Source organism: Ictidomys tridecemlineatus, chromosome 6, assembly GCF_052094955.1.
Source record: "Ictidomys tridecemlineatus isolate mIctTri1 chromosome 6, mIctTri1.hap1, whole genome shotgun sequence".
In the NCBI taxonomy this organism is placed as follows: Eukaryota; Metazoa; Chordata; class Mammalia; order Rodentia; family Sciuridae; genus Ictidomys; species Ictidomys tridecemlineatus.
The window spans coordinates 121,869,667-122,100,406 of record NC_135482.1 but is presented as its reverse complement, the minus strand read 5'-3'; the positions used below and the strand labels follow the sequence as shown (position 1 = coordinate 122,100,406).

At 35.9% G+C, this 230,740-nt stretch overlaps 3 protein-coding genes and 2 long non-coding RNA genes across 10 annotated transcripts; 2 read left to right on the top strand and 3 right to left on the bottom strand.

Annotated features, from left to right (window-relative positions):
• Window positions 1-21,122: 21,122 nt before the first annotated feature.
• On the bottom strand, window positions 21,123-128,898 carry Micu2 (mitochondrial calcium uptake 2). 4 transcript variants are annotated; one of them, XM_005338607.4, is made up of 12 exons: window positions 128,648-128,898; window positions 91,550-91,691; window positions 67,635-67,666; window positions 67,317-67,392; window positions 61,675-61,722; window positions 60,527-60,609; window positions 47,679-47,744; window positions 30,361-30,458; window positions 26,951-27,122; window positions 23,402-23,510; window positions 22,662-22,819; window positions 21,123-21,788 (listed from the first exon to the last, which is right to left on the bottom strand). In XM_005338607.4, exons 1-12 carry the CDS (start codon window positions 128,855-128,857, stop codon window positions 21,684-21,686), a joined length of 1,299 nt encoding a protein of 432 aa, XP_005338664.1. In that variant the 5' UTR covers window positions 128,858-128,898; the 3' UTR covers window positions 21,123-21,683. The 4 variants fall into 4 exon arrangements, with proteins under 4 accessions (XP_005338664.1, XP_013219867.1, XP_040137259.1 ...); XM_013364413.4 differs by having other exon boundaries at window positions 60,527-60,570; XM_040281325.2 differs by lacking the exon at window positions 47,679-47,744.
• A 52-nt stretch (window positions 128,899-128,950) lies between these two features.
• LOC120888406 (uncharacterized) lies at window positions 128,951-142,381 on the top strand. 3 transcript variants are annotated; one of them, XR_005732023.2, is made up of 3 exons: window positions 128,951-129,105; window positions 136,799-138,286; window positions 140,214-142,381. It is a non-coding gene; the product is annotated as an uncharacterized LOC120888406 (long non-coding RNA). The 3 variants fall into 3 exon arrangements; XR_013423280.1 differs by having other exon boundaries at window positions 136,799-136,868; window positions 137,303-141,402; XR_013423279.1 differs by having other exon boundaries at window positions 136,799-141,402.
• Window positions 142,382-164,321: 21,940 nt separating this feature from the next.
• Window positions 164,322-185,463, bottom strand: LOC144365018 (uncharacterized). The gene is made up of 2 exons (XR_013423278.1): window positions 185,071-185,463; window positions 164,322-164,486 (listed from the first exon to the last, which is right to left on the bottom strand). It is a non-coding gene; the product is annotated as an uncharacterized LOC144365018 (long non-coding RNA).
• A 68-nt stretch (window positions 185,464-185,531) lies between these two features.
• Window positions 185,532-220,277, top strand: Fgf9 (fibroblast growth factor 9). Its single transcript, XM_005338606.5, has 3 exons — window positions 185,532-186,619; window positions 195,558-195,661; window positions 219,021-220,277. Exons 1-3 carry the CDS (start codon window positions 186,343-186,345, stop codon window positions 219,264-219,266), a joined length of 627 nt encoding a protein of 208 aa, XP_005338663.1. The 5' UTR covers window positions 185,532-186,342; the 3' UTR covers window positions 219,267-220,277.
• Window positions 187,722-189,749, bottom strand: LOC120888405 (uncharacterized). Its single transcript, XM_040281324.2, has 2 exons — window positions 189,325-189,749; window positions 187,722-189,037 (listed from the first exon to the last, which is right to left on the bottom strand). The coding sequence occupies exons 1-2, from the start codon at window positions 189,372-189,374 to the stop codon at window positions 188,476-188,478; spliced, it is 612 nt and encodes a 203-aa protein (XP_040137258.1). The 5' UTR covers window positions 189,375-189,749; the 3' UTR covers window positions 187,722-188,475.
• Window positions 220,278-230,740: the final 10,463 nt, after the last annotated feature.

The window sequence follows — 230,740 nt, the reverse complement described above, 5'->3', positions numbered from 1 at the left end:
GCTCTGGATTTAATCCCCAGTTACAGCTAAAATAAAATAAATAAAAAATACCTTTACTTTGAAATAATTCCATCCATTATTCAAGCGGAACTTATCTTTTGGAAGATGAAACCTGTAGGAGCATGTGATTTAGGATAGAACCATTACAGAATCCATCAGATTGATTTGAAACTCATACTCAAGGTTGAGTTGTGAAAAAAGGTGCAGGTAAATGGCTCTTTCCCTGCTTCCCCCAAAAGACTACTGAAATTTCAAGAATTTATTTACAACTGGAGATTGCTGAGCGATGACTATAATCATACTAGAAGCATCATTGTGAAGACATCATAATGCAAGGTCAAAGCATGAGAAGTTCAATTCCAGTCAACCAACCACCTTAATACCAGTTCCTGCTACTACTATGTTTGAGTTAGTCTCCAGATTTTAACTAGCAACTGCTTACTAAAGTTTCCAGGAAGAAGACTTGCCCACATTTGTAGTGTGATGAAAAAAGCAAGTAATGATTGTTTTACCTCTGCACAATACTGCTTGAAATAACAAAGCATGGTGTCTCCAGTTTTATACCTTAAAAATCCTGTTAGTGACAAAGTTGACACTAGGTTCAGGACATTAAAGTGAATTATATACACTCGTTTTCCAGAGATATTGCTTAGAATAACTAAGCTTTAAGATGCTATTTAGATTGACATGGAAGAATATAAAGCCCTTTCTCCTCCTACCACATCTACACAATAGAATCATATTAAAGCTTAACACGAATACCATGTCATCCAGAAGCTCCTTGTCTGCTGGAAATAATTTCTATTTGGTTTTTTTTAAAATTTTTTAATACTTATTTTTTAGTTTTTGGCGGACACAACATCTTTGTTTGTATGTGGTGCTGAGGATGGAACCTGGGCCGCACGCATGCCAGGCGGGCGCGCTACCCACTTGAGCCACATCCCCAGCCCCAATAATTTCTATTTGTTATGCCATTTTGTTTATAATGCTAACTAAGAAACTATATAAGCTCCTTTCCTAGAGCTGCTGTACCAAAGTACCACAAACTGGGATCTTAAAGCACCAGAGATTTATTGTCTTACAGTTCTTGGAGCTAGAAATCCTAAATAAAGGTATTGGCAAAGCTGTTCTTCCTCTGAAACCTGTAGGGAGGATTTGTCCTTGCTTCTTCCTAGCTTTTGGTGGTGGCTATCAGTCCTGGGCATTCCTTGGCTTGCAGTTGCATCATTCCATTATCACCTGGCATCCTCTTCCCTGTGTCTATCTCTGCATCTCTATTAGTACTGGATTAAAGGTCTACCCTATTCCAGTATAACCTCACTTAACTAGCTACATTGATAATGTTTCTATTTCCAAATAAGGTCATATTCTGAATTATGAGGAGTTTGAACTTCCAGAGACATTTTGGAGACATAGAACACAAATTTAGTTTAATTTTAATTGAAATGAGTCACCTTGCCTCCTACTTTGTAAGGTTCTTGAAGGCAGAGTATTTTTTACATATCTATTTCCCCTGCAGTGTCGTGCAAGTAGGAAATATTTAGTAAGTAATTGAATAGACATTTGAAGGTTTTTGTTATCTAGATGTTATTCCTGACTTTTGGAATCACCAGCCAAATCACACTACTTTCTGATTCCAAAATTACCACTGTGTGTCTAAAAAGGTTTTGATTTTTAAATGGAATCTATAAAATATTTCTGATCTATTTCCTTGTCCTAAAGTCATTCCAGTGAAGATATATTTGGGGGGAGGTGGTAACATTTTCATTCTTTCGGGAATGTTTCTATCTTTAGTGTCTACAGACATGAGTTATTCAATGTTCTTTTTCTTAATATATATATTTTTAGTTTTCGATGGACCTTTATTTTATTTATTTATATGCGGTGCTGAGAATAGAACCCAGGGCCTCACACGTGCTAGGCAAGCACTCTACCACAGATCCACAACCCCAGCCCCTTCATTTGCTATAAGCTAACATCTAAACCCCTTTCTTTTCCATGTTGGGCCAGTGATTTAACTCCATCTCTGCTACTGATTGTAACAGAAGGGAATCATTAGGCAGAGCCATTATGTAAGCAGAATTACATTGTCTGACAGTCACTCTGGCCATGGTAAGAAGAATGGATTGAAGGAAATAAAGTCTAGAGGAAGGGAGGCCAGTTGAGAGACTGCTGTAGTCATATAAGTACAGGTTGATCATGACCTGGAAAAGGATGGTGGAGGTGAAGGTGACTGAAAAGAAAAGGCTGCTTCAGATCAGCTTTGGTGCACCACTATGCCCCAAAACAGCAATGGCAGATAAAATGGAACACCTAAAAGACAAATGGAGATTCTGTCCTGCATTCCCAACTCTGTCCTCTCCATCCCCCAACAAAGGAAATAAAATATTGTGCTGATCCATCTCTAGGATTGTGGCTTTCAGTGAAGACTGGAGGACTACAGACCCCTAACCCAAGAGGGCCAAGCTGTCAGCTGTTCTGGTGACTAAGCTCTGATTTTGCCATTATAACCACCAGCCAGGAATCTCTAAATACCATTTTAAGTTCTAGTTCTGGACTAAGGAATAATAAGGGCAAGTAGAGGCAATTATGAAGCCTTATGGAGGCCTTTTTGAAACCAAGTAGATACAGATATGGAAAAAATAGAGAAGAAAAAACAAATTTACAAATTTTAAAAATTAAACCACAGTTCCAAAACACATGAAGAAACCCAATACTAAGGTCACAAATAGGGGCCGGGGTTGTGGTTCAGGGATAGAGGGCTCACCAGCAAGGCACTGGATTCGATCCTCAGCACCACATAAAAATACATAAAATAAAGGCATTGTGTCCAACTACAATTAAAAATTTATTTTTTTAAAAAAGGATGCAAATAGGGGCTGGGGATGTGGCTCAAGCAGTAGCATGCTCGCCTGGCATGCATGCGGCCCGGGTTCGATCCTCAGCACCACATACCAACAAAGATGTTGTGTCCACCGAGAACTAAAAAATAAATATTAAAAAAAATTCTCTCTCTCTCTCTCTCTCTCTCTCTCTCTCTCTCTCTCTCTCTCTCCTCTCTCACTCTCTCTTTTAAAAAAAAAGGATGCAAATAAAAACAATCAGAACTTGAATCCACATGACATAGAATTAATTACAAGAAGTAGCCTAACAAAGACTTTTACAAACAGTATTTGGTATGTGTACTCAAAGAGGTTAAGTGAAGAAATAACTTCTATCTAAAAACATGAAAATTTGAAAATAATAGACAAAAAAATGAAAAAAAGAACAGGTGTGGGCTGGGGTAGAGCACTTGCCTAGCAAGTGTGAGGCACTGAGTTCAATATTCAGCACCACATAAAAATAAATATATTGTGTCCACCTACAACTAAAAAAAATTTTTTTTTAAATTAAGAACAGGTGGATTTGAAAAATGACCGTTTAGAAAACTCAAAAATAGGGTATAGCTCAGTGGTAGGACCTAACATGTATGAGACTCTGGGACCTAAGGTTAATCCTCAGCACTGCCTGATCCCCATTCTCTGACCTTCCTCTTTTTTTTTTTTTAATAAGGATTTTTTAATTTGTTCTTTTTAGATATAATGACAGTAGAATGTATTTTCACATATTATACATACATGGAGTATAACTTATTCTAATTATGATCCCAGTCTTGTGGGCTGATCTTTCTCTTAAGTAAATCAAAAGACCCTCACTTAAGACGTGCCCCTGATGGGCTGGGCACAGTGGTGCATACCTATAATTTTAGTGCCTCCAGAGGTTTAGGTGGAAGGATTTCAAATTGGAGGGCAGCCTCAGCAACTTAGTGAGCCCCTAAGCAATTTCATGAGATTGTATAGCAAGATAAAAAGTAAAAAGGGCTGAAGCACTCTAGGGCTCAATCCCCAGTATAAAAACGATTTTTAAAATTCTAAAAGAGGTGCTGGGAGGAAAGAAACCCAGAGGAAAGGAACATTCTTATCCCAAAAGACACAGAAATGCTGAGAAGAATTGAAATATTCAGGCCTTGTAAGTGTCCTCCAGTTTATTCCATTAGATCATATTCTTTGCCTTCCAATCACACCTTTGCATGACTGTCCATGAAAACATATTGCTTTCCCTATTTCTTTGGGTCTTTGTTTCTGAAGGCTTTCACATAAAACATAATAGTAAGTAAATTTGTAGGCTTTTTTTCTTGTTAATTTGTCTTACTATAGGTACCTTAATGAGGAAATTTGCAATGGGTGAGAAATCTTTTCTCCCCTACACTACCTACAATAAAAACATTCTTTGAGAACTTCAAAAGGACCGTGTCTTGCTTTAGGACCAAATGAGTAATAACTCATTTTTGGAAACGCTGTCAACTTGAAAGGCAAGCTGAGGTACACTGAGAATGAGAACAGAGTTTTTTTTTGAGCCAATATGAAGATGATTACCCCAGGGAGGGTGGGGGGCAGGGGACAAATATCCACTTAGAATCGGTGCTCTCCCAGATGGCACCTTGGGGGCGTGGGAGGTAGTTGTTGTTTGTTTTTAATTCTTTAAATTTTTATTTTTTTGTGGTTGTAGATGGACAGAATGCCTTTATTTTGTTTGTTTATTTTTATGTGGTGCTGAGGATTGAACCCAGTGCCTCACACATGCTAGGCAAGTGCTCTGCAACAAAGCTACAGTCCCAGCCCTGGGGGCTAGGTTTTTAAAGATTAAGAAAAAGGGAGATTATAGTAAAACTGGTTGTTAAAATTGCATTCATCAACAACAACAACAACAAAAAAGCACAGGTCATTGATTGGTGATTGGTCATTTATATTATATATCCCAGGTAAGAACTGTGATAGGGCCTGGGGGCAGAGCTCAGTGGTATAGCACTTACCTAGTGTGCAAGACCCTGGGTTCTATCCCTAGCACCTTTCGGGTGGGGACCAATAAGGAAAAGGCTGTCACTGAGGATATTTGTTACCTTTATGCTTTAGGGAATCTGTAGAAACCTACATTGCTAGGTCAGAATGACCTAGGTGATTGCAGTCTCATGCCTCTAGATTCCCCCAGACTAACTTTGTGTGTTTATGTGTGACATTTTAAATTCTTTCTCAGTAGAAGTCCATATTCCTGGGAGGAGAGAGAGTAAGCAGGAGCAGGAGTAATTTGGGGGCAGAATGAAGGGGAAAGAAGAGAGTTGGGAGCACTTTCAAAAAGCAGAGGCTTGGGGTTGGGGCTGTAGCTCAGTGGTAGAGTCCTGCCTAGCACATGTGGGGCTCTGAGTTTGAGCCTCAGCACCACATAAAAACAAATAAATGTATAGTGTCTATCTACAGTTTTAAAAATATATTTTAAAAAAGCAGAGGTTTTAGATCTTGCTTCCTCCTTTGTTTCACACATTGCCAGCAGCTCTTGCCTGAATTAGCTCAAGAGTCTACTGCCTGATGCCCCCACCCATCGCACATGGACATTACCCCACTATCCATCTCCCCTCCATCCACAGTCTGCTCCACAAATTCATCCATCCCTTCGTTTTCTCAACACCAAACATGTCCTGATCACTGCACTGGGGAACAGAGACACAATCTTTTCTCTTAGGCAGCTTGTATTTTTGTTTGTTCTTGTTTTCTTTCCTGTTTTATGCCATAGTCGGGGTGAGCCTTTAGAAAATACAATCTGCTTTATACACTTGGATGATTTTAATGATGTTTAACATGACTGCAAAAGGCTCTGCAGCTCTGCTGTCCCCTACCTCCAGCCTCTGCTGCACAAACCTCCTTCCAGAATTGCTCTAGGCTTGACCCCATGGCTTCCTTTCTTCTCCTTGAACCTCTCTGCATACACTTGCTCATGGATATTCTTCCATCGGTGTATTCTGCCTATAAAGTTTCCTCCCCTCCTAATCCCTTCTCAGACCTGGCTCTGTCAAGAAGTCCAGCCTGGCACAGCTGATTCTAAGGGGGTAGGTCCAAATCCTGGTGGTAGACCAATCTCTCCTCTCCAGATCATGACTCTGCCAAATGTAAAACTAACATTCCCCACTACCTATTGTTTAAATAGCAGAAAACTGTATGCATTAGTAGAGATGGTTCCAGCTTATGATTTTTTTTCTTTTTATTTTTGAAATAATTTTAAATTTACCGAAGTTAGAAAAATAGTAGAGAGAATGCCTATAGTCTTCACCAAGCTTTCCCAAAAGCCATTTTATATAAGTATGATGATGTGCTTATCTAATCTAAGAAATATTACAATATTAGCTAAACTACAGACTTTATTAGGATTTCACCAGTTTTCTCACCAATGTCTTTTTCTGTCCCAGGACCTCCCATTGTGTTTAGCCATCCCATCTTTTAGCCTCCTCCACTCTCTGGCTGTTGTTTCTGTCTTTCCTTGTTTTGTATGGAAAAACACTTTGGAAAAGTACTGATTAGAGGTACAGAAAGACAATACTGCATGTTTTCATTTATATGTGAAATCTAAAATGATCAAACTTAGGGAAGCAGAGAGTAGAATGGTGGCTTCCTGGGATAGGAGGGGGAATGGCTGTCAGGGCCAGAGGGATAGGGAAGTATTGGTCAAAGGGTACAAAGTTTCAGTTAAACAAGAGGAATACATTTTATCCATCTATTGTATAGCATGAGGATTATAGCAATAATAGTGTATTGTATGTTTCAAACTGCTAAGACAATAAATTTCAAATGCTCTTACCCCCAAAACAATAAGTATTTGAGGTGATAGATATGTTCATTAGTTCATTCTTTTATTTGTATGTCATATGTAACTATATTTTGTCAATTGGCAATAAAAAAAGATTTTAAAAACCCCTCAAAAGCCAAAGTTCCTTTAGTAAAAATACTTTCTTCCATTGTTACAAAGAAAGAACTATAAAGAGTATGAAACAACTCCTGGGGCAGGGGAGGGGGGTAATTTAAAGGCCCTGCGCAGTGGCACTAGCCTGTAATCCCAGCAGCTCAGGAGGCGGAGATAGGAGTTCAAAGTCAGCTTCAGCAAAAGCAAGTTGCTAAGCAACTCAGTGAGGCCCTGTCTTCTAAATAAAATACAAAATAGGGCTGGGGATGTGGCTCAGTAGTGATTGTGTGCCCCTGAGTTCAATCTCCTGTAACACCCACCCCCCCTAAAAAAAAAGTAATTAAAAAAGTACTCATTGTGGGGGCTGGGGGTTGTGGCTCAGTGGTGGAGCTCAGTGTGAGGCACTGAGTTTAATCTTCAGCACTACAAAAAAATAAATAAATAAAATAAAGGCATTGTGTCCATCTACAATTTAATTATACATGGACACAATATCTTTATTTTGTTTATTTTTATGTGGTGCTGAGAATCGAACCCAGTGCCTCACGTGTGCAAGGCAAGCACTCTGCCACTGAGCCACAACCTCAGCCCCCTCCATCTACAATTTAAAAAATTTAAAACAAAATGTATTTTGTAGACTGTCCCTCAGTTTGGATTTGTCTGATATTTCCTCATAACTACATTGGTTTATAAATTTGGAAGAAGAAAAATCACAGAGGTGATGTGCCTCTCTTATGATATTGTGACAGGTTGTACATCATGTGGACATGACTTTTTAATTGGTAATGTTAACCTTGATCACTGGGTTGAAGGTCCAGTGTCTGCCATGAAGTTACCATTTTTTCCTTACTCTACATTTTTCATTAGAAAAAAAAAAGTGATTAAGTCAAGCTCTACTCAAAAGCAGAGGAATTAAATTTCACCTCCTGGAGGGAGAAGACTCTTCAACCATTACATTAATTAATAAGCATTTAGGGAAGAGGCACTTTGAGACTATCAAAAATCATGTTTCTCTGCAAAACTTCACCCACTGCTTTTAGTATCTATCAGTGGACCCTGGTTGCACCACTGTCTTTTCCCCCTCCCTCCCTCCCTCCCTCCCTCCCTCCCTCCCTTCCTTCCTTCCTTCCTTCCTTCCTTCCTTCCTTCCTTCCTTCCTTTTTCGCTACAAGGTTATCTAATGATCTGTTTCCTAACAGAGGAAAGGCATCTAAAAAGAGTTCAGAGATTTAATTGACATGGAGGGAGCCATAAATACCCAACTCTGATTACTACTTGAATTTCTGGTTTGGTTAGATTTATTGTTTTTGCACTTCTGGAAGTCCTCAAGAAAGCTTCCTGGCCACTTATTTATTGATCAGTCCAGGCACATGTTATTGACTGCATTTAGGCTATGGGGAGAGTCTGGCTCAGCAGCTGTCAGTGGAAACACTGATTGGTGTCACAAATCATGTGGAAAGCAAGGAGTTCAATGACCAGAGAATAGCAGGTTTTTCAGGAACAAAGCTGCACTGTCTCTATTGCTGTGACATCTTTGTAAGATCACTTTGGATTGAGAACTGATCAGTTCCCAGTAAACAAAGGCAGAGTGCACATGCATCCCAGACACTGAGAAGGGCAGATGACATGCTGTTGAGTGTGCTGTTGGGTGTTGGGATTGCCTTTGGAACACAATGTGTGGTACTTACATATCCTGTCTATGGTAAATCCCTGTATGATAACTTAAGTACTTCTCCTATGTATGATTATTCAATTAAAGATGGTAACTTTCCTTAGACTGTAAGCTTTTTGAAGGAAGGACTAGTTCTGTTTTCTTCACCATTGTGAGCCCCGCAGATTTCCAGGAACATAAAAGGCATTAATAGTAACTGAATAAATGAATGACAAGAAACTTGGAATTACAGATGTTCATGTTTTTTCTACAGTGTACTCAACCTTCCCATAACTTTAGTCATGGAAGCAGTCTTGTATATAGTGCTTCTATTCCTAGTATTATTAGAATAGTGTAATATTATATTTATATTATTAGGTAAAAAGGTGTTTATCACTGAACCACACCCCTATCCCTAGAACAGAATTAAGGATAAATTTACTTTGAGGTTTGAGGATCTCAGGAGAAATACTTTAATTCTTTCCAAGGGCAGCACCCCAAGTTACCTAAGTAATTCCCATTAGGACTCACTTCTTAAAACTCCTACCACCTCTTGACATTGCCATATTGGGGACCAAGATTCCAACTAATGAACCTTTGGGAGACAGACCACATCAAAACCATCAAAGATCTAAACAACTTCAAGGACATAGTGGGAAAAAATACAGACTGTGGACTCAAGGAGATTTGGATTCATATCCCAGCTTCATCACTTACTAGCTAGTAATATTGTAGAATTTATCTAACCTCCTTGAGATTCAGTCTCTCTATATGATGGGAATAATTGTGTTCTTTTCATAGCATATACTGTGAGGATTAAATTTTATGTGTAATGTATGCATATATAAGGGCAAAATAACATGGAAAAATAGGGCTGGGGTTGTGGCTCAGCGGTAGAGCACTTGGTAAGCATGTGCGAGAGTCCTGGGTTCGATTCTCAGCACCACATAAAATAAATAAATAAAATAAAGATGTTGCATTCAATTACAACTAAAAAATAAATATAAAAATATGTATATACACATTTACATGTATATGTGTACTTTATATACATATATGTATACATATATATATTTTCGTGTGGTGCTGGGTATTAGAACCCAGGGTCTTGTGCATGCAAGTCAAGCACTCTACCAACTGAGCTATATCCCCAGCCCCATATATGTATATTCTAATTTGTATGTATGTGTCTGTCTATCTATATATCCCACATATTTGTATTTCTATTTCCTGGCATATGGTCATTGTATCAGAGTTCACGTTAAGTATTTTAACAGCAATAACAATAAAAGTAATTATTTAAATATATATTAGGAAACTTAAAAATCAAAGAGGGCACTGTAATGATATGGAGAATGTCACTGCTGGAAGCACTACCGCTGCCAGGGCCTAGGCATAAAGGAAGGAAGTTGAGGGTATTAAAGTCCAGAAGCTTGAAGGAATAGCCCAGCCTGCTCAGGGAGTAGAGGCTGGTACTGTCTCCCTAGGGACAGGGTGACAGGGAGGAAACATAATGAAGCTGGTTCTGGCAGTGCCAAAAAAAAAAAAAAAAAAAAGCCAGAGACTGGTACCAAGGGTTGCAGAGATGAAAGCTGGGAATAAACACAAATCACAGTGACATTACACAGCAAGAGTGAGCCTGTTTCCGTTCTCTGGGCTTATAACTTCCCTACTGCCCTCTGTGATCAGAGCCTAGCATGCTGCCAGGAGGCAAGGGGAACAGAGTATTGCAGGGTCCTTGTCCCTGCATCACAAAACGCGCTGTGTATGGAGGGGAAGGGTTGGAGCAGAAAGACAATAGCTTAGTGACCAGCAATATTATGTAACTTATTTTATTCATTCACCATTTAAACAGCTGCCTAGATAATTATACAATAGTACAATTATAGCACAATTTATCCATTGTCATGGTGCCAGACATTCATATTGTTTCCAGATTTTATTATTTGAAATGATGTTGCAATGAATATTCTTTTAATTCTCTTTGGTTGGTTCATCAGAATTTGTAGCTGGGGAGAGCTCATACAACATTTTTCAAAACATAAAGAAATTAACATATTTTTAGGAGATAATATTAATAGTCTTTATTTTCTGGGAGTTACTTTTAGGGGTTACAAATATTTTTTTCTCCCAGTACTATTTTTCCTAAATATTATGTAAATTCAGATGTTATAAACAGAATACTTGCTCTCATTTCATTCTCTTGGAAAAAAGAGCTCTCCTGGAATGAATACTAGCACCTAGCAGAGTTCATCAGACCAATCAGGTTTCAGTAAAAAGTTGCTACTGACAATGTTAAAGACACAGCCTCACTAATAACAAGGTGTTATCTAGAGATTCCAAAGGTTAAGTTCCTTCCTTACCAAATACAACCAAACAGCACTTGCTAATGATAAATGTGGTAAAGATTTGTGCTTATTTTTCTAACTGGTAAGTATTGAACTAAGGTATTTCAGTCCAAAGTCTCTCACATATTTCCTTTTGTGTTATCTTTGAAACATTCTGTAATTTTCTGTATGTCTTTCTTATCCTGTGCTTGGGTTTTCTGTTAAACATTCTCAGGGTCCAAGCATGATAAAAAGGTTTTGGAAATGCAAGAGTGCCATCTTGTGGACATTTTGCATTTAATTATTTTATTTTAAGTCAACTGTAACATGGCTCCAAGTGATTTGCAAGATCCCTTTGTGGTTTTTCCTTGCATTTCAGCCTTTTGTCTCATCAATTCTAAGACACCCCGGTGGTGTTATTGTCAATTTGTACCCCAGATTTTGAGGATATGCAATTTCTATTAAATAAAACTTATTACCTCACCTGTATTATGCTGCCTTTTTTTTTTTATACATCTGAGTGCTTATTTGCATAAAATTGACTTTGTAGTTTGCCTTGTACTTCCCCAGGGGAATATCAGGAAAATGTATTCACAAATCCACTTAACTGTTAGAATTTAGAGTTAAATATTCGCTGTTTAAGAGGCAGAGTGGGAAAATATGGGATTAATCAAATCACAGGTGATGCCAGTTCTTCAGGGGCCAGGAAGCCTCCTTTTGAGCAAGGAAACTTCTCACCTTAACTGGCTGGAATTCAACCCAGCTGCTCAACACGTGCATTTGTTGATGGTGGATCTTTATTTCTTTGGCATGAAATGCTCAAGGCAAAACTCCTGCAGGGCGCTACTTTTCCTCCTTTCCTCTTATCTTTCTGCTTATCCATTACAGATCAGCAAGAATGTGGGGCACTCTGCAGGCTCAGAAAAGGAAAACCCAGATTCAAAGGGCTGGCAGCTGAGGGTCTTGTTGGCCCCTCTCTGCTCATCTAAATCCTATTCTCATTGCTTAGACATAATATCTAACATTGTCTAACAGTGGTGTGAATTAAAACAAGATACCAGTTCATGCTTATCAGATTGGCAACAACTGGGGCTGGGGATGTGGCTCAAGTGGTAGGTAGCATGCTCGCCTAGCATGCGTGAGGCACTGGGTTCGATTCTAGCACCACATAAAAATAAAATAAAGATATTTAAAAAAAAAGGATTGGCAATAAAACAAAACAAACCGGGAATACCAAATATTAGTGTAGACTTGGACAAAGAGTATCCCTGTGTACTGCTGGTTAGAAAACAATCTGACAATCTTTAATGAAATTAAGTGTGTATTCACCCTGTGATTCAGATGCATAACTGTCTAAATGCATAATATCATGTCTGCATAATAAATGTTCAAAATATGTTCTAGGAGGAGGAAAAAAACCCAAAATATGCAAATTGAATTAAAATATTTTGAATAGCTTTCAAGTGTACTGATAAAGGAAGGGTTAAGTATATAGTTTTGGGAGCAACTTGTGTCTTTTTTTTTTTTTTTTTTGACCAGGCAGCCAATTATATTTGCTGTAAATTTTGCTTCACATGTTTTAAACTTACTATTATATTTTGAATATCTATTCATGTTGCCCCAATTCAATTTTTTCTCTATCCATGTGTGTGTGTGTGTGTGTGTGTGTGTGTGTGTGTGTGTGTGTGTTGCTAGGGAGAGAACTCAGGGCCTCTCACATGCTCAGCACTTATTCTATCACTAAGCTACATCCCTAGCTTTAAGGCAGCTACTTTCTTGAAAGTTTTCCTGAAACTTATTTGTGACTTTCACCCTGAGCCTTTACTGATGAGTGTAACTTTATCTCCTTGTCTCTAGAGAATGCAAACTAGTTTTAACCTATAGCGTTTCACATTGGAGAGTAAGAACCTAGTGTGTCTGCTTAGCACCTTTGCCTTCTTCAAGGAGTAGTCACCACTTCTGTTGGAAAGTGCTCCTCCCCTGCCAGACTCCTACCACATGGGATCAGGAAGCTGTCTTGTTCTTATAAACCCCAGTCCAGATGGTCTAGCCGATTGGTGAATTAAAAAAAAAAAATTCCTGCTCTCATGAGACTTATAAACCAATTATTGACAAATTAAAAAGTAAAAATATGAACTGGTAGGTGATGATAAAGTTCTATGAAGAAGACCAAAATAGGAGAGTAACAGGATTGATTGGTGTGTGATGTTCCCTTTGATAAGGATAACTTTGACCTAATGATACTGAAGATAAGTCCTACCAAAGATTCAGAGTCAGAACATAGGCCAAGTGAATAGCAAGGGCAAAGGCAGGAGAGAGTCTGAGGGTTCCAGGAAAACTAAGATGGCCACGGTGGCCACACACGTCCATATAGTTGGCTCCCTACACCCATGGCTTCCACATTCATGGATTTACCCAACTATGGATCAAAAATATTTTTAAAAACTTCATCTGCTTTGAGCACGTACAGACTTTCTCTCTTGTCATCATTTCCTAAACAATACAGTGTAACAACTGTCTACATAGCACTTATACTGTATTAGATATTATGCATCATCTAGATATGATTTCAGGTATACAGTAGCATAAGTATAGGTTCTAGGCAAACAATATACCAATTTATAGAAGGAATTTAAGCATCTGCAAGTTTTGGTATTCATGGGAGTCCTGGAATAAATCATCTGTGTACACCAAGAAATGGATCTCTCTCTCTCTCTCTCTCTCTCTCTCTCTCTCTCTGTGTATATATATATATATATATATGTATATATAAATTTTTAGTTGTTGATGGATCTTTATTTTATTCATTTATTTATATGTGGTGCTTAGGACTGAACCCAGTGCCTCATATATGCTAGGCAAGCACTCTACCACTGAATCACAACCCCAGCCCCAAGAAATTGCTATATATTTTTTAAAAATTTAATTTGTTTTAATTAGTTATACATGACAGTAGAATGCATTTATGCACTTTGATATATCATACATAGATAGGATAAAATTTCATTTTATGAGTGTACATGTTACAGAATCATATTGGTCATGTAGTCACATATATACATATAGCAATAATGTCTGTTTCATTCTACTATCTTTCCTATCCCCATATCCCCTCCTCTCCCCTCCCATCACTTCCCTCTACCTAATCTAAGAAGGTAATGCTATTCTTCCCACCATATTGTGTATTAGCATCCACATATTAGAGAAAACATTCAGCCTTTGGTTTTGTGAAATTGGCTTATTTCCCTTAGCATGATATTCTCCAACTCCAACCATTTACTGGCAAATGCCATAATTTTACTCTAAGCTGAGTAATAGTCCACTGAGTATATATATGACATTTTCTTTATCCATTAATCTATTGAGGGACACCTAGGTTGGTTCCATGGTCTAGCTATTGTGAATTGAGCTGCTATAAACGTTGATGTGGCTGTGTCACTATAATATGCTGATTTTAAGTCCTTTGGGTATAAACCAAGGAGTGGGATAGCTGGGGAAAATGGTGGTACCATTCCCAGTTTTCTGAGGAATCTCCATACTGTTTTCCATAGTGGTTACACCAATCTGCAGTCCCACCACCAATGTATGAGTGTACCTTTTCACCACATCCTTGTCAGTATTTATTGTTGCCTGTATTCTTGATGATTGCCATTCTGAAAGGAGTGAGATGAAATCTTTGTGTAGTTTTGATTGGCATCTCTCTAATTGCTAGAGATGTTGAATGAACACTTTCTCATATATTTGTTGATCAAATAAATGTTTTTTTTCTTCTGTGAAGTGTCTGTTCAGTTCCTTAGCCTATTTATTGACTGGGTTATTTATTTATTTGTTAAGTTTTTTGAGTTCTTTATATATCATACAGATTAATGCTTTATCGGAGGGGCATATGGTAAAGACTTCTTTGAATCTGTAGGCTCTCTCCTCACTTCATTGTTTCCTTTGCTGAAAAAAAGCTTTTTAATTTTAATCCATCTTATTTATTGATTCTTGATTTTATTTTTCTTGCATTTTAGGAGTCTTGTTAAGGAAGTCAGATTCTAGGCTGACGTGGTGAAAATTTGGGCCTATTTTTTCTCCTATTAGGTGCAGGGTCTCTGTTCTAGTGCCTAAGTCTTTGATCCACTTTGAGTTGATTTTTGTGCAGGGTGAAAGATAGAGGTATAAGTTCATTTTGCTACATATGGATTTCCAGTTTCGTCAGCACCATTTGTTGAATAGGCTATCTTTTCTCCAGTGAATGTTTTTGGTACCCTTGTCTAGTATGAAATAACTGTATTTATGTGGGTTTGTCTGTGTTTTCTATTCTGTACTATTGGTCCTCCAATCTATTTTGGCACCAATACCATGCTGTTTTTGTTACTGTAGCTCTGTAGTATAGTTAAGATCTGGTATTGTGATGCCTCCTACTTCACTTTTCTTGCTAAGAATTGCTTTAACTATTCTGGGTCTCTTATTTTTCCAAATAAATTTCATGATTGCTTTTTCTAGTTCTATAAAGAATGTCATTGGGATTTTAATAGGAATTGCATTAAATCTGTATAATGCTTTTGGTAGTATGATCATTTTGACAATATTAATTCTGCCATTATTCAGGAGCATGGGAAATCTTTTCATCTTCTGAGGTTTTTTTTTTTTTCCAATTTCTTTCTTTAGTGTTCTGAGTTTTCATTGTAGAGGTCTTTCACGTCTTTTTTTTTTTAGATTGATTTCCAGGCATTTTATTTATTTATTTTTTTTGAGGCTATTGTGAGCAGTTTTCCTAATTTCTCTTTCAGTAGATTCATCACTGATATATAGGAGTGTGTTTAATTTTTGGGTGTTGATTTTATATCCTGCTACTTTGCTGAACTCATTTATTAGTTCTAGAAGTTTTCTAGTGGAAATTTTTGGATCTTCTAGATATACAGTCATGTTATCAGCAAGTAGTGATAGTTTGAGTTATTCTTTACCTATTAATTTCTTTCTTTTGTCTAAGTGCTCTGGCTAGAGTTTCAAGGATGATGTTGAATAGAAGTAGTGAAAGAGGACATCCTTGACTTGTTCCAGTTTTTTAATGGGAATGCTTTAAAATTTTCTCCATTTAGAATGATGCTGGCCTTGGGTTTAGCAAATATAGCTTTTACATTGTTTAGGTATGTTCCTACTATCCCTAGTTTTTCTAGTGTTTTGAACATAAAATGTGCTATATTTTGTTAAATGCTTTTTCTGCATCTATTGAGATGATCATATAATTCTTGTTTTTAAGTCTATTAATTATGATGAATTACTTTTATTGATTTCCATATGTTGAACCAACCCTGCATCCCTGGGATGGATCCCACTTGATCATGGTACACTATCTTTTTGCTTATCTATGTGACTTGCCAGAATTTTATTGAGAATTCTTGCATCTATGTTCATCAGGGATATTGGTCTGAAGTTTTCATTCCTTGATGTGTCTTTTGTCTAGTTTGGGTATCAGGGTGATATTAGCCTCATAGAATGAGTTTGAAAGTGTTCCCTCCTTTTCTATTTCATGGAATACTTTGTTCTTCTTTGAAGGTCTTGTAGAACTTGGCTGAGAATCCATCTGGTCCTTGGATTTTCTTGGTTGGTAGGCTTTTGATGGCGTTTTTTATTTCATTACTTGAAATTGATCTTTTTAAAGCATGTATGACCGCCTCATTCAGTTTGGGTAGGTCATATGTCTCTAGAAGTCTGTGGATGTCTTTGATATTTTCTATTTTAGTAGAGTATACATTTTCAAAATGTTTTCTAATTATCAAGAATGGCTATATTTGTGACATAAATTTTATTTGATATAAATCTTGTTTTACATGTTTTAAACTTATTATATTTTGAATATTTACCCATGCTTCTCCAGTTCAATACCTAGTATTTCATAGCATGCACTCATCACATTTTCTGTTTCCTTAGTGAGGAACATTTGAGTTACTCAAATTCCCTCTACTGCAATCAATACTGAGATGAACTTCTTTGAACCTCATGGGATTTGAACTTATTTTTCTAGGGGCATCTGTCCAAGAGTGAGACTTCTGAATCACAGGGTGAACACATACTTAATTTCATTAAAGATTATCAGATTGTTTTCTAACCAGCGGTACACAAGGGGTACTCTTTCTCCAAGTCTACACTAATATTTGATATTACCTGAATTTTATTTTTTGCCAATATGATAAGCATGAACTGGTATCTTGTTTTAATTCACACTTCTCTGATTACTAATAAGCTCAACTATTTTTATTAGTCATTCAGATTGATCTCCTGTCTACTATCTCACCTCTCCATGGTGAATGATCCAAATTTATAGTATTACCTGGTTCTTTTTCTCTTTTCCTTTTATCTTCTCTCCTTTCCTTTCTTCCTCTCCCCTGCCCTTTGCTCCCCTCCTGTGTCCTTCTCCTCTCTCCCTTCTTTTTTTGAGATGGGGGTGACAGGTGTCTCATAGTGTTGCCCAGGTTGGCCTCAAACCCCTGTGACCAAGTGATCCTCTTACCTCAGCCTCCCAAAGAAGCTGGGATTATAGGCATGAGCCACTGTGCCTGACCTATTATTTTTCTATAGAGGTCCTTATTTATTGTTATAGATTTTAGATGGCACTGACCCTAGAATTTTAGAAATGTATAGGGATTTATTTTGGGGGTTCTTCTAGAATAGAAGCAATAGAACTTATTGATTGAAAGTTATTTCAATACAAATTCCTTTAAAAATTATATGTTCATGTTTTATCTTAAAAAAATAAATGCAGAAGAAGTTTATTTTACCTATGGAGTCTTACTTCAGAATAGTAAAAAGGACTTCTGTAATTTGGATCTTGAGTGTCCCCTAATGATCCATGTGTTATAAAGGCTAGTGCTCACCTTGGTGTTATTAGGTGGTGGTGGAACCTTTAAGAGGTAGTGCTTAGTGGGAGGCCTTTTAGGTCATTGGGGTGTGCCTTCAGGGGGCATTGTGGTACCACCATTTTGGTAAATTAAGACAAAATAAATATCCAAAAATAAATGTATTGTCAATGAAGTGTTTTAAGATTAAAAAAAAAAAAGGGCATTGTGGGACCCTGGTCTTTTCCTTTTCCTCCCTCTTTCTGGTGAAGAGGTGAGCAGTTTTTCTCCCTGATGCCCTCCCCATCGTTACCATCCCCCAAAAGCCTAAAAACAATGAGTCTGCCTGATCTTAGACTGGAACCTAAAAACTGTGAGCCAAAATAACCCTTTTCTTTTTATGAACTAATTATCTCAGTTATTTGTTATAGTAACAGAAAGTTGACTAATACAAGAATACAAAGCTTTTGTTAAAAACAGTTGTGGGGAAGATATTGGGTGTCTTTACGCTGAGAAATAATTCAGATATTGACCTTTTGTTGGCTTTTGATGTTTCTAAAAACTTTGTATTTTAATCATCTACTGGTTAATTTTTATCTATGTTGAGATGTATTTCATATATAGTATAGTTCACTCATTTCAAGTGTATAATTGAGTGGGTTTGGTTTACTACATTGTTAATTTTTAAAAATTGTAGTATAATTGACATAATATTTGCCATTTTCACATTTTTAAATGTATTACACAGTGAAATTGTATTCATCATGTTGGGCATCTATCACCAACTCCTGTTTCTGAATATTTCCATCAATCCAAACCAAAATTATTTAACCATTAAGCAATAATTCTCCACCCTGCCAACTTGGCAGAATCTATTTTGTCTCAGGAATTTATGTATCCTAGGTATCTACATAAGTGGAATCATACATTATTAGTCCTTTTGTGTCTGACTTATTTCACTTCTCAAGGTTCATCTAATAATGTGTAACAGAACCTCATTCATTTTTATGAACTATCAATATACCATTGTATGTGTATAGCACATTTTGTTTTTCCACTTTTTTAATTGCATGATACAATGAACACTGGCATCAAGTACTTGAGTCCCTAGGAGTGGAATTGTTGGGTCATAAGAATATGAGCTTACAGTGAAAATCAGTCAATCAATTAATGGGGCAAGAGAAACATCCCTTACAGATGTTAAAGGCTAAGCCCTTGAAATATGTTAATCTGCATAATTGGGAAAACTCTTCCTTTACAGCATATGTTTTAGGCTGACAAATGGCCAAGAGCTTTTATCCTATTATTACCAAAAACTTTTGCAGATTAAGAAACATCAAGGGGCTGGGGTTGTGGCTCAGAGGTAGAGCACTCACCTAGCATGCGTGAGGCCCCAGGTTCAATCCTCAGCACCACATGAAAAATAAAATATAGGGGCTGGGATGGTGGCTCAGTGATAGAGTGCTCACCTAGCATGCATGAGGCACTGGGTTTGATCCTCGGCACCAGGTTAAAAACAACAAACTAATGTATCCACCTAAAACTAAAGATACATAAATAAGTAAATATTAAAAAAATATATATATTGGGTCCACCTATAAAAAAAAAAAACCAAAAAAACAAAAAAACATCAAGCTGGGCTTGATGGTGCATGCCTGTAATCCCAGCAAATTTGGAGGCTGAGACAGGAGGATCGCGAGTTCAAAGCCAGCCTCAGCAAGGGCAAGGCTCTAAGCAACTCAGTGAGACTTGTCTCTTAATACAAAATTGAGCTGGAGATGTGGCTCAGTGGTTGAATGCCCCTGAGTTCAATCTCTGGTACCCCCAACCCCCCCCCCCCCCAAAAAAAAGAAACATCAATTTGTGGCTCAGTGATAGAGCTTTTGCCTAATTTATGTGAGGCACTGTGTTCAATCTTCAGCACCACATAAAGGTATTGTGTCCACCTACAACTAAAATTAAAAAAAATATTTTATATATATATAAAGGAAACATTGGGTTGGGGTTGTGGCTCAGTGGTACAGCACTTGCCTAGCACGTGTGAGGCACTGAGTTTGATGCTCAGCACTGCATGTAAAATAAAAGGTCCATAAACAACTAAAAAAAAAATTAAAAAAAGAAACATCAATTTGCTCTAATTGCAAATCAATGGAGGACTAATTGTAAAGTTGGAGACTTATACTTTCTGATATCACTACTTCCCTGAAAACTGCAATAATCAAAACAGTGTGATAGTGTCATACAGACAGATACTCTTATAATCTATTACTGGCATTAATTTTTATTTTGGTACAGGGATTCAACTCAGGGGCACTCGACCACTGAGCCACATCCTCAGTCCCTTTTTGTATTTTATTTAGAGACAGGGTCTCACTGAATTCCTTAGTGTCTTTCCCTTGCTGAGGCTGGCTTTGAACTTGTGATCCTCCTGTCTTGGCCTACCAAGCTGCTGGGATTATAGGCATGCTCCACTGAGCCTGGCTGACGTTGAATTATTCTGATGCTCAAACAGTACCAGATTTGGCTGGGAAGGTCCTTCAAGTTGGCTTTGTTCATTTGACTCCCTGTTTTTTCATGAGCCCTCCTTTTTTTTTTTTTGGTACTGGGGATTTAACCCAGGGGTGCCTTAACCACTGAGCCACATCTCAGCCTTTATTTTTTAAAATATTTTTAGTTGAAGTTGGAACATAACCTCTTTATTTATTTTACTGTGGTGCTGAGGATCAAATCCAGTGCCTCACACATGCTAGGCAAGTGCTCTACCATTGAGCCCCAACCCCAATCCTTTATTTTTTATTGAGACATGTGCTAAGTTGCTTAGTTGTTTAATTCACAAAAGATGTTACAGACCCGGCCATGGCCCTGGAATGAGCAGTTCTCTAGAGGTAAAACTGGTTTTAAATACATTTATTTTATTTACTTATTTTTACGTGGTGTTGAGGATCAAATCCAGCACCTCGCTAGCTAAGTGCTCTACTGATGAGCCACAACCCTAGCCGCAAGAAGCATATTTATTTTTTTTAGTAAATTTTATTGATCATTTATTTTTAAAAGAAGTAACCATTTTACACAATTTTATATTTGCTTTAATGCCCGTTAATTTTTAGTATCACTTTAAACATTTCCCACAACCCAGTATATTTCATGATACCCTGATCTTGTGATCAAAATTCTCCCCAACCACACTTTTTAATTTTTTCCTCCCAGTGCTAGAGATCAAACTCAGAGCCTCCAGCATGCTAGGAAAGTGCTCTACTGCTGAGCTACACCCCCAACCCTACACTAGTTTTTAAGAACATAAACTAGCGAAAGTGGCAAGGAATTAAAGTATTTACATTTTTGGGCTGGGGATGTGGCTCAAGCGGTAGCGCGCTCGCCTGGCATGCATGCGGCCCGGGTTCGATCCTCAGCACCACATACCAACAAAGATGTTGTGTCCACCGAGAACTAAAAAATAAATATTAAAAATTCTCTCTCTCTCTCTCTCATAAAAAAGTATTTACATTTTTAAAATGTGGTATTAAAAATATATGTAAAATAAAAAGCATCTGCATATTTTGTATGTGTGAATATTTTATTCTGCTTCCAGATATAAAATACAAACATTTTTTACATGTTATTTTAAAGACACCAAATGTACAGCTAACTGAAATAAAACAGACATGAGATATGATACAAATGAGAAAAGTCTCAAGTTTTAACTTCATTTACCCTATTAGGAACATCACAACTTCTGAAATCAACACTGGCCTTGTGAATCAAGTACTTTTTTCCCATAAGCACTTATCCACTCTTCCAGAAAGCGGATCATGCTTTTGTATCTAAAGAATCAGTGAAGAAGTAAGCTTTTCCATCTTCCCAAAGCACTAAATGTTACTTGAAATTAGGTCTTTGGACAGAATCCAATATCTGATTTTGTAAAACAATATTTTCCTTTCTAAAGAGTTCTTTTCTGAAAATGTATCAAGAAATTATTGAATTAGAAAGCAAATATATGGCATCTCTATATTACAAAGGAAATCAGTGAAGACTTAAAAGGAAGAGCAGCAAGTATTTTAAAAAAAATATCAAAATTTGACATTTGGAGCAATATTATTGCCTTATTATTATTTTAATTTAAAAAAGGCCATTTCCAGCTTTTTTCCAGGCTTCTTTTACTCCTTTAATGCTTTCTTTTTTCACACATTTCCAGTATTCTTGTATACTCTGTTGTTGTGGCACCTGTTGACCAACAGTAAAATATACAGTCATTTTCTTCAAGGATAAACATTATTTCATGTGAGCTTTATGGTTTTGCTTATTTCCTTCCCACACTCTTCCCTAGAAAAACTGAAGGTTTTAATGAAAATCAAATTTACTAATTTTCCACAAACTATGTTTGTTGCAGAAAACTGAGCTTGCTTTTCTAAGTTGTAAATGAATAGCCTTATCTGCAAGAACTTGGACACTGTATATTCTATTATCCTCTTTCTTCCAGCCTAACTACCTCCCTATGTACCATGTAGATTCTCTTTGGAACCTAGTTTTGGAAACCTTTGCAGATATCTTTCATGAGTGCTTCCAGCAGATATTAATCTAAATAAATTCCAAGTTTATTTTATAGACCAATAGGTGAAGATGAGTGAATAATTATAATAGCTAATATTTATTTCATGTGTCTCAGTTGTGGTGCTAAGTATTTTACACTCAATTCTAATAATTCTTTCTGTTAGATTTTATCAGTATTCTCATTAGACAGATGAGAAATATGAGTGGAGGCTCAGAAAATTAAGTTCTGCAAAATTCAGCATTTAATAAACAATAAAGCTAGATTTGAATCTAAAGAGGTTATATGACTATAGAGCCCAAAGTCAAATCCTAGGCTATGATTTCTGAATAGTGGTATCTATTAGGTTCAAATTTTTTTAAAAGCATAGAAAAATGTTGAAATTCATTTTATGAAAAAAGATATTTCAATGTTTCAACTATAGCTTATAATTGCTTTATAAATGGTTAAAATTCCATTTAAGACTCTGTAATTTGCCCATTCATAATAACATTATCAATATTAGTAACATGTAACAGGTAGTTTTTTAAAAACTCAAAATATGTTACCCATAAACCTCGATGCATCCTGTTTTTTAACACCCCAAGAAACTCTTCATGGCTAAGGCATTCATCATCATCCAAATCAAAGATCTTGAAGACCGTGTCCAAAATATTGTTTGAGAGCTCTTGTCCTGTTGCTACTTTTACAGCTCTCTTAAACTCCGCTTTAAACAAACAAAAAACAACCCATCAAATAGGTGAAACAGTGTAAGTGGAATTAATCTAAATTTTCTTTATATGAGAAGTAAAACAAAATCTAAGGTTTTATTATTTGGGAACTAAAATACAAAAATACTCATAATGAATTTATTCAAATAATGAATTTGGTTTAGAAATGACATAAGAATAACTGTAAGTCTAAGTAAGATATTTTAATTGAATTGAAACGTTAGTCACATATTTAAATATTTCCTTTCCTTTTTAGGAGAATGAGAAACAAAAGCCAAACAGTAACTGTTGAATAAATCTTTTGATATTGTAAATCTAGAATAACTATATAGAAATAAAAGGAAAATTATTTTGCTGAAAACTGGTTCCTTGGTGTTGGTATCATCTAGTTGAAAAACAGAAATAGTTTATGGATGATAAAAATTAAATGATTCAGGGGCTGGGGATGTGGCTCAAGTGGTAGCGCGCTCGCCTGGCATGCGTGCGGCCCGGGTTTGATCCTCGGCACCATATACAAACAAAGATGTTGTGTCCGCCTAAAAAATAAATATTAAAAAAAAATGATTCATATATCTTACCTAGTCTGACAGGTCGATTAGCTAAGCTAAACATTTGCATGGCAATAGCAAAGTCTTCCAAGTGGGTTGTAAAATGGCAAAATGACTTGAACTCCTCCAAACTAATGCTCTAATAAAAATAAAGAGGTTTTATTACAATTTTATAAAAACATTAAGCAATCTTATGAATATAATTGTGAGTCATCTTTTCTATCATAAAGCTTATAAAGTTAGATCTAAGCAAGCCTATTAAAAAGTTCAAGATGCAGAATAATACTAGAATTAAAGGTTTTAGAATTTAAGAACAGTGTGAGAATAACTAGTAGGGCCACTCTGTGACTGTATAGACTGGAGACTGTGTGAATGGGGTCTCCTCGAGTTATATAGTGTGAACCTTGGGGTGGCCCTGAGTTATGGACTGAATTCATATTATGAAGCCTTAATCACCAATGTAACTTTATTTTGGCGACAGGGCCTGTAAGGGGATGAATATATAATAGGAATTGAGCCCTAATCCAATAAGACTGGTGTCCAATAAGAAGAAGAGATATCAGAGCTCATTCACTCTTGTGAATACTAGGTTTCCTTATGTGTGCACAAAGAAATGGCCATATGAGGACAAAAAGAGATGACGCTGTGAGCAAGCTATTACCAGATAATAGCCCTGCTGGAGTTTTGACTTCCTCCTGAATAGTGAGGAAATACATTTGTATTGTTTAAGCTGCTCAGTTGGTGGTATTTTCTTATGGTAGCTCAAGGAAACTAACACAGTCTGTTAAGTGGCCACTTCTGCTTAGTTTTACTAGTGGACATAGTACTGAATAAGAGAATTTAGGTTTGGAGATAGACTTAGGTTGAAATTCCAGTTTTACCACTTACTCTGGTGATCTTAGCGAAAGTTTTAGGTAAGTAATCTTTTAGGAGTTAAGTAATTTGACCAGGTCTATTAAGTGGAACAATTAGATGTGGACCTCCGTCCATCTGACTTCAAAATCTATGTATTTCAAATAAAAACAAAGGTCTGAGGATATGGCTCAGTGGTAGAATGCTTGCCTAACACGTGTATAGCCCTGGATTCCATCTCCAACACTATGAAACAGACAAATAAAAACCCCAAAGAAATCCCTCAAAACAAAACAAAAAAATATTAAAAGATAATTTTTCCATTAAAAGTAAAAAGTATAGGCCTGGGGCTGTAGCTCAGCGGCAGAGCAGTTGCTTTGCATGTGTGAGGCATTAAGTTTGATCCTCAGCCCACATAAAAATAAAGACATTCTGTCCATCTACAACTATAAAAAAATCATCTGTCCATCTACAACTATAAAAAAATCAAAGTAAAAAGTATAAAAATTCATAACTTAAAAGTAACATTTTCACTATTTTTAGAAAAGTGAAGGGAACTTGTAGGGAACTTCAGGATGATGTTCTTTGCATATGTGTGGTCTTACTCAAGTTTCTAAAGAAGTAATATGAACGTGTAGCATCCTTAAAGAAAAGGGGGATGGTAAAACACTATGTCCCTTAATGTCTAAATACATAGTATCTTGAAGGAAACTGTCTTTTTCTTATGCATACTGAGAACTGGGGCAAGTTAGTGTTATCTGTAGAAAGCTACTTGCCTGCATGTACATCAGGGTAGTTACTCCTTGGGATACTGGTCAAACTAAGTAAGCTAATGCTGATTATGTCACTGCTTCTATACACTAACATATAAACTCCCTGAGTGAGAACTAGTATAGAACTGAGGGCATTGTGGATATATATTATTCATCCAGCTGGCTGCCACTGGACAAAAAAGGATAAGGGAGAGGAGAAACTATTTGGCAAAACAATGAGGGACAGAGGTGCTATGTGTTCAGCCAATTGCTACTGAACTCTTCTTAAAGCAGTCACTAAACTCTCATAAGCTTTTCACAGTAAACATATGTCTTGCTGTGTTCTGGGCACTTTCTTTGGCCTTTCTGCAACCTACCCTAATGTTCTGGCTCAATTTGGCTGTGAACATCATAAAAATTCAAGCAGTACAAAGTATAAATAATGAAAAAATTTCGTTACTCTTCTAATCTTCAATTCCTTTCCCCAGAGATAAAGCACGGACACCTGTTCATCCTACCAGAAATATTCTACTTGTATACTATTTCACGTGTACATACACATACACAAAATCTTGTTTTACAGTGGGAACATCCTCTTCACACATCTCTAGACTTTGCTTTATTTTATTAATAGTCTATTAATCAGGGGCTAGGGTGGCTCAGCGGTAGAGCCCTTGCCTAGCACATGTGGGATGCTGGTTTCAATCCTCAGCACCACATAAAAATAAAATAAAGGTATTATGTCCAACTACAACTAAAACAAAATATTTTTTTAAATAACCAGTTAATTTGTAACTGCAGTAAATCTAGGATGTTCTAAGTAATAAAATCATTATATTTATAGACCTATTAAAGGAAGAGTGGCCATTATAAAATATATATATATATATATATATATATACACACACACACACACACACATACATATATATATATATCCCATATATAATATAGATAAGTTTTCTTTGATAGCCATCAACATTAGAAAGCTTTCTTCATTTTTTTCTTCTTTTTTTTTTTAGTTGTAGATGAACACAATACCTTTATTTTTATTTTATTTTATTTTTGTGGTGCTGGAGATTGAACTCAGGACCTTGTACCTGTGAGGCAATCACTTACCAAGCTATGTCCCCAGCCCTTTATTTATTTATTTTTTTAATGTGGTGCTGATGATTAAACCCAGTGCCTCATGTGTGCGAGACAAGCACTCTACCACTGAACTATAACCCCAGCCACTGTTAGATGTATTTCTAATTGTTATATATTTATATTTCAGTTATAATGGGATCTTTCATTATGTTTAATATTTTCTTTCACATTAGAAATAGTGTTTTTAAAAAAGTTATATAAAATTATATGTCTGCCACAAAATAAATTTTTGGAACAATACATAAAAGTATTAAGAGAGAAAGTAAAAATCACTTGGAATCTCACTACTGCACGGTAATCATTACTAATAGTTTGGTGGTCATCATTCTATACTTCACACACACATACACACACCCCATTACATTTTCTAACTTGAAATTTGTATCTAAGACAGGTACTTCTAATATATTAGCACTGCAATAGGCATTTACTTGAATTTTTGTTTCTAATGATTTTTTTGACTGGATTCTCTGGGCACAAAATCACATCAAGTGGAAAGACAACTGTTACCTTCCAATTTTTATACTCTTTAAAAAAATAACCTTACTTATTTGCAATGGCTAAGGTCCTCCAACATATATTTAATAACAGTGGTAAGAGGAGATTCTTGTTCCTAACTTTAGTGGTAATGTAAACTCATGATTACTATACTAATTCTGTCTTAGTAGTTCATTCATAGGAAAACAGTATGTGCAAAATATTCTTCAAGTTAATTTTACAGTTCCATAAAAGAACAATCTTGGTTAATTTAGAAGTTACTTTAATAAAAAAGAAAATGCTAACTTATTTCATCTTTATCACATGCAAATGAAAAGGGCATACGAACCTCTCCTGCTGACAACCTCTCTCTAACGTTTTTCCAATAAATGTCTTTATTTTCAGTGTTAGTGAAAAAAAGTAGCCACTCTGCAAAGTCTTCTTTTCTCATGAAACTCAAACCTTTAGAAAACTGAAGGAATTCCATTTCTTGAATCTCTGTTTGTAAATTTTCTGTAAATCTAAATATTAAAATACAAAAAATTGATAAAAGCAATTAATAGCATTCGACCATAATATTGTAAATAGGACTTCAAAGTGCCTTCATTATTCCCTCCTGATTGACAGGTGTCTTGATATAGTGAGCAGTTATAGTGTTAGTGTTATAAAAAGGGTTGTGGGGAAGAAGATGCAGAGAAGTTGGTAAGGTTCAATGCCTGCTTCATTCAATCTCTGATTTCCCATACTCAATTTATTTGTGTAAATTATATCTGGCAATATACATTTTGTGTGTATGTGTGTGTGTGTTTTAATTAGATGTTGATGGATGTATTCATTCATTTATTTATATGTGGTGCTGAGAATTGAACCCAGTGCCTAGCACATGCTAGGGAAGTGCTCTACCACTTGAGCCACAACCCCAGCCCTGGCAATCTACATTTTGATAAATATTTTAAAATTATGTGAATTGTTTTGATATATCCAAAGAAAACAAAATTCCATGGAAAACAATTTTTCCAATATAGAAACATTATCAATGATCAGACAAGTTTAAGGGGCACTGCTTTTAGAATGTTAATAATAATTAATAGTTTCTAAAATTTTTCAGATATCAAAATTTATACGTAACCAATGGCTTTGAATTGAAAGATCTTCCTAAAGGTATTGATAATCTTTTGGACAATAACATATGTCTATATGATCAACATTCCTTTCTCATAAAAACAACATGGCACATTGATGAAACTTTCATCAATAGCTCCTGGGAAAGGTACAAGTTGAAAGGATATCTGAATAGGACCCAGAAATGCTGCACTTATTTTATTACTAAATCATGTGAAAAGTATTATTATTTCTATGAGTTTTAATATGTTACAGATCTCTTTACTTACTTTTCTACATGTTAAAATTTCTTTACTGTCATGTCACAATTTAAATAAAAATAAATGGGGTGAAAAAAGAGGTACATTCTAATGCAGTGGGAGAAAATTTGTCACTGTAAACAATTATTTGCTTTAAAATTCCCTCCAAACCTTAAAAACTTGTTTTATCTTGGACTTCTTCCTATGTGGTAGGCAAAAGTCTGTTATCTACATTTTCTGGATGTAGTGGATATACAAATTTTTAAATGCCATGTTTATTTATGGGTCAAAGCAGAATATTATCTAAAACTGGAAGCATTTCAAGTTTGCACTGATAGATCAGACATGAAGCAAAGAGACCTGTAAGAGGCTGCTGCATTACTAGAGGAAAGGTGATAGTGATTGAATTGTAGTAGTAATGGGTATAGAGAGAAGTAGAAGAACCCAAGAGATTATTGATGAGAAAAGAATTAACAGTATTTGGTGACTGGATAGAGAGAGAAAGTGCAAGTCAGAGTGATAGAGACACATAGATCAAAGACAACATCTTATTTCTAAAAGGAGCTGATGAATGGTTGATACATATTCACTGGTTCCAGTAATAAAAGGGAAGAATACCTATCTCACCTTATAAGGACAGGCAAGATAATATATATAAAATGCTTAGAAAAATGCCACACATGTCATAAGTTTTCAACAGTAGCTGCTAACAGTGCTGTAACCATCTTTTCATTCTCCTCATTAATTAAGCCCAGGCAGACTTCACTTTTTGATAGTTTGAGCCACTTTCTTGCTCATATTCTCAGTATGAGCTTTCTTGCTTATGTCCCCTTGGGCTTCTTCAACTGACTTGAAGAACATCATACAATAGCTGCACATATTAGTATCTGTTTAAATTCACGGTCTTCCTCTTTAATGGGGTCCTTCCCTGCTCATTTGCTCCCAAACTTCAACACAGGGAGCACTAAATGATTTTCTGCATTACCAAAATACCTCTTAATCTATGAAACCATTGATTACAATGAATTTAAATGTTTCTGTATGTCCCTATAAGGGACTGTTCCCAATGTCTGAAACATGGCCTGACAAATAGTACATAGTATGCATTCAAGAAGTCTTTATTAAACTCCACTGAGTTGAACAAGATGCAAGGCTTGTGTTTCCCTACCATTCTGTACTGCTTTCTGATATCTGTTTTAGGACTTTGGTTAATGGAGTGGCACAAGGAGGCACGTATCTTGTTTTGTATAGAGTTACTCTCATTGGGAAGAAGTTAAGCAGGATCCTATATTTAAACATTCATGTGTGTGTATATGTATGTGTGTGTGTGTGTGTGTGTGTGTGTATATAATATAAAATTATTCTTATTCTATAGATAATGAGAAGTTAAATAAGTTGTTTAAGAATAATGTTCATGTAAAGTTTTACTGAAATTTGGACATGTCTGTTTGTTAATGTATTATTTTTGGCTGCTTTCACACTACAAGAGTAGAGTTATGCAATTGTGACAGAGGCCATATTTACCATTTGGCCCTTTGCAGAAAAAGCTGGCCAGCCCTTGTGCTAGAGAGTGTGTGGAGCACAGCTAAGTTGTTTCAGCAGAGGTAACCTTAGAAGAGATCACTATCAGCTAACCTATCAGCAGACTGCAAATGAGTAAGTCCAGTCAAGACCAACCTAACCTGGTCCCCACTGGAATTACATCCAACTGACCTGAGGACTCATGGGAATAATAAATGGTCTGTGTTTTAAGATGGGTTGCTTTGTTTTGCATTAAGAATAAACTGACACCAGGGGCATGTCTCTTAGTTGCAAACACAAAATTACTAAAAAGAATTATTATATTCCATAAACAGATTACTTTTTAAAATAGATTAGAATATTTTCAGCATAAGTAACTTTATGCTTCATAGGTTCATTTCTCAGAGACAAAATGCCATATAGACCCACATAGAGTAGTTTTTGGTCTGCAGTGTTGAGAAATGAATATATTCAGTTTCTTCATTTCTTTTTTAATATTTATTTTTTAGTTTTAGATGAACAGAATATCTTTATTTTACATTTATGTGGTACTGAGGATCGAACCCGTGTATGTTAGGCGAGCACTCTATCACTAAGCCACAACCCTAGCCCTAGTTTCTTCATTTCTTATGCATAACATTTTTTTTCCCTAGTACTGGGGATTGAATTCAGGGGGACTTGAAAACTGAGCCACATCCCCAGCCCTGTTTTGTATTTTATTTAGAGACAGAGTCTCACTGAGTTCTTAGTGTCTTGCTTTTGCTGAGGCTGGCTTTGAACTCATGATGGTCCTGCCTCAGCCTCCCAAGCCCCTGGGATTATAGGCATGTGCCACGGCACTTCATAACATTCTCCTAAATAAATACATTTATATTACCTTCGAAATTCTTTATAGTGAAGTTTTCTTTCTCCTCTTTTTCCAAAGAAGTACATCTGAAGGGTTGTGTTAATTTCAGGTTCTTTCATTACTTGTTCCTATAAAAAATTAAATAATTTCAAATAAATGACTCACAAGGACAAAAAATGAAACCTGTAGACTAGAACTCTTGGTATAATGTCCAGAAATGATTCTTGCAGGAAAAAATAAAAGGTGAAAAAGAGCGATGTAGTCATTCCTTCTGTATGTTACTTTGCCTGACATTATTACATTATCATCTTTGTTCAAGCAGGAGAAAAATAGTAAAGACTAGAAATACAAGATGGACTTCATCAGGAAGCAAAATCTTAGATCAGGCCAAAATGGGGGATTAGAACAGAAAAGTAAATATCATTTCAAAAAGTGATGTCTAGATATTTTCTAATATCACTGAAAATTAAAGCAGGAGTCTTTGAGCTTTAGCTGAACCTTAGAAATACTTGCAAACACTTGTTTTTCCTAATTACCAAATCAATAGGTGAAAATTTGAGCTGGGATTGTGGCTCAGAGGAAGAGCACTTGCCCAGCATGCATGAAGCACTGGGTTCTATCCTTAGCACCATATAAAAATAAAATAAAGATATTGTGTCCACCTAAAACTAAAAAATAAATATTAAAAAATAGGTGAAAATTCCATTAAAGGTAATAAATGAAGTAGATTGTTATTTATTAAGAAACTGAAGAAGAAAGAAACAAAGGAAAATAAAACCACTAAATTTTAATAAATTTATCAGCAGCAAACAAACACCAAAAGGGGGTACAATTTTAAGTGCTCTTTGGAAAAAAGAGCAGTCAGAGAAAGAAACACTAATTTCAGGTACAGAATCTCCATCATGTCTCCTAATTCTACCTCTATAACCTACTTCTCAGTAATAGAAGAGAACATGAGATTATTGCATTAAAACCTTCAATTCAGCGAAAAGTAGGTTAATGGGGTGAGAAGACAGTCCTCAGACAAGTTAGGGAAAACCTCCAGTAGACACTCCTACCCAGCTTGGGAGTGACTTGAGCAGCATTAGGAAGGGCTTCAAGGGCTTACAAGCTCCTAAATCACTCTGTTTAAGGAAGGGAATAAAGTCCTCAGGTCGGAATATGCCTTGGAGGGGTAGAGCAGGTGTTGGATATTTAATGGGATCGGAGAGAACAGAATCTACCCTTTTTTTTTTAATGCCATTATACAAGTACTCTTTTTTTTTTTGCATTACAATTCTTAATACACATATATACAATTTTTTCTCTCTCTGTTTGTATATAAGGTATGTTGACACCGACTTCAAATCTTCTTACATATATTTTATATAATGATGAATCTACCCTTTCATTCAAGCTCTGCATTTGGCTGAGGAAACTCCTCTATCCCTACAGTCTACACATAACAGCGGATCAAAATGCAGTACCTGCAGGCTGGGGGAAAAAGATAAATTAGTTCCAGGTAATACGGGCAATGTATCAAAGAGAATCTCATCCATGTTCTACCAGAGTATAAGCCTAAGGAAAAACATATGGCATGGCAACTTAGCAAAGGCACTAGAGCAGGAAACAGAAAAAGAACAAATTAGGCAAAAAGTGAAAAAAACTCGCTGTAGATAAGCACACAACCCAAGGAATAAATACATACTTCCCATGCATTTGTTCTCATACTTTTATTAAAGAGTCTTAGCTCTTTATTGAAATTCTAAGTAATGATACACAAAGATCCCTGGTATCATTTATTCAGTTTCTTCTAAGGGTGACATTTATTTACTTATTTATTTTTGAGAGAGAGAGAGAGAGAGAGAGAGAGAGAGAGAGAGAGAGAGAGAGAGAGAGAGAGAGAGAGAGAGAGAGAATAATATTTATATTTTAGTTTTTTTCGGCGGACATAACCTCTTTGTTTTGTATGTGGTGCTGAGGATCGAACCCGGGCCGCACGCATGCCAGGCCAGCGCGCTACCGCTTGAGCCACATCCCCAGCCCCTAAGAGTGACATCTTATAAAACTATAGTACAATATCACACCTTCATACAGTCAACAGAGAGACTTTCCTTCCTCACTTAATCTTTTATAGCTTACAGCAACTTCCCTCTAGCTCCACCCTCTAACCTTTAAAAACTTTTTTTTTTTTTTTCTGTTGCTGATGATAGAACTTAGGACCTAGCACAGGTTGGGCAAATGCTCTACCACCGACCTGTAACTCCAGCCTCTCTGGCAGCTATTATTTCCCCATATTTATAATACGATCATTTCAAAAACATTAACATGTTGGGATAGAACAACTACTTGCCTTGCCTAGCATGCATGAGGCCCTGGCTTTGACTCCCAGCAACAAGAACAAGAAGCTATAATACAGTACATAACGTGAAATGTTGGCCTTTTTTTTTTTTTTTTTTTTGGTGCTGGGGATTGAATGTATGGCCCTGTGCATGCAAGACGACCACTCTACCAACTGAGCTAAATCCTCAACCCTGTTTTTTTTTTTTTTCCCTCAGCACAATTCTCTGGAGATTATCTAGGTTTTTGCTGGTTTCTTTTAATTGCAGAATAATATTTCATGGTATGAATTACCATACTTTTTAACCATTCACCTGTTGAAGAACATTTGAATTGTTCCTAATTTTAGACTATTACAAATAAAGCTGCTAAAACATTTGTGTACAGGTTTTGGGTGAACACAGGATTTCATTGTTGTGGAACAAATACTCAGGATTTTTCAGACTGGCAGTATCACTTTACTTTCCCACTAGCAAAAGATAAGTAACCTGCATCTTTGTATTTTTTTTCTCTGCATCTTTACAATCTTTGGTGCTGTCAGCATTTTAACATTTTAGTTATATGGATTAGGTATGTTGTGATAATCTCACTACAGTTTTAACTTGTACTTCCCTAATGATGGTGCTGAGCATCTTCTCATGTTTTGTTTCTGTTCCTGTGTATTCCTTGGAGAAATATCTATGCAAGTCCTTTGGCTGCTTTTTAATTGGGTTGCTTTTCTGGTATTGAGTTGTAAGAGTTCTTTAAGTATTCTGATACTAGACCCTTATTAGATATATGATTTGCAAGGTTTTATAGGTTGTCTGTTTACACTTCATAGTGTCCTTTGGTGAACAAAACTTTTGATTTTGATGAAGTCCAATATCTTATTTTTTCTTCTGTTTCTTTTTCATTCTTTTTTTTTTATATTTATTTTTTAGTTTTCAGCGGACACAACATCTTTGTTTGTATGTGGTGCTGAGGATCGAAGTCAGGCCGTGCGCATGTCAGGCGAGCTCGCCACCGCTTGAACCACATCCCCAGCTCTCTTTTTTTCATTCCTAAGCCATTTGTTTGTCTCTCAAAAGATAACTGCAGTTTAATATTAACATATTCTTTTTTTCTACTATACTTAATATCTTAATCTTAATTATTTATCTTAATTAGGTATATATGATAACAGAATGTATTTAATTCATTGTATACAACTGCAGCAAAACTTCTACATTTCTATGGTTGTACACGATAAGGCAACACATCATATGTGCATGTACCTAGGGTAATGATGTCCATCTCTTTCCATCATCTTTCCTGCTCCCATACTCCCTCCCCACCTCTCCCTCCCCTTTGCCCCATCAAAGTTCCTCCATTTTTCCCATGTCCCCCCGCCCCCATTATGGATCAGCATCCACTTCAGAGAGAACATTTCGTCTTTGTTGCTTAGGGATTGGCTTACTTCACTTAGCATAATATTCTCCAACTCTATCCATTTACCTGCAAATGCCATTATTCTCTTTTAGTGCTGAGTAATATTCTATTGTGTTTATATACCAGTTTCTTTATCCATTCATCTATTGAAGGGCACCTAGGTTGCTTCCATAGTTCAACTATTATGAATTGAGCTGCTATAAACTTTGAGGTGGCTGCATTACTATAGTATGCTGATTTTAAGTCCTTTTGACCAAGGAGTGGGATAGCTGGGTCAAATGATAGCTCCATTCCAAGCTTTCTAAGGAATCTCCACATTGCTTTCCAGATTGATTGTACCAATTTGAAGTACCACCAGCACTGAATGAGTGTGCCTTTTCCCCCACATCCTCGCCAACATTTATTGTTGTTTGTATTCTTGATAACTGCCATTCTGACTGCCATTTCTGACTGAAAGATCTTAAGAGTAGTTTTGATTTGCATTTCTCTAATTACTAGAGATGTTAAACATTTTTTCATATTTGTTGATGGAATGTATATCTTCTTCTGAGAAGTGCTATTTCTTGTTTTTAATGTTATATCTAAAAAGCCATTGTCAAATTCAATATCATTCCCTCATACATATATATATATTTTTTTTGGGGGGGGGTGTGGGGATGTGGGGGTGAGGGTGGGGCTGGTAACTGAGAATTGAACTCAGGGGCACTTAACCACTGAGCCATATCCCCAGCCCTATTTTGTATTTTATTTACAGACAAGCTCTCACTGCGTTGCTTAGAGCCTCACTGCCTCAGATCCTCCTGCCTCAGCCTCCCAAGCTGCTGGGATCACAGGTGTGCACCACTGTGCCCGGCTCCTGCCTATATTTTTAACGGAATTCCTTAGCTGTAGTCCTTATTTTAAGGTATTTAATCCATCTGAGTTTTCTTTTTTCTTTTTTGGTGTGAGGAAGGAGTTCAACTTCAATTTTTTTTCCATATAGATATCCAGGTGTACTAGCTATTGCTGAAGATACTTTATTACTGTTTTAGAATTGTAAATAACATTGTATTTTAAATTTTGGTGTCTAGATATTCATTGCTAGTATACATAAATGTGCTTGATTCTTTATACAGATGGTTTATATCCTGTGAACTTCCTAAAATCAATGATTAGTTACTGTTCTATTTGGGGGGGGCATAGGGATAAATTCCTCAGGAGTTTCTAGAGAGACAACGTCATCTACAAATACAGGTCTTTTATTTCTTTGTGTTCCCTTATTGTAGTGATTAGAACTTTCAGCACTATTGTTGTGTAAGAGTCATGAAAATAAATACCCTTCCCTTAGGGGACAGGAAATAAGTTTTTCATCATGTTAGTTTTTTTTTTTAATTGGTGCTCTTGATCAAGTTGCCTATATAGAATTTCCATATATATATGTGTGTGTGTGTATGTGTGTATACACACATATTTTTAAAAAATTTTTAAATTTATTTATTTATTTTTATGTGTTGCTGAGAATTGAACCCAGTGCCTCACACATGCTAGGCAAGTGCTCTACCATTGAGCCACAATTCCAGTCCCTCCCATTTATATTTTAATGAGCCCTTTTAATATAAAAAAACCTAAACATGAATGACTGTTAAATTTTGTCAAATGCTTTTTCTACATATACTGTTAAAATTGGGTGATTTTTGTTCTATAGCCTTTAAATATGTTAGGCTACATTGATTGCTTTTGGAATACTGAATCTTTCTGGAATAAGTCATACTTGATCATGATATATAATCATTTTTTTACTATCTTGATGAATTCAATTTGCTAATTCTTGTTAAGGATTTTGGTTTCCCCATTCACTAGGTATATTGGTTTGTCATCTTTCTTAGTTTAACTTTGTGGTACAGGGGATTGAACCCAGGGCCTCATGCATGCCAGGCAAGTACTGTATCACTGAGTTACATCCCCAGTTCACTCTGCTCCCCACCTTTAAACTGACTCATTCTGGTGTGGGTATTAGGATAATCCTAGATTTACAGGAAGAATTTGGAAGTGTTCTTCCTTCTTCCTTCTATTCCTCTTAATTCAATAATTCTTCTGGAGGCCTGGAGATTTCCTTTTAGGGAGTTTTAAAATTAAAAATTAAATTTCCTTAAAAGTTATTCATATTTGTATTTTATTAGGTGAGTTTTGGTGGTTTGTGCTTTTTGAGAAATTGGCCCATTATCAAAGGTGTCAAATTTATGTGTAAAGAGCTGGGGTTGTGGCTCAGCGGTAGAGCGCTCGCCTTGCACGTGCAAGGCGCTGGGTTCAATCCTCAGCACCATATAAAAATGAATAAAATAAAGCTACTAAAAAATTTATATGTTGGGCTGGGGATGTGGCTCAAGCGGTAGCGCGCTTGCCTGGCATGCGTGCGGCCTGGGTTCAATCCTCAGCACCACATACCAACAAAGATGTTGTGTCCGCCGAGAACTAAAAAATAAATATTAAAAATTAAAAAAAAAATTTATATGTAAAACTATTATCCTTTTGATGTCTGTAAGGTTGGCAGTGATAGCTCTAGTTTCATTCCTGTTATTACTGTTTGTCACTCTTGTTAGAGGTTTGCCAATTTTATTAATCTTTTTTTTTTTTTTTTTTTCCAATATAGGGACTGAACCCAGGGCTTCATGAATGCTAAGGCAAGTGCTTTACCACTGAGTTATATGTCCAGCTTCATTTTACTAATCTTTTTTTATTTTATTTTTTAGTTGTAGTTGGACACAATACCTTTATTTTATTTATTTTTTGTCATGCTGAGGATCGAACCCAGGGCCTCACATGTGCTAGACAAGTGCTCTATCGCTGAGCCACAACCCCAGCCCTTATTTTACTAATCTTCTCAATGATCCTGACATGTGTTTCAATGATCTTTTTTACTGCTTCGATTTTAAAAATTTCACTGATTTCTGATGTTATCATTATTATTTACTTAATTTTCAATATTAAATGTACATGTTTCATACCACAAATTTTCCTCTCAGGAATGCTTTGGTTGTATTCTACAAATTTTGATATGCTGTGTTTCAATTTTCAGTCAGCTAAAGTATTTTTTAGTTTTTCTTAAGATTTCCTCTTGGGGCTGGGGTTGTGGCTCAGCGGTAGAGCACTTGCCTAGCATGTGCGAGGCCCTGGGTTGGGTCCTCAGCACAAAATAAATAAATAAAATAAAGATATTATATCCAACCACAACTAAAAAGTAAATAAATATTTTTAAAAAAGATTTCCTCTTTACTAATAAATGAATTCAGCAAAGTAGCAGGATATAAAATCAACACCCATAAATCAAAGGCATTTCTGTATATCAGTGACAAATCTGCTGAAAGTGAAACTAGGAAAATCACCCCATTACAATAGCCTCAAAAAAAAAATGCTTGGGAATAAATTTAATGAAAGAGGTAAAAAAAACCCTCTATAATGAAAACCAATCAAAATCCCAATGGTATTCCTTATAGAAATAGAAAAAACAATCATGAAATTCATCTGGAAAAATAAGAGACTCAGAATAACTAAAGCAATCCTTAGCAAGAAGAGTGAAGCTGGTGGCATTAGTATTCCAGACCTAAAATTATACTACAGGGCAACAGTAACAAAAACAGCATAGTATTGGCACCAAAACAGACCTACAGACCAATGGCACAGAATAAAGGACACACAGTCTAACCATATAACTCCAGTTATCTTATATTAGACAAAGGCACCAAAAATGTACTGGAGAAAAGATAGCCTCTTGAACAATTGGTGCTGGGAAAACTGGAAATCCACATGTAACAAAAAGAAATTAAATTCTATCTCTCACCATGCACAAAACTCAACTCAAAGTGGATCAAGGACCTAGGAAATAAACCAGAGACTTGCGCCTAATGGAAGAAAAAATACGCCCAAATCTCCATCAGGCTGGATTAGGCCCCAACTTTCTTAAAAAACTCCTGTATCGCAAGAATTAAAACCAAGAATCAATAAATGGGATGAATTCAACCTAAAAAGCTTTTTCTCAGCAAAAGAATCAATGAGGTGAATAGAGAGCCTACAGAATGGGAGCAAATCTTTACCATAAGCATATCAGAGCATTAATCTCTAAGATATATAAAGCACTCAAAAACCTAACACCAAAACCACAAATAACTCAATCAATAAATGGGCCGAGGAACTGAACAGAACTTTTCAGAAGAGTATATACAATTAATCAACAAACATATGAAAAATGTTCAACATCTCTAGCAATCAGAGAAATTCAAATCAAAACTACTCACTAAATCAAAACTCTCTCTCACTCCAGTTAGAATGGCAGCTATCAAGAATACAAACAACATAAGTATTGCAAGGATGTGGGGAAAAACTCACACTCATACATTGCTGGTGGGACTGCAAATTGATGCAGCCAATATGGAAAGCAGTATGGAGATTCCTTGGAAAACTTGGAACCGAACCACCATTTGACCTGGTTATCCTACTCTTTGGTTTATACCCAAAGGACTTAAAAAACAGCATACTACAGGGACACAGCCATACAAACATTTATAGCAGCACAATTCACAATAGCTAAATTATGGAACCAACCCAGATGCCTTTCAGTAGATGAATGGAGAGAGAAACTTTGCCATGTATACACAATGGAACATTACTCAGTATTAAGAGAGAATAAAATCATAGCATTTGCAGTAAATGGTGGAGAATATAATGCTAAGTGAAGCAAGACAATCCCCAAACACCAAAGGCCAAATGTTTTCTTTGATATGAGGATGCTGATTCATAATGGCAATGGCAGGGGAGCATGGGAGGAATAGAGGAACTTTATATAGGGAAAAGGGGAGGGAGGGGAAAGGAAGGGGTTAGGGGATAGGAATGATGGTAGAATTGAATAGACATCATTATCCTAAGTACATGTATAAGACATGAATGGTGTGAAAATACTTTTTGTATATTCAGTGTCTCGAAAAACTGTGCTCTATAGGTGTAATATGAAATGAATTGTATTCTGCCATCATGTATAACAAATTAGAATAAAAAAATTTCTTCTTTGACCCATGGATTATTTATTTAGACGTGTGTTTAGTTTCTAAGTCTAAGCATTACTCTAGTCTGTTATTGATTTTTTAGTTTGATTTCATTGTGGTGAGAGAACACATTTTGTAAGGTTTTAATTCTAGTAAATTTGTTGAGGTTTGTTTTGTGGCCCAAGACATTCTTACTGTCTCTGTTCATATGTACCATAAACACTTGCAAAGAATGATTATGGTTACTAAAAGAATGGTTATTCTGGGAGGAGTATTCTACAAATGTCAATTAGATCTGGTTGATGGTATTGTTCAGTTCTTTGTCTTGGGTGATTTTCTGTTGTTTTACTTACTGACTATTGAAAAAGAGTTGTTATAATCTCTGGGGTTGTGGCTCAGTGGTAGAGTGCTTGCCTTGCATGTGTGAGGTGCTTTCGATTCTCAGAACTGCAAGGAAAGGGAAAGGGAAAGGGAAAGGGAAAGGGAAAGGAGGGAGGGAGGGAGGGAGGGAGGGAGGGAGGGAGGAAGGAAGGAAGGAAGGAAGGGAGGGAGGAAGGAAGGAAGGTCCATGTACAATTAAAAAGATACTAAAAAAAAACTCCAATTGTAATTGTAAATTTGTTTATGTCTACTTTTAGTTCTATCAGTTTTGGCATTTCATATTTTTTAAGGCTCTGTTATTTGGTTATACACACATTTAGGAGTAGCTATCTTGTCTTGATGTATCGATGCTTTATTGTTACGTTACTTTCTGTCTCTGGCAGTTTGTTTTGCTCTGAAGTCTACTCTGTTATTAGCCATTCTTATTTTTCTTTGATAGATGTTTATATATTTTTTCATCTTTTACTTTCAAAGTACAGGTGCCTATATCTTTATATTTGAAGTAATTTATTGTAGCATATAGTTGGGTCATGTCTTTCAGTCCACTCTGCTAATTTCTATCTTTTAATTGGTACATTTAGAATACTTACATTCAATGTTTTTACTGACATATTAGGGTTTAAGTCTGCCATTTTATTTTTTATGTTTAGTTTGCTTTCTTTTTCCTGCCTTCCTTTGGGTTACTTAAATATTTTTTAGAATTTGAATTTTATTTATAGTGTTTTTGAGAACAAGTTTTTGGATAGACTTTTTTGTGGTTACTCTAGCTATTGTATTATTGTATCCTTTACCTTCTTTTTTATTCTCCCACAGGATATCTGTGGTCTAATATGCTCTATCAACCACTTATTTTCCTGTGTTTATTGATCAGTGACATATAATTGCAAATCAAAATGTAGTCTACTGGTATGACAAATGTTAGCAGTTTGAGCAAAGTAAGAAAAGATATACTTTAAGTTCCTTTACCTTCCTTGCCTTAAATATTTCCCCTACAGACATTTACATCAAATTAGTCAATGTTATAATTTTTGCTTCAATCTCAAGAGAAGTCTTTTGTATTTACTCCTATTTTTGCTTAGTGTATTCTTCCTTTCTGATGCTCCAAGGTTTCTTCTTTTATTGTCATCTTTCCATTTAGAGAATTTTATTTAGCCATTCATTTATTGTAGATCTATTGCTGACAAATTCTCTCAGTTTTTATTCATCTAAGAATGCTTTAATTTCAGCTTTATTCATTTTTGCAGTACTGGGTATAGAACCCAGGACCTCACATATCCTAGGCAAATGCTCTACTACTAAGCTACATTCCCAGGCTGCTGCTTTATTCTGGAAGGATATATTTTGGGTGTGTGTGGGGTGGTGGTGGGGGGATTGAACCTAGGTGCACTTAACCTCTAAGTCACATACCCAGCTCTTTAAAAAAAAATTATTAGTTATTGATGGACCTTTATCTATATGTGGCACTGAGAATCAAACCCAGTGCTTTTCACATGCTAGGCAAGCACTCTCTATCACTGAGCCACAACCCCAGCCCTCCCCAGCCCTTTTTATTTATTTCTTTTATTTTGGATAGGGTCTTGCTAAGTTGCTTAGGGCCTCCCTCACTAAGTTACTGAGGCTGCCTTGATGTGCCATCCTCTTGCCTTAGCCTCTTGAGTTGCTGGGATTACAGGCATATGCCACCATATCTGGGCTTGAAGAGTATTTTTTTTTTTTTAAGAGAGAGAGAGAGAATTTTTTTTAATATTTATTTTTTTAGTTATCGGTGGACACAACATCTTTGTATGTGGTGCTGAGGATCGAACCCGGGCCACACACATGCCAGGCGAGCGCTACCGCTTGAGCCACATCCCCAGCCCCTTGAAGAGTATTTTCACTAGAATTTGGATTCTGTTTTGACAATTTTTTCCTCTTTAGCACTTGGAAAATATTGTGATACTTCTTTGTGGTTCTCCATGGTTTCTGATGAGAAAAATAAACATGAATAATCAAAGAAAAACCAAGTTGAATTAACAGTGATTTTTTAAAATGTGTTTTCCTACCAGATTGGCAATGATAAGAAAGATTATTCTAAAATGAGCCTTTTTATTCTCCCACAGGATATCTGTGGTCTAATATGCTCTATCAACCACTTATTTTCCTGTGTTTATTGATCAGTAACATAACTGCAAATCAAAATGTGATCTGTTGGAGAATGCATTTAGCCTAAAGCAAAGTTAACATCAAAATAGCCTTTGAAGCTCTGTAGGAACAAAATATGATTTCTGTCAAGTATTTTGAAATAATATACAGCTCTCAAACTGGAAACCTCCATATTCAGAACTTTTCCTCCTAAGAAAAAAAGGAGGAAGCAGAGTAAATGTGTTTCAGACAACATGACAGGGAAGCATTTGAATACATAATGCAGAAGTAGTCTTTTTTTAGATGTTAGTTCTGTAGAGAGTTATCATTTGGGTTAGATTTAGGACTAATGAATATCTTTTTGTTTGATGTTTTGACATATGAATTAGCCAAGGATGCCTGCCATAATGTAATGAACTCATTTTCTACTAATGGATATTTAGACTATTTCCATTTTTTAAAAAATATAAACACTGCTGTGAGAAATTCTGTTCTTTATCTTTATGTACTTGAATTTTAAGTCCACAGAAATGAAACTTCTGGGTCAAATGGCATTTGCACTTAAATTTTATTAGATATCTTTGCAATTTACTTTCCTGTCAAGAGTGCCCACTGGGGCTGGAGTTGTGGCTCAGTGGAAGAGCGCTTGCCTCATATGGGTGAGGCACTGGATTTGATTCTCAGCACCATATATAAATAAATAAAGGTCCAACAACTAAAAAAAAATTTTTTTTTTAAAAGAGAGAGTGAGAGAGGAGAGAGAGAGAGAGAGAGAGAGAGAGAATTTTTAATATTTATTTCTTAGTTCTCGGCAGACACAACATTTTTGTTGGTATGTGGTGCTGAGGATTGAACCCGGGCTGCATGCATGCCAGACGAGCGCGCTACCACCTGAGCCACATTCCCAGCCCAACTAAAAAAAAATTTAAAAAAAAGTGTTCACTGACACTTACCTTAGAGAATATAGATTAGTAATCTTTCTTATCATTGCCAATCTGGTAGGAAAACACATTTAAAAAAATCACTATTAATTCAACTTGGTTTTTCTTTGATTATTCATGTTTATTTTTCCACTGAGATATTAGTCATTAAAAAAATAATAATAGTCACATCTACCAGAATTTTCCTCTCTGTTTTTAGAACATTACCTGCCTCAAAAACAAAAAACCTCCTACCTCAACAATCTAAAACATTAGTTTCTTATAGTACTTTTATAGTATCATTCTTGACATTTAAATTTCTGATTCATCTGGAATTTATTCTGAAATAAAAAGTGACATAAGCTCAGTATTGTTTGGTCAGTTAGTCCATTAGTCACCCACGACGATGTAGTGAAGTCCCAGTATGTACCAGGCATTTTAATAGTCCTTGAGGATTCATGGTTTTCTATTACTGTGAGACAGGTGGGCAAGTTATTAAAAACAGTAAACATACAGGAGCTGGAGGTATAGCTCAGTGGAAGAGCACAAGTTTACCATGTGTGAGGCCCTGGGTTCAATCTCCAGCGCCTGGAGCAGGCACACACCCCTTCTCCCTCCTACCCCCACACAAAGTAATCGATGTTGAGAGCCACAGCCAAAGGGGCCCCAGCAAACTTCCAGCTGCCAGCTGATGATTGGCTCACAGCGGCCCCAGCAACATCTAGCTGATTGGCTCCTCTGCGGAGCTGCTCATTGGGGGACTTCTTTGGCTCCGCCCACGCAATCCAGCCAATCGGCCTCAAGAGCAGGAGGATTGTGGGAGGTGGAGAGGCTGGTGTGGGGGTGAGAGGCTTGTGGGAAGCCAGTGGTGGCAGTTGGGCTCTGAGGGTTTTATCCTGAGGAGCTGTTTTGTTTGGCGTTTGTAGTTCTAAAAATAAAGTTAGTTTCTTTTGACAAGTGGCTCCTGAATTGTGCCCAGCCAGAATGCGGCAAATCACAGCATGAAAGTACTAGGAAGATGTATAGGGAGTTATGGGAGTATGAGATAGGACTTCCTTAGGAGCTCAGGCAACGTATTCCTAAGAAAATGCCATTTAAACTATGATTTGAAACCTTAGCAAAGTTTAGTAAGAAAGAAGTGGGAATAAACATTCCAAACAGGGAGCATGTGTAAAGGCCTGAATGTGCAGAAAGCATGGTGCTCTACGGCGGAGATGTAGGAAGCAAAAGTAAGTATAAAGCAAACTCTTTTATCTACTTGGGTGTTAAACACAATTCTAAGAGATTGTAATGTATTAACTCATTTAATCTCCCAAATTTCCCAATGGAGTAGACTGGTAGACAGGTATGCCCAGGGTCACATAGCTACTAAATGTTGAAAGCAGCATTAGAACCTAGGTAGTTAGACCACATACTCTGTTGCAGAGGAAAGTGGTACAGCAACAGACTGGAGGAAGGTCAGAGACAGATGACATAGGCTTATAAGGATTTTTCACAGGGCTGGGGATGTGGCTCAAGCAGTAATGTGCTTGCCTGGCATGCGCGGGGTACTGGGTTTGATCCTCAGCACCACATAAAAATAAAATAAAGATGTTGTGTCCACCAAAAACTGAAAAATAAATATTAAAAAATTCTCTCTCTTCTCGCTCTCTCTTAAAAAAAAGGATTTTTTACACTGTTGAAAAATTTTTATTATGTTACTGCTGATAGCTAAAATGTATATATTTATGAGTACCATGTGATGTTTTGATCCATGTATGAAATATGTAGTGTTTGATTGAAGAATTAAGTAGTAGTTACATTATATTTGTGCTTAAGTCATTCCTGGCTACAGCCTGAAAATGCAAAGACAGTGAATACAGGGAGATCAGTTAGGAGGCCACTGTAATATTTAAAGTGAGAAAATGATAGTGGCTTTCTCAAATAACAGTAGTGGAAGCAGAAGAAAAAAACATGGATTTGGAAATATTTAAGAGGCAGAAGAGATTGGACATAGTGACTTAGCTGTATAGGAGGAACAAGGAGATGTCAAGAATAACTTCTAGGTTTTTGGATTATCAACAAGTAATTTCACAGTATTTTCCCACCAATTTAAAGTGCTACCTATATTACATATACTAATAATTGTACGTATTTGCATTTAATTTTTAACTTTTATTTCTCACGATACCACTTTATTTGGATAAGTACCTCTAATGAGAAGTACTTGTATTTTTCAGAAAGTTTGTGACTGTTCTCTCATGTTTATTTTTTTATGACTTTAGAATCATTTTGCTAAGTTTGAGCATATCACCTTGTCCACATCCACTTTCTCCTTCTCCAGTGCTTGTCAAAAATAATGATCAGGATGCCTGCCATTAACACTATTATTTAACATATTTTCCTGTTAATTTTGTATAATATATAGGATTAATATTAGAGATAAAATGATTTTATACAACCAAGGAAATCAATAGAAAAAAATCAAAATCATGAGAAAATTCAGTAAAGCTGAGGGCCATTGCCAAGTAAGGTCCACAAGAACACAAACATTAAAAATCAAATAGACTTCCTATTTAGTAGTAATAATTTTTCCCTTGAGGGAAAAAAGAATCTACACAACAGTAACAATACAAAGTTCCCTAGGTTTACCCTTACAAAATAAATTTTGATGAAGGAAAAAATTAAATGTAAAGAAAGGAAACCAGAACTAAGAAAGAATATAGGTTAGTATTTATAGTGAATTTTGACAGGGATACACTTTTAAGAAATGAAAATAATTGGATTAAAAAAAACCACAGAGGGCTGGGGATATAGCTCAGTTGGCAGAGTGCTTGCCTAGAATGAACAAGGCCCTGGATTCAATTCCCAGCACTGCCAAAAACAAAAACAAAAAAACAGGACTACAGTTAAAAAAAAAATAAATAAATAAATAAACAATACCCATAGCCAAAACATGATACTCAAAACTAATCTGAAAAATATCTGAATACTTTTGACAGATCTTAGTTTAATATCTTTAAAAATACTTGTAAAATTATATGTGAAACAAAAACCTAAGGTAAATTTCCCCCAAAAAGACAGAAAAAGAAAACTTGCAAAATAAGAAGTACAAAAGATCTATAGTTATTTGAAAAAAAAAAAAATTATGTGAGATACCTTCTCCTACCAAACTGGCACAGATTAAAAACAAAACAAAACAAAGAGATCGATCCTAGAGAGATTGTCAAGAGATGGCAGGCTCACTGAATGCTGCTGGCACTGTCAATCGTTAAAAATCCTTTCCAGAAAGGAATCTGGCAATAGGTATCAAAAACCTTAAAAAATATTCATGCCTTTTATCCAAGAATTTCACTTTTAGAACTCTATCCTAAATTTATGGGTTTAATAGATATTTATTAGTATTTATTTATTTAGGTACCAGGAATTGAACCCAGGGGCACTTAACCACTGAGCTACATTCTTGGCTCTTTTTATACTTTGAGATAGGGTCTTGCTAAGTTACTTAGGGCCCCCCTAAATTGCAGAGGATGGCTTTGAACTTGTGATCCTCCTGCCTCCTGAGTAGCTGGGATTATAGATGTGTGCTATTGTGCTCAGCTTTATTTTTTTGAGATGGGGTCTTGCATGTTGATTGTCTTGAACTCATGGGCTCAAACAATCCTCTTGCCTCAGCTTCCTGAGTAGCACCATAACTTCTAATAGCAATACTTTAAATAATTTTTTTTTTTAATTTGGTGCTGTGGACTGAATCCAGGGCCTTGTATATGCTAAGCACATATTCTACCACTGTGCTATACCTTCATTCCAGAAACAATATTCTGTAACATAGAGTATGGGAATGTAGCTTAGTAGTAGAGGACTTGCCTAGCATGTATAAGACCCTAGGTTCAATCCCCAGCACAGCAAAAAAAACAAAACCATTAATTAAGCATATGATATATGATTTGTGTTTTACCAGGCTTCATGGACACAACCTGTGTTAATAAAGAATTAATCTTACATAAGAACAGGTCTAGACTTTGTCCAGGGCCACTGGTGGTTCCTAAGGCAAGGGTGTCTGGGGCCTTGAACCACATCAGATAGTCTAACAAGGAGATTTAGGGTAGGGATTTTGGGTAAAGGGGTTCAGCCTTATTTCTGGAAGGGCTGGATACTAAGGTTCAAGTATGTTGGCAGCCAACTAGGTTTACAAGGTTGACTCCAGTAACATCTCTGGATATCAAGGCTTGAGTGGGCTTCCTTAGTTGTCACGAGTCCATACATATCATTAAACAAACTATTATATTAAATGACAATGTGCTATGATTGGGGACATTCAGGGTATTATGAAAACATATAGGTTATATACATCTAGGAAAAGGATATAGCATTTAAATCTTAGATGTGAGACAAAGAAGTCCAGTATAGAATTATTCAAAGGGAATAAAACATACTCTGGAAATTTAAGAAAATTTCATGAAAAGCATAACATGGAATTATGATTAATTGAAATATTATTAATTAAAAATTTGCTTACATGCATTTCATTGGGAATGAAAATTGGTTCATATTCTATAGAAGGTATTAGTTAATCCTGAGCAAGTGTGTCAATAACCTTAGAAATACTTATACCTTTTGATTCAGCAACCATGTTTCTGTAGTTATCCCTTAGGTACACACACAAACACATATGTAATAGTGTAATTATGGGATTATTTATTTAGTATTATTTTAATATGCAAAGATGAATACATGTTAAATGTTTTCCAAAAGAGGAATGAAACTGCTATACCTATACAACAAAGTAAATATAGCCATTAAAAATAATGAGATATCTAGATATATTAAGTAGAAAAAGAAAAGTGTGGAGCAATGTATAGCATGCTACTGCTTTTATAAACATGAAAAACAGATATAGATCTATTTATTAAACTAATTTTACATATGTGGTTTATATGCATAAAACTTCTCTTGAGGAATACACAGGAAATTTATAGTACTCTTCTCCTTAGGAAGAACTGGGCAGAAAGGGGCAGAGGGAATACCCCTCTATTTATATATTCTTGTGTATCTTTTGGAGTTAGGACCATGTTAATATAGCATAACTATTTAAAATATTATTATTTACAACTTATCAACTATTTGTGAATACTTATTTGAACAACACAATAGAGCAACTACTATAAATATTGTCTGTAAATATTTAGATTATGAATGTACATACCTGACAGTCTATTTCTTTAGTTTTCATTGTCTTTAAGTCATCTTGTTTACTTATGATCTTCTGTAGCTAAAAAGATTGCAAACATGATTTTACATATGTATTTACTGGATTTTTCAAAACAATCTAAAAAAATGGATAAGTTGTTATTATAAAATATATACTAGCTATTTGTTAAATATTAATTAAAATACTTTTTACACTATAAGACATTTTTGACCATGTAGGAATCAAAGGAGAAAATGGAAAACAAAAGCATGAGCATTTATTAGTAATAATTTTCTTCTAAGAAAGCTAGCTTACTTAATAGATACATGTTCTAAAGTCAGCAGTTATTAAAAAATGTCAAGATTATCTAGTACTACTTTCAAGAGAATTTCTATTCATAACAATATTTTATATCACTAATACTTTATAGTCACATTTTCAAGTATATATCTCTTAAAAAGCTATATATGTAGGGGTAGGAGGAATAGTAGAATGAACCAGACATTATTACCTTATGTACATTTACACTTTACGAATGGTGGGATTCTACATCGTGTGTAACCAGAAGAATGAGAAATTATACTTCATTATATGTATATATATATATATATATATCAAAGTGCATTCTACTACTGTCATGTATAACTAATTAAAACAAGTAAAAAAATTAAAAAGCGAAATGTAAACATATATAATATATATATTTTCTCAAACACACACAGTGTGTTTTTCCTTCTCCTTTTATGTACTTACAAAGCATTAAGACATTTTTATTAATTATAAAGTCGTAAAAAAAGCCTTGAAACTGAGTACATTAAAAAACCCACCTACCTTTCAGAATCATTTGTATAAATCTTCATATGGAAAGCAAATTAAAAAAAAAAGATTTAAAAAAATCAGATGCAGACAAAATCCCTAACTATGAATTCAAATCAATTAGGAGACAAATTTTCCCTTAGGTTATTTAAGTTATTAAATTGCTGCAATTAAATTCCAAATTATCTCAAATTTAGCCACCTAATTATACTTGTTTTAGCCAATTGCTTTATATTCAGTTTTCTAAATCTTTTACCCATTTGTAAACGCTCCCTTCCTACTTAAGTAGTTTAGGGAAAGGAATGGAAAAACTATATTTGTTTCACTGTTTATTAAGTTGACAATCAAATGATTTAACACTAAGTTCAATACCCAAATATTTCTCCTTCTACTTACTGCTCCTACTTCTTTTTGAAGTTTTATTATGCAAAACTACTATTTCAAATACAAAGTGAACAGAATTTTATAATAAATCAAATATAATTATAACTCAGCTTCAGTGATTATCAATACATTCTTGGTTTATCTATACTTCTACCCACTTTGTTCCCTTCAGTTATTTTACACTCTTCAGAAAAAAATTAGAGATACTAAAATGTACAAATCTTAAGCCATATAATTTTCATAGTTTTGTGTGTCTCTTTCCAATCAATCCTTTCTCCCTGTATCCCCATGAAGGCAGTTCTGATTTTGCTTCTTCCTAAATTAGCTTCACCTAGTTTAGAAATTCAAGTTAGTGGAATCACATACTACATATTATTTTGTGTCTGCCTTCTTTCATTCAGCATCATGGTCTTCAGATTCATCCTTGTTGTTCATTTATCAGTAGTTTATTTTGATTCACTGTTAAGCTGTATTACATTGTAAGTTCATTTACCTGTTGACAAGTGTTTGTGTTGTCTTCATGTTTTGGCTACTGTGCATCAAAGTGCTATAAATATTCTTCGACAACTAAGCTGAACTTTCTCTTGGATAAATACTAACAGGGTAACAGGTCTGTTTAACTTTATAAGAAACTGCCAAACTTTTTTCCAAAGTGATTTTCAGTTCCTTCACATCCTTGTCATTTGTTATGATCATTTTGGTTAAGACTAATTTATCAGTTTCATTTTATTGCTTTTAGGGATAGGGATGTAGATTAGTGGTAGAAAACTAGCGTAGCATGTTAGAGACCCTAGTTTTCATCCCTAGAACTGCAAAAACCAAATTACCCCCAAAACAAACAAACTCTGCCTCCCCTAGAACATAAAGATATTTCTGTTTTTACCCAAAAGCTTAGTAGTTTTAGTTTTTTGGATTAGATCTAGATTCTGTATCAAATATATTTTTACATAGGCTATTTTTTTCATATGTATTTGTTGAAAAACATTTCTTTCCCAATTTACTGATTTGGTGCCTTTGTTGAAAATTAAGTGACCATGACCTATAGACTTTATTCCACTTATTTACTTATCTGCCCTTAGGACAGTAGTACAGTGTCACTGATTATCACCAAATCTTCATAAGTCTTGAATTCAGCTAGTGGGAGTTATATAGCATGTTCGTATTTTATTTTATTTTAAAATATTTATGTTTTAGTTGTAGTTGGACACAATACCTTTATTTTACTTATTTATTTTTATATGGTGCTGAGTATCGAACCCAGGACCTTGTACATGCTAGGCGAGCATTCTACTGTTGAGCCACAACTCCAGCCCTCTAGCATGTTCTTACTTATCAATATTATTTTTTTTAGGCCCTCTATGTTTATATATATCTTTGAAATCACTTTGTCAACATCTACTTAAAAAAAAAAGCTGGGATTTTGCTTGGAAAGTTTAATGTATAGACTAATTTGGGAGGAAATGACATCTTCACACCAAATCTTCTAATCTATTAACATGCTATGTATCTTTCTTTCTTTAGGCTTCCTTGAGTTTCTATCAGCAACATCTGAAGTTTTCAATGCATTTTTTTTGTTAATTTGTTTCTAATTATTTTTGATATTTGATACTCTACTCAATTAAGAACAGGTCTTATTTTTGTATTCTTTTTTTTTGTGTGTGTGATACTGGGGATTGAATCCAGAGCCTTGTGCATGCACTCTACCAACTGAGTTATATTCCCAGCCCAAAAATCAATCTTAATTTAATTTTCCGACTCTTTGCCACTAGTGTATGGAAATATATTTAATTTCTACATACTAATCTATCCTGAGATCTTTCTAAATTCAGTTATAGTTTGAGAAGTCTTTGACTTTTTTTTGTTGGTTTATTAGAATTTCCTTAAGGTTCTACCTCTCTTTCTAATCTTTAAACCTAACATTTTTTTCTTGAGTTGCTTTTATTTCTAGAACTTCCAGTAATGTGTTGAGAAAAGAGGTAAACAAAGAGCGAGGTGTGGTGGCACACGCGTGTAATCCCAGTGGCTCATGAGACTGAGGCAGAAGGATCATGAGTTCAAAGCCAGCCTCAGCAAAAGTGAGGTGCCAAGCAACTCAGTGAGACCCTGTCTCTAAATAAAATACAAAATAGGGCTGGAGATGTAGTTCAATCGTCGAGTGCCCCTGAGTTCAATTATTGGTACTCCCCCCAAATCTTTGCCTTATTCCTAGTCTTAAGGAATAAGTATTTCACCCTGTGGTATATAATCTCATTTAGTCAGTGCTGGGGATTAAAGCTAGGGCTTGTGTATGCTGTACTTACTGAGCTATAATGCTAGCTCCTCATTAAACTTTTTATAAATGCTATCAGATTTAGGAAGTTCTCTTCTGTTTCTCCTTCACTGAGTTCTATCATAAAAGTGTTTATTTTGTCAAATGCTTTGTGCATTAACATGACCTTACTGGTATTTCCTTTATTCTGTTAATATGTTGTACTGCACTGTTTTCTCAACCATTAAACTCATTTAATACTCCTTGTATAAATCTCACTTATTATATTTTTTTATATAGTATTGGATTAGATTTTCTCTGTAAAGTATTTTTATACTTTTGTTCATGAAGAAAATTGGTACACAATTTACTTTTCTTGTTAGGTCTTTGCCAAAATTCAATTATCAGAGATATACTGGTTTTATAACACGAGAAGAAATTTTCCTTTCTTGTGAATTTTCAATTTGGCACTACATCTTTTTTAAATGACTGACAGATGTTACCAATGAAACCATCTGGACATGAACATTTCTTTTTTTTATATATTTTTTTGTAATTGTAAATGGGCAGAATGCTTTTATTTTATTGTTTATTTTTATGTGCTGCTGAGGACTGAACCCAGTGCCTCACGCATGCTAGGCAAGCACTCTGCCTCTGAGCTACAGCCCCAGCCCACTGAACATTTCTTTCATAATAAATTTGATTCCTTTGACAAAGACTATTCAGATTTAGATTTCATCACTAATTAGTTTTGTTTTATGAGGCATTTGTTCATTTCATCTGAGCTATCAAACTTATAGGCATGAAAGAATTAATTGTAATAGTTTATAATACTACATTTTGAACCTATTGCTATCTGTAGAATTTGTGGCATTATCTCCTTTTTAACTTTATTTTGTATTTTATTTAGAGACACGGTCTCACTGAATTGCTTAGCACCTTATTTTTGCTGAGGCTGGTTTTGAACTTGTGATCCTCTGGCCTTAGCCTCCCATTCTCCTGCCTTAGCCTCCCAAGCCACTGAGATTATAGGCATGCGCCACAGTGCCCGGCTCCTTTTTTACTCTCAATGATAATCTGGATCCTTCTCTTCCTACACGTTTTTGATAGTAAAATTTATCATATAAATAACAATTTAAAAATGATATTATTCATAAAATACTAATTACAAATTTTTATAGAAAGTTCAAAATGTTTTGCTTTTATAAGATATTTAATGTAGTTGTTACAATCATTAGTCTTATTGTCAAATAGTTATAAACAAAATAAAACAAAAAGGCAAATAGAATTACTTTGTTGAAATTTCCCCTTGGTATTAGGGATTAAAACTGAGGTCACTTTACTATTGAGCTATATCCCAGCCTTTATTTTTTATTTTGACATAGGGTCTCACTAAATTGTCTCAAACTTGTGTTTCTCCTGCCTCAGCCTCCCCAGTTGCTGGGATTACAAGAGTGCTGAAATAAGAGTTTTTAAGGAAAGTTTATTCAAACACGGTAGAAATTCAGAGCAGCAAAAGGTCTGTTCTATCCAAGTGGATTCTGTCCCAGATAAATCTTGCCATGGCAGATCTTTCTATAACATTTCAGTCTGGACTCAAAGTGAGGGTTCCTTCAAGGTTCTTTGTGTACTATGAAGAGTATAGTGTTGTACACTCAGTTCTGTACTAAATTTCCATTAGAAAAAGCATATAAAGATTTTCCTCTAGAGACCTAGGTCAAAAGGTCTCTCTGATCTCCTATGGGTTTTTAAAAAAATTTTCTTTTAGTCGTAATTAGACACAATACCTTTCTTTTGATTATTTATTTTTATGTGGCACTTAGAATCGAACCTAGTGCCTTGCTACTGTTGAGCCACAACCCCAGCCCCTCCTAAGGTTCTTTTTAAAATGGTAGTACATGATACTGATTCAAGATGATAAGCTACCAAGTGTCTACTATGTGATCAGTGTTCTTCTGGGAAAACAGTGGTAAATGATAGATAATGTATTTGCTCCCACTGAACTTACATTCTAATAGGCTAGAGAAAATAAACAAGTAAACAAAGTCACTTCAGATAACCTCAAGTGCTATGACTAAAATAAAAAAAAAGCAGGGTAACTGGATTGAGAGATTGCTGAGGAGGGGTTACTGTTAGACTGATTTATTCCAGGTATTTTTCCTGAGGGGATGACATTGGGGCTGAGATATGAATGATTAAAAACTATTAAAGGAGTGGGTAAAGGAAGAAAATGTTTCTGGTGGAAATAGGGGTGTTATGTTAGACAAACAAAAAGATGACGAAGTTGTTATATAGAAGTTATAAAAGATTCAGGAGGGTATCTATTTGTAAATACAAATTCTGAATGATTTAGAAAGTACTGCCAAATTGACTACTTAAATTTGTGTTGGTTGTTATTTTCAATTTCAGGCTGAAAATGAAGTATGTAGAGTTTAATCTCTGGAATAAGATACAAAATCAAGAAGAATAAATTCTACTGAGGGTTTTTATATTATTTAGTAATAACTCTAGCAGATATATTTAGCATGATAAAATTATAAAACACCATCATATTAAGAATATAGCCTTTCCTACCCCAAAGGACCACCTACAGAACAATTTATAACTGTAAATAGACTTGTCTCTAATCTATTGTTTAGAGAAGCTGCATTTAAACCCTGGCACTCATCCCACATAAGCGGATGAACCATCATCTATCAAGGTAAAGATTAAATGGTTAACTACTACTGGCTTTGATCACTGTCAGCTATGTTTATTATTACCTGACAGAGAAAAATTCATGCAGATTGCTATTATTTTATGAGTTCTTGGGATAAAGAAGTAAGCAATACACTTGCAATGTATTTTTTAGATGTGGATATTAATAAAATGTATATGTAACCACAAAATACAAAAATAACAAACTGAGGCAGTTTGTATTTTAGGACTATATCATGGGACTTTGCATTAATATATTATTTTCACATTTGCTGTTCAAATCACTTTATTACATTTATTGTGTGTGTGTGTGTGTGTGTTTTAGTACTAAGGATTGGATCCAGGGTGCTTAACCACTGAACAACATCCCCAGACCTTTTTAAAATTTTATTTAGAGACAGGGGTCTGAGTTACTAAGTGACTTGCTAAGTTGCTGAGGCTGGCTTTGAACTCACAATCAATTTGCCTGCCTCAGCCTCCCCAGCCACTGGGATTATAGGCACACACCACTGCGCCCAGCTTCCATTTATGTTTTGAGTATTAAAGTAGTTCTTATGACTTTTTTTGGCATTTATGGTATGGAAAACATAAGTAAAATTTATGGGGGAAGCATTCAGATATATTAAATAACCCCTGTTCTTTATGCTTTTCTGATCTGAAATGAACAGTTTCTTTCAAAACATTTCAAATATAAGATGCTACATACTTAAATTTACTAATATAAAGATTATGGAAGTGAGATCACTATTCAAGTAACTAATATGAATGTAATTTTCTTCTCAATGCTTTAAAAAAAAACCCTGACATACATATCATACTCTATGAGTTATCAAGCTTAGTGTTTCATTTCTATGATCAGCAAAAAGAACCTTTTACAGGCTTATAAGATTGACTTTCATAATTTTAAACTTAAAAAAAAAATCAGTGATGTAGCCTAACATATTATTTTCTTGTTTTCTTAATTATGAGCTGATCCTGAGATTTTTCAAACATTTAGGGAGAAACCAGCTATGTTCAGAAACTGTTCTATAACTGTATTAAACTGTTATGTAAAAAAAGGTTTTGAAAAATCTTAAAGTAGGTATGAGCAGATGCAGAAGCTATACACTAAGGAAAGACGGTGTACTAAAAAGGCACACTAACATTGCTGTGTGAACATGGAAACAACATACCCTCTACTGCCTTTTTTTTTTTTCTTCAGTTTAATGTTTAGTATCTCTTTTATCTATAGGCTTACGACTGGGCCTCCTCTTCCCACCAAAACATTTGTAAAGTGCATCAAAACTGTGGTTTTAGTTAAGTATGGCAGTAATATCTGGGGCTCTGCCAAGTCCACTTTATAAAATTACCTCTAATTTTATTAGTCTGTGGATATAAGATTTCGCTCCCTAGGCCTGTCTTTCTCAGGAATAAAACCAGAAAACTCACCCAAGTCTAGGGAAATTAATGGTACGTGCAAATTCTAACAGGTTAATTAACCTAAAAGTATCTCACCTTTATGCATTATGATCTTTCCATATGAATTACCTCTACCTGAATAATGTAAAAAATCTGTTTCTTGTCCCTGAAGCCCTGAGATAACTAGAAAGTAATGGTACTGGTATTTCAGGTTCAGCTTGTGCAAACACATCTTTTTCCTTAGACTTAACTTAAATAACTCCCTTTAATTATTAGATATTGCAAAAGAGTATTTTTTATCTATAGCTACCAGTTTTGCACTTCCATTCACTCCTCTTTAGCTCTTTGTTTCTTGGTATTCATCCCTACCACTCTTTTTGAAATGATTCTGTAATGCTTCCTACTGACCTACAAAATTTAAGGGGCTCTCTACTCAGTCTCTATCCTATTAAGCCACTTTTAAAAGAGTTTAGTTTAAAAAAAATTTTTTTAAAGTTGTAGTTGGACACAATACCTTCGTTTTATTTGTTTATTTTTATGTGGTGCTGAGGATTGAACCCTAAAAAGAATTTGTTTTTAAACACTCTTTTTTTTTTTGTTACTCTTTTCTTCCCAAGATTTGATTACCCTCACTCTGCTTACTATTTTGTTCCTTGTCGATTTCATTTCTTTGCTTTTCAACCTCAGCTTGAACCTTGTAAATGAAATTGTTCCAGGACTGGTCTTACTCCTTTTCATTGAACATTCTCTCATTTTGAGGTCATATAGTCTGATGATTTAATTACCACCTCTATGAAAATGTTTCCCAGTCCTGGCTGAATTCTTGGTGAATCTCCAGTCAGTCAACTATATTTGTTTCTCTATAGGGATGTCCTACGAGTTTATCAAACTTAACATTTCCAAGTTCAGAGTTAAGATCTTTCTCAACCCAGTCTTTCTCTGAATTCTCCTTCAAATGAGGCAGGCAGACATTGAGGAAAGAGCAGAATTCTAAAACTGGATGCCCTGGTTTCAAATTATGGCTGTAATATTGACTGCATATCAATTTGTTCATCTTTATTTTGTGTATGTCAGATACAACCAATCCTTAATCAAGTACGACTCTTCTCTTTGATCAATGAGTGCTATCATTACTCCTAGTAGGTAGTCTGGGAAAAGGATTGCCTACTAATTTTGCTTTTCCCCTCATTAATCTAAATGGAAGCCAGGTCCTACAGATGCTATTCCATAATAAATCCTGATTGTATTTCATCCTTCCCAAAGTTGTAAACTCTACTATTTCAATAGCATAGGGAGGCTCCTTGCCTTCAATCTCATTTAATTCATTTTCCATACTGCAGCCAGAGATGGATTTTGGAAGACTGTGATTAACTCTTAATTGTTAAAATATTAACAAAAGTGTGATTAACTCTTTATTGTTAAGTCTGTAATAACTTACTGCTGGTTTTTCCTGACAATAGGTTCACATAAGAGATCCTACTTCTTAGGTATAAACAGCTGAAAGAGGTTCACACTTTAGCTATGCTGTACAACAGCAGCAATGCTGCTACAAAAGTTTCAAATTTTGTAACACTAAAGTCCCCAAGAGAATATAAATAAATAATAATGTTCTTTTTAATCACTCTTCATATTTTTCTGCTTTCTTCAGCATGAATGCAATTGAATTCAAAGATAAACTTATGTCTGTCTAGTATTTCCTTTCCTCCTTACTTTTTGAGTATTATTTTTTTTTTACTTGTAGTTCTGAGTAAAAGCCATAATATCTGAAAATTCTTGGTTCTTTCTATTTAGTCTACTCATATATATATATTCAACCCTTGGAGGAATTCTAGGCTGCTTTTGATAGGATAAACTTTATTCACACTGCTTCTTTAGCAATATCTACATTTGCTAGCATTTGCTCACACTGACTTTCTAATGAAACAAATATTTCACAATCACATCTCTTACATATATTTTTGAATACATTCATACATTCTTCAAGTAGTTAAACAGTATGGTTTTCTCTATAGCCTTCTACTAAATTTAACTTTTACCACTTTGAGAAAATGAATTCTGTAGTAAGATTACTACCTTTTTGGGGGGACTGGGGCTGTAGCTCAGTGGTAGAGGACTTGCCTTGCATGTGTGAGGCTCTGGGTTCAATCCTTAGTAAAAATAAAATAAAAATAAATAAATAAAGTTATTGTGTCCATCTACAACTAAAATTTTATATATATATATATATATATATATATATATATATATAACTACCTTCTTATCTGAATAGTACATGAAACTTCATATATCTAGAGGTATATTTCATGTAACTTCAATCCACTGGAATTTCTTAAGCTTTCTTTCTTAAGCTGCAAACTCAGGAGTACAAAAATCTTTTCAGCATTTAGAATGGTTGTCATAAAGGACATGTAATAAAATTTGTGTAAAAAATTTTCTCAGTCTATAATCTTGAAGCAGTGCTGACCAAAAGAAATATAAGTTTTCTAATATAAGTTTTCCTATACTACAGAGGAAGGATTCCAAGTTCAAAGCCAGCCCCAGCAATTTAGCAAGGCCATAAGCAACTTAGTGAGACCCTGTCTCTAAATAAAAAGTTAAAAAATAAAGGGTTGGGGATGTGGCTCAGTGGTTAAGTGTCCCCGTAAGCCCCAGTACCATTCCCTCTGAAAAAAAAAAAAAAAGAAAGTAAAACAAAAGGGTGAAACTAATTAATTCAGATTATTTCATCAAATATTAATATAAAAACAAGAATATTTTACATTTCTTTCCTCCTCCTTCCAAAGCTAATATATATTTTATATTTATAGGATGTCTCAATTCAGATTTCTACTGGAAAAACTTAAATCTTTATTTAGATTTTATAAAATTTACAATTGAAAAAGTAGAATCATATACCCAACTTGTTTCATACTAAGTTTCCCAATAACTAAAGTAAATGTCAGTGTTTCAATTTAAATTTTATTTATTTATTTATTTTTTTTTTTTAAAGAGAGAGTGAGAGAGGAGAGAGAAGAGAGAGAGAGACAGAGAGAATTTTTAATATTTATTTTTTAGTTCTCGGCGGATACAACATCTTTGTTTGTATGTGGTGCTGAGGATCGAACCTGGGCTGCACGCATGCCAGGCGAGCTCACTACCACTTGAGCCACATCCCCAGCCCATCAATTTAAATTTTAAATTAATTAAAAAATTAAAAACTCAACTCTCTCAGCCATACTAGCTTCATTTAAAAGGCTCTGTGCATTTAAAGCTCTTGGCTAATCTCAAGCAGGTTTGCATTCTGGCTTCTGGCAGTTAAGCTTAATATTTGTGTAAGTTTTGTGTTTGCACACCAATTATGCTTACTGAATTTGCCATTATAATATTGCTCTTATAATAGTTGATTTTATTATTACTGTAAAATAATATGTTTTTCTGGAAACACTAGAAAGTTGGAGGCAGAACTTAACTATTTGGAGACATTGAGACATTGGATTTCTTTTGTGACCTACATCAGAGTAGGGCTGGGATGTAGCTCAGTGGCAAAGTGTTTGCCTCACATTCGCAAAGCCCTGGGTTTGGTATCCCCTAACTCCTTGTTCCAAACCCCGCCCCCCCAAAACCCCAAAAACCCAAAACCAAAAAAACAAAGCCCCAAACCACCTGATACTTACACAAACCAGAAGAGCCTGAAATGAAAGTATTAAGCAGAGAGACTATAATTTTTTTTGAAGAGTGATATAAACTCCAAATAAATAAAATTAAGTCTCTTAAGTCTGGCAAGGCTCTACGTTAGAGAAGCACAGCATTATTATCTGGCCCTGCCTGACCACTCTGCAGTGCCAAAGAACATGCTGAGATTTCCGCACCTGGTCCTGTTCTAGGGGGCAACACTGTGCTTCACTGAGTTTATGTTTCTTGGTTAAATATGAAAGTTCTGTGTCTATTTTTCAATCCTTCCCTTGTCCCACCTCTCTGTGTGTGTGCATAAGAGGCATTTTAGTTTCTTCCTATCTGTAGCCCAATCTTAAGTAACACAACTACTTACATTTCTGAGAAATGAGACTGAAGAGAGGTATTACTTTTTTTTTTTTGTGGTGCTGGGGATTGAACCCAGGGCCTTGTACAGGCAAGGCAAGAACTCTACCAACTGAGCTATATCCCCAGCCCTGAAGAGAGGTATTTCTTGAACATTATAGTTGTGTGATAAAGGTACATTGCTAAAAAAGTGCTTCTAGTTGGTTAGGGTAAGATTATACAGGCAGGAAAAAAATATAGGAATCTACATTCAGATTGCTTTACATTACAGTTACACATAAAAATGAAATTCATTGTGATATATTCGTATGTGCACACAGCATAATTCGGTCAGAATGCAGTTCCTACCTTTTCCTATTTCTTTTCTCTCTCCCTCAATTCTCTTTAACTACTTCAGTATTCTCCTATTTTCGTGAGATTTCTTTTGTTAAAATTCCTTATGCATATGAGAGAAAATATTCATATTTTCTTGACTATCTGAATATGGCTTATTTCACACATCATGATGTTCTCCAGTTCTACCCATTCACTGGCAAATAATATAATTTAATTATTCTTTATGGTGGAGGCAATCTCCATTCTGTATGTATACTAGATTTTCTTTATTTATCTATTAAGGGAGACACCTTGGCTGGTTCTGTAAGTTGGCTACTATAAATTGAGCTGTTGTATATATTGGTATGCATGTAACACTTTAGTATGCTGATTTATGTCTTTTGGATAAATACCAACAAGTGGAATGGCTGGGTCATATGGTCAGTCCATTCCTAGTCATTTGAGGAATTTCTATACTGCTTTCCAATGTAGTTGTACAAATTTGCAGTACTGTCAACAATGTATGAGTGTACCTTTTCCCCCCTATCCTCTCCAGCAATGAGTGGGATGACTTCAAATTAAAATGCTTCTGTACAACAAAGGAAACAATTAAAAGAGTGTGAAGAGAGCATCCAAAGAATGAGAGATCTTTGCACCTCCTTCTCATATAGGGCATTAATATCCAGAATACATTACAGAATTCAACACGGAAAAAAACAAAAAACAAAAAACAACCCAAATCAATAAAGGGGCAAATGAACTAAAACAGACCTTTCCCAAAAGAACAAATGCAAATGACCAACAAATACATGAAAAAACATTCAACATTCTTAGCAGTCAGAGAAATGCAAATCAAAACTACACTAAGATTTCATCTCATCCAGTTGGAGTGGCAACCACAATTTTGATTATTTTAGAAATGAAAAATTATTGTACAAGTATCAAGTGTTTTATGAAAATCTAAAATAACTAACAGCTATTTACTTACCTTAAAAAACTCCTTTTTCTCAATCATCTCATTGCCATCTGCATCTAGCATTTTAAAAGCAACATGAAACCCAGTATGAGGTTCTGCAATGAAGTAAAAATGAGTAATTATGTAAATGTTGGTGAAATGCAAGCTATTTACAGATAATGCTCAAATCTGAAACAAGCCACCTGAGACTATATGAGTAAGTGCTTAAACTGAGAAAACAATGTACTCTTTCTCAATTTTCAAAGGTGGATTTTGGTGTGAAGGCTTTTCCCCTGCTTTGTCTAGCACTTTTTTCATGGGCGCTTCTGCTCCACAGCTCTGCCCTTCAATGCAAAATTAACTGAGAACTTTATTTTGTTAGCTTATGTATTTATTAAGGATTTATTTATTTATCTATTTGTTTATTATTATTTACTTATTTATTAAGAATATAAGAACTTTATTTCTTATATTCTTATATTTTCTTGGCTATATTACTAATGATGATTACTTCTCTTTCTCAGAGTAGTTTTAAAAAAAATCTTTTAACTTTGTAATCCTTTCAAACTCAAAGAAATATTGTAAAGATAGTAGAAGAGTCTTCACAAATTTGCCACCCAGTTTTTTCTAAAGCCAACATCTCACATAACCATAGCACATTTATCGGGATAAAGAAATTAATATTGATATGCCATATGAAATAAACTAAAGACTTTATTTGAATTTCATGTTGCCCTGTTCCCCACACTTATGCTACTTTTCTACTCTAGGATCAAATATCATGCTGCATATAGCTGTCATTTGTCCTTACTCTTCTCCATCTGTAGAAGTTTCTCATTCTTTCTTTGTTCTCTATGACCTTCACACTTTTGAAGAGTACTGGTTAGGAATTTTGTATGTAATGTCAGGTGAAGGTTTTTAATGTTCACAAGTGAAGGTTAACTATGACTCATGTGTTCAACAAGGCTTCTAATATTTAGGAAATAAAGTTCTGGGATGCCATGGTGCACGGGAGGTAGAAGGGATAATCTAATATAGTGTTTACATTTTGTAGATATAGAAGCTAAAGTTAATGCACCAGTATTTTTTAATGATTAAGACATAAATGTCAAACTTCAAAAATACTGTTTGGTAAGAAGAGAGAATTCACAAGATTGCTGTAAAAATTATGGGATACTTACTAGTGAGGATTGTAAGCAAGAAAAGATACTCAGTATACGAAATTAGCCCTGAAAGACAGAAAGTAAAAACATACTAAGAAACACATTTTAGATGGTTTAATAGTATCCTCATGGAGGTGTTAATAATGAAACTTCACCCAAGTAAACAACAACAATAACAACAACAAGACTCCCATAATTTTTACTTTAACTCTCCTAGACATAGAGGAAAATTTTTATAATAGAGTTGAAATACAGTCCTCCTGCTTGGAGTGGGGGGGGGAAAGACCTGTTTTATCAAGTTACTAGTACAGAGGATGTGAGAACTGTCAAGCAGTGCTCAATTAAACACTATTTCTGAGTATGTCTATGATGGTGCTTCTGGTTGATATCAGCATATGATTAAATTGGTAGATTCAGTACAGTAGCTTGCCCTCCCACATATGGGTGGGCATTATTTAATCTATTCAACAAAAAAACAGAGGAAGAAGGAATTCACCTTTTTCTCTCCTAAGCTCAGACTGAGGTTTACACTATAGATTCCCCTGATTCTCAGATCTCTTGGCTTGGACTAAGTTACACATCCAGCTGTCCCTGGATGACTCTATTTTTTTCCCCTTTAGAGGTAGGTGTTAATTGGCCTAAATCAATCACTCATTCTTATAATGCAGAAACAGGTAAGTATCTCTGGCCCAAGCTAGTGAGCGGGGTACATTAGCCTGGTGCCAGGGCCTGGTTTCGGCACAGGCCATGATCTAAGATGGTCACTCAGAGGTTATCATAGGATTTCTGTTGAGAATGCTAGATCACTGACTTATGTAAGAAAGTTCCTAAACTTAGGAACGTTGAGGAGATGAAAAGAGTACCTGAAAACTGCCACAAAGCCAGCATTTCAAAAAGGAGAATGTAGTCATTTTTTAATTGGCAGGCCTGAATAAGGTTTTCACATTTGTCCTATAGTTTCCAGCATTATAGGAAATTTTGATGATTACATGTCCTCCATATAATTTTACACATTTCTCTAACTTCTCTATTTCCTACAAAGTGACACTTAGATCCAGAGGTGTGCTGAGATTCAGGTTTTTTTTTTTAAATATATTTTTTAGTTGCCAATGGATCTTTTATTTTATTTATTTATATGCAGTGCTGAGGATCAAATCCAGAACCTCACATATGCCAGGCAAGTGTTCTACCCCTAAGCCACAGCTCCTGAGATTCAGGTTTGATTTTGTTTTTTTTTTTTTTTTGTACTGGTGACTGAACTCAGGAGCACTTTACCACCAAGCTACCTACAATCCTTTTTGATTTTAAGAGATGGTCATTAAGTTGCTCAGGGGCTTGATACATTGCTAAGTCTGGTCTTGAACTAGGAGTTGCTGGGATTATAGCCTGCGCTACCATACCCAGCAAGAATTCTTTTTGGCAAGAATTCTTCAGAGATGATAATTTACATTTCCATTAAGAGACCAAAGCACAGAAAATGCTATATACCACTAATATGTACTATGTTAATCAGTTTTTCATTGCTTTAAGCAAAATATCTTAGAGGAAGCAAAGTTTGTTTTGACTCATAGTTTCAGAGGTCCATGATCATCAGGTCAGCCTACTTCATTGCTCTGGGTCCAAGCTGAAGCAGAACATCATGGCAGAAGGGTATGGGGGAAGAAAGCTGCTCATCTCATGGTATCCAGAAAGCAGAAAAAGGTAGGAGCCAGGGGTACAAGATATAATCTCTAGGAGAATACCCACAGAGACCCACTTCTTCAGCTATGCTCCACCTCCCTATAGTTCCCACTCACTTAGTCTGTTCAAATTGGGATTAGAGTACAGATCTCATAATCATCTAATCATTTTACTTTTGAACACTCCTGCATTAACACAAATCATGTTCTGATAGTAACAGTTAACAGTTAAGAAAAAATGTGAAATCATTTCCAGATTTAGATAATCATAGATATTGTAGAGGAACTAATTTTTAAGGTAATCTTTGAATGATCCAACTGAGGAGAGAAGATGGGTTAAAAAGTTTTTTTTGTTGAGATGAGGTCTCACAAATGTTGCAGTGACTGTATGACCAATGTAATTCTGCAACCTGTACAATCAGAAAAATGAGAAATTATACCCCATTTGATTCAAATGTATGAATTGTGTCAAGATCATTGTACTGGTACTGTCATGTGTAACTAATTAAAAAAAAAAAGCTAGTCTTTTTAACAAATGGAGCTGAGAAAACTGGAGATATATATAATTATTTTTTCTCTCTTACCCTAAACAAAAGTCAAATCAAAATGAATCAAAGACTTAGAAATTAAACCAGAAACCTTGCAATTAGAAGAAAACAGAGTGCTGGCATTGACTTCCTTAACGAGAAACTCAAGAAAATTCAAGAAATAAAACCACAATAAATAAGTGGGATGCCATCAGACTAAAAAGCTTCTGTATAGCAAAGGAAACAAGAGTGTGAAGAGACAGCATACAGCATGGTACAAAATTATATCAAGAATATATATCAATGATTAATATCAAGAATATATAAACTCAAAAACTTTAATACTTAAAAAAACATGTAATGAATAAATAAGCAAAAAGAATGAAACAGACATTTCTCAAAAGACAGAGATGGCCAAAAAATATATGAAAAAATGTTCAACATCTCAAGCAATCAGGGAAATGCAAATCAAAACTACACTCAGTTCATCTCACTCAAGTTAGACTAGTACCACCATTCTGGAAAGCAATATGGAAATTCCTCACAAAACCAGGAATGGGCCAGGCACAGTGGAGCATGCCTATAGTTCCAGTTAATTTGGGAGACTGAGTAGGAGGATGGCAAATTTGAGGCCAATCTCAGCAACTTAGGGAGATTCTGTCTCAAGAAACAAAAACTAGGAATGGAAACACCATATGATCCAGCCATCCCATTCCTTGGTATTTATCAATAAGAACTAAAATCTCTATAGTATGTGTTACAAACCATCTCAATGTTTATAGCAGCACAATTCACATAAGCCAAATTATGGATCAGTCCAAATGCCCATCAATAAATAAAAGGATTAATAAACTGTTGTATATATACACAATGGAGTTTTACTCAGCCATAAGGAAGAATGAAATTATGGCATTTTCAGGAAAATGAATAAAAACAGAGAACATTATATAAAGTTAAATAAGTCAGTCTATGAATTTGTTGAAATGAAACTAACTGCTATGTATACCTATAACGCTCTAATAAAAAATATAGATACACACATACATACAAGTGTTTTGGGGCCGGGGATGTATCTCAGTGCTATAGTGATAAAATACCTGCTTAATTAGCATGTAATTTGATCCCCAGCATCACAAAAAGAAAAAGTTGTCAAAAGGAAGTGTTTTGATAAAATATAAAAATCAGATGATGATAATCCATGTTTTATTATGATGTTATAAACAGCTGATGCATTACTTCCAAAATTTACTAAAACATTACTGCTAAATGGATTTGATTTTGTTGATAATACCAATTAATCCTAACCTGGGAAAAATTTATATAAATTACTGAAAACTTTTAATTGAAAAATATTAAAATAAAATTTAGTCCTTATGCTTTCATTACACAGAACCCCTAACTAAAATTGCATTCTGAAATAGAATAGTTTACAGTTAGCATATAATTAGTTTTAGATGAGTATCCATTATTTTCTAGAGAACATTTAGGTAATATCCTGGGCAACCAGGAATATAAAAGTGACCGCATAAATTTTTTTTCTCTGAGAATTTATGATTTAATTAGCAAAGATTAGTATAACAAAATGCAAAAATGAGAAAGAGCACAAACCCTAGTAGATTTGGATATCAGTTTCAAAGAGTAGGGTAGCTACTGAGTAGGAAGGTGTTTAATGGGTGATGGGAGTATGGATGGTGTTCCATATAAAAGTGACAGGCAGCACATAAAGGCACTACCAGTATTTAGGAAGGTTAAGGCACAGTAGAGGGCTGCATGGGTATTTCTTTTCTGAGTAAAGGGTGCTTCTAAAGTCTCTTAATCACTTACCTCATGTTATGTTTTGGATATGGAACAGCCCTCAAAAGCTCATGTATTAGGCAACAAGCAATGTTTAGAGGTGAAATTCTTAGATTGTGAGGACTGTAACCTCATCATTCAGTGGACTAATCCATTTGATGGATTAATAATCTGAATGGACTACCTAGTGATAATTGTAGGTAGGTAGGGCATGGCTAGAGGAAGTAGGTTACTGGGTGTGTGGCCTTAGGGACTATATCTGTCCTTGATCTCCTCCTCTCTTGCTTTCTGTACTTTTGAGCCACCATGAAAAGTTGAGCAGCTTTTCTCCACCATTCCCTTCTGCCATCAATTTTATGCCTGTAAACAGTCAACCATGGATTGAGACCTCTGAAACTACTAGAATAAATGAATTTAGCAAAGTGGCAGGATATAAAATCAACATGCATTAATCAAAGGCATTCCTGTATATCAGCGACAAAACTTCTAAAATAAAAATGAGAAAAAACACCCCATTCACAATATCCTCAAAACAAACAAACAAACAAACAAACAACAACAACAAAAAAACACTTGGGAATCAACCTAACAAAAGAGGTGAAAGATTTATACAATGAAAACTACAGAACTCTAAAGAGAGAACTAGAAGAAGATCTTAGAAGATGGAAAAATATACCCTGTTCATGGATAGGTAGTACTAACATCATCAAAATGGCGATATTACCCACAGTTCTCTAGGTGATATTACCCAAAGTTCTCTATAGGTTTAATGCAATGCCAATCAAAATCCCAAAGGCATTTCTTGTAGATATAGATAAAGCAATCATGAAATTCATATGGAAAAATAAAAGACCCAGAATAGCAAAAGCAACTCTAAGCAGGAAGTGTGAATCAGGCAGTATATCGATACCAGATTTCAAACTATACTACAGAGCAAGAGTAACAAAAACAGCATGGTACTGGTATTTGCTAACGGGTCAAGCACTTCCAGCTGCTATATCCAATGGGCAGTTCTCTGTCCTAGCTTATTCAACTTCATTAATTTACTTGATATTTACTTATTTGACAGCTCCTTCTTTAATATGTTCTCCTCTTGGCCTCTGTGGTAAAATTCTCCTGGTTCTTCTACTTCTTGGATCTCCTGGCCCTGGTTTCTTTCATGAGCACTTTATCGCTATCTATTCCCTTATATGTTGGTGCACCTCTGAGGCCTTCTCTTCTTCTTTAGACTCATGTCTCATCCTTACTTCTCTTATTCCATCTCATCTCCTCTCTCCAGTTTTTAATTAACAATGATGTTTTAATAATTAACCTTATATTGTTCAAAGAATGAGAATTAACTTTTTCATTTTGTTTTATTTTTTAAATTAATTTTAAATTTTTATTTATTTATACATACATATATATTTTTAGTTGTTGATGGACTTTTATTTTTTATTTATTTATAGGCGTTTCTGAGAATTGAACCTGGCACCTCACACATGCTAGGCAAACGCTCCACCAATGAGCCACAACCCCAGCCCTTATTATATTTTTTAAAATTTATTGTTTTAAAAACACCTGTTAAATAACATGGTACAAATCTCATACCTTAGTTCTCTAATAATACGTCAGTTAAATTATACATGTAACCAAAAAATGAACAGCAAATTAAAATTACCTTTATCACCAAGGTCTCTAAAAAAAGTTGATCCACAATTAGCTGTACGGATTCCTGCCAATACCTCCTCGATATCCTATAAATACATATATTAAAATCTTTCAATTTGATTTATAAAAGTTCACTATCTTTTTAAAAAATATATATTTTTAGTTGTAGGTGGACAGAATACCTTTATTTTATTTTTATGTAGTGCTGAGGATTGAACCCAATGCCTCATGCATGCTAGGCAAGCCCTCTATCGTTGAGCCACAACCCCAGCCCCAGAAGTTCACTATCTTACCAAAAACAAACAACACTTCCCCTCCTTTCCCTTACCTTTTTTGCCAGCTTCTTGACTAAAGTTTTACCTGGAGCAAAGAAGAAACAGTATTTAGTACTCATATTCCTTGATAAAACTCAACTGGCATTAATGATTCACAAGACAAACAACTGAATGCTTCTAAAAAGTTTGCAATTTTTAGTCAATATCCTTAAATCAAAATTATGAGCTAAAGAATTCTAAGTATAAACACAAAGATGCTATATATTTTTTTTTTACAAGTCAATTCCTTAACCATCCTATTTCTTTTTTCTTTTTTTTTTTTAAAGAGAGAGTGAGAGAGGAGAGAGAGAGACAGAATTTTTTTAATACTTATTTTTTAGTTTTCGGTGGACACAACATCTTTGTTGGTATGTGGTGCTGAGGATCGAACCCGGGCCGCACGCATGCCAGGCGAGCGCGCTACCGCTTGAGCCACATCCCCAGTCCAACCATCCTATTTCATACATATAAAATCTTCTTTGACTTATCTTAGTTGTCTGCATCAGGCATTAATCCTTTTTTTCAAGTATTTTTTTTAGTTGTAGATGGACATAATACCTTTATTTTATTTTTATGTGGTGCTGAGGATCAAACCCAGTGCCTTCCACTTGTGAGGTGAACACTCTACCACTGAGCCCAGTCCCTCAGACATTAATTTTTGCCACACATAATTTCTTTCTTCAGATGATTATTAAATCAATCTCTTTTTGCTTTCATTGATTAAAAAAGAAAAACCACACTTATGTTTTAGAAAACTACCTTTTTGGAAACCTGAAAAATCCTTTATGCTAACAACTTACCAGTCAAATTTAAAAGGCTAGCCAACATGACTGTCCATGCTGAGGTGATATTATTTTTCACAATTTCCTATTGGATAACAGAGATTTCTTTCAGGTTTTTAGCCACTTCCCCCCCCCCCCCCCCGCCTACAACTTTTTTTTTTCTTCCCACAGTTCTGGTGATTGAGCCCAGGGCATCAGGCAAGCTAGGTAAGTATGCTATTACTGAGCTACATCCCCACCCCATAAAGCACTATAATTCCAAAATAACTACATTGTTTCTTTTACACATATAGAACAGTATTAAAATTTTTGTCTTTTACAGAAGTCATGGGCTTCACAAACTTCACCTCTTGTTCTCAAAATTATTGTTATTATTGTTATTGGGTACTGGAGATTGAACTCAGGGGCAAGTGCTCTACCACTGAGCACAACCTTAGCCCTTAACTTTTTTTAAAATTTTTATTTTTTTGGTACTGGGTATTGAACTCAGGGGCACTTGACCACTGAGCCACATCTCCAGCCCTGTTTTGTATTTTATTTAGAAACAGGATCTCACTGAGTTGCTTAGCACCTCATTTTTGCTGAGGCTGGCTTTGAACTCAAGATCCTCCTATCTCAGCCTCCTAAGCCACTGGGATTATAGGTGTGCACAACTGTACCCAGAGATTTTGTTCTCAAAATTATTATACAATTACAAGATCTGTAAAAATTCAGGTGACAAGTTAAAAAAATGAGCGCTTTTAGATGTGCCTTTTCTGTAGTTTCGGTTGCTTAACTCAAGACTATAAATTACTAGGGATGAATTCTATTACAATTATTGTTCATTAACTGTTAAGATTTTGTTTTTACATTCATCAAAACACTAGTTGTGAACATAACTATATAGTTTTTAGAAATATCTATGACCATGTTTGTGAGCTAAGGTGTTAACTATTTTAAGACACTTTTTATTAACTGTTAAACTATTATGTGCCAGCTAATGACAACTCTATAATTTCTTTTTTAATTAATTTTAAAAAATTTACATGACTGTGGAATGCCTTACAATTCACATTACACATATAGAGTACAATTTTTCATATCTCTGGTTGTATACAAAGTATATTCACACCAATTCGTGTCTTCATATATGTACTTTGGATAATGATGACCATCACATTCCACCATCATTTCTAACTCCATGCCCCCTCCCTTCCCCTCTGCCTTATCTAGAGTTCCATTGTGTATAATATTATAATATAATATAATATTCCATTGTGTATAAAAGCCACATTTTTTAATCCATTCATCTACTGAAGGGCATCTAGGTTGGTTCCACGACAACTAATGTTAGGCATTATCATATTATTAGATTATCAGATAGAAAAAATACTATTTAATTTACAAATCTAAGTGTTTGTGTGACAGATATCTTCCCTATCTTATATATATATATATATATATGTATTCTATTAACTTAAAAGAAATTGATCATGATCATATGCCTCATAAGGCTTTTCTTAAAGTTATGTCACCCTTCTGTAATTATCATGCACATTTTTACTTTGAGATACAACTAATCTAATCAGTTTTTTAAAGAGAGATTAATCTTTGCACACTACTCAGAAGGCATATGTCAGGAAGCAATAATTGACATTTTGAAGGTAGAAGAGGACTGAGAATTTTAGAGAGCAATATAGATGGTTTGTAGGGGGTTTTAAGAAATAAGATGATTTCGAAGAGGTCTTATGTTTGCTAAACCAATCTAGGTCTTTTAAAAATCTTTGTGCTTAAAAAGAAAAAAAATCCTTCTCCTTGAAACTGAGCAAAGAAAGAAGGGAACGTTTGCTTCTTTGCAACTAGAAGGCCAGCTGTCAAATAATTAAGCCATGGCTCAAGAGGCTGAGGCAAGAAGATGGCGAGTTCAAAGCCAGCTTCAGCCACTTAGTGAGGCTTTAAGCAATTCAGAAAAACTTGAATAATGTAAAATATTTAAAATATGTAAAATATTTTATATTTTAAAATATAAGAAAGGGCTGGGGACATGACATGGCTCAGGGGTTGAGTGCCCCTGGGTTTAATCCCTGTTAACAAACAAACAACAACAAAAAAAGCCAAAAAATTCAATATCATGTAAATGTCATACAACAATAAAACCATAAATTAACAAAATAATATAATGCTGGATTGTAGGGAAGAAATAAATTATAAAACATACTGAGGCTGATTCCATATCTGTCTTACTGTTATACAATACAGTGTTTAGAATTTAATCATTTGCTGAATAAATAACTGAAAAAAATTAAAAAGATTTCATGTCTTCTTATCTGGATTCTAGCCTTCTGGTGGTTATTAACTTCATCTTACATTAGGAAAAAAAATAACAAGAAGAGTTAGGTCATGATATCAACACTGGAGGATTTGTTTTCTTATATAGATTTTTCAAAAAAGCAACTGAGCTCCATGAAAGTAGATTTCAGCTCCTTGTATTTACTTTCAACTCTAAAGAGAACCAATTAAGCATGATATTATAAAGTGGGTCCTGCTGTTTTTTTTTTAACTAAAATTCGAAATAGTAACAATGTCAATTACAAGATGTTTGATACTTACATATGGGAATCTGATTATAAAAAATGGAGAAACTACATAATGCAGCTTAGTTTGTGAAAAGCATTTTCAAGTGGAATTAGAGAAATGATGTTAGTAAGAAGTTTGGCAGCACTCTTACATGAACTTCATTTTTAGATTGAGGGGAGAAAATGGCAGAAAATACCTATTATCTTTCTTTGTCCTAAGTTAATACACTTTCCCCAAAGTAAGAAGAAGGGATGTGGTGTTTCAAATCCAGAATGGTCTGGGAGGGTTTTTTGGTAGATGGTTATCTACTTTTATCCTACCTGTTCAGAAAGGGAATTTAAGCAGCAAAATAAGTGGTCCAAAGACTGATCCACTACACCAGGAGCCATGATCTTTGCCCTCCTGACAGCAATAACAAGGCAAGGTCATAAGTATTTGGGGGCCACTTTTTCTATTTAAGAAGAAAATTCATCTGTAAGCAATCTAATTTTTTGTGTGGCGGGGCAAAAGAAGAATTTCTGCTTCTCTGGCTATTTTCACATCCACACACATTAAAAAAAATTCAATCATTACCTTCATACATTTAATTTGTGTGTGTGTGTGCGCACGCACAGGGCAGAGGAAGAACTCCTACTTCTTTCTTTGGTTATTTTCATATTCACACACATTAAAAAATTATTCTGTCATCATCTTCACATTCTTTTTGTGCACTCATATATGGAAATATCTAGAATGGGAAAAATAGCAAAAAAGGTAGACATAAAACTGAGGCTATAAAATTTTATTGTATTGATATGAAATAATAAAAATACATTGTGGGTTGGTTGATTATTTATTTATGTTTTTGTAGGAGGGGGGCCATAAAGCTTTAAGCATTATGATGAAATTTTGGCTCATCAAGTAGAATGTTTTTAAAGGTGTCCACTTATTCTAGAGATTCCACCATGTATTTTCTCCCTATTTATAAAGGATTTTAGATATAAAAACTATGTATACATAGCTTGTTACAGGCAAGTAGCCCTTTTAATACTGAAAATAATACTGCATTTGTATATATTAGGTATTGCTACAGGTTAAACAAAGCCTTGCCTCTAGTCAAAATAGTCATTTGATAATCATAATTATAAAATTATTACCAAAAGTATTTTTTTAAAAATATTTTTTAGTTGTCAATGGACCTTTATTTTGTTTATTTTTATGTGGTGCTGAAGATCGAACCCAGTGCCTCACACATGCTAGACAAGCACTCTACCACTGAGCCACAACCCCAACTCCTACCAAAAGTATTTAATTCAATTTCATTATGCTAAGGTAAATAGTTTTTTGACCCATAAACATTCAACAATAGAGATATTTTCATCATTTTCTAAATTTTTCATAAATATATGGAATAATTTGACATTAATATCAGAATTAGTGTGTCAAAGTTGATTACTTCAATACTTGTTTTTATTCAGTCATAACTATTGTGGAAACCAAGGCAGAAATGATGCATTAACAAAACATCTCAACTTTCTTGTATCACTAATAAAAGTGGCAAGTAGGAAAAAAAAAGAGGGAAATTTAATGGTGCTACTTTCTTTACACAAAATACATGGCATATTTTTGCTGCAATATTTAAAAAAGTGCAAAAGCTTCTCCAGTTGTATATTTTTTTTCCTAGAGGGAGACAAATGGTGAACTCCTAAAATGCCTAAAACTGGCTTCCTTGCCAAGTAGGGTCTTGAAATAACATTTAAATGGTTTCAAGAGATAAAAAAGAGATCCTGTTTTGCAACTGTAAGTAATGTGAAACAATTAATACAAACAATATTAGACACAACAAATTAATTATAATTTAAAAACTGATCTAAAGCTGGGCATGGTGGCCCACCTGTAATCCCAGTGACTTACAACTCTGAGGCAAGAGGATCATGTTTGAGGGCAGCCTTGACAATTCAGTGAGACAGTCTCAAATAAAATAAATAAGTAAATAAAAAGGGGAGGGGAAGTAGCTCAGTGGTATAGCATCCCTGGTTTCAGTCTTCAGTATCACAAATAAACAAGCAAAACCCCAACCTTACCTAAAGATGAAATACAGAAGCTAAGAAATTACATAGCTTTCTCCTTCTTGGGGGGAATAGATAAAGGAAAATTCTCCAAGTAGGGGTTGCTTAAGTCAAGATTTGAAGAGTTAGTAGGACTGGACAGTAGGTCCTGCCACTCTTTTCTGTGATGACAAAGATGCTGAGGTAAATCCTCTTAATGATTTCTATTTTCCTGGGGAGTAGGGGGTTGGTAATTTGCTAGAAAGTGGGGATAGGCATAGGGATAGAGACTTTCAGCATGATGGATCTGAGATTGCTACTCTAAAGAAATAAATTGATTTTGATTTTTGTATAGTGATGCTGTATCCTGTGACTCTGATAAACTACTTAGTACTTCTAGTAGCTTTATTATCTATAGATCTTTTAAGAATTGCTACCCAGCAATCATGCTGTCTACAAATAAAGGCAGCTTTATTTCTTCTACTTATATCTGCAAATCTTACCTTTTTCTTGCCTTTCTGTCCTGGCTAGGTCTTCCAGTTCAATGTTGAATACTAGAGAGAATAGCTAGCCTTTCTTAGTTGCTGATCTTAAGCACACAGCATTCAATGTTCCATTATTAAGAACAATATTGGCAACTGGATTCATATATATATATATATATATATATACACTGTCTTTTAGGACCCAGTTTTTTTAAAAAAAATTTTTTAGTTGTAGATGGACACATATCTTTATTTATTTTTATGTGGTGCTGAGGACTGAACCCAGTGCCTCATGCATGTGAGGCAAGTGCTTTACCACTGAGCTACAATCCCAGCCCTAGGACCTAGTTTCTTAAGAATCATAATGTCACTTCTACTCATACTCTATAAGTTGAGGTAGTCAAAAAGGTTCCAGAGGAAGAAACACAAGCTCTACTTCTTGATGGAAAATGACAAATTTCTGGAAGAGCATGTGGGGCCAGAAATATTACTCTAGTCATTTTTGAAAATACAATCCTACTATAGCATTTAACTGATTTATCTCCTCATATGGAATATTCTTCCTTTTGTTCTAATGAAATTCTATCTATTCTTCTCAAACTTCTTTGAAGTCCTCTCATTGCTCTCTGATGAAACCTTACTACCCTTAAGATAGTATAATACCTAGTTCTTACACTAGACTGTGAATTCTATTAATATAATAATAGTATTTGTTTTATTCACCATTGTGTACCCAAGGCTTGACAGTGAGACCAATAAAAATTATAATTTTAATAATTTGTACTGATATATTATTAATTATTAATCTACTCAATTGTGCCAGGAATTGTGCTTGGTTGAGTAGTGTGTCAAATAAGACAGGTCCCAATGCTGTTATACATTAATAGAGAAACTGTACATAAAGCAAGTGTGTGTGTGTGTGTGTGTGTGTGTGTGTGTGTGTGTGTGTGTGTGTGTTAAGACAGTGGCAAGAATAGGGCATCTGCAGTTTATTTCAAGTTGCTGACTTGAGATGCCTTAGGTATTTCCTAGAGATGCCGAAAAGAGGCAAATACATGGGTCTGGTGATTAAGTGAGAAGTCTAGTCTGGAAATAAAAAGATACAGATATCAGTGTTTGGGGAACAGGGATATCACTGAGGTGGATAAGATCATTAAGGAAGACAATAAAAAAAGAAAGAAGATTGCTTGAAGACAGAACCTTAAGAATTAACTTTTAAATAAAGACTGGAGTTTTTTTTTTAATTTTATTTTTTGTAGCTGTACACAATAACTGCATTTTATTTATTTATCTATCTACCTACCTATTTATTTATTTATTTATTTTTATGTGGTGCTGAGAGTTGAACCCAGGGACTTCCATGTGCGAGGCTAGAGCTCTACCACTGAGCCATAACCCCAGCCCCAAGACAGGAATAAGTTTTATCCCTAAAACTAAAGAAACTTGAGGGCCCACATCTTATTTATTGCTTATATCCCAGGGTATTAATAAATACCAGACTGATCTGAGTTATCTGTTGTATCAGATATGTTTACATATCTCCAAACTCCAATCAAAATCCAGCCATTGTAAAGCACAGAGTTACAACATGTTACTTTTGTAGCAGCCTCTGTTCTATAAATATATTATAGAATTAACTGGGAACTAAATGAAATGCTTCAACTGTGAAAGAGGAGAGGCTGGTATGCTTTTGGCACTAAATAAATCTTTTAGGTAAATGCCTCTTGATGCCATATTCTACAATAGTATAAATTGGTATAGATTAATGATCTTTAATAAACAAATAGTAAACAGTTCTTTTGGTTTCTTATTAAAACAGAAAAAAAAACCATAAAAAACTAGAAGCCATATGTTTATGACTATTAGAAAGAAGAATCCAAAAAAAAGTTTTATTTTTTTCCTATTGAAATTGGGAAGATGAATCATTTTTTTGTATTAAATGCTTTATCTTGTTTTACTTTTTATTTGTTATATATAAATCTCACAAAGGAGGATTAAACTTGATGGAATCCCAAAGAACCTCAAATTTAGAATTATTCCACAGGGGTTATTGGAAAAGTAATAATGTGTTTTGGGGTTAGACTATGAAAATAATAATTATTTTAAAACTTTTATTCTATTACAGTCTTTCCTGTAACTCATCTGTTCTTTTTAGTGATTTTGTAAATAGATTCATATAATACGCAGTCCTCTGTGCCTAATTTTATATCATTCAGAAAGGAAAGCACAGGGTTAGAACTTCTTACCTTTGCAGAAGTCTCTCAGCAGTGAAAGCAGAAATGAGTAAGTTGATAAGTAGAAGTGTGTCTGAAGAATACAAGAGAAGAGGCAGATTCTTTCTAAATCTCCCCTAGGTGGGTGGTGGTGGTAAAGTCCACCTCCAAGAATGAAAATGAGATTCTATGCGCTTTAAAAACCTGCTGTTTTCTAACTGGGATATGCATACCTTCCAGTTGGGGGTAGGTTAGTGATTAGCCAGGGACAATTAAGTTTTAAGTTATCTGCCACCCTGTGGTTTGACAAATAAGAAAATCTTTCTTGGGCTCCATGCCAGATATGTGTGTGTGTGTGTGTGTGTGTGTGTGTGTGTGTGTGTGTGTATGTGTGTGTATGTATGTATGTGTGTGTGTGTGTGTATGTATGTGTGTGTGTGTGTTTACAAGAAATCCCAGAGTAGAAATCATTTGTGTGGAGTGACTGGAAAATTGGATACTTCTGTATAATGTTCAAATGCTGTGAGAGAGCCAATGATGACCATGATACTGGTCTATCCAGGTACTAATTTTCTGTTCAACCGGAGGAAGGGGAAAATGAGATTTCTTAGTGTTCTTGGAGGCCTACACGGCTAATTTTTTTTTTTTGGGGGGAGGGGTCATCAATTTATCACAAATTTGTGCTTTTAAAACTTCTGAATATGTAAAAACTATCTGGCTCCTACACATTAGTTGCTTTCCTTTTTGAATTGTACTACATAAATGTTTTAGTTTATCTGTCTGCTTAGATCCACGAGTTTTCAGATATTAGAAAAGCATATAAAGAATCATGTTTTTATTTAGGGTCATTCTTCATTTATTTTCTAAAGTATAACAATTTTTATTTTTTTGAGATGGGTTTGCTATGTTGCCCAGGCCAGCCTTGAACTCTGATCCTCCTTCAGCCTCTCAAGTAGCTGGGATTACAGGTATGTTATCACATCTGACTAAAGTATAATAGTTTTAAAATGAACATTTTCCATTGGGATCAAGGTTGTTTCTGTGTGTGTGTGTGTGTGTGTGTGTGTGTGTGTGTGTGTTGGAGAATGAACCTAAGACCTCAAGGCATTCTAAGTGTGTGCTCTACCACTGAGCTTACACCCTTAGCCAAAGATTAGTATTTTTGTAGCTTTACTGCAATATATTTATAATCCATAAAATTGATCCATCTAAACTGTATAGCTCAGCAGTTTTTAGAATATTCAAAGAGTTGTGCAACCATCACCACAATCTAATTTCAAGATATTTTTTATCTTCCCCAAAAGAATGAAAAAGTCTTTAACAGTTACTCCTCCTCTTCCTCTAGTACTCCTAGGAAAACACTAATCTACTTTCTGTTTCTCTGGATTTGCCTATTCCAGGCATAACATATAAATAGAATCATACAATATGTGGTCTTCTGTGCCTAATTTTAACCCTTTTCAGAGTCAAGTGTTAATGCTAACTGGTTAATCTGAATATGATGTCTGACTTGCTTTTTTCACTTGTTTTATTACTTGCTTACTTCCAATAAAATATCCCATGTTGCAAGTATAAATAGGGGTCTGTGTTAGACTGGGTTTCTCTTTCCAGTCACTCACTGACATCTATTCTGTAGCAACTTTTGCTTACACACTTGGCTAGTAATTAAGAGGTTAACAGAGGCATAAAACTATGACCTCACTCTAGGGGACAGAAATTATGGAAGGGATCCTGGATGGGGGAAAAAAGCTTTCAAAGAACTGAAACTAAAATTATAGCCTAATAGGCAGTAGAACACAGTTTTTTAGAGAGTGGGGTAGCACTATCTTTTAAGTTTTCTCTTTAACATTATTACCAATAATGACAGTAAGGTTTAGCGGCATACACAGGAGCCACAAACATCTGCTTGTTCTATTTTAGAAAATAGTTAAGGTGGGCTGGGGTTGTGGCTCAGCGGTAGAGCACTTGTCTAGCCTCCGTGAGGCCCTGGGTTTGATTCTCAGCACCACATAAAAAATAATAAACAAAATAAAGATATTATGTCCATCTACAACTAAAGAAATATTAAAAAAAACCTACTCTTCTTCACCCAGATACTTTTTGTTTTCCAAAGTTACATAAATTCATTAACTTTTTGTTTTCAGCTTTTAATCATTCAAACTTAGGCTGAATTGTACTTAAAAATAGTACTTGGGCTGGGGATGTAATTCAGTGGTATATATAGAGCTTGCCTAGTATGCTTGAGGACCTAGGTCTGAGCCCCAGAATGCAAAAACAAAACAAAACAAAAACTTGTTTTTCTGCCTCAAATACGGAAATAATATTGCTCATTGTGACATCTTTAAAAGACACCAAAAATAATTAAAAAACTAAAATCACTCGTAATTAAATAATTCAATAACTGCCAATATTTTTGCATTTTTTCCTAATAAAAAAATACATAAAACTAGGTAAAATTTCAGAGCTTCTTATGTGCCAGCCCCCCCATGTTTTACCTGTATTATATTACTGAATATTTATAACACTATTAGCACTATTACTAGTCAGTACTATTAGCACTCTCATTTTATTTGGATGGAAACCCAGGCTTGAAATGCTTAGATAACTTTGCCTACAGACCCACTAGTACAAAGAGGTATGGCCAGTAGTCAAACTCAGTTTATGTCCTACTCTGGGACCTGTGCTTTCAATGATACTCTTTAATTATGCCCATTATATTTTTTGCTCATTTACACAGGGTGACTCTAACCATTCTTTGATCCTACTGGGTCCTGTGATTTATATGATTCTACCATCTTTTCATTATTCCTTACTTCCTCATGTCATAATTTCCCACCTGGCCGTGTTTCCATGGTCAAGATTATCTTTCCTTTTTTCACAGGTTCTTGACTAATCCCAGCCCTACTTAAAGTCAAAACTCTGCCTAATCCATGCTGACACCTGTGCAGCTGAAAAATAGCCACAATCATGCTGAAGTTCTGAATATAATTTTATATTCAGAACTAATAACCTCAAGCAGAATTTAATGAATCTATTGGCAAACATTATGTTTCTCAGTCTATCTTACAGCTTTAGAAAGCTATTTCTGTAAATCTGCAGTATTTCCCCTTTCTTACTCTCAGCTGATGACTGCTTCCCATTTCACTGGGGAAAAAAAAGAAAAAGAAACAGGATTGAAAAACTTCTACATACTCAAATCAGACATCCTTTTTTGAAAAAAAATTTTTTTGAAGTTGTAGATGGACAGCATGCCTTTATTTATTTATTTATTTATCTATCTATTTATTTATCTATTTATTTATTTATTTATTTTTATTTATTTTATGTGGTGCTGAGGATCGAAAAGTGTCTCATATGTACATGTTAAGACAAGCGCTGTGCCAATAAGCTACACCCCAGCCCCAGACATCCTTTTTGATGAGCATGGAATGTGGATGGTTAAAGAATGAAGGTCACTGTAATTTAACTATAGCCTATAAAGATAAAGGAATTCAGTAGGAAAAAACTTAAAAGAAGGGAAAATGGTTTTAGATGGATAACCAAAGTCTCAAAGGAGCATGTTTCTATGGTTTTTAGTGCACACAATGGATTCCAATGCCTATCAAGGAACCAGGGAGAATGACCAGCCACTACCCACTTGAAAGTACCTTGGAGAGATGGTTTTTACATAGCCACATCTATTGCTATTAATAAAGTGTATTATTTGCAAAAGGCCAAAAAGATAAATACCAGGTAAAAATGAATTTAAGGTTTAATAATTCTTAGATTGTTTTGTATCTTTCTCTTCATACACTAAGACCATGGATCACTGGGTTGGCCCTGTTTTTCTTTGTTTTGTTGTTCATCATGATCCGTAGGAATGCAACCAAGATTATTATCTTTCTTATCCATGATGAAAAATGAAGATGAAGTACATCATATGCATAAAGGATGTATTATGTAGCCTGCAAAATTACTGAATTTTTGATTTGGCTAAATATCGTCTGATAGTTTAATTGCATTCCAATGAATAATAAAAGCAGAAAATGCTATCATCTTTAATCATGGTTTAGTTTAGTTCTTTGAACATAATTATAAAGGCAATAGTCTTTTTCTGCTAAATCTGATATCTGGTTGCTGTCACAAGTAGTTTCTGTTTCCTGCACTTGTCCAGTGGAGTCATACTTTTTTTGCTTGTCCCATAAATTTGTTGGAAACTGAACTTTTCAGATAATGTGGTAACTCTGGGAATTAATTTTTCCTGCCCCCTGGGGTTTGTTCATGTTATTTGCTTGTTTGTATGTTTATTTTAGTGACAACTATCCTTGATCCTACTCACTGGAAGTGTTAAAATCTCTGAGGATGCTCTTCAAGATGGCATAGTTTTGGGTATATCTACAGTCACCATGGAATGACAGTTTCGGAAGCTTTCTGGGTCTCCTTTTCTGTCCAAGATGTTGAATTCCACTAAGTGTCTGATTATCCCACTGTTTTCATTAATGTCTTGGGACATAAAATGCCCTAAAGATAATCAAATCAAACCTGGGTTCCTCTGAAGGAATAATTCCCATGGTTGGTGTTTCTTATTTGTTATGATCAAAGGCTGGTTCCTTACAGCTGTCTCCTTCCTTCTGTAAAGTAGCCTGTCTACAATTTAGCCTATTATCCTACTCAATCTATCAATGTCCTCCCAATTACCTTCCACCACAATGTATGCCTGTTTTTGAAAGTAGATTTAGGCTTGAATTTCTCCATTTTCTGTTGAAAATGAAGTCAGTTTCTTTGGGAAGAGAGAGGAGATATTTGTTTTACCCATGCAAAGTTATTTGTTTCTCCCATGCAAAATCTCTGAAGCCAGGGGTCTGGGGCTGGAAGTGTGGATAACAGTGCACTTCTTTTTGAGTGATGACCCCATTCTATGAGGTGGCTGGCATTAATCTCAGGTCTTCTTGACTTGCCCTTACTTAGTGTGAAAACACTGCCTTATGAGTTGAGACAAGAGCAGTTAGGTCCCCAGTATTCTCAGTGGCACAGAGCCAAGGCAGGACCTCCATTCCACAAGTGAGGACTGGTGAAAGAAGGGAACTTTCTCTTCTCAGCTGCATTCTGCAGAACTTCGCTGCTGCAACAAGTAGTTTAGGGGAGGATAAAAAAATTCTGAAGCTCTGTTCCTCCCAGGAGAAAAGCCCACTGACTGGGGCTTGGTGGAGAGGAAACCCTGTGTTTTTGGCTGCTACAGTTTGGAATGAGTTTCCACCTCACTGAACTGGGATGGGGTTGAGAAGGGTCAGACTTAGTTCAAATATCCCAGATTCTCCCTTTTATTACCCAATTTTAGATTTTTTTGAAAAGACATTTATAATTTGCTGTATAACCTTAGAATAATTTCCAGAGACTTTAAATAATATTATTAAGTTTTTTTTCACCAGTTTCAGTGGGCAGCGGATCCATAGAGCGTCTCATGCTGCCATGATGGAAAATCATTCTCCTCCATTTATTCCCTTTTACTAAGTAAAATTCCATGGTATGAATATACCAAAGTTTATTTATTCACTCTTTTACTAATGACATTTGAACAATTTCCTTTTTTTTTGCTAATAAAATAATACAACACTGCTGCTATGAGCATTCTTATACATATGTACTTCTACACAAGGGGCAAGTGTTCCTTTTGGGTATAGAGACCTGGGAATGGGAATATAGGTAAAAAATTGTGGTAATGTTTAACTTAACAAAGTAGCTTCAATTTATATTTCCAACTAACAGTGTATAGAAGTCCTTGATGATGTCATCATCAATAATTTACATCATCATCAGTCTTTGTTAGTAGACTTAATTGTTGCCATTCTAACAGGTGTAAAATTCTACCTTTTTGTAGTCACTAACAAAGGTAAACATGTTTATGTTCACTGTTCTTATGTTGCCTCTTCTGTGCATGCCTATTTTATCTCTTCTGTCAAAAAAAAATTTTTTTTTTTTTTAAATTAGGTTGTATAGAGAAGAGATTCTCTTTATCTCCCTACTTGGTTCTTATGTAGACTTTTTTCTGTTGTTATTGTTCTGGGGTTGGACTTAGGGCTTTGTACATGCTAGGCAAGCACTCTGCCACTGAGCTATAGTCCCCAGCCCTTATATGGGCTCTTTGTCTGGATCTGGGAATTGAATTAATAATAGAAGAGCTGATTAAGACAAAGCATCAAGTTTTACTAAATTTACATGTACTGAATGGAGATCCTCACAGAGTGATATCTGAAGAAGTGACCAAAGCAAAATAGTTTTATATACTTTATAGCTTATAGACAAAGAATAATGAATCTGTAGGGACTGGGGATATCCAGTCCCCAGCTGGTAGTGTCTGCTTCACATGCACAAGGCCCTGGGTTCAATCCCTAACACCACCACCACAAAAAAACCCAAAAAACCAGAAATTAAAAAAAAAAAGAAGAAGAATGACTCTATGAAAGAATGACAGGACAAATGGATCTTTGACCAAGGTCATTAAGAGATGTATTTGGTGGGGGAGGAGATATAAAGAACTCAAAAAGCTAAGAACCGAAAAAACAAATAACCCATCAACAAATGGGCCAAGGACCTGAACAGACACTTCTCAGAAGAAGATATACAATCAATCAACAAATAAATGAAAAAATGCTCATCATCTCTAGCAATCAGAGAAAGGCAAATCAAAACTACTTTAAGATATCATCTCACTCCAGTCAGATGGCAACTATTATGAAGACAAAGAACAATAAGTGTTGACGAGGATGTGGGGAAAAAGGCACACTCATACATTGCTGGTGGGACTGCAAATTAGTGCAGCCAATATGGAAAGCAGTATGGAGATTCCTTGGAAATCTGGGAATGGTACCACCATTTGACCCAGCTAACCCTCTCCTGGGACTATACTCAAAGGACTTAAAAACAGCAGTACTACAGGGACACAGCCACATCAATGTTTATAGAGAACAATTCACAACAGCTAAACTGTGGAGCCTATCTAGATGCCCTTCAGTGGATGAATGGATAAAAAAAATGTGGTATATATACACAATGGAATTTTACTCAGCATTGAAAAAGAACAAAATCATGGCATTTGCAGGTAAATGGATGGCGATGGAGAAGATAATGCTAAGTGAAGTCAGCCAATCCCCAAAAAACAAATGCTGAATGTTTTCTCTGATATATTTTCACTAGGGTAGGGTGGGGGAGCATGGGAGGATTAGATGAATTCTAGATAAGGAAGAGGGGTGTGAGGGAAAGGGAAGAGGCAGAGAATTAGTAAGAATGGTGGAATGTGATGGACATCATTATCCAAAGTACATGTATGAAGACATGAATGGGGTGTCAACCTACTTGTAATAAAAAAAATACATGTATAAATACATGAATTGGTGTGAACATAATTTATATACAAAGATATGAAAAATTGTGCTCTATATGTGTAATAAGAATTGTTATGTATTCTGCTGTCATGTACTTAAAAAAATAAAATCAATTAAATAAAAAAAGAATAATGAATCTGTGAAAAAATGACAGGACAAATGGATCTTTGGACCAAGGTCATTAAGAGAGATATTGGGGGAGGGGGAGATTTGATATAGAAGCTAGTGGAAATAAAGGTGTCTGGAAATTCAAGGAGTCTGTTAATAGGGGCTACAATGAATCATCTCAATTACCAGTCTGGTGATCAAGGTTATTTTCTGGGTTTGGTTTGTGAAGAACACCTCTTTTAAGACCCTTTTATGGCTTGCTGCATGTAGGAAAAAACAGGCCAACAGCCCTTCCTGTAGTTAGTTCTTCAAGTGATTTCAGCTTGAAATAATTAATATAACATTCAGCATATCTTAAGACATCATGTCCTTACATCCTTCATTTGCCTGTCTTTTTAAAATTTTAATTCTATATATAAATGTTGTCTTGACAATTATATGTGTTATGATAAATTCTGCCAGTTTTTGGCTTGTCTTTTCAATTTCTATATGGCAACCTGTGATAAACAGAAGTTCTAATTTCAATATAGTTGAATTTTATCAATCTTCTATGTTAGTGTTTTTCTTGCCTTTAAGAAGGCATAATTCTTATTGACCAGTTTTTCCTTTCTCCAGTGATTTAGATTTACATTTGCCATCACTGTCATATAAGTTATATTTATGCTTTTATGTTCTGGCTAATTTGTTCTGTTGGTAAATTTGTCTACCCCTGTGCCAATGTCACATGATATTAATTATCTTTATAATAAGGCTGGGAGGGTAACTTCCCTATTTTGTTTCCTTTCCATTTCAGAGTGTCTTAGCTGGTTCAGGCCCTTGTTTTTCCATATAAATGTTCAAATCAGCTTGTCAAAAAACACAAACACACACATTCACCCACCCTACTTGCATTATCAAAGAAACTGCAATTAGTCTACAGTTAAGAGCTTAAAAACTAGGGTTTCTAGGCTCATTCATGTTTATAGAAATGTGTTTTTTTCTCATTTATATATTTAATTTCCCTCTAAGTTCTGCATTCATTCCATCATGCAAATTTTGATAAGATATTATCTTCATTTTCCACTTAATTAAAATATCTTTAAATTTCCCTTATAATTTCTTTTTTGACTTGTGTTGTTTAATCTCCAAATATTTTAAGATTTTTCAGCTGTTATTGATTTCTAGTTTAATTGTATTATGGTCTAAGGCCATTTGTTGTATAATTTTTTTCTTATTATATTAGAATTATATTATTATTATTATAGTATATAGTTATATAGTTATACACAGTAGTTGGGTTCATTTTGCCAAAATTATATCTGCATGGAATTTGATTACAATTCTTATTCTTCCCCTCTCTTTCCCTCCTCTCCTCCCTTCCCTTACTCTTCTTCTATTCTACAGACCATTCCTTTTCTTGTTTATTTAATAGATTGGTACTTTCTCAATATACATAAAGGTAAAATTCCTTGTGATATATTTCTATATGCATATAACATGATTTTGTTTAAATAATTTCATATTTTCTCCCCTTTCTCATCCCTCTGCCCTCCCTCTTGATCTTCTACTTCACTGATCTTCTCTTTATGATATCCGATACCTGCTAATCTCACTTTATTTCCCTTACTTTGTTCTAGCTTCACATGAGAGAAAATATCCAACCCTCGATTTTCTGAGTCTGGCTTCACTTAGCATGATATGCTTCATTTCCTTCCATTTATCAGCAAACTCCATAATTTTGTTATTCTTCATGGCTTAGTCAAACTCCACTGTGTATAGATACCACATTTTCTTGATCCATTCATTTATTGATGAGCATCTGGGCTGATTCCATAATAGCTATTGTAAATCGTGCTACTAAAAACATTGAAAAGGCTATAGTGGTATACTGTAGTATACTAATTTTAGTTCTTTTGCATAAATACCAAGGAGTGGGATAGCTGGGTCATAAAGTGCTTTCATTCCTAGTTTATTGAGGAATTTCCATATTGCTTTCCAGAGTGGTTTTACTAATTTTCAGTCTCATAAACAATGTATGCATATACTTCCCCCCTCATCCTCGACAGCATTTATTATTTGTGTTCTTGATAACAGACATTCTGACTGAAATAAGATAAAATCTTGGTGTAGTTCTGATCTGTACTTCCCTGATTGCTAGAGATGTTGAACATTTTTTCATATATTTATTGCTTATCTGTATTTCTTTTGAAAAATGTTTAGTTCTTTGCCCATTTATTAATTGGGTTGTTGTTGTGTGTGTGTGTGTGTGTGTGTGTGTGTTAAGCTTTTTGATATTAATCCCTTATCAGAGAAGCAGCTGGCAAAGATTTTCTCCCATTTTGTAGGCTCTCTTTTCACACTCTTAATCTTTTCCTTTGCTGTACAGAAGCTTTTTAATTTGATGGCATCCCACTTATTGATTCTTGATTTATTTCTTGAGCTTTAGGGGTCTTGTTGAGGATGTTGGTCCTTACACATGATTCCTATTCTTGCAAAAGTTCCCATCTATGGTCTATCCTGGTAAACGGTTCCAGGTTAGTTAGAGAATGTATATTCTACTATATTTGGATTAGATCCAGTTGATTGGAGGTAATGTTTTGTTCAGATATATCCTTGGTTTTCTGCTTGATTTGCCTTTACAGAGAGAGAGAGAGAGAGAGAGAGAGAGAGAGAGAGAGCGAGCGCGCACGCCCCCTTGTAGTTTCTAAGGATATGTTTATCTCTCTTTAGAGTTCTATCAGTTTTTACCTAATATATTTCGATGCTCTACTTACTGTTAGGTGTGCACATACTATGGATTGTTATGTATTTTTAGACAACCATCCCTTTTAAAATCATTTTGCAATGCCCCTTTTTATTGCTGATAATTTTCCTAGCTCAGAAAATCTGTTTTGTCTTAAAATAATTATAGCTACTTTGGCTGGCTCCTTCCTTCCATCCTTCCATTCTCCTATCCTGGTACTAGAGATGAAAGCCAGGGACACTATACCACTAAATTACATTCCTACATTTTCTAATTGATAAATTTAGATCATTCATATATAAAATGATTATTAACACAGTCAAGATTAATTACCCATCTGTAATGTTTTCTATTTATTACCCTTTTTTGTTTTTCTTTTTGTCTTCCCCTATTTTCTGCCTTCTCTGTTTTTTTTTTGAGACAGGGTTTTATTAAGTAGCCCAAGTGGGCCTTGAATTTGTAATCCTCCTGCCTTAGCCTTCCGGGCTGCTGGGATTACAGGTATATGCCACTACCCACCCCTGGCTACACCAGCTTTCCTTCCTTCCTGTACTGGGGACTGAACCAAGGGGTACTTTACCACTGAGTCACATTCCCAGCCCTTTTTAGTAAGTTTTTATTTTGAGACAGGGTCTCACTAAGTTGCTTAGAGCCTTGCTAAATTGCCAAGGCTGGTACTGAACTTGCAATCTTCCTGCCTCAGCCTCATGAGCCACTGGGATTATAAGTGTACACCTCTACACCCAGCCCAGTGTTGTTGTTGTTGTTCTTTTTTCTTTTCTTTCTTTTTTAAAAAATATTTTTATTTGTAGGTGGACACAATACATTTATTTTTATGCAGTACTGAGGATCGAACCCAGTGCCTCACACATGTGAGGCAAGTGCTCTTTCTACCACCGAGCCACAACCCCCAGCCCTCCAGTGTTCTTTCGATTATTGTTAGTATTGTATATCTTTCTTTATCCCTTCACTTTTAATCCAACACATCTGTAATATTTTCTATTTATTGCTCTTTTTTGTTTTTCTTTTTGTCTTCCCTCACTTTCTGACTTCTGTTTTTTTTTAATATTGGGTTGAACCCAGAGGTGCTTAACCACTGAGCTACATCCTCAGCCCTTTTAATTTTTATTTTGAAACAAGATCTCACTAAGTTTCTTAGGGCCTTGCTAAGTTGCTGAGGTTGGTCTCAAGCTTGCAAGCCTTCTGCTTCAGCTTACCAAGTTGCTGGGATTATAGGCACGTGCCACCATGCCTAGCTGCCTTCTCTGGTTTTAACTGAGCATTTAACATAATTTGATTTTTTTTCTCCTCTTAGCATGACAATTCTATATCTTTAACAAACTTTTTTAGTGGTTGCAATATACATTTACAACTAAAGAACACTTTGAAATAATACAATAATACTGTGTCACTTCATGAATTGTATAAGTATCTTTTTTTAATATTGATGGACCTTTATTTTATTCATTTATTTGTATGTGGTGCTGAGAATCAACCCCAGTGCATCACACATGCTAGACAAGCACTCTGCCACTGAGTCACAACCCCAGCCCCACGTATGAGTACCTTTTAATAGGGTATACCCTCTTATTATTTTGAATGAACTGCTATGTTAGTTCTCTTCAGGACAGAAAAATAAATAAATAAATGATTTGACTTCATCTAATTCTCTTCTTCATGTGGATCTAAATTCCTAGCCTATGTTATTTTCCTTTTCTCTGGAGAACCTGACAATTTCTTATAAAGCAAATCCTATTGATATTAAATTCCCTCAACTGCTGTTTGTCTGAGAAAGCCTTTATTTTGTCTTCACTTCTGAAGGATAATTTCACAAAACATAGAATCTAGGTTGGTGGATTTTTCTTTCCATGCTTAAAATATCTGATTCACCCTCTTCTTGCTTACGTGATTTATGAAAAGAAGCAGAATATAATTCTTTTATTTATTTATTATTTATATATCACAGCGAAATGCATTACAATTCTTATTTCATATACAGAGCACAATTTTTCATATCTCTTGTTGTACACACAGTATATTCACACCAATTCATGTCTTTATACCTGTACTTTGGATAATAATGATCATTACATTCCACCATGATTAATAATACCATGCCCCTTCCCCTCCCTCCCTTCTGCCCTATCTAGAGTTCTGTATTCCTGCCATGCTCCCGCTCCCTATCCCACTATGAATCAGCCTCCTCATATCAAAGAAAAGATTCAGCATTTGTTTTTTTGGGATTGGCTAACTTCACTTAGCATTATTCTCTCGAACTCCACCCATTTACCTGCAAATGCCATGATTTTATTATCTTTTATTGCTGAGTAATATTCCATTGTGTATATATGCCACATTTTTTTAATCCATTCATCTATTGAAGGGCATCTAGGTTGGTTCCATAGTTTAGCTATAGTGAATTGTGTTGCTATAAACATTGATGTGGCTATGTCCCTGTAAGTATGCTGTTTTTAAGTCCTTTGGGTATAGACAGAGGAGAGGGATAGCTGGGTCAAATGGTGGTTCCATTCCCAATTTTCCAAGAAATCTCCATATTGCTTTCTATATTGGCTGCACCAATTTACAGTCCTGAAGGATATAATTCTTAACCTTATTTCTCTCTAGGTAAAGTATTTTATTCCCTGCTGACTTCTTTCAATACATTTTATTTTCCTTTAATTTTCTGCAGTTTAATATGTCCAGGTATTTTTTGATATTCATTCTGCTTGGAGTTTGGTAAGCTTTTTGACTCTGTGGTTTACTGTTTGTTGATTATTATTATTCCCATATGCCTTCTATTCTTTTTCCTCTTTCTTCTGGTATTCCCATTATGTTGTACCTTTTGTAATCATCCATAGTTCTTGAAATTTCTGTTTTTCCTCTTTGCTTTTCAAGTTGGGAAGCTTCAACTGACATATCTTCAAGCTCACAGATTCATTCCTCATCCTTTGATTATACTGATGAGCCAAAGACATCATTCATTCCTGTTATAGTTTTTGATTCCAACACTTCTTTCTGATTTGTTCTGTTTATTCCTCTCTGCTTACCTTACAGTGTTGGTCATTTTTCCATTACTGTGCTGAAATAACCTGACACAATCAACTTATAAAGGGAAAGGTTTATTTTGGCTCACGGTTTGGAGATTTCAAACCATGATCAATTTGGTCTCATTTCTTTCAGGTTTGTAGTAAGGCAGAACATCAAGGCTGGAAGTACATAATGGTGCTTCCAAAGCTGTTTAATGGTGACAGAAAGTGAAGAGATAAAGAAGAGGGGCCAGGGTCCCAATATCCTCTTTAAGGGCATGTCCCCAATAGCCTAACTTCCTTCCACTAGACCCTACCTCCTAAAGGTTCTACCACCTTCTAACAGTGCCTGAAACACATGTGCCTTTGGGGGAACATTCAAGATCTGTTTTTGAACACTGTGCACTTTTTTCATTAGAGCCCTTAATATATTAATCACGGTTATTTTAGATTCCGGGCCTGATAATTCCAAAATGTCAGTTGCATTTTCATCTGGCACTGATGTTTGCCTTGTCCTTTGTGTACTTTTTTCTTTCAGCAAGGTTTGTGACTTTTTCATTGGGTCAGACATGGTGCATTGGGTAAAAATTACTGAGGTAGAAAGACTTTTGTTTATCTGGCTAGGATTAGATTATTTTTACTATTTGCTGTATTTACATAGAGGGCTCCACTGATGTGGTGGTAAGGTGTATGGATATGTTATATAGCCTAGATGACCAGCTCTCAGTGTTTTAGTAACTAAAACTGTGCCTTGGGTAATGCCTGTAAAAAAATCCTTTTTAGTTGTTGTTGTTTTAAGACAAGAAGGCTAGAAGGGGCTGGAATTGGGAATTTTCATGTGCTCAGTCAGCGGGGCTGTGGTAAGACAGTTTCTATGTAGGCTTTTGTTAAGGAGAATGAGATGCTTTGGGAGGATATTAAAAAATGGCCATTTTCCCCATCCCCTGAAAGAAGGAAGAGAGGTTTTTTTCCCTTGGATTTTTCTTCTGAGAACCTGGTAGGGCTCTCAAAGTAAAACTCAAAAGCATATGGGTATCTTTACAGCTAGGTCTTTAGGAGCTTTTTATCAGTTAAGCTGGTCCACACTCAGGTAGTAGTTAGTCAATTACCCTTTAATATTCTTGCCTGACATTGTTGTAATGGTGGGTTCTGAGTGGTTTCTGCTCTGGGCAAACTCTGATTCTCTATATCTGCTTGTCTGTACTATTTATATCAATGTGCCCTCAATTTTCTGACAAATCTGGGGTGATTTTCTATTTTTAAGCCTTTTAATAATTTTTTTTCTGGGCGGGAAACACAAATGTCTGAGTTTGTCAAGTGTTAGGGAGATTAAACTACTTTTTTTTTTTGGTACTAGGGACTGAATCCAAGGACACCTAACCACTGAGCCACATCCCCAACACGTTTTACATATTTTATTTAGAGACAGGATCTCACTAAGTTGCTTAGGGTCTCACTCAGCTAAGGCTGGTCTTGAACTCATGATCCTCCTGCCTCAGCCTCTAGAGCTGGTGGAATTACAGGTGTGTACCATTGCGCCCAAAGATTAAACTACTTTTTAAAAGAAATCTTTTCGCATCTCATTATTTACTTAGTGAACTTACTGCACTGATGTAGTCAATATTTAGGTCAATATTTTTTTTTTAAGTTTTCGATATATACTGCTAACCTTCCCTCCAAATAAGCCAGAGTAAAATAACCTAAACACATGTTTACCAACTTATTTTCCTACTCACAAACTTTCATTGTTCCCTCACTGATTCAAGATGAAGTCCACAAATGCCTGCCAAATACACATTGCTCTGAGGATCAGAGAGGATCACTGAAATCTCTAGCCCTTATTTGTTTTTCAGTTTCATCTCTCATTACTGCCAAAAGTAATCCTTTAGTTTTGTGATTGGGTAAACTTATTGCCCCTAGCATATATTATGAAGTTTTTTCAAATCATCCCAAAGTATTTATAATGTCTTTCTAAGTCCTCTTTATCTTTTCCAATTTGATCTATACTTCTCTGACTGCTCATCTTGCCCTCACCCATTTCAGTTGTTGCATAGATACCTATTTATAGGGAGTACTACAGAGCACCTTGAAAGTTTTCCATAGACTACTTCTGCAACATATGTGTACAAATCTGTTCTCTACAAAGTGAAAGGAACTAGTTTAGATACAGAATTAAGAATTTGATACCACTTGGAATAACTGAGTTTGTTGTTTATGAAATAAAATTATATAATTATAGGTTTTGAATTTTAATTCCCATTATATTTCTTCAAGATTTTCTACCCATATCATAATGACTTAATGACTCCATTAAATGGTTCTCCTAACATCTCTAATCTATTTTTATTTGTTTTTGCCAATTAAAAAGATAAATACCACCAAAACTAATAACTAATGGATGTTAATTATTAAGAATAAATTTAGAGGCTTTTAAAAACTTATGTATAAAACTTTTTTCTTCCATAGAAAAAACAACATTTCTAAGATAGATAAATATAAACATTTGCACTTGAAAAATCCATAATAAGTAAATGCATGGTACAAAGAATGACAATTAAAATAAAGAAAAGCTGTTACCAACTCTGAAAAGTAGGTTTTCTAGCTCTGCGGTTTATTTTTTAAATGTAAAAACAAAAAGCAAAAACTCACGTTCCATTTGCTCAAACATTACTGAAAAGAGGAAGTCTCGTGGTGTCATATAATATTCTCCTTCATGTTCTAGTGAAGAAAACTGCATGAATCGCTGTTTACGAAGAGACAGTTTTTCTATTGCTCCACAGTCAACATTTTTCTAAAGGAAAAAAAAAAATTTTTTTTTTTAGTAAAAAGAAGTAATTAAGTTACTTCTAGAATAATCTTTACAGAGTAATTTTCATGTGTAGGTTTGACAACCCCCAAACCTTTAAATCATTCATTTAACAAATACTAAGTGCCTACTTTGTACTGTTTTAGGCACTGGAGGTAAAGCAGTGAACAGACTAATTTAAGGGAAGTTACATTACAGAAAGGGAGAATGACAGGGAATAAATGCAAAAAATGTTAAGATGGTGAAAAGTGATATGAAGAAACAAAGAGGAAAAATAGGTGTAAAGGAAATACTTTAGATAGAAGCTCTTTCTGAAGTGATGGACATTTAAAGAGGCTAAATGATGTGGGATTCATGAATCATGAGTTTCATGGGTCTCTCTTGAGGGAGAACATTCTAAGCAAAAGTCCACGAGGTAGGCATATACTTGGTGTGCTCAAGAAACAGCAGGGGGACTAATGTTACTAGAGGAAAAAAGAGAGTGGTAAAAGGTAAGTTCAGAGAAATAGTAAGGCAACAGACCATGTAAAGTTGTGTTTTCATAAGGAAAAACTATATCATTTGTAATAAACAACTCTGCTTTCAGAAATACAAGGGAGAAACCATATACAGAAAATGCTAGAAGAACAAAGATGTATAAATATTGTTAGTGTTAGAGTCTATCTGAGGCAATAGAACATAGATCTTGACCAACTGCTGGAAAGAACAATAATGAAATCTTTCTTGCTAACCTTTCATTGAGCACTTATTAAGTGCTAGGCACTTTTACTAATTTAGCATTTTATACAGATTATTAGTTAATCTTCATAATAACTCTGACAATAGATATATAGTAGATATGGAAACTGATACAGTACATATAGCAGAGCCATGCTAAAATATCAGGTCTGTTTGACTCAAAGGGGTTTCAATCTCTTGAGCCACCACACTATCCTCCCAAATATGACTGGGCACTCTGGCTAGGCAGACTGGAGGAAGATGATACAGCAGTTAACATGGATACCGATGTCAGTGCAGGAATCCTGACACAAGAATGTATTATGAAATGTCTGTGAAATCCAAAAGCAGACTTTCATCATGGGTTGCTTTCCTAAGGCAATGCTTGCTCTTAATTGGACCACACATTCTTCTTGGACCTACTTCTCACACTTAGTACTAATCCTATGATCTACCCTGACACATGCAATGTTTAGTGATTGCTAATTAAATAAAATTGAGAAAAAGATGAATTTCAGTTGCGTAAAGCTCTTCAAATTCAAAGCCATCAACAGCTCCTTTTGGGCTGATCTAAGTCTTTTAATTAATATTAATTCTCTTCTGAATCAGACATTGGGTTGGCAGTCATTTTTTAATACCTTTTTGCATTCTGTGAATACATATTCTCTACCAGGATACAGGACAAATATAGGTTATTTGATAATATTGCAAAGATCTGTACCCAAACTCAAAATCTTTAGCCTTTGTTTCTTTTTCCCCTTAAATTTATTATAAAACGTCCTTGTCTTTCTGTGTCTGACTTACTTAATTTAACATAATGTTCTCTAGTTCTATTCATTTTGCTACTAATGACAAGATTTCAACTTCTTTATAACTGAATACTACTCAATTATATGTATGTATATATATAGATGTATCTATCTACATGTATGTGTATATAGATGTCACATATAAAAACTATTCTGAAAGAAATCCTTTTATTTCCTTCTAGAAGGTTTAGGCCCTAAAAATTCCTCTATCTCCTGTTATTTCCTATATGCCTATATGTAGGTATTTGTAACTCACATAGGATTATATTCTTGAGGAGTCATGAAAAGAATAAACTGTTCAGCAAAGTGTCATTTTATTGATTTAGATGATTGGGTGGTATGTCATCCTTTTCAATTTCTTCTCTAGTGAACAAGAGAAGGTGGAGAAGGTGAAATTAAAACTCCCTTCCACTGGTTAATTTCTAAGACGAATCCTGTCAGAATTGAAGACCATGAATTTGTAGTCTGCATCTACTATACCATTAGTAGATGGTGTGGTATAAAACCTTAACTTCAACCCTTCTACCAGCACTCTCTCAATTCCATTTAATACAACAGCTTTTAATTCCTCCTGCTCCCTGGTATAAACAAACCTTTTCTACTACCTTAAAACCTTCTGACTTCCATTGCCAGTACCAATAATACCTCACCTTTTCCTAATCCTCTCCACTGTTCCTCACACTCTTATTACTGAATACAAAATAATCCCTCAGAGGTTATTACCATAGTTGATTTTAATCATACCACTTCCCTTATGAAATATGTAGTAGATGCCTCAAGTCACCATACTACCTTTCCCTCTTTAACCTCCATCCTCAGTAGTAAAACATGTGTACTTAACTATTTACAAATTCCAGAACACTCTAGGCAGAGACAAAACATATGAATTAAGGAGGCAACTGTATAGTAGTAAATACACAAAGCAATCGGTAGTGTTTATTAAGTATATAGTATACATAATACAAATTGCTAACAGCTGTATACAAATGTTCTCAATCTTCACAATGGCCCCAGGAGCAGACACTGTTTTTATCAACCTCATTTTATAAAGATTATTAAGGTTAACTAGCTTGCCAGATTAACATAGCAAGTACACAACACCAAACCAAATGACAGAACAGGTAGTATAACATTAATCCCAGTCTCATCCACTTCTTACCCTAAGAAAGTGTTTCTAAGAAAGATATAAATTAGAAAAATAGAAAAAGCAGTACGGGTATTGACAGTTGAGGATGTTCTCGTGAAAATAGTAGGATTTAAGCTAGACTCTAGAGAATAAATAACAAAGAGTAGAACCAGAATTAGCTATTATTTAGGTCCTGGACTAAGTGTTGTCCATTTCCTAAACAGTATGCATTATTTCTCCCATTCAAATTTAGGGTAAGTAGGATGTTCTGAATATGTTTCTTTGCCACCACAACAAAATTTGTGTAGAGGAAAAAAGCATTGTTCTGAAATTACCAAAATCTTTCTAATTCCAGACTGATGAACCATCATAGTTTTATTTGGGTCATCTTTATCACACAGAACTTGAATTTTAAAAGTCTATATTAAAGGACAATAAGAATAGTCAATATGTATTTATATATTTATGCTTATCACATACCTATGGTTCATAGAATTTGGCAAATTAATTTGCCAATGATATTTAAAATCCTTTGTAGGGCTTATCTTGCTTTACTTCATTTTAATAACCATTTTGTATCAAATCTTAGATATACTGGGTGAATCTAATGGTCAAGAATGCAATAACCCTGATATATTCCTTAAAGGAAAAAAGATGCTGTATTATATCATCTCTAGGAATGTACTGTAATAAAAACCAAGTCATTTTTGTCTAATTTTTCAAATAGACTGTAAACCCTTAGAGCATACATTACATTTTGGTCTCACCATACTGTGCTTTGCACACAATGGAGAGTAAGTGATACTAACATGGGATTTTAAGAGTTAAAAGGGACGAGATCATCTACTCAGTAGCTCTAGGCAAAGGACTAGAAGTCAGTTGAATTCCACTCTATGCTTGAGTTAACTAGTTTACAACAAGTGGCTATGTCCAAATGCTGCGAATTTATGGCACACAGTAATGAATGCAAAATTAAAAAGCATAGTTTAAAACCAGCCTTTGGTGGAAAATGTAAACTTCGTCTTAGCCTCTTCTTTTCCTTTCCCTGTTTCTTCTTTTCTTTCATCTGTAGGCTTTTCCTGATGACATGTGTGACAAATGCCTAGCTTAGGCAGAGAAGTTCATTGATTCAGTCTCAAACATTTAAGAATCTATCATGTGCTATTGTTTTGGGAGTCATTAGATGGATACCAGGAAGTATCAGCTCTTGTGGAAATTACAAAAAGAGAGTTGGACAACAAATAAACTGTTAAGAACCCTAGCTCTGAGGTCAAATTGCTTGGGATTAAAATTTACTTCTGTCATTTACTAGGTATGCAACCTTGGATCAATGATTCTCTACATTAGTTGACTCATGAAAAATGAGTAAGCTGGAATAAAACTGCTTAGATTTAAATTCTAGCTCTCTCACTTGGGCAAGTCCTATTACCTTCAGTTAAGTGATCTGTAGAATGGAGAAAATAATAGTATCTATCTCAGAATGTTTTTTTTTTTTGAAACAAGCCTTCAATAAAATAATACACACAAACCCTTGCATGATGCCAGCACATTAAGTTGATCATTAACAACATTAACAAAAGTTCTACAAAAGATATATACAAAAAAATGTATATGTGTGTATATATGTATGTATGTATGTGTGTGTGTGTCTGTATGTGTATATAAAAATATAAAAAATTCTATGAGAGGGCTGGAGTTATGGCTTAGCATTAGAGCGCTCACCTAGTATGTGTGAAGTCCTGGGTTCGATCCTCAGCAACACATAAATAAGTAAAATAAAGGTATTGTGTCCAACTACAACTAAAAAAATATTTTAAAAAATTTTATGAGAATAGTATCATTACAGGATTTCAAAGGATAAATAGGAGTCTGCCAAGATAGAGAACAATAGTAGAGCAAACTATACTAAAGTTAGTTCTGAGATGTAAGTAGCCACATTCATGATGTAGACAGTCTTTGGGGTGTATGACAAAAATGGATGGAAGTGAACTGTAGAATACTGCAAAGATCATCAGGGAGTTTGACATTTTCTTTTGTTAATCCATACAACTGCCACAATATATGTAAGAAATACAGAAATAGGATATCTGACACCACAGTTCAGCACTTACTCAATCTATATTAACTTAGTTATTTAGTTTAAAAACCCAACATATTAAAACATTAAATTATAAATGCTTATTCTCTTCTGGTCAGAACATATTTTTTTGGAAAGCACAGCTTTTATATCTAGAGGTTCATTATCTCCTGCAATATTCCAGGATATTGACCTCCATGTCCTGAGAGTCAGACTCACACATTTTGAAAACTGGGAATCCTGTATGGTACATTGAACCAAGCCACAAAATAGTGAAATATTTCCTTGCCTCTACCAGTTAATCACTAATAAAGGATGCAGGCAGAGAAAACTTATATATGGTTTAAAAAAATAACAATTTTGGTTTCTATAAAAGGAGACGCAGAAAGAAAAATGAAACAAATGTCATCAAGTGTCCTATTACTGATTCCTAAGACCAGAACTTCACAAGAAGTTCTCCTCAAGATTTTAAAAGGCTAGCTGAGCAAAACAAACAAACTTACAAATAATTATGATTTCTTCCTTTTGCTTCTTCATTGGTTGAGATACAGAATCTCAAGGTTTAGTTCAATTGATTAAAAAACTGTTTTTGAAGCCATGAATATGAAAAAGCCATGCAAGAAAATGAAGTCCTTCATTTGTCTGTATACACAAGAGTAGGAGAAAGTAAGGTGGCTAGGAAATTCTGGGCCTGCTGCATCACTTTTTCTTTTTTGTAACTGAATGCACTGCACAAAATGGAATACTTTTCTGTGAGCTAGTTACACATGAATTTTTATTTCATACAATGTTTTGTTAACTCATCAGCATTAGACTGGTCCTGACTACACCATTCTACTCTCTAGATACTGAACAACTTTTCTGTGTATTTATTGCAACCGATTACATATGATCATAACCTGATTTGCATATTCATTCATCAAATGTTTTTTTCCAAATGTAAGAGAGTTTTTTTTTCTGCCAGAAAAACATTTAATAATCTCATGCTGAATGTATTAGGCCAAGAGAACTGTAGCAGTGACGCTTGTTTCACCTCTAAGGCCCTTCATTTTCCACAAGAGTAAGCTTTCTAAACTTTATTTGATACTTAGGTCATATTTATAATACTCTTTGGGAATTTGTAATTGGTCTTCATGCAGATTAAAGTTGCCTTGTTCACTACTCTTCCCACATGAAGTATCAGGGAGAAAGAGGCCTTATCTGGTCCTCCAACCCCTCTGTTTTGACAGACTGCTGAGAATACCTTAGGACTTCCTATGATTGGGGATTTCAATTCCCAAAAGACTGATATAATTCATTTCAGGTGCAGAAAACTTTGTCCTTGTGCTATGCTTCAAGTTTAATCAGAAGCAACCTGGAAACAAAAAAGATAGACACCTTGACTTGAGTTAGGATGGATGGGTAATACAGGGATAGAAAGAAGTAAACTCTAATTGTAAATTGATTAAAAGAAACAAACCAAATAGTTACTCCAAGGATTGTTTTGTATCATTTTAAATTCAGGTAGTAGTTAACAACTATTCAGGATTCCTTCAAACTCTCTCTAGTAAGTTTGAAGGGGGGGTATATCTGCCAAGTTTGAGGGGAATGGTGACACAGAGACCTTGCTCATTCTTAGAAGAAAAATAGGGATAAGCCAGAGTGATGTCACAAATTTGTAGTTGAAGAAAATTCTTAACTGCATAAGACTATATAAGAGAAAAATAATACAGGCAGACATGCTATCAATGGTCTGAATCAATCAAATTTGTTACAACTCATTAATGGTTCCTTGGTATATTCATGGTGATGATCTTCAGTCACTGAGAAACCAATTATGTAGAGAATATTCTGTTCAAACTGTAGGAAAATGTAAAATATAGTTTTAAATGTAAGTCTTTCATAAGAAAAAACATTTCTTGCTTAAAATTGACGCGGCACACCTCTGACTTCACTGATGCACTAAGTCAGCACTACTGTATGATTTATTAGACATCCAAAGTACTTTGAAGAATGCATGTTACAGAAGAGTACCAATGTTATGTTTATATAAACTCAAAATGATTAGAGATGTGAGTGAAAACAGAATGTCTTTCAAAAAAATATAAGGAGGCATAGTTTGGAGTTGTTATAAACACTATTACATGTCAAATAAAACTAAAACACAAGATGCAAATGCTTTCATCTTTCCAATAACATCAACACACACTTTTTAAAGAGCTTACCACTAGTTTAATCCTAGTCAGAATGAGACACCATAGGAAAAGCATCTATATTCAATGTGCTGACACAGATTTGGCTATTTCATTTCAGAAAAATGATTGTTGTTATCTTTTATCTTCTAGGGTTAAATCAGTTGCTTACAAAGACTAAAAAGTACCATAAGGCAAACTGCAATTTTAAGCAATATATTAAGGATACAAATTTCAGTATAAATGTTGCTGCTTATGTTTAAAATCCTTGTTAAGTACCAAGGATTGTTTCAGGGCTATGAAGAATGTATCAACACTAGAAGAAGCTGGAATCTCCAGGTATTATAAGATTTGCTGCATAAACCAAGTTTTTAATTTATCCCATTGGCCCTTTGGATTTTTGTTTTTTACTCTTAATTTATATAAGAATATATAAGAACTCACTTGGAAATAAAATCTTGGAAAAACCTTTCTCTATGCTGGGTTTCTCAAAAATAAGTAAATAAATAAACAACATTATGTACCTTCCTGAAGAGCGTTATCTCTTAATTAAATCAAAAGATCATACATATATATTTTTTTGGGGGGGGATGGGTGGGGTGGGTAACAGGGACTGAACCCAGGGGCACTTAATCACTAAAACACATCCCCAGCCCTTTTTATTTTTTGAGACAAGATCTCACCAAGTTGCTTAGGGCCTTGCTAAACTGCTGAGGCTAGATTTTGAACTTGTCATCCTCCTGCCTCAGTCTCCTAGGATGACAGGTAAGTGCCAGCTCTCAACAAATTTATGAGAGCAGTAACTGAAAGTTTTTAAAACATACCCTCTTCCCACAACCTGGCAAAAACAACATCAAAAAAACAATAAAAAAACCAACAAAACCCAAAAGAACTAAAAAGCCATGCTGAAATTTTAAACTTGTTCTAGAGGATTTTTGGGGTACTGAAAATTTGGACCAAACTGAAAGACAACACCCAGACTGAAGACCAGTTTCTTCCTCCAGAGAGAACAATGTGGTATAATGAAAGGGAAGATAAAATTCTGAATTGCCTTAGTGGTTAGGGCTACCATGTACAGTGGTGTGTACTGCATGATTCTAAGGAGCACCACTGACTGAGATTGTAGTGATTATGATCATTTAGCAAATGGCAGTAGGGTGTACTGAGAAATGAGTATTTGTTTCTAATTTGTACAAAGGGACCATATGAGCTAAGGTAGTGCTGTTACTGATACTTCCTAATGTGCAGGGGCTGGGTAAGCCACAGAAAAGTACAAAATGTCTTACTTGAAGTTTTTAATCATTCATTAAACTTGCTGACCAGCATCAGCAAGTTATATCTTGATTGGGCAGAGCAAAATATTGTATTTATGGCTATACAAACCTAAAACTATAAGGATATTTCCCTGAACTTGAAGGTACCCCCAAATGGAGGAACAAAATGAAACTAAAAGCCCATCCCCGTGGGATGGGATAAATCCTAACTTTGTAGAACAGACAGAATTTCCAAACAGCAGATGTAGGCCACAGACTTCTTCCCAACTCTCTCAAATCCTTTAGGCAGCTGAATGACTGAACAGTTGATATAACATTTTCTTCTTTAGCTAATATTTTAATAGATAAAAAAAGAGCACTCAGATTAAAACTGAAAAGAGGAAAGAATATATATTCACATTATTTTTTGGCTACAATGTCGGTTTAAAAGCCTATGCAAAATTTTCTGGGGAAAACAAAGGCAAGAACAAGATGTAACAAATAACAATAAAAACCACATTCTAAAAGAAAATGGGAAAAATTAAAAAAAATCAAAGAGGCAATGGATTTTTTTAACACCAGAGAGCAAAGATGCAAGAGAAATATTTGAATAGGGAGCTGTCCATGATAAATACCACTATAAAACTTAAAATACTCTAAATAAACTGTAAAGATTAGAATCAACACTACAGAAAATATATGTACCACCTGAAAATATATACTTATACAAAAATCACATAGAAGGCATAAGAAAAGCAATTAGGGAGAACATTCACCGTGTAACTGACCCTAAAGACTCAATATAAGAGTAACTGCTGTGCTTTAGAAAGAGAAAGCAAATAAAACATCTATTGATTTGTCACTGCCCTATGTGTACGCATCTTAGGTTTGTGTAATCCTGAACCTCAGGAGAGACCGATCAATTTTAGTCTCTTTAAGTTTTGGACTATGCTGCTCTTATTGCTGAATTCAACCTTTTAAAAAACCTGTTCTCTCAGGAGTTAATACCAATAAATAAACAGTAGAGAATTAGATTTTACTTGAAGATTTATCCTTATATATTATGTGGGGAAATAAAAGTAGTGTGGGTTGAGAGGTAACAGCATTGAAGCTATTCAACTTAAAAGACTGGGAGAGAAATTTTTTGTCCCTCACTCCAACCTGTTTGTGGTAAACAGCACTATTCCAGAAGGAATGAAATAAACACTATTAATCTTAACTTTTATCTGAATAAAATTTCATAAAATATTTCTACAAATCTTTTCTGTTGGCTAGTGTATACAGTTACATATAAATAACCAATGGACTGGCATGAGAAGCAGCTGCTTGAGGAACTAGCTCCTCAGGAAGAGAGGAAGGGTATGGAATGCAGTGGCTGAGATCAAAGAGCAGCTAAGGGACTGTTGATGGCTCTGTTATCTTAAGCCTACCCCAAACTGCATTTAGAGCCTTCCTAGGTGGAAAGTGGTGACTGGGGGATGAAATCCTCCTATTACGATATGCTTCTCAAACCTGCATCTAACATGTGGGAAAGGAGGAACAGAAGAAATGTTGGGATTTGAGGCTACATTGAACATGTGAGAACCATCCACATGGTTCTAGTTATATATAAAATGCTCCATGGATTTCAAGGATTACTTGTAATGCAGTAAAAAATGTGACAAAGGAATTAAGAGCAGTGAGTGATGTGAACTGGATAAAAGAGATCTTTGAAAGCTGATGACTTCTGTTAAAACATTTCACTAGTTTATTGCCTTTAAAGCAACAGGTGCTTCACCATTCTGTCTCTACTTTTTATCCATGAAGTGACAAATTGGAAAAAATTAGTTCTCTGTTCTTTGTTGAACATTCTTTTGTCTCTGCATTTCTCAGAAAGAAAGTGGGAAAAAGAAAGGGCTTTCTTTATAATGTTATGGCTTCAAAATGTTCACTACATATAGACAAAATATAGTAAGACCTTCACATTTGTGGTCTTTATTTTGGAATTTCTAATACTCTGGATAAAATATAACTGCTTTGTTTTTGAGCTTTCTGTGGTGAAAAAGAATATCTTTTCTTCTTAAAGAAAACTTTATAAATGGAAATTTTCACTCATTAGACAGAACTTTCCAACTTTTTTTCTGACCAAGGGAGATTTATTCTATATGAAACAAAAGACTGCTAGACTAAATTAGAAATATTCATTGCATATACTATGCCTTATGATAAATTCTACAAAACGTCACAGTATTAGCTAAGGAGACAAAGATTTCCTGGGAAACCTGGCAGCTCTGGAAACTATTCTCTCTTGACTTATGAGTGCTGTCTGATATAGTGATGGTCCATTCTAGACATCTTTCCAGAGGCTGGAAGGGAGGAAGGGTGGCTTTTCTTAGATGAGTATGGTAAGATGAAACGGTATATGCTTATATACAGTATTTTTCAAAAATCCCATAGAGTTTCTTTCTCTAGAAGGGTGGCCACTGTCAGAAGATGCTGATGAATTAGGAAATAAATATCCACTCTTTTAGTAATGGCTTTTTCTTTCCTAACTAGCTCACTAGGCAGAAGACTCATATTCCCTTCCTGCATTACTACCAAGATATATGTCATAATTACATGTTTTTGTTTATGCTCTAAATGAAAAGTTAGAATTAGGTTTCAAGTGATTACAAACAAACAAACAAACAAACAAAAACCCCAGAGCTTTAATTTAAAGTCTCTCCCTTTCCCCAAAAAGCATCATCAGTATCATTTACTGCAAACTTAACTAAGTAACATTTTTCTTAAGAAATGGTTTCAGTTACTTTAGCTGGTTTCCCTATACAGGAGAAGGTAAATACTACTTTGTGAATTCTTTCTGCAATTATCCAACATTAACTTACTTAATAAACATTATGTGTTCTCCTATGACCAAGAATCCTATAGAGATAAAATGATAAATAAAGAGCATTTGCTTTCTGGAAAGGCATTACAGAAGGTGGTGTTAAGAGTAGAAGTATAAAAGAAGCAAGGAGCATTTAGCAAATGTGTATATCCCAGAAGGATAAATGCTTAACTCTGATAATTATTTTTCTATGCTATTTATCAACCATGACATTCTGATTTCTTAGTTTTCACAATGAGATGTGCTCCAGACCAATACCTTTCAAGATTATATAATTAAATTTGAATAACTGATCTGGAATCAACCAACTTATCTGGATTATAATCTCCCCTCTTTGGGCAACTGAGAAGTAGATACAGAGAAGTAACAAGGAACTTTTGTGATAGAAACTATGATCTAATTTCAGGAATGTATATAACCCAAGCAAAAAGACTTCCAGGAAACAGAACTTTAAGGAAGCCTGGAAAAAGAGCTACTATCAGAGGGCTGACTTCATAAATGGAGGCTGTACTAGGAATAACAACATTTTGTACATTATATCATACAGTATGACACAGTATGAAGCAAAGAAGGGATGGCTTAAAGGATCTCTCTCTTCCTCCCATCTCTTCTTGAGGAACAGCTACAGTCTATAGCTGTCTTTCATAGGTACTATAGAGGGAAAGCAATTTATTCACAGATTATTTTGTCCTGCTTTCCCCCCATGATCTCACATTCTGTGACCCACTCAGACTGTCATATTCCTATCCCCAGAAAATGGTTGGCACCTCAATTACGCCCTCAGCCTAAAGGAAATGCATAGAAAAATGGCTTTTTAAAGCTTGTTGAATAGTAATGGCAGTTTGTCCCTCTTACAACAAATCTCCAAGCCCTTTGCAATAATCCTACACAAAATTTGGTTAAAGACTGATTGCTTTGATAAATCTGCAATGTATGTTGATTATATATAAATGAGAATTTTATCTGAAACAAATAGAACACACTTTTATAAAACTTTCAGATAAATGGAAAGATACTTAAAAGTTTGAATGCAGAGGCAGATCTGCAAATTCTTATTAAAAACAAAAACTATTTCTTTTTAAAAATTTCATTGGTAATATTATTTTTCAACTGGTCTTTATACAAAATAAACATTACCCTAATTTAAAGTGATAGTCTTAGTTCTGATTATTGCTCATTTCCTGAAATGGATCTGAATTGCTGGGGTGTCCTTAGCTTCAGGATTCACTTGGCTAACTTTGATCAACTTCAGTAAACTTTTCCAGAAGACAGATTAACCATTTACTTGCTTCTCATTGCAATTATGACACTTTACAAGGCTACAACAAACATTTAATAGTTAGTTGCTTCTTGTCCCCTTTTCAATTGGACTTATTTTTAAAAGATAATTCTGATAGTTATCTTTTCTAGGAGACCTTCCTGGAATACCCATTTGAGTTAGCTGCTTCCCCTGTGAAGATACAGAATCTCAGTAAATTTTTATTCACTCTAATGACACTCTGCTGGAACTGTCTGGCCCTTACTATACTGAATTACAAGAACAGAAAGTATCTTTTTTTTTTTGTCCTCATGGTCAACACTATCAAACAGTTCTTAAAAAGTGTGCCACAAATGAATGGACCTTTATAAAAGGGAATCAATTCCAAACTCATAGTGTGATATTAAAAAACAATGGCAAGTTTTGTTTTTATGCTTATATATTTTAAATTTTATCAATAACATCAAAAATCTTCAGATACCTAGCTATATCCTCTGTTATGTGCAATTTCACCAAGAAGTACACACATGAACACAAAGACCCTTTATTTCCCTTTATTGCAACCACAAATTACTGCACACTGTTAATTATTTTAGAGTTTAAAAAATGCCTTCATAAGAAGAGAAAAGAGGTAAATCTATCGACAGGTGGCTGTGTTAATTGTTCCAAAGGATACTGCCTTGTTTTTCGCCTGGCATGAACCTTTCAGAAACAGAATCTGCTCTGAAACTAGATTACACCAGCTGTTTCACACTCTCCTATAAATCTGAATGAATTAACTGATGGATTTCAAGTCTTCTACCATGGCTAGTTTAGGTTTTAAGAGATTTTTTCCCAGCTTCATTTTGGAGTTCATTGAAAAACTGAAATACAATATTGCTAAGATAAAATTTTGCCATCAAAATATAGTTGTAGGAAATGAGCAATAGATGTGACAAGTATTTTACCAAAATACACAGTATAGCAGCAAAAAAAAAAAAATGCTAAGATGGGTGCCATTCATATTCTTTTGTAAATTAAATCACTGGTAAATGAAGTAATACAAAGATTACATACTATAAATCCATAATTCAAAGAGTAACGCACAGAGGATTATATAATATTTAGGAAAATTAATTTCTTGTTCAAGCAAGCTCTGTTTTTTATCTGTTTTTATGAACAAACGTAGAGAAATCATTTAAGACCTGGTAACCATTTGCCAAATCCTGTCTGCTTTTACTTTATTCATATATATATACATATATATTTTACTTTATTCATATATAAATATATACATCTAATATATATATTTTAGATATATATATATATATTTTAGATGTTGATAGACCTTTATTTTATTCATTTATTTATATGCAGTGCTGAGAATTGAACCCAGTGCATCACATATGCTAGGCAAGCGCTCTACCAATGAGCCACAATCCCAGCCTGATACTTTATTCTTCTCAAAGTATTTCATGATAGGATGCCCATACTCTCATTTAGTAGTTTCTAAAGAATTTGTAAGAATGAAAATTTTTAAAATTCCATAACAGCATTTGCTGTATAATCCCTGAAAAACCAGACAGATGGGTTTTTTTGTTTGCTTGCTTTAAGGTAGCACCAAGCACAACTATTGACTCAGTGAAACAGAATTTTCTACTTTATAGCTTTTAACTGCTCCCACTACTAATTCCCTGAGTCACTTATTCCCTTCAACTGTTTCTGCCCTTTTGTCTTTTATAATAGTCGGTATAAAATGGGGAAATGTGAGTTCTATATGTTAACAACTCTGTGAATCACATACCAAGTTAAGTATGTTCCCAGGCAGCATAAGGTCTGTACCAAATATAATGTTCTTTAGGTGCATGTTAAATAAAAATCTTTATTTTGACCCCCCCAAGTATTAAAATCTTCTTATACAAGAAAAAAAATCAGTGAAAACCTGTAGTTCGTAAGTTGTTATATACTTATGTTAGAGGTAAGCATAGACAGCTAGTATTTTTCTTTTAAAATTTATTTTGTGAATCTACTCCTGTGGTTTTATATAATCAAGAGAATAATCCAAGAGTTTGCAAAGAGAGTAGAACACATATCTGTAGCTTAGTAGAGTCACTTCTGAAATAATTCAAGCAACTCAATGCTCCAAATCTGAATTGCCAGGGAAGCATCAAAAGGTAACTTGAATATTTGCAAGTTTGGATAGATTTCATCACTTTGTGTAGTTTAAATTAGTTTCTAAATATTTATGAGCTACTGTTTAGATATTTTCTTAATTTATAATTTGTATAAAACTTTATGAAGGCAGTATGCGTATATGTATATACACATGGCCAATATCAACAATGATTCTGTGAATGTATAATATAGGTAGACTTACTCCTTAGGCTGTGAGAACTTGAATAACCCAACCCAGAGGCTAAACTGTAAACAAGATAAAACCTGAAAAAGTTCCCTTGAATAATGAGGCTTGGTTTTAATAGACAAAGATGTCTTTTATTTATTAAGGTGTAAACAGAACAAGCTAGTAAAATAAGGTTCACAGAATGTGCACTGGGCTAGAATAGTGAATGTACAGTCAGAACAGAAGAGCTGCTAAGGGATAAAAGGTAAATATCACAAATTATCTGATCTGAAGGAAATACCATCCAAAACCTAGGAGTTAACACAGTGATGTGATCAAATCAGTGAAGTGGAAAATAATTTCATATATAACATTTAAAACATCTTATAATGGGAAGAAAGATAAATATTAAGAACCAGAAAGGGACAAGGATGTATTCTAACAATTAAGTGCAGAGACTCTCAACCTTACACTACATAATTGTACTTCTAGTGTTCACAACCTTATGAAATCATATGGGAAACATATATGCATTTTTTTGAAGAGAGGACATATAACTTTTATTATATTATCAAACAGATTTACTACCTATTCAATGATTAAGAAAAATGACAAAATGAATCAGGCAATATGAGTGACAGCATAGTAAAATACAATAATGATTAGTAAAATAAAATGCCTCAATTTTAAACACTGGGCATATCTGAATACTGTATATAGCTTTAAATAACAGATAAATATTAGACCCAAACCCTTTTAGATTTGTAATAGTAGAGATCTCTTTTAAAATATTAAAAAGCTTCCAACATGACTAAGTAGGAAATGTGAAATCTATTCATTTTCAGGTCTTCTAAAATCATTTTATATTTTCCACCAGCTAAAGCAAGTTAATTAAAATTGAGAATAAATACAACTACTGTTTAGCCAGAATAAAGCAAAGTACTAAAGGAAATCACTGCTACATAATAATTTCAAGGGCTGGGAGTGTGGCTCAGTGGTAGAGCACATTCTTAGTACCCAAGAGGACCTAGATTGAATCCTCAGCACCAAATAAATAATAAAAATAAGAAATGAAAGAACAAACGAATCAATCAATATAGTAAATAAATAACATAAAAGTAAGGGAACAAAATGCCCCAAACTAACCACGATACTCCAATAACAGAAGGCATCAACATCACAGTGGAAGAAATGTCAGAGAAGGAGTTTTGAATGTACATAGTTAAAATGATTTGTGAAGTAAAGGATGGTATAAGGAGTGAAATCAGAAAGAAAATACAGGAAGTGAAAGATCACTTCAATAAAGAGATAAGGGATTCTGGAGAGAAAAAAGGAGGAATCCTTGAAATGAAGGAATCAAAAAACCAAATTAAAAATTCATTTGAAAACATCATCACGGACTAGATCACTTGGAAGACATAGAGTTTCAGACAATGAAGACAAAATATATAATCTTGAAAACAAAGTCGACTGTGGAGAAAAGATGTTAAGAGACCATCAATAAAACTTCAGAGAATATAGGATAACTTGAAAAGACCAAATTTAAGATTTACTGGGATAGATGAAGGCTCTGAGACACAAACCAAAAGAATGCAATTTTTTCAATGAAATAATAATATCACATAATTTCCCCAAACTAAAAAAATGAAATGGAAAAAAAATCAAGTACAGAAGGCTTATAAGAACACAAATATACAAAATTACAACAGACCCACAACCAAGGCATATTACAATGGAAATACTTAATATACAGAATAAGGATAGAATTTTAAAGGCTGCCAGAGAAAACCAACAGGTAACATATAGAGGGAAACCAATCCAGATCTCAGCTGATCTCTCAAGCCAAACCCTCAAAGCTAGGAAGTCTTGGAATAATATATACAAACTTCTGAAAGAAATTGGATGCCAACCAATAATACTATATCCAGCAAAATTAAGCTTCCATGATATCCTTCCATGATAAATAAAAGTTAAAGAATTTGCAACTAGAAAGCCTGTACTACAAAACCTACTCAATAAGATATTTAATGAAGAAGAAATGAAAACTTAAAGTGAAAATCAGCAAAGGGAGAAACTATACTGAACGAACAAATTAAAAATCAGAAATAAATCAAAAGGACAGGGAACAGAAATCATATCTCAATAATACCACTGAATGTACATGGCCTAACTCATCAATCAAAAGACACAGACTGCCAGACTCAACAATATGCTATCTCACAGGCAAGGACATCCATAGACTGAAGGTAAAAGGATGGGAAAAAATATATCATTCACATGAGTTTTGCAAACAAGTAGGGGTTTCTATGCTCATATCAGATAAAGTGATTTTAAGCCAAAGATAATCAGAAGGGACAAAGGAGGACATTTCACACTGCTTAAGGGAAATATACATCAACAAGACATAACAATCATAAATATTTATGCTCCAAACAAGGAAGCATCTATGTACATCAACAAACACTTCTCAATTTCAAGAAGCAAATGGAGCACAACATAATAATACTAGGTGATTTTAACACAACTCTCTCACCACTGGATAGTTCCTCCACACAAAAACTAAATAAAGAAGCTAAAGAATAATAATAATAATAATAATATTTTAGATTAACAGATATATATAGAATATTTCATCCATCAGTGACTGAATACAGTTTCTTCTCAGCAGCACATGGATCCTTCTCTAAAATACACCTCATCTTAGGCCACAAAGTAACTCAGAAAATACAATAAATAAATAAATAAATAAATAAATAAATATATATATAAAATACCTTGTATCCTGTCAGATCATAAAGGAATGAAATTAGAAATCAACAATAAAATAAAAAATAGAAGCTACTCTTAACACCTAGAAACTGACTAATACACTACTGAATAATGAGTGGATAACAGAAGAAATCAGGGATGAAATTAAAAAAAAAAACAGGTAAATGAGAATAGTGATACATCATATAAAAATCCCTGGGACCCTATAAAGGCAGTGCTAAGAGGCAAGTTCACTGCACTGAGCTCATTCATTAAAAGAAGAGAAAGTCAACAAATAAATGACTTAACATTACATCTCAAAGCCCTAGAAAAAGAAGAACAAATCAACACCAAAGGAGAAGAAGACAAAAAATAATGAAAATCAGAGTGGAAATAAATGAAATTGAACAACAACAACAAAAATCCAAAAAACTGACAATTTTTTTTTTTTTTTGGTGTTGGGGATTGAACCCAGAGTCTTGTGCATGTGAGGCACGCACTCTACCAACTGAGCTATATTCCCAGCCCAAATTGTTATCTCTTTGAAAAAAAAATCAATAAAATTAATAAACCATTAACCAAGCTAACAAAGAAAAAGAGAAAACTCAAATTACTAAAATTCACAATGAAAAAAGGAAATATCACAATGGACAGTATTGAAATACAGATGCTACTTAGAACCTATTTTGAAAATTTATACTCTAATAAAATAGAAAATCTTGAAGACATCAACAAAATTCTAGAGACATATGACCTACTCAAACTGAATCAGGAGGACATACAAAATTTAAACAGATCAATTCCAAGCAATGTAATTGAAGATGCTATCAAAAGCCTACCAAGAAAGAAAAGTTCAAGCCTGACAGATTCTCAGTTGATTCCTACCAGATTTTGAAAAAACAACTAACATCAATCCTCCTCAAATTATTACATAAAATAGAAAAGGAGGGAACCCTTCCAAACTCATTCTATGAAGCTGGCATCACCTTGATATCAAAACCAGACAAAGACATCAAGGAAAGAAAATTTCAGACCAAAATCCCTAATGAACATACACAGAAAAATTCTTAATAAAATATTGGCAAATCGCATATAAAAACACATTAAAAAGATGCACTGGGCTGGAATTGTGGCTCAGTGGTAGAGAGCTTGCTTACCATGTGTGAGGCATTGGGTTGGATCCTCAGCACCACATAAAGATAGATAGATATAAATAAATAAATAAATAGATGTGTTGTGTCCATCTACAACTAAAAAAAAAAAAAAAAAGATAGTGCACCATGATCAAGTGGGGTTCATCTGAGGGATGCAAGGTTGGTTCAATATATGGAAATCAATAAACATAATTCATCACATCAACAGACTTAAAACAAGACCACATGATTATTTCAATACCTGCAGAAAAAGCATTTTACAAAATATAGCACCCCTTCATGTTCAGAGCAGTAGAAAAACTAGGAATAGGAAAATAGCTAAACATTATGAAAGTTATATATGCTAAACCCAAGGCCAACATAATTCCTAAATGGAGAAAAACTGAAAGCATTCCCTCTAAAAACTGGTATAAGACAAGTTGCCCTCCTTCACCACTTCTATTAAACACAGTCCTGGAAACTCTAGCCAGAGCAATTAGAAGAAAGAAATTAAAGGGATATGGATAGGAAAAGAAGAAAGCAAACTATCCCTATTTGCTGACAACATGGTTCTATATTTAGAAGACCCAAAAAACTCCACCAGAAAGCTTCTAGAACTCATAAATGAATTCAGCAAAGTAGCAGGATATAAAAAATCAACACCCATGAATCAACTGCATTCCTATACACCAGTGATGAATTAACTGAAAGAGAAATTAGGAAAACTATCCCATTCACAAAATCCTCTCAAATAGATTTGGGAATCAACCTAACAAAAGAGGTAAGATCTCTACAATGAAAACTACAGAACACTAAAGAAAGAAATAGAAGAAAGACCTTAGAAGATGGAAAGATTCCCATTTTTCTTGGATAGGCAGAATTAATATTGTCAAAATGGCCATACTATCAAAAATGCTATATAGATTTAATGCAATTCCTATTAAGGTTCTGATGATGTTCTTCACAGAATAAAAAATGCAGTCATGAAATTCACTTGTAAAAATCAGAGGCCCTGAAGAGCCACTGCAATCCTCAGCAAGAAAACTGAAGCAGGAGGAATCACAATACCAGATCTTAAATTATACTAAAGAGTTATAGTAACAAAAGTGGCATGGTATTGGCACCAAAACAGATATGAAGACAGAACAAAAGACACAGAGACAAACTCACATAAATACAGTTATCTCATATTAGACAAATGTATCATAAACATACATTGGAGAAAAGACAGACTCTTCAACAAATGTTGATGAGAAAACTGGAAATCATATGTAATAAAACGAATTTAGACCCCTATCTCTCACCCTGAATTCAAAAACTGAACTCAAAGTGGATCAAGGACCTAGGCATTATATCAGAGAGCCTGTACCTACTAGACAAAAAAGTAGGCCAAAATCTCCATCATGTTGGCTTAGGAGCCAAATTCCTCAACGAGACTCCTAAAGTGAAGAAGTAAAATCAAGAATCAATAAATGGGCTTGTATTAAACTTGTATCCTTTGCAGTATGGCAGTTACAGCTCCATCTATGGGCACCCACTGAGGCTAGGTACAAAGGAGTGTTATACCACCAAAGAGCAGTTCTTTATCAAACTAAAAAGGTTTTTCACAGAGGGGAAACAATCAAGAACATGAAGAGAGAGCCTACAGAATATGAGAAAATCTTTGCTACTATACCTCCAATACTGTATTAATCTCCAGGATATATAAAAAACTTAACACTGAAAAACCAAATAACCCAATCAATAAATGGGCAAGGGACCAAACAGACACTTCACAGAAAAAGTATGAATGGTCAAAAAAATATACGAAAAAAAAAAAAAGTTTAACCTCTCTAGCAATTAGAGAAATGCAAGTTAAAACTACACTGAGATTTCATCTCATTCCATTTAGAATGGCAATTATCAAGAATACAAGTAACAATAAATGTTGGTGAGGATGTGGGGGGAAAGGTACATTTATTCATTGCTGGTGGGACTGCAAATTGGTACAACCACTCTGGAAAGCAGTATGGCAATTCCTCATAAAACTTTGAATGGACTACCATTTGTTATCTCACTCTTTGACATATACCCAAAGGACTTAAAATCAGCATACTATAGTGACGTGGCCACATCAATGTTCACAGCAGCTCAATTCACAATAGCTAAGCTATGGAACCAACCTAAGTGCCCTTCTATAGATAAATGGATAAAGAAAATGTGGTATATATACACAATGGAATATTACTCAGCCATAAGAAGAATGAAATTATGGCATTTGCCAGTACATGAATGGAACTGAATACTGTCATACTAAGTGAAATAAGCCAAAACCAAAGGCTGAATGTTCTCTCTGATATTTGGATGCTGACTCACAATAGGCGGGGGAGGGAGGTTCACTGGATTGGATGGGGAAATGGGCAGAAGTGAGGGCAGATGGGATTGGGAAAGACAATAGAATGAATAAATTATAACTTTCCTATATTCACATAGGAATACATGATTAGTGTAACTCCACATCATGTACAACCATCAGAATGGGAAGTTACACTCCAGGTATGTATGATATATCAAAGTACATTATACTGTCATGTACAACTAAAAAGAACAAATTTTAAAAAAAGACCAAATTAAAAAAAAAAGACAGAAAAGTAGTATTAAATAAATAATTCAAGCTTCTATCACTGATAAAATATGATTAGCGAGAAATGAGTTTTTGAAAAAGCCTGTCTCTGGTACATACTAATGATTGTCTTCATTCTATTACAATGGTTTCATTGTTAAATTCCAATGTTTTCTTATTATCACTCTTTCCTGACTTTCTGTTAAAGTATCTTACACTTATGAATAAGCCTTTCACATATATCTCAACTTGCACAGGACACTAGATCACTTATTATGTGATAATTAAATGAGCCTTAAGGAGGAGCTCAGCTGTTTGCTGTTTGCTTTTTCCTTTGCAGTATGGCAGTTACAGCTCCATCTATGGGTACCCAGTGAGGCTAGGTACAAAGGAGTGTTATATAACCACAGAGCAGTTCTTTTGACTTGTTCTTCAGTCCTGGAGCAATTCTAGAAATTCCTAGGACCATGGGTTTGAACAGAGGCAGAGAAGCCTTACTAAGGATCTGCTTCTGATTTAAGCTGGTTCTTGTTGTTCTCTCTCTTTTTGTACTAGGGATTGAATCCAAAGGTGCTCAACCACTGAGCTGAGCCACATCCCCAGCCCTTTTTATCTTAAAGCAGGGTCTCACTAAGTTGCTTATGGCCTTGCTAAGTTGCTGAGGTTGGCTTTGAACTTGCAATCTTCCTGCCTCAGTCTCCTGTGCTGTTGGGATTACAGGCATGTGCCACTGAGCCTGGCTTAAGGTGGTTCTTAACTGGGCAATTATGACCAAATTAAACTGAAAATGATTTTGTCTTTAAAACATCCAACAGTGTGATTCAATCTCTTGGCATTTACACTACACATTCAAAAACACAGGAACCAACCCATGAATAGCTTCCTGTTATGTATTATGTTTTAACTGTATATACTAGGGAATGAGGAAATGATGTGATAATCCCAAACAATAGATATATTAAATCATCCATGTTTTGTTTTAGAATCCAGAAGAATTTAGAATAATATCCAGGACAGCTTGTGAAAAAATCCTGTGCTTTCAAATTTAAGGTTCATTGTTCCTAATTTTAAAAATTGTTTGCGTTTCCAGGATAGACACTAGTCAAATGATGACGACAAAGATGCTTGAAATCTTAAGATATGAGACTTCTAGTAAATAACACATAACATATATAATATATATGGGAAGAGTTTTAAGATTTTATAAGGCCTTATTTCTTAATAATAATTACAACTTTTACTCTGCATACCACACATTCATGGAACTTTCATGAACACCAATGACTAGGCTATATTAAAAATATAATTCATTAAATATTACTTTTATATTGCAATGGTCTTGAAAGCTGAAAACATTTGATAATCTTATTAGGAGAATATATTTGGTATTTATTTACTCAATTTATACTATGAATATAAATTTAAATTTTACATGTGATACTATTAGTAGTTTAGGTAATATTTATGCAGTTGTAATTCATAAAATCCCAAAGTTCAGAGTAACAAAAGCACTTATTTGGATATATTATCTACTTAAACAAATGGTTTATAGAATAAGATTAAATAATAATAAATTTTTACTTGGGTTCAACTAAATAAATATCATTGCAAAAGGAAGATTAAATATTCTCCAGCTTTTACGTGACAGTTTGTTTTTCTTTTCTCCTGTCCCCTCTGAAAAGTACCTCCACAGATTTACAATTGGATATATTAAGTACTCTCCTATTATATTAGTAAGGAAAGTAAGACAGTCTCTCATTCATGCAGGACAAATAGTTATGCCAAAAGCAAAAATTACATCTAATTACAAGGTATAACTTTTTCATAATCTAGCCATTTATACACTTTGATTTTTAACTTCCATTTGGGTTTATTAACATCAAAGCTTTGTCATCACTTATCTGTTTCCACAGAAATTTTTACCTGAGGCAATAAAGCTAAAAAAAAAAAAAAACTCCTCTGCATTCTTGCTTTAGTGTTGTAAGAAAACTTTGGTTTTTACTGGGCTTACAATGTTTCATGGTTATTAAACTTCTGTATGTTGCTATAAAGTTTATTGCCCTTGGCATACCACTTTTAAATACAGTATCATTAAACCCAGTGCACTGCACACAAATACCCTAGCAGTATGCCCCAATAAGTACCTAAGTTTTACCTACTGTTTATGTTTTAACATCTTTTTTCCCAAAAATAATCACCACAAATATAGGCAGCTTGAAATAAAAGAAAGCAATGCCATATAACGTTTAGGGCTCTAACAGAAGATTAAAAGTTCCACCTTACTAATTAGAATTTTTAAATATTCACTGAAATGTAATAGAAAAAGAGAATTTCCTAAGTGAATACATTTTTGTTTTGACTGTTTAAACATGATGGTCAGCCTTCCTTGCTTTTATTTAAAATTTGTGACAATTTATTTTAGTCATAAAATGCAAAATATGAATTCAAAATAGGAATTTAAATAACATCAAAGAAAAAAAATCATCTTTGGTATTCTCTTAATATTTCAGAATTTTAATAATTTTAAAATTTAATGCCTCAACATATTACTTGCATTAAATTCATAATACCAAGATTTCTGAAAAATAATGGGTTATATTAATACTTTACAGTAATATTTAAAAAACAAAACAGGGCTAGGGGTTGTGACTCAGTGTAGAGTGCTTGCTTTACACATATAAGGCACTGGGTTTGAACCTCAGCACTACATAAAAATAAACAAATAAAATAAAGGTAGTGTGTAGATGGCTACAACTAAAACTCTTATTTAAAAACAAACAAAAACAATAGGAGCTGGGGATATGGCTCAAGTGCTTGTTGGCATGTGTGAGGCTCCTGGTTTAATCCACAGCACTGTAAAACAAAACAACAACATCCCAACAAATATAAAAACCCCAGCTCACCCAAAAAAAGCCCAAACCAGCTGACTCACTACAAGAAAGCTATTAGAAGTTGTGGCAGTTGCACTACATTTATCATACTTGTTGCATCCAAGCTTTCATAACTCATGAAAGTTATCCCCTGTTCCCTAACTTTATGGGTCACTCTCCATTTGCAGTTATTACAGATTCCTCTGAAATGGCCAAATTCCCCTGATTCTACTGCCTTATTTTCCATAGCAATTCACAATTAGGTTTTGTTTTTAATAGAAGGAAAGTATGGAATGGGTCTACAGACAGCTTCTAGGATTAACTAACTATACCTTCTACTTTCATTCCCAATGAAATGGAAGAAGTATCCTTGCTGCTAAGAAATATCAAACCTTTCTACTTGTGGCCTTGACTCCATATATGTCCTTTCTCAAACAAAGCAACCTGTTATTATTCTCCCTTGTCTTGTAATAATTTGTCTTCTTTTGACATCATTTTATCAGCATTCAAATGTTCTTTTTTATCTGTTAACTTGAAATAAAAACAAAACATAACCTGTCCTTGGTCTCTTGCCTCTTGCCCATTTTTGCTTTTAAAACTCCTTTACAGCAATACTTCTTAGAAAGAAATATCTCTACTCACTTACTTTGCTTACTTCACAGTCTCTCCTCAAAATATTCAAATTAGATTTCTGCTGCCATCATTTTATGGGCCCCTGTCTTGTCAAGGTCACCAACAATTTCCCACTGCCATACCCAAAGCTCAATTTTTTCCTATCACCATCTGAGTGGCAGCAGATGTGAACACTCCTTTATTCAAGTTTTCCCATGACCATATGATGATATTACACACATCATTTTGCCTCTGTCTAATGTTTTTTTGGTTAGGCAAATATCACACTTTAAGAGATGAGACATTTGCTATATATGACTTTTTCTATATTTATTTCAAAGCTGCTACAATATACTCATTATGAAATAGAAGAAAACACTTTTATTCACAGAATCAGTTGTGTTTCTGAGCAACTGGCTACTAGGAAGCATGCAAAGAGTGTGTTCCCCTTTTTGAACCTACTGCTAAATTTAAAATCAAATTATGACTTGCTTCAAGCATAATCTGAATATTACAGCATATATTCTAATTTTCTTTATGGCCTATATTTTTACTCTCATTTTCCCATCTTTTTTTTCCATTTAAGAAGTGTAATCAGAAATTTTTCAAGACATTCTAAATTTTTCTAATACTAAGGTCAGCATAAATATACAAACATTCAAACATAGTAAAAGGAAATGCCAGCGTTAGTAGTTAGTAGGGATGATATTTACTTTTGTCTTCCCAGTAGCTATTCTTCCAGGCATCTTTTCTCCTTTTTCCAATTATTTGTTTGACGTTTCAGAAACTATGATTTACTGTATCCTATTATTATATCTGTCATTTTGTGTTACCTAAGCCAAAATCCCTGTTCTTTCAGCTCAGCTAATAAAGCGTTGGCTGTACCCTCCCTTCCTAAATCCCCTTTGCCAAAGACAAGGGAAGGAGGGTACAGCATTTTCAAAGTGTAGCTTGCAGAAGTGTGGTTGCATGTAGAGATCAAATATTAAAATACATCGTGGTGGTAATGGATTGAATCACTATGGGTAAAACTGCAATCCATGAGTCCAAACAGATATAAATGAATAAACAGTACAGAAAAAAAGGCTCAAAGTATTTCTACAGGAATTCTTACTAATCAATGATTCTGAAATACTTATTAACTTTATAACAAAGAAACTTGGCAGATACCATCTTATCATGTGATAATAGTAAATATCCCCAGTAGAAATTTACATGTGTGCCTCCTGATACGATGCATTTAAAAGAATACAGTAAAATACATAAACGACAAGAAAACATCACCTAATCCTAAATTGAGACATTCTACAAAGTAACTAGCCACTGTTCAGAGATAGGTGAAAATTCTTTAAAACTGTAAGCATGCATAACATTTACAAATGGATTAAAGCATGGAGGAAAGGTACATTGGATTTGAACTGAATTTAGTCATTTTAAGCACAACTTTAGCTAAGCACTCCACTCATTCATTCATCCATTCACTCACTCATTTAACAATTATTTACTGAGTACCTCATATCAGGAAGTATTCTAAGTGTTATTAATAAAATAAACAAATAAAAAAGCCAAATAGTGATGTGTAAGAATTTTACAGTGGTAGTTATAAGATATTCATAACTAAATGTGGGATTAAGGTAGATGGAATTTCAATGAGTCCTGGATCTTGACTTTCCTTTTTGACAGATTCAATGAAGCCAGACTTGGAACTGTATAGTTGGGAGACAACTGATTTTCTCTCAGTATGAAGACATTTAACTCAAATATGATAATATAAAATTCAGCATTTATAATTAATTTCTATAAAAGAATTAACTAAATAAACTATCACTAAAAATTAATCTAAACATGTCAATTAATGATGTGAGACAGTGGCTAGAAGATGATATCCTACTATATTTTTTTCCTTTATAAAAGCCTCAAATCCAAAAGCTAGGCAGGTTATAAAAATAAGTAAAATATAAGAAGACTCAATAGACTTTTAAGTCAGTCTTGATAATCAGAAAGAGCTCAATACTATTTATTAATCCTCTAATTATGGTATTTTATCTACCATGATTTGACCATTATGAAAAAATAGCACTTTTTCTTGACTACTCTTGGCCACCTTCACTTTTCTTTCTCCTGGGCACTGGGGAATTCTCCTTTTGATCTAAGGGAGATGCTGTTCCTTTTTTGAGAGCTATGTTCATGCCCGTGATTTCCCTTCTCCTAAGGATGAAGATTCTGTTAAACAAAGAATGTATATCAATAGAGTAAAAAAAAAAATAATTGAGTTCTCACATTCTCAGACAATGAGAACAAGGTCATGCCTGCCACTGGGCAGTATGTATTGAGATTTCAGATATGTTTAAAATGTTATGTGTTTGGTAGAAATATCCTAAAATGAATGGAAATGTAAAACTGTGACACTCTAATGAAATCTACTTTTAAAACAATATTTAAGAGTTATTTGGTATTTTTATAAATAGTATTTAAACATTCAGCAAAATGCTATGGTTCAGAATATAAAAATAGTTTTGAAAGGCTAGTAATGCTGGTAGAGACACTAGATATCCTCGTAAGAAAAACACAAATGCTAATTAATGGCACAAATCAAAATACTAATAAAAGTTAAAGAGGATTAAGAAGGCTTCATGGAGATCAGATCCATGGATGTGATTAGGATGGTTAGAAGGAGATGATGACTCTCTTCAGAGAGGACTGATAAGCAGTAATTGAGAACAGAAACCAAAAGTCAGCATGGATGTCAGTCTTAAAAGTAAGAAAAATGAAATTGTTCTCAGATGAAAACATTAGAACGTTTCTAAGAGTTATGACTGTTGCTGTAATACAAGGTTCTAATAAGTAATCTAATATTGCTACAGTCTGCCTCAAACCTACTAAAATGTTTAATAAAAGATGAGACGCTTTAAGTCTACTAAAAATAATTATAATAAAAGATGAGATGGGATTAAAGGGCAAAAATATCAATTTAGAATATTTACATAGATTCACTTTAAAAATATTTTTCTTCTTTCTTCTTATTTAAATAAGAGCAAGCAAAATTAAAACATTAAAAAACACGCAAACATAAAATGCCAACAAAGATTACATGCCAAACATTAAAATTAAACTTGATAACTAAAGTGGAATTGCAATTACATAAAAAATAATTTTATTTACTTCGGAAAAAAACACAATACCTCAATTTACAAAGTAACCTCTTAGGATATCAAAAGTGAGTCTCTCACAACAAGCCACATTTTCATAAAGTATGAAAGTGTAAGTTTTGCGAAGTATTGTTTTAAAGCATGTTTTCTGAAATGCTTTCTGGTCATAAAAGAATTAGTCACTAAATTTTCTCACTAAGTTTTACCGAAAATTGAGACAGTGGCTAGAAGATGATATTCTACTATATTTTATTGTAATACCTGATGTGTACTGAACTTTAGGGCAAAGATCACTAGTTTATAATCTAATATTATTTAAGTTTTATTAGCATTTTCTATATGTAAAACATATAAAAATGGGATTTCTTAAAGGTTGACTATTCAATTTTGTTCTAGATTTTAAGAAAACTCTTTGATAGAATAGACCTGGAAACCACAGCTGACCCTATGAGTTTTTTAGATCTGCCATAAAAAAACAAAACAAAACAAAAACACAAACTGAGTGGTTTATCAACAGAAATTTAGCATCTCACATTTCTGTAGGCTACAGGTCTAACATTAAGGTATCCCCATAAACATGTTTCCTCTGAAGGGCCTAAGAAAGGGCCGAAGACTCTCTGACTCTGACTTAGACCACTCTCCTAGCTTCTGATAGTTCTTGGCTTGTGGTAGCACAATTTCAATCTTTACAGGGTGTTTTCCTTGTGTATGCATGTTTATGCCTAAACTGCCCTTTTAAGGACACCAGGCATAATTAATCAGGGGCCCAATATATTCCAGTATAACTTCATCTTAACTAAAGCATTTGCAATGATCTTATTTCCAAATAAGTCTCATTCTGAGGTAATAAGGGTTAAGATTTCAACATAAAAATTCTGGGGGAACACAAATTCATGACAGTTTACTCTCTGCTGTGCTCCAAATTCATGTCTTTCTCACATGCAAAATACATTCATCCCATTCCAATATCCCCCAAAGTCTTAATTATTCTAGCATCTGAAGTTCAAAACCTTAGCTACTTATAATCAACTGAGTCTCAAATCTCATAATCTACATCATCCAAATTAGCTATAGAGAAAATTCTATTCCTTTTTGTCAACTTGTGAAACCAAAGAGCAGGTTCTATGCTTTCAAAATACAATGGCAAAACACATTGAAAAGATATTCCCATCTCAAAAGTAGACACTTGAAAGGAAAAAAGGGAGTCACAAGGTTCACACAAGCCTGAAATCCAGAAGGGCAAATTTCATTATTTTAAGGCTTGATAACAAACAACCCTTGTGGCTCTATATTTCCTTGAGGGTTCATCAGGGTGGTGGCCTGCCCTCAGTCATTCTTCCTTTTCTTTTTATAGAATTTTTGAAATTGCTCTCTTTCATATTTCACTTCTTCTGTGTCCCTTTAGTTATATGTGGCAGCATTTCTGCTGAGCTGGTTGAATCTGTGAATCACACATTTAATCTCTGCAGAAAAAAGCTGTCCAAACACATCTATAGTATGTGTAGGTCACACTTTTCTCATTTTTAAATAATTTGTACAGGTCAATAATTTTATATTAATAAATTATATTTAATATTCAAGTTGTTACCTTTTTTGTGTAACAATTCTTTAATCTCTCTCTGCTCACATTTTACTACATTGAGCAAGGATAAAAATGGGCAGAAATTTCCTCTGCTAAATATCTAATTCAATCACTTACACGTTACATTTTTTACACAACAGGAAATAATGCAAATAGGTTGTTGACTACTTTATAACAAGGACTGTCTTTCCCCCAGTTTCCAATAATTATTCCTCATTTCCATCTGAGATCTCACCAGAAACCCCTAATAATAGTCTGTTACAGCAGCACACGACTTCCCAGTACCAAAATCTGTTTTAGTTAAGGTTCTCCAAAGAAACAGAACCCTTAGGATAGATTGATGCGTATAGTCTTGCCCTCCCCGGCCCAGGGGAAAAAAAAAAAAAACCAAGAGGAGACATATGGTAAAGCAGGGAGTGGGGTGCGGGGATAAAGGAAAGAGATATTTAAGGAATTGGCTCATATGATTGTGGAGATAGGCAAATTCGAAATTTATGAGGTAGGTTGGCAGGTTAAAACTTGAGTAAGAAATGATGTTACAGTATCGAATCTAAAATCTGCAGTGCAGGCAGGGAAGGCTGAGAATCCAGTCAGGGTTTCTATGTTGCAGTTTTGGAGGTCAAATTCATTTTTCCTCAGGAAACCCCAGTCTTTGCTCATAAAGCCTTCTAATAATTGGATGAGACCCACCTACATATGGAGGGCAATCTGCCTTAATCAAAGTCTACTGATTAAATGCTAATCAAACTAAAAAGTATTCTTACAGTTATTAAATTTAAACTGGTGATTGATCATTCAATCAGACACCATAGCCTGGCCATGCTGACACTTAACATTAGCTATCACATTGAACTTACCGGCTTTCCTGTCATCAATAAAGATATGTCTCATAACCATAAAAATTCATAATTTCATCGATGTTGCTATAGTTTGGATCCTGAATGCTCCCTAAAGTCCAAATGTTAAAGTGTTGAACTAAAGAAAAGTTCCTTTTATATATTTATTTATTTTGGTACCAGGGATTGAACCCGGAAACACTTTACCACTGAATCAGATCCCTAGCCCTTTCTTAAATTTTTTATTTTAAGTCAGGGTCTCACTAAGTTGCTGAGGCTGGCTTTGAACTTGTGCTCCTCCTATCTCAGCCTCCCAAGTTGCTGGGATTACAGATGCATGCCACCACATCCAGCAAAAGTTCCTTTTATTGGGCTGTAAAAGAATTATTTGATAACTGCAGAAATACAAAGGACAAATTGGATCATATCAAGTGCCCACCTATCTTTAGTTCTTCGTATAATGCAAATATGAGAAAAGCTTACTTTGTTCCCTTTATTATATGTAAGTAGTCAAGTAGGGATTTCCCTGTCCCACAAGGTGAAACTCTCTTGGACTACACCAATTATCAGTGTATTAACTCTCAGCCCCTAATCCACCCTTCTTTCCTCTGTCTTTCCAATCTTGCCTCTCTTTCCTGTCTCCACTCTTACAATTCACTTCCTCACCTTTAAAGCCTGAGTCAGCCACATTCAGATTCTCATGTGGCTCACTCTTTACCTAAAATACTTTTCATAGTAAATCAAAATCCTTCTCTCCCTAAGAGAATTTATAGTGAATTGCTAAGGCACAGACCTTGTTATATTTATATCTTCAGTTGGTGTAAGCAATATTATACAAAGTATGTACCATGAATTTAACTACAATATGAAAATACAGTATTTATTAGTGCAGTTGGTTTTTGCCATATGTTGGGACTATTCTCGAAATTTAAAAATAAATCAGTCAGAGGTTTACCAGTTGAAGCATCCCAATAATTGGAGTAAAAATGCAATTGATTTTATTAATGCTCTAAAACTGATATTTAGTATTTTTAATGATAGTCAAGGACAAGGCTTGCTATATAAAGATACATGTAAATGTTGATAATATTAATTAAAAATTCAGTCTCACCTGGAGTTAATATGTGAAATATGCCCATCTTTTTTTTTGGTACTGGGAATTGAACTTAGGGGCACTTGACCACTGAGCCATATCCCCAGCTATTTTGTATTTTATTTAGAGATAGGGTGTCACTGAGTTACTTAGGACCTTGCTTTTGCTGAGGCTGGCTTTGATCCTCTTGCCTCAGCCTCCTGAGCCACTGGGATTACAGGCATGCGCCATGGCATCCAGTGAAATAGACCCATCTTTAAACTTTTGAGACAACAGTAATAACTACTATTAAAATTAAGATTTCATTAACTCATTTAGTAAATATTTACTATACCTTCTATGTAGCAAATACATAGTAGTCCTTTGGAATACAGCAGAAAAGGGCATGGTCTCTCTCTCTCTCTTTTTTTTTTACTGGGCATGGTGTGTCTAGTTCCAAGTGTGTAACTGAGTATATTTAAGACAGTTAATAGCTTAGCTGATTTTAAATGATCTTATATACTGATCATTTAGTAGTTCCATAAATGCCAAACAAACTGAAGATAGACAAGGTCATTCTGTTAAATAGTAAGTTCAGTTCATTTATTTTGCTAAACATTTATTATGTGCCATTATGTGACGGCAACTGTTCCAGACACCAAAATACTGGCATGAAAAAGACAGCCGAGAGTTCATTCTGGGGAAGACAAAATAGAAGAGTAGCTAAAATAATTCCAAAGAATAGTAAGGGGGAGGGAAGGGAGGAAGGAAGGAAAGAAGGAACTAACGAACCAACCAACCAACCAATGAGCCCAACTAAATAACAACAAAAAATGTTAAGGTGTTATACATACAAGTGTAAATAAACCTATCAAAGGGAATTGAATACAAATGAATTTATATAACAAGGAATTTGGACTTATTAAGAACATGGAATACAGCATTATACACCAAGATATGCAAAATATTTTTACCTTTTTAATAGCAGTCAACAAATTTTCTGTAGAAAAGCAAATAAACAAAAACCTCTCATGAAATCATGAAGTTACAGTATTCAATAGTACATATAAACTAATGCCCAAAATGCAAGAATTTGGGGAATAAATGAAATTAATAAGTGAATAAGAACAAATAAAATATTATCACTGCTGTCAACTATAAACTACATCAACTGTGAACTATATTATACTTTACTTTGGCCTTATTTTCTTCTTTTCTCCCCCATCCCCCCAGTTTTGGGCCCTATTATTACAATGATTTATATGTAACACAAATGGTTCAGAAAAACTGTATTTTTACTCTGACCTTAAATGCTGTTGAAGGTTTATTTAATGACAAGGAGCTTTGCTTGTTTTCATTAGTTTTGGTTTACCAACGTATTTTTTCTAGCTTGCAACAACAAAATACAATGATAGCCATAACAACTTTGTTGTAACTTTCTATTGTAATCCCTCCCCTACTGAAATAATTTTTTTATTTTTTAATATAACATAGTTTGTCAAGAATGATGCTATCTTTTCATAGCAGAATGGATTAAATGATACTTTCTTTGTCTCAACCCTTCTGCCATTTTTATTTGATTTTACTAAGTATGAATCACATATGACAATATTGTAATGACAGTATATTAAAATCTTAAAATAATTTTCAAACATTATTACATGTTTTAGAGGAAGTTTACACAGAGTAATTGAAATGTTGATGAGCTCTAAAGTAAGTTCCAATAAGGATTTTTTTTATAGGAGGCAGTTTGTTTCCCAGTATATATTTCTGAAACAATACATTTTGTATAAGACTTCTGTAACTCAGACTCCTTACAAATTTATCTTTTTGAATTCATCTACTCATCTTCCATCAGCTTTCCTGAATTATTCCAATAGCTCTGTAACTCCAGTTCTTAATTCATTCCTGAGGTTGGCTTTGAACTCAGGATCCTCCTGCCTCAGTCTCCCAAGCTGCTGGGATTAAAGGTGTGCACCACTGTGCCTGGCACTGTACTTCATGCATTAAATAACATGGTATAGTGGCAGTTTTAATAAGTAATTTAGAAGTGATACTTTCAGATATCTGTAACTATGACAGGAAGATATCTGACACTTCTATTGATGACAAAGTTGATCACTATAGTACTATGGTAGTTTGTTGCCTACTTCATTATTAAAGAAAACTTTAAATTATAGGTGAATGAAAACAAAAATGCAATTTTTTTTTTAAGCTCCTAGATCCCTTGCATTCTATGCCTGGATCTGGGGTGGAGATGGTAGTGGTGGGGCTCCATCAGGCTTTAAAACTACTGAAATAGTTCCCTACTGTCCTAAAGGTAAAATTCCTGTCACATGGCGATTCCCAGTTACTACTCATATCCATCTTTTGCAGCTCACTTCCTGCTGAGTTAGTTTTTCTTTCAGACCTCTGGAAAGCTATCCCTTGTGCTAGCAACACTCTTTCTCTTTTCTTCCTGGCAAATTCCCAATCATCCTTCAGGTGACCATTTACATATCATTCCTTTAGGAAACCAAGACTTTTAGTTGCTTTCCTAGTACATACCCACAGCATCCAGCACTTATTACAAACCACAGCATTTATGACACTGTATTAAAACCACCCTCTCCCAAAGAACTAAACAGACAATTCTCAAAAGAAGAAATAAAAATGGCCAACAACTATATGAAGAAAATGTTCAACATCTCTAGCAATTAGAGAAATGCAAATTAAAACTATACTAAGATTTCATCTCACTCCAGCCAGAATGGTATTTATCAATACAAGTAATAATAAATGTTGGTGAGGATGTGGGGAAAGGGTACATTCAGACATGGTTGATGGGACTGCAAACTGGTGCAAATACTTTGGAAAGTAGTATGGATATTCCTCAAAAAATTAGGAATGGAATCACCATTTGACCTAGTTATTCCACTCCTCAATATATATCCAAAGAAGTTAAAATCAGCATACTACAGTTATACAGCCATATCAATGTTTATAGTACCATAATTTACAATAGCTAAGCTATGGAACCAACCTAAGTGCCCTTCAACAGATGAATGGATAAAGAAAATGTGATACGTGTTGCCATTTACTGGCAAATGTTATAAAGTAATTTCTCTTATGGCTAAGTATACTCCATTATGTGTGTGTATATACATGGAAGCTAACATTATCAGAGACACATGTGGGGGGGGCGAAGAAAAAGTACAGTGGAGTAGGCAAAGGAATGAAAGGATAGGAAAAGGAAAGACAGTGGAATGAATCTGACATAACTTTTCTATGCACATATATGAATACACCACAGTGAATTTCACCGTTGTGTACATCCACAAGCTTGGGATCATAATTAGAATATATTTCATCCTTGTATAATTATATTAAAATGGATTATACTATCATGTATAACAAGAACCAATTAAAATAAATAAATAAAACTGTCCTCTCCCATTAACTGAAAACACATAAGCTGTCTAATTCCTACTTCTTTCATATAGCCTGGCACATAGTAAGATTTCAATAATTGTGGAAAGAAGAAAGGAAGGAAATTCCAACTTATTTACTTTTTCTGACCTGGAATTATACCCTTAATTTCTATTTGACCTTCACAAGTGCAAGCTGCTAGTTGCATGGGAATCAAAAAAGTGTAGTACTCTATTTCTATATATTCACAATTTATACTGGAAAAATTATTTAGTATGATGATTGAAAGTTAAGAACATTATCACTATTATTACAGATCCCTATGTGATACTAAGTAAAATAACAATCAATAATAATACTGATAAATAAAACTGTATCAAGAAATGAAAGATTATTAATCAAAACCAAAAATATCTATCTCAACTATGCACATATGCTCCCAAAGTTGTGGTGGTGAAGGATTAAGAGGACTCTCCCTTAGGGATATCTATCAAAATCAGTGAGGTAGACAGAGTTTTCAAGTTATAGATATACTGAATATCACATTATTCAGTCACTATTATTGAGAGGAAATGTCTACTGTGGCAATCAAAGGATGAGAGCCACTGTTTTAAACTGATCCAATAAGCACATTAAGTAACTGTTCTTGAGGCTGGGTTGTGGCTCAGTGGTAGAGTGCTTGTCTGGCATGTGTGAGGCATTGGGTTTGATTCTCAGCACCACACAAAAATATTTTTTAAAAAAGGTAAATGTTCTGCCACAAGACTTTACAAGACAATTGATAAAAGTGTTTTTTGTATCACTTTAGCTAAGCTGAAAGTCACAAAGTTGCAGGGGTGGGAGAGAGAGAAAAAGAATACAAAGTACTATGGATGATGGTATGAACTTTTAGGGTCAAGTCAGGAATTTAAAACAAAAACAGGCTAATAGTGTGTCAGAAAACAATACAAGATAAATGGAGTGAAATCAGTGTACAACTGCTAAAAGGGGGAGAAGAATTCAACTCATCTTCTGGGGACAGTCTGAATCACTTTGGCTGGAAGGTATCTAAGTAGTAATAGGTCAGAATATGACTATACGGGTTCTAAGCAATCAAGTTTAGAAATGTTGAAGGCTGGGGATGTAGCTCAGAGGGAGACACTTTCCTACCAGGCATGAGGCCCTGAGTTCAATGTTCAGCACTAGAAAAAAATGCAGATTTTATTCTAGGCAAAATGGGGGAATAATGGTTTGAAGAAGGGTACATTGTAGGATTAAGCTGTGGGGAAGATTAATCCAAGGGTTCTAAATAGGGTGAATTAAGAGATTGAGAAGGGAAGCAGAGAAACCAAGAATGAATCATAAACAGAACTGCTTGACACAAGATTAGCTGACAAGAAGTCTATGATAGACGGATTCTTCAATCTTCAATGTGCTGCTGAGGGTCAAACTCAGGGCCTCACAAATGCTAGGCAAGTGGTCTACCACTGAGCCACAACCCTAGCCCTGCTATTTGGTATCTTAAATATAATCAGCCAATAATTAATTCTATTTTACAAGTTCTGCTTTCCTCTTTTTGTTATATTTGTTCCTTAAGATTTTCATTACAAAGGCACAATGCAAACATAACAAAAATAAAACAGTACTTTTAATTTCCAAAAATTTCACATATATACACTTACACTTTATACGGTATCAGCAAAATAGTAGTGTTTCAAATGTTTTACAAGGCAATATCATTTACCTTCAAGTAGGGAACTTGATCTTTACCTTTAACAGATGGAGGTCTTTTCTGCTTAATATTCACGGTCCACTAAAACATTAAGTTTTATAAAAATGTAATAGGATTTCTTAAGAGTTGATAATGAAATCTGGAAATTGTTAACCAGCTAATCTTTAGGGTTAATATTTGAAAAAAGTCATCTACTAAAACAACTTCATGCCACACAAAAAGAGCGATCCTAAAATTTTTTGTTATAAAGTTATAAGCTATGTTCGGGTGGGGTATATGACATGCACACCACCTGCAAATTCGAATGTCATTTCACTGACCAGGGAGGGAGTGAGGGGCGCGATGTACCCAGAAATCCTGCTATAAGAGCCTTGGACTTAAGACACGCCCACACTTCTATCCACCCAATTCACGGGTTTGATTGAAGGTGATGGGTTTCAAGTCGGTTGCCATCACCTTCCCTGGAATCCTCCCCTGCATGGCTGTGTATGGCTTGCCACCGGCCTCGAATGTTCTCTGGGGCCATGGCCAGAAAGAAGCAAGTCCCACCTATCGAGGGACCCCGCGGGGATGTCAGAGGGAAGAGCCTGGGTAGCCTAGCTGAAAAGGCCCGTCGCATACCTGTGCTAAGGCGGGGGGGCTGCTGTCGCGTGCCGCGACATTCAGGCGGCCGTGATGCCAGGCCGCTCCTGCCCCTGCCAGGGTCACGCCGGCGACTGCTGCTGCCAAGGGGCCAGGGCTTGGCACGGCTCGGCGGCTGGCAGCGAGTCCCCTCCGCAATCTTTCGCCCCAGGCCGCTAGCCGAGCGCTTCTGCCCGCAGCCGCCGCCATCTTTGCGGAAGCACTAGCGCGCCGCGCACCGCACCCCCCCCACCTCTGATGACCTGCGAACTCTCGCGTTGCTTAGCTATCGCGAGATGTAGGCGGCCTCAGCCTCGTCTCTGGGTTCTGATCTTTTGGTGCACCTAGGGAAGCAACGCTGGGAGCCGCGAGAGGCTATCCTGGGTACGGGGGCCGCATTATTTGGCTCAAAATGTCAAAACAGTTCTAACAGGCTTTCCTAATCCAAGCAAAACAAGGTAATACCATCATTGTGTAGATTAGACAATCTGGCTAAGAGAAAATGGATCAAGGACTAAGGGTTGATAATTACAGTGATTCAAGGAACTTCCATTAAGTAGTCAGTCTGATGTAGAGTGTGACCTTTTTTGTTTGTTTGCAAAACTTGAGGATGGCGGTGATTAAATGGCCATAGACTTGGCACCTTTGACCTATTTAAAGGACAGCTAGTCATCCTTTGGACCCAGGAGAATGCTGTGTTTGCTGGGCACTGTGGAAGTTGGAGAGGACACTTATTTGCAGTATAAGATAGGCACTTATGACAATAAGTGATTTGTGATCAACGACGGGCATAATTTTTATAGTAGAATCACATCCCTGATGTGGTTGGGTTGTGGAACTGAAAAATTCTGCATCTTTCATAACACTATTTGTTCCAACTCCACAAACCTGCCTATGTTAAGAACAACTTTAAAAAAAAAATTGTAGTTGTAGATGGACAGCATGCCTTTATTTTATTTATTTATTTATGTGAGGTGCTGAGAGGATCGAATCCAGTGCCTCACACAAGCTAGGCAAGTGCTCTGCCACTGAGCTACAATCCCAGCCCAAGAACAACTTCTTTTTAAGTATTAACTCATATTTATTGTACAAATCAGTGGATTTCACTGTGACATTTTTATACATGCATATATTGTGCTTTAATACCATCCACTCAGCCCCCCCTTCTCTAATAATAATAGTCCCTCTTCTGTTTGCAGGCCTTTCTTGGAGTTTCCACATGTGAGAGAAAACATAGGATATTTGTCTTTCCACATGTGAGAGAAAACATAGGATATTTGATTTCTGGCATATCTCAGTTAACATGATGATTTCCAGTTTCATCCATTTTCTGCAAATAACATGATTTCATTCTTCTTTATGGATGCATAATATTCCATTTGGTATATACACACTATTTTCTTTATTCATTCATCTGTTTATGGTTACTAAAGCAGATTTCAAAACTTGGCTATTGTGAATAGTGCTGCAATAAAGATAGGTATGCAGGTATCTCTCTTTGGGGTGCTGATTTTATTTTCTTTAGGTATATACCCAGGAGTGGTATACCTGGATCATATGATAGTTCTAATTTTTTGAGGAACTTTCATACTTATTTCCATAGTAGCTTAAGAATTTCTTGACAATCAGGATTTATATCATGCTATTCAGAAATTTACATGAGCTGCAGATACCTTTTTAAAAATATTTATTTAGTTGTAGATGAACACACAGTATCTTTATTTATTTTTATGTAGTGCTGAGGATTGAACCCAGTGCCTCACACATATAAGGCAAGCACTTTAGCACTGAGCTACAGCCTCAGCCCCTGCAGATACCTTTTTTAAGCCCATTTTAAGTAATATCAATCAGCTTGCCTAGCCTCTGATAAACTATACTTACTTTTTTTTTTTTGTATTGGGAATTGAATTCAGGGGCACTCAACTATTGAACCACATTCTTAGCCCTATTTTGTATTTTATTTAGAGACAGGGTCTCACTTCATTGTTTAGTAGCCTCACTTTTGCTGAGGCTGGCTTTGAACTCTGGATCCTCCAGTCTTAGCCTCCCAAGCCATTGGGATCACAGGTGTGTGCCACTGTGCCTGGCTATTGCACTTACTTTTTAAAAATGTGTTCTATTTATGCCACTTTTGTAGCAATCAAATTTTAAAATTTATTTGTTAACTACAATAAAATACACAAAACTTTATCATTTTAAGCATTTTAAGATCAGTGTCAGTAAGTTCAAATCACTTCATTGTGCAACTCCATCTCTAGGACTTATTTCATCTTGCAAAACTGGTAAACATTTTTAAAAATGATCTCTTCCCCATCTGTCTTGTTCACTCCTTCCTATACTCATAGTCCTAACTGTTCTTTCATTTCTGCTAAATCAAATCGTATCCTGGCCTTTTAACTTTGATTTTCTTATGAACTCCCTGACAAAGAACTTTATTTCAGACAATCACTATTTGCTGAATGCTCAATTTAAATTTTGTTCCAACAGTGCTTGATGGTAGCTATTATCCCACTTTGGACTGAAAGCTGGCATCAGATGCAGCAGCACACCTACTCCATGTTCTTATCACCAGGAACCCAGATGTTTTCCCTACTGCAGGTGTGGATGAATACCTCAGTCTTGTTTGTTCTTTTGGTGAGACAGACAACTTGGCTTCATTTTGTAGCGTCTGATCCTTTATTCTTTGCTCTTCACTTTTCCTGAAGAAATTTAATTAACTCCTTATTCAGTCTCTTAAAGGTTCCTGGCTATTACAGTCCCTACTAGGAAATGTAGTAACGTGGAGCCCACCCAAGTCAAAGGTGCCAAGACTTCTGGTCATATAATCACTGCCATCTTGAAGTTTTGCAAAGCAAAAATAACAACAACATGACAACAAAAGGCTGCCACACTAAATCTAATTTGACCACTTAATGGAAGTTCCTTGGATCACTTCATTATTATCTATCCTAAATCATTGCTGCCTTCTTCTTGGCCAGCTTATCTAAATTTATCTGGAGTCAGAGATGCCTCACTTTTTTCCCAGCTGATGAAACCACTTTCAGTGTTTCTTTCCAGGCAGGATGTAGATGGACTCAACTTACAGTGTGCAGACTTGTAAAGCAAACTTCCTGATTTGAATCCTGGCTTTACCAGGATGATCACTGTGATCTGGGGCAGGTTAATCACTCTGAGTCCCAATTGTTTCATCTGTAAACAGCTCTCTCACAATTTGGGAGATGATCACTGATTTGGGGCAAGGCATTTAATCTCTGAGTCTCAATTTTCTCATCTGTAAACAACCCTCTCACAGTTAGGAGTGAGGCGATTAAATGGCATAATTTATATGAAGTGAACACCCAAATACCTGACACGTGGTGGTGCTCCTGACAGATAAGAGTTTATCTTTTTCAAGGTTTGGCTTACTTCTCCTCTGTGCTCACAGATGAGCTTGAGTAAATATTCAGGATTCCAGGCTGCTAGCCCACCTTTACTTGACACTTCCTGCTGTTTCTTTTTTTCTTTCTTTATTTTTTAAAGAGAGAGAGAGAAAGAGAGAGAGAATTTTTAATATTTATTTTTTAGTTTTCGGCGGACACAACATCTTTGTATGTGGTGCTGAGGATCCAACCTGGGCCGCTACCACTCGAGCCACATCCCCAGCCCCCTGCTGTTTCTTATCTATCCTGACTGTGTAGACTTTGGTCTGTTTTCATCTCTGCTGACTTTGGTAATTGTTGGCATTTGTTCTGTTTTTCTGGATTATTGAAATCTAGCTTGTCTCTGTCCTCTGGTGATTATAGGACTTCTGGATATGTTTCAATAACTTGTGGATGTCTTATCTTGTAGTTTATTCTTGGTTTCCAGATACTACAGTCTTTACCTACTTACTTCAAACTGTGTCATTCACAGTTCCTCTACCCACTTGATGATTCCCAACGTCTAACATTCAGTCATGATCCCAAGCTCAAAATAGATGCATATTCCTATTAGCTCATTTGACATATTTTAAAACATTCTCCCTCAGTTTGACATACTTGTGGATGATAATGTCTTTTTCTTTTTTTCTAGCACCTACCAAGCACAATGCCCAGCACATATTAGACACCCAGTGAATGACTATATGAATAAACATATAGCATAAGAGAAACTCTTGTGGTACTCATTTCCAAATTTTTGGCATCATGTAAAAAAATATATTATTCCTTTGGTGCAATTTATTTTTCAAGACCAAAGCCTCATTTTAAATCATTGTCTTTTGCTGAAAATCTTTGAACTTACTCGGAAAACTGCTTTGTAATTTGTTTTCACGTTATGTGCCCAGGCTTCTTCTATAAGTCCCACTTAAAATTTAATTTTTTCAAACTTTTCTTCTGCAGAGGAAATAAATCTTTTAATAGAACCAATCTCTAGCCAGCTAACCATTCTAAGTATGAAAATTTCCCTGACAGCTGCTGACATTTGTCTAAGCACATTGACTATATTGGTCTTTTTGGGCTCTGGCTTTGTTCATTTCTTCCTCACCAGCTGTAGAGAAAGTCCTGGGCTGGGATGTATTTTCAACCATGCAGTTTATAAACTAATTCCCAAATAAGGAGCTGCTGCTTCTCAAGAAAGCTATAAGATCTATCTAGGCTGTTTTAAATATTAATTAAAGAAAACCAGAATGGAAACATGGATAGTTTCAAAATATCAGTCTTAATTCACTAACTCTGTGCCCTTTTCTGTGAAAGGAGGATAAAAGTGATATGTCAAGAAAACTATCCTCAAGGAGCTTTATTTCTATTGGAGGGACTAGGTCTGAATTTTGAAACAATGCCAGGTAGTCTTTAACTATTGGGCTGCACAAAGGAGGAAGGGTGTGGAAGGCTAGAGCAGTGGAAAAAAGCATGTAGGGAAAAGAGCAAATCTGATGTGGATCTTAGTGGAGTCCATGGGAGGTTCCAAGACAGGAGGAGAGATGGGGCTGAGAGTGTAAGGAGTGCTAGTTATGGTGTGTGTTTACCAGGCTTGGAGTGTCTTGGTAGCCAGAAGGTGCCGTGCAGTGATTTTTCACAGCAGGGACAGTCATGCACCACTTCAAAATGAGACACATTCTGAGAAATGCATTGTTAGACGATTTTATCATGTGATCATCAAGAGTGCCAGATAGTTTAGTCTTCTACACACCTGGGCTATATAATATATATAGGGTATATAGAGCCTGTTGCTCCCAATGTCATGATGAACAAAGCAAAATGAGATTAAATCATATGCAAGAGAAAATGATTCAATGAAGAGATGTGTGAAGTACAAGATATTTGAAGCTTCTGCCAGTGTAATAGGGCATACTGTTTACATTAAATTTTCTCTAGGTAGGAGTAGCACTCTAAAATAACAATGAAAATATAATAAAATACATACATAGGAGCTAGGGCTGTGGCTCAGTGGTAGAGCGCTTGCCTAGCATGTGTGAGGCACTGGGTTTGATCCTCAGCACTACATAAAAATAAATAAATAAAATAAATGTCTATCAACAACTAAAAAATTTTAAAAAATGAATACATAAACCAGTAACATAGTTGTCTTTATTATCAAATGTGTACTGTATATAATTGTGTGGGTTATACTTTTATACTACCAGCAGCATATAGGTTTGTTCACACTAGCATCACCATGAACATGTGGATACTGTGGGGCAATATAGCATCATTTGGCTACAACATCACTAGGTGATAGGAATTTTTCCATTACAATCTTATAGGACCATTGTTGTACGTGTGGTCCATTATTGAAATACCCTGTATATGGAACAGGTGTCAGTTCCTTTGACACTTTGCACATTTGACTTTGGACTCTTGATGTCTCCTTTCCTGCATTCCCATCCACCTGTGGCTGATCTCCTTTGCATCTCACACATTCTGTTCCATGTTTGTCTTCTGCCTACCCAGACTTTATGTTGGCCTTTCTTATACACTTATTCATGGGCTTCTCTAAATTATCTTCCCACCTTTGGGCAACCAACACTTTGATTCCCTGAGGATTACTGGTCTTGAAAAACAGAGATCAACTAGTTCTTACTAAGACAGTATTTTTGTATTTCCATTTTAAAAGAAGTTATGAATTCAAATGTGTTTTTATCTTAGCATATGTGGGGAAGATAAACAAATTTATAGTCTGATTCTGAAAGATTGCTTACTGTTATAGTATAGAAGAGTGCACATTAAGATTGATTATCTTTGGTGGAGGAGGAAAAAAAATCTCAGAAAGATGTGTTTTGGACATTGAATTCAGTCCTGAATTAATGGAGTAATCAGCACATGAATGGACACTATAAAGAGCCACTGCTTAGAATAGACAGAGGTTAAACTATATTTGTGGTGGATAATTGTGTAGTGGAAGGTATGAATCACTCTCAGAGGCCCTAGATGAGTCAAAAGAATTGCTAATTATGTCTTTCTGTGCAGTTTGGGGCCATGGGTAAAAATATCATGATTGATACCAGCATGTGTAGAAATAGGTCAAGATGAAATCTCACTGACAGTGAAACAGAATTGCCCAAAGGAGGCTTTTCTGTGTCTTTCAGATCCTCCTCTGGTTCTCATTCCCTTCCCATCATCCCAGTTTACACTCTCATTACCTTGCACTGTGATGATTGCAAGTGTCTCTTAACAGGTGCCATTACTTCCTGTCTTTTTCTCCTCCCAAGCATTCCATAGGTGCATGTCAGCTCAGTCTTTTTAAAACATTTCTTTCACCACACATCCATTAACTGTGTGATTTCACTTTCCTAGGTCTCTGTCTCCTTGTCAGAAAATGAGGAGATTGGTTTCGGTTTATTTTTCCAGTTCTAAAATTCTTATTCTGACTGTATTGAGTGTGAAATATGTGCTAGGCATGGTGCCATGCCTTGAAGATGCAAAGAGAAATAAGATTGAGTTCCCCTCATGGTGCCCAGTTCTAGGATGCAGTCCCACATGTTGAAATGTGCTTCCTTTGTTTAAAACATTAAAAAGTACATAGTCTCAGGTTGGGCATATAGCTGGGTCGTGGAATACTTGCTTAGTGTTAAATCCCCAGCCTTGCTTGTCCCCAAAATTATATACTCTCCATTTATATATGTTTATTTGTTTCTCAAATCTATACACTTACAACTAAATGTTAAAACATAGTAAAAATTTATTTATTTATTTTTTAGTTCTGGGAATTGAATCCAGGGCAAGTGCTCTCAGTACAAAAATTTAAATTTTATATGAAGATGAAATTGTTTTCATAAAAATTTAAATTTTATATGAAGATGAAAGTGTTTTCACAAAATAAAATTTAAATTTGTCATTAGAGGTTCAATTAATGTTTTGGTCTCTTTAACGGCGTTAATACATTATGGTGAGATCAATGTGATCAAATTGGCTTCTTTTGCTTGGAAACATTTTCTGAGATAGATAAACAGCAATCTCATATTATGTTCAATTAACTTAGACATTAGTTCTGAATAACTGTCATAGCTCAAAATATATTAATCCAAATGCAAGGAGTAAATTGTTAACTGAAGTAATGAAATCATAATAGGGAATAATTTCTGCTTTTTATTATGAAAAATGCTGAATATAGACAAAATTAGAAAGTTAAAAATGTTGAAAATCTATGCATTATACATCTAACCCAACTTCCACAATCACCAACTCATGGCTAGACCTTCTCCTTTTTACCTCAACTAGATGATATTGAAGCAATCTCCAGAATCACATAGACTTATTTGACATATTTCATCATGCATTTTTACAAGATGAGAACTCAAAAAAAGAAAACTTATATACCATTTTTTTGGCTTTTGTATTTCTTAAATAGACACATAAAACTTTATTCAGGAAAAAATTATATAAATTGAATAAAATGCTAGGAAGTTGGAGTAACACGAAAGTTATGGGAAGAAGATTAAAAGTTTATTGTATAAATGTTGCATAACATTTCCACATTTCAGGGAGAGAGGGATCTGTTTTGTAATTAAGTATAATTACAAAAAATAGTAAAAGCATAATGTTTGAAGTTGCAAAAAGATATTTTTGAAAAAACATTTAAGAAACAAATGTGTATTTCAGGAGAATTTGATTATTTTCAAGTCAGTTACAATATCTCCAAAGTTCTGGATAGCTCACCAAGAAAGAAATTTCTTTTCTTTGTTTCTTTTCCAAGTAAAAAAAAAATATCTCAAGCAAATCAATGATGGTGACCAGAGAAGAGTTAGGGAAGATAGCATATCCAGGTGAGCAAGGGGAAGGGAGGGGATCAGAACTAAAAAAAAAAATCTAAGGAAATGTTCCTTGCCAAGATTTCAGCATAAAATTTCAAGTCCATGATATGTATTTGTAGTATCAGGACATCCAGAATATCATAGGCTATTCTTAACTGTGCAAAAAACTAAGTTATTTAGTTAGCGCAAAAGCTTTGGTATTATGTTGTTTATCATTCCCTAAAAGAAAAAAAAATTGCATGTCATTGTTCATTCCTTTCCTCCCCAAAGCAGGTCCACCATTTAGTTATCTTTCGGCTTCCTCTAAGGTAGTACCACTGCCCTGAGTTTATTTGTCTGATGGAGGCGGACAGGGAAAGACACTGGTGTCTGACAGCAGAATCTGAATTCCCACAGAAATTACTCTCCAATTGACTTGGTTGTCCTAATTTTGTTTTGTGCTTCAGAGACTCAGAGAAATATGCTGAAATGGTCACCATTCACTGGTTGTCACAGAAATGACAATGATTACAAGGTAGGAAGGATGTTGAACACCAGACAAGGAAGATGAGGTCTCAGTGCAACAGGTGACCCTCTAATAACTCACAAAGTAGTCTGTACCTTGTGTATAAGCAAGTCGATGGCTGGGGGTATTGATTACTGCTACCTACTTAGCTTGCAGATAAATGATGCAGGTAGCTTTGATTCAGTCTGGCTCATCAAAGGACCACATCCTCTGGTCATGACCATGGTGACCTCTTTCAGTTGTGAGGGCTTCAATTGCAACTTTGGGGTGTTGAAGGGTGGGAATGAGAAGTTTCAGATGAGAGAAAAGACCTATCAACCAGGACATTTTTGACAGAGACAAAGAGAAGTTGCATAGAAACTATATATCATTTGAGATCTAGAAGTGCAGATATATCAAAGATATAAAATGCTTCCTTTAAGTGAACAGGTGAAAGTTCTTGAATTAATAATGAATGAAAATATTTAACACTGAAGTTGCTAAGAAAGAATCTTTTATATGTGAAATTGTGAAGAAGGAAAAAGAAAATAATGATAGTTTTGCTGTCACACCTCAAATTGCAAAGTTATGACCACAGTGTATTATAACTGCTGAGTCAATATGGAAAAGGCATTAAGTGATAGGTTCAGTATTATCGAAGTTTTAGACATCTGTTCTTGGGATGTGTCCCCCAAGAATAAGGAGGAGCTACTGTATTAACAGTTCCATCTACCAGTTGGGAGACATTTTTGTTGGAATTTGGTTCCTAAAGTCTCCAGGTTAATTGACATCATCCATTTGTTCTTTTAGACTGATTAGACTTAAAACTCACCCAAGATCTTTCTTTTGAATATTTTCTAAGTGGGTGTGGTGGTGCACATCTGTAATCCAAATTGAGGCTCAAGCGAGAGGATCACTTAAGCCCTGGAGTCCAGCCTGCAATCTGGTAAGATCATGGTCAGATTTTATAAAAGTATAGAATAAGAGCTTTTTTAGATCATGCAATTACATCATTTTTTGGCAATGAAACCTTGTAGGGATCCAAATATCTCAAAAATACACCACAAGCACAAATTCCTTCAAAAAGCAGTAACTTTCTTAACCATTAGTGAAACATCACCTTGGCCTTGAAGAGATAGAGTCATTTTTTTCAGTAAGTATATTACTAACAGCTACTTGTCATAGAAATGGGCAACATATACAAGCCACTTATTTTGTAAATGAAAGTCACAGAACTCACTTTTCAATGGGACAGTTGTTGACCGGGTAATTACTGTATGTTCCAAAGAAGTTTCATGGTCACATTCTATCTCATTGTATAGTATATTAAAGCTTCTACAATAAATTAAATATCTTTAAATATCTTGTTCTTATGAAATTAAGCATTGGTGATTTCTTATTCTCAGCACTATTGACATTTTGAGCCAGAACATATATGTAAATATTCATTATTATTTGGTAAGGGGCTGCCCTATGTACAAAAAGGCTTTTTGGAAGAGTATCTTGCTTCTACTCAGTAGATACTAGCTACTGATATTATCTCCCAACCACATCTGAACTGTGAAAAGTGAAAGTGTCTCCAGCTGTTGCCAAATAGGCCCCAGGGGCAGAATCAGTCCCAATTGAGAACTGTAATACTGAAAAGTCAGCTCCATGAAGGCAGTGGATTTTGCCTGTTTTGTCCGTTCTTTAAATTCCTGATGCTTAGAACTATGCCCAACCCATAAAGACACTTAATTAACTACTTCTTGAATGAATGAATGAATGTAAACATTACCTTTTATCATTTTTAATATGATAGGAAAAGCAATGGCTTTTGTCTTTGTAATTTAGTAACAAATATAAAAGGGAGCTTGTGAAAATTTAAAGTTTAGTAAAATTTTATCAAACACTGGACTGAGTATTGCTGAAAATTTATTTGAAGAGCTTTTATCTTTGTGTTGTGGATTGTTTACTTTGAATTCTTGTCATGGCTCTATTTCATTAATAGCTAATATCTAAAGGCACAATATACAGTTAGCATTTTTTCATTGTTAATGATAGTGGATCTAAATTCTCCAGTTTTTTTCAAATAATTCTGAGAATTATCTTTTTTAAATGAACTTTGTCTGATTAGCTAATTGACTTCATCTCATAATAAAACTAGAGAATGAAGCAGGAGCCCTGCAATTTTTTCCTTGCTCAGTGATATTTTAGTATCATTTTCAGTCTGCAGTGCTTTTGCAGGACTCTTTTCAAAACCAGTTATCCATCATTGTCAGCCTTATTTTCATGAATACTGGATAATATAACCAGTGAATCCATTATCAGACCCTCAGAAACTACTACGCCTGTCAATACACTGAAAGCTCACAATCAAGTAAGAACATCTCTTGCAACTCCTTTGGGTCATAGAACTCTTTGGTCCAAACACTTTGCTTCTTGTGACATGAGGCCATCTTATCCAGGTGTATTTTTTTCCTTTTGTTGTATTCAAATATAACCATACAAATTCTAACATACTGTTCCTGTATCACATCTAGTGCATTCTGTGTGGTATGTACACTCCTCTTTGAGAACCACAGAGCTAGTGTATAGTGGATCACATCCAGTCTCCTCAGACTGGCATTCTTAGTTGTAGCAGAGGCAATGTTTATTTATTTAGGTACCCGTGATTAAACTCATGAGCACTTTACTACTGAGCTATATCCCTAGTCCTTTTTACTTTTTTATGTTGAAACAAGGCCTTGTGAAGTTGCTGAGGCTGACCTCAAACTTGTGATCTTCCTGCCTCAATCTCCCGAGTCTCTGGGATTATAGGCATGCACCACCATGCCTGGCTAATGAGAAAATAATATAAGCCCATCAAATCCCATTTTATTTACCTTTTCCAGGGCACACATAAATGACATTTTTCAGCTTCTCTTAAAGTAATGAGTAGCCACGTCATCATGTGCTGCTGGCCAATGGTGTGTATGGAGAATTGGTTTGTAACCATGCTTGAGTCAAGAGCCAGTGTAACTTCCTCCACCTTTTGCTTCTTCATCTGCTGCATTGATATCGGGTAGCCATGTGTACCAGACAATATAGCTGGAGTAGAAGCTGCCTACAGGAGGAAAACTTCCAAGGAGAAACACGCAGCCTGCATTTTACTGTTTTTTTCTGGCTTTAAGAGACTAAAACTTGGGGCTGGGATGTGGCTCAAGCGGTAGCGCGCTCGCCTGGCATGCGTGCGGCCCGGGTTCGATCCTCAGCATCACATACCAACAGAGTTGTTGTGTCCGCTGAGAACTAAAAAATAAATATTAAAAATTCTCTCTCTCTCCTCTCTCACTCTCTCTTTAAAAAAAAAAAGAGACTAAAACTTTGTGTTTGGTTGTTACAGCAGCTGTCATGAATTACCATGATATATTGGTAATCTATTAATATGTCTTATCTAAATTATCCAATGTAGTGCTCATTTATTGTATTTCATTGTTATTATTCTGAAGAATGTTGTACAGCAAAATGAAACTCAATATTATATATTTGAAAAGATTATCATAGAGATTGTAGCTTGGTAAATTGTATTGTATGCCCTATTAAGAATTCAGAGAAGAAATTTCTCTTAGTTCTATTAATAATAAAAGATCACCTACTTATGTTCTTGATCTGCTCTTATCTCATGGACACTCTGAATCTTGTAACCGATTGTGTTTTCCTCAGGGCCAACTTTGTGGCTCATGTCTAGTAACCAGATAAGCTTTATAATGTACAGGTGCTTTTTGACTTGCAGTGGGATTATATGCCAATAAAACCTTCATATATTGAAAATATCATTAATTCAAAATTGTACTTAATGCACCTAACCTAAGGAACCTCACAGATTAGCAACACAGCATGCTGTAGAGTGTCAGTGGCTTCCCCTCATGATCATAGCGCTGACTGACAATCACTGCTGCTACCCAGTATCAAGAGACTGGAGGATCAGACCACACAGCACTAGCTCTGGAAAAGACCCAAACTCAAAATCCCAAGTACAGTGTCTAGTGAATACATATCACTTCTGTACAGGCTCACACTACCATTCCTGGCTGAAAGAAACATTTTATATCTCACCCAAACACAGATATTGAGAAGCATAATAACCTATGTTATTATTTAGGCAGAATACTGTTGGCTGTCTATATTGTGGGTTCTGAACCCACAAATCCAACCAACCATAAATAAAAAAATTTTTTAATTGTAACTATATTGAACATATAGACTTTTTTGGACAATATTCCTTAAACCACATACTATAACAACTATTTATATTATTATTATTATTTATATTATATTGTACTAGGTAATATAAGTGATTTAGAGATAATTGAAGTATTTGGAAAGATATGCAAAGGCTATAGGCAAATACTTTGTCATTTTTTATGAGACATGGGTGTTTGCAGATATTTATTTCTGTGGAGAAAAGAAAACCTGGAGTCAATCCCCTGTAGATATTCAATTTAGTTCTCTTTCCACAAATGTATAGTGTTTACCGATTTCATGGAAAATCTTTAATGAAGTGAAAGGAGATAGGTCAGAGAGATAGCACATGGAACATATTTTATTAATATACAAATTATTATTTTCCCTGGTGCAAATACCAAAATTATCAACGCTGCAGAAAAAAGATAATACTGTAACACTGTATTGTGATTTTTTTTCAGAGATGTGACAGTGATGAATTACAGCTCATTCTAAGTGCAGATAAGGCTGTGGCATTAGCCCTATCTGAAGCCTGGCAGTATTAGATGGGAAGGTAGCTATGTATCCTACAGGCCACCAGTTCAGACAGAAGGTGCTGTTAGACTACATCATTTGCATACTTTCCTGTGGATCTGTGATGTCTCCCTGAGATAGGCTTTGAAAAATTACTATGGCTCTGGGTCCTTATTAGCCAATAACTCCTAAAGGGCTGTCAACAACTTCAGAAAGATACACTATGTTCAAAAGCTTGATTATAATGGGTAAATATATATGGCCCCATATATGTATGTTTGTAACATTTGCATATGTGTGGAAAAATAAATATTTACTTGAATTTGTTTGTATTAAGTATCTTTTTGTCATGATCCTAGATTTAAAATTCAGAAATAAAGGACTAATCTTCCATGTATAAGACAGTATATAAAGAATTAAATTGTATAGTATAGATCTGAAGCATTCTTGGTGATGGTGGGGGAAGTGACCCTTTGTTAAAATTTCACAGAGCTTCTCACTTTCTGAAGCTTTATCTAAGTTTCAAATCCTTTTCCTAGCATGTGTGAGACTCTTCCAAATACTTTCTTCAGAGATCAAAATTCTAAATTTCAGATTGAGTTAAATACATTTTATAATTCGTCCGGCAGCTGTTGGGAGTAAAATGAGAATTGCTTTTTAGGGCATTTTTCTCAACAGAGCAGTTTTGAAAATGAAACCAAATCTTCACGCTCCACTTGACATGGGAATTTGAAGTTATTTTTACAGGCTCCACAGCAGTCACTATGTGAAACATTAAAAATGTATTCAAATACAGTAAGTTCATAGTTAAAACAATTTTTCTTCTAACAGCTTGTTCAGTAAATAAAAAACAGGAACACAAATTGTATCTTGTTATCACCTTTCATGGATTTTCATATTTGTGCTTTAACCAAATAACACATTTTCTTGTATAAAATGTTTCTTCCCTTTTAATTATAGCCAGATTTGCTGCCTTGGCAGGTAAAGCTTTTATTAAACTTGAAAGTATGTTTGGTGTAAGTAGGGGATGTGGGAACAAACTCTTAAAGGAAAGTCACATTTTCTATGAAATGCAGTGTGGGATTTAAATATAGTCTTTACTAAGACCTTAGAATATTGAGGGACTGGAATGTTTTCAGGTATTCCTAGTGGAGACAAATATGTTTTTGATTTTACAAAATAGTGACTGTATGAAGTTACTGAAGTCAAACAGAAAAAGGAGGTTAGGGGCTGAGGGCATAGCTCAGGGTAGAGTGCCAAGCATAAAGTCCTGGGTTGCAACCTCAGCACTGGTAAACTTAAAAAAAAAAAAAAAGCTTCACATTCATAAGCAGATTATGAGAAAGAAATAAGCTAGACAAAGATGTAAGCAGAGGAAAAACTATCCATTTTCTTTTTTTTTTTTTTTTTTTTTGTCTGACTGGAAAGGACTTTGACTCTAGGCAATACTGTGAAGTGGATTACCTTTGTTTTTTGTTATATTTTACTTTCTTCTTCTATTACATTCCCTGCCAGTAGCCTGTGTACCCTTCCTGGAGGGTCTTCTCTGGAGCTGACTGATAACAAATCCATGGTAAAGTCTGTATAAAAGACTCTTTTCAGAAAAGGGTGACTTGCTGTTCCTAATCTCTACTGACTGAGAGGACTCAGGCTCAAACAACAGTTTAACAATCCAGGGATTTAGGTTCATTTACAGTCAGGACTGTTAAATATCAGTTCCATATTAATTCCACAAGTCTTAAAATGAGAGCATTTCTCCTATGTCTGAAACAATGTAAACTTTATTTGAATCTGGTGAAGCAATGAAAACATGGGAGTTAAAAAGACAATTTGGGCTGGGGATATAGCTCAGTTGGGAGTGTGTTTGCCTTGCATGCATAATGCCCTGGATTCAGAGATACGAAAAATTGTGCTCTATAGTGTAATATGGATTGTAATGCATTTTGATGTCATATATAACAAATTAGAACAATAAAAAAATGTCCTGGGTTCAATCCCTAGCACCACAAAAAGAAAAAAGACAATTCTGCGTAACCTCATCATGGTTAAATGTATAATTCCAATGTTGGGCTTTTTTTATATACAAAAGATGATTTGAGGAATTATCATAACTTTTGTGAAATTCTAAAATGTCGTAGACCTTGGTTTGAGAGAAACTAGTAGAAAACCCTCATTTTATATTGAATTAATAGAAATTTTAAAAAATTACTGAAACCTAACAAAATGAATGGCATGCTCAAAAGTTACATGAATAGATAATCATTAAGTCCCCTAGAAAATTCAGGTTTTACTAGTCTCAATTTAGTTTTCTTTCCACTCAATACATTACTTCTAAAATTTAAGTTATAACTAATCAGTTAATTGATGAGCTTTTTACAAATAATTTAAATATTCCATAAAATATAATACAAGCTGAAGACCATTTTATCACTACCTTTCTAACAAGCACACATACTTACTGGGATCATTGTAGACAATTCTGAAGAGTTTAGATCAGTTTTTTTTTAATAATGTAATATACGTACATGCGATTTGGCACCTCATTCAAATACAAATTCAGGTTCTGTAAGAATAAGGTAGAGACTGAATTTCTAAGAAGCTCCGACAAATGTAGCAGGGGTTTAGACTGAGAATAGAAGATTCTATAAAGGCATGGAGTCTGCCTCCTAACCTAAAGCTTAGTTTATGGGGATGAAATTAATGAGCAAAAGTAAGATGACAAATAAATACACTCTTGAGTATTTAATTTTTATGTCTTTGTGAGTGATGGATTTTTTCCCAATTAGAAGCAAGCCCCTCCTGATCAGTACTTTTTTTTCTTTTTAGAATTTAGAAATCCACTCTGTACACAGTGGCTGTTAAGAAATGCCAACTGACTGACATTATCATAGGCCACTGGAATATCAGATGAAAATTCCAGGTGGAGTCAGGGTAATTCATACTTGTGATAAAATTCCTTTCAGCAATGGATTATCCGAATGGTTTGATGGTGGGTTTTTTTTTTTTTTTTGCAACTTTATAAATTCCCCAAATATTTTCCACTAGGTAGTGTAGGGGCAACAATGCTTCAACACCTGGGACATTCTGCAGATTTCAAGACCAGTGGACTGAGTATGTGTAGATTGATGTCTCTAAACGATCTTTGGTCACACTGGCATCTGCAGGAAAGGAAACAGAAGGTGAGGGGACAATGAAAAAGTCTGGACTTTTCTCAAAAATAGTCTGGCCCAGTGCTGTCCAATCCAGTGGGCAAGATTCTCTTGTGGCGATTTAAATTTGAATTAATTACAATTAAGTAAAAAGTTTAAATCACGTTCTATAGCTGCATTTGCTACATTTTGAGTGTTTGGTGACATGTGGCTAGTGTCTACTGCATTGGACAGTATAGACAGAACATTTCCATCATTTCCGAAAACTCTGTTGGAAGTGCTACTCAATAGTTATAGAAAAAGTGTAAGCTTGATTTTAGTGATGGCTGGAAGTCATAGGAGAATCTTTAAACAGTGAGTGCTCTATGATAGTATTTAAACAGGAGGAGAAAGAAATGTAATGGGCAAACATAGCCAGGGTGGTGCAGGTCTTTGGGTACAGGGAAGTGGAGATCTCAATTCCCTGCCAATGAGGGGTAATGAATGTCCTTGCATCTCATACAGAGTCTTCTGACAATTAAATACATACTTTCTCTTTAGAGAGGCAACACATGGATACTGAAGAGGTGAAGTGTGGGAATAAACAAAGATATGGAATATTATTTGCTCATATCATAACCAGTTCTTTCACTTCATTACTTTTTGTTTTCAATGAGCACAGGGTACACACTATGTTACCATACAGATCCAACCTAGAACCCACCTGCTTAGGAAAATTCTTTATTTACCTGAGCATATAGTGCTTGCTCCAATGCCACATACAATATTGCTTCATACACATTGTGTCTTGAATTTTGTGGCTCCTCTGTGGTAGCCCTATGTTCTTGAGCTACTCAGCTCTGACTATGGATGCCTCTTACTCTGGGGATTGGGATCAGAGGTTCTGTTTTTAAGTCTTATGACATTTTCTGATAATTCTATTTCCATGTATTCATTCAACAAGTATTTATTATACACCTACTTGATGCCAAGCATTGGCTGACTCTTCTACTTTCTTCTCTTCAGTGATAGCTCCTTTGTTCTGGTTAGGATTTCAAACATTAATAAAACAAAATTGCCCAGCCAGAACTTAATATTACAAAATATTTTCTAAGAAGAGCAGACCACATTGTTTAGTGTTCCGGGCCAAAGGGGATTAACTTCTATCTCAGAAGGAGAGAACTTGTATAGTTTTCTTCTCTGGTCTAAGATCTCTGATTACTCAACACCCTTAGTCCCTATATCAGTTTCCTAAGGCTGCTGTACAAATGACCACAAACTGGGTGGCTTAAAATAACTGAAGTATATTCTCTCATAGTTCTGGAGGCTGAAAGTAAGGGCAGAGCTGGTTCTGAGGGCTCTAGGGAGTAATTCTTCTTGCTGGTTCTCATTCCCAGTGATGTCTGGCAGTCCTTGGGTGCTCCTTGGCTTACAACTGCATCACTCTGATCTCTGTCCCCATCATTACATGACTCTGTGTGTGTGTGTGTGTGTGTGTGTGTGTGTGTGTTAAAATCTCCTTCTCCCTTTTCTTATAAAGATATCGATCACTGGATTAGGGTCTACTTTAGTATGATCTCATCTTAACTTGATTATATCTGCAAACTTTATGACATTTGACCCATTTCCAAATAAGGCCACACTGACTAGTACTGGGGGTTGTGATTTGAACATGCCTTTTTGGAGGAGATAAGTCAATCCACAACAGTTCCTTCAAATCTCCTTCTGCATATATTTTTGCAGTGCTGGGAATCGAACCCAGAGTCTTGTGCATGCTAAGCAAGCACTCTGTCACTAAGCTACTTTCCCAGTCATCTTAAATCTATACACACAAACATGTATATGCAGGCCATCAATTTTAGCTCGGATTCCAGTAGTAAGGAAGCAGGACTGCAGAGAGACTCTGTGGCTTAACAAGAGAAGAAATAACATCCGACCCTTGGTCCTTCCATCTCCTCCAGGCAACAGATGAGACAAGCTGTGAGGAAGATCAAAGACAACCTGGGGCCTGAGGGCAGAGTGATGCACATGCTGGACACCCAGCAGATTATAAATCACTTCTAGTGCTTTTAAGTTGCTTCTTCTGCCTTTTATTTTCTTGTACTGCCTTTCCCTACAACTTCTTCTTTTCTCTGTCCTCTTCCCTTCCGTTTTCCTGTTCTAACTTTCTGTCATCCTCATTCTTTGTGCCTCAAAGCAAGCAAGAAATATATTATGCAATCAAAGGGCTTCCAGAAGACATCTGCATATCCTTATTAGGGTTCTGGAACTTCATGAAATTTTATCATTTATAAACACAGCAAACTTCATAAAGCATTCTCAGAACTCACCGAGGGGCAGATTTTGTCAAGTTCTTTTGTCTGATGCCAGCCAAATTTTGCTTGAACCAGTGTTCTCAAATCCTGCATTCTGTCTTATTCATTTCCATAACACACAGTAGAATGTACCACAAGTTATTATCAGTATATAGACATAAAAACAAGTGAAGAATATAGGAAGGACAATTCACATTTCCTTAAGATTAAGTTCACTGTGTTATGAAGAGATTATGTTATAATCTGCTGATTCCAGTGAGATGTTTGTTCATTCTTCTTACAGATATTTATGAGGTACCCACTATGAATGAAGAATTTTGCTAGAATATGAAGATAATACAGAAATGAATAGGACACAGTACATGATTTCAAAAACTTTGAAGTTTAATAGGAGAAACACTCATAATAAATAGCTCCAATATAAGATAAAAATAGGATAAATCCTGGAGAAGAATTTCAATGTGTTTGGGCAGTATTTGGGAGGGGAGATTAAGTATGATGGGTATGTTTTTAGTAGAGTTTGTGCTGGAAATTCAAGAATGGCAAGTATGCCAACCAGTAGCTATTCCTTGAAGGAACTTACCATCCAAGTTACTTGAACAAAAGTGTTGTGTATTGTGGTTGAGTGCAGCAGGATATATTTTTGGAGAAAACCAATACCTGTAGGGTACGGATCAAAGAAGGAAAAGAAATGTAAGGATCCAATAATGAGGGGGTTTGCTTTGAATTCCAGGTTGAAGTGTTTGGACTTCATTCTTTATTTAGTGAGGAATCATCAACATTTGTAATTATAAGACCATAGTCAAGGGGTCAGGAAATAAAAATCAGACCCAGGACATGAGAAGAGGATGTGGAGAACAAGAGACTTTGAAGCATAAGGTAGAGGAGAAACCAGAAGAATCTGGAGACTGAGAGGATGTTAAAGATCATGGGAAGTTAGAGCAATTAGAATCTAGGTATTGCCATGAAAAAGGTAGAGGAAACCTAGGAGGAGGCTCATGAAGGGAGAAGAGATGGGGTGAAGAGGGAAGTAACAATTCTGTTTTGGTCTTGTGGAATCTGAAGTATTTTTGGAACATTGCTATGGGGAAGTCTAGTGATAGTAAAAATGCATGTGTGGAATTTTGGAGAGCAGGTAGGCCTATGTTCTTGAGCTCAGAGATGAAGACTATTAACTAAAGCATGAATTTGACAGAAAAAGGATATGTCCAGCTCTTTTTTATACTATAGAAATACTGTATTGTCCACATTTAAAACCAATACATCATAATTGGAGAAAAAGAAACAAAAGCATTAGCATTTACTAGATGTAACTGTATCTACTGAGGAAGCATACAAAGTAGAAAAAACATTAATAGGGTAAGAAAAGACCTAAGGATTCTATAGAAAGGAGTGCATATTCTCCTCTTGGTCTAATTTTGAAGAATTAGACTTTTGCATTAATGGGTTCCACATATTCAGATAAAAAAATGTGAAAAAAAGTTGAATTTGGACTGAACATGTACAGACTTTTTTCTTGATCATTATTCCCTTCACAACAAGATTTTACATAGCACTTATATTGTATTAGGTATGAGTACTCTAGAGATGATAAAATATACAGAAGGATGTGCATAAATACTATGCAACTATTACACTATTTTATATAAAGAACAGGTTTTAAAACCCAAGGGTTGGAGGGTGTCCTGAAACCTTTTCCTCATGGAGACTGAGGGATAACTCTAACTGTTCACTGACGGAAGTCTTGTTGGGGTTGGGGGCTTATATTATAAAGGGTCATTGAAAGGTTGTAGACTACAATTACATAAAAATATTTCAATCATATTTGAACAGAAATAGTCAGACTAGATGGCTTCTTGGGAAGCCAAAGAATTGGGAAATAATTTTGCTTGAAGTACTTAAGAACCTCTAATCAAGTGGAAGGCATTTCTAGTTTTATTTAATTTGAGGATAATTTTCAAAAGAGTCATAAATGCTCAATAATGAAATGGGTTTCCAAGAAAAATATGATTGGGCATTTGTTGAGGATATTTCAAAAGCCACTCTTAATTTGGGAAGGAAATTGGACTAAAGTACATGCTAAGACTGTGTGTGCTTGATGTTGCTTTCAGGATCAGGAGTTCAAGATGGTGGCAGGTATTGTGCTATTTATTAGAATCTAGTTCTTGACCTCTGTTTCCATGGGTAATCCTGTTATCAATTCTCTTAGAACCCAAAGTTAAAAAGACCACAGTAGGTTGCAAATAACCCTAGTGCTACTGTGATCTTTTTAACTTTGGGTTCTTAGAGAATTGATAAGAAATTGATAAGAATCCTCATGATTCTTATTTTCTAACCATTTAACATTTTCAGGTCCTGGGAGTGGAAAATAAAAATGAATGCTTCATTTTGTTTGGATTTTGAAGCAGCCACAGAAAGAAATTTTGTTTAAAAATTATATCTTTAAAATCTTATTCAAGCCAACTCTTGGAGTTTAAATAAAAACTTGTGTGAGTATGTCTATGTTATCATAGTTTAAGTTGATATCAATATTTAAAATACCTTAAAATTTGTTAAAATTGATTTGTTAAACAGATACATGAAAACATAAAAATTGTTCATATTAACAGGCTTAACACCAACAACTTTGTCCCTATATATGTACTACACTTCTTTATTTAACTCACCTATTTTTTTTAATTTGAATTTCAATCTCTTCTCTATGCTTGAAATGTGTGTTTATACTCACTATTCTCATAAAATTAGTCCAATTGTATGTGGCAAAATGAAAATGGTCTTGATATTAAATAAAAAAAAACATAAAACACAACTACTTAGTATCTTTTCCTCCAGTAGCAACTGTATAAAAGGTTAAAAAATAAAACTGTGGTTCTATCATTTGATAGTGTTCAAGCCAGGATTAGTTCAATCTGTAGTCTAATTAGCAAGAGTCACATTTACATCTACTTTTTCAACAATAGGTGGCACTAGTACACAAGTATCTCATCTGCATTCAACCCAACAGAAATATTAAGAAGTAGGAAGGAAAAATAAGATGCTCAAAATGCTTGAAGGCCCAGAATTCAGTTCTGATGCACCCAGGTGTGTTGGCAAGCCTTGGGAGGTAAGATTGTTCTAGAGCAGGAACACACTATAATCTATGAACTTAAAACCCTAAGAAGCCTAAATACATGAGGTAATTCAGTGTTTTGTCGAGGAGAATGACAAGTAAAACCCAGCTTTTTTTGGTAGAATGTTTAACCAGAATATCTAATTTCCCAAAATAAATTCTAAAAAAATGGAGGACACCAAGATTATACCTCTGCATCCCACTGCAACCCTGGCAGAGGGAGAAGCTGTAGAGAACGTGGGGAAGGGAGAAGCTTAGCAATACGATGATAACTGAATGCCTAGGTATTTAAAAACAAAACAAAACAAAGCAAAAAGTGTCATATGCTTTCTGCCTATTCTTCCTAAAAGATAAAAAAATAAAATAAAATAAAAATGAGAATATCTCATAGATGTTTGTGTTCACTCACAGTTTTGCATTTGCAAAACTAGCACACATAAATTTACTTTTATTAAATTCCTCCTAAGAAGACTTAGGTGTTTGTCTCCAGATTGGGGCCAACTCTAATCAAACAAAGGCTTCTCTCTAAATAGGCCAAATTTATTTTTAAAACACCATATAAAAGTCTAATTGTTATTAAGTTTTCTCTTTAAATTAGAATCTGTATTAAAATAAGAGCTCAATAATTAATGGATTAATTTAATACCTCTGGGTCTCCTTTACCTTAGTTGTAAAACGTAAAAGATGGGATATTTTTATATTCCTCTATTGTTCAATGACCTTGAAATTAAGAATAAATTAGAGCAAGATTTAAAGAAATATAAACACTGGAGATACAACTACCTTATTGTTGTTTGAAAGTTAATCCTTTTAATTTTTCCCTTCTAGTTTATGTTGACAAATTCATTTTTAACCTTTTAAAATTAGAAAAGCTACAGGGGTTTAGGATGTGGGTCAGGTGTTTCTGGACTTCATGATCTTTGGAGTAAAAATACATTCCTTTAAAAATATTACTTGATTACCTTTTGCTAACAAAATATTTCTAGTAGTATCTGTTGCTTACCCACTAAAGCTGTGATGACTTGTAAAATTTTATTTTTAAAATAAGAAACAATAATACAATAAGTAATTCTTCTTAGCAATTCAGTAGATTTTAACATTCATGAATGTTACAAAATCCTTTGGGAGAGGAAGTATTAGAAACATAAAAAACAAACAAAAAAGAAAGAAAATAAAACAGAAACACACTCTACTTGTATAACACATGGTAGTTTTCAGGACTAGGTCAAATTCTACTTCTTATATAAAATCTTTTCCCCATAATCATCCAGCTTGAGTGAGTTTGACAATTATCATCTTCATTTGTATATCTGTCTCTCCAAGTAAATCCTCAAGGGATTTGAAGCCCAATTATTGCCTTGTGTATTTCACTGATAACTTTTTGCTCTGCTTTCTCTGTCTTTTCTCGTTAGTGTGATATTAACATATTCTAGATCAATTCTGATCCTCCCTAGGTTTCCATCAGAGAAACTTAGTACCCTTTTTGTACTCGAGAAAATTGTGGTTTCCTTCACTGTGCATTTCTGCTTCATGAGTCCCATTGCTTTCTTCCAGAACTTGATCATGATTTCACACTTGCTGATGGACCTCTTCTCATTATCACTTGGGTTTATATTTTGACAGAATATCAGAAGGGAGAGAAAATAAATGCATATGTGTAAGCTGTCTTCCATACAGGAACTTAAAGAAGCTTTATGGTTCGTTTGGTTAGAATTTAAAACATTAACGTGGATCAGTAGTCCTTAAAGTTTGGTCCTTGGACCAGCAATATCAACATTACCTGGGAATGTTATAGAAATGCAAAATATTGGGTCATCCTGGGCCTACTGAATCAGAAACTTTGGGGATGTGGTCAACTAATCCATATTTTAAGTCCTCCAGATGATTCTGTTGGAGAGTAAAACTTGGTAGCCACTGATTGAGATACTTGGACATTGACAGAGCATCATTTCTTCGTTATCTTCTTTGTTTTTGTGTTAATTTCTGTTATTTATTGTTTCTTTTTATTTACCTTCTTTTTTCTTACTAACTTCTTTGGTAGATACTTAGATTCTAGTCTTTATATTTTTCTATAAAAAGTATCTGTCTTAAACCTGTCTTTATCTTTTGTGAAGTGCTGTTTTTGCTCTATCCTCACAAGTTTACAAATATAGTATTTCTATTCATAATTTATAAGTATTAAAAATTTCCACTATGATATCACCTGATCCCTTTTTCAGAAGTGTTAAAATTTCTAAATATAGGGATTTTTATTTATCAAACTTTTTCAATGCCTGGTTTCAAATTTAGAGAATGTAGATGTATGATTTATTTAAATGTACTTGCTTTACATTCTCTGTTTTATAAGTGTCCCATTGTGCTTGAAAATTATAAGTATTTTCTAGTTATCGAATGTACCCTGTATATATACAATAAGCCAGGCTTGCTTGTTATGTTGTTTGAGTTCTTCTACAGTTAGAGTTGCTATTGTGTTTTTTTGTCTTGTTTTTTTCCTCTTTGAGAAAAATGTGTTGAACTCTCTTCTTCCACAAATACACCTCACTTTGGTGTTATATCATTTATAGATTTAAAAAAATTCTATTTTTCTGCTATTCTAGCAACATTTTCTTGTTGTATTGAGGTATATAAATTGTGAAATGTAATAATTTGGAATTTCTTTTCTATCTCTTTGCTTGAAAATTTTCATGGTCCATATGCCTTAGTCTGATTTTTGAGAGCAGCATATGGCTGTATTTTGCCTGTCTTGGGCATCATTTCTTTGCTATACTCTTTGTTTTTATATTCAGTTAATATAAAAACAATTTATTGGGCAATTTATTCTGGTTATAGATTAGTCCACTTTGAATGTGATTATAGATGCGTTACAATTTGTTTCAATAATCTTACTTGGTGCTTTCTATTTGTCTAGATTTTCCAATGCATGTCTCTCTTTTACATTTAAAACATTGATTTAGGAAGATTTGTTCATTTAATTTATTTTTTTCTTTGTCCACTGGTTGGAATTATTGCATTCTATTTTTATGCATGAAATCTTTCTGTACATACTTACTTTTCTAACATTTCAAGTTAATAGCTCAGCTCACTTTGGAACAATTCAGGTTCTCAGAATACTTCAGCTCTGACCTCTTTTTTCAGCTACATGTTATTTTATGTGTTATTTTATTATTTTTTCTTATTTTTAAAAATCTGACATTGCTATTGACTCAAAGACAAACAATTTTTAGTTTAAATAAGTTATTTTACTCTATTCCTTCCTGCATCTCAGTCTTTCCTTCAGAGAACATTGCCCCTTTACCTGAATACATCTTATAAAAGTTCTAGTGGTGTTTATTAGTGCTAAATACTCCCAGGTATTAATTCATCAGGATACCTTTTTATTTCAAATTATTTCAAATACTTTTTCAGGGCACAAAATTCTAGGTTGATAATTATTTATTCTCAGCATTTTGAAGATTTCTGACTACTTTTGCTTCTACTACTGTTAGTGAGCTATTACAATCCAATAGTTGGTTCTTAGTGACCTGTCTTTCTGCTCTCTAGATAGTCATTTTATCTGTAGCTAACAGTGATTGACTAAAATGTGTCTAGATGAGTTCAAGGGCAACTGCAACCAGATAATATCTCCTTATTCCTTACATTTCAAATGAATAGTGCAGTTTTTAAAAATCGAAGTAGAATTTGCAACATATATTGGTTCTCAATATTAGTGCAACATAAAAATGATCTGGGAGGAGCTTCCTCCTCCTCCTCCTCCTCCTCCTCCTCCTTTTCTTCCTCCTCCTCCTCCCCCTCTTCTTCTTTTCCTTCTCCTCTTCCCTCCTTCTTCTTCTTCCTCCTCTCCTCCTCTTTCTTCACCTCCTCTTCCTCCTCCTCCTTCTTCCTGGGGTTTGAACTCAAGGATACTTTACAACTGAATCATATCTCCAGTCCTTTTCTTTTTTTAAAAATTTTGAGACAGTGTCTTCCTAAGTGGCTGAGTTCTCAGAAAATTGCTGAGGCTGACCTTGTATTCCTGATCTTTCTGTCTTAGCCTCCTGAGTTGCTAGGATTGCAGGTGTGTGTTGCTGCATCCAGGTAGAATGACCTTGGAACTTCTGATCCAGAAGAATGGCAAGAACATAGTCTGAGAGGCTCAACTCACTGTGGAACAGGTAAATTTGGCATAAAATACAATTAAAATTTTTTCTTTTCCAATCATTATGCTGCTTTTAATATTTGTGAATTCTTATCTTTAGTTCTGGAAAACTCTCATTCTTTTCAATTGTTGTCTCTTCTCCATTCAATTTTCTCCTTCTTTTCAACTTTTACTTTCCATTCTTTTACTTTCCACTTTCTTGTCCCTATTTTGTGTTCAGAGTTATTTCCTCAGATCAACTCTCCAGTTTGCTGATTTTCTCTTCAGCTATATTTTTTTCTGTTTAATACATTGGCTTTTTTTCTTTTTTTAATAGTCTAAATGTGGCAATTTAAATATCCAATTCTGTTTCTTATTTCTACTGACTCTTACTCATGGTGATTTCTTTTTTTTTCTTTTGAGATTTTTTTTGTTGGAAGTTCATATGTGGTTTGATCTTCATGTATAGAAAATATGGAGACCTAAAGTGAAGATGTTTGTTTTTGCCAGAAGTCAGGGTTTTTAATGGAGTCTTATAGAGTCTCTGGCTAAATTCTTATTCTTTAACTCAACCCTCTCTCTTAGTGATGGATAGGTTAATGTATCCCCAGGGCAAAGCTGCCCTTACCTATACTTATAACTCACTGCCTGTTTTTTCTCCTTGTAGGTTTTCATCATGTATCAATTAGAATAGACTAAGATGCATTATTTTAATAAGCATTTCCAAAATTCTCAGTGATTTAAAGCAGCAAAAGTTGAATTTCCATCTATGGAAGGTCTCCTGCTGGTCAGAGTACCTGCATGATCTACTGTGTACTTATCTTCCATGCTGTGACTAAGCTGTCTAGGTTACTTTGATTTTGTGGCTCCACAAGGCCTCTCTGCCTTCATGGCATAAAGGGAGAAAAGAGTGTAGAGAATTATATGTGAAATTTTCACTCTGCCAACCCAAAATTGGACCCTTGTCATCCTGCTCATATTTAACTGGCCAAAATCTAGTTACGTGACTTCTACAGCTGCAGGAGAGCCAGGAAGTATAGCCTTCCATATGCCCAAGAATAAAAGGAGAAGCAGATACTGATGAGCCCTAGTATTGCCTGCCACATCCAATTACTCTAAGCCCAATGCAAATGCAGCAGTGCAGCAAAAACTGTATTTTATGAGAATTTATTTGTTCCAAAGTGAGAATACTTCTTGAACTATCCATACTGCCATTCTGCTTGATCAGAAGTTCCCATGCCATTTTTTATTGTATGAGAATTTGAGAACCAATAGATGTCACAAGTCCTACTTTGATTTTTAAAAATTAAATTGAATAATTTTTATGAGTTGTAATTTAAATTTTTGAAATTTAATGAAATGGATTATAGTGGTGATGAGTTTAGATAGAGACAGTACAGAGTAGTGTATATAATATAAAGAAGACATTTGGAAAATATGGATAAAACAAGATTAGGAAAGGTAAATGATGTTTGGGAAAACTTATAAGGCACTCATACTATATTTACCTCTAATTTGAAGCAATTGAACATTTCCAGATTCTTCTTCCATAAGTATCCATTATGATACTTAGGTGCCATTATTACTTCTAGAAGGCTTAGTGTGTATAACCTTAGTGGAATTCGTTCTTTTTCATTCTCAAAGTTATTAATATTATTACTTCTTTCATTGACATTTTGGTGTTATACTATGGAAGTTTATTATTTTTCTTTAGGCCCTGAAATAAGCTGAATTAAGAAGCATAATATAACATGTCAAAATTAACAAAGTTAATTGATATATTTTACTCCAAACTCTAGTAAGGTTTATTAGGATCTCTAGCGCTATGTCTAACGTGAGTTACAGAGGTTTGAATAATTGCTATGTACGCAGCTGGAAGAAACAAGTTCAATAGGAAAGAAATCTCTTACGTCACAACACTATTAAGGAAACAAATATAGAATTACTAGTGTTTAAATCTATTTTCAGGATTTTAAAATTATATGTTTCATGAAAATACTAAACTCGAAGAAGCTCATTTAGTCTCTAGTTTCTTTGTCTGAGCAGCTGCCAAGGGCTAATGGTTATAATTAGTATTATTATTGTTAATAATAATAATTAATAGTAAAGCCTATCTTAAAATGTGATGCTTTTAAAAATAATATTGAAGATGACAGAGTGTATATCATTTTTTCCCTCAATAAAGTTTCAGATTGTAAAACTACATCATAATTACTGTTTCCTACAAAACACAACCTATTTTAACTGGGATTATTTCCTCTAGCCAAGATAGTTAAAGAAAATACTTATAAAAATACGTCAAACTCTTTGGGAGAAGAGGTGCTACCTGGATAGAGGAAAATTTATTATTCTAATACTTGTACTAATGACATGTTTGTTCATTATGTGCATTAGTATGAATGTTTGAATTCTCTAGAAGTTAATTTTATTTTTGAATGACTAACTGACCTTAGAATTTTAAAATACTTCTTTCTGTGAAAAATTTTCCTATGGGATTCTGCACTTTCTAAAATACCGAGCAACTGTATGAAAAAGTTTTTTTCTTAGCACTTAAGTTTGTGCAATAATAGCTGGCATGCCAACATAAGTGATACCACCCATGTGCCTGGCAAAGGTACTGTATAGTGCCTCGTTATGTACTTCCTTCTAGATAAAGAGTTTACTTTTTTTTTTTAAATACCAACTTGTTATTAGGCTTCATTTAGTTTTCTATAGAATAGACTATTAACAGCAGAGCCTGCCAAGTTAGTCTGTTAATAATGAAAGTCTTGTTAACTTCTTAGCAAATAATTAGGAAGCTACATTTCCTGCCTTAAACACTCTTTTTTTTTAAACCTATCTTTATTGATTAATCGTTTTTCTCTTACTTCCTGTTTTATTTTTTAATTCTTACATGATGTGCATTCAGTTTCTATAAATGGGAGGAGGCCAGAAAGTGAATCTGATGCTTTTGATTGGCATAAAAACGGTGATTTAAAAATGCTCCCTCAAAACTGTCCTCAGGAAATGCTTTACCTCTTGGATATTCTGTTGGAAGGCAGAGGTCAAGTGGTCACTAAACTGATGGCATGGTAGGAATATTTTCAGGGCCAGTTTGTACCTCACACATGTATTTTAATTTATAGAATAATGGTCTTGCCTTTCTGGATTGTGTTGGTGGCTGTCCATCTTTAGCACTCACCTGGGATCTGGTGTTGTCTATGTTGTCAATGACAGCATCATCCCATGGGGAAAGGCCCAACTCTTATCACAGAAGGGGCATTGGCATTGCTAATGTACGGAACTGTCATTTCCAGTGGTTTTTCAATTTGGGGAGAGTAGAGAGAACAATAGCTTTGGTAGCACAGGACTAGGGTGAAGAGAGAGAAGTAAATGTTTATGGGATGCCACTCCGTGCCAGTGACGTACTAAGGTCTATAAGTATTACCCCATTCAGTTAATCAATCTACTATATAATCAACATTTGATAGAGTGGAAAATTTCACGCCTATGAGGCCACGTGACTCGTTCAAGTAACCCAACTTACATGGGTGACTGAGGTTTTAAATCCTGAACCTATTTGCACCTCACTGATCCTCACTATGCTGCTGAGTCTTCCAAACTATATTTCCCATTTTCCTAGGCCAGGTGGCTTCCACACTGATTGGACCAAAAGAAGAATCTGGTAGAAGAAGAATCTGGTAGGGAGAAGCCAGGGTATTTCTCTCTGTTTGTCTTTGGCATGGCCCTGCCAGGTCCAATAAGAGTCCAACTTCCACCAGGTGACCCTGATTCAAACATTATTGACTCTTCCTCTAATTTTGGGTTGGTGGCAGTCTCCTGTTGTTGCTAATCCCTGGATTGGTTCACTCTGCCTTTTTATCATTCTTATCACCAAGATGCTACTTTAAATTTTCCAAGAAGTGTTTCCAGTTAGATCCTGGCCTCTATTTCAAGTTTATTTGACTCTAAAATTGATATTGGATAAAAAGAAAATCTGATGTAAGACCAAGAACTCCAACTTATTGCCTGACTTCTCTAAAACTGAGTTAAAATTTTGCTTTTCCTATCTCCCAGGATTTTTTGAGATTCACATGAGCTTATATAGGAGAAGCCTTTGTAATCAAGAGATGCATTATTATTGTGTGTTTCTGTTACTGACACTGAGTCAGGAATAGGGCCTCAGACTTTGGTAAAGTCTTTTGCCTTGGGGAGGTTTAAAAAGTACTACTGCCTGGGTTTCACCTACAGAGTTTCTGATTTCATTGGTCTTAGGTGTGTTCTGGGAAATCCAAATTTTCACAAGTCTCTGGGAGGTTTGGGGGGTATAGGCAGGGTGTGCATAGAACCATTGCTTTATATCAATAGCTCTCAAAGCGTGGTCCTTGGGACAACAGCATCAGCATCATCTGGAAGCTTAGTAGAGATGCAAATTCTTGGGCTCCTTGCCAGATCCTCTGAATCAGAGACTTCAGGGTGGGGCCCAGCAACCAGCATTTAACAAGTCCTCCAGGTGAGTCTGATGCCCACTGATGTTTGGGTGCGGCTGAATTAGACAAATGTGCCAAACTGCAGCCTCAGAGATTCAGCTGCCCTTGGATTTTGCCCTCATCTGACCCCCTTCCTCCTCTCTCCTGGCAAAGGGGAACTTTTTTGCAATCACAATTCCTCTTGCCACTTTCTGATCCCTTGTTCGTGTTAATACCTGTATGACTATATTGGTTGCTGCTTCCAGCAAGCCAAATTTGCACCTCAAAATGGGATTTATTTATGCAGTTATTTGTTATGAAGTATCCCCTGCATGCCAGGACATGTGCAGGGTCCTGAAAGTGCAACAACTGAAAGAGGAGATGGTCTTCATCATCACAGAGCTTACAGTGGAAGGAGTCACAGACAAGCAGCAAAGCAATTCAAACATACCATAATAAATGCTGTGAAAGAGCTCTTGCCCTAGCTTGTTTTACAAACATAAGAAAATAGCACTATTATTTCTCTGAGGGAAATGATTATAAGACTTATTCAAGGAAGGTTATCTTTCCCATATAATGAAGATATTCATGTACACTGCACACTGATAAAGAGAAGGACCAATTCATGAGATGTGTAGTGATAAAGCTATGATGGTTTTAGTATATTCTAAAGGGGCAGAGCCCAAAAGAAGATAGAGGGAGTATCTAGAAGCCAAGTGATCCCAGATCTGGTCTAAAATTTTAGCAGAGGAGACACTAGAAATAAGCACAGGTAGTTTATAGGGCAATAGTAACTTACAGGTGGGTCTGCTAAGTTAACTCAAGAACTTGAAACTGGGAGGCAGAGCCTATGATTGCAAAGCAAATGAAAATATGACACCATTATATAGCATGACTAACATTCACTTGAACAACAATTAAGAGGATGAACCTCTTTAAAAATCTACACAGGATTTGGGACATTGATTTGGAGAAACCTGTTTGGAAGTGGTAATGTTGACTTTCTCCACGAGAGGGCGCCTATATTCCTTGTTTTTATTTTTTTTATTTTCTGGATGCAACAATTTATATTTTCATCCTGTCCCAAATTAAATAGAAGAATGACTTGTGTTTTCCCATTTATGGAGTTGATTTCATGTCGTTTTGACAGTTCTACTACATTCCAAACAGTTATAACTTTTTCCTTTGGGATTCTGGGTATGATGTTAAGACATTAGAAAAACATGAGCTGTGTTTCTGCTAACAGCATCCTTATAATATATGCGCTGTATGCTATTTAGATTATCTGTAAAAATATCTTCTTCATTAGCGCCTATGAACAAGATCTGTCAGTAAAACAATCATCTCTGAAATATGAATCTGCATATTTGAAAGAATATTTACACAACAGAAAACAACTGGTTGATTCACTTAAAGTCATGAAACAATTGAATGATACATTTTCTTATTACAGTACTATGGAGACATTGCCATGAGCAAGTTCAGGCAGGAGTAACCTGGCCCCTTTTCAAATGACACCCAGGAATAAGAAAGCAGCTGTTTGTCCCAGAGGTGGGCCTAGGGTTGGGGATGACATAGGTAAGAGTGGGTTAAAAAACCTAAAAACCAAAAACCTGTGACTTTTGAATCCAGGATGAAACTGCAAAATAAGTAATAAAATATGCAGAAAGAGAGCAAGGAAGCCAAAGTGAGATTTTAATGACATTGGGCAAAAGTATTTGAAAGTCAGTCCTTGTGGTCCAGAGCTCTGACCCCCTTTTTTTTTTCAGAGCAGATTTTTGGCATTTTCTCCTTTTTCTGCAACAATTCCATTCTTCCTCCCAGCCTCTTCCCTACCTCTCTCACAACCTTTTTCTCCCAAATGAGTGTGACATGGGGACACAGGTCATTCAGGTTAGTTTCAATTCTATTCAGTTTTCTGAAAAGATCACAGATATTAACACTTCTGAGACTAATGATTTTGCTTCGTTCTGCTGCAAAAGTCTCTTTCCTCACCAGAGGTAGAGACCTTGGAGAAAAATGAATCAAAACCACTTTCTATGCTACTCTATTATGTTTAAGCATTTTTTTCTAAAAGTCTTTATAAGTAGCTAAAAATGCTCAGCCTTTAAATTAACGTGACCCGGCACTCACATGGCTGGTTATGTCAAGCCTGGCTGTGAGATTTGAGATCTGGGGTTTATTTCAGTGGATGTCATCAACAGAGATCATGAATGGGAGGGATGGTTGGGAAGCCCTGAACTTTCTAGTATGCTCCATGTTTGGTCATTATCCCGGGGTAATTGGCGTTGAGAGGGTAGGACCTCTAATGAGCTGCTTCTCTCCCCTAATGGGTGGGAGCCTGGAAATTAGCACAGCGCCTGCTGTTCTACATGAGTGAACTGGGGCTGCTGGAGCCTCCTGCGAGTCCCTCCAGGAAGTTTTAGGCAACTGCCTAATGGTAGCTGCGCTAATGGCAACAATTACAGAATAGCCTTTTCAGTAAGATCCGTGTGCATCAGTTAGAGACTAATCTCATTGAGCAATGACAGGCCTGCCACAATGTCCCTTCAGTGACCAGCACTTCATCGTTGTTGGCTGGAAGTACTTTCCACGTCTCCTGGAGGTCGAAGAGCTCCTGAGAGAGCCAAAAGATGCAGAGTGAGACACGAACCTACTCCGTCTGCAGAAACAACGTTGGAATAGCAAGTGAAAAAAGAAGGAGCCTTCGCTCACAACCTGTCACCGGCCCTTTCTCATTGAAAAAGTATGGAGCAGAAAGCTGAAGACAGAACCACTTGTCCTCCCATGGCCTCTGACTTCACATTGACAAACTGCAGACACTTCATGAGGAAAAATGGAGGGTCAAAAGACAGAAGAGGGTTCTTGTGATGGGAATGCATAGGAGGGTTGGATTCACTCTGGCGGTGAGTAAGAACTATGCTATGCTATTTAAAACTAATTCTTGGGGCTGGGGAGGTAGCTCAGTGGTGGAGTACTTGCCTAGCCTGAGCAAGGCCCTGGGTTCCATGCCCAGCTCCTCAAAAACACAAAGAAAAGAAACCACCTTTTTAAAGTGGTGGTGTGCCAATGACCCTGACCTGATCATCGTGCATTGTTTGAATGTATTGAAATGTTAAACAGTACCCCATAAATATATACAACGATTATGCACCAATTAACAATAAAAAATAGGTTAAAAAGAATAAATGGGGGGCGGGAGATGTGGCTCAAGCGGTAGCGCACTCGCCTGGCATGCGTGCGGCCCGGGTTCCATCCTCAGCACCACATACCAACAAAGATGTTGTGTCCGCCGAAAACTAAAAAATAAATGTTAAAAAAATTCTCTCTCTCTTTAAAAAAAAAAAAGAATAAATTGGTTTGCCCCCACAAGTTTTAACACTACATGACTACTACATGGGTACTGCCACCCTCTATCCAACAGAGCTCCATCTTGTAAAGTCACTAGGAGGTTCATGGAGTCTCATGTGGATATGGTTTGGCTTTACCTTATGTGATAGAATGACAAGGCATGCCCAACAATGGCAGCATTAACTGGATCCTGGAAGGATGTGGACTCAGGTGACCCAAGTACCTCATGTGCAAAATCCTCATAGGATTGCATCTGCACAGGGTCAGCTCCTGAGAGGGAGGGCCTCTTAAATCATGCATCCCAGGCATCTTGCTTGCCTCATCCTCGTCCTGGCCCCGAGAAGAATCATGTCCTTTTTAGTCTAACAGATCACAAGTAAGTTTAGTGGCCTAAGTTTTTGTTGTTGTATTATTGTGTTATGATACTAAGGATGGAACCCAGAGCTTCAAACATGCTAGGCAAGTGCTCTACCACTCAGCATCATTTCCAGGTTTCCTGTCTGAAGTTTTAAAGAGAGCTCTTGATGTCATTTTTTAGGGTTAAGTGTTTGTCTCAGCCATAGCAAGCAGACTTGAAAATTACTCATAAAATATAATTTCACTAGAAAATGATCCCTTATTCGGTCAAAATGAGGAGACAATGCTGAATTTCAGCTCACAAATGACCAATTTAATGCACACTATTTGTGTATGAAAATAATTGTAGGTGCAAAAAGGGAAGCTACCTTTTAAGCAACTGGCCTTAGGTATGCTGGCATAATAATGCCCAGTCAAGTTGGGTCCTGTAACAAGTGCTTTCTGCTTTGGCTGGAGTCCTTTCACTGTGTAGCTTTAAAGAGGAGGAGGTGCAAAAGAAAACAGCAGCCCTCATTTGCTTTAAGAAAAGAGCTTTCTATTGACTTCATTTTACTCTTCTCTTTGCAGAACTTAGAGATAGCAAGCAGTTCATAAAGTACCTGTTTGAAATGCGAGTTGTGGTTCTCATTAAATATTTGTTATTTTGTTAAGAAACTTTGCCTAAGAGCTGGTAAAGTGCTTATAAAATAATGGTTGTTGGGGGAGTTCTAAAATTCTCTGAGAAACTACGTTTTGTTGTTCTCGAAATAGAATGGGAGTTTGCTTTAAGATGGTAGCCGTTATCTGTGTTGCTTTTTAAATCATGGTAGACGTAGGAGATGTGTGTAATCTTTGGGTTAAAAAGCAAATTCTTCACAGGGAAACCTCAACCAAGTCCTTTCTTTTTAAAGATTATAATCCATTTTTATTTTAACTGATACAAAAAACATAAAAGTTAACATACTAATAGGGTACCATGTAATGTTTGATATATGTACACATTGCGTAATGTTTAAATCAGGTTAAACATATTTATCTCATCATATGTCTATCAATTGTTTGTGGCAAAAACTTTCAGAATTCTTTCCTCTAGCTTTTGGAAACCTATGGTACATAATTATTATCTATAGTCACCATACTATGCAATAGTACTCCAGAGTCTTTTGGAGAAATAGAAAAAAAGCTCAAAGGGCTTGGTAAACATTCTTTTCCCACATTGACTAAATCTATAGAACGGAACTTGATCCATAATTTAATGGTACTGATGTGAGGAGCAGTCCTTGGGCCATAGAAAATCTGCATGGGAGCAGGATGGTGACTCTTGACAGGCATCAGACTATGAGGACAACATGCCAATTACTGGGGCAAACAAACAGCCCACAGTTTCTACACACCCATCAGGAGATATGAAAAACATTTTTTAATTTAGTGCATTTTTGCTGTGCAATAAATGTATAATAATAATCATCATCACATTTTTATTAGACACTCTGCATTTATGAGCAAGCTTGGTGGTCTCTTTGGGCCTCTGCCAAGGTCTAATGGAGGCTTCATAGTTGTTCATATTCCTCTTTCAGGTTTTTTTTCTCTCCCTCTTTTTGCATAATTTAAGGAACAGCAGCAAATCTATGAAGAATAAAGAAAGAGTAAAAGAGGTAACTTTTATTGTATCTGACAGTCAATCGACCCCAGTTTCTCCAAGCCCAGGACTTTCTTCTGGAAACCACAGTGCTCTCTAACGAAAGTTGAACAGAATATAATTACTCACAAAGGAAAATAAAAACATTAGCATTAGCCTTTAGTTCAAAAATTGGTTTCTGATCCAAGCCTCAATATTCATTGACCTGTAATGCCAAATAGTACACTTACTCATCAATAATGGCACAGCTGGGACTTGGCATGAAAACACTGCATGGGTTTTAGAAACCAGAAATGAAACATGGTTGAAGGCAGAGTTATTGCCATAACATCAAGGCTCATGAATATAAAATGCCTTAAGTGAGTAAGAAAAATTTGGAAAGTAGCCACACACATTGTTTTATAGAACTTGAAAACTTCTCCCCTTGTATTTGAGCAGATAACTTTAAGGTGTAATCAAACATTTTTATAATCTGCACAATCATCGTTATATCCTTAATCAGTACACTGTTCAGGTAATCAGACCTAGAACAGAAAGATGAGACAGGGACATTCATTCATTCATTTATCCATTCAACAAATGTTTATTGAGCACTTAATTCAGACCAGTCCCCACATCTCCTTCTTGAGACTTGAACATATCGGTGAAAAGGACAAGGAGTGGAGCTCTGCCGAAGCTTGAAATGATACTTGGGTCATGTCAGGGAGCATAACCTATAGAATAAAAAGGTCTAAGGAACCTGAAATACAGTGTAAGGTTTAAAGGTGAGGAAAATGAAAACAAAAATAAGAAAACCAGTGTCTCTTTGCTTGGAAAGACATAATTGAAGTGAGATTTACTGATGGTATTCAAATGCATGAAGAATTGTTACTCTGGGGACCAACTTCACTTGAAGATAGTACAAAATGAACCACACCAAGTACTAGGAAGGAAATCTAAACTCAAGCATGTGGAAAGACGACAACAAGAACTAGAATGCAAGGCCAATGGAAGGAAAACCAAAAATCCATTAGATGAATTATGTATAGTCTTTCCTGAAACTTGCAGAAGTCTGACTTCTTCAGAGGAACAGAAACACAGGTTGAGTGTCTCTTATCTGAAATGCTTGGGTTCAGAAGTCTTTTGGATTTCAGATTTTGGAATATCTGCATATACATAATGAGATACCTTAGGGACAGGGCAGTTTGTAAACAAAATTCATTTATGTTCCATATATACTTTACGCAAATAGCTTGAAGGTATTTTTAAACAATAGTATAAATAATTTTATGTATGAAATAACAAGGTATAGAATTTTCCACTTGTGCCTCTTAATGGTACTCAAAATATCTCAGATTTTGGAGCATTTTGGATTTCAGATTATCAGATTAAGGCTTCTCTCTCTCTTTCTCTCTCTCTCTCTCTCTCTCTCTCTCTCCCTCCCTCCCTCCCTTCCCTCCCTCCCTAGTAAAATATATATTTTACTAGAATTTTCCCCTTATATGTATGATCAATGTATCTTCTAGGGGAGATCTTTTTGAAATGTTCTTAGAGGGATTTCATCTCTTGAAAGTTAGGCAGGTACTGAGATAGCAGCTAAATTAGTCCAGGGGCAAAATTAGAAAAGGTTTAAGCACAGGTTTGTATCAGGGCTTGATGAAGCCATTCCACCCACCTCTGTTCTGTTATCCCTTTATACTCTTGCTTTTATTACTAGATTGGCACTTGACAGATAGCTCCTTGAGGGCTGGGAGTATTTCCCATGCAACATTGGGATCCTTGGCATCTAGTACAGGGCTGAGCATGGAGTTGGCATTGATCCATATTTATTGGTCTGAACTGAATATCAGAAACAGTCATGGAAAGCCTTCTCAGGAATAAGTATAAGAACAATAGCTATGCTAAAATAGCCACTGATTCTGGCAGTTTTTTTTTTTGGCTCAACTCCAGAACCAATCTTTTGCCATCTTGGAGCCCTGCTGCCTGCAGTTGTGCAGAGGGGGTACTGACTTCCGGCGAGTGCTACACCTAGTTATAAAGGATATTCATCATGGCATTGTCCAGCAGAGTGAAAAAATATTGACCATCCAGACATTCACAGATAGGGAAAAATTCTTGAATTGCAGTGCCTGGGTATAATCACACCATGGAAACTGAAATGGTCATTTACTAAGAATGAAGCAAATCGGTGTGTTCAGACAGAGGTGGATATCCAGGGTATAGAACTGAGTTTTAAAAAGTGGGCTGCATATCAATTTGTATACTTTGTTCCCATTTAAAAGGAACAACCTTGTGCATGTATGTGGCACTTAGAAAAAGATTTGGAAGGATACACAGCAAGTACTAGTATGTGCCCAATTTTGGAGGATGGGAGAGCTTGTTTATTTTTTACTTCCCACACTTCTGAATTAGTTGAATATTTTACAACAAATACCCTATGCATTCTGTACATATACATATATGTTACTATAAAAAAAGGATTCCTTTCTCTCAAGAGAACTCTTCTGGTTTTAATGATCAAGAATAAATACATAATTGCACTAAGTACTCACTGACTAAATGTTTATTTAGTATTTATGAATTCATTAACTATTTGTCTACTTATTTTTGGCCAGTTAAAGCAGAGCGTTTCTCATGAAGGAGTGGGAACCTACTTTGCTAGTGGGAAAATCCCATATTCTATGACTAAACGTTCTCTCATTTCATTGGGCTTGGATCTGTTTTGGTTGGGAGTAACAGACAGTCCCCAAAGAAGCTCTCTGGGACTGCATCCAGGATGGGAAGCTTCAGTTCAGAAGGACCTCTTTCTTCTTGGTAGGAAAGTCCTTCGTCTTCATGACTTTATTGTCTCCCCTGGAGTAGGAGTCCTGGCTGTGGGCACCAAAACAAGTGGTTTGCTAAGGTACTCAGAGCTGGGTGATGAAATGACTAAGTGGGCTAGAGGGACACTTAGAGCCAGTTTGCAGACCACTGACTACATCCTCAAACTAGACTGTAACTTGGGGTTCTTTAAAAAAAACTGCATGGAAGTGAGTTGGCTCTGGACCAATTTACATAGAATCTTTGAGGGTGGTGCCCGGCTCCCAGATGGCTTCAATGCTCAGCCAAGTTCGCAAAGCTCTGGATTGAGAAGGAAACCAGATAAGAGAAGGCAAATCAACCAGCAAAAGTCATAATAGGTAAAACAAGTCAAAGGCTAACCCATATGGCAGAGTCTCCCCAAGTGTGTTTTCTGATGATCACTCAGAATGACTTGGGTGTACATATGAAAAATATAGGTGTTTGGGTCCCCTCTCCACAGACACGGTGATTGGAATCTCTATGAGGTTGATCTCAAGGATCAGTATTACAAAAATTCTGACACATAATTATGGATATTTATGGGCTACAGTGTGATAATTCAATATATGTCCATGATATGTCATGATCAGGTCAAGATAATTAACATAAACATTGCCTCAAACATTTGTCATTTGTTTGTGTTGGAACCTTGGAATTCCTGTCTTCAAGTTCTTTATAAAATATATAATAAAATTATTGTGAACTGTAGTTACCTTCCTGTGCTGGGGAATGTGCATTTTTTAATTGATCCTTTTTAGTTATATATTAACAGTAGGATATAGTTTGACATAATCACAGAAGCATGGAACACAATTCGCTCTAATTCGGTTCCCAGCATTTTTCTCCTCCCCCTTCCTCTCTTGCTCTGCTCCCCTTTGTCTACGGATCTTTCTGCAATTTATTGTAGTTTTTTTTTTTTAAATAGCATCTTGTGAGTATACTTGGTGTTGGGATTCACTGTGCTATATTCATATGTGTACATATGCAAGTTTGGTTGAATTCATGGGGAATATGCATTTTAAATAAGGATCCCATGAGAATTCTGGTAAAGTTCCAGAACTCCTTGTCCATGGACAGTGTGTTCATCTGCAGCATCTTTACTCAGCAGACAGTCATGGGACAGTGTTTATAGAAGGAAGGAAAGTCCTTTGATAAATTATTTTAGGTTTAAGGAGAATTAATTCAAATGCCTTCCCAATAGAGGTAATGCCTTTCAGTAACCAATTCTGCATAACCAAAGAAAACTTTTCTGATTGTGTGGATTGTTGTAGCTATAATGATACTGTAGCTTCAGTGTTTGTGTTTGTATGTAACTTTTATTTAAGGATCTCAGTGTACTTCACAGGCATTCTTCTCATAATGGTTCTGACTTCTATTGTCCTCAATTTTCAGTACAAGAGGAACAGATTCATAATCAAAGGTTACATCCTGGAAATAAGAACCAGTGTTTCTTTAGACTTTGTTGCAGTTCACACATATACAACATTGTACAAGAAGTATATTTGGTCATTAAGATTAGAGTGTTAAGCTCAAATGAGGCAGCATTTAAACATTTAAGTGTTATTAACAGTTTGGTTTGTAAATTTATAAATTCTGAAAGGCTGGTCCCAGACAATGATGTTAAAATCAATACTTTATATTTTTTTCTTGATGATTAATGTCAGAAATAAATTTAGAAAGACTTTCTTTGATCCCAAACTTTATTTCACAGATAGAGAAAAGTAGCCATTTCTGAAATTATTGCTTGCCTGCCTGCCTGACCCTCTTCTCCAGCCCCCTCCCTTTTTATTACTTAATTTATTTTGACACAGAGTCCGGCTAAATTGACCAGGCTGGTCTTGAACTTGTGATCCTCTTGCCTTAGCCTCCTGAGTAGCTGGGATTATAGGTGTGTGCCACTATGCCCAGTTTAGAATTTTTAAAAATCACAATTCACATGTCTGGAACTGTTTTTTTTTTTGAGTACCCAGGGTTTCCTTTGATGGTGAGGATACTCTTTAGAGTATCAACCAATCTCTCCTATGCAATCTTGATTTTCAGCAAAAATAGCAATTGTGAAATATTATTTTGCAAACACCTTTTTACTTTCTCCATTTTATCAATTGGCACTAAATCCTAGTTTGTAATTTAAATGCTTATTATTTAAAAAGTCTCTGAAATTAAGTTTCTATCCATAAATTAAGATAAATCTAAATCATTGTCTTATTTTTCTTTCTCTTTTTTAAAAGGTTATATTTTATTTGGGATTGTTAAATTTCTCAAGAATTAGTTGAGTCGCCTCCCTCTGTTCTTCCACGTATTGGAGATCAAATCCAGGGCCGCATGTATGCTTGGCAGATGCTCTGCCCCTGAGATACATCGCCAAACATGTTTTATTTTCTTTAAGTTATTTGTAGGGATTTGAGTGGAGGATCACAATTTCCTTCTAACCACATAATTCTATTTTCTGCTTCTGGGAAGGGAGGACCTGAGGCACTAAATGGATTCATATTTCTGGGCTAGAATGAGTTATAGGTTTTATAAGAATTCAAGTATATGATAGCAGAGTCCAGGTCAATGACTTGTAAGGAATCTTTTCATGGCACTAACTGACCTTCTACCATACTAAAAAAACATAGTGGATAGTATATTGGTGTGTGTCTGAATTAGTTGATTTAACGGATTCCCTATTATTAAACATTAATTTCCAATTTTCCTTCTCTTTATGGTACTTTTATCCCATAGGGTTAATTTTGTGATTCAACTTGAGTGCCATGGGGTGCCCAGATATTTGGTCAAGTGTTATTCTGGGAATTTCTAGATAGTTTTGGATGAAATTAACATTTACATCTGTAACCAAGTAAAGGAGATTGCCCTCCCTCATGTGGGTGGGCCTCATCCAAACAATTGAAGGCTTAAATAGATTAAAAAGTTTGATCTTTCCCAGAGTAAGAATTTTTCTGCCTGATGGCCTTTGGATTTGGATATGAGTTCTTCCTGGCTCTTCAGCAGCTCCTGATCTTCAGACTTTAACTGGGACATTAACCCTGTGGACTGTGGACTTGCCAGCCTCTGTGATTATGAGCCATTTCCTTATTATAAATTTCCTTGTCTCTGGTTCTGTGTGTGTGTGTGTGTGTGTGTGTGTGTGTGTGTGTGTGTGTGTGTATACACACAGATATACATAAAATCAGAGATAAGCTCTGGATAAAGTTGGAATGGACGGACACACACACACACACACACACACACACACACAAAATCTTCTGTATATTGCTTTTCTGCCTTTAAAATTGTTCTTGTCAGGTCTTTTGGTCATAGTGATAAAAAAATCTGACTAAAACATTTATCTGTTTCTTTACACATGTATCTCATTTTAATTCTGTTTCAGTGGAGAATCAGAATAAAAAAAAGATTTTTAATCTTTCTTTTTATTATTAGCTTCTTCAGATTTAGTTTTTGAGGAAGTTGATTAAAATTTAATTTTAAATTTTAATCTAGATGATCTAGACTGGGGTGTCTGAACCTTGGCATTACTGACATTTTGGATTGATAACTCCTTGTCTTATGCACTGTAGGATGTTTAGAATCACCTCTGACCTATGCTCCCTTGGTGCTCTCCCATTGTAATGACCAAACTTGCCTCTAGACACCACCTAACGTTCTCTAGGAACATACCTACCCTGCTTAAGAACTAGTGTTGTATACATGTGGCATGAATAAGAACAATTATGTAAATTAGTAAGGGACTACAGCCTAAATATATTAAATAATTTTTCAATTAAAGTAAAGTTTAATAAAGGTCAGTCATAGCAAAATATTTGTGGAGTCTACAGTGTAGCAATCACAGCTGGTCTCTACTCTTTGCCTCTCTAAATTTGACATTAGTGTTAATAGGGAGCAAATTTTGCTTTTCCTTGACTTCTAATGCCTCTCTACCATGGTTTTTACCATGATTAAAGCAAAAGCCCACCCAGAATAAGAATACTGTCCTTACTTGTTCAGGCATTCTCCAGTGAGAGAATGCTTGCTTGTTTGTGTTTTTAATGATGGAGTATTGTATCAAGTTGGCCTTGGGAAGGAAGGCAGGGATAAGCAAGAGTGTTTTATTTCTTGAGAGGACTGTATTTGGTGGGGTTTGGAATGAGCTGACATACTGGTGTCTTTAAATAAACTAGGAAGTAGGATAAAATAAAAAAATAGTGAGACACATGAGTCCACCTGGCAAGATTTACAGCCCTCCGCCACGCAATCTAGTTGTCATCTAGGTAGATGGGCTTGATGGCTACAATCAGTTTAGGTAAAGGGAAATTGTCTTAGCAATCTATATGGGCTTCATCACAGGCTTCAGGCCTTACAAGCAGAACTGAGTTTGCTCTGAGGAAGAAAAAATTCCACTTGTGGACTGCAGGGCTACTGCCTGCCTCAGAACTGCCAGCCTGCAGGGCTGCCCTACAGATTTCAGATTTGCCAACCAGGCCTCACAGTGGAGTAAGCTGATTCCTTGCAGTCAATCTTTCTCCCTCTTCCCTCACTCCCTCTCCCTCTCCCTCTTTCTGTTTCCCTGGTGGTGTGGGGCTGATACAGTAACCCTTAATGCTCAAACTGATTTACAATGGGAGAACTACAATCATTGTTATTACCAAGAGACATAATGAGGACAGGACCCTATCTCATTTATTTTGTTTTCTCCTAGAAGCTGTCACATGGCTCTCAATAAATGATGAACTGAATGAAATCATTGTTAGCAGTTATTTCAAACAGCTCTGGAGGATATAAAACAATATCTTGAATGTCTTTGCTAAGAAGTAGGTAATTTATTATGAGAAACACATCATTTAGCTTTTAAAATAAAAAAAATATTGTTCATTACAAAAGTAATACAACCACACTACTGAAAATCTGGGAAATAGAGAACAAAAACAAATCAGTGCGTGACCCTACTATAACTAATGCCAGTATTTTGGTGTATTTCAATCAGGTTTCCTTCCTGGTTTCTGTATAGAGCTATTCATATTATATTTAAATTATTTCCCACCTGCTTTCCTTCTTGTTATTATTTAGTCTTCATAAAAACATAAACACTGAGTTTATTCTTTCTCACTGCCCCCTCTCTTATTGAAAATAGATTTACTGTTAAGGAAAAAATAATTTATGCTTTTTAATAAGATATACCTTTATTGAGCCTTTTTGGGGCTAACAGGCACTAACCTATGCATTTCTTTTTTATGCTCAAAACAAGCATGTGACAAATATTATTCTCATCCACACCAGACAGTGAGGACATTGGTCTTGGGACTATTTTTTTTTTTTTAAGAATTTTGCCGTGCGGGGGTCCGAACCCAAGGATATGCATATGCTATCCAACTGCTCTGTCCCTGAGCTACGTCCTCAGCTTTGGTTATGCCAGACAGGAGAACTTCTGAAGAACATCTCTTTCTACTTTGCTATCCAGTCTCTTTTTTGTTTATTTTACCTGATATTATCTTTCATGGATGAAGGATCTATGGATCATGTAAGAGCATTCCTTTTCAACTTGTTTTGAGAAAAGAATACGCGAAAAGTGTCAACATCTGGCTCCATATTTTACCATCTCTAGTGTAAGTGTTTTTCTTAAACTCAGCACAGTGAAGCATACCTTTTTACTTTTAGATGTATTACTATTGATGTCTTACTCTTGTTTATGTTTTCAAATTTAGTTCACATTCCAGTGATTTTTACTGAGGAAAAAATCATGGAGGTTTTAGATCTGGGATTGGTCTTTGTTTAGTATATCATTTAAAATCCACATAATCAGACACATACTTGAGGTGGACAGGAAAATTGCCACATGGCCATCCAACCTAAGTGGAGATATGCAAAGAAAAAGAAATAAATAAGTTTTAGTTACTGTTAAAGAAATGTTTGAGGGTTAATAATGAGCATTGTTAGTTGTATTTCTTAGCTTTTTAGGTGAGGTGACTCAAAATGCAGAATTCTCTTCATATTTGAGTGTACTCAGAAGTATGGAGAATTTTTTATTGTGCTTTCATGGTGTGTCCAACACTTTGAAATAAACAGCCCATTAAATAAATAATCCTAACTATGACCAGTTAAAACACGGGCATGATCAAAGTACAGCATGAGGAAGCACCACCATCTTTGGCATTTTTAAACACGATTTCACTTCCTTAGCCTTGAAGTAGCTCCTGTATATTGCAAATAAGAACATCATAACCACAGTGTAGTTATATAATGTGATGTGGTATGCTGGGTGTGACCATATTTTCCTTCTTTTCTTTGAGCCCGGGCTATTCAGTTATTCCTGAGTAAATGCTTATGTACAACTGTATAACTTGATATTAACTGTGTGTCTTCTGGATCTAACTAGTTTATGAATGGGAGTCCCTTGCCTTTCATCTTGTAGGTTTGAAAAAAAAAATGTGTCAAAGCTGGGGGAGAAGTTTTGGACAAATGAACTTTCTTTCAAGGGTTACCTCATTGCTGACCACAATGTGAAAGACCAGTTCAGCTAGATAGCAATTACCCTTCCAAGCAAAAAGGGCTTATTGGATTAACAAAAGCCAGTTAGAAGAAGATTCTTAAAGATGTCACACGTTCCCTTTGCTGAAAGACTAGCTTGGTAAAGCTATCTAGAATACTGAGAAGCGGGGATAGTTATCTAGAGGTTAATCTATATACCAGCGCAATTCATAGAATTAATATGAGAGTAGGTTTACTTAGGGTACGATTTTGCTGCTGTATGACTTTTGTAAAGTTTATAATGTTATTTTTAATTTTGTGTTTTCTCCAATCTGCAATCTGGTAGGAAATGGTGCCTGAGGCGATTGCTTCATGAATATTGTAAACTCACCTTTATCAACATATAAAAAGATGGTTCAGTAATAACTTTGAGTCTGCATTCATTCAGTCTTATAAATAAAGACTAATAAAATAAAGACTAATAAGTGTAAGACTGTGGAGGATAATGTTGTTTGATCTGGTGAATATAATCTATTTACTTTTATGTCTTTAAATTGAAGAGAGTATAGAAAAGCTAGATTTCAGAACTCAGAAAGACCCTTCTGGCTTTTCACTTGACAGTTGTACTCAGGTGGTATGACTTCATGAATTCCCTGCTGACTTGGGTACCCTGGTTTACCTACATGGTAAAAGGTCTAGTTGAGATAAGTGAATGTGTAAAACCTTTAAAACGATAAACACCTGGGTTGGTTCCACAGTCTAGCTATTGTGAATTGTGCTGCTATGAACATCGATATGGCAGCATCCCTGTAGCATGCTCAGATGCCCTTCAATAGATGAATGGATAAAAAAAATGTGGCATCTTTACACAATGGAGTACTATGCAGCAATAAAAAATGACAAAATCATAGAATTTGCAGGGAAATGGATGGCACTAGAGCAGATTATGCTTAGTGAAGCTAGTCAATCCCTAAAAAACAAATACCAAATGTCTTCTTTGATATAATGAGAGCAACCATGAACAGAGCAAGGAGGAAGAGCAGGAAGAAAAGACTAACATTTAACAGAGTCATGAGATGGGAGGGAAAGGGAGAGAAAAGGGAAATTGCATGGAAATGAAGGGAGACCCTCATTGCTATACAAAATTACATATAAGAGGTTATGAGCGGAATGGGAAAATAAACAAGGAGAGTAATGAATTACAGTAGATGGGGTAGAGAGAGAAGAAGGGAGGGGAGGGGAGGGGGGATAGTACGGGATAGGAAAGGTAGCAGAATACAACAATTACTAATTGGGCATTATGTAAAACTGTGGATGTATAACCGATGTGATTCTGCATTTGGGGGAAAATTGGGAGTTCATAACCCACTTCAATCTAATGTATGAAAATATGATATGTCAAGAGCTTTGTAATGTTGTGAACAACCAATAAAAAAAAAAAAGAAAAAAAAAAAAAAAAAAAAAAAATAAAACGATAAACACTACAAAATACACGGAGGGTGACTATAGATAACAATGATGTACTGTACATTTCAAGAAGTTAGAAGAAAGGATTTTTAAGGTTTTTTTCTTTTTTTCAGTACTGGTGTGGAACCCAAGACTTCATGCATGCTAGGCCTAAGGATTTTGAAGTTTTACTATAAAGAAATGATGAATATTTGAAGAGATAGATATTTTTAACCTGATTTAAACACTACACAAGGTATTCATGTATAGTTACACCATGTTATGCCATTAATATGTACAATTTTATGTCTGCGTATCAGTTAAAAATAAATTGCCTTAAAAACACTATGAAGTTAGGCACAGTAGCACATGCCTACAATCCCAGTGGCTTAGGAGGGTGAGGCAGGAGGATCACAAGTTCAAAGCCAGCCTCAGTAACTTAGTGAAACCCTGTCCCAAAATAAAAACTAAAAAAGGGCTGGGGATGTGGCTCAGTGGTTAAGCATACCTGGGTTCAATCCCTGGAACCAAAAACCAACCAAACAAAAAACCAAAACAAAACAATAACAATAAACACTATGAAATAAAAGGTAGAATCCTTGGTAGAATAATTATCTCATTTTCAAAAATAAAATATTAAATTACTACATTTGGACAGAATGCAGCTGGTTGAATTAGGCCAATAGACCCACTGTAGCAGCTAGGAAAGACTAGAGAAATTACAAAAATTATATTTTTAAAAGCATCAGAAAGTTGTGAAACACATAGCTACTTGATGAACTAAAATGACAAAGAAAACTGTCCTAAGGTAAGCTGATGATTGGCAGCTTCATTTTGACTGTGAGACATTTATTGATTCTGGACACAGGTTGAGGATTGGATTTGGTTCACACAGAGGTACATATGAAGGAAAATGATACCAGCAAAGCTTTAACCCGCATAGTGTTAGTGTGATGAATTAGAAACTTTGGGTGTTTCAAATTCAGAACTGGATTTCTCTACTAGATATTTGCTGAATCTCTGGGCTTCACAGAATACTGAGGAGTGAGTCTGAAATTTTCTAAAGGCAAATGAAACTTCCACCGTCTTCTGTTCTTAAGAATCAAAGAGCCTCCAGGGGACAAAACCTGCTTCAAGCATACATCTATTTCCCCTTTCAACACATTCGCTAGATTTTGAAGCTTTGTGGGGCAAAGAGGATATAGAGCTTGAAAACCTCTGAAGGGTAGAGATTGATTTCCCACTGTCTTTTAGAATTGAGAAACCTTATGTTCACTAGGATGTGTCGGAGGGGATATATGCCCAAGGAACAGGTACAAACCAAAGGTCTGCTGAGTCTTACTAAAACAGACCTAGTCCTAACCCAATTCAGCTCTTGATTGGATTCAGGTTATTGGCCTCTCATCCAATCTATCTAAAAGAAAAAGAATACATTCTCTGGTAGAATCTATCATTATTTGGAGCCTCCACTTTTTAAAATTATCAATTTTATGTATTATAAACTTCGAACAGTTAAGAAAAAAAGGCAATCAGCTTTTTTTATTATAGAGTATAAGTGTGAAATGGTATTATTGTTACAAGTGCTAATAGCATCATTCCTTGTAAACCTGCAGAAACACGGTTTTATTCCAATTCTTCTGAGACTAAACATGTATATTGCATTTAGGTTATCTAAATACTGCTAGACTACACTTGTACAAATGTAATAAATGTTAATAATTTTTCTATATAGATAATGAGGAAAACCCAGACAGGTTTTAAAAAATGTATTTAGAATCTTATATTCATTGTCTTTTATTTTTGAGCCTCTCCTTCTATATACAGTATCTGGCATATAATCAGCAATATCTAGAATGCAAAGGGGCAAGGGATGAATGAAAATAAAGAGACAACAACAAAAACAACAATGTAAAATAAACAAACACCAGAAGCACACCATGATAAAACTATTGGGATCAGAACATAGGAACATTAACATGATGTTCAAGAAAAGAGAGATGGAAACAAGTGATGGAAATATGGAAAATTCTTCCAGAGAATGTCAATCTATTAAAAAAATTGCATGGTCTGTCTAGAATTAGAAAAATCAATACCAGGATCTAGTAACCACTATTCTACTCTTCACTTCTTTGAAGTCTACTTCAGTTCCTGGCTTGTCACATATACCCAACTCCTTAGAAACTTACAAGGTTCCACAGGATCTGAAGTGTCTCTTACTTGTTCCAAATGATCCATCTCTTCACTTACTCTGCTCTTACCCCTAGCCTCCTTTTTATTCCTCAGTTATTTGAAGTTCATTCCAATTTCTGGCCTTTGTGCATGCTAATCCCTCCACCTGGAATTTCCTTAGCAAGTTCAGCTCCTTTTTATCATTTCAAGTGTCATCATCACAGATAGCCCTAGATCCAGAGCTTCTGGTCATTTCCACGGGACTCCATTTCATTTTTTCTCGTGGCGTTTACTCCTGTCTAGGATCATCTTGTTTCCTTGCTTATTGTCTGTTTCCCTCCATGGAATGTAAGCTCCATGACAACAAGCAGCTTGGCAGGCAGGAAAAGTTAAAATAGGCTATGTTGGAGAGACCAAAAGAAGGGTGAAGAGAGATGGAAGGAAAGAGGCAAACAAAGACACAGAGGTCACATCCAGAGGCCAGGCAGCTTTACTGGCCATGAACATGATAAACACAGAGTGGGAGATGGGGTATTTTGAACCAGCAATGTGATACAGTATTGGGACAGTTGTAGGTGAAGAAAATCCCAGGGCTTTGTCAGTCACAGTAGGCAGGAAAGTAAAGTGGACTGGACAGGGGGTGGGGGTGGGGGTGGGGGGGCAGCTAAGGAAAGATAAGAGCGTACAGTGGAATAGATCAGAAGTCACTGCATCTTAGGGGACTCCCCAAAAGCCTAAATTTCACATTGTCAGAGCTATATCAATTCATGTACCTGGAGTGCATGGGAAAAATGGTCCATAATTTCTGCAGCTGCTCACAAGATCTTTGCATCAGACACTGTCCTTACACGCCTTTCACATAGGAGTATGTAATTATTAAAAATTTAAATGTTTATTTTTTTGCAAAATAATAATACATTCAAGAAAATTAGTGAAAGTTTAAAAATTCCCTCCTAGCCCTTGTCACACAGCCATGCAACTTTTTTTCCCCCCAAAGGCAACCAATGTTAATGTATTTACATCTTGAGTGATTTCTAGAGCTATTACCTATATGTATGAATATAAAAGGTTTCCGTAAGACACAAATAATGGCATATCATATACACTGGATTTTATTTTTTTCTTAACCATATTCTTTGGAGGTTAGACCATATCAGTATTCAAAAGCAAACTTATTGTTTTCCTTTTAACAAGCTTAGGAAGATTGTATTTTATGAATTATAATAATTTGCTTAGCAGGTCATTCTCATGGATATGTAGATTATTTCCAATCTTTCGGTAATACAAAGAGAGCCAAAGTGTGGAATCTTCTGCAAACATGAGTTTGCACATGTGTGCATAGATATAAAAGATAAATTACAAGAAGAGAGATTGGTCAGCCCAAGGGCTGTGCATGTGGAATTTTAACAGATTTTACCAAACTGCCCTTCATAAAGGCTGTGCCAGGATTAAAGATTAAATTATCTGTATTAGTAGTGTATGAGAGTGACTGATTTCCTGGAACTCCAACGCACAGTATTGTTTCTATTGCTGCTGTTTGTAGTGCTGGGGCACTGGGTTCTATCCTCAGCACCACAAACAAACAAACAAATAAATAAATAAATAAATATACACACAAATAAATAAATAAAATAAAGATATTGTGTCCATCTACAACTAAAAAAAGTAAAAAAAAAAAAAAAACTGAACAAAAACACATTTGTGCTGGGCATGGTGGCATACTACTATAATCCCCGTGGCTCAGGGGGCTGAGGCAGGAGGATCATGAGTTCAAAGCCAACCTCCGCAAAATCAAGGTTACTAAGCAACTCAGTGAGGCCTTGACTCTAAACCAAATACAAAAAAATAGGGCTGTGGATGTGGCTCAGTGGTCAAGTGCCTCTGAGTTCAATCCCTGGTACCCCAAAGCAAAAACAAACAAACAAAAAATTTGTATTTCCTTTTTCTGGAAACTGACAATTTCATTCTATTATTGGTGTTTTTCTTTTTTCTTTCAACCCTTTAAATATCTCATTCCATATTCTTCAAACTTGGGAAGCTTGCATGATTTTTGAAAAGAAATATGAGATTTTTTTCTTTGTTCCTTTATAGGTAAGGTGTCTTCCCAATCCTGGCTTCTTTTAAGATTTTCTCTATCTCTATTTACCTACTTACCTACCTACCTACCTGCCTGCCTATCTCTCCATGAGTTTCACATACTTACATGATTTTCTGTAAGAAGTTTGCTTATAGAAAAGTAAAAGAATAAAATTGGATTAGATTTGAATAACATTATTATAATATTTACTGTGATATATCCATACATGCATACATAATGCACTCATATAATCCTATTGGATCATCTACAGTTTGAAAATGATGTGTCTATGTGAAGATATTTTATTATTTACCTTGCTTAGTGTTTTCTGAACTTCCTAGATTGGTGGTCTGGAATTTGTCATTAATTTTGGAAAATACCCATTATAATTTTATATTTTCTTCCTTCCTTCTCCTCTGGTGTACCTAATACATACATGTTTTATAATTGTCCTACTCTTCTTTTACATTCAGGTACATTTTTTCAGTCTTTTTGGCCTTTGTATTTCAGTTTGAGAAGTTTCTGTGGCCATATATTTAAGCTCACGGATTCTTGGCTATGACCATCTAATAATAATCCCATCAAAGGCATTCTTTATTTCCTTTACAGGGTTTTGTTTATTTGTTTAGATATTTACTTAACTACTTGAGACAGGGTCTTAGCAAGTTGCCTAGGCTGGCCTTGAACTTGTGTCTCAGCCTCTGAAGTAGCTGGGAGCAGCTGAGGGTACAGGCATGCATCACCACACTTGGTGACTTCCAACATTTCTTTTACATTCTTTCATTTGGTGTCCCTCTCCTTACATTTCTTTACATAACTCATCTATTCTTGCATGTTGTTCACTTTTTTCCCACAGAAACTTTAGCATATTAATCCTAGTTACTTCATTTTTTAGTGTGGTAATGTTAAGACTTCTGCTGTAACTGATTCTCTTCTTTGTTTCATCTCTTCAGATGGTGCTCTTTTGCCTTTTAACATACCTTGTAATTTTTTTGCTGAAAGCCAGACATGATGTATTGAACTAAAGTTACTGTGGTAGAGGGTCTGAGCATGGATTTAATATTTACGTGGTTAGGAGTTAGCCTGAGTTTACTGTTTGTTGTAGCTGCAAGTGTCAGAGACAAACATTTTCTCTGGCATCTTGGTATCCTGAAGAAGAGTAAGCTCTGGGAATATTTCAAAATAGTTACTCTCCCCTCCTCTTGAGAGAAGTAGGAAGGGATTTTTATCAGATCTTCACAGTGAACTTGGTGGGGCTTCTGGATACAAAACTCAGGAAAATGTGTGGGGTCTTCCAAGACTGGACCCTTGTGAACTTTTAACTCTTAAACATATCCACAAGGAGCCTTCAGCAATTAAGTGGTCCTACTTAGGCTTGCTCCAGCTGTGGGTTTCTCTCTTGTGCTCTAGTAAGCTGTGATTTTATGTATCTGCTTGGGTCTCTCCAGTTTTAAGGGTAGCAGTCTGTCCTGTGACCTCAATCCTCTGATGAATTTAAGATAAAATCTTGATTTTTAGTTTGTTTGGCTTTTCCCTTGTATAGATGGGAGTGATGATTTCCAAGCTCTTTTCATGTCAAACCAGACACCAGAGGCTGTATTTTTTCATTGATTTGTAGGAGTGCTTATCTCTGCAGAAAATTAGTCCTTTACCTTGATATGAGATGTACTTTTTTTTCCCCATCTGATCATTTATCTTTTGAATTGTTTTCCTCCCATTCAATTAAAAACGTGTTTTTTGTGTGGTTGCTTTTATTGATATTCTCTTTTAGCCATTTGGATTTTGCATTTACAATTGGTAAGGCCTTAACAACTGAGATATAAAGAAATTCTTCCATTTTTAAGCACTTGTTGTAATTTTATTTTTTACATTTAAAGATTTGCTCAGTTTGGGTTTTAAAAGAATGAAGAATAAATGCTACTTATTCTTCTCCAGTTGCCCATTCAGTTCTTTCAAAATTATTTACTCAATAGTTCCTTTTCCCCCTATTAGTTTGTTATCATATATTGAATTTCAATATTCATTTGGGCCTATTTTTAGAACCTCTATTCTGTATTATTGTTTTATTTGTTATATGCTAAAATGAATAATTCATATAATACTACTTTGTTTCACTTATTGAAGCTTTAAAATATCTGAAATAGTTATCCACTCATTTTTCTTGTTGAAAAATTTCTTGTCAATTTTATCTCCTATATTATCTTTAGCGTTGTGTCTAATTAAAAAAAAACTTGGTATGTTTGTTTTGATGAGGCTAAGTTTTTAGGTTAATTTAGAAAAAAAGGATGCATATGTCCAAAGTTGAGTTTTTCTCTCTAGGAACATTATATATACCTTCACATTAATTCAAGTCTTTATTATTATTATTATTATTATTTGGTATTGGGGATTGAACCCAAGCCATTACCTAAGCGCTTTTCATTTTTTATTTTGAGACGGGGTCTTGCTAAGTTGCCAGGCTGCCTCAAACTCGAGACCCTTCTGCCTCAGCCTCCTGAGTAGTTGGGATTATGGGTGTGCACCACCACCCTGCCTGGCTTCAAGTCTCATTTTAAATCTCACTCCATTAAGCACAAACATACTTAGTAGAATGTCTGAAATACAGGAAATAGTCAATAAATGCTGACTACAAAAGTTCTATACTCTTAACCACAGTCAAACCTATCCTTGGGAACATACTTTCATTTTCCCAAACTACCCCTCTCCATCCCATGTTTCTCACAGTTTCCAAACAAAAGCCCCTAAATAGTTTGAAGCCTTGTGGAGTGGGATGGGGGAGAATGGAGGAAACAGAGATAGAATGAATGGCAGTAGCCATCTATATAAAGTAGTTATACTTTTATTGTTGAAGAGAATGAAAGGATTCTGTGCTGATTTGCATTTTGGGAGGTGGGCCAAGAAAATTAATCAAGAAAGCAGGAGAGATTAACAGAACATTTTTTTTCCCCAAATGCCACCTTAAATTTGTAGAGGACTTTACGGTGTACAGTCCACCTTTACATACCTGCATCTAAACCAATCTTCACAGCAACTCACTGGGGCCCTTGAGGAGGGGAGCCACAATTGCACAGGGAGTAGGTAGAAACTTGGATGACATATTCCAGAGCTGTGGACTCCTACTCTAGTGCTCATTCCTTTTCATAGCAAACTTGACTTCTTGCCATTTATTCCTATCTAGGTTTAGGCACATGACAAACATGATAGAAACACAGGTAGGGAGAAAAGGGGAAAAGGATCACAACATTTTGAGAAGTCAGCATAAGAGAACTGTGGGATTAAAATTAATAGCAGTTTTTTTTTTGCTAATTACCCCCATGGACAGAAGTTTTATGGGACAGCTATATAAGAAATTGTATAAAGTTAGCAACAATGTCTTGAGTGTCTGTCGTGTGCTGCCTGTTTTATGTGTATTTTTTTTCTTTTATTCCCAACATCAGTCTTTCAAGACAGGTGTTATCAAACAATCTATATACCACATGTCTTTAAAAAGCAAGGCCACAGTCTTTGGAGCTTAACATTTGTACACTAATTGAGGAATACTTGTAACACACAAAGGCCTGGATGTGGAAGTTTCACAGCTGTGGAGGAACCCGAGGATGTCAGCCATAGAAGTGGGGTGAGTGCAGGAGAAATGTGATGTGATGACTGGAGAAAGGGAAGGATATTGTTTCTATTACTAAACAGGGAAAGCGACTGAACATTAAGTAACAGATAAACCTGATGGGCAACGGAAAGGGACACAGGAAAACTGCGTGCAGCTAGAGTTATGGATGCAGACGAATTAAACCAATTGCAGGGGAAAAGGACGCCCAGGAGGAGCCCTGCTTCTACCTGGAAAAGTGCTCCATCAGCTACTTTGCCCTCTCTCTCTCTCTCTCTCAATGCTGCATCGCCTTTTAAAGTGACAGTCACGACACTGCGGGATTCAGAAGCGGAAATGGTCTTTGCTCATTGGATGACAGTCTAAATCCAGACCGAAAGAATGTGGTTGGAGACAGCTGGACAGCTGGTGGAAACGGTCCCAGTACTGACTTCAGTGGAAAATGTCCACGTGCTGCTCGTTTCCCTCTGTATCAAGCAAGCTACCTGTCTCCATCTCTCTTGCTTTTGCTTCTCTTCCATCTTTTTTTTTCTTTTTAAAGTAACCAACTTGGTGCATAGTACCCAAGTGGTGGAGGAACGCTCCTGCTTAACCCAGCGCTAATGGTTGCCTCGGTGATTAATGGGAGCTACTCGGGAGGTTTATGAGAAGTGGCACTTCCTTTCCAGCTTCTTGTATCTGCCACCGAGCAGTTAACGTTAAAGCCCGCTCTCTACCCCGCGGATGTGAATGCTGTCAATACCATCGGGCAGGGCTCTCCGCCTTTAGAAACTCGGAAGCAGGACAAACCCAGCCAGTCCCCGGACGCCCAGTGACCCCAGACTGCGGCAAAGGGTGTGGGAATGGAAAGAGGGGAGGATCACCAGGCCCCCCTTTCTCCGTTCCCTTTCCTCCGGAGCACTCTTTCCACCCCGGGAAGAAAGGCAAGGTTGCTCCAGGTCGCCAGTACCTCTAGCCCCCCAGAAATCTGCAAATTCATTGCTCAATTTCATGTTCCGGCGAAACCTTTAAGGCCGGAATAGGGCCAACCCCAGTTTTCACCTCCAGCCTTTAGCTGACTTCTAAGGCGGGTCCGACTTCTCCCCCATAAAAAGGCTTTGGTTCGCTTCCCCACCACAGGGGTCCGGCGTCTGCTTTGGACTTTGCTTCTCACTCGCACGCCGTCTGGAGCAGCGCTCAAGTCTTAGCAACTTTCACCATCTTGACCAGAGTCGGGCCTTTTCTGAGACAATGTGAACAAAGAGGAGCAGGGGAAAGAGACCAGGGCTCGCGGGCGGGCTTCTGAGCGACTGTGTGTGTATTGGGGTGCGCCGCACTCCGCGTCTCCAGCCACTGGGGATCCGGGCGCCTGCGGGTGGTCTGGGAAACAGAGCGCAACGGGGCCGGGCTCTAAGGCTGGCTCGGCCCGGCCGAGCCCCTTGTGGCCCAGGGCAGAGAGTTTCTTTGTCCCTGTCTCCAGCTGGGCGCGAAGGCAGATGGGCGTGAGCAAAAGCCCGAACCTGGGACTGGAGATCCGCTTCCAAGTGCGGCGCGACAGGACGGAGTAGGAAGGAGCGCCTACTGCCCAGGGCGCCCCGCAAGCGTCTGGCGCCCTGATCTCCAGGATCCGCGGAGGGAGACACTGGAATTCGCCTCTCCCTTCCCGGTGCCAAAATGGGATTTAGTATGGCACGGCTGGTCCTAAATAGCGTGGTTTGGAGCGCTCTTCTCTACCCTACTCCCCTAAGACGCGCGCGCTAGTCTGGGGCAAGAGTCGAACTCGGGGACAGAGGCGGTTCTCTGGCGCCCCCCCCCCCCCCGAAAGCACCGCGGCCGTGGGGACCCGAGCGGAGGGGCCGGGCCGGGCGGGACCTAAACATAGCCCTAAGGCAAAGATGCCCAGCAGAACTCCCTAACAAAACCGAAAGGGTGGCCACATCGGCAAGTGTGTGTGTGTGTGTGTGTGTGTGTGTGTGTGTGTGTGTGTGTCTGTCTGTCTGTCTGTCTCTGGGGGATGACTTACATTCAACCGTCTTACCTGCAATCTAGTTTGCTCTTCTGTGTCTGGCTGAAGGAGGAAAGAAAAACTGCCATGTCCATCAAAGCCCGTGAAACCATCCCCTTCCCTCAACTCGACTAAGTCACATTTTAGAATGCGACGCAAAATTACAGCGTCCACGTGAAAACTAGTTTCCCAGTTTCACTCAATGTAGCGAGCTAGATTTCAGTTTACCAGCTTCTCTTAAGCAGGAGAACTTGGGGTCTCAGCCTGCCTCGGGCTTTGCATCTTTCATTGGCTTTTCTTTATGAAGCCAGGGTTCCCCGGCCGTCTTCCCAGGAAGTTCCGCGCTCTGCATGGCTGCGCCCCGCCTGCCGCAGAGCGACGCGGGCAGAAGGACGAGCGCTAGGACCGCGGGGAGCCCGGGCGGCCGGGCGCTACCTTAAACCCAGCCCAATGCCGCTGCCTGCGCCACTCTGCGCGCCGGCGGGGGCTGCGCAGGAGGAGCGCTCCGCCCGGCTACAACGCTCCGCGAGCCGGCGCGGCAACACCTGTTCGCGGCAGCCAGGGCGGCACGCGAGCTCCCGGACGCGGCTCTCCTCGCTTGCCGCTGGCCACCGGTTCTAAGCCAATGGACCTCTGCCGAGCCTCTCGAGATTTCTGGATACTAGCTTTGGACGCCTAAAGTTTTTCCTTCTTTTTGTTTTATTATTATTATTTTTTTTTTGGAGGGGGGACTGGGAGGGGAGATTTGTCGCCGCCACAACCGTGAGATTTTTTGACCCCCTTGAAGGATTCATGCTGATGTCTGCAGAGTCGGTTAGAGAGTAAAAACAGCGCATGCCTTCCTGGAGTCAGGATCCGTAAATTCTGACGTAGCCCGTGCATCTTAAAAATCCCTATAATAACGCCTAGGCATTTAAGTTGCTATGGTCATTCTGATCTCAAAGCAAATGGAGAAACTACGGATTTTTTTTCCTTATTACGGTCGGATGGGATGAAGACCTTCCTGCCTGCTAAGAGCTGGGGATCTATCTATAGAGATACATAGATATGCTTATCAATATGTCAGTGTGTGAGTATAAAGTGGTGGTTTCTTAGACTATCAGTGGTTTGACCTTGAACCTGTGCCAGTGAAGCAGCAGATTACTTTTATTTATGCATTTAATGGATTGAAGAAAAGAACCTTTTTTTTCCCTCTCTCCCTGCAACTGCAGTAAGGGAGGGGAGTTGGATATACCTCGCCTAATATCTCCTGGGTTGACACCATCATTATTGTTTATTCTTGTGCTCCAAAAGCCGAGTCTTCTGATGGCTCCCTTAGGTGAAGTTGGGAACTATTTCGGTGTACAGGATGCGGTACCGTTTGGGAATGTACCCGTGTTGCCGGTGGACAGCCCGGTTTTGTTAAGTGACCACCTGGGTCAGTCCGAAGCAGGGGGGCTCCCCAGGGGACCCGCAGTCACGGACTTGGATCATTTAAAGGGGATTCTCAGGCGGAGGCAGCTATACTGCAGGACTGGATTTCACTTAGAAATCTTCCCCAATGGTACTATCCAGGGAACCAGGAAAGACCACAGCCGCTTTGGTAGGTATACCATTAACCCTATAGTGTCCATACGATGACATGTTGGACTGTAACTACCAAGAAGAAGGTGGTGGTTGGGCGGGGGGGGGGTGCGGGAAGGGACCTCTCTTCTCTCTCTCGCTCTCTCCTCTCTCTCTGCCTTGCCAGCTCAGGGGGGGAAAAGCCTCCGGAATTGCAGATCTGTCGCTGGCACCAATGCAAGTCTACGTTGAAAGGCCTTTTTTTTTTTTTTTAAGAGAGGGCATGACTATGAATATAACACAAGTCCTTAGTTCTTTTGCATCAAATACATGGGAAGATCGGATTTAGGAAGTTTCTTTTGAATGGACTGATTCTACGAGTTTAAAGCTTTAATCATTAACTACTAAGTACTTAAAAATGCATTCAGTTTCCTTAAGGCAGTGAGTATATTATGCTCAGATTTAAGATTTCCCCTTTTCCTCTAATAAGTATTCTGCTTGAATTGTAAATTAATTGTATTGTTTATTCCCCCCAAGTGTGTCTGAAAAGCCCCGTAGGCGAAGATTGCTGACTGATTGTTCTGTTGGGAGGAGGGCTAAAGTCATATTTTAGACTCTGAATAGCAGGGACAGAGGCTTTGGGGAAAATGACTTGGGAAAGGACAGAATGCTCACCAGGGGTGTTTGTCCTTCTAGTTATCAAGTTATAACCTCTATTTTTTAATTTCTACAGTGTGCAGCCCTGTGTGGGTTTCCTGAATGGTTCTCTGATGTGAGTGTGTGCATGCCCGTGTAAAAGCTGCAAGCTAATTTTAAAGGGCATTCCGAGGATTTCATTTTCCTAGGAGGGTATTTGTGACTCAGCACTGAGGGCTGCAGACTGGAGGGTGGTGACTCTGCCCGTTTTGATGCCTGCACACACGTGCCTGCTGAGGCACCTTTAGCCCTACAGCACAAAGTCAACCAACATAGTCCTGATTAGGGTGGGAGGAATCTAGCTTTTATTTTTCCCCCCTTTACTTTTTTTTTTTTTTTTTAAATTAAGCGCCAGTTTGGGCAACCAGACTGTTGGAAGGAGTTAACTTCTGAGTGAACCCACCTGACAACACTTAAACTAGGTCGTAAAAAACAAAGTCCTGTGGTGATTTTTCTTCCTCATGCTTTAATGCCAGATGTGGAGCACAATCTAAACTACATGTTTAGCTTCGTTGGACTGTAGATGATGCCAGAAGGTGAGAAGGGCTCAGGCCTGAGATGAGGATAGTTTCAGATACTCGAGGCCCAGTTTTTTCTCCTTTGGATCTTTACTGAGCCTGAGCCCAGAGCGGTAAATAGTAAATTTCTCTAGCCTTCTTCCCTCACCGCTTAAAAAAAAAAAAAAAAAGCTGTACAATTATTAAGTTAAAATGTAACTGTTCTCCCAGCGCCCCAGAAGTAAACGTAGCTTCTGGTTGTTGCAAGGGAAGACGGAACTTTAGGAAAAGTGCTTTTCTAGCTGGCCGCTTTAAGGGCTGCTACCGTGCTTAGCATTCAGTACCAGAACAACAGGAGGTGGGCGGCCGTGGGTGGGAGAGCGAGTGTGTCCGAGTCCCCAGCGGCCACTAGCCTGGCAGCGCGAGCAGCCAGAGTGTGGCGTGGGCGGCCAGTTAGGTGCGCCTGCAGCCCGAGTCCCAGCCCTCCCGCGCTCGCGGCCGGCAGGTGCGGGCTCCGTCGCCCCGGCCCCGCAGCGCACTAGGCGGCTGCCCGGAGAGCTCCGCGCGGTCCTAAACGCTCTCGGTTTCTGACTCCCTTTCCACCCGGATCGGGTGCGCCCCCGATGCTGCCGGGACGACTCGTGTCTAGGGGCGGTGGGCAGGGTCTGACACACTTCTAACCGAATTTAGAGGATCTGAGTTTTCATTTTTGCCCAAGTTCAGTCCCTTCGCTTTCTCTTTGTGTGAGTGTAGGTCTGGCAGTGCTGACAGCCGCCGCCCGGGGCAGCGCGGTGGTTTGCGGTGTGGGAACGGCTGGAGGCGCGCGCCGCTGCAAGAGAGTTGGTGGCGGGGACTGAGGACAGGCTGGAGGTCGGATCTCTGAGCTCCGCAGTCTCATTCCTTGTCCCTCCCCCTCTTTCTGAAGCGCGCAGCTGGGTTTTGGAGAGTCGAAGGGCTCTACGTGGTCCGGGAGGTGGGTCGGGGTCCCTGGGCGAGGAAAAGGGTCAGAGCTGCAGGGGAAGGGGTGAGGGACAAAGGGCCGCGGAGGCGGGCGGAGGGGGCGGTGTGCTATTGTTAACAGCTTTCGAAGAGTAGGGCTCCGCGGGCCGGTTTTTCTGCGCTCCCACTTCAGTGCCCGCCTCCGGGCTGGGGGTAGCCGGCGGTGAGTGCCAGGGTATGGAGGGGGCGCACAGCTGCAGGGGCGTCCCGGCCGGCTGGGACCAGCTTCATTGTGTGAATTTTCCCGGGTGCAGCACGATGGTGCCCTGGTGTGGAGAGATTATAGGATGTTGTAGTTGGGGCTTCTCCACGTACCTCCCCCATGGCTTTTTTATTAATTTTTTTAATGCAGTCACCTTTAGGGTAGGACGTTTACCACACGAAAGCAAGTCACCAGAAATTCAGTAACTGTCACCGAGGAGAGCAAGGATGCAAGGGTGGGGACCACGCGGGTGGGGAAAGCGAGAGAGGCACGTTCTGGGGTCAGCGGAAAAGGACTACAGGTACAGCGGTCGAATAAGAGAGCATTGAACAAAAAACTGGATCTCCTCACCCTTCCTCGATCCTAGAGGTTGGAGAAAGGTGTCGCCAAGGAAGTGACATCGCTACTCCTTAGGATCTTCGGCAGTGTGTGTGTGTGTGGGGGGGGGGCGGTGTTTGATTGGTGGAGAGCGGAAGTCCCGGCCCAGGTTGGGGACCCGTGGCGCCCGGGCCGCTAGCTAGTAGGTCGGCCCTGTGTCGGTGGCGGGGGAAGGGCGCTAGCGCATCGCCGTGCCACTCACCCTCGTTTGGATGGAGCTGAGTGGGTGGCTGTGCGCAGTGGGGGTGGGGAAGGAGTGTGAGGCAGGAGGGTTATTTAAGTCTTTCATCCGGTTGCAGTGAGAAACGGGCCCCCGGGGTGACAGCAGTGCCGCGGTCTCCCGCTGCTGCCTCTGCGGCAGGTCCCAATATTAGCAACCTCTGCAGCGCGGTGCGTGTGCCGGGAGCCTCCTACTCCTGCCTTCCAGCCCCGCCCAGAAGGAGGCTGCGTCGGCGCTAGGACCCGGAGGCGCGATGCGGAGGGTGGAGGGAGCTAGCGGGCAGAGGGAGGGGGCTGAGGGTCTGCGGCAGCTCATCGCACCTGGCGTTCCTGCTAGCCGCTGCTGCCTCACCTTTTACCCTCTTCCTTCCCCCAGCAGAGGCCTCCAGCTACTCCCTCTGGCTCCTCTCTGGGGACTTCATCTTTACCTTCAGTTTCAGAGTAGCTTTGGGTGGGGGGTGGGGTGGGTTTACATCTTGTTTAAAATAGAAGGTGCATTTTCTACCTGAAATGGAAGGGCAGAAGGAAACGTGCTGGAAAAAAGATTTTTGCCGCCCCCATGCAGCTGCAGGTGACTGCAGGGGCTGGCTAGCTTGGCTGTGACACAGCAGCAGCAGTGCAGGGGGTGTGGGGGTGGGGGAGTCAGTGTTGTTCCAGCAGGAGCTGCAGCAGGGACAACTTAGGTGGGACCTTAAGGGAGCCCTTTGTTTTTTCCTTTGAGGGTAGCTGTGTAGAGGAAAGGTTGAGCAAGGAGAAGAACTGGGAATTGTATCTCTAGGTAATAGGCTGGAGGAACAAGCGTCTTTCTTTTATATATTTATGTATTTTCACTTTCAAAGCACTCCAGCCTTGCTAGATGGAGAGGAGAAAAGGATGATCAGAAAATTGGGGCAATGGTAATGTTGAATAATAAAAGTGAATGTTGGACCAGGTTCACCTCTTGGCATGGTGCTAGACTTTATCAGGACCCCAGATGAGCTCCCCAACTGGGGTTGCCCACATTCAAAGGGAATCAGGTGTCAGGTGGAGATTGCACAAGAGCAAAGAAATATGATGGTGTGATTCTTTTTTCCTTTTAAATAAAGGGAACTTTAAAAAACTTAATTCCAGGGTTCTGCACTTTAAGAAGTCTTATTCTTTGTGTCTTGCTTTTCAGTGTCTTACTAGAGAAAAGCTGCCTTTTTTAAGAGGCTGTTTTTAGGCTCGCTTCAGATTCTTGAAAAATTGGTGGGGTTCTCCGTCTCATTCAGTTGGTCATTTCCTAAATTAACTCTGGTTTGCTCTAGTTGCTACAGATTTGGACTTACTGGATGCCCTGGTGTGGGCTTCTCTAGGTTAACATCTTCAGGGAAGAGACTTAATCATCCATTTTGACTGCTGCATGTCATGTTTCTGTCAACAATCTGTGTATGTGTATCTCTCTCTTATGTGTGTATTTATGCACACACATATATGTGTGTGTAGGTATGTATGTGTCCAGGGCTCAAGTGATCCTCTTGCTCAGCCTTCTTAGTATCTGGGATTATAGATAACATTTGCCTTCTGCAAATGTTTTGTTATCTCATTTGAGCATTTTAACAGAGGGCACATCTGTTAAGTGTTGAGGGCTTTTTAGGTTAAAGGCTTATTTAATGTGAGCCAGGGTAAGGCAGCTTCTGTCTGCTCTCCCACTTCTCATGGCTGGCCTTGCTTGAAGGTGAGGACCAGTTCCGGTGGTCTGTAGGAGGCTGGGCCAGCATGGGGCTAATGGATAATTTGGACAGAGCTGGGGAAGTGCCATCAGCTCTGAGGCTGATCACTAATAGCCGTGAGACTGGGACAAGGACTAACGTATTCTGTAAACATTTTCTTGAAGTAGTCTAGGCATGGACTTTGTTTCTTATGGTCCTCAGACAATCCTGAACCTCATCAGACCATATGAGGCCCAATAAGAGAATCATCATTTGGAATTGTTGGCTACAGGGAAAGAGAATAGAGAGATGACTCTAGTCACTGACCTTGGGTATCCCATGTGACTTCATCACACTACCCCTTACTGTGGCCATTCTAAGGCTGAGTGTGTTGAGATTGTATCTGCTAGAACAAGACACAAGCTGCCATGATACACAGGTAAGGCCCACAATTTAAATGTTAGGCACAATCTCATTATTCTCTTTCTTCCTCTCTGGCTTCTTTTCCTTTCTTTTCCCTTGATCATTAAACATTCAAGTGTCTCTACAGAGAAACCTCCTAAGCCATTATTGATCCAGCACCATCGGTGCTGTCCAGAGTGCTTGCTCATGTTTATGTGAATAAACAGATAACATGGGAGTGGGTTGTATTAGAGGGAGGACGGTTGGAAGCATTTGCCTGGCACCAACTCTGGCCCAGCAAGGGTGTAATTGGCTCAGTTGAGGTTATAGAGTTCATTGTGGACAACATGGTACCAGGAGGGATAAGGATTCCAGGGTGGTTGGGGTGGGATTCCATTACCAGGTTGCCAGGTCTTCCTGACCTTACAACATCAGTGTTCTCTGGGTGTGGGAGAAAGGCTGTGACTCATACACCCAGGTTTTCTATTTGCCCTTGGATCTCTGAGGTGACCTCATAAAAATTTGGGCTGCTTCTTTGGCGTCTCTGTTTTCAGGAAGCTGCAGAGATATGGATGGTGGTTTGAGATGATGCAATCTTTTCCACTTGGGGTCACTAGATCATTCCTTCTCGCTTGGATAGCTCCTCAGAGACTTATCTCAGGTATTTTTTTAGGAAGCTGCCTCTGACTTGCCTTCCCAAATCTGAGCGAACCACTCACCTTTGGATGCTGCCCTGAACATCTTCCTGTCTTTGCAGTCATCACATTATTACCATGGTTATCTTTTTTTCTGTTCTTTATATTACAGTTGTGTCCCCCTTATCTGCATTTAAACTTTCTACAGTTTCTGTAACCTGTGGCAAGTGTGATGTGAAAATATTAAATGGAAAATTCCAGAAATAAATAGTTTATAAGTTTTGAATAACTTTTATTATAGTATATTTTATAATTGTTTTCTTTTTTATTAGTTATTGTTGATCTCTTACTGTACCTAATTTATAAGTTAAAGTTTGTCCTAGGTATGTATGTATAGGAGAAAATGTAATATGTATAGGGTTTGGTACTACTATGTGTGATTTCAGTCACCAAGGAATATATCCCTCACAGATAAGAAAGGGCTTTTGTATCTGGTGAGCAATTTGATGGTATAGTTCATTGGCCAGATGTTATTAATCTTTATATACTCAATAAATGGCATGGTGTTTAGCTTATGATAGTCCCTCAATAACAGTTTGTTGAATAGAGAAATGAAGTCAGATGAATTTTAGCTATCTTGTCAATACCAGAAAAAACCTAACATAGATATCTTAATGGTTTCCTTTCCAAATTATGCAGTAATAATAATTTTGGAGCTTAGCAGTATGAAAGTGGTACAAAAATTACAAATACCTGAAAGAAAAGTAAAAACAAATAAAAATATACATACTAGTTAAAGAAATAGGCTTTAAAGTATGATTACTTGATGCAAGTTATTTACTCTTCTGAAATATCAGTTCCCTCTAGGCACATATTGTAATGTCTGAGGTTGTCCTGTGAACTGAAAGAGAAAAGGCTTCTCATTTGTCAGAGATTAGGTGTTTAATTATTCTAGCTATTATAATGATCACTATGGTTGTTACTGTTATCCATCTATAGACCAGCCAGTCAAATGGTTTTGTGAACTCATGTTTTGTGTTGCACCTAGTGGAAAATGCTGTCTAATACTCATTATTAGTTCTCAGAGCTGCCTGAAGTTTAGGGAAAACAGAAAGATTATCACATACCTTCTTAGAGGACACGGGTATCTTTTAGTTTTATGATGAAACCTTTCCTCATTGACCTGGTAAATTAAATCATTTGGACCTAAATGGGGGTAAAACATTTTCTGTATTTCATGTTATAATGAAAATTGGATATGAATTAACTCCTTATGCTAATTTCAGGATAAGTATGACCTAGATTGTGGTACACTTCCAGGTAGCAGAGGAGAGAGTCATGTGTATGAGATTCCTAATAGGAATACAATGTCACATTTTGATTATTTTGAATCATATGATTTAGAAATGGTACAGTGAAATAAAATGATTACACCAAAAGGGAGTGCATCTCATGTGAAATGAATCTCATGAAAATATTGCCTCATTTATCTTCTTGTTTGCTTTGTGAGATAGGGAAGGCTAGTCATAAATTGACCTGTTTTAGATATGTCTTCCATGACAGAGATACAGGTGATTGGATTCAAAATATAATATATAATTTCGATTTATACTTTTTCTATATACTATTTCACATTGTATTTTAGAATAAATAAATTTGCATGTATAGATATTCTGTAAATTAGGCATGAGATAATCTGTAACATTTTATATTTATCAAAGTATCAGAAATACCTTTTTAGAAGAAATAGCTCTTCTTTTTTTGCATCACCTTGGAATAGAGTTTCCTTCTGAGTTAATCCTTTGCTTTATTAGATTTATGTAGTTCTTGTCTTCATTTGATTTCAGCGCAGTCTGTTTTGTGAGAGTTGCAAAATTAATTGTTTAAAAATCCATGTAAGTGCTTTTTTATTAGTCACATGAGACTGACTATAGCACAGTGTTGCTCTGAGTTCTTTCTAAACTCTTGAACATAAGTAAATTTTTCAATATTTAGAGATATTTTAAAAATGAGAACTCAGTATCTGGTGTATGCATTGATCCAAAGACTATACAAAGTATAGCATTTTAATTTATAACAAAATTGGGGAATGGCTGAATACAAGGAATGTTAGCAGTGCCCTGAATATATTGTGGGATTATCATCTTAAAACAACAATACAGTTAGGGAAATTGAAGCTGCTGTTGTGTGGCAATAAAATTCTGGATTTATGTTCGACTTAGGTGTTGTTATTCTTAGTGAGGTAAGCAAAGGGAAAGAGGAAATAAAAGAAGATAATTATTTTGATTTGGTTTGGGGATATAATATCCCATGCCTATTTTAAGTCAAGAGTATTTTTGAAACCAACATTTTCCCCTCTAGAATATTGTGCTATCTTAATTGCTTAACTGTCACTTTGAGGTTTAGATAAGCACAGCAAAAAATCAATACTTTATTTAAGCAGAGATATTTGGGATGTGTGTGTGTGTGTGTGTGTGCTATTTTAGTTTTTCAGATGGAGCTCAATAAAGTTATACAATCAAGAGCTGAGTAATTTCAACCCAGACTTTAGATAACACCTCATACTGTTATTTTGAGTGACATGAGACCATTCTCTGAATGGATGTTTTATGATATGTACCTATACACAAATAACTTTTTCTCTTTTGGTTTAAATAACAGATGTTTACTTTTCACAGTTTTAGAGGCTGAGAAGTCCAAGATCAAGATGCACATACACTAGTATTTAATTTCACACTTATAAAGTGGAAGTAGGTCATTTCTTTCTTCATCTATGCTTTTAGTGTCATTAGAGTATATTCATTGGCTGTGTTTCAATTCTATAATTCCTTATCATGTCTACATAGATATTATCTTTTTTGAATTTTTAAAATGTTTTCTTTATTATGTAAATTATGTTTTTTTTTTTTGTTGTTGTTGTTGTTGATGTTTGGGTGGCTTATTTTGAAATGGGGTCTCACTGTGTTACTCTGGATGGCCTCAGACTCCTGGACTTAAGCAGTTCTCCTGCTTCAGTCTCCCAAATGGTTGGGACTGTATGTGAGACACCATACCTGGCTCATATTGGTAACTATTTTTGTATCAATATAGTAGAATGGACCTTAGTTGCAAAATCAAATTTTTTTTAGGCAATGATTTTAAAAGAGGTGTTACTTCTTTAATGCATAGTTATTCAAATTGGGAACTGAGCTTTCTTTGTAAACCCCCAGGGATGCTGAGACTCTGGAGGATCAGCTCTGTACTCTAATCTGTTCTCTGTCTTCTGCTGTTTGTCTCATAGGCATTCTGGAATTTATCAGTATAGCAGTGGGCCTCGTCAGCATTCGTGGAGTGGACAGTGGACTCTACCTCGGAATGAACGAGAAGGGGGAGCTGTATGGATCAGTAAGTACTGGGAGAGACTTTGTCAGCTTCTGTGTCCCATGTTTTATTTAAGCTGCATTTTCCCTAGACTAAAAAGAACTAGAAATGAAACTGAGCCTGTAAGCCATTCATTTTTATTAATAGATCATCAGCTCTGCATTTTCACTAGACCCAAAGTTGCAAAGAAAGTGCTTTATTTATATGCCAAACCATCTTCATTATCAAGTAAATAAAAATTCACAACTGTGAAAAATCCCATCTTCTTGTATTGAATGGGAGTTATTTTTGAAATGAATTGAAATGATCTCCCAAGCTTTGCCAAGCATTGTAATTAAAACTAGAAATAGACCATGCAGTGAGTCTAAACCTTTTTTCTGAGCAACATAAAACTTCCATTATGCCAGGAGAGAAAGGAGATGGAAATTGTTGTCAGATATTCTTATATGTGAATAAGAATATAACAACATTGTAATTATTTGCAAGTATTCAGTTTCTTTTTTCCCTCCAGTTTCGTTTCCCACCCTTCCTAGGTTGTAAGACCCTGGGGGAGGCAGTGATGAAGTATATATTGTGCCCTGCCAGGTACCAGGCATTATACTGGGTGCTGGGGTGTAACTGTGAATGAGACAGAGTCCTTGTCTCTGCTCTGCAGGGAGGGGAATGACTTTACATCCTTGTATCTCTTCACTCCTCTAAGTACAGTACTTAAAATGTGTGCATGCTGCACAGTAGAGACTTAATTTTTGCTAAATGTGAATACAAATAAAAGCTTATTGCTATATTCTAACTTAGTGTTTCAACATTAAAATTTGTAACAAAATGATTTTTAGTGTTTTTATTAGAATTATCAATGGTCAAATGAGAATTTAATCCAAGTTATCTGAAATATGAATCTTGAGGCTATGAAAAGTCGAAAATTGAAAGAAACTCAGACTGGGAGAAGTTCTGGAGTCCTCAGTTGATGGAAATGAAAGGCAAATGTTTTTCTATATATACTGCTTTAACGTTATCACACATACATATGTAGTATAAATATGTAATATTAAAGTTTTATTCAAAGATTGTAAATGACAAGAAATGATGGCCTGCATTTGAATATAACACACATTTTTTTTTCTAGTACTGGGGATTGAACCTAGGGGTGCTCTACCACTGAGCTCCACCCTCAGCCCTTTTTATTTTTTATTTTGAGACAGGGTCTCACTAAGTTGACAAGGCTGGCTTTGAAATTGTGATCCTCCTGACTCGATTACCCAAGTTTCTGAGGTTGCAGCCCTATGCCACCATGCTTGGCTAACACAACATTTTTAACCACATAGAACGTGTTAGGACTTTTCTGCCTTGGTAAAATTTTAAACTATGGGTTGATTGGTTTAGATTTTTAAATATGTTTAGTAAGTGCTTTCATAAGAGAATAATTTTTTAAAAAAAATGTTAATAAAGAATTGAATTTAGATTTTTAAACATAGTTTTTGGTTTAGGCAAACATTCATTTCCTAAATGGCTTTTTGTCTGCACTTTCAAGTACAAAGAAAGATATATGAGATATAAGATGAAGGAAGCTTTTAAACTTAAAAAATATAAAATGATGCTTTCCTTTTTTCATGCCCTCAATTATTTCACTTTTAGGTATGTAATGTGGATTTAATTCAGTTGATCCCAGTTCAATTCAATAAAATATTTTTTAAGAGCAGAAATTCTATCCTTAAGTGGATGGAAGGGCTATGGGCTTATCAAAATGGTCTTCAAACTTTTCTGATCACATAACCCATCAAACTTGTTTTTCTTTTGTATGCATACCCCATCAAATGATGCTATTTTGACTATGTATCTCAACATATACATATTAATTTATTCAAAACTATATATAAAACTATAGTTCATATGTTATTTTATAAAACATTCATCAAAGTAAACATTTTTAAAGGATATGATGAGTGAGAAAATCCAAGTAGGGGCTGTATTATCTGTTTCTTGCTCCAAAGATTGCCTTGCATGCCCTGTTGGAATATTTATTCTCACCAATTGAGAGTTGACCAGCCTGTCAGATGAAATCACCGGCATGATTCAGACTCCTGTGGCTTATTGGTCGACAAGAAGAGCACATCTAATTTTGTATTCAGGCAAGTTGCCTGTAGGAATGTTGACTAGGTGGAGCCTCATCTCCCTATCTGGATTACTTCAGTGGTTTTCTGCATTAGCAAAGCATTTAATACTTTTCATCAACCATATGGCTGCCCTCATATGGCTGCCCTCTTGCTTGTGTATGCTCTCATTAATGGCAGTGCTTAGAGCAGGGTGAGAAGTACATTGAATGTGGACCCAATACCAGCGACAATATTGCAGGAACTGGCACCCAGGAGGTAGAAATTTGGAGAACACCATCTTGCATGTTGTTTGGGGATACAAACTGTCTTGTTAGATTTTCTGTGAATCCTGACAGCCTTGTTTAGAGCTTTTGCGCACATAAAGTGTATGGTTAGAGGTTAGGCAGGTGCCTTGCTATATGGCCACATCACTAGTTGACAGTCCCAGCTGGACAAAGGAGGGAATCCAAGAAAAGGCAAAATGGCTCTTCTTCTATGTGTGTTTTTGAAAAAACATACCTTTTCATATGAAAGAGTAACATCAGACTTGGAAATTGCTCTTGAGGAAAGTGTGCTCTGAGAGACACTTTTCCATATTATAATTTCTTTGTGGAAACATAACATACTTTTGGCTGCTTCTCTGTATCTAATATCTGTCATCTCTAATTCATTCTCCACATTAATGGCAGAATTACCTTCAATACTCAGATATAAATGTCTCTTCTCCATGGAGAGCCCTTCCAATACTTGCCTTGGAAAGATAAGGCTCACATTGTTTAGCATAGCATTCAATACTTTTCATAAACCATTTTTCCTCCGGATCTGCATTGTGAGAATCATCTCTTGTAACCATTTCCCCACATAATTTGAGTCTATTTGATGTTCTCCAAATATGTCATGCAATCAGACAAGTACACATGGTCAAGGTAATCCCTTTCTCTGGAATGCCTTTCTAATCCCTTCTCTGCTTGATGAAGCAGCACCTTTTAAGATTCAGTGAAAATGTCACCTCTTTTGCAAAGCCTCCATCACATCCCTAACTCTAGCCCTAGTTATTCTGGTTAGAATTTCTTGTGTTTTCCTCCAGGTCCCAGTAATACATTGTTTATATTTCCATGATTATATTGGAAACAGTATAATTTATAGTATTGCCAAATGAATTTTTGTATCCACTAATGGATCAAAAGGGTGTGGACCACATTTTTCCTCTTAATATTATCTAATAAATAGCAAGGGCCCTTGTCCATCGTAGGTGTTTAATAAATGCTCATGGGAATAAAATTAATTAAAAATTGTGGTTTATTTCAATACCTCATTAGATATATAGGCATGGACCTCAGTGTATCTCTGCTTATGTGGTCAATGTGTATTAAGAACTCCAGTTGAATGAAGAATCACTGTCTTCCACTCCTATTTTTAATTGGACTGTGTCTATGTTGTCCCTGATGTGTGTAGCCCGAGGGGGACATGGCTGAGCTGGAGAGAAGATAGGGTAGTGGCAAGAGTATGGTTGAATTCTCATTCTGTGTCTGCTACTAGAGCAGGCAGTGGGCCCTTATTTTTCTCATCTGAGATGATGAGCTTGAGTTAGACATCTGGGATATGACTTTCCATTCTGGATGGAGCTCAAGAATTCTACAGTTTGGATTTTTTAGGCTTTACTAGAGAGTCTTATGTGCCTCACCCATGATGATTTTTGTGTACCCTGAATGTCTATGCAGTGAGATTCTTTTTACCATATTCTTTTGTGTGGAGCTGGGAGGTAAGCTCCCTGGGCTGCAGGTTACTTCCCTTTGGTCTCTACCTTATGCAGGTGAGGGGGAGACTGAGGAGGAGACCTTGTTCTGCTGGGGCGAGAATCTCCGGTTTTCTACTGGGTTTGCAGTTATCACAACTGGTGTGGTAGTGGGAGTAAAGAGTGATAAAAATATCTCATTTTTACTTGATGAGATTGAGAGAAGAAAAGAAAGATGTGATCATTCTATTACTATACACTAAAATTTGGATCTTAAGAAATTCTTCTCTATGTGACATTCCATAAGCTGAGTACACTGAAGTGACACTTTGTTTTAAAATGCTAAAAGAACTTTGAAAAGACTGATTTCATTATAAAAGAAAGTAAATAAGAGATTTGGGGGGCATAGGAATCAGTTTTATGAAGTAAATTAATGTGTCAGTGTAGCAGAAATTCATTTAAAATGTACTTTTTTGCATTTTAATATTAATTTACTGTTTCATCTGTGTAGCTTTTCTTTTGGACCCCAAGTTCACTTTGAGAGTCAATCTAAAAGGACAGAGTGAACAAATGATACTTTTTAGAAAAATAGGTAGGATTCTGATATCCTATTAGAATGTGGAAATAGGAACAACTATATTGCTAATTATGTATCATAATTTGATTAGGAAAACCTAAATAATTCTAACTCTGGGGTGTAGTTTGATTATTGTATTCTTATATCAAGTTATCCATCCATTTATTCATTCATCTGTTATTTATTTCACAGACATTCATATCTACCTCATGTCTAGCATAGTAAGTAAAATATAAGTATGAAACAGATACTTCAAAATTTGTTGGGAGAAACATATTTACCAATAATTCAGTGCAGTGTGAAATTCATTGTAGTCCACTGTAGAGAACCCAGAGGAGTGTTTAAAGAACTGCTTGGGAAACTTGTGTGGGTAACATTTAAAGTGGGCTTTGAGAGATGAATAGGAGACTCAGTAAAGGAAGGGAAGACAAGATAGGGCCCATAACTTCAAATGTAAAGATCAGAATATTTTGCCTACTGAAAATTTATATAAGTAGTTAGATTGCACATGAATGTGTGCATGTACGCATATGTGCATGCACACAGATACACGTGCCCACTCAGAGAATTAGAGTATCAGACAGTCAGGTTTATATATGTCCCTTTTGTTTGTATCAAAGAGACTGGAGATATGATTCAGAAAGTTACATTTAGTAGCTTAATCTAAATTATCACATTATCTAGATACTTTAAAACATCAAAAATAAATAGCTATAATAAATGTCTTATTAAAAATTCCATGTTATATTGTATGCATGTACAAATATATAATAACAGTCCCATCATTATGTACAACTATATTGCACCGATAAAAAAATACAGAAAGAGAAAAAAAAGAATGGTGTGAAAAAAATCTCCAAGAAGTTTGAACTTAATGAAAGGTATTTAATGTTTTCTTAAAAAAGATAGCAATCACTAAAATTGTGATGATGTAGGAACGTGGAGTGTAAAATCTGCAAAAATGATTCCAGAAGAGAGCCCACAGATTGGGAAGTGCTAGCATCTCTTGTTTGTATCCCTTCACAGCACTTGATTTTATTCTCCCAGGAATTTTAATTCTTGTTGGTCTCTCCCACTAGATGAAGATTTTGGAGTCAGAGTGTCTGTCTTTGTAATCTTTCTATTTCCCAGAGGCTCAGCATGTGCTTTATGTGCAGTTGGCACATGGTAAATGTTCATTGACCCAATTATTCAACCAGTCCTGAACCACGTACACACACAGTCTGCTGTATTTGAGCATCATGCAGTGAAAGCACTGTGTACTCTGTAGTTGTATGCTTGTAAAGTCCAGGTATTTTTCTAAGAGTTATCTCATTCCACTACCAAACTGAAAATGAGAGAGGCCACCTAACTTGCTCAAAGGCTCAGAATAGCTGCACAGGATTCAGGCTTAGTTCTTTCCATCTCAGAGCTATGCCTTGCAACCATTCCTACCATCATTCTGATACTTGTGCTTGCTAAACAGGTGTTACTAGTAGGTTTGTTTTTACATGAATCTGTCTAATCAGTAACCAATGTTTGCCTGTGTTTCTAATGCACACAAACTTTCTTTTAATACATATATTAGTTGGGGCAGTTGTCTTTTTTTGGGGTAAAGCTCTATCAGCTTCAGAAGTTCTTTGCTTGTTTTTTCCATATTGTGGGGTAAGTGGGAGGAACCCTGTGGATCTATCTGTTTCAGAATTGAAGAATATTAACTCTTTTAAAAGAAAAAACAAAACAATAATAACAAAAAAAAATAAAGTACAGTTTTTTTTTGGTATCTGCAGGGTATTGGTTCCAGGATACACCATGAATATTACCAAAATCTGTGGATGCTATGTCCCTTAAAAAAATAGTGTAGTATTTTTCAGAAAACCTACCCACAAACATCCTTCCTTAGACTTCAAATCAATGTCTAGATGACTTATGATACCTGATGCAATATAAAGCTGTGTAAATAGTTGTGTTGTTTAGGGAATAATAACAGGAAAAAAAGTCTGTATGTGTTCAGTATAGATGTAATTTTTCATTTAATCTGTGATTGATTTATTGGATCTGTGGATATAGAGTCCATCAATGGTGATTGATTGAATCTCAGATCCTTAGGATTCTATATTGACTTAACTTATTTTGTTATTTGAATATATGCAAAAATGAGACTAGATCTGAATTCCTTATACTCACACCTCCTTGACAACTATAATTCAAATCATATTTATATTAAAATTCAAGCTAAACTATAAGACTGATAAAATTTAAATTGGCATAGTTGGTTTAATGTGATGAATGTGTTACTTGAAACTAAGATGCTGTCTCACTGTCAATATGGTCCTGCCAGCGGTGGTTCAGCCTTGTTTGAGCTTAGCATGCCTGTTCTTTACAACATCTAGAGATGATTCTGTGCTCCTCCCAACTTCTTCCTATTTGAATTACTGTGAGATCAAATGATGTCATCTGGTCTTCACTTGTCCTAAACCTGTAGACTAAGTATGTCTTTTTCTTTTCCCATTACTGCTGGTGGTATAAGTATTACTATTTTAGTACTGAAAGTAATTTAAAACCCCAGCACAGTAGCCCCTCTGTATCCATGGGGGGATTGGTTCCAGAATCCCCCTTGAATACCCAAATCCTTTCATGTTTGAGTCCCTTATATAAAATGGCATTGTATTTGATTTTATTTATTTTCAATTTTTTAGTTATACATGGACACAATATTTTTGTTTATTTATTTTTATGTGGTGCTAAGGATCGAACCTAGTGCCTCACATGTGCAAGGCAAGTACTCTGCCACTGAGCCACAACCCCAGCACCTGTATTTGATTTTAAATCATCCCTAGATGACTTAATACCTAAAACATATAAATGCTATGTAAACAATTATTATACTATATTGTTGATAAAATAATAACAAAAAGCAAAATCTGTATGTTTTATTATAGATCCATTTTTTCCCTGAATATTTTTGTTTCTTGGTTGGTTGAATTCACAGATATGGAATTCATAAATGCAGAGGGCTGACTATCACTCTTCAGTGGTAGTACGTGGGTCATGAGATGTTCATCTGTAGAATCCTGAATATTCTTGAAGCAGTTCCTTTACTTTTTCACTGCAGTGAAAGGATAAAGTGAAAACATTCTTGTTGAGAACTCGAGGCTCCATGGATCATGTCATTTGTCCTCTAGGGATCTGCAGATGCCAGTATTAGAAAACATGGTTGTAGATGTGAAGCTCTGGGCAGGAGGAAGGGTTGGGGCATGTTGGACCAAGAGCTTTGCTCTGCAGGGGCAATCCTGAGCAATCTTTGAACAGCAGAACAGCCTTGTGTATTCATGGATCAGGATACCCTACCAAAATGGCGAGTCACCACTAAGTTTGGTAATTTATAATTGTGGTGGCACAGTTCAGATTGCTTTCATGGGAGGTGTTTTGACATGTCCTGTACAGAATCTCCAAGGAATGCAGTTCCTATGAAGGAAATAAGGAGGAACATTTTTTGAGTAATCAACCTGATATCAGGCATGCTCTGGAAATGTGTGGTTTTCAACAGACATTTTGGGTAATAGAGTATTGCTTTACATTTCATAAGTGCATGGTCAGTTTTCAAAGGATTAGATAATAATTTTTAGATGATAAAAGAGGGCAGCAGCACCTCAGTAGAGTATCTTCTATATAATTTAGTTCATATAATGTTCTTATTTTAGAAATGAGGGAAGTGAGATTTTAATAGTTTGGTGACTTAAGGTCACACATAGATAGCAAGTGACAAATCAGGATTTGAACATAGGTAAATAAAGAATTTTTTTCTGATACATATGCATGTTAAGAGTGACCATTCATTTTTGTGAAATACACACACACACACACACACACACACACACCCCAGAATTAACCATATAGTGGAGCAAGATTTCAGTATTCCTTTCACAGATTTTGAAGGATTTTTTTTTTTATTTCTAGTGACTTAGTTTTTATTTAGTGGTTCATTTTTCCTTCACATCTAGACTTATGGTTTTTAGTGAGTGGAAAATTATCTTTTTTGTGAAGTTTTATTGATTTAATTTTAGGTTTACATTGTGAATGGAGTAGCAACATTCACTGATTGAGGCACACTTAAAAAAAGCCAAGTTAGTATGATCAAATCATAGAACTCAGGTCTACAAATTTCTCAAGAGTTAAGAAGGATTTAGTTTTTGTGTTTTAGGTTTTTTTTTTTTTTTTTGGTTTATTGTTGGGAATGGAACCTAGGGCCCCAAGTATGCTAGGCAGGTACTCTACCATTGAGCTAAATCCCCAGCCTGGGAAGGATTTAGGATTGTTCATGAGAGATTTTGAAGAATGGCTTGGGGTTCCAGGGAGCGTACTCAAGACTGATCTTTCTTCAGGCTTAGGAATCTGCAGCAGAATTCTTGTGACAGGTGCAGCTTTCACATATAATCCTGGCTCCGCTCTCTGACCACTCTCAGTGCCACTCAAGTTCCTTGCTCTGTTCTGCTGCATTTTCAGGAATCCTTCTGTCTCAGTCCCTGCCACAGATTCCTGATGAGAGAAACTTGAGAGGAAGATTTCAGGAAGCTCCAAATCAGACGAGTATTCAAGCTGTCCATTTCCTAAAGCCTAAGCTCTGGAAAGCCAGGGCTCTAGTTTAGTTTTAGTTTCCCAAGGTACTGCCAGTACTTAAAACAGTCTTGCATACATTTGATACTTAAAAAGTATTGAATGAGCAAATGGATTGTCAGTGAGACAATTACTTCTTTCTTTTCTTTATCTTTCTTTTTAATAAAAAGAAGATAAGACTGACCCTGGATTTTCAGTACCTGATTTGTAATTAGGTAATTTTGAGCTGAAGAGTTAATGTATATCCTTTAGTTCCTGACCAATTTGAGTATAAGGGATCCTTTTGGATAAAAAAAAAGTTAGCCCCACAATTTTTTTTAATGAATTTTAAAATTCTAATTTGTTATATATGACAGTGAAATGCATTATAATTTATATTACACATATAGAGCACAATTTTTCATATCTCTGGTTGTATACAAAGTATATTCACACCAATTTGTGTCTTCATACATGTACTTTGGATAATGATGTCCATCACATTCCACCATCATTTCTAACCTCATGCTCCCTCCCTTCCCCTTCCACCCCTCTGCCCTATCTAGAGTTCCTTTATCCCTCCATAATCCCTCTCCCTACCCCACTATGAATCAGCCTCCTTATATCAGAGAAAACATTTGGCATTTGTTTTTTTTTGGGATTGGCTAGCTTCATTTAGCATTATCTTCTCTAACTTCATCCATTTAACTGCAAATGCCATGATTTGATTCTCTTTTATTGCTGAGTAATCTTCCATTATGTATATATGCCACATTTTTTTATTCATTCATCTACTGAAGGGCATCTAGGTTGGTTCCACAGTTTAGCTATTGTGAATTGTGCTGTTGTAAACATTGATGTGGCTGTGTCCCTGTAGTATGCTGTTTTTAAGTCCTTTGGGTATAGACCAAGGAGAGGGATAGCTGGGTCAAATGGTGGTTCCATTTCCAATTTTCCAAGAAATCTCCATGCTGCTTTCCATATTGGCTGCACCAATTTACAGTCCCACCAGCAATGTATGAATGTACCTTTTCCCCCATATCCTCGCTAATACTTATTGTTGTTTGTCTTCATAATAGCTGCCATTCTGACTGGAGTGAGATGATATCTTAGAGTAGTTTTGATTTGCATTTCTCTAATTGCTAGAGGTGATGACTTTTTTATACATTTGTTGATTGATTGTATATCATCTCCTGAGAAGTGTTTGTTCAGTTCCTTGGCCCATTTATTGATTGGGTTATTTGTTTTTGGTATTTAGCTTTCTGAATTCTTTATATACACTAGAGATTAGTGCTCTATCTGATGTGTGAGGGGTAAAGCTTTGCTCCTATTCTGTAGGCTCTCTATTCACCTCACTGGTTGTTTCTTTTGCTGAGAATAAACTTTTTAGTTTGAACTCATCCTACTTATTGATTCTTGATTTTAATCCTTGTGCTATAGGAGTCTTATTTTGGAATTTGGGGGCCTAATCCCACATGATGGAGATTAGGGCCTACTTTTTCTCCTGTTAGACTCAGGGTTTCTGGTTTAATTCCTAGGTCCTTGATCCACTTTGAGTTGAGTTTTATGCATGGTGAGAGATAGGGGTTTAATTTCACTTTGTTGCATTTGGATTTCCAGTTTTCCTAGAACCATTTGTTGAAGAGGTTATCTTTTCTTCAATGTATGTTTTTGCTAGCCCCACATTTTAATAATTATAAATATTTTTGATTGAAAACGTGCATTGTGGAAATAGCTTCTATGAAGTCATGAACACTATAAGATTAATTCATTTCTGAATAGTTTGGTGTATATATTTGAAAAGAGCAGTGGGTTTATGCAATGGAAGTTTCATTTCTGTGGTTTATGGGCAGAGCTGACCCTGCTTCCCTGAGTTCTGAGCCTAAAGTGCACATGCTGGAAGTCCAATCAGTGTGTACGGGGACTATGAGTACAACCAGGAGACAACAATGTTAAGGACAATAGAAGAACAACCCTATGACCCCTAAACTCTTCCTACCTTCCTTTGACCCCACTTACCTTCTTGGAAGGAACTCCTTGTCATCCACTTCCTCTTACCACTCAGTTCTCCAGGGTTACCCATTTTCTCAGAATAAATTGTTAGCCACACAGAACCCTAAGCTACCCTTCACCTGGGGCCTCAGTCTCAGAATGTTTTTGGTCACTGAGCATCTTCCTTAGTTCTTGAGTTGTGCTGTTGGACAGCCTGAGTCAGAGTGAAGGTGAAGACTGGAAGCATTTTCTAGTCTGTTACGCACTAAAACACTCCATGGCACATTCACTCATACCCGTTCTTGTACACTCACCCACTTTTTCACTCACACACACAAATTTCTGTTCACATGCTTACTTGCTCATATACTCTCTCAGCTGTTCACACACTTACAGTCTTCACAGTTCATTTGCATGCTTACTTGCCCACTCATACACTCACTCTTTCTTGCTTGCTTTCACAAAGTTAACAACCATTATCCATCATCCATCAGTAATATATGCCAGGTACCTGAGTAGGTGCTGAAAATACAGTTGATCCTCATATTTGTAGATTCTGTATTTGTGAATTTACCTAGTTGCTAAAATCTGATAATAACCCCCCAAATTAATATTTGTTTCACTTCATGGTGGTTTGTGGACATGTGCAGGGAAGTGGGAAAAAAAAATGAGTCTTTCACATGCATATTCCCAGCTCAGGTCAAAAAAGGCCAAGCTCTGCCTTCTTGTCTCAGGTAAACAGGGTCCTTTTGGGGATGTATTTAGTACCATGTATTTCATATTTTGTGCCTTTTCTTGGTGATATTGCCATATAAAACATCCCCAGCATAGAGCTGATATGCTGTGTAGTGTTAACCAAAAGCAAGAAAAGGTTAAAATGTATCTTGTGGAGCAAATTCATGTATCTTATGCATGAGAAAGCTTTGTTCAATCATTAGTTAGGTGATGTTGGCTGTAAATCTGATGTTAATGAATTGATAATATGTGTTAAGTAAGTTATTCTTAAATAGAAACACACATGAAATAAGGTTGTGTATTGATAGTTTGACAAAAATGTTATGACTAGAGGCTCACAGAAACCTAACCCTGTCTCTGGGAGCATTGGTTCAGTGTTCTGGGAGATTTTATAGAATTTAACTACAATGAGTAATGAGAATTGACTCTACCTACAAAAGCAAATATACCTCCTCTTGTGGATAATTTTAGAACTGATTCAGAAAGAATTTTCAACTTTGTTGGGAGAGTCAGACATGTAAACCAAGAATTATAATTTGGCGCAATAAATATTAGAATTATGTAAAAAAAGGGGCTCAGAGCTTGCAGGATAGAACTTAAACCTAGGAATAGGAGAGACTATCAGGATCACTCAGAGGAGATGGACAGAAACAAGCTGGTGTTCTTGCAGAGAAAAAGGCTCATCAGCAGAGAAGGCGACTTGACTACATGGTTTAGAAATATGGGGTTGTTGTTGGTGCCCTAGTTCATCTTGACCCTACTTCTGTTTATCTCAGCTGCTGCCAGAGGCATCTTTGTTGACATTTGAAGGGTCTTCCCCTGTCAGCATCATCAGCTACTCAGGAGATGTTGCCACTATGTTGTTCTGTGACCTAGCCTGGGAGGGGCCCCACTAGAATCAATTGGGAGCCAGGGCCCTGGGGCATCTCCAGCAGTGACCTGGCCACATTGTCCCTCCTACTTCCTTCTGTGCCGGAGACTGACTTGAACTTGTGAAGAAACATCATTTATCGGCCTGCTGGCCTGGTGCGCCTCAGCCACATCATGACAACCAGCTGGGAAAATTTAAAAAAGCCTGCATTCCTGCAGCATAGGCTTCCCTCTGAGGATTAAGAGGCTACGGTGTTAAGTGGGAGAGACATGCTCAGAGCTGTCTTCTTTCCCACTTTCCATAAATGCTTAAAATCCTGACATAAGTTGATTTACTCTTAATTTTTTTAAAGTTCTTCATTGAAATCTCCGTTTAAGTTTGCTTTTCCTTTGTAATGAAGTGGCCCAAAACGCAAGGCAGTATTCTAAGAACAGACTTGCCAAGGTCATGCCAAAAACATCCTTCTCCTGATAGTGCTTAATGAGATTGCTTTGTTGTAGCACTGAATCGTTTTTGCCTATGGGCTGCGGAGTCCTGTCGTGTGTTCTCACATAGTCTGCTGTCTGCTTAAAGCTCTAGGTTTCTATTTTCCTGACCCCTTCTCTTTTCTCCCTCCCTTTTTCTTTATTCTTCCTTTTTTTTTCTACACAAATGCCTTGTATTTCAGATACTTTTTTTTTTTTTTACTGGTCGTATTAACTCATATTCCTTTTTGTTCTCTATCTTTCAAGTTGGTTTTTTCAGTTTTCTGTGTTTTGACGGAAGGATCTCCTCTATCTTTGTATTCTGAACAGTTTGAGCTTGGAGATAAAGCGTGGAGTAGTGGAAGTAACGGGTTAGAACCTCAGCTCTATCAAGCCCACTTGCCATGCAACTTAGGGCAATCAAACTTTCTGAGCTGAGACTATAAAATGGCTGATGACAAGGACTTCATAGCATTGCTGTGAGGACTGGAGGAGCTGATGCCTATAAAATGACCAGCACAGTGCTAGCTCACAGGCTACTCAGCCTGTGCTCATTCCTTTAGCGTTCTTTCTTTCTTTTTTCTTTTTTCTTTTTTTTTTTTTGAGAGAGAGAGAGAGAGAGAGAGAGAGAGAGAGAGAGAGAGAGAGAGAGAGAGAGAATTTTTCAATATTTATTTTTTAGTTTTCACGCATGCCAGGCAAGTGCGCTGCCGCTTGAGCCACTTCCCCAGTCCCCTTTAGCGTTCTTCATGGGTACCTGTGGCAGTGACAGAGATGCTGCACAGATGAGACCTCTGATAGCTTTTACTGTGTGACAGATAGACTGATGTTTTGTTTCTTTTCTTTTCTTTCTTTTTTTTTTTTTGCAAGTTTGAATTCTGAAGTTGACTCATGATGCAGTCTCTGAAAATAAAAATTTTCTTACAGATAAAAATATGGCATCTCTCAAATTATAAAATGTCAACCTGATTTATCAAGATTATTATTAAGGTTGATGGTTCCATAGTTTATTTTCATATTTAGCTCATTATCATTTATCCACTTAGCTAAAGAAGTTTCTTTTATTATGAATATCATTTAATTTGTTATAATTATTATTATTCTTTAATATTTACATGTTAATAATAATGCATGAGGCTGTCACTGTACCTAGAATGCCCCCTTCCAGAATCAGTTTTCTGGTTAAGGCACTTTTTAATTTACTTTTTGGTACCAAGGATTGAACCCAGGGGGCCTTAACCACTGAGCCAAATCCTCAGTCCTTTTTATTTTATTTTAAATTTTGAGACAGGGCCTCAGTGAGTTGCTGAGGCTGGCCTTGAATTTGTGGTACTCCTGCCTCAGTCTCCTGAGCTGCTGGCATTATAGGCATGTGCCAACATACCGGGCTAAGGCACTTTCTAAAGAGGCCCCTGTCAGCATATACATTTGGTGTATTGGTGGAATAGAATGAATCATGGATCATGTTAGCTCTGATTAGCACTGGAAGTAGGATGGTGTAATCTAGCAGAGAGAGGGGCCCAAAGAGAATTAGACACAGTCACATCAGTGTTGAGGAGAGGAAGGACCATTTATCACATGGCAGGGCTGGGAAGAAGGGTTTGGTTATGGAGAAATCTGTGCTGACATGAGTATATTGGGAGCTAAAAGTTGGGAACCCAAGGAGAAGGGGAGGGTGGTAGGGACAGTCTGATTGAGGAGTTCTCTATGGGTTGAGTAGAGGTGGAGGTGTCAGGGGGACATCAGCAATGGCTAGAGGTGTTTAAGAAATTCAAGAGTCCTTTGGAAATATCAAATAATGCCCCAGGGAGCCTGGCATTATTTCTTTTTGGTGTTGTACATTATTTCTTTGCCTTGTGCACATGTCCAACTTTCCACTCAGATTTGAGTATTCTACCCACTACTGACTTTTTGTTTTCATATAGGATTTGGATTTTTCTTCCAGTAAATTCTTTTTTTAAGAAATTTTTTAGTTGTAGATGGTACAATACCTTTTATTTTAGTTATTTATTATTATGTGGTGCTGAGGATTGAACCCACTGCCTACACCTGCGAGGCAAGTGCTCTGCCACTGAGCTACAACCCCATCCCTGTTCCAGTCAATTCTTTTAGGACAGTTCATTATATTGGTATAGTGTTGGGTATAGTGTTGGTAGGATTCATTGGTCAGAGAGGCCTTCATGGACCATGTTCTTAAGGCCAATGTTGGGAAGAGGATGTGGCAAGCCTCCAAATGTGAGACAGCAGTAACAGAAATTAGGAGTGTATCCTCCAAATGTTCTCCCAGGGAGAAAGCTGGAGGGCTCTTGTGACAAAGTGGCTGCCTTCTTCCTTGTCCTTTCCTCCTTGGAATAGCAACCTCATTCTCTTGACTGCTGCTGGAAGCCTGGATTTAGTCTGCAGTTCTGACCTGCTGGCTCTCCTGCCTGCAGTGGGCAACTGATGCAGCACATTTTGTTTGGTTTCTTTGCCTGTTTTCCAGCTCTGCAGCAGTTTCTTTTTTTCATTTCCTGTTCAATATGTCCTTCCAGAGTTATTGTGGATAACTTTGCTTTCCACATTTCAATGTTTCCAAGACTGACTAACTAGAGTCTTTGACTAAAAGGACCTTCCAGGGTGGGAGAGTAGCTCAGTGGTAGAGGTCATGCTGTAAGTTCAGTCTTTAGCACAAGAATGACAACAGCAATAACAGCAGAAGACCTTGGAAATTTCTTCCAATGCCCTCATTTTACAGAGAAGGAAATTAAAGCTCAGGAATATTAGCCAGCTCACACCCATGTGTGCGTGTTTCTGGAAGCTTGGCATGCCTTTACCAAGGAAATTCTGTGTATCTTGATTCTTTAAAATTTATCTTTGGATTTATACAGTCATTATACTTGTTAATCTTTTTATTTCTCTTCTTTTATTTCTGCAAACATATGCTGAATTTAACCTGCTTTGTTGATCATGGAAAGTCTTTGCTAAAATTTTTCGTTTTTGATTCCACTCCTTTCAAAATAGGTGGAGCTAATCATGGAAATAGAGTGGTTGTCTTTGTCTGGTATCCTTCTTGAATCTTTAATTTTACCTCTCAGCCTTCTAGCTTTATACTTTTCCATTGTCAGTCTGACCCTTCATGGGCATTCTACTGTCAGTTTTTACTGAGTAATATTTTAATTTGAAGTTTTTATAGCATTTGCATATTTTCAATGTACATTTTTAAGTGATCATTGAATAATATTACTACTCTTATCAGGTAATAGTCTTCAGTAAGGAATATGACATTTTATTTTTTCCAACTTGGTGTTCTAATATCCTAAAAGAAATTTGATGCAGTTTTTCTATAGGTGTGTTTGTGGAAAAATTAAATATACATTGGCTATGTATTAACATAAGCCAAATATTCCTTAATTTGAATTCTGTTATACCTAGAGCAAGATTTTCTTTCCTTGTGGAAATGCATCTCTGCAAATGTACAGAAAGTTTATGAGTGAATATGATTTGCTAAACAAAGATGCATTTTAATACGCAGTTTCTAAGGAAGGCCTCTAAATTGTCTCACTTGTCCTATTTGGCAGGGTCTGTCCTTGGCAGCTTATTTATTGCCACATGGCTGGTAAGCCTGCTGCATGTGTGTGTGTGTGTGTGCACGCTCGTGTGCCTGTGTGTGTGTGTGCCTAGAGTAGACAGGGCCCTGATCTTTGAGTCCCTAAGTACTGAAGTAGCCAACTTCTCGGGAGAAGGCATTTTTTGTTTTTAATTTTTTTTTTTAGCACACAGGAATTTTAAGATTGCAAAGAAGATAGGAATTCTTAATTTCAGATATATAGTGTTTCAAAAATTATATATTTTAAAAATTAAAAATTACACTTTATTTTAATTAATTAGTTAATTAGTTTTTGTGATGAGGTCCTAGTGTGTGTTGCCTGGGCTGGTCTTGAACTTGTGCCTCAGCCTCCAGAGTTGCTGAGACTACAGATGGGTACTGCCGTTCCTGACTTAAATTTATTTTTTAACTGATACATAAAAACCTAGAAATGGTACTTATGGGGTCCATGAGATATTTTTATATGTGTATGTGTATTGTAGTGTCTATTATGTGGTGCTATTTTGCTGGGAATTGAACCCAGAGCCTGGCGGATGCTAGGCAAGGACTCTACACTGAGCTGTATTCCCAGCCGTCTGTGATGCTGTGATGTTTAAATCAGGTTAAAACATATCCATCTCCTCATTTGTCACATTTTATGATGAAAACATGAAAATCTGTCCTAGATTTTTGAAATATACAGTATGATATTGTTGTCTATAACTACCTGGCTGTGCAATAACACACCAGAACTTCTTGGTCCCATCCAATTGTATCTTACTCCCCATTGGTTAATCTCACCCCTCCACCCCAATATTCTATATATTTTGATGAGAAAAAAATGGAAAAATTGCCTGCTTTTTTGCTTCGTTTTGTTTACATCAATTCAAGTGCCATGGATTACGATGTTTCTACTGTTCCAGAAGCAATTGTAATGGCCAGGAACAGAGGTATTAAGGCAGGCCCATCTGGGGGGATTTGAGGAGGTTTTGAAAAACAGGACTTCAAGGGAGGCACGTTGAGGGCAAAGAGGTTGGATCTAGAGAGAAGCTTCTAAAAAAAAAAAATCATCAATAGTGTTCTCCTGCCTCTTCTTTCTATATTTGTTGCTTTCTCTCTAGATAGGGACTTATCCCTGGAGAGAAGAGTTAAAAGACCTGACTTCTTATTAATGGTCCTTTAGTCATTATATTTAATCACCTTGGTCTTCTCGACAGCTCCCATTTAGGCTTCATTGTTAGATTATTAATGAGGAAGAGTACATCTGGACAAGTAATTGTGGTTAAGGGAGGTTTAAATACCATGACTCTAATAGACAATAGATACAAGAATGAAGGATTACATCAAAGTCATTAGCTTATGAAAATGTTTGGGAACTCTAAAATTAAGTCAATGTCTGTATGGTTGCTGATCACGAATTTATGTGTTAGAGTAGTTTATACTGTGGTAACAAGTATTTTAAGTTGAGTTGAATAAACACAACCATTTGCATAGCATGGTTAAAGTTATGCCCTATATTTATTAATATGGAAATCATGTTTTTAAATAGCAGCATATCACAAGTCTATATGTTTGCAATGAGAATTCCTACTGAGTCTCCAAATTTGAAAAAACTCTGATTTCATTTTTTAAATGGGCATTTGAATTGGGTGTAATAATGCCCTTGTGGATCACTCATTTTCAAATTGTCTAGTATTTTAAATTAGTGTCTATGTAAGTCTATGTCTTATAACATTCCTAAGCATTCTCTGGGCTATACTATAATTTTCACATTATTATCTCATACTTTGGTGTTAACAGGAATGGTAACAGTTTTGAAGTTTTAATTTCAGTTTTTCCCACTGCTCTGAATTTGATGATATAAAATGAAAAGAGGTTTCCATAGTTGCTAACATTCACCAGATTTTGTTCCAAAGCATGAGCTTTAGTAGACTTTTGAATTAAATCCACATTCTCCACCCAATCCTAGTGATATAATCCAACAGTTCAAAGATAGGTATGCCATAAACAGCTATAGTTAAATAATCTAAAAAAATTTTAAAACATGGAAATACAATAAAACAAGAATTGATCACTTTATAGTGGAATACTCTATAAACTGTCTGCATTGAAAACATATGGTGAGTTTTAAAACATCTGAATTCTATAATTCTAAAGTGTATAGTTTATTTGAAGGCAGACACTCCCTCCACATATATAAGAATATAGGTTAATACAATTTTTGCTGTTCCAATTTGCATTCATCTACTTATTATTAATTAATATTGTTATTATTTTTTTTGTGGTTTTCGGTATTGAACCCAAGGACTTGTGTATGCTGGGCAAGTGCTGTACCACTGAGTTACATCCCCAGTTTTATCTATTTATTTTTAATTAAAAAATTATTTTGGAATAGAAGGATAGCTTTAAACATATTCACCTCAGGTAAGGATTTCATCACTTAGTACTGAAGTGTGATTGTAAGAGATTAATTTTGTAAATCTTGCTACTCTGTCTAAAATAAGAATCACATAATGACATAGTCTCAACTAAGAGGAAGAAACTATTTAAAATCCATGCATGGTACAGGAAAGTAACACAGTCTTTAACTTTTAATGATAATTTTAATTTTCAGGGTATGCAAGCTTACCAGAGTGACATAGTTGGTATAATTTCAGAAGCTGAAATGTATCAGTGGTTTTACAATGTAATGTCAGCATAATCTCACTTAACAGAAGTTATACAATCCTCCTGTGAATAAGACCATTGAACTCCTAACCATCGTGAAAAATGCTGGCTGTAGATTATATTGTTTTATAATCAAATAATTCATTTTATTTTCTGGGTTGCCTAGAAAGTTATATTATGTGTGTATAAATGATGCTAAAATAGCCTGCTAAGAAACTAGAGCTATGGTAACAGAGCAGTGAAAAGGTTAGTTCCATTTCTTAGATTACTTGCCTTTTTTTAAAAGGAGTTTTTCATATTCTTTAAAAAAAAAAAAAGATACAATGAGAATCTTTTTTTAAGCACTGAGAACACACTTGTGTTCCAGTTTTAGAGGTTGATACTTCTGTCACAGTAGAATTTTGCTCATGCTCCCCCCAACCCGCCCCCGCCTGCTTCTTAGTCCTTCCTCCTGCAAAATGAATAGTATTTTTTAAAATTGCATTTTGGAGTATAGACAAAAGAGAGCACATATAAGAAGAGTTGTAGTACCCCATTCCCGAACATGGCCTGTGAATGCTAGCCCTGTGCCACCCTCCCTAATGACTACCCCTGGGGAAACAGCATCCTGAATCTCATGAATGAGAGGGGCTATGGGAACCACAGGGCTTATTCAGTGAGATGTGAAAAATGAAAAGGATCCAGTGCAGTGGCTGAAGTAGGGCTCCTGGAAACTTCTTGCTCTAGTGACTTCATTATCATAATGACATGATACTGTGGCATAGACCAGGGCAAATCACCTCACATCTCGGCCTTCTTGCCCATGCATTTAACTGGAGAAATCACACAAGCTGTTTTCTAGGTTTGTTCCTAAGAGGTATGATGTAATGTTGTATCAACACCATTGTTCATGGAGGGCTTTCTTTATGCTCAGCACTGTTTTCTGATTGCATCTTTGTCACAACCCTGTGTCAATTATGTATCCCTTATCTGAAATACTTAGAACCAGAAGTGTTTCAGATTTCATAGGTTTTTTTTTTTTTAATGAATTTTGGGATATTTGCCAAGATTTTTACCCATTGAGTATCTTTAATCAAAAAATTCAAAATTGGATACTCTGAAATCTAAAACATTTTGAGTAATGACTTGATATCCTAAAAGTTTTGGAACTCAGAGCGTTTTGGATTTTTGGATCAGGGATGCCCAACCTGCTCTAATCCTACTTTAAATATGAGGCTACTAAGACTTAGAGGTGACATAAGCCATTACAAATGTCCTCCAGTGAGTGAGGGATGAAGCTGGGTTGTGAACAGGCTTCTGACTCCAAAGCCTGTTTTTCCTCCACTGTGTAAACCAGCAGGAGGTTACCATGGATCTGTTTCTGACCCAGGAAAGACCATTGTGCTAGTAGAGGTGTGCTTATAAGCAAAAGCAATACCAACGAGTGCCTAACTCATGGCTCCAAAGGGAGCAAGAATTCTTCTTCACTTAAAAAATAAACATTGTAATAGTTATCAGGTGATAGATTTCCTGCTTAAACAAACAAACAAACAAAAAGCTTTATTTGAATTAATTTTTTTTTCTTGTCCTTTGTGGAAATGAAAGCCAGTGCCATACTTTGGTCCTTTTATTAATGAAAAAAATGAATGCAACAAAATTTGTTTAGAAAATTTCCTTAAATTACAGTAAACTAAAACCAGCCCTTTTTAGCCAGGAATAATCTTGCCTGCAAGGAGACTATTTATTATGCAGATGGAAGTAAAGACTAAAATAGCCACTATGGCTTCAGCACACTTTTTTTATTTCATGGGTTTTAATAGAGATGAGGGAGAAATAATCACGCTCAGCCCATTCTTTCTTGTGCAGGAGGTGGTTGTGTTGCCCCAGGAGGCCCTTCTGGGTTTACATGTGGCCGGGGTGGAGGGTGGGCTCTCTGCTCTGCATCCCCATGCCCCTGAAAGGGTGAGTTTCTCGGGGCCATCCCTAAGTGGAAGCAGTACACTGTGAGTGGAGCTATGGATAACTGCTCACTTTCTGTAATTCATTTTTGTCCCTGTAAGTCCTGGTTAGCTGTTTGCACATCATTTTTGGCTTTCTCTGATGCATTGATTTTCTTTTTTGCTTTCCTCTGTTTCAACTTGCATAGTAAAAGTTTGTCCAGTGAAATATTTTGTTGAAAACCTGGGGGCCGGGAGTGCAGCTCAGTGGTAGAGTGTTTGCCTAGCATGCACGAGGCCCTGGATTCAGTCTTCATTACCAACAAAACAAAACAAAATAAAACATAAGTCCACCACCACCCCAAACCTGCTCAGTGTTTTTGGCCACTTGAAGAACACTCTTGAGGACACGTGGGCACTCGGGAGTCGTGGACTATGTTTTAAGCCTTTGGGTCAAGGAAGAAACACAGAAGCTGGCCTCACATTGGACTTGTTGATTGATTTGGTCAAATTCTTTCCCTTCTCTTTACTCTCTTGACTGACTTTACAAGCAATTGGAGGTGATAGATTCTACTCAATTTATATCCATGAATTCAGTGTATTAATGTATGTTCTCAACTATATGGATGTGAAAAAGGCATATATTTTTTAGTGATGTGTAACATTTGCCATCTGTCATCTGGGTCTGAATGACAGAAATGGAAGAATGCCAAATGCCCTTATCTGGGTTTGATTACAAGTTGTCCCTGGGTATCTGCAGGGGATTGGTTCCAGGATTGCCCATGCTCAAGTCCCTTTTATCAAATGGCATAGTATTTGCATAGAGCCTTTGCATATCTTCCTTAAATCATTTTTAGTTAGCTTACGGTACTTAATACAATGTAAATGCTGTATTAATAGTTGTTATACCATATTGCTTAGGGAATAATGACAAGAAAAAAGAGTGTAAATGTTCAATGCAGATATGACTTTATTTCAAATATTTTTGTTCTGTAGTTGATTGAATGCATGGATGTGGAGCCTGCAGATGTAGGTTATTTGTTTTCTTTTTATGTAAGGTGCCAGGAGGACAAGAGCAAAGTAAACACTTTAAATTCATTTCAGTATTTTTTGAAGCATCATCTAGGAAAGTATTGATTTTAAAAGTTTCAGTTGAATGACAGTAAGAGCAAAAAGGCCAATAAATCCCATTGCCTTCTTTCTCCAGGGCCAGCTTCAATATACACATTTCTGCCTAGAGTGTGTTCGTGGCTTTGGGATGTGATATGTATATTATTTCTGGTCATTACTGCCCATGAGTGATGTGGCTGGAGGAGTCCCAGGATGTGGAGTAAAATGGGACCCTGGCTTTCATATAGCTCAGGAGGAGGGAAATGCAAGATATTTAAGAAAACAGGGAACATTTTTTTAAATTTATTTTTTTGCTTTGGAAATGTAGGAATAAGTATAGCTTTCCTTGGGGCATCTGTATGCCTGAGCATGTTTTTTTTTTTTTTTTTTTTTTTTTTTTAAAGTTAGGAGGCTCTTCTATCTAAATTTAAGTGCAAAGGTGCAAAGGTGGTCACCATATAATTGCTATAGTAAAAATGGGAATGACCCAGAATTTTAGTTGTACTTTGTGTGTAATAATTGGCCTGAAGAAAAGTTTCACTAGAAGATATTTAGAATCTTTTCTGCTTTAGTCATTATGAATAAGAATTTAGAATGTCATTAAATTGATAGAGTTAAGCAGTTTATGCAAAGTGCATTGAAGTGGTTAAACGAGTTAGAAATCAGTATTTTCTCATCAGGGTACAGGTTGAGCATCCTTAATCTGGAAATTCAAAATCTGAAGTGCTCCCAAATTTAAAATTTTTTGGGCAACCACCTAACACCACAAGTGGAAAATTCCATACCAGGAAACTTTTTTTTTTCACAAAGATATTGTATAAAATTATCACTAGGCTATGTGTATCATGTGTATTTGAAGCATACATGAATTTTGTATTTAGACTTGGATCCCACATGCAAGATATCTCATTAAATATATGCAAACATTCCAAAATCTAAGAAAATAAAAAATCCCAAACACTACTGGTTTCCAAGCATTTTGGATAAGAGATACTCAAACTTGCTTTGTGCAAAATGGAATATTGCTTTTAATATAGAAAGTAGCTAATCGTGCAATGTATTTATTTTCTTTTTATTTTTTAACAGGAAAAACTAACCCAAGAGTGTGTATTCAGAGAACAGTTTGAAGAAAATTGGTATAACACGTACTCATCGAATCTATATAAACACGTGGACACTGGAAGGCGATACTATGTTGCATTAAATAAAGACGGGACTCCAAGAGAAGGGACCAGGACTAAACGGCACCAGAAATTCACACATTTTTTACCTAGACCAGTGGACCCTGACAAAGTACCTGAACTATATAAGGATATTCTAAGCCAAAGTTGACAAAGACAATTTCTTCACTTGAGCCCTTAAAAAAGTAACCACTATAAATGGTTTCATGCGGTGGGTTCTTATTGATTAGCTGTGTCATCACCTCAGCTCCACTGTTGCCAAACTTTGTCGCATGCATAATGTATGATGGAAGCTTGGATGGGAACATGCTGATTTTGTTCTGCACTTAAAGGCTGATCCTCCTGGAGGGCTGCCTAGGGCCACTTGCTTGATTTATTGTGAAATAAGGGGAGAGAGACTGAATGAGAGGGGTGTGAGTGTGTGAGTGGGTGAATAGCAGGAGAAATTGGAGAGTCAGAAAGCAAAGAGGACAACGGCCTGATGCATGCTGGGAAATAGACACGCTTTTAAATTTTGATCAGTTGTACTTCATCTTATATCAGCACAGCTGCCATACTTCGACTCATCAGGATTTTTGGCTGGTGGCCTGCGCAAGGGTACGCTGCATTTTCAAAGGCATGGAGGGTGCAGTCTTACTTAAAAGACTTTTTCAGTTAATTCTCACTGGTATCATCCCAGTGAACTTAAAGCAAAGACCTCTTAGTTAAAAAAGAAAAAAGGAAAAAAAAGAAAAAAAGAAAAAAAAAGAGAAAAAAGAAAGAAAAAAAGGCGAAAAAAAGAAAAAAAAAAGAAAAAAAGTTAAATTTATTTATAGAAATTCCAAAGGCAACATTTTATTTATTTTATATATTTATTTATTATATAGAGTTTATTTTTAATGAAATATGTACAGGCCAGATAGGCATTTTGGAAGCTTTAGGCTCTGTAAGCATTAAATGGCAAAGTCCGCTATGAACCTGTGGTAATTCATGCAAGTAGGTATAACGGTGCATGGATATGAGAAATTCTAATGACCCTAATGTACTAAAGGCGACAATCTATTTTGTGCCCGTATTATTGTAAACTTATGCACATCGCTCATGACACTGAGTATTCACTCTTCAGACTGCTTGTTTCATAGCTTATCCCAGAGGATTAAAGATAAACTGGGTCTCAACCTTTTATTCTGTGTCTGTAATTTTCCTCTTTCATCAGTAATTCCATCACTGTAACTTCATGGTTGGAAAATATGAGGGTTGGTATATGTCTTACTTGTTTAAGTCTATTGCAAAATATACCAAAGCTAAACAATAACTATGCTTTTTATTTTAGCCCACCTCCAGAACAACAGGACTAATATCAAACATTGTACTGATTTAGAATTCTTAAGCAAGGAATGAAAAAAAATAAAGAAGCGTACATAGCTCAGACTTTTTTTTAAGAAATAAGAGTCAGATTAACAGGATCATTCTTGTAAGTTTTTATTTGTGCACTTGGCTATCAAATATGAAATGATACACGTACCATAGGGGTCATTGTAACATCTTTTTTAGAGAATTGCTTTCGGTGTGAATGTCATAATTACATGGTAATAGCACCCCTTCAAGTAAAACTTGCAACATGAAAACAATAAATCTTTATCAATAATGACAATGAGGGGGAAAGTATTATACTCATTGACTATTTTGTTTTTAAAAATGGTTTTCACAAGCACCCAATTTTTTTAGAGGGGAGGTTACTATATAGAATATCTTTTACAAGGCTTTTATAACATTTTATTCTGAAAAGCATAAGACTATGTATTTCTTTGGTAGCAATAATTTTGGAACTTGCCCTTGGGCAAGGAAGACTATTTCTTACTATATACTAAGGTGAAAAGAGCCAAATTCTTAAAGCAATATTTAAAAAAAAAGGAATTTATAACAAATTCTCATCCACACACAACACTTTCTAGCCAGTTACATTGGGAAATTGAAAGTGACAGTTAAAAAAATGTGTTGGGATTTATGTAACTAATTTTAAAATTTAATATTCTGATTTTGTTTTGCTCGGATGCACATTCTCTATGAAAAATAAAAGCATGTCACTGGCAAGTTAAAGCTGTTATGAACGAGAAGCGCATGATTTACTGTCGTGAGCAAATACACGTAGCCTTCTATGGTCCAAGCTGGAGTATGGGGTAATGCACTCCTGCTGATGTGCATTAAGGAGAAGCTAAGTCTAATATTTGGGATTGAGAATTGTCTTGGAGGGAGGGACAGAAGCACTGTAAAATAGTCGATTTATGATAAGGATCAGAATGTCCTCTTCATTTATTTTCTTGGGATTTTTTCCCCCTTTTACTTTCTAAACAGAACTGCATTTAATTCTAAGAAGTACTGTTCTTATTTATTATTTAACCCTTTGCTGCTGCTAAAATGTGCACATCTTCAGGCTTTAGTTTTTCCAAAAGACATTTAATTTTTTTTTCTTTGCTAAAAAAATTAAACATTTGACCACAGGGAAGAATCAAGTTTCTAGGATGCCATAGGTATAATATTTAGCACTGAAGAAATTGATTTTAGAAGACAGCCAAAAGTAATCTTAAAGTAGCACGAGACTCCAGATAATTGGTCTAAAAGAGGGAAAAAGAATTGTGAAAAAGACTCAAATCTCCATGCATTCCTAGAAAATGCTACTTTAATGTCTACTTTTGGAGTTATTTTGCTTTGGTACCTTTTTTTTTTTTTAAAAAGAAAAGCAAAATGTTATATGCTTTTGGCAATTGATAAAATAAACTGTAATGGTCTGTAAATAAATAAATATTGACTTATGCAATTTATGTAAATAGGCCTCCTGGGAGAGTAGATGGCTCAGGGTTTTGTTGTGGGCATTGTCCTATTGGGCAGTAGGGTCATCTCTAGTTTATAGGATTGCATCCGGTTCCTGTAGTAAGAGACCCAAAGCCTTTTGGATGGCAGCCCTGAGCCATAGTGGAATGGGTGGTTCCAGTTTCATAAACAGATGCTCAGATAGCCAAACCACTATTTTGTTGGTGCCAACACTTGCACCACAGTCAAAAGACTTACCCGGCATGGACTGAACCACCTTTCCATCTGTCATGCAAATGTCCTCAAAGAGTGCTGAAGGACATGCCAGGTCAGTGTTGGGGAACCTGCTCTGCCAGGTCCTGTTTTGTAGATAAATGAATGGCTTCCGTTGATGGTGTTTTCATACTATTTCATCTCATTAACACTACAACATTGTGTTATTTACTTGATAATCTGTAATTGTATGTAAATACATACAGGATTATGTAATTTGTGTAAATACATAATTACAGACTTTTGAAAACTGGTATTTTTTTACTTGATGTCCATTTTGGAGCTGCTTCAGATTCTGTGCCTACATGAACCAATGGAATTTTAAAAACACTCTCCTTGCTCTTACAGCTGTGTGTATGTATTGAAGGGTTGGGGAGGTGTGGGGGCTGGAGGGGAGGAGCAAACACATCCAGATGTCTTTTCTTTTCTGTAAGTATTTGATGAAGAAATAAGTAATCTGGGATGAAGATTTATGAACTTGCAGCAAGCAAAATGTGGAGTGTGTGCACATTTACGAGGATGGGTGAATGGACAAAGGCATATTGTTCGAGGTCAAATTCTGTTTGCTGCATCACTTGACCTTGAAATGTGCCAAATTTAGATCTACTGTGCGTGGTCACTTGCAGGAAAGGGTGATGAAGTGGTGGGGGCGGGGAATATGCCAGATGGATGGAAAAGATGTATTAGCCACCAAGTTCCTCTCAAGTGTGTGTCCATGTGGTCTACACACTAATAGAATACCCACATGCATCCATAGGCATTTTGCATTTTTAAGTTGATGTTTTATTCTTAAAAGTGGAATGGGAAGGAATTATAACAATAAATTGTCTCTACCTCCTTTAGTACACAGTTCAGAATTCAGGTTTGTAGAATGTAGGATTCAGGTTTGTAGAATGACCTTGGCCACAGAGAGTTTGGTCAAAAATGTGTAAACAGTGCCTTAAGAGTGTGATTTAAATATATGTATGAATGCATTTTACTCGCAGCATGCCTCTGTGGTTGCCCTTAGGTTTTTAGGAAATATTTTTTGATATGGCCTTTTCTTCCCCAGAAAAGAACATGAAGAAATAAGAAGTAGGCACTTCTATAATTTTCTTTGGGAAGAAAGTGAAAATAAGTATTCTTAATGTGTTTTTTCCTTTTTGCTGTGTCCTCCACCAGCTGTCAGGTTGCTAGACAGACATCTGGTTCGTAGGTCAGACAATTATTGGGAGGCTTCTTAGCTATTTTGCCTAAAAGTGCAAGAAAATATTCTTCCTTAGAATTCTCTTTGTTCTCCAAGTATATTCCAGCCTATATTCTGGAAAACATTTAAAAAATTTTAATTTCCACTAAAAAATCAGTAGACTTACTGGGTATCTGAAAAGCGGTTGGCAAGGTATACTTGGAACGGGCTTTTGTTCTCTTGCCCCTCCCCCCTTGGAAGGGCCTTTTAATTATGTTTGTGGTTTTGGTTATGATTTACATTGATATGTGCTGACAGCCAGGAAAATTTAACACCAGGAGCTAAAGAGTTAAATTGTATAATAACATCCAGAGTTGAACAACTGGTTCTGCCCTCCTTACACAGGGCAAGGGCAAAAATTATTGATAAAGCTCATGGCCCAGCTTGGAGAAACTTATTTTTAAAAACACTTAAGGCAAGCTTTTTCCTAATCATTTTGTGGGATGTTGGAAGACACTCTATGGGCTCCACCTCGCCATTACCCTGGCTTCTAGCATATGCATGTGCACATGCACAGGGTTGGTACATAACAGCAGGGTGAGATTTGTTTTTTTACTACTAATCAGAAGGCTTTTCCTTCTTGTTAGCAAAGAATAGTAGAACTGTAACTGCTCTTTCAGAGGGAAGTCATCCTCAGAACATCCCTTTGCTCTGTAGTTGACTAAAGGGTTTCCCCTCCATCCTTTACTGCCTGTTTTTCTTGTCCTCATTCCCTTTCCTCCTTCCTTCACTCCATTTTGGGAAACTGGCATCAGCTGCAAAGAAGGTGGGAACAGTTGCTGAGGGCACCCACAGAGTTTAAACAGACGTCTTGGCATATTGTGATGAATCCTGGGACCAGGGAGGTACTGGGCTATGGAACGTGAGGTGCACAAATCCAGACTTAGGCAGGTCCAACGTTATGATGTCGAAGGTGGTATATAATGGATGAGCATGAGTTACAGAAAAGAGAGCTGTAGATTCTCTGATGCTCTGAATATGCCAAGATAGTATTTTGCTTTTTGAGAAGTAAGCTCATGGTATCCTTTATGTTTGTCACCCGAGTGTGGCTGAGCCATAGGCTGTAAAAGTGCCTGCTGATTGGCCAGCTGCAGCCTTGCAGGGGGTCCTACGCCTTGCTGGATGGGCAAACGGTGCTTGCTGATTCATGGACATGATCAGAATGGCAGTCTTTTGAGTCAGAACAGCACCATTGCCCTGGACTTACCTGCATAATCCTTGTGTTCAATTTTTTTTTAAACCCTTGGTTTCTATTTGGAAAAGGTGGTCCTACTAACTTTAGTTAAAAAATTACTAATTTTAATTTTTCTCTTCACATTTACCTCACTCACCCACCAAATCTGCAACATAATGACAATAAAAACAGGAAAATAAAAGGTGAAAATACAACAATCTTTAAAATAGCCACTTCGTTCTTTAAATAAATATTTATTGAACAACTGCTATATGGCATGACATAGTGCTGGGGATACAGTACTTAGAAAATGAAAGAAAGAGAGAGAAAGAGTAAATAAAGAACCCTACAAAACAAGAGACAACATTCTGATTTTGTTACTTAAATAACAAACTAGATTCAACCTCAAGTTAATCACTGATACATGGCACCCACTTAAGATACCGTTGGACTGGCATGGAGACATTATAAGGCAATTAGGACAACTTTGATAATTTTCCATGAATTCACTCTCCTTTAACTTGGTATTTAATTTACATTAAAATATAAGAACTCAGGCAGCCCGTTCAAGTCCTATTATTTAAAACAAAACAGCATTTAAAGATGGTGTCCTCAAATTTGATGATATAGATTGGTTCTAGTAGATAGACTTCTTTTTGTCAGTAAATGAATTCGTTTAGAAATAAACAGAATGCGGGTGGCTACCCTGTACCCCACCCACTTTTCCTTGGGAAATATCTGAGGGAAAAAGCAGTGGTAATTCCAAAAGTTTATCCCTTGTGAATTTGTGACATCCAAGGATGTCATTACCTGCTGGACTAAAAGAACTGATGAATTAGAACGTGCCTGATCTCATTGGAATATTAATGGGCATATAACCATATCTTTAACACTGGAGAGATGAAATTGAACATTTTGGTTGGAAGAAAAAAAAAAAACCTTCATTTTTTTTCTTCGCTCAAATCACAAATCTGTAGTTAATCAGTTTCTGGCTTGCTTTGATTATTTCCTTTTCTAGTTATAGGAGTACCATGAATTTTCACTGTCTTGGGTCTCCCCATCCCTATCCCACATTTAAAGAGTAGGCATGTTGAGGTGTTTGTTACAGAATAAGCAGTTCTGTCAGATGGATGGTCTTTACAATTTCCCCAGAAGAATTTCATGATCTTAAGTTGGCCTAGGAAATGAGAAATAATTGAATTTGAACAGTATTCAAAGAAGGGATATTGGCAAGAAAGAAAGTCTCCCATCTTTCATGACTGACCTACTTAGGTAAAGCCTAAAGGCTAAACATTTCCATGATGAGGATGCTGTCATTCACCCAGCATCCAAAGTACCATCTAGAGATGGATGAAGGTTATGAATGACTCTTTGGCAAGTGGGTACAAAATTGGAAGTCAGGCTATTTCTTCTGGTGATGTGCTTCAAAGAAGCAATTTATAGTTTTGTAGTGAATCTAATGCGCCTATGTAAATGCTTACTGTTTCTTCCTCTAGGTATATCTCATATAGAACAAGCAGACTGGATTCTAATAATCTCTTCTAAGAGTCTACATTCTGTTTCAAATATAAAATGCTTATTCTTATTATTGAGTGGGAGAGTTGTATTTAGAATGCTTTTTGTTGAAGAACATCAATTAATCTGCCTGAAAATACAGTCCAGTCACATCTAGTCCATATCCAGGAGCCCAAAATCAGATTTCAATATTGTGGCCCCATTCTGCATTTCATATTGTCCTAAATGAGTTTCAAATACATCAGTACCTTGAAATGGCCAAATTATATCTTAAATGAGTTTATTTGTGTTTAAATAGACATTGAGTTGTATAAAATTTTTCAAACATCAAAAACTTAGCCTATAGGGAAATTAAAAATAAAATACAAATAACAAATATCATTCTTATAATTTGGGTAATAACATTAAATGTTTTGCAGCCATGAATTATATTTATACTTAAAAAAGCCAAAACCTTTAAAAATTGGCCAAAGCATGATTTTCTAACATGCCCAATATATGGCTTAGACTTTCCAAAATTCAAGTGAAGGGAACTTTTCATTGAAACTTATTAATTTATCCAACAAGAAATGTATATACATACATATGCAAACATATACTATAGTTTTTTTTAATTATAGTTGGACATTTATTTATTTTTATGTGGTGTTGATGATCAAACCCACTGCTTCTTACGTGATAGACAAACACTCTACCACTGAGTCTCAGCCCCAGCCCCTATGTTCTAGGTTTATGAAAATGGGATCAATTATTAAAATTTGTTTGCATATATATATGTATATGTATATATATGTGTGTGTATGTATATATATATGTATCTACATATATATGTGCATATATATATATATATATATATATATATATATAAAAGTATGTATACACACACACACATACACACATTGACCCATTGGCTTATGCCTACCTCTGTGGAAGTACCATGAGCTTTTTTCTTGCTTTTTTTATGGAGAATATAATTTCTTCTAGAGAAAGGACTGGGGATGTGTTTAAAGTAGAGTTAGCATGTCTTTAAAGTAAATACTTTAAATGATGAACTCAGGCAATTTGGAAATCTTTTGATTACCATTTAACAGAGGGATTAAAATCAATTTTTCCCAGAGAAATTCCTTTTTGGTTAGATTTTGCATTGACAAATGTCTCAGAAAAATAAAAAAAATACATAAATATGAAGTTATTTACCTTTTTGGCATGCTTTAAGATGATTATATTTTTAGTTTGGATCAGCAGTTAAGTTTCAAAATTCCTGTGTGAACTATTTTTACTTTAGAAACATGTGACAGCTTGTCATGAGGCTATCTATTTGGGAACCACACCCAATGGTTATGAGCACACTCAAGGGACTATATTAAGGAGCATGTGACAAATGTATGAACAATTTATAAATACATTTTATTAGTTACTGCTCTCTAGAAAGGGGCTATATGGGTGGAAGGAAACTATCTGAGGACAGGAAAAGAACCATCATCCAGAAATAGTGCCTGTTTCTTCCCTCTGGAATAGAAAACCTTAAGATTCACAGTGTATTGGATAGAGTACACAGAGGCCTCAGTTGTAGGAAATTTAGCCCTCAACAATGTTTCGGTCTCACCTAAGTATCTTATAAGCAACACCAAAAAAGATCAAACTTCAAGTTGACTCAAATTCACCCTCAAATTCAATAATATTTATAGAATTAAAAAATTATCCAACACCCAGGAACTAGACAAATATACAATGTTTGACATACAGTTAAAAAATTACCAGACATGCAAATAGTCAGGAAAATGTAACACTTAATAAGGATAGAAAAAGAAACCAATTCAATTGACCTCAAATAACAAAGATATTAGAGCAGAAAAATATATTGAACTGGTATAACTATATTTCACATTTTCAAAAAGTTGAAATTTATAAGAAAAGATTCAAATTGGAATTTCAGAGAATTCAGCAATGTGCAAGTAAAAAAATGTACTAGCAGAGATTAGGGGCAATTTAGATTTTGTAAAAGAAAAGACAAATGCTCTCAAAATTATAGCAATATGAACTCTTTAAAATGACAGAAAAGGAAATGACAAAGAACAAAACAAACAAACAAAAACTCCTCATTAGTAAGTTATGGGTCAATTTCAAGTGGATATATATATATTTTGGCAATATATATATATATATATCAAGTGGATATATATATATATATTGCCCAAAAGAAAGGAGAGAGATGAATAGACAAAATAATTTGAATAAATGCTGGTCAAATATTTTCTAAATTTGATAAAAATTGTTTAGATAAGATTCAAGAAGCTCAATGAATCTCAAATATAAAGAAAATGAAATAAATTGTATCAAAGCACAAAATAATCAAATTGATGACAACCAGTTATAAGAGAAAAATCTTAAAAGCAGCTAGTTAAAGAACATATTACAAAGAAACAAAGCTAAGGATGACAGCAGATTTCTTATCAGGAACAATGTAAGGAAGAAAGCAGTGGAGTAACTGGAAACAAAGCTTAGATTAGAATTATATATCTAGCAAAACATATTTCAAAAATAAAGGTGAAGACTTTTGTTGACATATAAAAGCTGAATTCATCATCAGGTTACCCATACTGCAAGAAGTGCTAAAATTATAAATGGCATTTTTTAATATTAAAAATGTTAAAAATCTTAAAATCCTTCAGGTAGAAGGATGAAGATATCACATGGAAATATGGATCTAAACGAAGGAATGAAGAGCACCAGAGATGTTAACCATGTGGATAAATAAATATAAATTTTTGATGATTTAATTATTTTAAATTGATAATTGACTGTTTAAACAAGAGTAATAATAATAGAATGAGGCATTTAGATTTAGATTTTGTAAAAGAAAAGACAAATGCTCTCAAAAAAGTGAGAATATAAAATCCATAATATCACAACCTAATAGGGAAGAAGTGGGAGCATAGAGCTGTAAGATTCTTTAACAGTATTGTAACAAGTTAAGATGTGTGGTACCAGCCTTAAATCTATCCCTAAAATAATAAAATGAAGAGTTATGACAAGATGATACTTAAATCATAATAATAAAATGAAGAGTTATGACAAGATGATACTTACCCAAACTGTTAGTCATATTAAATATAAATGGTCTAAACTTTCCAAGGCAAAGAGTGTCAGATTGGCTTAACAAAAACAAAAACTCTTAACAGTGAGGAGTCTATAAGAAATGCCCTTTAAATATAAAGACACTTGTAGGTTAAAAATAAAAGGATAAAATACACACATATACCACACTAACACTAATTTAAAAAAAAAAAGCAGGAATGACTGTGTTAATATCAGATAAGTGAAGAATATCACCAGAAATAAAAATTTATCATTTTGAAATGATAAATTATATTCAAGACAATGTAACAATCCAAAATGTTTGTATAGCTAATAGAGCTTTAGTATACATGAAAGTGGAATGTGATGAAATTTCAAAGAGAAATAGAAAAATTTACAATTAAAATTTAAGATTTCAACAACCATCTTTCAATAATTTCTAGAACCAGTAGATAGTAAATCATTAAGAATATAGAATGTTGGGGCTGGGGATGTGGCTCGAGCGGTAGCACGCTTGCCTAGCATGCATGAGGCAGTGGGTTCAATTCTCAGCACCACATAAAAATAAAGATATTGTGTTCACCTAAAACTAAAAGATAAATATTAAAAAAGAATATAGAATGTTTATACAACACTATAAACTAGTATGATCTAATTGATATTTATAGAACGTTCCACCCAACAATAGCAGAATATACATTCATCTCAAGTGCCCAAAGAACATTTACCAAAATATTCTGAGGCACAAAACAAGTCTCAATAAGTTTAAAAGGGTTCAAGTCAGTCAAGTATATTCTTTGACAACGGAATTCAATTGTAGAAAGGTCTAGGGCTAATCCCCAAATACTGGAAATAGCATACTTTAGCTTATGATTCAAAGAAGAAATCAAAGCTGAAATTACAAAGAAGTTTGAATTAAATAAACATTAAAATACCATACATAAAAATTTTGTAACACTGTTAAATAGAGGGAAACTTAGCATATTAAATATAAATGGTCTAAACTTTCCAAGGCAGAGAGTGTCAGATCGGCTTAACAAAAACAAAAACTCTTAACAGTAAGGAGTCTATAAAGACACTTGTAGGTTAAAAATTAAAGGATAAAATACACACATATACCACACTAACACTAATTTTAAAAAAAGCAGGAATGACTGTGTTAATATCAGATAAGTGAAGAATATCATCAGAAATAAAAATTTATCATTTTAAAATGATAAATTATATTCATGACAATATAACAATTGTGTATAAAAATATTGTGTATAAAAATAATTGTGTATAAAAATAAAAATTTCAATATTAGAACACAAGAAAGTTTTTAAGTGAATAATTCCAACTTTCATCTTAAGAAATTAGAAAAAGAAGAAAAAATTAAAACTAAAATAAGCAGAATAAAGGATACATGAAGATCTGAGACGAAATAAAGGAAATAGAAAAACAAAAGTGAGAAAAATTAAAATTGGCAATTTTTTTGTAATTAAGATATCAAGAAAGAAGATACATATTACAAACATAAGAAAATAGAGGTGACATACCTACAGATCCTACAGATGTTAAAGTAAGAGAA

Bases quoted from the DNA above. Each gene is read 5' to 3' on its own strand.
- Micu2 (XM_005338607.4), bottom strand. From the start codon at position 128,857: ATGGCGGCGGCTGCGGGCAGAAGCGCTCGGCTAGCGGCCTGGGGCGAA. The intron at 67,667-91,549 runs GTGAGTTTTTGC...TCTTTGCTCCAG, and splicing joins AATGTTTGAGCAAATGGAAC to GTAAAACTTTAGTCAAGAAG. The intron at 67,393-67,634 runs GTAAGGGAAAGG...ATGTATTTATAG, and splicing joins TCAAGAAGCTGGCAAAAAAG to GATATCGAGGAGGTATTGGC.
- Fgf9 (XM_005338606.5), top strand. From the start codon at position 186,343: ATGGCTCCCTTAGGTGAAGTTGGGAACTATTTCGGTGTACAGGATGCG. The intron at 186,620-195,557 runs GTAGGTATACCA...TTTGTCTCATAG, and splicing joins GAAAGACCACAGCCGCTTTG to GCATTCTGGAATTTATCAGT. The intron at 195,662-219,020 runs GTAAGTACTGGG...ATTTTTTAACAG, and splicing joins AGGGGGAGCTGTATGGATCA to GAAAAACTAACCCAAGAGTG.
- LOC120888405 (XM_040281324.2), bottom strand. From the start codon at position 189,374: ATGTCACTTCCTTGGCGACACCTTTCTCCAACCTCTAGGATCGAGGAA. The intron at 189,038-189,324 runs GTGAGGAGATCC...TCTCCACACCAG, and splicing joins ACCTCTAGGATCGAGGAAGG to GGCACCATCGTGCTGCACCC.